The sequence below is a fragment of the Cupressus sempervirens genome, chromosome 8 (assembly GCF_028749045.1).
Source record: "Cupressus sempervirens isolate cs-2001-9-10 chromosome 8, ASM2874904v1, whole genome shotgun sequence".
NCBI lineage: Eukaryota > Viridiplantae > Streptophyta > Pinopsida > Cupressales > Cupressaceae > Cupressus > Cupressus sempervirens.
This window is the reverse complement of record NC_143125.1, coordinates 769,944,486-770,232,843: the sequence shown is the minus strand read 5'-3', so window position 1 is coordinate 770,232,843 and position 288,358 is coordinate 769,944,486.

Below are 288,358 nucleotides of genomic sequence, written 5' to 3'. Positions count from 1 at the left end.
ATCTTGTATGGTATAACTCTCCTTATTAATACTCATGCTTTTGATAGAATGTTCTTGAGAGTTATGATATCATCCTCCTTCTACAACCATTGAATATTCTATCCCAATTCTACCACTCTTTCTAGAATAAATACATATGCTCCACCTCTTATGAATACTTCTAAAAAAATTTACACTCATTTTATTTTTTATCTTCCTAACCTTTCACTTCCCTTGATTGTTCCTCCTACTTCAATTTCTTCTTCATTACCTTCATATAGAGTGGTTCCTTTTGCTTGTTTGAACCCTTTACCCAATCCTTCTAATCCTCTATTGACATCTCTACATATTCCTTTTGTTTCTTATAAATTTACTAATATATCTATCATACCTAAGCCTATTATCGCATCTCCTAGTCCTATCATGAGTATCTTGATTTAAGCTATCATGACATTGCAAAAACATTTATCTTATTTAAATCAATATAAGTACAACATTCCTACATGTGATGTTGCTAATCCCATTTCCTTAGATATCCTTCATGTTTTTATACCACAACATGTTGAGGTACCTCATCTTGAGATTTATAATGGTAAGAGAGATCTCATTATTCATGTTAAGACTTTCCAAACTATATGTAGTTATTTTTTCACAACTATAGGTTATGGATAAATTGTTTCCACATAATTTTAGGGATACGACCTTGAAATGGTATTTCTCTCTACCTCCTTATTCTATTGATTCCTTTCAAACTCTTATTAATTCTTTGATTCAATAATTTCAGTATAATATTGGTCCATGGATTTCTTTAATTGATTTAATGAATTGTAAGCAATATGTTAAAGAGAAAGTTACTAATTTTATTGGTAAATTAAAAAATTTGTATGGTCATATTTCTTATCCTATGTTTGATCATAATATTCAATGCATCTTTATTTCTAATTTATAGAAATATATTAGAGATAAGATTCTCCTTATTGATTATACCTCCTTTTCACATTTATATGAAGTGCTTCACCATTACCAATTAAGAGTGAGTCAACTTGAGAGCTCTACTATGATGGGTTATGTTTCTAGTGACAATAGTGGTGCCACCAAAAATTCAAGAGCATTCTCTAAACCTAATAATGTCATCAAAATCAAGTGAACAAATATAGTTGTTGATCAAGTGGCTACTACATTAAAGGTATGACTACTTTTTCCAATGTATATAATCATAATCATAAGTACACACAATTATCTCAACATTTATGAGGTTATGACTAAATTGATTCATGTTTGAATTCTTAACCTTCTTCCTATTCATCCTATTGACACTAGTAAACCACTTCCCAAGTCTTTTGATTTAAATGCATTTTGTTAATACCACCATGAACCTAGTTATGATACTCAAAGGTGTTATTTGAAGAATGATATTTAGGAACTTATTGACTCTATGGCTATATCTATTTATGCTCAAGTTAATAGTACAAATAAATATATTGTGCCACCTAATCAGAATTTTCATATTTACACCAATCCTTTTCCTTCACATTCAACGAACGTTATTAATCAACCTTATTCTTCTAACCACCATATCACTTATAATGAGAAGATAGAAGAAGTGAATCATGTGGTTAATCATGTTGAGTTGGAACCTCAACTTCTAATTCCTTCTCCACCTAAACCTAAAAATAAACCTCTTATTAGCTTTAGTCGATTGGATACATTTAAGGCACCTAATGGTTCTCTTTTCTCACTACTAGAATTTCTCATATACCTTCTCATGGCAATTTGGTTGATCATTTTTATATCATGAATGTTATCAACAAAGGACACCTTTTTAACAAAGGGATTCATAGAGATACCTATGATATAAATCTTATATGGATTCAGACTTGTAATGGTTTTCTTTATCATCCTCAAGGTTCTATCACTTTACATGTTTCTCTCTCAAGGAAAGTTGTTTATACTACTTTTGTTATTATTCCTACTTTCAATCAATTCCAAGTTAATCTTGGTATTCCATGTATTTATTTCATGCAAGATATATCTTCTCCTATCCATAAATGCCTTAAATTTCCCTATGATGGAGACATTATCACTATAAATAATTCCCTTTATAAGCACTAGTACAAAAACAACAATACATTACTAAATAAACTACTAAAAATTGTAGACATGTGACTAATTTTGATCACATGACCAATGGTAGTTTATTGCTAGACATTTATCTGGCAACAAAATTTATGACTAAACTATTTTAATCATTGATTAGGCCATTGATTTAGTCATTTATTGTTGTTACTTGGTACTTTATATGGTAGTTTATTTGGTAATTTTGGTAGATTATTTAGTATTTTATTTGGTAGTATATATGATAGTATATTTGGTAATTTATTTGGTAGTATATTTGGTAGTATATATGGTAGTATATTTGGTAATATATTTGGTAGTTTATTTGGTAGTTTATTTAATCATTAATTTGGTAATATTAGGGCACAATGCAATTGAACCACCATCCTCCTACTAATAAAGTAGGTGCTCTTCCATTGAGCTAGTACCCTTTAAAGAATAATGCAAAAAATTGACACAGTTGTCTTCCCAACATTAGATCTACCATGATCATGGTCATGGTAACATGATAGACTCTTCTTAATGGACACACAATAATCTAAATCTTTATCAATAAAATTCAACAATTCTAAATTCTTCTATTCAAGCATTTTAAAATTATATCTCATGTCGATTACACTTTTATAAATTATTGTAGTGATAGTTGATAGACTCTTATAAAATATAATTTGGAGCACTTTGGCCACACACAAGTATTGTTTCTTGTGCTAACTTCTCAGAAAAAGATACAAATGATTATGCAATTTATGTCAATAAAATAGACCGTTGCATTAAATAAAAATATCAAACACCATTAAAAATCACATCAAACCAACTTTTTTTTTCTTTTCATAGTCTCTACAATAATTGAGACTAGCTTGTGCACATTGCAAAAATAGAGTCACTTGTTGTAATGATGAAATGTAATCACCATAATAATACCAATGTCAAGAGCATCCAAAATTCATGTATGATGGATGTACAAAGGACATGTTGAATTGTGCCAATTCCTACCATGACCTAAGAGACTATTTTTTGGGAGAATTTTTTTGTGAGTAAAAAATAAAAGACTACCAAAAAAATCAATCCAACATGCTTCAACTCCAAGAATGACAATGTAGCCAAATTTCTTATCCTTATAATTCCATTATTAGACAAGTCTAAACCCATTACAATAGTTGAGATATAAATGTGTTGAATATAATCTATTGAACCTTTGGCTCAATTAAGTTTTTCAAAGACATTGGAACTATATGTGGAAGAATAGAAAATATAATCAAGAAAAGAAAAATATTAACATCATATTTACACTCTGTATGAACAAAATCTTGAATTCTATTCAACATGGTTAGGTGTAAATAGGGTTCAATAAATGTAAGTTTTTCCAAGACAAGATTCAAAACCTTAGTTAAATCATTATTAGCCTAATATGAATATTAGGGACCATTAAAAAAGTCTCAGCTTGAACATCTTGTATTACAAACAACTCCTTATCCCTCCATGCTACTGCGACTAAATAATCTAGAGAAAGAACAATAATAGGACTAATTTGTTAGAAAATCCATGAATCTTGAGACATGAAAATTGACAAGAAATACAAATTTTAGAATGAAAGATGATATCTTACCTTTGAAAGTGATGACTTTACCAACAATTTCTACAAAAGATCGAGGAAATCTACCATCTATACTCTAAAAATTCTTGCTAGAAGAATCAATTTCTATTACACTCTCTATCTCCATTCTCCAAACAACAAAAAGGAAGAAAGGTTTTTCCTTCTCTTATAATCACTTAACCTTAAAATATTTTCTTTACCAATATTCTAAGCCCATGGATGTAAAATCTCTAATCGATATGTTGGACAAAGATAAAGCATAGAAGAAAAAGAAGGATAATAATCCACTGATATTACTGTTCAAGAATCAAATATCTAGATTGAACCAATCAACATAAGAACACATTGAAAGAGAAGAAATCAACATTCATTTAATCTGTAATTAGGGTGGATTAAATTTGTTTGGTGCATTTTTAGGATTTTTGTTTGATTTGTCTCACTAGACTTCTAAATTTAGCATTAGAAGGCAATAATAATCTTTGAACCACTGTAAGTTATGTAGTATCAAAAAATTTAGGCCTAATGTGTTGTGAGGTACTACATTTTTCTGTTACAATATTTTTAAAGAGAACAAGAAAGGAAAATTTATGCTACTTCAACCAAATATAGTAGTTTATAATATTAAAAATCATTTCAAATTTGATCCACTTGACTTCCAAACAATTTTTATGTTTATAGTTTTTTGATCCAAATAGCCAAAGCCTACTATTGCCATGATATTGTAATTACATCAAACTTTATTTTCTAATAGCTATCAGCCAACAAATTAATAATAGTACCATTTCTTGAAGTTATTCTTGGATTTGAAAAATAATTATGATTTCTAGATATGGAAACCTTAAAGAGTTTATAGAAGGGTTGGATGAAAACTTGGTTCAGCTAAGGGGGTGGATTTGTGATGAATTCTACATCTATACCAAATTTGAAAAGTATTTAGTGCTGAAATTTTTTCAAGGATCATTATTTGATGTAGAAAATGAATGTGAGATATTATTATATATGTGGACCTATTCTGATAAATGGTAATTTGACAAATTAAATAAATCTAGAGTTGCAAGAAAGGGACTTTCAAAGTATACTCTAAGATAGGAATGATTTTTTTTAGTAGTATAATTAATTGTGAAAGGATATGTTAGGTAGTTTGAAATGAAACTTAACAAGCTCATGTAAGAAGATGAAAAGTATGGGTAAACATAGTAGATGTGATAGAAAGGTAAGTGGACTGGATTTTGAGGGGAGATTTCCACTGTTAAGGTGAGTTAGACTAGTAATGAGGTAGGTAGCCTCTTGGAAAATTCCCAAAGCATAACCCTTGTGATCATCACTTAAATGTAAGGATGTAATGTGTACCAATCAATCTCATGAGAGACAAGTTCTTTTTTTCCCAACAATAGAGCATCTCACTCTTACGTCCAACCATTTAAAAGCCAAAACTAAAGCAAGAGATAATTAGCCAAAAATGAATGATGTACTCTTTCACTAGATCAAATTCCATGCACAGATGCAATCCAAGAATCACTTCAAGCAATAAAGACTCTAAATTACAAAGGAATAGTGACAATCAAAATGTAGAAGCTCACAACTAGACTCCAAGGGAAACCTTAATTAGAGTATTTTGTAGAACTAACCAACTCTATGTGGTTTTAGAAAGTATTTAAGTCACCTCAAATTGGGGATTTGAATTGTCATTAATGTTTAGTGGTGCCATTATAAACAAAGACCACTTTAACTAGTGTATTCATATTGTTACAAATATACATTAATAGCCCAATAGTGGTTGAAGTATGCTTCCAACATTAGCAACAAAGATAGTGGTGTATCTCACACAAGAGATATGGCCCAATAAATAAGAAAAGAAACTATTTGAACTTATGATTAGTGACAATCAAAATGCAAAAGCTCACATCTAGACTCCAAGGAGAACCTTAATTAGAGTATTTTATAGAACCAAGCAACTCTATGTGGTTTTATAAAGTATTTAAGTCACCTCAAATTAGGGATTTGAATTGTCATTAATGTTTAGTGGTGCCATTATAAACAAAGACTACTTTAACCAATGTATTCTTATTGTTACAAATATACATTAATAGCCCAATCGTGGTTGAAGTATGCTTCCAACATTAGCAAAAAATATAGTGGCATATATCACACAAGAGATATGGCCCAATAAATAAGAAAAGAAACTATTTGAACTTATGATTTTCCTTTCTCAAAGATTTCTAAAAGATTTTTCCATTAGTTTTTTAATTATTTCTTAGTTGGCAGAATTAGTTTGCATTCATGACACTATATTTTTTAACTCCTTATGGAAAATATTATGAAGGCTTATTAGAACTTAATGGAACATGACATCCATATTTTCTTCAAACAATTATGTTTTCTTGTGTACTTTCCAAACAATATAATAAGGTAGCCTCTAAATAATATAACAAGGTAGTTAGGAAATTGTGAAATCCAATGCTATCAGATATGCCCAGGACTCCTTATAGAAATATTGTATTGTTTGGACTATTTGGACAACATATCTAAGGTGATGTGCTTCCCCAAATTTTTTTGTTTATATTTGTATTCCCATCAAGGGTGGTGCTAGCAGATTGAGATACACTATGAATGTGCTATATGAACTTGTGAAAGCTGTAAAACTAACATAACATTAGGAAGGGCATTGTACTAGTGAATACAAGACCATACCATTTTAGAGGACTACTGTACAAGGTGAAGGAGGGATGCTAGGCAAATTGTCATGCCATTTTCAATAGTATCCCATTATTCCTTATCAATTTCAAAGATGAAGAGTTACATACACAGTTGGAGCTAATTCAAATTAAGTATCAACATGAGCTGCAACAACTTAGCAAGAGCCATGAACTAGTTGTTGATGAAGCCAAGAGGTCATGGAATTAGAAGAAGAAAACAACTAATTATTCTATATCTTCATGTTCTTTAGATAAACAACAAAATAATAGTGATAATTTATCATTAGTAGTGGGTCTTAAACCCATAGCTATATATGAAGAAGTTATAAACTAATCCTAACCTGACATGCATGAGAATCTTGAAAACACCTACAATATCTACTCTAAATGATTCTCACACAAAACACAACCAAATCATAAAATAATAGAAACAATATAAACCTTATCTTGTCAAGTTGGCAATAAAACTAGTTATAATGACTGGAAAATAGTACATCAATTTGGTGACAAGAGATGTGATGATTAATTTATTTGATGCCCTATTTTTCTTTGTTGTATCATAGAAGGAAAGAAAATCAACTTGTAGTATAGTGAAAGCATGCAACCACCACAAATATGGATTGAATAAACTCAATGGATCAACATTGGAACTATTGGCATCTATAATGTCAAACTAATATCTTGCAAGGAGATGATAATTCCCATACAATATTGGATTTGTAATTTGATGACTGGGCATCATTCTAGTCAAAAGTATAATGAAAGAAGTTATAAAGTTTTAGGGAAATCATAGCAATCCAAACATTGGAAAGAGAATAAGCTTTTTTTTTAATAATATTGTTAAAATATGTGTCATATTTCTTTTTTTCAACTTCAGATTTAGAGCCATTTTTGAGCATTAAATAATGTTTTCTACATTTGAGATGGCCTCCAAACCATTTCTCACAATAGGACAAGTTTATGGCAATCTTATGCATTTTTTTGAAGCTGACAAGATGAAAAATGCCTAGATATTGGCAAAAATGGCCAGCAAATTTTGGTAATGTATGAATTATGGTTTCATAAAAGAAAAACAAGGATTATGACATATTTGGAGGTGAGCATTAGCAAGCTGAGGAAATTATTGGATAACCCTTATTTGCCTCATGATATGAGTAGATTATCTATAAGACTAAAACATGTTTTATGCTATGATATACATTTTGAGGTATCGACAAAAAACAAAAATGAATGAAATATATGGTGATCATATTCTTGGAAATCTCATCCTAGAATTTTAATTCAAAGAGAATTTAGAAATGCTTCTACTAATTATAAAGAACTTCTATGAATAACCTAATTAAAAGAAAGAACCTTTAAAGAGATATTTATGTAAACTTCAATATGTCAAGTATTTTATACAACAGTTGCATGGAGAACATCAAATAAATATTATTTTTCCATAAATCAGCAATACATTCTTAGATTATTTACCTACTATGTGTTCATTGGTTGATTAAATTTATTCTTGTTATCAATTCCTCAATGGTCAAGAATCTAAGAGGACATTTTTAAAAGCACACTAAAAGTGCCAATCTAAGATATTTGTATATCTTATAGAAAATTATATCAACCATTATGCATCATATCCTCATATATTAATATGAGTGTATAGAATATGCTCCATTTTTATCTTGAATATGCTTGAACTAAAGGTGTGTAGGATCTGTGATTATGTGAAATTGAATTTACACCATGAAAGTACAAAATTAATAAGGATTATGTGCATCTCTACTCCCTTCCTATAGTGGGGTAGGAGGAAGATGTATGTGAATGGGTTCAGTTGCAAGTAGTGGGAACCAACATTGAAATGGGAACAGAGATGGAAAGGCTTCAAGGAAAATGGAATTGGAAAATATCACATGAAATGGGAATGAGTTCATGGAAAGGCTTCGAAAAAAATGGGCCATAAAATGTTTAGGCCATACCATAGAATGTTTAAGGCACACACAGTTAATGGAGGAGATAGAATAAAATGCCTATCACAACAAGGTACCCTATCTCTATATTAGGTCTAGTTGAATAATTGTAGCTATGATGAACAACCATAGCTAGGGTGGGAGGGCATGCTATGTTTCCTACTGCCCTACTATTATAAGGTGTCCTACTATTTTAAGGGGTTGTGAAATGAGCATTTCCTCATGTTGGGCTATAGAAGTAAGGTTATGAAATACTATTATATTGGTAACATGTAGCTATAGGACTTAGTGTCATAATTGAGCAGTCCCAAATCAAAAAGAAGTCATTAGTAGTAAAAGAAACATTAATAGAATGAATATCATTGATATCCCAAGAAAGGAAAATGTGTAGTATAAAGCAACATGACAATGCAACATAGGACTTAATGTCATCATTGAGTAGTCCCAAATCAAGAAGTCATAAACAACAAAAGAAACATTAATAGAATGAATATCATTAATATCTCGAGGAAGGAAAATGTGTTGTATAAAGACATGATAGTACAATGGAGTTGTTATCACTCATCAATAATAGCATTAGAAATTGCAAGAAATTTATGTTTTCATGGACTATATAAGTGAACTACCTTGAATGATAGTCAACCATCTGTATAGCTAATAGTAACTATGATCAATAGAGACATATTATGATAATATTGCCAAAATGTCATTAAACAAATATGTCATACATCCCTAGGATTTACTCACTAAAGTATCATGCTAAAATGAGCATTCATAGTACATAAATAAACAAATAGAAACCTAAATTAAAATAATATTAATATGCTCTTAAAACATGAACCAATTTACATACAGGAGTCAAAAGAACCAATAGGAGATGCCATCACATCATCTAGAACTATATAGTAGATGTTTCAATGAAGTTTTATTTATATTGCAAAAAAAATTAGTGCAAAGGATAATCAGAATGAGGAGAAATAGGAGAGAAGAGTGTTACAATAGAAATCAATGATTATAATCAAGTAAGTTGTTGTTATTAAAAAGTGTAGGGGCATAAAATGTTGATCAAATATTATGAGATTAACAAGGTAAATGTGTCATTAGCTACATCAAGAGATCCATGGCATGGTCACTATTTTTAATTAGAAAGGGAAAGAAACATAGGTGTCCCAGTATTAGACAAATACTATGGAGTTTGATGAACATTAATTATCTATTTCATCCTAGAAAAATGAATGACAACAAAAAAGGGTATGACAATGAGAAAGAGCAATATACCAAAGATGAAAGGATCCTATATGTAGTCATATTAAATCATTTAGGACAACTACTCTAGTGCTAATGCAAACAACAATAGTCATGAAAAGTACTAGATTAATAAGTTTAGAAATAAAGCATTAGAAGCCAAAATACAAAAATTGTTGACCATTATCATAAATTTTAAGTGCCCATTGCTGCATGTAAAAGGAAAAATGAGAAGCTTTGTAATGTAGAGTTGCATATTTATGAATGTAAGAAATAGTAAAGAGGCTAAAAATCAAAATAGGGGACATGACTAGAATAACCAGTGACGTATATAAGACAACCAACGTGACCCAATCAGCAAGAACATTAATAATGTTATTGTAATATGCATAGAGATGTGTATTTGGAGCTATTTTAGAAGTATGAAGCCCACATGAAGTTATTGATAGAGGCTACAATTTGAGATTTGAAACCCACATTTCAAAGTGGAAAGTGTAGGCATGAAAATTGGGTTTTAAAACCCTCATTTCAATTAAGGATATGGAGCATTGGGTATGGAAAAATCTCAAGAACACAAAGCCATAGATAGAGCCATGACCAAAAAGATAATATAGAGAAAGTGAAAAAATCATATCCATCACATTTGGTTCAAATAACACTTTGAATGTGAAGATATACACAAAATGTATTAGTTGAGAAGAATGTTAATGACATTTATAAAGACTAAAAACATGAGCTTTGACAAAAATACATATCCTGTACTTAGAGATTTGCATAAAACCATAGATGATATTCAAACATTTAGAAAGACCTAATGGTTTTAAAAAAGATTCTAGAGTCTAAAAGTAAAAAATCATACACGATTCTACATAAAAGAGAAATCATATAGGAAACCTAATGGACATTCTCCAAAGGAAAGACAAAATAGAGAAAGGAGTCAAACAAAAAAGGAAAGTTGCCCATACCCAGGGATATAGGTGAACATGACTGAATGCCTTCCCTACCACATCTAGTAGTAGATTAGTGTTGGATATATATGTCATTCTAGGTTTCTTTTCTACAAGATAGAAGGAAAAGAAAGGTCCTACAATACTTTTAGCAAGTCACAATATAGTCTCCATAATTCTATAGACAAACACAAATTTGAAATTTTCAATGATAATTGGTCACATCCACTGTAACTATTCAAGTTACAATACTAAGGTTTCACCTTCATTTAAAAAACATTCTGAAAGTAGGATACACATTTTAATATTGTGTAAATCTTGATACTATAGTAAGACATCTATTTTGTAGATTGCAAGACTAATGCACACAAATTCTATTATATATGCTTCCACATTTTTCATAAATTTCAATAAAAGCATTTCTAATTAATAATATCTAAAAAAAGTTCCTCTTTCATTATGTTTTGATGGATGCTTATATCCTATTTCAAATCTCATTATTTTGCACAGGTAGAGAGGCTACTAGAAAATTTGTTGAATTTGGATTCACACCTACTAATTAGATTTTCTTGGAAGTTGATAAAGTATTTTCAAAAAATTTAATTTTTGTATATCTAGCAATGAGTACATTCAATGAGATGATAAATTTGGCTTCACACTGGCTAATGAAATGTTCTCAAAAGTTTCTAAATCCTTTTCAACAAAATTATTTTTTATATATCCAACAATGCTTACATTCTATGAGATGACATATTTTTTAGATATTATATCAATTAGTTCTTATACCTTTACTATGCTTCTACATTTTGCATACATATCTACTAGAACAAGTGCAACTACATCTTACAAAATGTGTATATTATTATTACTTTGATAGATGTCCATACCATATTACAAAGCCCCTATTTTAGGACAAGCAAGAAAGATGATGGTAAGGGTTGTGGAATTTTCCTTACAATTATCAATTACATTTGTATGAAATTTTCAAAATCCTTTTCAATAGCTCCATTTTGTTCATATCCAACAATAATTACAATCCAAGAGATGACATATTTTTTAGGCATTGCATAGTTTGCATACATGTGCACCAAAGCATTTACAGCTACAATATGAGATAAAAATCCTTCTTTTATTTTGTTTTGATGGATATTCATACCTTTATCTAGAGCTTCTAATTTGAAACATTCAAAGAGGAATCTACCAAAGGTTGTGGAGTCTAGATTTTTACCTATAAAGCCTTAGAAGTTCCTTAAGCCTTCTGAATAGAGTATATCATGCAATCTATTCAATTCATGATACCACATTTCTTTCAAGAATTTCTTAAATAGTTCAAGTGGCATGTCCATGATTCCACATTTTGCATATAATAGTAGCTAACAAGTATAATATCTTAACAATCCATCTATCTATTATGGCTTGATGAATGTTCGTTCTCTATTTCAAAGCTCCCATTTTGGCACAATCATTTAGGATGATGGAAAAGGTTGTGGAGTCTAGATTTACACCTTCCAATTCCACTTAATTGGAAATTTCTAAAGCTTTTTCTCTTTTAGGCATTTCATCAAAAAGTTCACATATATGTCTACAAGTTTTGTTTCCACTACAAAATCTGACATCAATGTTGCAACGTGGGGTTAGAAAATTTTCACTAGATGTTCAAAGCTATGGGCCAGCTAAATCTCATCCAAAATTTTCTCAAAGTTATGCTTCCTTTCTTTTCCATTTCAATCAAGATGTTTAGTATGGGATCCCTTCCAAACATTTTGTATGAAGTATCATTTTAGGAATTTCTCTTTTCATCACTTCCATATAATATACGAAGATAATTGTTGGTAGGTAATGTTGTATCTTGATTCCTAACTATCTCTTCCCATATAAATTCATTCAAAGTTATTAAGAAAAATGTTAAATCTCATAAGGAAAAACTGAAATATACAAAAGAGGAGAATTGGGAACTTGAAGAAAAGAGAGTTGAACTTGAGCCCATGACATTTAGCCATGGGATTTTAGATGTGATTCTCAGAAAAGTTCTTTGTTCTCCATGTGCATTAAAATACCTCACCTCAATTATTTGTGAATGGTAAGAGGTCTTCTATGCCTTCTTAACAATTTAAAAAATATTTTATTCACATGGAATTAATTACATCATGCCTTTGGTAAGATGTCTTTACTCTACTTCCTTAACAATTTCAAAGACTGAGGATTATATTTTATAGATCTCATAGCTCCTAATTGTTAGATTAAAGAATAAATTTGACAACTAAGTGTCAATACACTTAACCAAGATCAAAATTAAGTGCTGAGTAAGATAAGGTGCCAAGTGATAACAAGTGCCAAGTGTAACAGGTGTCGAGTGATAACAAGTGTCGAGTGCAATAGGTGTCGAGTGATAACAAGTGCCAAGTGTAACAGGTGCCAAGTGATAACAAGTGTCGAGTGCAATAGGTGTTGAGTGATAACAAGTGCCAAGTGCAATAGGTGCCGAGTTATAACAAGTGTCGAGTGATATAGTTTTGTTCAAGTGCCGAGCTATCTAGGAAATAACATGTGTCGAGTATCAGAAATACTTCAAGAGCCGAGTAACTCAGTAGATTAGCATAAAAGTTTGGAATTGCACAAACTATGATGGAAACAGTTTTTGCAGCCGACAAAAGGTAAACTTTGAGGGATTTAATGATAAAATCAAATCTTTATTTTTCCTATGCAATTCGCATGCAGCCAATATGAAAAATGCTAAAGGCATGCAACCAATCAGAAAAAGATAAGTATTGAGTAGGAAATTGAGATTCAATATGGATTGTAGATCCAAAAAAAACCCTAAATCTTTGAAGTCTTTATAAGGAAGACAAAATTTCACTATAAAAAAGAGAGATGAGATATATTGAAGGACATACAAGGGTGCATGAGCAAATCTATTTTCAGAAGCAAGAGTTATCATATCACAAAGGATCAAGATCAGGAGAAGGCAAAAAAGAAGCCTGTATTCAGCAATCAAGGATTGTAATCTATCAGGTTTATTGTATCTAATATTCTCTAGCAATTGTATTAGAATAAAAATCCTATGGTGATAGGTTAGCTTTACGGCTATTTTGTAAGAACCTTTTGATTAGGTGATTAAAATCCTTTAACCAGGTGACACTTCATGTTAAGTGTTTGAAAATCCTCTAACCAAGTCACTATTAATACAGTGTAAAACCTTTAAGAGGGCAGGCCTTTAACAGGGAAAACCATCAAAAGTGGTTGAACAATATTGCTGTAGTAAATTTTTGTAGGTATCATCCCCATCCCAGTTTTAACTTCTTATTCCTAGAGGGTTTCTGGGTTACCAAATTCTAGTGTTATGTGTTATTGATGCATGAGTTTTTTTATATATTTATTTGATGTATTTACATGCATGCAACTTACTTTCAGTTAAAAAATTTATTGGCTAAAGTTTGGTACTTATGATTCACCCCCCTCGCCCCCCTCTCATAAGTACTCTTTCCATATTTGAATATTCCAACAATTGGTATCAGAGCAGGTCAGGTTCTCACAAGGAAAAGCCTAACAACTTGGAGGAAAAGATCTAAAGATGGAAGCTTTCAAACTTGGAAAGATCATTGAAAATCAGGTGATAGATGTGCAACTTGCTCTGCATAGCTTGGAGGAATTTAGAAACAAATTGAGAAGCTCATTAAAAAAGAGGAAGGATCTAGCCATAGCTGAAAATGATATGCACTACAAGGAGATTGATACCACCAACATAATTTCTAGCGAAGACACTAAAGAGTTTGATGTAGCAATAGTAGAACTGATGGAGAAAAATAAAATTCAAGTAGATGAGATAAGATCTCTGAAGATGGAACATGAATCAAATGCTATAATGATATGTGAAATTACTGAAAAAAAAGAAAAGAGCAGTTGATGATAAGGTCATGATGGAAAATGACAAAAGGAATCTTGCAAATAGACTTGAAGAAAAATGTACTGAACTGACAAGGATCTCAAACATGCAAATGGATATACTTGCCCAAATGATTAATCTTCATCATGAACTCAATGTAAAGGATATTGAGATCTCTACCTTGAAGATGCAAAATGAACAAATGCAGAATGAATTGAACAGAGAAAAAGAGGTAGTAGAGAATCTCAATAAATCAAGTGAAGCAATCAAGTACTTTGAACAGTTGCTGAAATCACCAAAATCTGCCCATGATACATCTGGACTAGGATACAATAGCACTGAAGTTGGAGAATCTTTAAAGAGTACTAAACAAAGAAGTGATAAAGGTAAGAATTCAAAACCCACTTGTCATTTCTGTAATAAGAAGGGACATACAACTAATGTGTGCAAGAGTAGAAGATTCAATCAATCAAACATACCCAAAAGTTTCTATCACAAGTGTAACATGCAAGGACATATGACACAAAATTGCAAATCCAATGTCACAAGGACTCAAAGATTTGATGGACATTGTTATAATTGCAAAAGTATGGACATAGGGCATTTGAATGCAGATCAAAACCTATGTGGACAGTAAATCAACCAGCAAAGACATCAAACCATGAATTTTGGGATTACAACAACAGGAATAGCTGTCACTATTGTCAAGAATATGGACATATCCCACAGAATTGCATAAGAACACATTTTAAAGGGAACTACAAAAGATGGTTGAGTCAAACCACATGTTTCAGTTGCTTAAAAACTGGACATGTCAGCAGGAATTTCCCAACAAAGTCAAAGGCATCAAGTTTTGAGTTCAGCAATGGAAAGACAAAGATAGATGTTGGACATATCATAAGTGAAATGAATAAGACATTGAGGAAGAAATATGAGTCTAGCACATCAAATACAGAGATCACTTCACCTAATAGGTCAAGTGATCACACTTCATCAAATTAAGCAAAGAATGAGTGTGAGGGATTGATAAACCTAGTTACATCATAAATTAGTCCCAAGACATATAAGAACTGCAAAAATGAAATCAGCATAAACAAAGATGCTAGGTCAAAATTGAGAATTTTTGTGAAAATTTTTCAAATTTGCCTTCAGGAGCCGAGTTGCTAACAACAACCGAGTCGATAGTTGATGCTGAGCTATAAAATATTAATAGGAGCTGAGTAAAGAAAAATAGAATGGGAGCCAAGTCATGACGAAACATTTCAAGTGTCGAGTAGATAGTTGGTAGCATACTAAGCATTTATTACTCTATTTTGAAGGGTACATAAATCCTATTTTTGATCATTTTCCCACCATTCCAACAAGAAGCAAAGCCAAAAAAAGAGCGGAGAAGATCAAGATCAGCTCAAAAGCCATTCGTGAAGATTTCAACAGTGATTCAAGACAAATTTCATTGATTTAAGGTACTTTACTTAAGTGTCGAGCTACGTAGGACTCATAAACTTTTTTAAATCATAAACCCTAGTTTGGCAAACAATGGCATCTGGGTCAGGAACCACTAAGGGTATAGAGAGTCATGAAGTTTAGTTGGTCAGCAACAAAGTTAAACAACCTGAATTTAAGCCCATTCCAGAAGTAGCATACAAGAATGATCCTGCAGGTGCATTATTAGTTATTCCAGATAAAGTTGTTATGGTACAAGATGTTTGCAAATGCTACAATTGCAAAATTGGTGCCATAGGAGACTTAGAAATTCATAATGCATATGATAAACTTTGTGAAAATAAAGTACTGAAAAATGAGTTTTCAATAATAGAAAGAAAAGGATTGACCAAAACCCTAGCATTTCTGACTATTTTCAAAACAGAATGGGTATGGATAGTTTTGAGCCAAATACATGATGAAGCTTTTTGGTTAGATTTAGGGCCAGTAAAATTTACCAAGAAAACTGTTCATAGGGTTACTGGTATTCCAACCCTAGATCGGCCAAAGACCCTGCGAAGTGACAAAAGGGAAGTAATAGAGAAAAATACAAGTGCCAAATGGAACAATAGAGAAATGACTATCGACACAGTCACAGATTCCCTACTAGATTTTGCTGTGAGAATTATTTCACACAAATTCTATCAACCAAGCAGGTTGAATAGTGTACCTTGTATAGCAGTTGATGTTGCATACAAGATAATCAAAAGGGATCACACTTATGATCTGACAGAGCTCATGTTTCAACAGATTAATGAAAATCTGGGAGCTATAAGGAAGAGCAAGGGAGCTCAATGCGAATTTGGATCAGTTTTGATGTGTATGTTTTTCTATCTAATGAAAGAATTTCCTTCTAAGGGTAAAGTAAAGTGGAATCCAGATAAAACAATTGTTGAAAAAATTAATGGATACATTGGATAGATGGGTGAAAATTTTGATGCCCAAATGACTGGTTATTTTGAGGACTTCAAAAAATCCATGAAACAAAGAATGAGAATTCTAGTCTCATTGACTAAGAAATATGAAAAAGATATTTGTTTTCTTGTAGATATAGATTATACTTACATACAAGCAGTTATACCTAGAATAAGATGGCTTAGGCCACTAGGTTATGAACTTGATGTTGATCAAGCCTCTGTAGCAATAACAACCTTACTTGTAGAAGAAGCAAATAAAAATGCAAAAAAAATTGGAACTTATGATGTTGTCAAATCAAAGGTAATAACAGATTTGAAGACTGCTTCAGCAGTAAAGAAGAAAGAGAAAATGGTGAGACAAATCAAAAGAAAATTTGGCGTAGAAGAAGAAGGAACAGTAGAAGAAGAAGGAGAAGACATTGAAGAAGAAGGAGATAAACTTCAAGGTCAGACTCAAGGGTCAGAAGGAGACAAAGAGGAAAGTGCTGAGGTAGAAGAAGCCAAGGAAGCACCAGTTAAGAGAAAGACCACAACTCCTTCTGCTCCTAAATCCAAGGGGAGGAAAGTAGCTGCCCCTACACCAAAGAGATCGAACACAAGGGCTACAGCACAAAAAGCCCAAGAGGAGGCAAAAGAAAAGAAGAAATACTCAAAGAAGGTTGCTGCTGAGTCAAAGAAAAGGAAATTTATTCCCTAGCCTAAAATAGATGAGGAGAAAATAGAGTCAGAGGACAATAGTCAATTTCAAGTGGTAAGACACAAACCCCAGACTGATATTGATAAATTATGTTCAAAAATTAGAAATAATGATTTAAAAGGTCTAAAGAACTTGAATTTTTCTAAGCTCACCAAAGAAGAGAAAAATAAATTAGAGGAATCTGTGTATGCTATGATGGCTGAGTATAAGCACACACCTCTAGAATTAGATGAATCTATGCCAAGAGAACTGTATAAAATTATAGAGGATAAATGGCATTTTTGTTTACAAATGGAAAAAGAAATAAGGGAGTCAACATTGGCAAGATTGTTGCCTGATTTGACTAAAGATCAAATAATAAATGCCATAAGAAGGCATAATAACATATTCACTCCCAAGTATAGAGCATTCAGCATATTGCAGAATAAAATTGAAGAGGTAGTTACTAAATCCACAAGATTGTGGAAAATAGTTTACAAGAAAATTGAAGATGTATATAATGAAGAATATAAGGCAGAAGCAATTGCCAAGACAAAGGAAAAGAAAGCATTAGAAACCAAAGAAAAAGAAAAAGAACTAGTGGAGAAGAAGAGTAAAGAAGAAAAGGAAGAAGAGGCAAATAATGAGGAGAAAGAGGAAGAGAAAGATATAGCTGAGCCACAAGATCAAAGTATGCAAGACATATAGGTATCTGCTCCTAGTCCTCCTCATGCCATCATCACACCTATAGATTTCATAAAAATAAAGGATGTTACAGACATTTCAAATCTAAACATCAATCCATTAACTGCAGAGGATTTGGAAATCCTTGACCAATCATCACTAGTAGAAAAATTAAGTTCAAATCCTGTATTGGTCAGTGTTGATGAATTACAAAATCCAAAAGTCAATGTAAAAGCACAAGTTCCACCTTTGACCATAGAAACTACTGGCATTCTATTCCTTCCACCACCACCTTTACCAAGTATAGTCACTCATACACTCTGAGTGTCGAGTACAATAGCAGGGGAAATAAAAGAAACATCTGAACAACCAACAAGTTCAACCCCACCTAGCATTCATAAAAGGGATATTCAAGCTGAAGAAAAAGATGAAACAAAGAAAAAGGAGGAGACTGTAATACAAACACTAGTTGCATTACCAAAATTTGGTACTCCAACACAAACTCTTCAGCAATCGAGCACAGATGGATTACAGTTGCAAATCAGGACACCAAGCTCGAGCTCATCAAAGACAGTCAGGAGACTTCACTATGGAGTTCCTGAACTTGATGAAGAAATAGAGATCCCATATTACGAATCTAGCACTCTTACTGAAGAAAAGATTAATGAAATTCAGAGTGCATTAGACAAAAGAAGGAGACAAGAAGCACTAAGAAAGAAATACAAGCATAAGATTACATTGAATGAAATTAAAGACATATTCATGGAAGCTTTTTGCTTACAATCTCCAGATGAGTCAAGACCAATTATGGAACAACTATCTGATATAGTTGACCAGGTGACTAATGAAGACCAGGAAATAAATGCCAGATTGCTTGAATGGTTAGAAAAGAAGTTCCAAGGAAAAGTAAATAGTAAAATATCCGATGATATAGCACTGTCACAAGAAGAACTGGCAAAGAAAATTATAACAGTTAAAATTGTACTAGGAAACATCTTTTCCCTGTACAACAAGTTGTGTGATTTTTCTACATTCACACAAGACACTAGCTAGAAAATACTGAGCTTGGAAAACAATCTAAAAATTTCTAGCATGCAACTCCCCACAAATCTAGCTCAGAGTGAGAAGCATTTTGTCCAATTGCTTCACACACAAAGAGAGTTAGCTATTTTAGTAGTAGAGGAGGCAACCACAAAAGCCAAATTGATACAAATTCAATCATCCATAACTCCTCATTTGGAATTACTTCACAAGGAGTAGATAAATGCAGAGACAGTCCTTAGGAAAGACCCCAACCTTTCTTCATCTGATGGACTTGTACACCTAGCAACAGATATTTCCATCCAGCATAAGACATTAGATGTCGCATTAGCAAATTGGGATGTAGCTCTGAAGGTACTTCTTGAAGTAAATAGCACATTTTTGGCCAAATATGGCATTTCATTATAAAGGACCTTGACATAAGTGTCAAAAAGGGGGAGAATAAGCAATAAGAGATTAATAAGAGTAAGGGGGAGTTAAGTACAGAAATGAAATGACAAGTATGATAAAAGGGGGAGATAGCAGAGATAGTAAATTTTGAAATTTTGGGGGAGATAGAAAATTTTGGTAGCAAAGTTTGAATGAAGGATAAATTACTGAGTCACATGGATCTTAATTAAGTGTTTTTCCCACTCATGTCAAAGGGGGATATTGTTAGCTTAAAGAATAAATTTCACAACTGAGTGTCAATACACTTAACCAAGATCAAAAGTAAGTGCCAAGTAAGATAAGGTGTCGAGTGATAACAAGTGCTGAGTGCAACAGGTGTCGAGTGATAACAAGTGCTGAGTGCAACAGGTGTCGAGTGATAGCAAGTGTCGAGTGCAATGGGTGCCAAGTGATAACAAGTGCCGAGTGCAACAGGTGCCGAGTGATAACAAGTTCCGAGTGCAATAGGTTCCGAGTGATAACAAGTGCCGAGTACAATAGGTGTTGAGTGATAACAAGTGCCAAGTGATACAGTTTTGTTCAAGTTTTGAGCTATCCAGGAAACAACATGTGCCGAGTGATAACAAGTGCCGAGTACAATAGGTGTCGAGTGATAACAAGTGCCAAGTGATAAAGTTTTGTTCAAGTTTTGAGCTATCCAGGAAACAACATGTGCCGAGTATTAGAAATACTTCAGGAGCTGAGTAACTCAGTAGATCAACATAAAAGTTTGGAATTGTACAAAATATGATGCAAACAATTTTTGCAACTGACAGAAGGTAAAATTTGAGGAATTTAATGATAAAATCAAATCTTTATTTTTCCTATGCAATTCGCATGCAACCAATAAGAAAAATGCTAAAGGCATGCAACCAATCAGCAAAAGATAAGTATTGAGCAGGAAATTGAGATTCAATATGGATCATAGATCCAAAACAAATCCTAAGTCTTTGAAGTCTTTATAAGGAAGACAAAATTTCACTATAAAAAAGAGAGATGAGATATATTGAAGGACATACAAGGGTGAATAAGCAAATCTATTTTCAGAAGCAAGAGTTATCATATCAGAAAGGATCAAGATCAGGAGAAGGCGGAAAAGGAGCCTATATTTAGCAATCAAGGATTGTAATCTATCAGGTTTATTGTATCTAATACTCTCTAGCAATTGTATTAGAATAAAAATCCTATGGTGATAGGTTAGCTTTATAGCTATTTTGTAAGAACCTTTTGATTAGGTGATTAAAATCCTTTAACTAGGTGACACTTCATGTTAAGTGTTTGAAAATCCTCTAACCAGGTCACTATTAATACAGTGTTAAGCCTTTAACAGGGAAAACCATCAGAAGTGATTGTTTAATATTGCTGCAATAAATTTTTGTGGGTATCATCCCCACCCCAGTTTTACCTTCTTATTCCTGGAGGGTTTCTGGGTTACCAAATTCCAGTGTTATGTGTTATTGATGCATGAGTTTTGTTATATATTTATTTGATGTATTTACATGCATGCAACTTACTTTCAGTTAAAAATTTTATTGGCTAAAGTTTTGTACTTATGATTCACCCCCCCCCCCCCCCCCCCCCCTCTCATAAGTACTCTTTCCATATTTGAAGATTCCAACACTAATAAGTATAGCTAAATAAAACAAATATTTGACAAATAAGCATAAAATTCATGTATTATTCAATGCTTCTAACTACTTGAGTTTTACCAAGTTTAACAAGATTTTCAATAATGATTATGGTGTATCTAGATATTGTTAGAAGTGATTAACCATTGCATATCAATTATGATGGATTAACTAAATGTATAACCTAGAAGTGTCAATAAAAACTATGCATGGTTGTGGTTAACTAGGGATACATTGAATTAAGAATTTGAGATCAGTTCTCTATAATTTAGGTGGCATCCCCACCTTTCAGATGCTAAAGTCAATCTAATGGTTAAAATAATTAATAAATCATAGATTAAATATATTATTTTATGATAATTGGTTAAGAGTCTCTAGGTGACCATGAGATTGATTCTCTATAGCTTAAAAGCCAATTTTTCTTTTTTTAATACATGCATATACTAAACAAAACATATTATGCAAATAATAGAAAATTTAGAGAAAGCCAAAATCCTTCTACAAGAAATAAAAGAACTAAACCCAAATCCATAAATGATATTTTTTATTTATTATGTATCAATAGTTATAGAGTATAGAAGTACCAACCTTCATAAGGCATTCAACACTAGCTAGAAAATATCATATCTAAATCCCTTGACTGTAGCACTAGAGTCAGCTCAATTTGTCAAGTAGGAAAACAAGAAAATGGAGCTCAAATTGTCAAACAAGAAAACATGAAAATGGAGAAAAGGTAGAGAGAATAAGAACAAACAAAAATACACAAATATATAAACAACTCACATGATCAATGATAATTTCATATCCACCCCTATTTTAGCTTCAACTAGTATTAGAATGGTCGGTCGTAGCAACTGACATGGGAGACACAAAATGACTACTAAGGATTTTAAGGTAGTGGAGATTGAGAACACCTGTAAATCATGAAAAACTCAAGGTTAAGCCTTTAAAATTAACCAAGAAGCCCTTATTCTTTTCTCTAGTTGTGTAACTAAGGAATCCCTAAACCATTATCGATCCTAGGAGCCAAGGATTGAGACCGATTAAGACTATAAAGTTATCATCAGTGCCCTAAAATATATTTGAACCTCTTTTTTGCAAGCCACTCCAAACCAAATAGAATGGGCCCATTTTACATGGTATGCCTTGAGTTTTCAATATAGAGATATATGAGCCATTAAAAAAAATATCACTAGTATCAAATAACAAATCCCCTACATGGAGGAGAGACCATATTTAGGGGTTACCCTTAAACATCACACACTAAGGAGAAAATTAAGACTTTGACTATTTAATATTTTTAGTCTTAGAATGAAGCTTAGCATGTGTTGTTTAAGTTGTCCACAATTTATGATAAGCATGAACAATTTTTAGAAGAATAAACTTGAACTCTTTTATTTTATTTTATTGACAATGCAAAGTTTTGAAATAATGACCTCTCTGAACTTGCACTCTTACTAGTATTTGAGAAAAAATGCAAGTGAATCTTGGTGTGTTTGTGTGCAATACATAGATTTAATTCAAATATAAATATAAATTAGTAATTGTATCTAGGTTTCCAAAGAGTACATGCAAAAGAAGTATGGAAGGTTAGTAAGATGAATAATTAATTTATGTACTATATTAGTAAGATGAATAGATAATTGATCTATTTATTAGATTAGTATGATTAAGAATTGATCTATTTACTACATAAATTTGTATAATAGATGAGGTTAAATGGTAGTTCATTTAGAAAGTAATACTATTGTGAGTACAATAAAAATTTAAATGTGGAAGCTATAGCTTCATATCAATTTTGCATTTATTTATGGAGAGTTAAAGTACCATATAAATCAAACTTAGAACTAGGAATCTAATAGAACTCTATAATGAATAAGCTCATGTTATGTTTGTAATAGGGAGAGAGATCAACATGGATATTAGAGTGATATAAAGACCTTATATTTGAATATAATTTCATTTTATGTGTATGAGTTTCATATCATTTTGACTAATATAACTACAAGTATAATTTTCTTCATGTATTTGTTTATTATTAAAAATAGTTATTATTATTACTTTTTCAAACCTTGAAATAATTAAGTAAGTTTAAAACTATTTAATCAAAAGATGAATATAATTTAAATTTAAATTTAATCAATCATTATATTAAAATATTTATAAACATTTAATGATTATTTTAAAATTTGAAATAATTTTGTATACATATTAAATTTTTATAATTAAATAATTATACAACTTACACATAATCTATATAATTTTACTTTTTACATAAAAGAATATATTTTCATGAGTACAAATTAATGACAATAGCTAAAAGATTAATAATAAATTATAGTAATAAATTCAATCTTAAATACAATGGTAACATTATTATAATTACATATATTACTTATTAAGTTTAATTAAAGTATAATATTAAACTTAACCCTCATTCTAATTCTTAAATGTGAGGTTATATAATTTTACTATTTTTTACTTATGATTTGTAACTATATTATTGTAAATATGTATCACAAGCTTAATGTTGCATTCTTTATATAGATAATGTCACTATGTTGGTAGAAATGACTTTTTTTCTTTATAAATAAGACAATAAAAATAATATGAATAAATCTACCAAAATTAATAGTAAAAATATCCAAATTAATTTTTTTATTTTAAATTACTAGTGGATAGTGAAAAAAAATTTATGCTCTCTTTGCATTCAAAGATGAATGTAAGATCATGGTCTCAAAAGCTCTTTTTAACAATAAAAGTATGCTCAAAATTAGCCTGATGATTTTGGAATATCTTTTGCTCAATATGGAAGGAGTTAGACTCCCGCTACTACTCATCAAATATGGGTCAGTGGGTTTGAATTAAAAAAACTACATAGTTGAATCCTAATAGAAATGTCACACAATTTAGAGAGTTGCACAGAAGGCTTGTCCCTAATATCAGTTGAGAGTACATTCAAAGAAGTTAAGTGATAATGATGTCTTGATAGGACAAAAACTCCATTTATGAGTAATTAAACTTATAAAAAATAATTAAAGAATGTGTTAATATGATAAAAAGATCATTGATCATTCCTTTAGTCATTTGTTTGGGTGACTAATTATTAGTAACTAGTTGTATAGTCATTTATTTGATCATTTATTTAGTAATTTGTCTTTACCTAACCTTGTGATTTTATACAATGACCATATTAGTCATTTATTTTCTCACTTATACTCATAAGTTTCAAAATCTTACTATAGTTTGATCAATTTTAGTCATGTGCCTAAAAGTTTTAGTCATGTGACTAAAAGTTTTAGTCTTGTGACTAAAATTTTAGGTCACATGGTCATTTATTTGTGAAAATTCTACTAGTGAAGCCATCACATCCTAGATATTGTGATGACTTTAATTTTTATTTTCCATCTTGTCCTAAAAAACCACCTACTTGTCCCACTTGTTTCTATAGAAACTATCAAAAACATAAAATAGTAGAGATTATGGAACTTAGTCTTCCTAAGGGTTATTCCCTTGTGCCTAACTTGCCTACTCCATTTGTTCATTCTAATTTTAAACCTATTTTACCTTCTACATCCATTTCTTTAGCTACAATATTTGAACATGTTGGTGTTCCCTCTTTGGAACCTATGATAGTTGATCCTAATCCTTTTATTTTATCTTGTAAGACTACTCAAAACCAACATGCCTGTCATTTCCATAAGAACTCTCAAGCTAAAAATTATTCTAGAGCACATTCTCTTGCTTCTCAACTCACATATTCATCTCATCCTTTACCTTCATTTGATAAAAATATGTGTGAATCTTTGAAGGAATTTAAACAATGTAACACTATGCATATGGATAAACATGATAATTTTGTTCATATTTTATATTCTATTAATCTTGATATGAAACATACTTTAGATGATGAACATGTTAGTAGTGATTAAGAATTAATTGATATGGATAAAAATATTCCTAACATGTTTTCTATGAAACTTACAATCTTTCCTAGTAATGAGCATAGTGACTCTCAAAATCCTTGCTTAGAACTAGTTATAATTTCTACTATGATGGATGTCATTCCTCTTGTGAGACATCCTCCTTCCCCTATAATTTTTTAACCAAAAAAGAGAGGCATGTATAATTCTTTATGTGGACTTCATTTATCATGGTAGTCTTTGCATTCTTGTGTTTTTTTCTCTCATAATGTATTTTTGTTATATGTTTTAATTTGATTTTTTTAGAAGATACGTGGGTACCATCTTAAAATGGACATACTTTCATTTTAAGACCTTTTATCTCCCTCCTCTTCATGATTCCTTCATTAGATCATGGATATGCTTGAACCCATTCCTCTTTTCCTCTTCTCACTTCCATCTTTCCACCCTATCTTTCTAGCATCTTCTCTAGCTTTTTGTGGTACCTACGACCTATCCTTTTGGACTAGGTCAATTTGAGGACCAACTTGACCTAGGTTGACCTAGTCCTCATATGTTGACATAGTCCTTGTAGGTCAAAAAAGTCCTGGAATAGGTCAACTCAGGTTGATCTAGTCTTTGGCAATTCTACAACTCAGGGCCCAAAAGTCCTTAGGGGTTTAATTAGTTTATGACTATAATCAATTTGGCTTGTATTATTTTCCTGCCCAAAAACTCATATATAAGGAAACTTGGAAACTTAATTTTATAATAATAAGCATATTATTCAAGCTCTTTCTCTAGTGAAGATTTATGCCTTTTTTATTCAATAATTTCAAGCATCCAATATTTTATCAAGTATTTAAGCAAGAACATTTATATCTATCATTGAAGAGTCCTTTTTGATAATTTCATCTTCAAGATCTAGCATATGATTGGCTATCAAGGGAGGGGATTCGGATTGAAGCATTCATCTTCTTCTTCATTAATGCATATTCATATCCATGGCACCATTATGGAATTATGGTAGATCTATTGTAAAGAGTGGAGATACCCTAAATTCATAATTCAAAATCTACAATACAACTACATTACAATCTCATGGGAAAGGTGAATCCTAAAATTTATCTTTTTCTTCACAGTTATTTATGTTTACATTTCTCATTTATGATTAATTCCTTGACCTAGGGCTTGACTAAAGAAAGCTCTCATCAAACACCAACCCCAAAAACTTTTTTTTTGTGTTGATTTGAAGGTTGGGAGATATGGAACCTACTCTTCATGAGCTTTATGGAGTTGTCAGTTGCAAATTATCAAACTATATCAACCTAGTTGTAGGAGGTCTTCCCAAGTCAACCTAGTCTTGTAGTCTCAAATTTTGGGGAGATTTTTGGGTTTTTTCCTTTTTATCATTTTATTCCAAGATCCATGAATGAATATTTAGATAAAATTTAGATCTTTGAGTTTTGGAGTGAAAACACATCTTTTACACATTTCAAGGTGAGTCTTTTATATATTTTTTTCCTTTCATATCTTTATCCTAGATTTTCATCTAAATTTCTTTTATTTTATTCACATAGCAAATATATTTATATTTCCTAAGAAATTAGTTCAATTTCACATTCATTTTATCCTATCATAGGGCCAAAGAGAACATTTCCTTGTATTGTTTCCCCTATAATCCAAATTTAGTATTAGCACCCTTTCTCTTTTTGGGTCCTAGCTAATCTAATTTTTGTTAGAAGTGGGTCCTAGCTAATATAATGATGATAAAAAACTTTCTAACTTGTGTGATATTACTCACCTTAATAATAGTCATGCTAAGTCTTTGACAAAGTGTGCTCAAGAGTTAGGCTATCCTCCTACAACAAATGTTGAACCTTCTATTTTGATTTCTATCACTCTTTCAATAATACCTACTTATGATCTACCTCTTATGACTACTTATACACTAGTGCCCACTTCTTTAAGTGTTGATCTTTCTAGTCTTTTACTTCCCATGAGTGTTCCTCCTACTTCCATTCCTTCTTCATTAACTTCATATAATGCGGTTCCTTTTACCTATTCAAACCCTTTAGCCATTCCTTCTCATCCTCCATTGACATATTTATGTATTCCTTCTACTTCTTTTACCTTTCATAATCCATCTAGCATACCTATGGTTACTATCATCATTTTTTGATCCTTCTATTAGTACATTGGTTCAAACCGTCTCTTCCTTACAACAACAACTCATGCATTTAACTCAATCTAAGTATAACATTCCTACATGTGATGTTGTTAATCCCATTTTCTTAGATATCCTTTATGCTATTATTTTGCAACATATTGAGATACCTCATCTTGAGACTTATAATGCTAAGCAATATCTTGTGATTCATGTTGAAACTTTCCAGACTATATGTAGTGATTTTTCTCATGACTATAGGCTTATAGCTAACTTGTTTCCATGCAACTTTTGTCATAAAGCCATGCAATGCTATTTCTCTCTAACTCCTTATGCTATTAATTCTTTTCAAACTCTTTCTAATGCTTTCATTCAATAGTCTTAGAATAATATTGGTCTACAAGTTTCTTTAACTAATTTAATGCATTGTAAGAAGAATGTTGTAGAGAAAGATACTGAATTTATTGGCAGGTTTAAACACTTGTATGCTCAAATTTCTTACCCTTTTCTTGATCATGATATTGAATGTATCTTTATTTCAAATTTACAAAAAGACAATAGGAATAAGATCCTCCTTAATAAGTATACCTCCTTTTCACATATATGCATAGTTTTTCACCATTACAAATTACAAGTGAGTCAACTCAAGAGCTCTACTCTAATAGTTCTAGTTTCTAGAGATAAGAGTGATGGAAATGGAAATTCAAACAAGTTTCATAAACCTAAATATTTCATCAGAATCAAGTCTCCAAATATAGTTGATGATCAAGAGGTTACTATGTCTTGAGTTATAGCTACTTTTTCCTCTATATTTCATCCTAATCATTAGTATACTCAATTATATGAGTCTTTGTATGAGGCAATTACTAAGTTGATTCATCCTCGTGTCCTTAATCTCCCTCCTATTGATCCTAGTAAACTTGTGCCTAAGACTTTTTCTTCTAATGCTTTATGTCAATATCAACATCAACTAGATCATAATACTCAAAATTATTCTATTTTGAAGAATTCTATTTAGGACTTTATTGATTATAAGGCTATTTCTATTGATGCTCAAGTTAATAACATGAATAATTTTTTTATGTTGCCTAATAAGAATTTGCAGATTTATATTGATCCTTTACCTTTATAGTCAATAAATTTTATTAATCAACATTCTTCTTTTTACCATAATTATTATGATGAAAATATATAAGAAGAAAATTATATGTTTAATCATGTTGAGTTAGACTTGATGGGACTCAAAATTTTGTTCCTATTTTGAGTACCATTCCAAATTTTTGAGTCAAATTGAGCCCTTTAAGCACATTTTCATGTTTGTGTACCTTGTTTTCATTTTGAGGCCTAAGATGTGTTTTATGTTTCTAAAACCTTTCATTTAGTATATCCATGCATCCTATAATGGTAAAGTGTCATTTTGAGTCATTCTAAAAAGTTCCATATTAAGCAAAGTTTAGTTTTGCATTTTTGTGTGTCAAACAATGACATGAATCCTAGTTTGCATTTGAATATCTTGTAGCCAGCAATGTTTCATGAATCTCTACTTTGGTATTGTTTCGTATGCATATTAGAGAACCTATATTTCAGTTTTCAATTCATTTTGATATATTTTGAATATGTTTTGATTCCCTTGAAGTTGACTATTTATTGTTGTCATGCTAATGCAAATTTCTTTGAATTTTGGGAGGCCTTGTTTGACTAATTATAACTTTGACACATTTGACCTAGACACATAAAAATTTCACCTTTCATACATCACATGCATAATAAATTAAAATAACATATAAAGTAAATGCATCTAAAACATGTAAGTAATCAAACACACACATAACACTAGATATGGTTACCCATAAACCCTCCAAATGAGAAGGTAAAATTTGGGTGGGGATGATGCCCACAAATCTTCACTACTACAATTATAAAGTGTAGCCAATTAAGGTTACAATAGTTTTATCATGAATCATGATTTGCCCTGTAAAAGGCCTGCCTTGATAAAGGCTTACAAAGACTATTAAGTCCCACCTTGTTAGAGGATTTCAAAAACCTATTAGAAGTGTGTTTGGTTAAAGGACTTTTGGTCATTCACTTGGAATACCACCCTATTAAAGGATTTTGTAAAGCCTGTTAGGACTACTCTGCCTAGGAGATTTTACTAAAACCACCTACTAGAATGTCTTAGTATAGATCTTGTTGTTGGCACTTGCTTGATAATAGATCACCTCTATCCAATTTATGATTAATCCTTCACAATCTAATTTATCAATGTTGTATCCTCTATCCTCTGTTCTTCACTTAACTGATGGAGACAAGACCCAAGCATAGAATGGACACAACAGGAAAGAGAATATTTTATTAACTGTCTAAATATGCTATTACATTCAGTACAGAGAAAATAGACTTCAAAACGTGCCCTAAGGGCTTACAATAGTAATAATCTGGAGATAATTTCTCCTTTTAGTACCTCCTCTCAAACTCCACTCCGAACTGCCTTTTACAATGCCAAAAATGTCCTTAAATAGACCTCAGAGGGTTAAGGATTAGGAATACATTTTAGAAAGTGCTAGTTGGCATCCGTCGACCAAATAGAAGGCTCCAGAAGCTGCGTTAGAAGTCGACGCAAATCTAGAAGAATCCAAAAATGGTAACCAAGCTTTCAGGATGCATAACTTTTGAACCGTAGCTTCGATTGACGAACCATTTACATTTTCAGAAAGCCCTCAAAGCACTCTATAGTCCTATGGACAACTTCACTCATGCCCCATTTTTTTGCCCTTTTTGAGGTCATTTAATGCCCCTATCCTAACTTTGAAGCATTCTTAGGAGGTCTCCAAAACTCAAAAAATTGTGATAACTTTCAAATCGTGGGGCCTTTTGACCTAATTCTCTTTTTGGAATGCTCTAAATTACAATTACATTCATCTGGCCAATTTACACCTCCTAGGTCACCAAAATGATGGCTCAATTACATACTCCTATTTTTTGACATTTACATGTATCCCAAGGTGTTCAAATACTCTATCCTAGAACACTGATAGTGGAACTGTGAGAGTTGGAACCTTTATTTGACCCAAATGGGTATCCAAAAATGAAAACACATGAAATAGAAACTAAGTTTAAGTACCTTTTTTTGGGTGACACAGGATTGTCCTTATACCTCTGGATGCTCCTGCATCATTAACTAATTCTACAATTCACTCTTACTGCTAAGTTACCTTGAATGCTTTGCAAATTGTCTTGTTTGCTCCTCCAATTTGATCATTCACCTATTTGTAATGCTCTCAACTCTATTAAAAATTTAGGTCTTCATCCTCCTTAAGAAGACTAAGGTAGCTTAGGGTTAGGTATGAATCTATGGCTAAGATTCATCCATTTTTTTGCTTATACCTTCCCATTTTTTGATTGGCTACATGTAATTGTATAGGGATTTTGTATATAGATTCATCCTTATCTCTAAAGGATCAAAAACCATCCTTAGGTCAGCTGAAAAATGAGTTAGATAGTTGTTTGTTCCATAACAAACAAATATGTCCAATATGTATTACTCAACATTTGTAGTCTTTAATGCTTGGCATACACTATTTTGACTCAGCACCTAAACTGCTCAGCATCTACTATTTACTCAACACTTGAATTGCTTGGTGTGGTCTACCTATTTGACACTTGAGTGACTTGGCACATAGGTGACTCAGCACTCATTGAAACTTAGAATGGTCTAATATTTATATGTTGCACATGGCATGTGTTACTAGTTCAACATGAATTAAGTAAATGTGTTAAGTATGTTGACACTCAATTGTCAAAACCAATCTAAGATCAACAATCTCCCCCTTTGACATGAGTGTCAAAAAAACTTGAATATACATAATCAATCTAATCTTCTTGATTATAATGTATCCATGACTTGGCTTATATAAAAAACTTCATATTTTAAAAATTTTGCAATAACCTATGTACCTCAAAATGTATAACTCCCCCTAAGTTAATATATATTTTTTGTATCCAAATCTTTTTCTCCCTTCTGAGTAGATTTGTCTCTATTGATACTCTTTTACTTCAATGCACTTAATCTTTATGCTACTCTACCTTTATTTCTACAGTTTTTTACTCTCCCTTTTTTCTATCTCCCCCTTTCTCTATATTTTTTCCATTTTTATCTCTCCCCCTTGCTTACTTACTCTCCCTTTTTGACACTAATGTCAAATGAGTTATACACTTATAGTGTATTTGTCCAAAAAGGATTTTTGGACTTCCATTATTATTTTAAGATCCACATCCCAATTGTCACATGCAAAATCCAAGGACTTTATTTGGATAGCTAGCTCTATTGCAAGGTGTACTAGGCCATTTAGAGTAGAAATATTGGGATTTTTCCTCAATATATTTTCTACATAACCTAGTTCTTAATGGAGGATTTCCATGTGTGGGGTGAGGAAGGCCTTAATATTTGTCAATTTGGCTCTTATGTTAGCCTCTTCTACTATTTACAAAGCTAATTGACTTTGTGATTGAAGCAATGTATGGAAATACCTCTCACTCTGAGCTAGGTTCTTAGGTAGTTGTGTACATTATATGTTTAGATTCCTCTGCAAGATCATAATTCTATTTCTGGTGTCTTGGGTGAAGAGTGTGGAATCACACAATTTGGTGCATAGTGAGAATATATTCTCAAGTACCTTCTTCACATCCTCAACCATGGTTACCAATGCAACTTGAGTTAGTATTATGTCACTAGATATCTTGTCATTTACTTTTCCTTGAAGCTTTCTTGTAGACCATTTTAAAATTTTAGAAGTAGTATCTGGGTCTTCATTATTAACCTTTTTCACAATATCTAATAGTTTTTCTAGTACTGGATTGGTTTCCTCGGGAAGTGGCAAGCTAAATGCATCTAAAAGGATGTCTTTAATTTCTTGGAGAGATTTATTCTACCTATATTCCCTCTTAAGCATTTATTGATGCTTCTTTTTCTCTAAGGTTTGTTGCAAAATGCCAATTTTCTCTAATGTCATTATTGCTTAGTAAAATTTAGGAATCACTATCTCTTCATCTAGAGTTACATCTCCACAGTGAATTACCTTTTCAACCTTAAAAGAGCTTGAGCTTGACACTAAGATTTGCAAGGGTATAGCATCCATACTTGGCTTCTGAAGAGCTTTTTTAGGTGAAGAGCTATATGTTAGTAAAGTTACCAATGCTTGGATGGCCTCTTGTTCCTTTAATTTTAGTGTTTGTTCACCTTCTTTGGACTTATCTTTATCTATGAAAATGACTTGTATTGCACCTTATGTTTGTGCTTTTGGTATAGATGAATCTATCTATCCTATTTCCTTTTTTATTATCTCTTTTTCTTCTTTGGCAGTTAGTCTTTGCTCAATTGTATCCACTTTAACACTTGTGTCAACCTTGATAGATCTGTCTACTATTGTTTGAATCAAAGGTTGATCACTACTAACTAAAGGGATGGAACAAGGTGGTTCTTGTGGATTCACCTTATCTCTTGTAACCTCAATTATAGCCTTTTGAAGTTCTTCTACATTGACCAAAATTAGATTATTACATAATTGTGCTTGTAGTGTAGATTGGTCTAGAATCTTCTTCAAATCATCTGTAGTTAATGGATTAATGTTCTAAGTTGATGAATTAGGAACATCCTTAAGAATTATGGTTTCTATAGTTATACTTGTGTCATGAGGGGTACTGGCACTCAACATTTGTTTGTCTTGCACACTCTATTCCTCATGTTGATGTTCAGTTGTTGCTATGTCAGTATCCATCTTCTTAGTCTCCTCCTCAACTATATTTCTTTCTTCCTTGTTGTCTTCTTTGTCAACTTCTACTTTATCATCATTTTTACCCTCAAAGGGGTCCTTCTCTTCTTGTTTTATAGTAGTTAATCCATAGATTAATTTTCACATTTGTGTGAATTTCTTGACAACATCTTCAATGTTATTTTGGGGAATGTTGAAGGCTCTATACTTTGGTGTGAACCTTCCTCCACATTTCTTGTTTTCCTTATGAATGTTCCCTTTTGTTAGTTCTATCATTACTTGGGCCAAAGTATTTTCCCTTATTTTCTTTTCTAAATTTAAACAATAATGCCATTTTCACTCAACTAAATCATATAATTGTTTGTGTACTGAGTTAGCAAATTCTAGTGGTGTAGTCTTAAATTTAGACATCATTGCATATAGGGCTTCTTCTACTAATATTTTATCCACTTTTCCCAAATCAAAATTTACATTTTTAAGGCTTGATAGATTTACATTGTTTCTAACATTTTCAAAAAAAATTTCAAGATCAAAATGTGGTGTATGAGTTACCACTTTGAATTGGCTTAGATCATCTAATTTATTTCTCTCTTAATCTGAGTCAGGTTGTGCAATATATTACCTTATTTGCTTCTTTTTCATTTGGCCTCCTTATTCTATCTACTTGGTTTTCTCCTTGGCATTTTGTGTGGTAGCTCATGTGCTTTCTCTAGTGAGAGTTGTTGCTGGCTTTTCTGGGCTTAGTTTATCAATTTTCTTTGCTTTAGCCATAGGCTATGCCTTGGCCTTTCTCTTCTTTGGCTCAACATGTGTTGGTGCTTCCTTAGCTTCTTCTTCCTTAGCACCCTCTATTTCCTCTTCTTCTTTATCCTCACCCATGCCTTGGGTTAATACAAGAGGTTCTTGGATTTGTTCTTGTTCTTCCTCTTCATCCTCTTCATCTCCTTCCTCTTCTTCCTCTTCAACACCTTCACCAAATTTAGCTTTAAGTTTCTTCACTAGTTTGTCCTTCTTTATTGTAGAGGCTATCTTCAATTCCATTTCTACTTCTAACTTCATTAGGTCATAGTTGCCAAAGATTTTCCTTTTTTCTGTCAACTTCCTTTACTAAAAGTATAGTGATGGTTGTTGAGGCACTATCAACATTGATCTCATAACCTAAGGGTCTTAGCCATCTTACCCTAGGTGTGGTAGCCTGTACATGTGTAATCAATGTCTACAAGAAAACATATACCATTGTAATATTGTTCAAGCAAAGAAACAAGTATCCTCATCCTTTGCTTCATAGACTTCTTAAAGTCTTCAAAATAACTAGTAATCAATGTCCCAAAGTTTTTTCCCATTTGTTCAATGTACTCATTTATTTTAACAACAACTAACCTATTTTTCTTCCATCCTATAGTGCCAAAAGATGGGAATGTATTCTGTACATAGAAAAATATGCAAACTAGAATTGATCCTAATTTTCACTATGCACTCTTAGCCTTCCTTACTACTCCAAGGTTTTCCCTTGATTGTTGTAGTTGAAGCTCAGCTAGATCATAAGTATGATCTTTCTTCACAATTTTGTATCCAACATCTACTACAATACAAGGTACACTATTCAATCTACTAGATTGATAAAACTTGTGAGAGATAACCCTTCCTACAAAGTTTCTTAGTGGATCTATTATAGTGTCTATTATCATTCCTCATTTGTTCCACTTTGCTCCTATATTCTTTTCTATTACCTCTTTGGAATCACTTTGTAGAGTTGTTGGCTGATCTACAATTGGGAAACCAATAACCCTATGGATTATTCATTTAGTGATCTTTATTGGTCCACCTTGCAACCATAAGGATCCATCATGTATTCCACTCAATACTATTCTTATCCATTCTATTTTCAATACGCTAGGAAATTTTAGGGCACACATCAAACCCTTCCTTTCAACAATTTTGAATTCTTCTTTCTGTAGACACCTAAAAATCCTTTAAAAAATAAAGTATTTTTATTTTTTGAAAAAATCCCTGATGACATCATCATTAATTAATTAATTAATTAATTTTTATGCCATTAAATCCCTTTATCTTAATTAAAAATATTTAATTAAGGAATCCCTCCCAAAAATGTTTAAATCTTATTTAAACATTATTTCCTTATTTATTAATTATTTAATTAATAAATTGACCAAAAATTCTAAAATAAATAAAAAATTTATTTTTTGCCCAAAACTGGGCCAATTTCCTTATGACCAATAACCTCTTCCAAAATCTTCTAATCCTTCTTTAATTTTGATTAAAGGCTAATCCCATCATTTCCTAGCCCTAATCCCAACTCAAAATATTTAATTAAGATTAAATATTAATCCTCATGTTTATTAAAAAAGTTTTAATAAATATCTCCTCAAGCTAAACCCTTGAAATAAATAAAACTTTATTTATTTCCTAAAAATCTAATTTATCCTCATCCTAAGAAGTTCTAGACTCTTCTAGAAAGTCTTCATCCTCATCCTAAGAAATTATAGACTATTCTAGAAAGTCTTTATCCTCATCCAAAGTCTAGACTCTTCTAGAAGATGTCTTTAAACCTAATCCTAATCCCCTCCTAACCTTGTCACATTCCCTAAACATGGGTTAAGACTTACTAACCCAAGCCAAAGTTAACAAATATCTCCTCCTTCACCCACCCTCATTAAATGCCATCCACTTGCCTATCCCTAAGCTAATCCTAAACCATCCTAATCCATCCTCTAATCATTTGCACAAGCCTAAGCAAGCTTAAAACCTTCCTAATCAAGTCCAAGTCGAAATTTCTCTCATCACCCTCAAAATATCTCAACCATAAAACTTTATGAAGTCCACTAGGCCATAAATGACTCTTCCAAGCCCTTTTATTGCTCTTACAAGTCATTATGAGGGTCTTTATGAAGATTTTATCTCTTGAGCCTCCTTTGTTGACTCATCCTTCCCCTTTCCTCCATCCTCTCACCATGTAACATGTGTCACTCCTTGATTGGCTATAAGGAAGCACAATCCATGTGCTCTCCTCTCATGCAATCTGAGCCCCCCATAAGATTTTTCCCATCCTTGCATCTTAGCCCTCAATCTCTAAAGCCTCTTGCCTATAAATTGGATCCTTTCCCTTTGAAAAATAACACAATCCATGAAGTAAAGTTATAATGCTATTTTGAGAGCCAAATCCATACTAAAGCCATCTATCCACACCAAAAATCCACAATCATCCATTGAAGCCTTTGGAAGCATATTGAGCATACATCCTATCCATTTAGATAAAGCCACTCAACAAGAGAGTTTCTCAATGAGAGAGCCCATTAATGGCTCATATTTTCAATTGAGAGATCATCTTAGTCTATCTTGAAGTTTATGAATTTTGTTTAGTTTGTAGAAGCTTTATTTAAATTTGGTTTCTATTAGCATACTAACATTGCTCATATACACTTTCAAGACTCTATTTTCACATAATCTATCATAGTCTTACCTTATTTCCATGTCACCTATTCCTCATATCTTATAGTTGTAACATTTTCTGACATCTTGAACCATAATGATGTTTGGCGGAATCATGGACAACACGCTTGAAGGATCTTGTTTGTAAGATACATCTAGAATTGCTTTGAAATTTAGTTGTTTCACCTCATTACTAACTAATTTGACATTTAATACCTCTTTACCTTCCACATTTCTTGAGCTAGACACCATTGTGACAAACTAAGGTTTTTATAAATGCAAATTGCATAGCTCGGCTTATGATAAATACCTTTAAATATTTGAAGAATTGAAGTGAAATCATCACCAAAATCTTCATAGTCACTTCAAACAAATTTTTGAATCACCTTCTACTCTATTTTCTCTTGCTAAAATTTTAAATGACAAAAAATGAGTGAAAAATGACCATATACCCTTCAAAAACCCTTACAATTAATGCTTAGTGCTTGTATAGCTATAAACTTGGCATTAACTTGATTCCATAATCATTTGGTATCTATTGATATTACCATCACTTGGAAGCTACTATAAGCTTGGCATCAACTAGCTAATTTGGCAACTCATCATCAACTAGCATTCCATGTAGTATCCATTGAAAAATTTTCATGCTTGGTAACAACATGAAAACTAAAAAATTTAATCTTGAATTTTTAGCAAAATCTTACATCTTCATTAATGCTAATGTAGTCCTTTTAGTACTAAGTTCTTTTGGAATTGATGTATAATATAATACTTTAAATATCAATCCCACACACCTCTTGATTGTTAAATTTGATGAGGTGTGATCACTTGACCCATTCGGTGAAGTGATCCCTTCTCCATTTGATGTACTACAACCATATTTCTTTTTCCACGTCTTATTCATCTCATTCCTGATGTGTTCAAAATCTTCCTTGCCTTTTCCTTTATCAAATTCACAACTTGATGCCTTTGACCTAGTTGGAAAATGCTTACTAATATGACTAGTCTTCAAATAGCTAAAGCATGTGGTTTGACTCAACCATCTTTGTAGTTACCAGTGAAATGAATTCTAATACAATTCTTAGGAATATGTCCATATTCTTGACAATAGTGGTAGCTATATTTTGTATTGTAATCCCAATTATAAGTGTTTCCATAGCTTCTTACTTTTACTGGCTTGTTTGATGACCACATGGACTTGGATCTACATTCAAAGGCTCTATGTCCATACTTCTGACAGTTGTAGCAATATCCTTCAAATCTTTTTTTATGCATGGTCCTAGTTCTGCATTCATGTGCTTGATGACCTTGTTTATTGTACTTATGACAATAAACCATGTTTTTAAGCTTAGCATTCTTATTTGTATTCTTGCTTCTGCACACATTAGCAGTATGTCCTTTCTTACCACAAAAGTGACAAGTAGGTTTGAAGTTCTTAGCTTTGATGTTCCTTTCTTCAGCAACTTTTGATGATTCTTCTTCTTTAGTACTTGTGTTGCCCAATCCTTATGTATCTTTGTTAGATCTAGGGGATCTCAGTAATTGCTCAAAGTATTTGATGGCTTTATTTGGCTAGTTGAAACTTTTAGCAAATTCCTTTTCTCTTTTCAAGCCATTCTGTAGTTGTTCATTCTGCAACTTCAATGTAGTTATCTCAATGTCCTTGATATTTAAATCATGATGAGGATTCATCATTTGGCTTAAGGTACCTATAATACCCCAAAATTAGCTTATTTCCATGACCACCAATTCTGGTCTATTTCAATCAATCCTAAGTCCTATGTCACTAGGCAATTCTTATTTTGCTACTTGCTACTTGACTTAATTGTAAAATGTAGTAAACCCTAAATCTGCATTCATCATACTCTTTATTTAATTCCTAAAGTATTAACTCATATTAGTCACATTAAGCCTACTGATTAAGATTTAATTTAATTTGAAGTATTTATACTTTAACTAAATTAAATTATCATCTAAGGCTAATGTACTAAGGGATTAAATTTATTTAATTTAATAACTATGCTTACTTTAATTAATTGAATTTGATTATTCAATTAAATTGAAAAGGCATTTATGAGGTCATATCTCACTTATTAAATTAAATAATATCTTTAAAATCCTCTCTTTAGTTCTAAAGTGGAAACCCTAAGTGAACTACTTCTTGAAATTGGAATCAATCTAGTTAACTACTCATATTTGAAATAGTTCACTTCACTTGCACAAGGGAGTTTCCATCTTAACAGAATCTTCTATCTAATCCTAACCATTCATTAAGGTTGATCCTAACCTTTGATCCATTTCTAGATTCTATTTAAGGGGCTCCTAATTCCTCATTATAGAGGTTGAATGGAATTTGTATCAAATCTCTACTGAATTGTGCACTCACTCACTCATTATTAGCATAAGCTTTCATTTCTTAGATTAAATATCATATAGCTTTAATATGCATAGCTTTAATATGCATACATATAATCTAGTTTATTTTATATGTTCTTAGAATAATTGCATTCAATTATAGATTTAATTGCATCAAAACACTTTTTTCTAGAAAGGTCTGGTTGTCTGCATCTCAACTTTGAGAGCATAAATAGGCAAAATCCTTTTGGATAGAAGGAAATGGGTCACATTGTTGGACCTCTTAGATGAACTATCCCATGTTCATTCTAGGATGATTCTACAAGTAAGGATCATGTTGAAGTGTGTGTGAGGTTTTTGAGGCCCACAAATTCATGCATACATTTCTGGTACCCATCGTGGGGCCCAAAAAATAATTTTCTGGCCTCATTTGCATTAATTTATATCATTTTTTATGATTTTGTTCATACTATTCCATATAGTTTTCTAAATTCTCACATGAGAAATTTCATTCTCGCACAAAGATTTGAAGGGTCTCACCTGAATCTATACACTTTCTTGCATGAAAAAGTGCCCCATTGTGCAAGTCTTCATGCTGCACCTCATTTTATCATGCGGGTCAGTGAAAGATCTCGCGCAGTCCTACGCAAGATTTCACATGAAATTTTGAAATAGCAAGGTTCATTTTGTTTTTTTTTTAGCATGCTATTCATTGTCTTTTATTGACATGTTTTTCTCTGAAGCATTACTATTCTATTTTTCTAGTTTTTTGTAGCTTAATGGTTGTCTGTAGGACATTTGACAAAGATTCCTTATACAAACCATTCAAAACATGAACTGAATATCTATTTGCATGATGATTGTCAAAGATACGTTTGTCGAAGATCAAATCTTAAAACCCAAAAAATAATTTGTTTCCTTTCCTACTTTCAAAACATAGTCTAATTAGGGCTTGTGAACTTCCTAGGGTGCAAGATAGAAGAATAGGGGATTATGCTCTTCACGACTTGGAGGTCATGACCAAGGGTGAATTAGAAACCTAGACACTTCTAAAAGATGGAATTCTAAAGAAGGCAAGCAATTTAGTGGTTCTCTAGTGCTAATTCTTTTCTATGATGAGATGATGGCTTCCTTTCGAGGGAATCAAAATCTTTAGGAAGAATGAGTCTATATTGATTAAGCTAAGTTAGTAATTAACCTATTCTATGTGTTTAGGTGAGAAAGTAAGATAGAGGAGTATGCTCTTTCCCCTTGAGGGAAATCAAAAACTTTGACCCTTGCGTTTGAACCACCAGTTCGAGTCAATCCTTTAGAGGGCTTGCTAGAGTGATCCAACCTCTAGGAATGGTCCAAGTGAGTACACTGCTTTAGCCAAAGATTCTAACTCACTATAATCAAGATGCTTTGTAGAGTGAAAGAATCCAAAGATGGATTAATTTCTTTCCCTTGATTCTTGATATTTCTTATCAAGGGGAAGCTCTATCTATTGCACTGGCTAGTGCTAGGCCCAGCCTTGCTAAGCAAGTGTGTGCACTCTTAGATGCTGGTGTGGGCTGCTAGTCACAACTTTTCTTGTGGAGCCACCGAGAATTAATACAAATGGAACCTTTTAGTTAGAAGCTACCCATTTCAACTCCAAAAGGAGGCATAATCTTTGTGCAAGGAGGGGGAAGAATCTCTATTGTAGAACTCACCATAAGCATGGTACTAGATGTTAGAAGGTGGTATACATGCTTGTCCCCTACCACAAGGGCACTCATTTAGTGTATACTATTGATTTCTTTGAATACACCAAAAAAATGGGTTCCCTTTAGGGGGTGACATAACTATGTGAGGTGCACACATGTGCATAAGTTGTGGGACAAAGGTTTTGCCTTCTCTACCATTTTCTATTTCTAGGGATAAAGTTTGTTTGTTATTGATTCCCTCTAAATTTCTTTGCCCTCAGTTGGATTGCATTTGACTACTACTTGCTTCTTGCATCCTATTCAAAACACTTTGTCTTGTTTGGAACCCCACATCACTTTCACAAGTCTAAAAATAAACCCTGCAATTTGTCTATTATCTATCAAACAAACATGCAATATGTCTGAAACTATCCAAAACTATTGAAAATCTCTTGAAAATCCAACTTTTCTTTCAGTATGGTCCTAAATTTTGCATGTAATCTTGCAACATTTTGTGCGAGCAATCACATCTTCATGCTATCCTATCCAAGTCTTCACATGAGAACTTGTACATGCCTATGCAAGATCTTGCCAAGTGTCTTTGTTGAACCTGTCACTTCTTCATGTGACCTAGAGAAACTCTTTCCATGAGTTTAAATTTTTGTTCTAAGATTTTGTGTCACTCAATGTACTTTCTTGTGCACCTAACAAAGAATCTTCATGCAAGACCTTGTTCTAAAACTATCAAATAAGCTTATTTGAGCAATTTTTGATCTACATCTAGTCTATTTCTTGCTTCAAGTTGTCCCTTCTCTATCTATAAATAGTCCTAAACAACAACATTTAGCTTAGCTAAAGATTTTTGATCCATATGTTGACTAGTCTCATGTTTTAGCTACCTTGATTCTCATTGCTTAGTGCTTGTCATACATTGCATTACGATAGTCATAACCTTTGACTATTTTAGCCTTCAAATTAGAATATTTGTGATTTAGTATACATCACTCTTATCTTGCCCTATTGAGACTAAGTTCTAGTGTAGTCCTTGTCTAGGTTCTTGCTTCTTGTCCTTTTTTATGACTGTCACAACAAGGAGCAACAATGTGTTTTATCCTCTTAAACCTAGGTGAGGTCATAATAATGATAGAGGTCACCTTCCTTTTGGTACATAGTCTACATCCAAATCATCTAGTGAGACATCTTCATGATCTCCCTCACATATCAGGTCACATTGAGTCTAGTGAACATTCTCCATAAACTTGTGAAAAACCAGGAACCCTCTATATCAAGTGGATCTTGAGACTAGTAAAGATATTGTATCTTTGAAAAAAATGTCAAACTTCCTTTTCAAAGGACATTTCAAATCATAATATATTGAAACTAAACATGTTCCTTCAATGACTGATCATGAACCTAAACATGGTAGTCATAGTAGACATCAAGAACTGCCTAGGAATGACAAAGAGAAAAACCATGACACTGATGAGGAATAGGAAGAGGTGGAAATACTTATTGAACACATAGAAAAATGTCTAAGAGACAAAATCTTTCAAAAGGTCATGGAAATTCCACTAAACAAATATAAGGAAAAGTACTTTCTCAAACTTTCCCAAGAGGGAGCCAAGCTACCCTCTCATTTCAATGTGGAAAATATTGTCATTCCTGAAGAGGAAACTGAGACTTCCAAACTCCAAAAGCAACTAAAAATTATGCAAGATCAACTAGCTCAGATGATGCAAGAAAAGGATAAACCTACTAAAACATACACCTTAGAAAATATTTTCCATTTTCCATAACAAATAAATTATATTTTCAAAAAGTTATAGTTGGTATGGCTATTTTAAAAAGATGGGAAATAAGTAGCCTAACCTAACATACCAACTTACATAAATTATTGGCAACTAGCAAGTGATGGTTTAAAGATGTGGTTGTTTGACCATACATTATGGAAGCATAATCTTTTCCACTACCACTATAATTATGTTAAATATATTATTTGAGAACTCAGACTATCTGATGATCCAAGATCAATTGCTAAAGTTTAATTTCGGCCAACATTTCTTGAAGGAAGAAGAATTGTCAAGGTAGTCACCAGAGTCTTGATAGGTATCAAGGTAAGTTGTATGTAGAGTATAGTGCACTCAAAAATAATTAAATGCCATGTCAGTGATAGCAACATTCTCTCACTAGTATGCTACCAAATGTCTAGAATGAAACCTCAACCTTGTTCAAGTGTCTAGAATGGTGACACATTTCTATCCAGCATGTATCACTTAAGTTGCAGGAGATAGTATATTGATGTCTTGTCACTATTAATTACAATTTACAATTGGCCTTTTCCATCGGCTAAGTGGCTTCGTATGCATTATAGGACATGCCACAGTCCACTAGCAGTAGTACTATTAGTCTTAATTACAAATTTACAATTGGCCTTTTCCATCAGTTAAGTGGCTTCACATGCATTACAGGACAATGGACGGTATTAGTGTTTAATTACAATTGGCCTTTTGGGAATGTACTTGCAATTATGTTCAAGATTTGAGAATATTTGCTAATTTAATGTAATTGAATTGGCAGTCAGATAGAAACAAACAAATAATCCCTAGCACCCTACCCACCAAGCTTATTTATAGGCGATTGAGCTACTTCTTTCATCATTGCTCATCTCACTTTTGGTAGTCGATAGGTCTAGTTTTTTTGGTGTTAGTTTGCTAGAACTTAGAGTTTGAACTTTGCAGTAAAGATGGACAACCCTATTCACCTGAGATGCACTTTGGAAGAGGAGCATAAGGCCTTTCTAGTTCACGTTCCTAAGGAAAACCTCTTGTCAATTTGCAATGAGGTTGTTCCATGCTCTGGTGTGAAGTTTGTTATTGGTGCTGTCAAAATGGTTCTGGGGCATGAGTTTTTGAAGAATGAGAATCAGTATCGTGTCAACAGTGACATTATGTCACAATTTCTAGCCTCCCTACTTGACCTCGGAGAAGCAAGGGCTGAAATTCTACTGCTCTTGAGAAAGATTTTTAAAGTAGTATATTTGGGCAATGACATTGAAATTGTCGCTCATGCAATTTTAATGTCGCTCATGCAATTTTAATAGTGGGGATCCCTTGGGTGGGTGAAGTCCACAAGCTTCTAGAACGTGGTTAGAATGTGGTCCTGCAACCATTTTTACTGGGCTTGACTACTGGGCAATTGCCAAACCACAGGAAATGCGCAAGAATTGGGTTGAATTTTCTTCGAAAATGGTTTTTCCTAGATGAAGTGGAAGATGGCAACAAATGACTACAAGAATTTGCAACCATGGTCAATTCTGGTAGTTTCTACGATGAATAGTACAGTAGTTCTAGAGTCTAGGGTTTTCCCTTAATTTTGTAAATTTGTAAATTTCAAAAAATATCAATGAAATTTCTAGGGTTTCAGTTCCATATAAAATTATATTTCATTGTTTTAACTTCTTATGCTTACTTATGCAACATTGCAATATTTTGCATTTTTGAATTTTCTATTGAATTGTTTATAAAAGCCTATGTGAATATAAAATATTATTAGTTCCTGCCTTTGGCAGGAAACTAATGGAATCACCTAGTTCCATATTAGTTCTATAATCTAAAAATTTCATTGATATACCAATGTTTGCAAAAGGTTTATTAATTTGCATTTTTTTTAAATTGAAAAATATAATTTTTTAAAAACTTTATTGGTTCATGATGAAAAAGGCAATGAAAAAATTCAATTTTCTTCATAAAAAATACAAATATTTTTTTCAACACCTCTATTAATGCAAGCATTAATTGCAACCTTATATTTTCTTGTGACAAGTGGATAAACTTTTTTTTAAAATAATCATTTTTCTAACACCTCTATTAATGAATGCATTAATTTCAATTTTATCTTTTCCACATTTGTGACAAGTGGATAAACTTTTAAAAAAATAGACAATTAGTTTTAATTGATGTTTATCTTTGTAATTTTTTAAATGTTATTCAAATATAGATATTTTAATCAAATATAGATATTTTAACTCTTTTAAATTGTCAATTTTCAAAAATTATTTTTTACATAGTTTAATTTCATATTTATTTTAATTTTAATTTGTACATAAGTTTAAATTAGAATTTAATTATTTTTATTTTTACATATCTAAACCAATGCTTTTAATAAATTTTCTTTTATTTTTTATTTATATATATAATTTTATTAGATTATACATTTACTTAACATATATAATTTTTACTATGTTGATATTTTTAATTTATACTTTAAAATACATAATATTAATTTTGTATTAATTCTAATAAAGTTCAAATTATTTAGCTTGGTATATTATCAACTTTATTTATTATAAGTGTGTTTGGTTTTTTTAAAGCATAAATGTTATTTTAGAATTAATTTATGTTTTTTTTATGCATTATATTTAACCTTAAGAATATTGTCCAGCTTCTGCAATTGGATAGATTTATCACTTGAACAAGATATATCAAACAATTTCATAATTGAAATTAATCAATTTAACTCTTTTTTTTAAAAATTATACAATTTTATCTATATCTCATGGATAATTAGTTGATAAATATCTTTGGTATGATAAATGTTCTTTTGGATGTCATCTAATTTTAATTTAGCCTGATACTATAATGTTTATTTATATATTCTTTTGCTATTTTAATTAATATACATCATTGCAATTATATAATTTAATAATATACTAACTATACTCGTAATTTAATGGGAGTGGGACCCATGACCCACGGGGCCACCACACCATTCACCAGTGTCGTTGGATGTTTATAGATCAATGACCGAAGTTGAGTTTCGGGATGAAAGGAAAAAGAAACTCTGTAATTTCAAATGCATCTCAGAATCATGACACATGTCACTAAACTCCTCAGTTGACAAACAAATAACACTGTCGTTTCAATTTGGTGATGATGTGACACTGACATGTTTGACTCGTGATGTGAGTCATCCTGATACCTAACTAGCTTAGTTAATGGGAGTGGGACCCACGACCCACGGGGCCACCACACCATTCACCGATGTCATTGGATGTTTATAGATCAATGACCGAAGTTGAGTTTAGGGATGAAAGGAAAAAGAAACCTTGTCATTTCAAATGCATCCCAGAAACATGACACATGTCACTAAACTCCTCAGTCAACCAATAAATAACAATGTAGTTTCAATTTGTTGAAGACGTGACACTAATTTGTCTAACTCATGATGTGAGTCATCCTGATACTTGACTAGCTTAGTTAATGGGAATGGGACCCACAACCCACTTTGCCACCACAGCATTCACTGGTGTCATTGGATGTTTATAGATCAACGATCGAAGTTGAGTTTTGGGATGAAAGGAAAAAGAAACCTTGTCATTTCAAACACATCCTGAAATCATGACACGTGTCACTGCTCAGTTAACACATTGACATAATCACATTCCACTTGCAGTTAATAGTGACATTATGAATGACATTAATACATTATGATGGGTTAGGTAACACTAGTGGTCCATGATTCCACTCACATTTAAACTAAAAGTGTACAGTGTGAAAAGTGTGATGACTATAGACTATAGAATACAGATTGTACAATTTTATCACGTTAAGTTTCTTTAATTTTGCAATTATACGTTGTTTATAGTTTTAGAAATTACAAAGGGGTTACAAATTAAAATTTACAAAGTTACAACGCAACAAAGTTACAGATTCTTAATTTCTAGGTTGAGGATTGTGGTCCAAGGAAAGCAACAAACTACAGTCTCTCAGCTCTCTACAAAAATTGAAACTAAGGGCAACGTGAACATGAACAGGTAAGTATAACTACTAAAATCTTGAAAATTTACGTCCCACATTCTAAATTTTACAACTTTACTATTTATATTATATAAAAAAATTTAGTCTGTAAGGTTTTAATTTTGAATCACCCCTATAGGCTTGTAGTTGTATTTAAATATTTACCACAATGGGCAAAAAAAATACCAAGAATAACATGGGTAAAATAACAGAATTCCACAATATTCTTAAAACACTAGGTTTTAGTGATTTATTCTATGATATACATGATCCTATTATTCATGGAAATAAGGGTATAATGGAGATAAGATTTGCATTTGAAAACAAGTGGAATGATCCAAATAAGGCTTCAAAATTTTGTTCATTTAACCCTAGTGTAAATGCAACTACAAATAAAATTGCACCATGGCTAGCTGGGTTGGCACACATGGCATTACCTCAAGTATTCCCTTGCCCAAAAATTGTTATGCTCTGTGCCAAAAATTATGATGAAAATAGAAAAGCAATTGTGAATAAAATTACTCAAGAGGAAATTTTATCTACAACTGAGAGTGAATTTACTAGTCTGTTGAACCTAGGGTTTCAAGAACAACAGTTAAATGTACATATTGACCTGGGAAAGCTGGCAGATGATTATGAAAAATTAGATGCAGAGCAGAGAGATTCTTATATCAAAGGAATAACAAGAGGTTGTAGGCTGAGTCCAAATCACATGCCTCCTTATGATTTTGAATTTTTTGTGCCATGGGCACAGGACATTATTTCCTTGCTAGCATTTTGTTTAGAATTGGATAGTAACAAACAAGTGGATGCCATCATTCTTGAAATGCTTTATCATATTCATTTTTGAAAAGAACTAGTAAGATATCATTTTATTGAGCACATTGTTTGTTGCATGCAATATCAATTACTAATGATTCAAAGAGGTTCAGAGAAGACATTTAGATTCACAACCTACTTGTGCTATCTTCTCCTAGCAAAGCATTGTGCATTATTTGAGGCAAACAAGCTTTGCAGTCAAACTCAAGGCCAAAATCCAATATATGAGTGGACAGCTTAGATAAGGATGATTGATAACAGAAGGAACTACAACAATTTTGTAGACTTCTTTTTGGCACCAATGTACCATAAAATTATAGGCACTCCAATGCCTAGATTGCCTGTTACTTGTAGAAATTGTATTCAACTTGGAAGTGAACTACAATTGGCTGACTAATACTTAATGGAAGAGTACACTATGTTAAGGTTTTATGGTTCATAGGTAGAACCCTACAAACTTCCAATACATGTAACAAAGAGGGTATTTGCATTGGAATATGTATGAAAAATGTAGAGCACAGATGTACTCTTTCATGGTCAGCAAAAGAAAATGATAATTCCCTCCTTGCCATTCTCCTTCGGAGGGTTCGCATTTAAGAGAAGAGGATTCAAAGTAGCAGAAGCCTTTTTTTCAATTTTTTTGACAATCGCTGGCAGTATGATCTACTGAACATAATTAGAGCAAGGCTTAAGGGCATTGGGACTTCTGCAAGAAAATATCAACATGAAAGTATGCCTTTGATTAAAAAATTTAAAAACATGGACTCCTAGGAGGAGGTCAAAAAAAAGATGGAGAAATATGTTGTTGAAAATAATATGTCAATATAGGAATTGTCATCACAAATAATAGCATTGCACAAATAGAAAGGAAAAGTGCAGGGCATGACATCATCCAATTTCTACAAGAAAGCTGATAAACCATCTACAAAACCTATTCCAAAAGAGCCAATGAATGATTGTATAGATGCTGGATGGAGTCGAAGCAAAATTTCTCAATTTTGGGAAATGAGGAAGAATCTCAGTGAGCCAAAGACCTCTTTAAGATAGTGATGAGGTTGAAGAGGATACAATATTTGATGAATTGTGGAATAAGGAGCATCCACCTGAAGCATAGTGATACTGATGATGATTACGATGATCAGGATTCTTTAAATCCCTCATCTAGTACACAAATTCAGAGAGGAGTTGATGCATCCACCAAACTTCTATATAGCAAAGGGGTAGAAATTGTAGAAAAAATGGGCTACCAAGGTTCTGGTGGTCTGGGTCCCAATGGAGAAGGGGTTTGGTTACCACCTCAACCACCATCTATAGCACCAAAACATGGTCAAAAACTAGGCCTTGGGCATGGAGATTAGTCATCAACTCAGTCAATTCCATCCACATTGGATTCATCTCAGTTAATTAAATTTGTTCCTGCTTTATTTATAGTTCCACTTCCAAGCACTCAGATTCAATCTAAATCAAATGTCACTCCCATAGCTATAGATATCATGGGTACAACTACAAATAGTGTTCTAAAAAGGACATTATATATAGATGCAAAAAAAATTGGTCTCGAAGATCAAGAAAGTGTAAAGAAGCAGAAGATTATGACAAGTATTAGTAGTACTACTAGTACAACAATGCTAATGGTGACTGTGAGTTCAACAATTGCCCATCCTTTAGGAAAAAACCCTTAGAATAGTCCACAAACCCCACTAATGGGTCTAGGTGTTGGTTATCCTCATGGTATTGGTGGAAGCTAGTACATCAGAGAAAGTGCTATTGCTATTTCACCATTCAAACATTCAATTGTCTCACAAAATCTTGATTTTCATTACAATGAATTTGTAACTAACTATGAAAAATCAAAAAACAAGAATAGACAAAATAGTAAGACAATGAAGATGGAAGCAATTGCTGCAACTCGAGATGCAGAACCTGCAACCAATAGGTTATTTCCCACATATGACCTAGATAAAGATATGATGGAATTCATGGTTGTTATGCCCCCAACTAGAGATAACAATCCACCAAAGAGTCAATTAGATCCATCTGAATTTCAAGTTAGCACCCTCCGAATGGATTTATCCAAAATTAAAAATGTGGACAAGATAAATATGTCCAAAATGACCAACCAAGTGGTCTACAGTTCATTGATGAAGTTGGAGAGAGAGAAAGGAAAGCTTCAAGGCACAATAGATAAGTTAAAGGCAGACTTGGCAAATGTAAAGGCAAGTGAGAAAGTAGCAGTAAACAGGTGCAAAGAATTAGAGAAAAGGATAAAAAATTCATCCTCTGGCTCTAAAGAAGGAACTAAATAGCAAGAACAAATGGACACAAAACTGAAAACTCTGAGGGAAAATTTGGAAAAAATGGGAAAAAAACTCTAGGATGAAAAAGACTCTTCAACAAAGTTATACAAAAACTTGGAGAATGCTGCAAATGTAAACAATAAGTTAAATAAAGAATTGGAAAATGAGAGGGTAAAAACAAAAGAGTGGGAAGAGAAAGCAAAAGGGTGAGAAAATAAAGCAGAGCAAATAAGAAAACATAGTGAAAACTAGTACTCAAAAATGAAAGAAGACCTAAAGAAGGCAAATGATACTATTAAAAACTATGAAAATGGCTTGAATGACCATGTAAATAATATAGTAAAGAAAATAAAAAATTACTTTTGGGGGCAAATAAAGACTTCTACTGATAGGTTGTGTGATTGGTTCGAACTCTATGAAGCTCTTACAAATGTTTTTGGGAAGCTGAAAGAGAACTTGAGGAGAACAAACATTTTAGTTAGAGATAGAAAATTGCAAAGTGGATTATGGAAGAAATCAACAGCACTGCTGACAGGCATTTGGAAAGAAAGGAAATTCAGGACCGCATTGGTTCAATAATAAAGGCAACCTCTATATTTCATAAATGTCAAAAACTAACAGAAGTAGAAGAAGTTCTTGCTTTATTTGGGCCAAAGCTTGCTAAGATAAACAATAAAACAAAAAAACTGATATCTCTTGGTTTACCGAGTCCTGGACCTGATCTCTCAACAACGGGTTTCGTTGGAAGAGAAGTTTACAAACAAAAGTTGGAGGACCAAATAACCTTTGATTTAGGCAACCTTCCTCAAGACAGAACTCATGATGGCATTACAAAGTGCATCAAAACATTCACAAATTTGCATGCACTAGTGGAACAAACATTGCTTGAAACTCACTCTTCCAAGTATGGAATGCTGACGAGAATGTAGGTCATTTACCATAACATCAAAAATTTTGCACTTCCAACTGAAGAAGAATGGAGCATACTATAGAAACTTATAGTATGTATGTGAAAGTACTTTCAGTTTCAATCATCTCTATATCTTTACTATATATGAATATCTTTCATATTATCCTACATACTACAGTCTAGACTCTAGAATTGAGTTTAAAGTAACAAGTTTAAACCTTTTTTTTTTGAATAGGATCAATGTTGCAGTCTTGCAGATGCTATTGCCTATGCTAAAATTGCTAATTTACTAAATCATCCTGTCAAATGCAGAAATGTACAACTAAAGTTGTAGAGATGTTGTAGACTAGTAGATGTCTTATTGATTTAGATTTTGAGACTTCACATAAGGCAAATTGACCTGAATCTATTGTTGCTCCCTTGTTTCTATAAAAGGGAATTCAGGGTTATTGGCTTACAAGAATTGTACCATATTAGCTAAATATTGCAAATGAAAACCATTAATAATTATTAATTGTGGAATTGAATCTATGATTCTATCTAATTTTTATGATTTCCAATTCAATGTATGTTGAATAAATGAATAAAATAGAAAACAAAATTTCATTTAGGAATTTCAAATTCAAATATGAATGATCATTAATGACATGATATAAACTACACTCTATAGTAATAATACTCTTTGTTCTCAAATTTTAATGATGAAACATAATACATTCTAATTTCTTGCTTTTCTAAAATGAACATTGAATGATAGGATATCATATAGTAGTTAATAAGTTCAAAAAATACATATTGGTTGCTACTACTAATTTAGCAAAAATTTCCTAAATTTTTTAATTCATCTCCATGTCGTCATCATCATCTAATTCTGGTAGTCTAGTTGCTTCATTGTTCTCTTCATTTTCGTTTGTGTCTTCTTCAACTTCAAGTTCACTCTAACCTCTGCTTCTATGACTCCCAATCCCATGCCCAGTCCCACCCTTCTTCTTTTGCATCTTTTCTTCTAGATTTCCATTGCTTTTTGAAAAGGAAAAGTATTGACATTATACCTAGATGTGTATACCCTCAAGCATGATTCCAAATTCTTGTCTAGTTTTTTTCTTAGCTTTGATTTTAGGAAGCCCAAAGCACTGAAAACTCTCTCATCCTCCATTGAACACAATATCATGGTTTGACATAGATCAACAAGCTTGAAGTACTCTAAAAAAATTTTATGCAACAATGTGCTCTATTTTAGTTCTATCCAAAGCTTTGTTGTCGAGCCCTCTTCATGTGGGTTATGCATTAATTAATATTGATGCTTCATAGTCCTTGCAAAGGTGACTGATTGCTATCTAAGAAGACCCTCATCTAATATTCTATTGATAGTCACTCCATTGAATTCTATAGATTTGCAAAATTCCTTTATCAAAATCAATAGCCTACTACAATAATCTTCCTTATTGTTGAAGGACCAATATTGAGGAAACACAATTGCTATGGCCTCAAGTAGTTGATCATATAGGAATCATGATATTTTTTCAAAGGAAACTCTATAGGCTATGTCCTTTATAGTAGATTCTATAGACTCAATGATCTTGGTAAACTCTTCCCTTGTAACTCTTGTAGCTCACCTCTTTGGGGCACTGTAGTACATTGGTATCTGAAATCCCCTTACACAAACATATAAATCTCCATTTTCAATGATCTTTAAATAATTATCAAGATTTTTCAAATCTATTAGTTTCTGCCAGTGATTAAATCTATCATCGGATAAATTTAGGTTAGTACGATAGAGACTATCAAGGGCTTGGCATGACATTTTATGCAACTAAGAATATTCTGCAATATACATGTCTTTGCTAGGCTTTTTTCATAATTAACCTCATTTCTTCTAGCATGGGAAGAAGAGATGCCAAAGTCAAAAGTGTCTCTATATTGCTTAACCTCTAAAGCAGGTCACCACATCTCTAATTTTCTACATTGTCCCAATTTTTGTACATCAATCCAATCAAAGATTGATATTCGAAAAATACTCAATGCGCTGGTCCATCCAAAGAGATCCATCTAGTATCAACATCTTTTAGAAGCTTGTTTCCATCAGTAATTCCATCAACAAAGTGTTGAAATTCCCTAAAATGGTTGAGAATTTGACAAAAATATGCATACAACTCTCTTACTAAATACAGTGAATGGAAACAACATATGGTGAACAAGAAGCTTGCATCTTTGTGCAAAGACCATTCCTTTGACCTTGCATTACTGAAGCTCCATTTGCTCCAACACAAACCAACTTCTTTGCTATTATCAATTCATCCATAGCTCCATATTCAATTAAATTTCTCTGTACTAACTGAAATAAAGTTTCTACTATCACATTGTCTCTCAATTTAGCAACAGATAGTAGATGTGGTTGGCAGACATTATTCTGTATAGTATAAAAATGCATGCATACCCATGACGTATTATCTATTGTTTTAACTTCATCTAAGGAAAATGCAATAAAGGTTGACTCTTTTATTTTTCTTTGTACATCCTCTATTTCAACCTGTGCAATACAACTTGCCCATTCCCATCTACTGTTTATCGACCAATGACTGACAGGATAGTTAGGAACTTTTAGAAAGTGTAAAAAACCACTCATTTCTAGATAGTTTGTCATTGGATGCCCTCTGTTCAAAATATAGAAAACATTACTTAATTGAACAACTTTTCCACATTCTTCTACTTCACTTGCTTTTGCAAAAATAACATTAATAGAACCTTGAACTTCACCAGGCTTCGTCTGAAATTTTTGAAACATATAATATTCTTCAACATTCCTTTTATGTTGACATTGCTGCTTTGTTTTATATCTTACCACTTTTATTTTTTTACCATCTATAGTTGAGGTTTTGTAAATCTTACCAACATGTTTCTCTATGGTGTCTAGTTTAAGCTGCAACCACTTTTCCTTTTTATACTTCCAACTATAAATTGCACATTTGCATTCTACTGGTGGCTCACCTACAATTGAATTTTTCATGGGCTCAATGAATGGATACTTTGTTGCCCAATCAAATCTAAATCTCTTGGCTATCTCCCACTGACGATTAGTTTTTTCTTTTGATTTTCCTCTCCCTTTAGTGTCACTATTACTATTAATTGCACAATCATCATCACCAAAGTCGATTGATTCATCTTGGTACTAGTTATTTACTGGATATTCTTCTTCAAGGTCATCTTCATTAGAGATATCAGGTTTTGCAACTCCATCACAAGATTTATTAGGCTCCCCAATTTGTTGAATGGACTCCTATGTAGGTTGAGATTGTACAGGCTCCTCTGATGATGTACCTTCCTTACTTTGACCAACACTATTGCATCTACCCCTGCCAAAGTATGAAGATATATTTTTGCATTTCATTTTCCTCTCTTGGATATCTCTACCTTCATTAGTCCTACTCCTATTCCTATTTAAATTTGACTGTGACATTTCCATCAAATTAAGGCTGCAATAAAATACTATGGACTTGTAGTCGTAGTCATTTTGGTTCTCTACTAATCACAATACTATGAAGAAGGCTCCTTCTTTTGGCATGTTTCAATAATGAAACTCATGTATTAAATAAACAACTACAAATAAACTGTTTTCATTTTGGCGAATGGGCCAACTGTTACATATTCTAAGAACTAATATTTGGTGAAGCCTGCATAATTTCAAGTAATCGAGTGGGTGAAAAGGGTGGGAATTTGGGACCCCATTGTGTGTGATGCATGGAAAATTGGGTCCTAGGACAAATAAAAATTTCACATAGGAAAATGGGAATTTGGCAAATGATGATCTTCAAAAGAGACACTCAATTAATTTCGTGGCGAATAAGAGTAAAAATTAAATAGAAATATGGGCGAAGAACCTGACTACCAAACTAAAATTATGTAATAATAGTGGTGAACGTTCCAACCACTATATGAGTATTTTATAAAATTTGGGTGAACCGGTCAACTAGTATACGATGTTTTTTTTTGCCAATTTGTTTAGCCCGATCGAGACATATTCACCAACTGGTGACTAATCACCACTAAAAAAATCCCTAAGATGGACATAAAAACAACTTAGATCACAAGGCCTTCAAAGAGCCTTTCCTAGCTTATGAAAAGGAGAGAACTCAAAAAAAAAACCCAACAAGGTCAGCTATACTCTAATAATGACAATGTGATAAACATGGTTAAACTTGTGGATTCTGAATACTACAACATCATTACCATCAATGGAAAAAAATATAATGATAAACCCAAGACACCATTTTTTTTGAGAGGCCCTACTTCCAACATAATGGATAACACATCTTTGCAACACTATGCTATTGATGTTACCCACTCTCATGCCAAGTTGGTGCTCAAAGTGCCTATGCCTTCTACTCTTGATCCTAAACAACATAAGGACAAAACCCTTGCTAGTCCTTCTAACAAAGGTTTAAAACTCACAATGAATTCAACAGCAACCAACTATAATGTTCTTGATCAATTAAAATGAACTGATGCTCAAATCTCCATCTTTGAGCTACTTAAAATCTCACTTGCTTATAGGAAAATTCTAGAAAAAGCCCTCACTAAGGCAAACATTCCTCAAGATCTTGATCTTGAGTGATTTTGATCCATGGTGGATCACCTAACCTCACCTTATTTTATGTCCTTCTCTGAGGAAGATGATAACTCACTAAGTCACTCACACAATCAACCTCTACACATTGAGGTTATGATACATCAGACACATGCTCGTCAGGTACTCATCGATAATGGTGCTAGCCTAAACATTGTCTCTACTACTTTGCTTAGACAATTGAATTATTCTAAGGGCTCTATTTATCCTTGACATAAAATTGCTATCAAAGTGTATGATGAAGTTGAACAAAAGTCTCTAGGCCTTGTGGTCTTACCCATTTGCATCAGTCCTGTAGAAAGGGATGTCACCTGTCAAGTGCTCAACATTCCCTTGGCTTATAACATTCTACTATGATGGCATTGGATTCATGAGATGCATGTTGTGCAATCCACATACCACCAATGTGTCAAATTCCTATTTCATGGCTCTGAGGTCACTATTCCTACCACTACTAGCTATACCTATAATATGCTCAAAGCTATTGAAAATTTTGTCCCCACTAATAGGGAATCCATTGATTATCATGACAACAAGTTGAAACAAACTAAGAAGTCATTCAAACTAAAAGAAACTAGCATGGTGGAGTACCATATTGAACTAGTGTTGTCATTAACATCTCTTCTAGAGTCTCCTCATCATTATGGGAGATGCTCAGAGGCAAAGAAGTCATTTGTGCTGACACCTCAAACCAAGTATAATGGCACTTTTGTCAAGGCCATAGTTTCCCTAGAGGATGAAAGTGAAAATAGAGCCATTGTTTTTATGGCTTTACAAACAAGAGACTCTAATAGACTTGATAGAGCAAGCTCAAGAGATTACTCCTAAGAAATATGGGCCTGGTCTTAGACTCATGAAGCATTTTGGTTACAAGGGAACTAGCCCTATTGGGTGCAATAACAATGGCCTAATTGATCCTATCAAAGAAATAGCTCAAAGAAATAGTGATACAACATGCCTAGGCTTTAATAAGGTCCCCTTCCATTTGGGGGCTAAAAAATTCATACTAGAACCTGAGAATTTATCTAGAAATGAGTCACAAGATAAGTTAGATACTCAAGATGAACAATCTAATCATGAGGATCCCTGTCCTTATCCTATCCCTCATGATCTTGCTAAATTCTTTGTTGAGCCTAGTGACTTTGTGCCACATGTCAACACTGTGTATAATACTAGTGATTCTTCTAAAGGCAATACTGATAAACCCAAAGCTCATTTAGAAAAGGGAGATTCTAGTCAGTCATTACGTATTGAGTACTTGTGTAAGAACCTAGATGATGAAGGTGAGTATGTCCCTATCACTATTGGGGAGTTCTCTAGTCTCTCACCATGTAGCACTAATTCTTAGGAATATGAGTTTGACTATCTTTTAGAAATGACTACTGATAAAGACTTTGGCCAAGTTCACATTTATGAAAACCAAATTGAAGTGGGTGAAACATCTAGGGTTAGGCCAGATGGGTCTGATTCAACTAGTGCCCTAGAGTCATCAATTTTTGACATTAGTACTTAGAAGCATTTGAAAACACTTATGGACAAAGTTGTTGTATGTATCAAATTACTAGTCCAAGCACTTAATGACTATACCATGAACATAATCAAAACCATCACTACTCTTTTACTCACAAATCTTGAGCTTATAGATTGGAACCCTAATGCATCTAGTGAAGTCCCCATGTTCCAGAATGACTATGCTCTAGCCTTCCACCTAAATGCTATCAAACATGTAAAGAGCATTAAGATGACTGAAGTTGACATCAAATATCTTAGTCATAAAATTAAAAAGAAAAAATGAAAAAGGTCCAATGGTGAAAACCACATTGTAGCAATGTCAGAACCCAAAAAAGTAAAAATAAAAGACATATCCAATAGGGTGAAAACATCTTTGAGGTGCCCACAGATGAGATATTTGATGCACTTCCAAGTCACTTTCAAGAGATATCAGCAATTTTGGTAGAGCTGACAAAACCAATCAACCTGGGTATAGAAGAACATCCTCATATGGTACATCTTGCACAATCACTATCTCCTATAGAAAAGGAAGAGTTCATTGCCTTTTTTCAAGAGAAGAAGATAAATTTTTCTTGGACATATTCTGACATGCTAGGACCGGATCTTGATCTTATCATGCATCACTTGTCCATCACACCAAGCATCAAACTAGTTAAATAGAAACTTTAGAAAATGCATCCTCAAAGTAGAACTGGAGAAGCTCCTGAAAGTTGGTTTCATCCATGCAATTGATTATGCTGAATGGATATCTAATATTGTCCTAGTCTCCAAGCATAATAAATCTATCAAAGTTTGTACTGACTTCCATGATCTCAACTTAGCATGTCCAAAGGGTGATTTTCCACTTCCCAATATTGATATGATAGTGGACATGATGGCAGGATATGAGATGTACTCACTAATGGATGGGTTTTCTAGTTACAATTAGATAAAAATTACACTAGAAGATCAAGAGAATACTACTTTTACATGTGCATGGGGAACTGTTGTCACTTAGGTTTGCACCCTTATCCAAAGCCTATGCATGAGGACAACTTAGTAAAACATGGAAACAACCTCCAAGCTGTGGGACTTGAACTATGAGGTTGAGTCTCCGAAGAAGGTCGGCTTCCTCTTTCTATTAGGGCACACCTAACTACTCTTAGAGAGGAAAAGGGAGAAGGAGAGCATGAAAGAAAATCTACCTAATCTAATCTAAAGAGGTGATGCACCAAAATAGAGTGTTCAGACCAATCTCTGCCCATATATGCACTTTTGAACCAGAATGAAACTAAGGATATACACATTCAGACTTGCTTTAATCTAATAATCACATGTAGATTAGAAGACCAAGATGAATGACACAAGGAAAGAGAGATTCACTTATATTATCATTCATAGGCCAAGGAGATACAGTCATGCAGATCATAGATCTCTACAAAACACCAGTAAGAGGCAAAGAGTTCTTGCACTTTCATACCAATGGCTGAAGGAGATAAGATAGAAAATCATATAGTTCAAAGGAACAAGGGAATTTACACTGAGAATCTACAAAGTAGTAATAGAGAAAATAGAGAAAGGTCAACCCTACAGAATTCATAAAATTTTGTCTTTATAGTGCAGACATAACTGAGATGTCTTCTAACTGTAGTTACTTTGCAACTACCTGCCATTAAGTCCTGCAAGGAAACAATCATGGAGAAAATTTGATTTGGGTATAGATCAAGATGATATCTGATCTTGGTTGGAACAGGGCCACGATAAGATGGAAACAGTGTCATAACTATGCTCTGACTAGGTAGATAGATAGATTGGGGTGGTAGAGTGTTCTTCTTTGTTTCACATTTACTCCAGGGTGGTTGAAATCGATCATAAAGATTAGATTTGTGCAAAAACCTTGATTTCCCCTATTTCTATCTCATGAATCAACAAAGTTAGCAAATCAACCTATCTTGGCACCAGGATGAGCCACATGGACCAACAGTCTTTTATCTTTTCACCACCCTGCAAAGTCTCCCCGATTTGACCATGTCTTTTAACTAACCATGCCAACTCAACCTTGACTATGATGGTCTTGCTAAAACCCTAACTGTGGCAATTATTCTAACCACTGTCATTAACTGTCAATGTTTCTTGAGCCATCGGGACATGTTTCACCAAGGTGTTATGTCACTATGCATATCCTCCAAGCACTTTCCCATAGCGAGATAGTGCCCACTGTACATTTGAACTGATCTAACAATTGTGAAGACTCATCATAATACTGCGCTATCTCCTTAAAACCTCTGGGCCCATGAAACACCTCAGCACACTTGGCATCCAACTTGACTTGAACTGTTACCATCCCTATAGTTTCATAACATGTGGCCCCACCCTGCTACATGTCACTAAGGTGCTATGTCGCTATGGGTAATATTCTCGAAACTTTTCATAGCGAGATAGTGTCTGACATGGATTTCCTTTAGATCTACGATGATCAACAAAATTGTACAACTATGTATCAAGCTAGCTGAATGGACCAATGAAATATCTCCATCGTACTATGACCTACCTGACAACTGCCACCATAATATTTCTTTGGAGAAGGGTGAGCCCATTATGTCATTTGTACCATGTGTTGCCGAGGCACTATGTTGCTATGGATAACATCCTCGTACCTTCCCATAGTGAGATAGTGCCCACTATCAATTTTTTGAGATCTAGCAGTGAGCAAGATGGATTTGATCTATCAATGCACCAACCAATGAGAACTGGCCACGTGCCAACCTGTTTGACAAGTCCTTGCAGGGCACACATTCTACACAGTCACACCTCCACCAATGAAACAATTGACCAACTGCCAATGTGTCTAAAAAATCCTCATCACTGATATCTGACAAGGCATACTTGGGACCCACCTTCCTTTTGATGTTGCCATAGTATCACTTTCTATTTGGGCGCTATGTCACTAATGGCAAGGAACACCAATTTTTTGATAGCACTATAGCTTCCACCATGGATGGAACAAAACTTGGCACCAGAGAAATAAGGTAAAAGGGAGGACCCACCTGCCATGTGGCAAGAAGGTGCTATGTCGCTATGGCAAAACAACGTGTAACTTTCCATAGCGACATAGCACCAACTATCAATTTAGATTGATCCAATGATGGGGACTTGCAGGTCCGCAAAACATTAAAATGCATAGGGAAGAAATATCGTAGGGTTATCATAAAGTATTTCATGTCCCTTTTGAATATTTGGATATTTAAAACTTATGAACGTTACTTTGCTAAATTCAAATGTGGTGGTTTTGGTGTGAAGGCAAAAATGACTAACAAATCTTGTGACTCATAGGGGATGCTAGCCTGCTATGCATAAGACTAGTGGCTTGAAGCATCCATTGGGCTGCATAGTCAAAAAGATGTGGATCCTATGTATACTATGAAACCATAACCCTACCTCTAAGAGGGGAACCCTAAAACCCCTGTCTCTACAACTGGAACCAAAGACCAAAACCTCCTTCTACAACCTTCAAAATCTCAAAACTTTCTATCTCATGTAGGCAATCATGTGCTCGTGCACTTCTTGGAAAAGTTAGGAACAATTAGAAACGAAACTATGCTAACTATGTACATGGAATCTCAAACCCTCAGAAACATGGCTTGAGATAGATCCCATTGATTGGGATGGGAAAAATTTCACCACTAGGCCTACTTAACTGGAAAGCATTGGCCTACTTGCAACTGACAATCAGATAGGGTCCACTCCATAATGCATCAAACTTTGAGTGTCTTCCTAGTTTTTCTCTATCTACATCCCATTTCAAAACTAGATCTCCCTCCCTGAAGATTCTAACCCTAGCCTTCCTATCAAAACTCATTTTTACTTGCTACTGGTGTGTCTCTAGGGTCTACATGGCTTTACTTCTCTTCTCTTCCAACTCCATTAGCTCTGCCATTCTTACTGTCATGGCATCATCTTTAATCAATTCCAGCTGATGAGCTAGCTCTAGGGATGGGAACTCCAATGAAATTGGATGCCTTGCTTCTCTACCATAGACTAACACAAATGGTGAATTTCCTATTGACCTTTTGGGCGTTATTCTGTCAGCCCACAGTGTAGTCTTCAATTTTTTATGCCAACACCTTTGGTTATCTTCTATTGTCTTTTTCATGATTTTGATCAGGTTCTTGTTGGAGGACTCAACCAAACCATTACCCTGGGGGTAATAATTTGAGCATGTGCTTAAATAGATATTATGGTCCACTGCCCATGCACAAATTTGAGCTCCAACAAAAGATTTTGCATTATCTGAAATGGTGGTTGAAGGGGCACCAAACCTGGTCACAATTCCATCAAGGAACTCAACAACTAAAGATTCAGTGGCATCCTTCAATGCAACTACCTCTGTCCATCTAGTGAAGTAATCTGTAGCAGCTAGAATCCACTTGTGACTAGAACTGGAAGAAGGATTGATGGGGCCTATGAAATCCAATCCCCATTGAGCAAAAGGCTAGTCCACCTGAATAGGATGAAGGGGAAGAGCTGCAAGTCTTTTTTTTCCAAAGAAGAAAGCACATTTCTCACACTTCCTCACATACTTATGAAAATCATGAGACAGAGATGGCCAATAATAACCAGCTCTCATGATCTTCATTACAATTGTCCTTGCTAAGAAATGGCCACCATCAAGACCATCATGAAGCTCTTTGACTATTCTTTCAGCTTGGTTTATATCAAGGCATCTTACTAGGGCTCCATTAAAATCTTTTCTGAAAAGGATACCATCAATTATGACATAGGGGATTGACTGCAATCTATACTGTCTCCTTTTAGTTCTATCTAATCCTTGAGGGTATCCACTACCTAATAAGAAACTCTTCATGTCATCCATCCAACTCCTTGGGTCACTATTTCTTACCTCTTGTTGCTCTGTCAGTATCATAGTAGTTTCCTCATCAAGTTCTTGAGATGATAACATTTGTTTACACAACCCCCTCCCTCTTACTAGTTTGGTAATCTGAATATCAATATCATATTCCATCACTTTAGTAATCCAGCCAGCTCTTTTCTCACTAATATCTTTGCTAAAAAGGAAATCCTTCACACTGGCATGGAGTACTAACAAATGAATCTTATTATGAGACAAGAGGTGTCTAAATTTCTTTAAAGCTCTGATGACTACAAGGGCTTCCTTCTCTACATAGCTATACTTATCTTCATACTCCTTAAGCCCTTCACTAAAGAAAGCTATGGGCTGCTCATCACCTTTACCATTTCTTTGAGTCAGGACAGCAGAAATGCTTGACTCACCACCTAGGGTATAAAGGATGAAATCTTTCTCAAAATTAGGATTTATGAGAGTAGGGGTTGAGGCTATGGCTATCTTGATTTCTTCAAAAATTTCCTCCCCTTCCTTGGTCCATGCAAAGACCATACCTTTCTTGAGCATAGTTGTAAGAGGTTTCACCATGGTAGCAAGATTAGGGACAAATCTTCTCACAAAATTTATCCTACCTAGGAAACTTTGCAGCCCTTTCTTGTGTTTAGGAAGAGGGCGGGAAAGTATTGCTTTTTTCCTCTTTGGATCAATGGTTAAGCCATATTTAGATACAATGTGTCCTAATAATTTTCCCTGGTTAGTAGCAAAGACACACTTGCTTGGGTTAAGGGAAACCCCAAACTCTCTGCATCTTAGGAATACCTATCTTAGATGATCAAAATGATCTTCTACATCCTTTGAATACATAGTGATACCATCAAGGTAAACTAAGACAAACTTGTCAATCAATATTTTGAAGGCCATCTCCATTGCCTTCTGGAATGTAGCACCTACATTGGTTAGTCCAAATGGCATCTTATAATAAGCATAGGTACCCCATTTAGTGGTAAATGTGGTCTTGTATCTATTAGACTCTTTAACCAGCACTTGATTGTAGCCAAAAAATCCATCAAGAAATGAAAATCTCTTTGAACCACTAACCTTGGACAAAATCTGCTCCATAGAAGGGAGAGGATGGTGATCTTGAAGGGAAGCTTAGTTAAGGTCCCTAAAGTCCAAACACAATCTAATTTCTCTGTTCTTCTTCCTAACAGGGACAAGGTTTGCTACCCATGATGAGTGCTTGATGGGAAAAAATATATTGGCCTCAATCAACTTGGATAGCTCTTTTCTCATTAAGGGTTCAATCTTGGGATTCACTGGCCTCTATTTTTGTCTTACTGGTTTTACATCATTAATTAGATCTATGGTATGCTGAAACAACCTTGGGTCAAAGCCCTTTTAGTCATCATATGTCCAAGCAAATACATCATTAAATTCTTAACATAGATGAATAAAATTTTCTTGTTCAATTTCAGAACATACCTTCCCCATGTTTAAGGACTTTCCATTAGCAATCATGACTAGAGTGTAGTCATCTTCATCAATAGCTAGGTTCATGGCCATGCCTCTTTCTTGATCATTAGGATTAAAAACACTCTCTAGAGTAATGCGACCTTTAGGTAGCTTGTTGGAGCTGAGGTTAATGATTTGGTCACCATACTGATCCTATAGTCTTGACTAATTTCTCTCTGAAAATTCTACCTCATTCTATAAGAAGCTTACAATTTTCTCATCAAACTCAAACACTTTCCAATGGATGTTTTTATTAGGGATGACAAGCCTTACTACCACTCTAATTTGTTGCTTCTTCTCCTCCTCAAGATTCCCTGGCATATCATAAGATGCATCTATTGCTAAAAGTCTATCAGCATGTCTATTTTCTTTTCTAGGGATGCTTTGAATATTAAATGCATTGAAACCCTCAAGAAAATCTCATACCCTATTTTTATAAGACTTGAGAAAACCATTCTTGGTTGTATTCTGATTTCTCACTTGATTAACCACCAACTCACTATCTCCATACACCCTTAAGGTTTGAATTCCTCTTTTTTGAGCAAGTAGGAGACCTTGAATCAAGGATTCATACTTGGCTAGATTATTAGTGCAACTGAATTGGAGCCTAAAGGAGAAGTAGTACCTTAGTTGTGTAGGAGAAATCAACATCACACCAGCCCCTAACCCATTTTTATTCCTTGATTGATTAAAGTACATACTCCATATCCTGCTCATATCTTCTTTAGTCTCCACAAGATTGGGGACTAGAGCATATTTCTCCAATATAAAAAATGTACTGAGACCTGTCTTAAGGGTTTCTGACATAGGATCAAATTGATATTTGTTAGCCCACTCATCCAAGAAAAAATTAGGTATCTCTGCTAGGGAAGTGGTAGGCTCATTAACTATGTCATTCTCATTCATCTCTAGAATAGGGCAATTTATGTTGATGGGGTTGGGGGTGTAAGATTCAGTATGATGGAGGGATTGAGGCTCTACTCTAATTGAAGCATTGGCTCCATATCTCATTTTAAAATACATATATGACCAATCAGAAGATATGAAACCACCTATTTGGTCAGTAAAGTCTCTTGATAGACAGATGACAAAATATGGCTTGACCTCAGCAATAGAGATATCTTGGGTTACAGTACAACCAGGGCATGCATGTAAGGCCATCTCCACATTCCTAAGGATCCCTATAGTCTTGATAGTACTACCATCCAACTATAATACATCCCTAACAATGGGCTCATATTTCATTCCCAAAGCATCAGCAACACACCTAGGCATCACTTAATTTCTAGCCCCTGAATCAATCATGCAATTATGGACTAGTTTTCCCCCTATGATTAGAGAAACATAGAATGGAGGAGGTATATCCTTTTTACTTGTTTCTACCTCCCTTGATGGTTGTACTAGGCTTGTGGCACTTTCCATGCTTAGTGTCTGATCCTTTGGTTCAATTCTTTCCAATTCTTGCTGCAACAACCTCTTTTGCATGGGTATAGTAGCAATAGCATCCCACATGGAGATATTCACATTTGTCTTCTTCATTTTCTCTACCACACTGAATGGCATAGTAGGTGTTTTGGTAGAAGCCTTTGGAGCTACAATTATATGAGGTTGAGATGGAATAACCTGAGGATCACTTGCATCCTTTCTGCCATGATTTTGCATTTGTTGTTGAAAGGTACTTGATTGATTATTTGTTGCTTGCTCATGAGATATTGCATTTGAAGTTGAGGCTTGATTGGGAGGAGGGGGGAAAGCATCTTCCATAGCTCTTCTTTTTCTTCTAGTGTTATGAGCAATGGAATCATGGTTTACATTACAATGCTCCTCCATCTGATGATTCATAAAAGAAAAATCACCCTATCTTTGCATATTTGAGGCATCTTTAAATTGGTCCTCGTTGTATGATTGTTTTGCTACAGGTTCTGGACTATCAAAGCCAAATAAGATTCAGCCTTCTCACACATACAATAGGCATAGGAGTAGTTACAGGAGGGACAAAAATGTTTATCCTGAGCCATATTATTTTGAGGGACTATGGCCCTACTTTGATTTACATTTGAGGTTGAAGCATGGCCACCCTACCTGCTTTGATCAAAAGAATTGTTCCAATGATTAGGATTTGGAGGCCTGCCACTACTTGGAGTTGATATTGCAATTGATGAGGCTTACTACCTTAAGCTTGATGTCTTTCTAAAGTCATCACCTTGTTGCTTACTTTCTGCATCATAGAGAAATTATCCTCCAGCCTCTTTCCTTGATCTTCTAACTTCTTCCCTTGATCTTGCAATATTTTATCAAGGTTCTTCTCTCTTTTGTTGATGTTTTGCATCAAAAATTGCATCATCTCTTTGATTTCATCTATCCCATTTGAGGATGTGGAAGCTTGAGGGATTGGGACAAGGGATTGTGATGTAGAAGTTGTGGGAAGAGGAGCCATTATTGAATGATGATTTGGAACATCAGGGAAGAAAGGCATAGGAGGCCTTGGAGCTAGCTTACCTCCTTGTATTAGGATGTTCTCTAATTTTATTGCTATCTCATAAGCCAAAAGCAAGGTATCTCCTGCCATAGTTTGGATTGTAGTGGCAATATCACTGTTAAAAGCTCTAAGGTAATGCAAGAAGGCATTACTAGGGGTAGGCTTCACTGAAGTAGGTATTCTATCCCATGTCTTTTGAAATCTATAATTAAAATCAGTCATACATTCATGGGGGGCTCTTTTTATAGTAGTCAACTACTCTAAAAGTGACAAATAGTCACTTTTATCCTCAAAATGTTTGCACAATCCTACTCCTAATCCATCCCAATTTGTTATAGAACCATGAGCTAAACCTCTATACCATTGTAGTTCTTTTCCTTTCAAAGATGAGGCTAGGAGCCTAACTGCAACATCATCCTTCGTAATACCATGGATATTGTAGACATTTTCCACCTCTTGAATGTGTTCTAAGGGAGAGATAGAAGTTTCACTAGTAAACTCTATTATACTTTTGAGGGAAACTACTAGTATGTCATGTCTTTGGGCTAATAACAGAGGGCTCCCACCATTAAAGGTGGCAAAAGTATGAGCTCTAGGTAATGCCATATAGACTAGTGATCTATTGATATGTATTGATGGAAGTCTAGGCTGAGATATAACAGTAGGAGGAGTAGAGATAGATCTTGTAGGTGTATTTGTTACTATTGCACTCCTAACTGGTGATAAAGATATTCTAGTCTTCCTCCTTCTTAAGTTTGAAAATGAAAGCTCTTGATACTGAAACTTACCTCTAGAAGATGCCCTTGTTTTAGCTCTAGGCATGAATCACTACAACTTTGGTCTAGAACTAGATATGTATATGAAGCTTAGAGTCGCCAAGTACTTTGAAGAATGAGCCTCTTGAAGGTTTAAACACCGAAGCTAGTACTATTTCCTCGATATTGATCTTGAAATCTTCCCTTTTGAGACCAATAGGCTTGAAATTTGTTGAAATGTTAGGTGGGTCCCACTAGGTGTGCCAAAAATTGTTGTCACTTAGGTTTGCACCCTTGTCCAAAGCCTATGCATGAGGACAAGCTAGTCAAACATGGAAAAAACCTCCAAGCTATGGGACTTGAATTGTGAGGTTGAGTCTCTGGAGAAGGATGACTTCCTCTTTCTATCAGGCTACACTTAACTACTCTTAGAGAGGAAAAGGGAGAAGGAGTGCATGAAAGAAAATCTACCTAATCTAATTTAAAGAGGTGATGCACCAAAATAGAGTGTTCAAACCAATCTCTGCCCATATATGCACTTTTGACCCAAAATGAAACTAACGATATACACATTTAGACTTGCTTTAATCTAATAATCACATACAGATCAAAAGACCAAGATGAATGACACAAGGAAAGAGAGATTCACTTATATTATCATTCATAGGCTAAGGAGATATAGTCATGCAAATCATAGATCTCTACAAAAAACCAGTAAGAGGCAAAGAGTTCTTGCACTTTCATACCAATGGCTGAAGGAGATAAGATAGAAAATCATGTAGTTGAGAGGCACAGGGGAATTTACACTAAGAATCTACAGAGCAGTAATAGAGAAAATAGAGAAAGGTTGAACCTACAAAATTCATAAAATTTTTCCTTTATAGTGCAGACATAACTGAGATGTCTTCTAACTATAGTTACTTTGCAACTACCTACCATTACATCCTGCAAGGAAAAATCATGGAGAAAATATGATCTAGGTATAGATCCAGATGCAATGATATTTGATCTTGGTTGTAACAAGGCCCTGATAAGATGGAAATGGTGCCATAACTATGCTTTGACTAGGTAGATAGATAGATCGGGGTGGTAGAGTGTTCTTCTTTGTTTCGTATTTACTCCAAGGTGGTTGAAATCGATCATGAAGATAAGATTCATGAAAAACCTTTGATTTCCCCTATTTCTATCTCATGAATCAGCAAAGTCAGGAAATTAACCTATCTTGGCATCAAAATGAGCCACATGGACCAACAGTCTTTTCACCACATGGACTGTGCTACGTGATTTCTTGGTGAAAGCTTTACACTACCCAACCCATGAAACCTATAATTCTAGGATGATCTATTCTATTATAGGGCAAGACTCATCTTGCTACTATCACATCTATTCCTACCTCCGTAATCAAACCATTCTTGAAGGTCTAACCTGGAATGAGAAACATTACCTTATATATGATGCTTCATGGTATGTCATTATTGTTGATGATCTATTTAGGAGAGGTCTTGATAGAAAACTCCTTAGGTTTTTAGAACCTAAAGACTCCAAATGCACATTAATTGACATCCATGAGGGCATTTGTAGATCCCACTCAAATGGCTTGACACTAGCTCACAAACTCATTAGAGCTGGTTACTGTTGGACTAAAATGGAGTAAGAAGCTATTAAGTATGCTAAGTCTTGTAAGCAGTGTCAGATCCATGGGAATTTGATGCACGCTCTAGTCAAGGAACTGATTCCATCAACTACAATGTGCCCATTTCAACAATGGGCCTTTGACTTGGTGGGTTAGATTCACCCAACCTCTTCTAATGGACATAAGTTCATTATCATAGCTATATACCACTTCATGAAGTGGGTAGAAGTAGTAAATCTCATAGTTGCCAATGGAAAAATTGTAGCCCTCTTTAACAAAAACTACATCATCTGTAGGTATGGTGTACCATCCTCAATCATTACTGACAATGGAGGCTAGTTCAAAAATAAAGACCTCAAAGAACTATGCAACAATTCAAAATCACACCACATTGGTTTTCAATCTATTACCCCTAGGGTAATGGCTAAGTTGAGGCATCCAATAAGGAAATCCTCAAGATTCTCCATTGCATAGTCAACAAATTTAGGAGGGACCAGCACCTCTAGATTAATCCAACCTTTTGGGTATATAGGATGAGCATTAGGACTCCAATAGGTACACCACCCTTTTCTTTGGTTTATGGAGTGGATGCTATGCTTTTGATAGAGGTTGAGATTCCTACCTTGAGAATCTCTATGAAAGGCCTTATTATTGATGAATATTATAGTATAACTCAGCTTCAAGAGCTAGTGTTATTGGATGAATGTCAATAAGTGGCATGTGATCATCTGCAAGCTTATTAGCAATAAATGTCAAGAAGCTACAATTAGAAAGCTAGGCCACATGACTTCCAGCTAGGTGATCTCATCTTGAGAGAGAACCCTAAGAATCAACAACAAGAAGTCCAAAAAGGAAAGTTTGAACCAAATTAGCTTGGTCCTTACATCATTACTATAGTATATGGATTGAGTGCTAACTAGCTTTCCATAGTTAAGGGAGAAGTGCTCAAAGAACATATCAACACTCTCCACCTAAAGTGGTTTTACAGTTGATCTAATCTCAGCAGCTCTTTGTACATATCTAAATATCTTAAAAAATTCCTAAAAATTAAAAAAAGTCCTAAAAAAATTGTTACCTTAGTGAAAACCTAGCAATAGGTGCCTTGGTAACACCAAAAAAAATTAAAACATCTAAAAAAAATCAAAAAAGGAAAAATACAGAAAAATTGAAAAGCAAAAAAAGTGTCATTGGTGAAAACCTAGAAATAGACATCATGGTAGCCAAAAAAGAGAATTTCTACCAAGAAGATGAAAATTTGGTAAATAGGCACCTCTTGTTCCCAATGCTTCATCTTGCAGTGCATCTTTTGGCTATCTGTACAGTTGCTTTATTGCTTTTCCTACTTTCTACTCATGTATCCATGGATTTAGTCTTGTCACAACTCTAGGGAATTCCCCTTTAGTGTCATAAGAATCTTGTACAATTGTCACTAGTGGTCCTCACTATGTCTACCTATTGTTGCTAGTGTCACTCTTTTTGAGATTCTCCTCATAGAATCTCTTTTACGATGATCACTAGTCATTCTGGCTATGTCTGCCTACTGTCACTAGTGTCACTTTTTGTCAAGATTTGCCTCATCAAATCTCTTTCACAATAGTCACCAACTGTTTTAATTGTGTCTACCTACTATTGCTCGAGTCACATTTTGAGATTCCTATTTTGAAGATCTCTCTTGCATCAGTCACTAGTCATTCTAGCTATGTCTATCTACTATCACTCAGTCCTCTTAGGTTCCTCGCCTCGAATATTCCTCTTTAACCTCAATCACTAGTCATTCTAACTATGTCTACCTACTATTGCCACCCTACTAAAGAGATTTCTTTCATCCATGCTTTGGACACTAACACTTGACATCAATCCCATGATAGACATTGAACTCAAAATAACATACTTGTTTGGATATGCTAAGCATTTTCTTTGTTTGTTTTGTTTTTGTGTTATCATGTCTTCTTGAGCAACTTGATGGTGTCATTTCTGACTAGAGAAGTAATGACTAGGAGCATGATCTTTTCTTTACTTTCTATCTATAGTTTAGTTCCAATTATTTGACATATTACTATAAGAGGGTTGTCCACTATAAGAGCCTTCATCTCGTATTGGATGGCCATGTGTACCTTAACTCCCTTTATATGGATACATCAATAATGTTGGCTCTTCTCCTTGTCTATTGGAGTGAACTCTTCATGCTATAGTATATACTTATACTCGTCTTGCTAAGTGAATGTATGGGTCACTCTGAGTATACCTAGCACATTTCTATCTCAGATTACCAATACAAGGGTCATTGTGGATAGAAGACTTATTGAACACTTAGCATAAGATGGATCTCTTGAGTGTTTGGTGTGTCTACCATGTAAGTAACATTCTGGTCATCCTAATATTTATGTTTTGATGCTTATGTTAACTTGCTAGAATAAAAGGGACAAATGTTTTTGTCATTCTGGCTTCTTGTGCCTCGAATGCTTACATTTAATCCTAACAAACTTATAACATATGTCTTATTCATATCCCCATGATTGTAATGTTAGTGGGAAATGTATAACATATGGGATTTTTTCCTATGCTCAGTGATAATAAATTGTCAAGGCTTGGTAACCAGACCTAGGGTTGTATTTATCATAGTCTTGCATTGCATACTTTACTTGCATAAGCACGTGATTCAATTACAACTGTATTCCATCCTTTGTGACGGGGGATTGTGGATCTCTTCAAATGTATCAAGATTCTCCATGGCTGTACAAGAATTTGGTTCTTTGGTTCATATTCACATACTCATTAAGGGGATACTTGTCACTATCAAGCAAAAACATACAACACTTCATGAGGTGTTAGTTCATTTCCATATGCATTACATCCATACACTCATGTCATTGACATTACATAATCAACTCATGTCACATCAAACATGCATCCATTACATCGTATTTTGCATCTCATAATCATCATCTAAACATCTCATATGAATCAAAGTAAACACAAAGATAAACAATGACAATGACATGAACACAATGCAACTCAGCTCAAAATCTCATATATATCTCGAAGAATGTGTCAGTACAAAAAATGAGTGCTACTCGAGTGCTATTGATTAAAAATGATACAAATGGTGCTAGCACACTAATTAATACATAGCTAGAATCAAAATTGATACCAAGATTATCATGTGCCTAACTCTGTCCTACACCATCACCTTCTGCATGAGGAGGAGGAGGAGGCGACATGTCTGGTCTCACCAACAGGCATGTACCTTCAATGTCTCATGCATACTGTGAGTAGCAAGGCTCCTACTGAGCCTCATCATGCACCACTATCAAGTAAGTTGCAAAGTAATAGGATGCTTGGGTCATCTGCAACCTCACCTTGTCCTATAGCATATTTGCCCTCCACTCACCTACCTAAACCTACACTTGCAATCTTTGGATCTCCTGATCCTGCTCGGTGATCCATGCATCTCTAACTACCACCTATATTTGGAGCTCTTCAATTTGTTGAGAGTCCTAGTGGATCCACTCTCTCTATAGCCATAGTGCATCCTAATTTCCTATAGTAGGCTACTCTTACATCTCCTCATTGAGCATCTTAGGTGCTTGATCCTCCACCCTTGTCCTTTGGCACTGACCCTACTTTCTGCCACTGCCTCTTGCACCTAGATCTGACCCCATCTGACATGGGGGGATCTTGACCTATCGAATCCTCTATTTCACCTATGGTAGTGGACCCTATTATGGACCCTATGGTTGCTACTACTATTGTGCTAGCTACTATAATAGTCCTTGTACTAGTTCCTACTATAGAGCTAGTGTTGCTACCCCGAGGGTATCTGTGAAGCATGGCAAGGGGTGACTAATGAGATATGCCTCATATTTTGATGTCACCCCTACATCTAATACCTCTAGAAGGTAATCCCACTATGCCACAACTAGGTTACACACATCAATCATAGATCACCCAACATCTAATCTCACTAGCCATCCTCACATGAGGTCCCAGGCTACCCTTGCATAGCCATAATACTCATAGGAGACATGGCCTCCCATACTACCTCCACACTGCATGATAGAAAACTGCTTAATGATCTATGTGGTCATACCCACCAGTGGCCATGAGTAGAAAATCCAATCTAGCCCCCTTGGAGCATCATCCCAATCCTTTATCTCTTGCTAGGGCTACCATATGATAGAGATTAGGTCATTGAGATGAGTCCTCCAATGATTCATCTTACCTAGGATAGCCTAGGTAGTTTTCCCCCTATATCTGCATATGTATGGCTCTGTAGGCTCACATGCATCCTTAAAAATGGGTCGTGTAATAGGTAGGTGCTCCCATGCCTAGATATGAAGAACATAAACTCCGATGGTCATGCTCTTCCACTCATGATACACAATCTCATGCATCTTGTAGAATATGTGCACCAACATGTGTTGGCCCCATCCAAATCACTCAGGAGAATAAAGCATACACTGTAGCATGACCCCCATCTGCACTCTAACCCATTCTATCCTCTATCTAGCACCAGGAAGAAACTGATGAATATAGCCAAAACTAAAGCCAACATGTGTGTCTAACCATATGTATGAATGAGCTCATCACATGTGATGGCTTGCCCAATCACTATCTATCTCTTGAAAATAGCACACAATGCCTCTGTACTTGCCTAGGGCACCATGTAATAGACCACTCTTGACCCATGGAAGTGGATCCATAGAATCTTGTAGATGTCCCCAGGGGTGATGGTCATCTCTCCCTATAGTAGGTGGAAGATGTTTGTCTCAGAATGGAAATGCTCCACCAAAGCTATCAACAAGCCCTGATTCACCAACACTATTGGGATCTAGCATAAAGAAGTGAGACCCAATCTATCAATGTGGGCCATGTTTGTAGCATCCAGGCTCTGTAATAGAGCTCCATATGGTAGATAATGTGATCTAAACATGACATCACCAAATACCCCTTGAACACACAAACAACAACAAAGTGCAAACAATTAGTACTTGCTCAAAAAGTCAAAATGACGACAAAATAAACAAAAAATTGAAGCTAAAACATTCAAAATGCAAGTTTTAAATTACATGTTGTACAAAATCTTTGTGCAAAGATTCATTTCCTCACACAAGAATTCATTTCTTTGTGCAAGATTATGCATCTTCACACAAGAAATCAAGTCCTCATGTGAAAGGCAACAAAAACTTGAGAGAAGTTCTCCAAAATTCCCACACTTCTCATGCAAGAAGTTGGGTATCTCTTGTGTGAGAATTCCCACTGACATGCACGAAGAAACACTAGGTTGGTGAATCTTCATGTGAGAAGAGATTGGCTTCACACAAGAAAGGACAGTCTCGCTCGCATGAAAATTGATTGGTGACCTCCTACAACATGCAAAAAATGCAATAAATGACCTCAAAATCTATGAAAATGAAAGTAGAAAGAAAGGTTATCCACCACTCACCAATGGTCTATAGCCCCTGGTTGGTTGTGTTGTCAAGAGCACTCAAAATGGTGATATCTCACATTGACTACCATCTTCCTCTTCGAGCTCCTATTCACTAAAGAAAAAAGGTTCAAATGATTTGAACATGACCCCTTGGGACCTTAAAGGGCTTTGGTTTGCACGAAAATCACCCCCTAGTTAATTTGACCATTCTGAATCCATTTTTAGGATTGAGTTTGAAATCTGACACACCTAAGCAAGTAAAAAATGTGTTTTAAAATTTTGGGACCAAAACGATCAAATGTTTGTGTAGGCCACATTTTTCTAATACTTTGTGATTCTTGGAATCTTTTCAACTCAAAATTATTCATGTTTTCAAAATTTATTTTGAAAAAAGTTAACTATGGTCAATTCTGGTCAACTTTTAGTCAAACTTGGTCTTCTAGATTTTGAAATTATGTTGAATTGACTTTGAATCTTTTTTTGATTGTTTTCATCTCTTCTACATTTTGCGACATCTCATATTTCTTTTATATCTCTCAACATACTACTTTACATCATATTTCTGGTGTGTCATCTTTTGATTTCACTCCCGAGGGGGTAGGATGATTACATCATTGAACTTGAAATCCAAATCAATCTAAATCTTTATTTCTTAGGGCATCTTGTTCCCAACTTATGTCTTCATCATTCGGGGTATCTCATAACTAGGGGCATCTAGTTTCCCTCTATTTGACATAGTTGTCATCTATTTCATCTTGTCATTAGTTGATCACACTTTATAGTAGTTCTTATTAGAGTTTTATGGATAGGTATCAAGACAATCTAAACCTCAACTCCTGAGGATCAAGGCTCGTTCTAGGGATGATTCTATGACTCATAATTTGATCTTTCTATCTTTCGCCAATTTTAGGTATCTAGATGTTCTATCTAGATCCTTACAGATTAAGCTCCATTTAGAGATAGTCTTTTAAATGCTTATCAACTCTTAGTTATCTAGATGTTCTATCTAGATCCTTAAAGGTTAAGCTCCATTCTAGAGATATCCTTTTAAATGCTATCAATTTTGGGTATCTAGATGTTCTATTTGGATCCTTAAAGATTAAGCTCCATTCTGGAGATAGTCTTTTAAATGCTATCAATTTTGGGTATTTGGATGTTCTATCTAGATTCTTTAAGATTAAGCTCCATTCTAGAGATAATCTTTTAAATGTTATCAATTTTGGGTATCTAGATGTGTTATCTAGATCCTTAAAGGTTAAGCTCCATTCTGGAGATAATATTTAAAATGCTATCAATTTTAGGTATCTAGGTGTTCTACTTGGATTCCTTAGGATTAAGTTTCATTCTAGAGATGGTCCTTAAAAGCTTATCAATTGGTCTCTGTAACATCAACTTCGGAACCAATCTTATTTCTTGATCTATGCATCACACTTTCTAATTTTCTTTGAATTGAACATGCTACTCGCAAATTCATTCAAAGAGGGGCAAAATGTAATACCCCAAAATTGGCTCATTACCATGACCACCAATTCTAGTATATTTCAATCAATCCTAAGTCCTATGTCACTACTAGGCAATTCTTATTCTGCTACTCGCTACTTGACTTAATTATCAAATGCAAAAAACTCTAAATTTGCATTAATCGTACTCTTTATTTAATTCCTAAAGTGTTAAATCATATTAGTCACATTAAACCTACTAATTAAGATTTAATTTAATTTGAAGTATTTATGCTTTAATTAAATTAAATTATTATCTAAGGCTAATGTACTAAGGGATTATATTTGTTTAATTTAATAACTATGCTTACTTTAATTAATTGAATGTGATTATTCAATTAAATAAAAAAGGCATTTATGAGGTCATATCTTACTTATTAAATTAAATAATATCTTTAAAATCCTCTCTTTAGTTCTAAAGTGGAAACTTTGAGTGAACTACTTCTCAAAGTTGGAATCAATCTAGTTAACTACTCATCACAATCAGTTTTGAAATAGTTCACTTCACCTGCACAAGGGAGTTTCCATCTTGAAATAAATGATCTATCTAATCCTAACCATTCATCAAGGTTGATCCTAATCATTGATCCATTTCTAGATTCTATTTAAGGGGCTCCTAATTCGTCATTATAGAGGTTGAATGGAATTTTTATCAAATCTCTATTGAATTGTGCACTCACTCACTCATTATTAGCATAAGCTTTCATTTCTTAGATTAAATATCATATAGCTTTAATATGCATACATATAATCTAGTTTATTTTATATGTTCTTAGAATAATTGCATTCAATTATAGATTTAATTGCATCAAAAACCTTCATTCTAGAAATGTCTAGTTGCCTACATCTCAACTCTAAGAGCATAAATAGGAAAAACCCTTCTTGATAGAAGGCAATGGGTCACATCATTGGACCTCGTGGATGAACTATCCCATGTTCATTCCAGGATGATTCTATAGGTAAGGAAAGGATTGAAGTGTGCATGAGGTTTAGAGGCCCACAAATTGATGCATGCAATACCCAATTATATGTTTGAGATCCTAGTTATCTATTTTCACTTCTTTTCTAGTCTGTTTGTCATAATTCTTTTGTCTTCTTCAATTGAGGCTTTGTCTTACATGGCTTTCCTCTTTTTTTAAGTCACCTCAAATAGCATTTTAGCTTGTGATTCTTGTTCCAACTTGAGATTTTTGATTTCTTCAGCTTGGATTATGTTCTTCTCCATTAGATTTGCAATTTTTGCATCAAGTTCATTGGAGTTACCATCTTTAAACAACTTTGCAGTGTTGATCTCTTTGTATTGTGTGGCATTTTCTACTATAGCAATTTTTTTGCTTCTCTTCAAGGATCTCTTTAAAGAATCTATGGCTTCATTTAGTTGATGTAGTATAAGATATATTTCAATATCCTAGTTCTCAATAGTATTTCCCAATTTGTAGACTTCCATATCAAGATCTTTCGTCTAAGCTGCAAAGCTTCTTTTTCAAAGAACTCAGCTTTGATACCAATTGTTGGAATTACAAGTAGGAAAGGAGTAAACTTCTAAGAGGGAGGAGGTGAATCAGGAGTTTAAACCTAAACCATGAAACTTTCACCTTTCATACATCACATGTATAATAAACTAAAATAGCATATAAATTAAATGCATCTAAAACATGTAAGTAATCAAAGACACAAACACTAGATATGGTTACCTAGAAACCCTCCAAATGAGAAGGTAAAACTGGGGTGTGGATGACACCCAAAAATCTTCACTACTACATGTGTAAAGTGTAGCCAATTAAGGTTACACTAATTTTACCATGAATCATGATTTTCCTTGTGAAAGACCTACCCTATTAAAGGCTTACAAAGACTATTAAGTCCCATATTGTTAGAGTATTTCAACACCCTATTAGAAGTGTGTCTGGTTAAAGGATTTTTGTAAAGCCTGTTAGGACTACTTTGACTAGGAGATTCAACTAAAATCACTTGCTAGAATGTCTCAGCATAGATCTTGTGGTTGGAACTTTCTTACCTAATAACATATCACCTCTATCCAATTTTTGATTAATCCTTCATGATCTAATGTATCAATGTCATATCCTCTATCCTTTTTTATTCACTTAACTGATTCTGTAATTCACTCTTAGTACTAAATCACCTGGAATGCTCTACAAACTATCTTTTTTTCTCCTCCGATTACATCATTCACCTCTTTGTAATGCTCTCAACTCTATTAAAAATTTAGGGCTTTGTCCTCCTGAAGAAGACTAAGGTGGCTTAGGGTTAGGTATGAATCTATGGCTAAGATTCATCCATTTTTCTATTTAAAGCTTCCCATTTTTTGATTGGCTGCATGTAATTACATAAGGATTCTACATATAGATTCATCATTATCTCTAAAGGATAAAAAACTATCCTTAGGTTGGCTGAAAAATGGTTTACATAGTTGTTTGTGCCATAAAAAAAAAATGTGTCCAATCTATATTACTTGGCATTTGTAGTCTCTAAAGCTTGACATACACTATTCTAACTCAACACCTAAACTGCTTGACATCTACTATTTACTTGGCACTTAAATTATCTATCTACTCAACACTTGAGTGACTCAACACTCATTGGAACTTTCCATGGTCTAATATTTACATGTTTTACTCAACATGTATTACTAGTTTGGCATGAAATAAGTAAATGTCTTAAGTGTGTTGACACTCAATTGTCAAAACCAATCCGAGATGAGCACATACTACTAAAATTCCTTTCTCATTTTATTCTAGAGTTCATGCACTATATTCTATATTTGAGCCTATGATGAATCTTTTTTATTAGCTTTCAAACTTAATTTCAATTGCAACTTGTGAAATTTTACTTGTGTCTCAAATGTAGATTGATAAATACCCCTATTAAGAATGTAATAACTCTGAATTTGTGAATTTTGAGACAAAATTGATTGTACCATTGTTTTCTACACCAAAAATACTTCAAGTGTACCAATTTTTGAGTCTTGACCAATCTATTTGCACACTTTCCTAGGTCCATTCCATTTGTGAAAATCACTTTTCTGTTTATGTTTCTTGTTTTGCAAATTTGAGTATCCCACTTCGACTACTCACCAAATGCACCCTATTATTTTTCATGAGCCAAAATCATATATTTATATACTCCTCACAATAATGAACTAATTCCCCATTTTTCAAGCCCTCAAATATCTATTTGATTTCTTTTTTGAAGCCAAAACCAAACACATTTTGCTATTATCTAACATGTTTATTTGCAGATAGTTTTAAGAAGGCAACTTTGATGATCAATACCTTTTGACCCAAGATTCATCATGATAAAAGATCTAATAGGGTTAAATAATGTAGAAAAAAGAATCAACTTGTCTTATTTTAGGGTTCAGTTAGGCATTTTAGTTAGTTATTAAGGCCGACTTTTAGGCCTCAGTCAGAAAATCACAATTAAAAGATAAGAGATAAAATGAGTTTTAATGATGTTTTAGTGGTCAAATTCAATTTTAATTATTAATTTCTAGTAGCTTCAATTGGATTAACTTTGAGATTAAAACTCTCTCTATGTGTGTGTGTGTGTGTGTGTGTGTGTGTGTGTGTGTGTGTGTGTGTGTGTGTGTGTGTGTGTGTGTGTTTGTAGTTTAATTACACGTGTCCCATGAAGGGAAATGTATCCTTTTGATTTATTATCTATATAAATAAGATATTGTTGCAAATTTTACCAAGAAAAATGGTAGTGCTAATAAATTTGTAGCAAGTCCTCTATGAAAAACTAACATGGTATCAGAGGAGGATTGCAAATGAAATAAAATCTGCAAGAGAACACAACACTAGTTTGGAAGATAAATTATTGTGCATTATCACCAAGGCTTGGATAATATGGAGAGGTCATTAACCTTTATATTCATTGAAATGATTTTTCCATAATCTAAATCAATTCATTGTACTCATCAGCAATTCATAAGTATACATACAATGGCCATATAATCTTATATTCACATTGTCATATTAACATATATTGGGTGTGAACATACTTGTGGATGACCCTTCTCTCTAGAATGGGAAAGCTAATCTAAAGACATTTGAAATAGAGATTTTGTAGTGCATTTGTGAAGGTTGACAACTAGGGTTTATGCTCAATGTCCAATCTCTTAAATTGGCATAGTCTTTGTTCTTGGCATACACTCTACTTTCCAGATCAGATAAGTTTCCCAAGCAAATAGTTATTTTAAGTCACAAACATCACCATCAGTACTAATAATTGTATTTGCAACTAATGTTGTAGTCTTGCATTGAATAATTATCTAAAGACATTCAAAAATATCAAACAAGATTCCTCAACCACCTATTAAGAATATTGGGCATCCAGTTAGCACTATTCATAGATAAACTACAGCTCCTATCCATTAGGTAGAAGTAGTATATGAATAGTAACATACACAAAATGGAGAATTCTTAGATAGAAGAAAATTTTTCATTAAGTGTTGAATAATAAGAGACAAACATTAGCGACAAAGTCAACATGCATACTGGGATTAGATATTACAATTGCAATAGCACTATCACTGTCATATTATAACTTGGTCAAATAATACAAATGTGATACTAAGGATAGAATGAGGAAGCTTAATTCCCATAGACCACAATTTGTGAAATATATGATTGAGTAAGGTGAGCTTTCATGCACCATATACAAATTGGATCATGTTACATAGCCACACATTATGAAGAAAGAGAATATCAACTACCAATAATGCACATGTTTAAGGGATCAAAGCTAGTACATTATGCAAATTGGTAGGCCAACAATTACTAGCTTATATTGGAAGTGAGAAAAATAATAGATGTCAATGGGAGGAACTCAAGGAGATGCAACCCCTGCCTATGCAGTTTAGTATAATCAAATACTAAGATATTGAACCTCCCAAATAGAGAATAACTAGAAGAACATTATGACTTGCTATGAGAATTAGTATATGTGGTCTCACACAAGAATTTAGACATTGTTGTGGCCATCTTGCTAGAAGTTTGTGCAAATGACAAAGATAAAGATTGAGATTTAGAGGGAGCTTGATATTTCATTAGAGGAAACCTAGAATGAGAGTGAGAAAATAGAGGATATGACTTCGTCAAACTTTGGTGACCTCAATCATCAATTCAATGGGAGTAACATATATCAAGATGGATTATCCAATGATCAATAAATTTTTGTAGTCAAGAGGACAATGATTCATGAATATGTCTAGTGAATATGTGATTTTAATGGGCTTATCCTTATGTACATCATGAGGAAGTGATTACTTCCAAATGATCATCACTTGTATGTGGAGAAGTTATTGTAAGGTGATGATCTTAAAACAACTTGTATTATGAGATCTAATAGATTGAGTAAATGGTGAATCTCTTACATCTCAACATTTTGGAAGACCATTACTTTGAGTATTTGGTGAATATCATTGATATTCTAGGAGGCAAATACTCATGATATCATATTTGATATTGAACCTTGTTTTGAGTAATTGGTGAGTATCATATGATATTTTGGGACACCAATACCTGTGATGTCAAATGTGATATCACACCTTATTTGAGTACTTGGTGAATATCAAATGTCCATATTCTAAAAGGCCAATACTCTTGATATTAGATATGATATCAAAACCTTTTGAGTAATTGGTGAATATCATTGATATTCTGGGAGGTAAATACTTGTGATATCAAATGTGATATCTAAATGTTAGATATCTTTTGATCAAAGATATTCTTAATACGTGTCTTGTATTTATCCTCACTAGCTAAGAGGTAGTGTTAATGTTTGATAGCTTTAGTTAAATAAAATTTGACATTAAAACTCAAGTTATATATGTGTGTGTGTGTGTTTGTAGTTTAATTAATTATGTTGTTACCATTTTAATGTATGGACATGTCTCCTCTTGATTTATTATCAATATATATAAGATATTGTTGCAAAGTGGAAAACACATACCAAGAAAAATGGAAATGCTAATACATTTGCAATAGATCCTCTATGAAAAACTAACATTAATCATTGCTAGATGCTCAGTGGAACATTTTTAGAAATTAGTTGTTCAAAAATAAAATTTGTTTTAGCTAGACCTACTCTAGGGCCTTACTAATTCCATCAAGTTGATGAATATGTAGGTGCAATTAAAGGTGCAAGAATCATGTCAGAAGTGCTCCATTATTATTTAAGGAACCCAATGGATTTATGAGCTATCATTCCCATTTTTATAGGTTTATGCTCAAGATGAAACAACTTAATTTGAAGGGATTCTTTTGATCTAATGTACTAAATGATGTCATCAAAAGATAGGTTTTCTTGCTTATAAGTTAGTAGGTCTAGATGCTAAAACTTCAACTAGAGTATTTGTGAAGGAATGTGATAATTTCTCCCTTAATAAAGACCAAATGGTGACATGCATGTTTTGTATGAACATTTTATTGTTGTACATATTTTACTTTTTTGAATGGGGAGTTGTTGATAAGTGATATGTCATCTAGACTATTGAAGTACAAGACTCATAGTGTTATGTTCAAAATATTTCAAATACTATAGTGATATTCACTTTGTGGTGCTTAGTCAAAGTATGGGTAGCATAAATAAAGGAGTGGAGTGTTTGGAGCTCAATTGAGATATCTGCATTTGTGAAGGCATCATGTGGTGGGAAATGATTAATTGCTACTACTAGGGCCCTACTTCCCCACTGCCAAAGGATTGATTTTAGGGATTGATTATTTAGTAGAGAAATCAAGAGGTTTGAAAACAATGAAATGCCCCATTCTATTATGACAACCATTCTAACCATCACGAAGTTTGAATTGTTAAGTGTGATCAGTATTAGATCTAAATCCCAAGGGATTTGTGCATCTTTCACCTAGATTTGGCATTATTTTCTTGTTGTTAGTAGAGTTATGTGGCTTGAAGTAGAAAAAATGATAGTTTTTTGCACATGGGATGAGTTACCACCAATTTTAGCATTTCATGATATTCTAGATCATATAGTAATGCCAAAAATGGAAATTAGGAGTCCAATTTCATTGGTCTATTTCCTTTTATGTTACTACCAAGGTCTTTGTTTTCAATAGGTGAGTGGTATCTTGTCACATGTTTCAATGCAAATTTTAAGTGCCAAGATTTTCCTGTTCAACCACATTGCAAACCCCATCAATCTAAAACAATTTTGTTCCTATGGAAAGTGTGAAGTAACCAATGTTGAAGATGAAGATAAAATACATCTCTTATTAGCCAAAGTCACAGTAACATTTAAAATGGGTAGGGATGTATGTGTGACTCTCTCAGATCCTAATTGGGAATGGAAAGATGACTAAATTAATACATGAAGTTGAATTGAGAGAGAATGTGTCACTTGACTCCACTAGGATGAGGCCTATCCTTCATAATAGTGCATGAAGATTTATCATTTGTAGAAATCTTAAATGGAAGAGGTCTTCTTTACTGAATGGGTGTTTCTTCTACAAGAAATAATCCAACAAGAAATTATGTTGACCATGTGTATTTTGATCAAATTGATTGCTCATAAGGGGATTATAATGCTTCTAATGTTGTATTCATGGTGTCTCCTTAGTCCATAGGGTTTCCAAAAGCTCATTGCAAGACTAATCAAAATAGTCTATTAACTAAGAGAACACACCTCCTAATGTCCTTTACACAGGAATAAATTAAATTTGGTTTGTCCCACATTAACCACAAAGCAAGTTTATCTTGTATTTATATGCCCCACAACACAATATGATAGTGTCTTTAAGGAATTATTATAGACAATTACAAGCATATAAAGTGGGGCTATGACCAGCCTAGTAGATGTAAAGCAATATTTTCACCTTTCAAACACATGGAAAGAAGTGCCACATGGAAAATTTTGGGAGTCCTATCATGAGGTCGTAATTCCAAGCTTGAATTCTTATGATGCTAGAATCAAGTGAGATTAGGGAGGCCAAATAAAGGTGATACAATGTCATGAGAAGATGGGATCATTGAATTGTCATAAGATGAACTTTGAAAGCTTATGATGCTATGAAGTTTTTTGGTTTGTCATAAAATTGGATTACTAGAAGATCATAAGGGCCAAATATTGGAGCTATGACATTATGACCAAATATTGGGGTCATCATAAGATCATAGGAATAAAAATTGAAGGCTGAGATCCTAAGATTTGTCATAACATCATGACATTGTATGATTGAGAGAAGAAAATCCAAATGGATTTCAAATGTTGTGAAGGATATGTGGGTCTCACCTAGGAAATGTGACCAATGACATTTCAACAAGTGGTGCCCAATGATATGAGGAAAGGGTAAAATCAAATTCTAAAATATTAAAATTATAGTTGAAAGATTTAAATTAAATCTAAGATGTTATATAGTTAAAACTATATTTTTAAAAAAAAAAATCAATTTAAATTACTTTTTCATGACATGGGCATGATTTTTCAAATTGAATCTAGAGACATTATTTTTATGCAGCTGTTATTTTCTAGGTCAGATTGTGCAGAAAGTTTTTAACCATCAACATTTTAGATCATACTCCATGATCCATCATCATGATCAATTTTGGAATTCTTACACTCACATCCTAATGACGGATCATGGAGTATGATTTGAAACTTTGATGGTTAAAAACTTTCAACATAATCTGACCCAAAAAATAATAGCTACATAATTCATGGATTGTGGAAATCTCCTAACTATGACATTATTTTTATAAAAAATATACACTATAATATACCATCGAAACTAGGAGAATCCAAAATTTCCATTTCTATAGTTAGATTTTGCATGATTCTTAATTGGAAGGTGCCACAAACAAATTTATGATTTTGGAGCATCCTTAGTTTAAATGAAACTTTTCTTTTTCAAATGGAATATAATCAGGATTAGATCATATTTAGATAAGATTTGATGCACTAAGAAGCTATAAAGAGTGAATTGATTATTTTAAAGGTAGTTGCTGAGATAAGGTTTTTTTGACAAGAGAAATTGAAGAATTTCATGATTGAAGGAAAAAAAAAGACAAACCAAATAAGATTGAAGCTCTCCCATACTTTACGACATATATCTAATTTTCCTTTAGAGGATGTTTTTTCTAATTACTTTAAGGAATATATTTTCAAAAATTATGAAGACAATATTGATGGGATTTAATTTTTTGGTAGAGAAAAAGGGAGATGATTTCAACAACAATAGAAAGAAGAGTTTCAGCGGGACACGTCTCAATATCAGAATCTTCTCCAGGAATTTTCTTCTTCTCTTTAAACCTTTCTTCTCTTCTCATTGTAAGGGTTCAAGTTTTGGACATTTTTCATTGTTGTGTGACCACTCTGTTGGTTCTAGTTTGATTGAAATTTCTTCGATAACTATGATTCCACATTTCTTAGTACTTTCTCTATTATCAACATTAGTATTGTATTTTCTTCAATCATTTAACTTGTACAATCATTCATAGTGTATTCTCTGAGTTTTTTGTTTACACATGATGTATTGATTTCAAGAACATGAATACAAAACTTCATTGGAAATTTCATTATGAATTTTTCTCCTTTTTTATGCATCTATAGTTTTTCTGTTAACTATGTACAAAGTGCATACTATCTAGTTGCATCTTGTTTCAAAGTTGTATGCCACTATATGTGTTTCCATTGGGTCAAGAACCTAAGTAATTTTCTTGATATTACATTGCTATAATTATAGGGATCATAGAAAGATTTGATAAGTACAAATTTCTCTTTGAAGATTGATGTCTATTTGCAAGGTAGATAGATAGATCAAATATATGAATATTTTGGGTATCCATGTGTATGTTCTGATTTATTGAATGCCCAATGGATAAGGGACTAGTCAATTTGGAAATTGCATGTTCTTGTTGTTGCATACCTAGGTTATGTTGATTCACTTATTAATCTATTATCTTTTCCCTTTCAATTTAAGTGTTGAAAAGAGTTACCCTCACTTAGTTTATCAGATTTATATGCCATGTTATTAGCTATTTCATGTCCATGAATGTTTGCATAAACACTTAGTTTATCAAATTCATATGCTCTATTATTAGCTATTTCATGTCCATGAATGTTTGCATAAAAATTGAAGAGTAAGAGATTTTCTCTATTATATAGATTAAATTATATGCCTTTACACTGGTACCATATAAAGAATCTAAGGTCCACCCACCTAGATCTTATAGAGCCTGAAGAGAAAGAAGGAGAGTATAGCCTTATAGTTGGCCCTGGTGTCTGAATATGTGCATTAAACATGGTAATTAGGTGCCCCTAGGTGTATTTTTTTAGTTGTTAATTTAGAAGCCAACATGACTAATGTTGATGGTATTCTTTTGGGGGAGTATCATAAACATTGGAGAGATGGTTAGTATGATTGATATAATATTGTTTCTATGAAGACTAGTAGAGTAGACGATATAGAATGAGGTTTACAGATTGTGTATTGATGATCAGGTCAAGCACAATTGAGGATGTGTTCTACATTGCCTCTTGATGAAGTGGACAAGTGCATGTGAGGCAAGTCAAAGACATGCAAGATTTATTCAAGAATTACAAAAGACAATGTGCAAATAGAGTACTTGATATGTAGTTTTTGATGTTTGGATTGTATCTCTTAACAAAGATAGAATCATGATGATCATAGTTAGACACTAATATTATATATTTTGATGGTGATGTCAGCAAGTGCACAAGGTCATAGGTTGCACATGTGAGAATGTGTAAAGACTATGACTTGACAATATTTTGTAATTGTGAAAAGATGTAATGAGTTGTAATATCTTAATGAGGTCCTATTATAATTGATTGGGAAAGCCTCAAGGCCTACTCAAGAAATTATTCTGAGGATGTATCATAATGAAGGTTATGTTCCTTATGATGATGTGTAGATTCAAGTGTGATATGTGAAGTACTTGGTAAATGTGAGTAAGTGATCCAAAGGATTATTGAGTGTGAAGTTGGTCATCTAGTATTGAGATTAGAAGAGGTTTGGTCTAGTCAAGAAGACAAAAAAGTTTGAGTTATTTCATTTCTACTATTCTATAAAAAATAATACAAAGATTAGTTGGACAGTGGTTTGGTGGTCTTTCCCCTAAAATTGTTTTAATAGTGGGTCTTTATCCCTTCTATAACTCCTACTAGGGTTGTCACAACTCCTAACAGGATTAGAATCTCCTAACATGGATTCAAAGTCTCCTAATAGGGACTGATATGTACTAAATGTATTTCATTGGCTCCTAGTAGATTATATCCTTTTATTAGTAACTTTTTCTATTAGTACATCATTTTTGGGTACCATCCCCACTAAGATTTTCTCTCCAATCAAGGATTTCCCTAGTTAACATATCTTGTGTTATTTGTGTATGTGTATCTTCTTATGGTTGTTGATTATATTGTATACATGGTTAAGGATTAATAAAGTTTATAAATTTTATATTGGTGGACTTTACTTTCTAATGATTGGTATGAGAGCATCAAGTCCTTGAAGGAAAAGCTTAACAACTTAAGGAGATCAATGGTGGGTCACTTCAAAAAAGAAAATCCTAAATTTGATAGAGTTAACTATTACAACTAGAAAGAGAAGATGCAGACTCATTTTCTATGTATGAGTCAAGGGTATTGGCTAATGACAAAGAATGGAAGGAAGGTTGTGGAAAAAGTAAACTTAAGGATTGTAGTGAAGCCAAAAGAGATCTGTTAATGTGCAATATGCTTTCTAGAGAAGCATTATTTTCCACTCTTTTTGAGAACAAATAAAGTTAGGTAAAATCTTTAGAGACATCTCATGAAATCTAGAAAGCTTTAAAAAATAAATTTGAAGGTGATGTTTATGCTAAAATAATTAGATTATGGAATTGGATATGTTTGTTTCAAGATACTAAAATGATGGAAGATGAGTTTGTAAGAAGCTATATTGGCACAATATCAGAAATTGTTGCAGGAATTAAGTCTTGCAATCAATCCAAAATTAGAGATGATATTATTTGGAAGAATGGAAGTAATAGAAGTAAGCTTGAACCAATCTAGAGATTTTACCAAAGTGGAAACAACCTTCAGTGCATTAAGTGTTCACCCTTCTTTATCAAGAAGTGCCAACACTAGTGGAGACTATGCTAGCAATAGAAGATCCAGACATGAGGAGGATAAAATAATTGAAGAAGGAATTTTCCTACTTGTAAGGAGAGAACCAGATGGCAAGAGAATCTATAAATGTTGGATTTTGAATGAATTTTGTCAGTACACATCTAAGCATCCTAAGAGAGAGAAAAGGTATAAGAAGAATTTCATTTCTAGAAGGCCTAGAGATTTTTGTTTGAAAATGAAGATGATGAGTCTAAAAAAAGAGTTTAGAGTGAAAGTGATGATGACCTAGGATTTGTAGCTATTAAAGAAGAAAATCCTAAAAAATAAGTTAGAGAAGAGAAATCACTAGATTTGTAGGTTGAAAATGTTTGAGTCAAAGAAAGAATGTTAGATTATAATTTTAATGAAGAAGATAATTCTAAACCTATTATAGAAAATGTTGAAGTTTTCTTTGATACTAACAATAATTTTCAGAATGATGTTCAAGTTATTGAATAGAGAGAAGAACCAAGATTTGAGCCTAGAGAACAAGTGAGAGTCGAAATAGTTGTTGGAAGTCTTTATTAGACACCAAGATAGTAAGAGGGGGGTAAATTAGGATCTATAACACTTTAACCTTTTCAATAATTCTATAATGCATTCACCATATTTACCATCTCATATCTAATTTCTTATGCATGCATAACTTATATAATTAAACTATAATAACATATAGCTCTAATCTCTCAATTACATGCATGAAAAGTAATCACATGGGAAATATTTTGGTTACCCATAAACACTTCAATATGAAGGTAAAACTATGGTGGGAATAACACCCACAAATATTCAATACTACACTAATCAAGTTAACCTTTTAGGGTTACAATGTTTGACCATATCAATGATCTACCTTGTGAGGGTTTTGCTTCTTTTAAAAAATGAGATTGTTAGATCTCACCCTATTAGAGGATTCCCTGCTTACAAAAAAGTAAGAACTTTGTTAGGATATTTACAAAGATCTATTAAGATCATTTACACTTGAATTACATGAATAGATTGTTCACTCCTTCATATCACCATACACTTCACCACCATGTCATTATCATCATACCAAACTAATCCAAGTTCTTTTTTATTTAAATATTTCATAAATATTTTTCTAGATGTTTCCTTTTTTTTCCTCTCAATATGATTTGTTCATCACAAAACATAGGGATCTATGACCCACATCATAAAATTTGTAAAACTCTCTATAAAAACTCTACAAGTATTAAATATCATGCCCATGTTAGCTTGAAATGGTTTACCTCAAAGTTTTCACCATTGCTAACTTGAAGGTAAATTCTACATTGATTAACACTTACTATTTCTAATACTTGACACTCATTGTATATGATGTTGACATGTGGTCTTTACTATGCCTAGAATCTTCTATATAACTTAGCTTCAATATGTTCCAACTACTTGGTTTACATTAGACTCAACTTGCATTAAAAATACTTGACAACCATATACTTTCTTGGCTCCTATAAAGCTTGGTATATACAAGTCTATCTCATGACTCAACCTATATATAGTAGCTCAGTCACAGTGATGATCGTATGACTACCTAGTAAATGACTAAGTGTTTGACACTAATAGACAACATTAGTTAGAGAGACCAACTATCTCCCCTTTTGAAATTAGTGGAAAAAAAACTTTTTCATGATTACATCATCACAAATATGAGTACTTCCCCTAAGCTTATGACTTAGTTCAAAAATAGAACTAAAAAAATTTGGCATATGTTGAATAAAAAATGAACAAGATATACACATGACTCTAAGTAGTTTGATTGTTTCAATGTTATACCATGTTTGTCATTGCATTCTAATTTGCCTATTGAACTCTGAATGCTTTTGAACTCATTACATTCCTCTTGTTCTTTTCTTCTTTTCTCCATTCAAAATATGTAAACATCATTACAATTACATTCCCTTTTATTTTTTCATTTATGTTTATTGATGGGGTTGAATGAGTGGAATCATACCATATTTTTTAATAAAAAGTGTGTATTTGGGTGAACATACCAAGTGCATGATCCCAAGTGGTTCTTTTTTATTCCAAAGTGTGATTTTACAACTGTAACTTAGATACCAAATAAAGTAAATTGTCAACCACTGAAAGATTATAATCTTCATTGAAAAGATCTTGAGCTGATTTGATTTCTCTCTGCATAACCTCCAAGCAAGGTATCAACTTTGATTGAATGGCTATAAACTATGATCTCATGTTTCTATCAGCTACCTAAAGCTTGGGCAATTTTCCTTGAGCATTTAGTAACTTATTATAGTGTTGGGAGCTAGATTTAGTTGACTACAAAACAGTGTTTCTTGTTGTCTCCATTTCAGCCTAAATTTGTTGGATATTTTTCTAAAGATCAGTCATGAATCTTGGCACATCACATAAAATATTGTACAAATGTTGTACTTTTTGAATTCATTCTACTTTATTTTGTACACTTTCCTACAATTAAACTTTCTACTTGAAAATTACTGTAGAAACTTTTTATATAGCCTTATGTTCAAATTTCTTCAAAAACCAATCCATCAATTTTTTATTAGATTTAATATCTCCAACATTTATTTTTTCAATAATATTTACAAGTTGGGAAATTATTAAGGCTTGTCCATAAAAATTGCAAATTAAAAATGCCTCAACAAAAATTTCTATAACATCATGTAGTACCTTCTTTTTTTGATGTTCTCTTCTCAACTCTTCATATTTCTTCTTCTTTGCCAAAATTTCTTGTAGAAAAATTATTTTTTCAAGAGTGAGATTTTCCAAATCCAATCATGGCATCTCAATAAATTCATCCAAACTAACTTCAATATTTGGAGAGAGGCCCTTTATTTCTTTCCTTATTTGAGGTGTAGAAGTGTTTCTTCTTAGCTCTTCTTTGGGAGATGGTGAGGGGGTATCACCACTCAATCATTTATGTACATTGGTTCTAGAGACAATAATAGTAGCACTGGGCTTTATTTTATTTTCCTCCTTATTTACATCAATGTGAGGTCCTAACACTTTTGGTTCTTCTTGACCTTAGGTAGGAACATCTACAATTATGTCTTTATTTGTTTCTTCTTCCTCTTGGTCCTCCTTGTCTACATCTAAGAGCTTCATTGGAGTTTTAGGATGAGCATGAACTGTTGACATACTACCTTGCAAACTCAACACACCTAAACTCATTTCATCACTCTCATTATCTTGAATAGTTATTGTCTTAGTGTCTTTCTCTTGTGTTGCTTCTTTTGTTATGAGACCAAAAATACTCTTCTAGAGTAACTCAATTTGTTGAATTACAACATCAATCTTATTTTACAATAACATAAAAAATCTGAATTGAGGAATGAATCTATTCATGTATCTCTCCAAAATTTTATCCCTCCAAAAATGTATCCTTCTAATATTGTGATAGATCAAGCATAACCTTAGCTAATGTGCTAGTTCTTATGTATTTCTCTTCTTCTTCTTCTACCTTTTTCTACATTCTAATAAGTCTATTATAAAAATCTATAGATATTTTCTTCTCTACTTTATTTGGAGCTAAATTTTAATTTATCATCATATCTATCATGGCCTCCTCAACTTTTTTTCTATTAGTAGTATCTAGTGTGCCATATATCAAAAATTTAAAACTATATTAGCTTGAAGATTTTATTAGGTCGGCACATACCTCATCAATGGTTTTTGTTCTCCCTATGGGTGGTCCTATAACCAATCTTCTTCTCTTTGGTTTTTATCCACTAGACTCAATGGTCTCCACTACTCTTTATTTTTCAATCTACTCAGTACTAGATGTTGCCTCAGTCCTTGCTTTAGTAGGTGGTGGAGGAGAGAGGGGTGTCACCACTAGCTTCTTTGTAGTTCTTTTAGCCTTCTTTCTAGGTGGTGTGACAACAACTAGGGAAATACCCTTAACTCCTTCTTCCTCTTCCTCATCGCGACTACCATTTTCTTCATCTTCTCTAAGACCTTGTGTAATCTATAGATGTTCCTTGCCCTTGCTTTGGGTTCCTAGCTTTTCCTCTAGGTCTTCAATCATTTTCTTCATTTTCTTTTCCTTGGAAGCTATCTTGATATATGTAGTAATTCTTTCCTTAGCTTCTTCATACTTCCCAAAACATTCAACTTTAGTATCAATATATTCTTTCAATAATGCAACAATATTTGTACTCACAGTCTCCCTTTCAATTTCATTATCAAATGTTGTTACCCATGCCTTCCTTGGTTTCATTTCCTACACATATGTGTTATTTGTGTCTACCAAGAAACATAAATAATTATAATGTTTCATTACTAATTCTTCTGGTATCCTCATCCTCATTCTTAGTCTTTGTTTGAATTCTTCAAAATATTTTCCATCATATTCTTAAAATTCTCTTCTAAATTGAGTTATATACTTATTGATTTACCTTATTATAGGCTTCCCTTTTTCCCAAATGATATTTCTAGTACTAGGAAAATATTTTTGAATGTAAAAAAATATACATGATAAGTGAACCAAAGTTACACATTGAGTTCTTTGCCTTCCTAATGGCTATCTAGTAAGATCATACTCATGATAATTCATGACTATCTTCAATGCTTGATCCTCTTCCATACATGACACACTATTCAATTTACTATATTGATAGAATTTTTGACCAATAACTCTCACACTAAAATTTCAATCAATGGATTAGGAATATTTGTGATAGACAACCCTCATCCATTCCACTTTAGTAGTTGTATTTTCTTTAACTCCCTCTTGACTCAAACTTCTCATTGTCATCTTCTTATCTAATATAGGATAGCTAGTAACCTTTTGAATCATTTTCTTGGTTATTTAAACTAGTCTATTGTATAGCCAAAACTTCATGTCATAGATCCTTCTTAGCACAACCTTGATCCATTCAATCTTAAAATTCATTAGGAATTCCAAGGCACTAGTTAACCCTTTCTTATTAAAAATTTTGAATTCCTTTTTCAATACCCCTTCATCGCAAAATTTTTCATATGCTTCCCAAATTTCATAATCACATACTTCTCCAATCTTACACTTGTAGCAACTTTGCACATTGTGTTGAAAAAGAAAACTCAGGTCTGAAAACTAATGCCAAATCTCTCACGAATAGAATAGGCACATGAAGATCTAGTTCACTAATACCATGTTGAAGTTTATGAAAGATCAACTTCAAAGCTCCCAAGAATCACCTACATGCAAACATCTATCACAAAAGACACAAGAAAAAAGCTATGGAGGCTAAAATTTCTAGATCCATAGATGAGACATTCTTGATGAGACAAAAAAGAATGCCATAATAAAAATTGAGTTGGTGAATTACAAAGAGAGATCATCTTTATAATGGAGATAAAAACTCTAAAAAGGTCTAACCTAGGTTGCATAATAATAATAATTAATTAAAGAATTAATTATTATATGCATAAAGTTTAGCTTAAGTAGGCTAGAGTTAATTAAAAAATATATAATTACTCTAACATCCCACCCCCAAGATAAACTTAGTGAGTAGCTAAAAACCTAGAACTACTACAAAAATTAGATTGGAGCCCTGGCAACAAAGCCTAATGAGGTACCCAAGCACAACCAAATCTCTAAAAAGATGATCATGAAGAACACCACTGAAGCATGTAGAGGCTGCAAAGCTCTATCAAAAGTAACTGTTGATCTGAAAAACCTCCACTAAAATAGAACCTAACTAGGTATAAAAGACTATAATTTGCATCAAATTAGGAGGCACACAAAGGAAAATAATTGAACTCAAAGATACAGATGGCATGAAACACCAAAGCCTGAAGAGTTGAATAATCAAACCAAGGAAGCATGAGAAACAATAGAAGAACCCTCCCTAAAGAAGATAAGGGTGAGGTGATAGGCTATTAGAAAAGTGGGCCAAAAGAATTGCATTTCAAGTAACCATAATAAAGATGCACAAAAGAGTATATATGTGTGTACTGAGGTGATCAATCTTAGACACATCATGTGGCTAATGTCCCAAAAAGGGATACTCACTAGACAAAGGAAGATGACAAACAAAGGCTAAACATCAACCCCCCATGGAATTTTTAATTAGAGTAGTGCATGTACAATAAGGCACAAGATATGGTGAATCCAAATAATAGAATAATCTATACAAGTGTCCTAAGATGTCACTACTCAAATCAGAAGGTAAAACATGGAAAAACTACTAAAATAATAATATCGATGCAATATGGAACTTTATCTCAGTGTGTTTGCAAGAATACATACAAATGATGTCTAAATAGACCAAAAGAGACATAAGACTAATATAATAGATAGAACAAGTCATGAAGAATCATCTAAAGCAACAAAATTGATCCTCAGACCAAAAACCCAAGATATCCATTAGAATGCAAACATGGAAAATACATAATAGAATGTGCCCAAAGAAAAATTTAAAAAACTATCTAGCATCACTAGAAAGAGTTTAGAAAGACCTTGCCAATGATATAAAAAATTTCCAAATTAGAGATTAAATGCTCAAGATATGTCTCCCAGAGTGCAAAATTGAACCCATAACTTTGACAATTGATAAATCATCAAAAAAGCTTCAAAATTGAAAATCACCTATGCCACTATGACAAACTCAAAACCAACTTTTAGTCAATATCTTGTTAGCAAAAAATAGAGTTTATATACCTAAGATATGAGAAATAATGAGAAGGTAGGTCCAAATAGAACCTAGAGAGGTGACAGGATATGCTAATGTAGTGTTGACATGGCACTAAAATTAGCAAGTGACAAGAACAAATTTGATGGTCAAAAGACCATCAAGGAAAAAAAAAGCCTAAAAAATGACCCCTACCAGAAAAATCTAGCTACTAGAAATAAGACATTGTATGCAAAATAGTATCACCTACAAAAGAGTCAATGCTAGATGAAAAATTTGGTGGCAAAAAAAAGAAGTGGTTTTAAAAAAAAAAGAAAAAAACAAGGAAACTCAAAACAAAAAACTTTGTGATCTCATGATTACCTTGGGTGGTATCAAAGATAACACACCCATTGAGTCACCTTTCATTGAAATATCAGGAATAACACAAAATTTGGGTGGAGGACAAGCATCACTCCTCACCAATTGAATCTTACTAACCTCTACTCCTTGACTATTTCTTGTGGAAGATGAAGCTGCCATTTTCTCTTTATCAAGGTTTAAAGATTTTCTTCCTCTAGATCACCTAACACAACTTAGATCTTCACTTGATCAATCTTCTTGTCATGGTCTTGCTCTTGAATCACCTTAGGATCTTTTTTTTCTCAAATCACTATGTTCTCTCAAATTCTATATGCAAGGAGTAAAATAATGCCTTCATATTTTTATATATACTTCCTTTTTCTTGATTTAGGGTCTCTGTTAATGTTTTGTACTCAAGTAGGTGGAATTCAGGTATCTCAATCAACATTTATTCCTTTGAACTAGGTCTTCACTATACAACTCAGTCTCTTCCATCTAACTCGACCTATACATCAATTGCTTCAGAAACACATGGTCCATATTGCAATGCTCAATCAATATAGATAATTTTACTAATGTTTGACATTGTTTGTACAAATGATTATTTTGCACTGGTCCTTTTATAGATCTATTATTATGCATCTTTTCTTATGCAAGTATAGACTTTAGCACACTTTATGTTAGGAACTGATGTACGATGTATCATATTATATATAGTTCCATACATGTATTTCTCACTTAGTTTGAGATGATATGAACACCTTCTCCATTGATTTGGGTGATCTTAACTCTAGTTATTCCACTACTTCCATCTTTTGTCTTTTTCTTCCATGCCTGATTCATCTCCTTGTTTGATCAATGTATACTTTTCCTTTACCCATGGTGTCATTTTGACTTGATGTTGGTACTTGAGTTCTACAATATTTTCTTAAATTTCCAAACCTCTAACATTTTAAACATATGTTGTTAGGTGCATGGTTCTGCCTTTGATTAGTCAAGTAGGGTTTCTTCTTGGATCTATATTCATATGCTCTATGCCCATATTTTTGACAATTGTAACAATAGACTTCAAATTTAGGTGTAGTAGATAGGGTTTTCCTTCTTGACCTAAACTCATGTATTGGATCTCCTTTCTTTTAGAAATAAAAACAATAACCAATAAACTTAGGTTTAGGATTTTACATAAAAAAAATTCTTAGGAAGATGTTTGTAGTATGACCAAGTTTTCCATAGTGATAGCATGTAGGTTTTCCCTTTGACTTTGCATATCTCATTTATCCATTCTTGGATGATTCTCCTTGCTCAGTCAATGAATGTCTTATTCTAGTAGTATTTCTAGATGACCTCATACATTCTTCAAAGTATTTGATTGCTTCATTTGGCTTGTTAAATATTTCCATAAGCTCTTTTTCAGTTTTTAGTTCATTCTTTAGTAAGTCCTTTGTGATATTAGATTTTCTATTTCCACATCCTTCCAATTCAATTCTTTATTTCCAAGCATCATTTGATCCATCATGTCAAATTGAGTGTTTGTGAGCTTTTGTACATTAGATATCCTTTCTTCAAGTCTAATTGTCATTATCCTTTTATCTTCCTCAATGAAAACATTGTCTTCCTTATCTTTGTTCTTTGTCTCAATTACTTCACATATTTTTACTGATTGAATCCCATGTTCCCTTTTTAGTCCTCTAACTTTTTCATTCAAGAGTTTTTTAATTTTCCTATAGATTTGTAGATGTTGTGCCATTTGAATGTATTGTTTCAAATAGTCCTTCAGTTTCAACTTCTTCATAAAGAAATTGTTTTTCCTAAATAACCAATTCATTTCTCCTTTTTAGGGATTTCTTTAAACCTTTCCTTGCTATCTCAAGTTTCTACAGTATGATTTAGACATCAATCACCTACTTATCAATAGTTGTGTCTTATCTAAAAGCCTCCATTTCCAAGATCTTGAATACAAGTTGCTAAACTTCTCCACGAAAACTTATCTTTGATACCAATTGTTGGAATTCTTAATTGGACACCAAGATACTGAGAGGGAGGGTGAATCTTGGTCTATAACACTTTAACCATTTCAACAATTCTATAATTAATTCACCATATTTACCATCTCATATCCAATTTCTTATTCATGCATAACTTATATACTCAAACTATAATAGCATATAGCTCTAATCTCTCAATCAGATGCATGAAAAGTAATTGCATGACATAAAGATTTTGGTTACCTAGAAACACACCAGTATGAAGTTAAACTTGGGGTGGGGATGACACTAACAAATCCTCACTATTACACTAATAAAGTTAAAGTTTTAGGGTTACAATGTTTGACCATATCAATGATCTACCCTATGAGGGGTCTACCCTATTAAAAGATTTGGAAATTGTTAGATCTCACCCTGTTAGAGAATTCCACACTTACAACAAAGTAAAGACTTTGTTAGGAGATCTACAAAGATCTATTAAGACCACTTTGTTAAGATATTTACCTTGACTCAATTTGTTAAAAGTGATTTAGTACCTGATCCTTAGTTTTCTTTGATAACTTGATATTGGATCTCCTCTTTCTAGTTTGATCTAAACTCTAATCTGATAAACGTTTTCTATCCTTCACTTCTTGACTAGGCTTCTTTCTCTATTATGGAATGACTTAACTCTTTGTCTCTTCTACATTGTTCACATATTCACACTTGAATTGCATGAATAGCTTTCTCTCTTCTTCATATCACCATACACTTCCCCACCATGTCATTATCATCATACCAAATTAGGTCAAGTTCTACCCTATTTAAATATTCCATAAATATTTTTTTGAATGCTTCCTTGCTTTTCCTCTCCATCTAATTCATTCATCACAAAATATAAGTAGCTATGATCCACATTATAAAACACACAAAAATATTTTTAACAAACTCCACAAGTATTAAATATCATTTTCATATCAGCCTAAAATGGTTTACCTCAAAGTTTGCATCATTCCTGACTTGAATATAAATTTTGTGTTTCTCGACACTTACTATTTCTAATACTCAAGACTCATTATATATTTTGTTGATGCTCAATCTTTACTATTTTTCAAAATCTTTTATATAACTTAGCTTACATTAGACTCAACTTACATTGAAAATACTTGGTGACCATATACTTTCTCAATGACTCATCCTATATAGAGTAGCTTGGTCAAAATGATGACCATCTAACTCTACTTAGTAAATGAATCCTATATAGAGTAGCTTGGTCAAAATGATGACCATCTAACTCTACTTAGTAAATGACTAAGTGTTTGACACCAATAAACAACATCAATTAGAGAATACCAACAATAGTAATGCCTACACCTAATAGGAATTTGAAAAGGAATAGGTTGCTAATCAGGTTATTGGAAGAAAAGAAAAATGAGTTATGACAAGAAAAAAGAGTACATAAAGAACTGTGTGTTGAAATTAACAATAGAAAAATTTAAACATAAAACATTCACCATGCCTCCATCCCAAAATTTAAAATGTAAACTAAAAATAGCTAACTAAACATGTTTTTGATTAAGAAAAATATGTTTTATAGGGATCCTAAAACCCAAAATTTCTTTCATAACAAAGGGTTGCAAATTAACAAAACAAGTCCAGCAATAGAACAATGGCCAATAGAAAGGATAGAACAAAAAATAGGCAAAAATCCAAAAAGAAAGAAACCTATAGAGACAATAGAGACTAAAGATAGAACTTGAAAATTCTTCACTTACTCTCCCCCCTTCATTTTGAGGTTTTGGATGGTCTCTACCACTTCATAGGCTCTTTGAATCTCCTCTACCATTAGCTCCTAGTTCTTCTCATGGCTCCAATCCAAGTGGCTTTGGGTTATGTCCGTTATGATGTCCTCTTCCATCCTTTCTTCATCATTTTCTTTCCCATCCTTCTCCATGAAAAACTCCCTAGCTTTCAACTTACCACCAAGACTAATAATGTTTTCATTGAGAGAATTTAGAATAGTGAGCATCTAGTTAGCCATGTTGTGGTTAAAAGTCTCTAGATTTTGCATCATTTTTTCAACCATCTTGATTCAATCCCCCTAGTCTATTAGGTTCCCTTGCTCATTCTTCTTCCCCTAGATCTCCAACTATTCCATTTGATCTTTTACCTCCTCCAACTCATGAAAAACCCATTTTATAGATCTAAAGTTATCAATCATGTTATTTTTTTGCATTTTTGGGAAAGTTTGTACCTGCCTCCCTTGCATTGTTTTTTATGACCACCAGTGTTGGTTCTGTTAGTTCCTCCAAGAAGATCTTACCATCTTTTTCTTCAAGAATTTAGGAACTACACATGTTCATAAATAGCATGAAACAAATAACACATAACACAATAAGTTTGTTACCCATAAAACCTCCTGTGAGAAGGTAAAACTAGAGTGGGGTTGACACCCACAAATCTTCAATGCTACAGTTGTAAAGTGTAACCAATTAAGGTTATAGTCATTTGATCATAAACTATGATCTACCTTGTGAAAGGTCCACCCAATTAAAGGCTTATAGAGTATGTTAAATCTTACCCTGTTGAAGTATTTTAACACCTTTCTAAAAGTGTGCCTTGTTAGAGGACTTAAACTTGCAATAAAATAAGCACCATGGTAAAGTATTTACACAAGCCTATTAAGACTACTTGATTAAGAGATTTTCACTAATTTTCTTGTTCGAATGTTTCAACCTTGATCCTTTGGTTAGCACCTCTCTACTAGATATCAGATCTCCTCTTTCCTAATGTGTACTTGATCCTCTATATCAGATGTATCTCTTCTATCCTATAATTTCTCTTATATGTTCTCTCTAACTAACTTTGAAATTCATATCTCTATCAAAAACTCCATATTCATGATCAATGCTCTCTGCATTTAGCATTTGACCTTCTCTTCTCATCTGAACACTACAAACTCATTAGGTTTTTTCCTCAAGAAGACTTAGGAGAGCTAGGGTTAGGTAGGAATCGATGATTGTGATTCATCCATTTTTCCACTTAGAACATCCCTTATTCTGATTAGTTGTAGGCATTGCATAGGGATTCTCAATATACCCTCATATATAACTTCTAGAATCATAAAATAATCCTTAAGTCATCCCAAAAACAATTTGCATAGTAGTTTCTTCCATTACAAACAACTATGCCATAAATTGTTTACTTGGCACTTGAAAGCTCTAATGCTCAGCATTCACTATATCTTTCATGTTGTAACTGAACTCCTAAATGACTCAACATCCATTATTTTACCCAACATCTGAATCACTCAACATATATGACTTTCTCAAGACTTGAGTGACTCACTACATACCATCTACTCAGTACATATTGGTGCTTGGAACTAATTTTGTATATTGCATGGCATACACTACTTACTCGACACGTGCAAAGTTCTATTAAGTAATGACTTAAGTGTTTTGTCACTACCTTGTCAAAACCAAAATGAGATCAACAATCTCCCCTTTCACATGAGTGGCCAAAACACTTTTTCATGCATATACAACTTGACTTATGTGCATAACTCAAGTAATCTATATACATTACTTAGCTCTCATACAAAATTACAAAATTTGCAAAACTGATGACATAACTGCCATACCTTATTTCACCAAAATTTCATAACTCCCCTTGAGTTGATATTTCCTTTTAGTAACTAAATTTTGTACTCTTGTTAAATAAATGTGTTCTATTGTTGTTTTTTCCTATTTATGTCTCAAAAATGTGTTATGCATGTGTATCTCCTTTACTATCCCTTTTTATTCACTATCCCCCTAATACTTACTATCCCCTTTTTTTTGACACTTATGTTAGTTAGGTTGCACATTGATAGTGTGTTTTTCCAAAAAAAATTGTGGACTTCCATAATTATTTTCAATGCTACATCCCAATTATTGCATGCTACCTCTAGAGATTAATATTAAACATCTAGTTGGGCAGCAAAGTCAACTAGGCCATCATGTGTTAAAAGTTGACTATCTTTCTTCATCAATGTTTTAGCAAAGGCTTGTTAGTTATGCAATATTTTTATATGTGGGGTCAAAATGGATTGGGTACCAATCAAGGCACCCCTTATGTTTACATCTTATAAATGTAATGTTGTTAGGTTACCTTGAGTAGAGAGTAGTCTTTGAAAATCAGTTTGGCTTTAACCAAGAGATAGTTTCAATGTTGTGTGTGTGCACTTTAGATCTCCTTGTAGCTGATAAACAGCTCTTTGTACTTCTTGTATGAATAAATTCATATAAGAAAGCTTTGTGTATAGAGAAAAGATATTCTCCAAAACCTTTTTCACATCCTCCATATTGGTTGCTAACTCAACCTATCTTAGTGTCAATAACTTTAGATTGAAACTTTCTTTTGCACATTCCAATAGTTTGGTATTAGCATCCAAGTCTTCATTGTTAGTGTAAATAATTAATTATTATTACACTATACTTTAGTTTACTTACGTTAAATGCATTATTTTCTTATTTATCATATAGACACCTAGAAGTATGCATAGTTAGATGAGTTGTCTTGTTGACTACATAAGAGTTTGCATATTTATCTAAGTTGTCATGTAGATTATGAGATACACCTCAGTATTCTTATCCTCTAATCGTTGCACTAACTTCTATCCTCAATGGAGGATAATCCACTTCTGGTGAACATGTGCTTAGTTATGAATCTTATCACTTTGCTAACTCCTAGTCAATGTAGATGCCTTTATATATAGGCACTTCTAGTATGTATACACACTATGATATTCTCATTATTTTTATTTTGATCATACTTTATTATTCAATACTATGCTAGTGCTTGAGCCTCTTGATCTTTGTGTGATTTTCTCTAAGGAAAATTATTACATGTATCAGAGCCATAGGAGCATCATTTCATAGCCATTGGAGGTCATTTTTGCTTCACCTCTTGGAGAACCACAATTTAGATCTAGAGTATCGCAACTATTAGAAGAATCTAGAGCCAAAGTGGACCTCACCATTACATTCAGAGTGTCAATTTGGTAAAATTTGACTATAAATTTTCCTACCCTAGGCTATTGTCAAATTTGAGGCAAATTGTTTTTGCAAATTGACACCTAAAGGCTCAATTTGCAGAATTTGGTATGATCTTTTAGATTTGCGAATTTAATATTTAGATCTGCATTTTTGCATCTCTGCAATTATTTTATTTTTTGAATCTACATTTTATTCAAATTTTTTTGGCCTATAAGTCCTATGGAGGAGTTTTTTTATTGTAGGAACTAGGTGATCAAATCTCAATGCCCATGCTAGATCATTCCTTCTAACTAGCAGATCACAACACATGGCCAACATATTCCTCATAGACTGCAATAGGTTACAACATTCTGGTGGCATTTTATTTAACAAACTATTGGCTCACTAAGCCACTTCATCTACCATGGTCTCATCATTTTAAACAAACCATTTTGACATACACTACGGATGTGGGACTAAACTTGCTCCCACCCATCAGTGATCTTCTTCCTGTCAGCCATAGCGCACCAATTGCCCCCTTTTTCTAGCATTCAAACTTCATCAACATCAAACTCCCAACCATCACTATCCACTAATGATTGATTTGGCTTTGGTGACTAATTCACATCAAACTACTAATCTCTCACCACATTTGCAGAGATTCAAACACGTCATAAAGATACATTAACACCATGTCATCTAACAAACAGGCCCCCAATTAGTAGACATGTCAACCTAGTCAGCCTATGGAGACACATCATTTGACAACTTAGCTAACACATCAAATACACATCAGCCCCCATACAATTCTAGTCAATGTGCCATGTCATTCGTACAACCTACCGATGTCATCATTCATATTGCCATGTCACCCATGGGCTCTTTTTTTGTTGATGTCATCTATACACTATTTTAAATTTGACAGTCATCTGACCATGACCAACAAGCAAAATTGCACTACAACAATGGTCATTTGGACATAAAATTTAACCTCACATTTTGCTGATCAGACCCCTTTCCATATGTAGTTTTGATTTTATAGTCCAACTTTGGGAGGCCATATCTCAGTCATCCGGACTCCAAATCAAGTGCAATTTTTTTTTTTTTTTGGCTAGAATTTCTTGAACTTCTTTGTGGTACTACTATTTTTTAGTTTTGGTGCATGGATTTGTTAGAAATTTCAGTTTTGGCAATTGTGGCTTTCCAATCCTACATGTTACAACTTCAAATGCTCCATATGAGCTCATTTGTACACATTTTTAGGTTTCATTTTTTTTTAAATGCCTAATTTTTTTGGTCTACTTTCTAGATCTATAATCAGATTATAGGCTTGTGTAGATAGAAATACCACTTTTAGAAATAGGTCCTTTTTTACATTATATTGCTTTGATTAAACTTCAAAATTGTTGAACATATGAGCTACATTACTAAGTACCAGATTTGAACTCTAAAAAGTGGTTGTAAATAGAAAAATTAGAAGCCCACTTTTGTCCATTTTGATAAGTGCCCTATTTTAAACACACTATATATAAAGTGCCAAAAGCATCACTTTTCAAGGGGGGGTGGGTGGGGTTCTTTAATTGAGTGAAGGGAGGGTTTGTATTGTGTTCTTGTGTCTCTCTTTCTCTTTGCTGCTCTTTTAATTCTTTGCATCATGGGTTCACCTATAATTCCACTTTTAACTTCACACAATGATACTATGTGGAAAGATATTATGGAGTAGACTAATGCAAAAAGTTTTAAATTTATATGTTGATGGTACAATTGTAAAACACACTAATGTTGATGCACAAGTTAATTGGAAATTGAAAGAGAACTAGGCTTTAGGAATTCTTAGGAGTTGTGTTCATAGAGATCTCTTCTTCCATTTTTCTAGCTTTAAGGATGCCAAGGGTGCTTGAGAGAAACTTGAAGGGTTGTATGGTAAGGTGGATAAGGAAAAAGGATTCCAAATTGATGATGATCTACTTCTCTCGGATCCTAAGAATTTTGACACAATTCAAGACTATGTCAACAAAGCCAATGAATTGAGAGCACCACTTAAGGATTGTGGCAATCCTATGAAGGATGATAAGTTGATTCATCACATCTTGGAGAGGCTAGCTTTAGAGTATGCATCTTTTGTTTTGAGTTACAACACTCACAAGTTGACCATGGGAAGTGCCTTCACTAAGCCTTCATTTGATGAATTTATAGAAATGTTTATGTTGAAACAATACAAGTTGATAGATATCAAAATTCTCAAGTCATCGAAGTCTCTGACATTGATGTCTAGTAATGAGAACCAAACAAATCAAGGTGGAAAAAGATTTACCAACAGCAAAACAAAGTAGTGGAAGCCAAAATCACAATAAGAGATACAATAATCTTCCTCCTCACAATAAGGCAATTCTTCTTCCAACAAGAAGGAAAACAACAACAACAAGGATAAACTATTTTGTCCATATTACAAGAAACCAAATCATGATGAGCATCATTGCAAGACTAAGAGAATAGATGAGTTGGAAAACTAACTTAGGAAGAACAAAATCAATGTGCTAAATGCTTCCAAGGATTCAAATCCATACACTTCAAAGGGAAAATGGAAAGAACTTATGGAAATTTCAAGTTCTTCAAGGGAATGGATTCTTGACTTGGGTGCCTCATATCATATGGGTCCTTCAAAAGGACACTTTTCTTTATTGAAGCAGTCTAAGGTACCTCATATCTTTGTAGGGAATGATACACAAGTGGAAGTTGAAGGGAAAAGACAAGTTGAGATGGAAAATGGAGAGTTCAAAGATGTTCTCTACATTCCTAACTTTAGCAATAATTTCCTTTCAATTTACCAAATCACTCACTATTGAAATGGTAATAAAGTTGAGTTCCTTCCTAATTCAATAATGGTGTGAAATCCTAAGGATGATTCATTGGTTGTAGTGGGTAAAGTTAATCATGACACAAGGCTTTATTATTTCTCCCACTTTGTGCTCAGGTCTCCTTTACATGCCTTATTAACACATTCACAATCATAAAGAAAATTATGGCATGAGCAATATGGACATCTTCCCTTCTGCAATCTTCACTAGCTTAGCTCAAAAAATATGGTCAAAGGTCTAGCTACAATAAACTTTTCTAAGGGTGAATGCTCAACTTGTTCAATGGATATGCATCTAGAAGAGAAGTTTGACAAAGGGAAGTCTTGGAGAGCATCAGTTGTTCTTAATTTGGTTCATATAGTTCTAGCAGGACCTTTTTTAGTGACATCAGTTACAAGGGTTGCTATTGTTGGATACAATTGTTCAATTGTGTGTCATCTTTATTGTTACACAAATGTCATAACAATTGGCAGATAGGGTCTATCGAGCTTAGTTGGTTAGTAAAGAAAATTCTAGAGTCTACCAAGCATTCCTACAAATTACTCTATGAAAATAGTTTCTACTGAGCTCACTCAGGTGTTGAAGGATTTTGTGGTAGAAGTCAGTGGTAACTGAGCTCACAAGGTTAGCAAAGGAAAGTCAGTCTTTACTGAGTTCACTCGATCTCCAAAAGATTTTGTAGAGTTCATAGAATTCATTGAATTTAAATTTCTTAACACTGGAAATTAGTTCAGAAAAAGTTTTTACTAAGCAGGGTTGGCTAATGAAGGATTTCATTATTTTTGGAAATAAAGTTTAGTTATTCATGTAATGATTATAGCCAACTGAGGTAATGATTATTGATAATTTTAACTTTTAAATGAACCAACTTAACAATTTTTAAGGTATAAATAAAAGGTCAAGTTGTGAATTCTAAAGTGTAATGAGTGAGCATGCAAGTGTGTTGATTGTGTGAAGAGGAAAGTGTGATAAAATTTTGAAGAAGGATCAGATATCCTTGAGGAGCAACAAAGTTGCATTGGATCAGAGAGGATCTAGTGAATTAGAATAGAGATCTGTATCAACAATTTAGTTGCATCTCATTTAGGTCACTTCATTGTTACTTTCTCACCATTGTAGTAGTGATTCTTAAATCTCTTAATAGAGTTGGTTTAATAGCCATTTTGTAAATCCTCTAACAAGGTGACAGTTCTATTGAATTTTTCTAAAGTCCTCTAGCAAGGAAACTCCTAGTAGGGTGATTAAATCCTCTAAATAAGGTCACACCTAACAGTGTGTTTTGTAAACTTTAACATGATTGGCTCTTAGCAGGGCTCACTTTAGAAGAGTGAAAATTAGTAGCTAGTTACTTGGTGGTTTTTCCCATATTGGATTTCCACATTAAATCTGGTGTCTCATATGTTCATTTTATTTCTTTTATGCATGCATGTTAATCATTGTGAATATTTAAGTTCTATTAAAATAACATACACCGCATCTACTAAGTTACAACATTTTTCTGTGTGGTTACCAAGTGACAACAATAACTAGTTTTATAAGACATCTAAGGGATCTATGGATTTATTTTTGTGGTAACTAATTCACCCCCCCTCTTAGTTACTCCATCTATATTTCCAAAAATTGGTATCAGAGTTTTTGGTGCTTATAGGAAGGATTTTGAGGATCTAAGTTAAAAATAAGGATGTCTTACAAGAGGGAAATTCCAAGGCTTAATAGGGATAACTTTTCAGCATGGCAGGGATTGATGAAACTCCATCTAGCTTCCATTGGAGATACATGATTGAAATATCTTAATGAAGAATATGTAACTCCTTATGGTACATTATCTATTAATGGCATTGCTGACAAGAAGACTCATAACACCATGATGATAGACATTGCATCTACCCTAAGCTATGAAGAATTTAATGATGTCAAGGACTACAAAACTACCTTTGCTATGTGGAACAAGCTAAAAGATATCTATGGAGGTGATGATAATGTGATAAGAGCCAAAGTAGAAAGTCTAAGAGGACAATTTGATTAGATGAGGATGAGAGAGGATGAAAACATTACTAAATATGTTGAGAGAGTCAAAGCAAGTGTTAGTGCAATCAAAGCTTTTGGAGGAGATATCAAGGAGGAAATAGTTGTAAGTAAAGTTCTTAGAACATTATTTCCCATTTATGCAATCAGAGTTTATGCTATTTAGAAAATAACCTGTGAAGCAAATCACAAGATAAATTTAGAGGCCATAGTAGGAAGATTAACTATATTTGAGCTAGATAACTATGACAACTATATTCCAGCTTCCAAGAACATTGAATCAACATTTGAAGCCAAGCTTTCACTCAAAGAAAAGGGCAAGAAGATAAAAGATTCTCTATCTAAAAGTGAAGAAGATTTAGAGAAGAGTTCTGATAGTGATTTTGAGGTGGTTGAAGCTCTACTTGCAAGGAAATATTCTAGAGGCAAAGGAAAATACAAAGGTAGAGTTCCTCTAATCTATTTTTCATATGAGAAAATTGGTCATATTGCTACTAGGTGCCCAAACAAGCAAAACAAGGATAAAAAGAAAGGTCATGGCAAGAACAACTTTAAATCATTCAAGGAAAAAGGTAAGAAAACATGTTTCATGGCTAAGGATTCTAAGGATTTTGATAATAGTGAAGATGAAATTATTTACATTGCTGTGAAAGATGAATTTGATAATGATGAAGGAGATAAGATGGAACTTATCTCTCATGTAAGCAAAAATGATACATGGGTCATAGACAGTGGTTGTTCTCATCATATGATTGGTGACAAAATAAAGTTTGAACATTTTGAAGACTATGATGATGGTAGTGTGAGGTTTGGTAATAATGAACCTTGTTGCATAAAAGGAAGAGGAAGAATCTCACTAACCAAAGAGCTTGTATGTGATAATTCATATTGGGTTGAAGGACTAAAACACAATTTGTTGAGTGTGGCATAGCTAATCAATATTGGATTCAAGGTAGAATTCATGCATGGAAAGGCAAGACTGTTGGATGACAAAAGAAAGCTGATTGGAACAGGCATACAAATAAAAGGTAACTTGTTCTATCTTGAACTTGGTGAAAATAAGAAAATAAGAAAATTCAGGAAAGTAAGTGGCATTCCTAGTATAAAGAAACATGAGGTTGGTCTATGCAAAAATTGTTAGATTGGTAAGATGGGAAAGACTAGCTTTAAAAGTAAAAACTACCAGTCTGAAGAAGTTTTGGAAATTGTGCATACTAATTTATGTGAACCTACTAGAATTGAGAGCTATAGTGGAGAAAAGTTCTTCATTCTTCTGGTTGGTGACTACTCTAGAATAATGATTTTCATGTATCTGAGAGAGAAGTTAGAAGAATTTGAGAAGTTCAAGTGGTATTTGGATAGAGTGCAAAAGGAAATAGGGAAAAGACTGAAATGCTTGTGATCAAACAGAAGTGATGAATTTATCTCCCATGAATTCAATAACTTTTGCATTGAAAGATGAATCAAAAGATAGGTATCAGCCCCTAGAATTCCTGAGTAGAATGGAATAGTTGAAAGGAGGAACAAATCTATCATGGATTGTGTAAGGACTCTAATTATTGAAAAGAACATTGCTATCAAATACTAGAAGGAAGCTATTAGCACTGCAGTTCATACCTTGAATAGAGTATAGTTGAAGAAGGACTCATTCAAAACCCCCTATAAGTTATGGTATGGCTATAAACCCAATGCAAGTTACCTAAAAATATTTAGAAGTAAATTTTATATCTTGAAAGAATCTAGAAATGGAAAATTTGATGTGAAGGATGATGAATCAAAAGAGGTAAAACAAACCTTATATAGATCAATGATTGGAAAGTTGCAATATGTATTTCATACAAGGCCTGATATTGCTCTTGCAATTGGTATAGTAGCAAGATTTTCAGAAAAACCCAAAGAAAATCACATGATGGTATTCAAAATGGTCCTGAGATACTTGAAAGGCACTGAAGATTATGGATTATGGTACAAATTTGGAGGTAATCTAGATTTGAAAGTGTTTACTGATGCTGATTGCGCAAGAAACATTGCTGACAGAAAGAGTACAAGTGGTGGACCATTCTTTCTTGGAAAGAGGTTAATTTCTTGGACTAGTAAAAAGAAAAATTGCACATCCCAATCTATAGCTAAAGCAGAGTATGTTGTAGCAACAATAAACTATTCTAATATTGTTTGGTTTAAACAATTGTTGGAAGGCATGAAAGTTGAAATCAAAGAACTAGTTTTTATGTTCTATGATAATACAAGTGCAATAAACATATCAAAGAATATAGTAATGCATTCTAAAACCAAGCATATTTCAATAAAATACCACTTTGTCAGAGAATTGGTGTTGAATAAGGAGATCAAATTGGAATATGTCCATAAAAAAGAGAAAATTCTTAACATATTCACCAAGCCATTACCTAAGGATGCATTATTGTATCTAAGAGGTAAGTTAGGGGTCATTTTCCTATCTAAAGCTCACTAAAATAAAATTTTAGTGATGCATTAGTAGGAACTAAGTTGAAGATCTATCACTTGATGTAGCATAGCTATGGAAACATTGCATATGAATTAGTACTCAAGGTACATTGCTACTCATTTGATATGTGTTGTCTTTGGGATGTGTTTTTAAAGAGGGAGAGTGTACTATTATATCTTTCAAAAAATTTAATTTGTTTGTGGAGAGATCACTGTTTGGAAAAGGAGACATGTAATTCCTTCATAGAGGGAGATTACTATATTAGAGAAGTTTGTGGCATAAAATCTAAGAGGGAGACATGTTTTTTCAGAAAAAGACTTGCTTTCAAATTTCATTGTGCTATGACATATTGTGTTGCCATCAATGCTAAAGAATGATATTTTTGGATACAATTGTTCAATTGTATGTTTTCTTTGATGTTACACAAATGTCATAATAGTTGGCAAACAGAGTCTACTGAGCGTAGTTGGTCAGCAAAGAAGATTCCAAAGTCTACCTAGAATTCCTAGAAATTACTTTGTGGAAATAATTTCTACCAAGCTCACTCAGGTGTTGAAGGATTTTGTGGTAGAAGTCAATGGTAATTGAGCTCACAAGGTTAGCAAAGGAAAGTTAGTGTTTATTGAGTTCACTCGATCTCCAAAGGATTTTTTAGAGTTCACAATGTTCACTAAGTTTTAGTTGGTTAACACTGGTAATCAATTTAGAAATAGTGTTTACCAAGTAGGGTCTACCAATGAAGGATTTCATTTTTTTGGGAAATAAAGTTTAATTATTTCATGTAATGATTGTAGCCGATTGAGGTAATGATGTAAATTGTAAATGAGCCAACTTGATAATTTGTAAGGTATAAATAAAAGGTCAATTTGTGAATTCTAAAATGTAATGAGCAAGCATGCAAATGTGTTGATTGTGTGAAGAGGAAAGTGTGAGAAAATTTTGAAGAAGGATCAGATATCCTTGAGGAGTAGAAAAGTTGTATTCAATTAGAGAGGATCTAGTGAAGCAAAATAGAGATTTGTATCAGTAATTGAGTTGCATCTCATTCAGGCCACTTCATTTTTACTTTCTCACCATTGTAGTAGTGATTCTTAAATCTCTTAATAGAGTTGGATTAATAGCCATATTACAAATCCTCTAACAAGGTGATAGTTCTATTGAATTGTTCTAAATTACTCTAGTAAGGCCACTCCTAGTAGGGTGATTAAATCCTCTAACAAGGTCACACCTAATAGTGTATTTTGTAACATTTAACAAGGTTGGCTCCTAAGATGGCTCACTTCAAAAGAGTGAAAATCAGTAGCTAGTTACTTGATGGTTTTTCCTATATTGGGTTTTCATGTTAAATTTGGTGTCTTATGTGTTCATGTTATTTCTTTTATGCATGCATGTTAATCACTATGAATATTTAAGTTCTATTAAAATAACATACACCACATCTACCGAGTTATAGCATTTTTCTATGTGGTTACTGAGTGACAGTAGTAGCTAGTTTTATAAGACATCTAAGGGATCTGTGGATTTTTTTTTGTAGTAACTGATTCACCCCCCCCAAGTTACTCCATCTATATTTCCAACAACTATATCCTCACTTTCATTGATGACTTTTCACACTACACATGGGTCTACTTTCTTAATCACAAGAATGACATTTTTGATAAGTTTCTAGCCCTCAAGAGTCATGTAAGAAGCAATCAAGGTTCTTCATATGGATAATGAAAGTAGATATGTGAACTCAAGACTTAGAGACTTTTGTGAACTTGAGGGAATTTATCTTTAGAATCTTGTAGCATTTAGTGCATAAAAGACAAGTGTTTTAGCAATGAGGATTATAACTCTTAAGTCAATGGCAAGTTGTATGATTCAAGCTAAGTCTCTTGATCCATCACTTGAGGTAGAAGCAAGGGAATACAAGGCACCACCACCATAGCCTTGTACTTTCATTGGATATGAAGAAATTGTTAAGGAATATAGAAATTTGGATCCTGAGACTCATGAGATGCTAATAGAGAGGAATATTCACTTTGAGGAAAGTTCACCTAGCTTATCCTATAATTCTCTCCATACTTCATACATTGTACAAACTAATAGTGAAAATAGTGATAGTGATTCAATAGGTTCATTGGTTTTGAATCATTTTGATAAATGAAGGACAAGGTCACAACATTAGCAAATTCCACATGCATACATTGCTTCAATGATAGGTCCATGTAATTTAGTATATTTGGCTACACCTTGCCTTCTAGTTCTAGCATAAGGGGATGGCTACTTGATAGATATTCCTACATAGGAAATCTAGGAGACATTATTAATGATATACATCTTCTCTCTAATGAAGAAGATCTATCTTTAGTTATTGTGAGGGAACACTTTGAACCTCTTGTCCATTCTCTACATGATTAGTCTTACACGGTTGATATGATTTTGGATCCTTATGTATAGTAGTTGCAAGAGGTCTCTTTATCATTCAAGGAGAGAAAAGGTTCTTTGGGATATGTTCTACATCCACCTTGCTAGATCTGAACTTGTTATTTTTAGTAGTGTTGGAAGGTACAACCATCAGTATTGACATAGGGACTGTTCAATAGGTTTAAGAAAAACCATTCATCTTTAGGATTATTTTTAAAAATTGAGGAAGCATATCATATGTACCTATGACATTGTTTCTTCATAAAGGGACAAACATTATTCAGCAGTCATGGCTCAGCTTCTGCATTCATCTTTGGGTAGTTATCACCGATGGGCATTCTACACTTGGGGGGGGACTACCTTGTCTCCTTTCTTCTTCTTCTACTTCTTCTCTCTTATGGGGGGGACCTTTTCCTCTTTGAGGGTTTTTTACTTCTCATACTTCTATATTGTATATACATGGTGTATGTTGTAATGGGGCGGGGTTCATGGTCTTAATTACTCCATCCATCCATGCATCTTGTTTTTTCATCTCTCTTTTTGGGGGAGGGGTTTTCTCATGAGGTTTTCCCTCTTTCTCCATTTTTCAGAGAATTTTTATTGCATTTCATTGCATCATATTATGTGTAGAGAATTTCATTTGTACATGGGTACCTAACATGGCCTAGTGGCCAAGACAAGTCATGCATTTTCATCATAGCTTTTGTGACCTTAAGTGCATTCCCCTAAGTTGCACTTAATGGGTGGGGGGTTTTTAGCATAAATAATTAATTATTATTACACTTTACTTAAGTTTACTTAGGTTAAATTCATTATTTTATTATTTATCATATAGACACCTAGAAGTATCCATAGTTAGACAAGTTGTCTTGTTGACAACATAGGAGTTTTCATATTTATCTGAGTTGTCAAGTAGATAACATAGTTGTTTGTACTCTAATTAAGCACATGGTGTCTACAACATCTCTCTATGAGATGCATCTCAATATTCATATCCTCTCATCATCACACTAACTTTTGTGCTCAATGGAGGATAATTCTCCTTTGGTGGATGTTTTCTTAGTTGTGAGTCTTATCACTTTGTTGACTATTAGTCATTGTAGATGCCTTTATAAATAGACACTTCTAGTATGTATACACACAATGATATTCTCATTATTTTTATTTTGGTCATACTTTATTGGTCCATACTATGCTAGTGCTTGAGCTTCTTGATCTTGGTGTGATTTTGGCCTAAGGAAAATTCTTACAATCATCACTAATATTCTAAACAATGTTTACTAGTTTCTCAAGAGTAGGTTCCAATTAATTAGGGGTTGGAAGGCTAAAAGCATCAAGAAATATGTCTTTTATTTCATTAAGAACTTGCTTATATTTGTTCTCCCTTCTTAGAAACTCATGTCGTTTCTTCTTGTGTAGGGCTTCCTGTAGAATTCTCATTTTCTCAATGGTGATTTTTGTAAGATAAAACTTTGGAAGTTCAATCACCTCATCAAGGTTTACATCTCCATAAGATATTTCTTTTCATTTTCTAGATGTATCTGCACTCGGCCTTGATATTTGCAATGTGGTGGCATGACTATTTGGCCACTGAAGAACTTGAATACTGGTAGGAGTAATAGAAATTGGAAGAGTAACTAGAGTCTATATGGAAACTTGTTCCTCAATAGCAATAGTCACCTTCAATTCTTTAGAGTTATCCATCTAACTTGCCTCATCCTACTTTTCACCTTGATTTTGTGATGTAGGTGTAGGACTTTCTTCTTGAACTAATTTAACTTCAGATCCATCCTTCTCAACTATAATTAAGGCTTGCTTATGTGAATGAATGGCACTAGAGGTAATGCAACTTGTTTTGTAATAATACCTTGTTGTTTAGTGCTTGCACTTTGGTCTTTTCTAACTTTTACCTTTGGGGGTACACTCGATGTGTAAATTTTCTTGTGCCTTTCTAATGCCATTACTGCCTTATCAATTTCTTCTATTCTCACCAATAAAATATGTGAAAAAGATTTAGCTACCATGGTGGAACCCTTCAAAAGTTTCTTCAAACAATCATATGTCAAGGGATTGATGTTCTAAGTAGAATTATTAGAAACATCCTTGATTCTTACTAAGTCCTACTGACTTACTTGGTCTACATGTGGAGGACTGGCACTTGACACTTGTACCTTAGGTAGAATTTTATCATCTTCAATTGTGGCCTCTTCTCCTACATTTTCCTCAATACCTTCCACATGACCATCTTTGACTGGTACATCTTTTGTAGTCTCTACTACCTTTTTTTCATCCTTCTTAGGATTTTGCATATCTTCCTCACCTTTCTCTATTATAGTGGGAATGGGTAACTTGTAAATAGATCTCCATATAGATTTACTCTTAGTTACCACATCATCTATATTCTTCTTCAAGATACTAAATGCTTTATATTTTGGAGTAAATTTGTCTTTGGGAAACTCCATAGCCTCATCTATCATTTGCTTTGGAAATTTAGGCATGACTTGGACTAAAGTGGTTTGCCTTATCTATCTTTTAGTTTGTAAACTAAATTTCCATTTTTGCTCAACTATTTCATATAAAATTTTGGGTAATGACTTGGAAATCTCAATAGGTGTGGTCTTGAATGTGGCCATCATCTCATATATAGCTTCATCCACCTTGTTCATATCTAACTTTCCTAACTTATCAAATTTAACATGTTTGAATACTAATAAATGAACATTATGTCTTGTTGTTTAAGTCATGGGAGGGATTATGGCTTACCACCTAAAATTGACTCGTTTCATTTGAATATGTCTTCTCCTTATCTAACTTGGCTATAGTGACAAATTTTCTTCTCTTTTTCCTTTTTGACTAACTCTGCTCTATAGTAGCAATAGTCCTTTTAGCCTTAGGTTTTCTAGTTTCTTTTTCTTGTTTTGTATCTACCATTGTGTTAGCCCTAGTAGCAAGTAGTGTTGGCTTCTGTTGTGTAGGTTTCACAAATTTCTTTATTTTTTCTACTATAGGCTCATTTTCCTTCCTCTTCTTCTTCCCAGGTTTGGGTCCTTCCTCGACACCTTCTACATTTGTTGCTTGATCTTCACCATGACCTTGTGTGAGTTCTAGTGGGGCTTTTCCCTATTCTTCCTCTTGTTCATCTTCATCTTCATCTTCTTCTCTTTCTCCCTCTTCGTCAGATCTCTCTTTAAGCTTCTTTTCAAGCTTTTTTTTTTTTATAATCACACTAGTTTTCTTTAAATCAATAGTGATTCTTGATTTGGCTTCCTAATAATTGCCAAATGAAGTGATGCTCTTGTCTAAGTCCTATGTAAATAGTCTTATGATGGCTATAGATGCCTCATCAACATTGATTTCATAAGGCAATGACTTGTGCCCTCTGACCCTAGGTATGGTTTCCTATACATATGCATAATTAGCATCAACTAAGAAGCAGACATCATTATAATGTTTCTCCACTAGTGACACTAGAATACTTAGTCTTTTCTTCATAGATTTTTTGAAATCTTCAAATTAGCTTGTCATCACTATTTCAAAATTCTCTTCAAGTTTCTCTATCAACTTTAAAATCTACACTGTTGCCAGCTTATTTTTCTTCCATAATATCTTTCCAAATGTAGGAAATGTAGTTTGTACATAAAATAATATAAAAACCAATAGAGAACCAAATTTGCATGAAGCACTTTTTTTCCTTCCTAATGGCCTCCAAGCTTTTAGATATTTGTTGAAGTTGTAACTTTGCAAGGTCATAGGAGTGGTCTCTTTTAACAATCTTGTATCCTAAATCTATTGCCATATACGATGCACTATTCAAACTACTAGATTGAAAGAACTTATGAGCTATCATTCTCATTGTAAAGTCAATTAGGGGATATAAAATTGAATCTATTGACATCCCTCTTTTATTCCATATTGCACTTGTGTCCTTCTCTATCACTTCCTTTGCATCACTTCTCATGCTCTAAAGTCTATCAAGGGTAGGATACCCTATCACTTAGTGGATGATCCTATTTTTGATCTTATTAGGTCCATTTTGCATCCATATGAAGCCATTATGTATTCTGCTAAGTATGACTTTAATCTATCCTATTTTGAATACATTAGAGAAATCTAGGGAATGAGTTAACCCTTTTCTTTCTACCATTTTGTTCTCTTCCCTCAACACTCCATCTACATACAATTTTATATACAAATCTATAATATTCATGTCTCCAATACCTCCAACCTTACAAGTGTAACAACATATAACATCTTGTATTATTAAAACTTGTGGTGGTATCATCAATAGCTCACCAAATGGGTCTCCCTTATATTCTATCTCAGGAATAGCTTAGAAGGGTGGTCGTCTAATTTTATTACTAATGAATTTTACATTAAAATATTATTTTCCTTCCTTCCTAAATTTTTTAGAAGAGATAGACATTATTTTATGTAACTAGGGTTTGTAAGAATTCAAATAGCATTACTTGACACTTGATAAATACCTTTTGAATCTGATGAATGATGAAGAGTAGAAGTTGAATCCAGTTCACAAACACTTTAATATTTCCCCTTAGTTTTCTTTATGATCTTCATGCACTCTTTGATCTCTAATGAATACAAATGAGTCAAAAAATTAACTATATAACCCTTGATATTTGACAATAAATGCTTAATGCTTATATAGTTGTAAGCTCAACTATCATAGGATCTCCACTCACTCAGCTTACACATGATTTCTACTATGCTTGGAAACCACAACAAGCTTGGCCACTACTATCATAATTCCATCATTCTACAAAAACATGAAAACTAACGAAACTATAAATTTTTTCTAGTTTCTAACCAATACATTGCATCTTAATTCATGCATATATTATCTTTTTAGAACTCAAATTCTTAGAAATGATGTATGAAATAACTTTGAAATATCAGTCACATACATACCTTTTGATTGCCTAGATGGGGGTGGTGTGATCGCTTGATTCATCGGATGAAGTGAGCTTATCTGAACTTGATGTGTGACAATCTTCCTTCTTATTCCATGATTTATTCATCAGCACTTTGACCTTCTCAACGTTGTTCTTTCCTTTTCCTTTATGTTACCATTACTTTCTATTGGTGATTTGGTTGGACAATTTCTATTGATTTGATTAGCCTTCAAATAGCTAAAGCATGTATTCTCACTCAACCATTTCATTTAGTTGTCCTTAAAATGTGTTCTAATGAAATTCTCAAGAACATGTCCATACTGTTCGCAATAGTGATAATTTTACCTTGTGTTGTAATCCAATGGTAGGATTTTCCATTATGTTGTACCTTTTTCTACTTATTTGATGTCTAATTAGCATTAAATCTACATTCATACTCTTTATGTCCATACTTCTGACAATTATGGCAACATCCTTCAAATATTTGTGTGCTTAAGGTCTTGAACCTACATTCATGTGCCTAATGCCCTTTCTTGTTGCACTTATGATAGTAACCCTTCAATTTCTTCTTAGGGTTCTTATTTTTATTTTTTCTCTTGCAAACATTGGTTGTACAACCTAAATTTCTATAATTATGACAAGTGGTTTTATAGTTCTTACCTTTTTTTTTAATTTGTTCACCACTTTTAGATGATTCTTCTTCCTTAGTGTTGGTGTATCCTAGTCCAATAGTATTATTGTTAGATCTAGGAGATCTAATCAGTCTCTCAAAGTATTAAATGGTTTCACTAGGTTTCTTCAAGCTTTCAACAAATTTATTTTCTTTTCTTATCTCATTCCTCAATTGTTCATTATGTAGCTTCAGGACTGATATCTCAATGTCTTTTCCATTCAATTCATGATTGGAAATCATTAATTGATTCATTGTTTCTAGTTGCATGCTAGTAATCCTTTGTACCTCTGATGTCTTCTCTTCTAGTCTATTAGTTAGTGTCCTTTTGTCAGCTTCAATCATTACTTTTTCTTCCTTAGCTTTATTTTTCTATCTAGTTACCTCACATAGCAATACTAATTGGACTTCTTGTACTATCATTAAGATTTATGACATCCTTAGTTAGGGCACCATTCTTTTCCATCAGATCTTCAATTATTGTATCAAACTCACTTGAGTTTCCATTTGTAAACAATTTTGTAGAGTCTTCATCTTGATAATTAGTGTCATTTTTATCACAACATATCTCTCTCCTTACCTTTAATGAACATTGTAGTTAATCTCTTGCTTCCATGAGTTAGTGTAGGGAAAGTTGAATTTCAATCTTCTAGTTCTTACTAGTCTTTCCCAACTTGTAGATTTTCATCTTCAAGATCTTTCTTCAAAGTTGTAAAGGTTTCCTTTTCTAGAGAATAGGGCTCTAATGATAATTTTTGGAATTAACAATGGAAAAGTAAACTCTAAGAGGGGTGGGGGTTGGGTGAATTAGTACTTCATAACTTTATGCATAAAACATTCACCACACATCCATCTCACAATTTAACATGTAATCTGAAATAGCTAACTACACAAGTTCATCTATAACATGAAATAAATAACACATAATAGAATAATTTTGTTACCTAGAAATCCTTTAATGAGAAGGTAAAACTAGAGTGGTGATGATACCCACAAATCTTCAATACTACAATTATAAAGTGAAACCAATTAAGGTTACAATTATTTGATCATAAACTATGATCTACCCTATGAAAGGTCTATCTTGTTAAAGGCTTACAAATACTATTAAATCCTACCCTATTAAAGGATTTCAACACCTTTCTATAAGTATGCCTTGTTAGAGGACTTAAACTTGCAATAAAACAAGCACCATGTTAAAGGATTTATACAAGCCCATTAAGACTACTTGATTAAGAGATTTTCATTGATTCGCCTATTAGAATTTTTTAGCCTTGATCCTTTGGTTAGAACCTCTCTACTAGATATAAGATCTCCTCTTTCCTAATGTGTAATTGATCCTCCTAATCAAATGTATCTCTTCTATCCTTTAATTTCTCTTCTCTATTCTCTCTAACTGATTCTATAATTCATATCTCTATCATAAACTCCATAGTCACCATGAATTCTCTCTCTATATTTAGCATTCAACTTTCTCTTCTCATTTGCACACTACAAACTCTTTAGGGTTTTCCCTCCTTAATAAGACTTAGGTGAGCTAGGGTTGGATAAGAATCAATGATTTTGATTCATCCATTTTTTTGCTTAGAACAACCCTTATTCTGATTGGTTGCATGCACTACATAGGGATTATCAATATACCTTCATATATATCTTCTAAAATCATAAACTAATCTTTAGGTCAGCCCAAAAATGGTTTATATATGAGTTTGTGCCATTACAAACAACTATACCAAAAATTGTTTACTTGGCACTTGAAAGCTATGATGCTTGGCATTTATTATATCCTTAATTCTATAAAATGGCTCCTAAATGACTCAACATCCACCATTTTACTTAGCATCTGAATCACTTAGCATATATGAATTTCTCAACACTTAAGTGATTTGACATATACCATTTTCTTGACACATGCTAGTGCTCAACACTATGTATATTGCTCAACATATACTACTTACTCAACACATACAAAGTTTTGTTAAGTAATGACTTAAGTGTTCTGTCACTACATTTTCAAAACCAAAATGAGATCAACACTGTGTTTGATTACTCAAGTTGAAAAAAAGAATGCAGATGAGGTATGAAAGGATGATCATTAGAGTCAAGTAATGAAGGAAGAACTAGACCAAATTATGAAGAATAAGACCTAGGAAATGTTTCCTAAACCTAAAGACACGAATTTTATAGGAACTAAGTGAGTTTTCATAAACAAAATTAATTAATAAGGTGAGGTTGTAAGAAATAAAGAAAAATTGGTATGCAAGGGATATTCACAGTAAGAAGGTCTAGATTATGAAGAAACATTTTCCCATGTTTCTAGAATTGAAGCAATAAGAATGTTCTTGGCTCATGTAGCAAGTAAGAAGTTCAAAGTATATCAAATGGATGTAAAGTTAGCATCTTTGAATGGAGAACTTGAAGAACAAGTCTATGTAGAGTAGCTTGAAAAATTTCCTTTGATAGAATGAAGGGATATGGTATGTAGATTGAAGAAAGCATTGTATGGCCTAAAGAAAGCACCCAAAACCTAGTATGCAAGATTGGACAAGTATTTGGAAATTTTGAAATTTGTTAAAGGTGTAATAGATAGTAAATTATATTTGAAAGAAATTGAGAATGAATTGTTAATTATTGTGACATTTGTGGATGGCATAGTCTTTGGAGGTAATGATGAAGCAAGTGACAAATTTGATAATGGAATGAAAAATGGATTTGAGATGAATATGATTGGTCAGATAAAATATTTCTTAGGTTTAATAATTGTGTAGAATAGTGATGGTATTTTCTTATCATAGACTAAGTATTTGAAAGACTTGTTAAAAATATTTTTCTTGTAGATTTGCAAGCATGTTGGCACACCTATGATAATTGGTCATAATCTATCTAGAAAATATGAGACACCTATAGTTAAGAAGTACAAATCCATGATTGGAGGTTTGCAATATATGACTCACACCAGACCAAACATAACAAATACAGTTGGTATAGTAGAAATATTACAAGAAGATCCTAGAGAAACATATTATGAAATAGTAAAGAGAATATTCAGATATTTGAAGGGTACAACTGATTTTGGTTTTTGGTATGATAGATCAAGTGACTTTACTTTGTGTGCATATATTGATGTGGAACTAGGAGGCAATATGGATGATAAAAAGAGCACCAATAGTGCAGAATTTTTCCTTGGATGAAGATTTATTTCTTGGCTAAGTAAGAAATAGGATTATATTTCACAAAATACAATAGAAGTAGAGTATGTAGTAGTAACAGACAATTGTAATCAGTTCATCTAGATGAGGTATATGTTGAAGGATATTAGAAAAGAGTTTTCAAAGCTTGATATCATATATTGTGATAACACAAGAAAAGGAAGTATATCTGAGAGTCATGTGTTGAATTCGAAGACTAAGAATATATCCATTAAGTATCCTGTTTTGAGAGAGAAAGTTGTAGAGAAAGAAACTAGATTGGAATATACTAGTACAAAATAGAAGATTGCAGAAATCTTTATGAAGCCTTTACCTAAGGATGCATTTGACTATTTGCAAAGTATGCTTGGGGCTATGCCCCTACCTACTTATAAGTGGATGATGTAGAGAGAGAATTAGTCTAGTGGTGCATATCACTATTTTTATTTGGATTGAATATTGATTCTTCGTATATGGGGGAGTGTCTATGGTGATAGAGACATTAAGGACACTTGGTAGTTAGTATAGAATAGTGTCTTTGAACACTTGAGTTGGTTGAAGACTTGGATTTGATGATCAACATAATGAAGGCTTTATCATTGATGTAAATGGGGGATAGATTGCATGAAAAAAATCTCCTATATATGGGGGAGAAGTGTTGTATATGGAGAGTTAGTTAAAACAACCTCTAGCACAATAGGGGAAAGAAAATACATTGATGTCAATGGGAATAAATATTGAGTTATATAAATGGGAGTGAAGTTTGAATAATTTATTTCCATGCATGCAAGCATAGATGGAGATTTGTTCCTATGAGTTAGAGTGTGAACAATTGATGTAGATCATAAAAATAAGAAAGTGTAGAAAGAGAAGTATTCCTATGAGTTTCAAATTTCATTGATGAAGAGGATTTGAAAAGAAGAAAGCAACAACACTAGAGGTTGATTTGGTATTCTTGGAACTTAGATATTTTTCATTTACATTGCCATCAATTCCAAAGGGGGACATTGGTAGCATGAATGTTGATAGTATTACTTTGGGAGAGTATCCTAAGCATTGGAGAGAGGGTTATCATGATTGACATGTTCCATTTATGACTATGTTTTTCATTGATGTCAACATAGTATTATTTTTGTGAAGACTGGTAGAGTAATAGATAGAAAATAGGGTTGCATAGATTATGTATTGATAATTAGGTCAAGAATAGTTAAGTATATATTCTACATTGTATCCTAATGAAGTGGACAACTATGCATGTAGTGAGTCAAAGATATACAAGAATAGTTATTCAAGAATTACAAAAGACAATGTGTAGATAGAGTATCTGATAAGTGGTTTCTATTATTTGTATTGCATCTCTTAAAATGGATGGAATCATGATGAGAGAAGTTAGATAGTAAAAGTAGAAAAATTTATGATGACATCAGCAAGTGTGCAAGGTCATAGGTCACACATGTGAGAAGTAATAAAGACTATGAGTTGACAGTGTTTTGTTAATTGTGAAAATATGTAATGAATTGTAATATTTTAATGAGGTCCTATTATAATTAATTAGGAAAGCCTCAAGTCTTACTCATGGAATTATTTTGAGGATATGGTATAAAGAAAGGTTATTTCCTTGTAATGAAGTGTGGATTCAAGTGTGATATGTGAAGTACTTGGTAAATGTGAGTAAGAAATCTAAGTGACTATTGGATGTGAAGTTGGTGATCTTGTATTGAGATCAGAAGAGGTTTGAGTTGGTCATGAGGATAGAGACATTAAAATTATTTCATTTATATTATTCTAAAAATAATAATATAGATATCAATTGGATAGTGAGTTCAATGGTCTTACCCCTGAAACTATTTGGATAGTGGGTCCTTCTACCTTCTACAACTCCTAATAGGGTTGAAACAACTCCTAATAGGGATTCAAAGCCTCCTAATAAGGACTGGTATGTATTGAATGTATTTCATTGGCTCCTAACCAAGTCCATTCTCTTAAAAGAAACTTTTATATTAGTACATCATTTTGTGGGTACCATCCCCACTAGGGTTTTCCCTTTGATCCCTAGTTAACATATCTAGTGTTATTGTGTGTGTGTATCTAATTATGGTTGTTGGTTATATTTTTTACATGGTTAAGGATTAATAAGGTTGATAAATGTTTTAATAGTTGGATAATTGATTCACTCCCCCACTCTCCCCCCGTCCTAGTTAGCTTGGTGAACTTTACTCTCTAACAATCCTCTCAACCTCTAATTTATTCTCCACATGATCCTAAACAAACACCTCCTATCATTAGATTTAGTCATTTTGATATGTTTAAGGCACCTAATGGTGCTATTTACATCACTACTAGAGTTTCTCATACTCCTTCTCATGGTACTTTAGTTTATCCTTCTTCTACTATGAGTGTTATTACTAAAGAACATCTTTTAACAAAACATTTCATTGAGATACTTATGATTCAACTCTTGTGTGGATTCAAACTTGTAATGGTTCTCTTTATCAACCTCAAGGTTCTATCACTTTATATGATATTTTTTTAGTGAAATTTGTTTATACTACCTTTGTTGTTATTCCTACATATGATCCCTTTCAAGTTAAGTTGGGTATTCTATGGCTTTCTTTCATGCAACATATAGCTTATCCTACTATAAATTCCTTAAATATATTCATATTGGAGTGATTATTACTATTAATAATTCTCTTTATAAACCATCAAATCCTAGAGATTGTGCTAATAGTAATTTTTATATGCCATCTCACCCTGAAAAAGAACCTACTTGTCCTGATCATCTCTATATAAACTATCAAAAATACAAAATAGACCAGATTATGGAACTTAGTTCTCCTAAGAGTTATTCAACTCTTCCTATCTTTCCTACTCCATCCATTCCTTCAACCTCTTCCTTTATTTCTTCAGCTACTACATCTCAACTTGATGATGTTCCTTCTTTAAAACCTATGGTTGTTGACCCTATTCCTCCTAATATCCGTTATAAGACAATTCATAACAAACATGCTCATTAGTATCACAAGACTTATTAAGCTAAAGATAAGGCTAAAGCTTGTTCTCTTACTTCTTAGCCTACATCTTTATCTCAACCTTTATCTTTCTTTGATTAGACTATGTTTGTTTCTTTGGCAGAAGTTGCACAAGGTAATGTTTTACATGATAATTTTGTTTGTATTTTAGATTAGGTCAATCTATATACAGAAGATACTTTGGATGATAGTAGTGATGAGTAGTTAATTAATGTGGATATCAACTTTCCTAACATGTTTTTCTATGCATCTTACAATCACTCCTAATAATGAGCATAATGACTTGTTAGAAATACTTTAGAATAAGTGGGGGAGGGGGGGGGGGGGGTCAGGGTGAATCAGTTATTCAAGGTCTAAATGTCCAATTCAAATTTTTTCACTAAGTGTAGTGAGCCCATTCAACCATTCATTCATCCAATCTTTAACTTTCCTATTTAGCAAGTTATTGTAAATCAACATGCAAGCATAACACATAAAGAATTAACACATAACACAATGATTTATATGGAAACCCAATTTGGGAAAAACCACCATTAACATGCTACTCAATTCTCACTCTTCTGAAGTGATGCCCTATTAAAAGCCTGCCCTATTAAAGTACAACACACTGTTAAATGAGACCTTGTTAGAGGATTTAACCACCCTATTAGAAGTGGGCCTAGTTAGAGGACTTTAGAACATTCACTTGGAATGCCACCTTGTTAAAGGATTTACAAATGGCTATTAAACCAACATTAGTCCATAGGATTTCTATATCTAATACAATTGCTAGAGAGTATTAGAAAGTCTTTGACCTGATTAAAACATACAACTTAACTTGTAGATTTCAGATCACTATTCAACTCCTTCACATTGCCTGGCTTTCAATCTCTACAACTCTAACAAATTTCCCTCCTTCCAAGCTTTGTCACCTTGAGTCTCCATGCTCAATGTACTAGTACAATCATATCTCTCTAACCACTTGTCAAAGTAGACCCTTTGTGCTTTGTTCTTCCTTCTCCTAGATGCCTTCTCCTTGACACCCTTCTAACCACTTCACAATTTGGCACACCAGAAGCTCTTTCTTCTTGGTCTATGACTCCATAAATAGAAGTTCTAGACTTTCTTTTCCTACCCAATTCTTCCCTCCTTGATTTTGGTTCAAATGGGTTAGGTAGGATTCATTGAATCTAACCCACATTCGGTTTCATCTAGAAACTTCTTCAATAAACCTTTTGAATTTGCCCAAAAATGGTTTACATAGAATTCTATTCCACTAGATCATCATCCTTATCCTTCATCTAGTTCACAAAATTTTAGGTAACAACTATGTTGGCTAAGATTTGGTGAATCGTCAACTTTTCTAATAATTTAGTAGCTCAACACTATTGAAATATTGTTGCTTAGCACATACTATGTTACTCGACATCAACTTTGTTTTACTGATGCTCAAAACTTGAAGTTCACTTGGTACCTACTAATATTTTCTAATGCTTGGCACCTGTTACTTTACTTAGAACTTGAACTTCACTTGGCACACACTAGATTTTTCCTTTTTCTCAGCTTTAACTAAGAATTTGCTTGGCTTAAACAAGCTTGCTCAGCACCCACGAATGAACCTATTTTAAGCTTTGCAGTCAACCTTGTTACAACTTATTCCTCCAATGTTTCTAAGTGTAACCAACCTCTATATCTTCAAGTATGTTACCAATACATCATTTAACCATTGTCTTAACCAATCCTTGCACTTCATTACAATATCATAACTCAATCTTTCCATTAGGTGTTTTTGTTACATCTTGTTGATCAAATCCTCTTCATCAATCAACTAATTGATAGTACTAGGATCTTATAAGAAAATTTCTTTCCTACACATAATAGGTTTGACATCAATAACAAAATAATGATTGAAAACATTCTTTTAACAACAATCTCCCTCTTTTAATCAATCTTCTTCACCAATAATCTTTTCAATCAAATTTTTAACAATCTCCCTCTTTGGCATTGATGGCAAACCAAACTGATCAACCATCAGACCAAACTATTTAACCAAGTTATCAATATGCTAACTAGGTTAGAACAATAAGTCAAATGCCAAAAAGTAATTTTGCTACCATTAGTTTTCACATCTCCCTCTTAGTTGTTGTATTCTTTTTCTTTCCTTTCTTCCTTCTTATAGTTTCTCCCTCTATAAGCATTGTTCATCTTCTACTATTCTTTGTTATGATCAATTTCTACACTTTCTCCCTCATACTGTTGATCATTTGTTGTTGATTATTGTTGATCAGTTTCTACTTTACTTCCCCCTCTTTAACAATAATGCTAAAGACATACTATTTTAGCATCTTAATATGCAAGTGTAGCTTTTGTAGGTTCTTTCACTTTCTCCCTCTATCACCTTGCTTGTGACTGATTTGGAACTTCATCACTTCAATTACTTTAGGAATAATCCTAAAGTAGGTATCCTATACTTCAATGTCTAATATTTCAACTATTTAATTCATTTAATGTAGGGGAGTCTTGCTTTTTCTTTAAGTAGCCTTGGTTAGGGGTATCACCCCTACCTTACCTCTAAGATACTCAAAAGCATCTTTAGGTAGTTTGTAAAGATGTCAGAAATCTATTCCTTTGAGCTAACGTATTCCATCTTCACTTTCTTATCTTCCACCATTTCTCTTACATAGTGATACTTGAATGCAATATGCTTGGTTTTAGCATGCAGTATAGGGTTCTTTGATATGTTGATAGCACTTGTATTATCACAATAAAGTATCACAAGCTCATTTACCTCTTCCTTCATATCTTGCAAAAAATGTTTGATCCATACAATATTAGTGCAATTTATAGCAGCTACAACATATTCAACTTCTACTATAGACTATGAGGTACAACTTTTCTTTTTACTAATCCAAGTAACCAATATTTTCCCTAAGAAAAGTGCTCCTCCACCGGTACTTTTTCTATCATCAATATTACCTCCCTAACCTACATTAGTGTAGGCTCTTAGCTCAAAATTTTCACTCTTCTTGTGGTACAAACCAAATTCATCAGTACCTTTTAGATACCTCAGTATTCTCTTTACTACCATCAGGTGATTTTCTCTTAGATTTGTAGAAAATCTTGCCACTATTCCAATAGCTAATGCAATGTCTAGTCTATTATGTACAACATATTACAAATTTTTGATCATTGATCTATACATTGTCTGATTTACTTCAGCAAATTCATAGTTCTTGGATAACTTATGTCATGTTGCCATTGGTGTGCTAACTGGTTTTGAGTCTTCTAATCCAAATGTCTTGAGTTTTTCCTTGATGTAATTTTATTGGGTCACAAATATAGCATACTTCTATTAATGTACTTGCAATCCAACAAGGAATTTGATTTCTCTAAACATCGTCATCTCAAACTCATGTTTCATTTGATTAGCAAAATCTTTGCATAGAAAATATTTTCCTCCAAATATTATATCATCAACAAAGATTTTAGATATCAAAATCTCCTTACCTTTTTCTACTTTGATGTATAGGTTGCTATTGTTATCTATTTTCTCAAATCCTATCTTGACAAGATATTTGTGTAGTCTCTTATAACATGCTCTAGGTGCTTACTTCAAATCATTAAGTGCCTTATGTAATTTGCACACCATATTATTTTTGTTATCATCAAAAATCCCCTCTGGTTGTTCAATGTAGACTTCCTCTTCTAGTATACCATTTAGAAAAGCAAACTTCACATCTATTTGGTAGACTTGAAACCTTTGTAAGTAGCATATGCAAGCAATTTTCTTACTCCTTCCATTCTTACAATAGGGGCAAATGTTTCCCCATAATCTAATCCTTCTTCATGTGCATAGCTCTTGCAAACTAGTTTGGCTTTTTTTCTAGTTATCTCACCATTCCCATCAAGTTTGTTCCTAAACACCCATTTGGTACCAATTACATTCTTGTTAGCTGGTCTAGGAACTAGGGTCTAGGTTTTATTCTTCTCAATCTAATCTATCTGCTCTTTCATAGCTTTATACCAATCATCATCTTGTAGTGCATCTTTCACTATTTTGGGCTCAACCTTGCTCAACAAGAATGATTCATTCCTTAGTCTATTCCTTGTCATAGGTCTAGCATCCTTATCACCAATGATTTTATTTGTAGGGTGATATCTTCTTACATACTTGGCTAATCTTGGTTATGTCCTTCTTTCCATGTTTGATCCTTCAGCTTTAGAGTCATTCTACTCTTCTCCATCTGGTACTTCATCATCTCTTTCATGTGTACTATTTTTAGAATCAAAATGTGCATTTCCTTCATTTTGCAACTCAGCTTCTAAATGTAGCTCAACATTCACTGGCTGTGACTCAGCTAATACTAAGATTTTTTATTGATTCCTAATTTGATTTGTAGCATTATCTTCAATAGTCATTCCTTCATGAAAGTATACAAAAGATCTATAATCTTTTGACTATTTAGTTCCATCAACTTGAACTTCTACATGCTCATCAAAATTTACACTTTCAATCTCCACAATCTCATTAGTGTTAGCATTCAAAAACTTATATGCCTTACTTCTAGTGAATTATCCAAGGAATATTCCTTCATTACTCTTTGCATCAAACTTTTCATTTCTAGTATCACTAAGAATGTAGCATTTACAACCAAATACTTTGAAATGTTTAACATAAGGTGAGTGACCATACCACAATTCAAAAGGTGTTGCATTTGTACCTTTCTTGACTTGGACTCTATTTAGGGTGTAAATAGATAGCTTCTATCCAGTACTTTAGAGCAACAGTTTTCTCCATCATCAAGGTTCTTGCACAATCTACCACTGATCTATTCCTTCTTTGAGCAATACCATTCTAAGGTGGAGTTCTTGGTGTTGATGTTTTCCTTTTGATGCCTTTATCATTGCATAATATTTCAAACTCCTTTGACATAAACTCACCTCTTCTATCTAATGTTAGGCACTTCAAACTCTTTCCTATTTCTTTCTCAACTCTAGCCAAATACCACTTGAACATTTGAAATGCATTAGATTTTTTCTTTAAAAACATAGTAGTCATCATCCTTGAATAGTCATCTACAAATAGCATTATGTATCTATCTCCTAGGTAGTTTTGCACTTGTATTGGTCCACATAAGTCTATATGTACTAGCTCTAGTACTTCTTTGGAAGTGTATTTTTTACTCTTGAAACTAGACTTAGTCATCTTCTCTAGTTGACATTGTTGGCATATTCTATTTTCAGTTTTCTTTACTTTAGGAAATCCTCTAACCTTCTTCTTTTTGCTAATGCTAATCAGATTGTCAAAGTTAACATGACACAATCTTCTATGCCATAACCACACATCATCTAGTCTAACAACAGGATAAGTTGCATCTTCCATATCTAGGTAAAACAAGTTACTCCTAATTTATTCACCTTTTCCTATTAGATTTCCATTATTGTCATAGATCTTGGCAATTTTGTTTCCAAATTCTACTTTGCAACCTATATTGCCTAACTATGATACACTCAACAAATTGTAGTTCAATCCTTCAATATAGTATGCATTATTAGATGAAATTTTCTCAATAAGTTTAATTGAACCTTTTTCTTTGATTTGACATGGAGCATCATTTCCAAATCTAACACTATTTCCATCATACTGAGTAAAGGCAATAAACTTACTTTTATCTCCTATCATGTGATGTGAGCATCCACTGTCTATGATCCACTTATCATTCTTGTTCATACAGGTTACCAATGTTTTTTCTTCATCTTCATCTTAATCTAATTCTTCCTTCATGACCACATAGACTACTTCATCATCATTCTCATCAAAATTTTCTTCAACAATGTAGCATCTTTTTGCTTTGTCCTTGTAATCTCTACTATCGTCTTCTCTTTTGTTCTTGTACTTATTTCCTTCTTTGTAGTTTTTATTTTATGTACATCTTGTAGCAATATGACCTACTTCATTGCAATTAAAACAAATAATTAGCAACTTAACTTTGAATTTACCTTTGCCTCTATGGAATCTCCTAGCCAACAATGCTTCCAATTATTCCACATCTTCCTCATCTATGCTACTATTACAAGATGCATATTTTCCTTTTCTACTCTTCATCTTTGATTGCACCTCCCCAGTGTCTTTCATTGTAAGCTTGGCCTTAAAAGCTAATTCAAGGTTTTTAGGTTTGTAGTTGTCAAAATTTGATAGTTCAAATGCATTAAGTCTTCCCACTATTCCTTCAAAAGTTAGTGCATTTTTCGATATACATCTTAACTCTTGGATGGCTGAAACTCTTATAGCATAAATAGGGAGTAGGGTTCTTAAGTATTTACTTTTGACAATATCATCTTCCAATTGACCACCTAGACTTCTTATTGCACTTACCACTTCTATTATTGTAGATCCATATTGAGTAGCATTTTCTCCTTCCTCCATTTTTATGTCATCAAAATTTCCTTTGAGGCTCTCCCTCTTTGCTCTCTAAACATTCTGATCTCCTCCATAGATATCTGATAGGGCTTTCCACATCTTGAATGCAAAATCACATCCCTTTATCTCATCAAATTTAGCATAGTTGATTGCTAAGGTAATCTCTAGCATTGCCTGATTGTGCTCCTTCCTTTTGCTCAGATCATCTGCAGTAAGTGGCCCAGCTAGTTCTAGATGTTCTATTCCAATTGAGGTTTTTTCATAGTCACCTATTGATCCAAGGTGAAATTTCATTAGACTCTACCATGCAACAAATTTGTCTTTTTTGAGCTTGGGAACTTCTCTCTTGGACATCTTGATCTTCCTACTTCTAGTACCTTGAAAGTAAATTAGCAAATAGCTCTGATACCAATTGTTAGAAATGCTTTAGAATAATTGAGAGGGGGGGTGAATTAGTTATTCAATGTCTAAATGGTCAATTCAAACTTTTTCACTAAGATTAGTGAGCCCATTCAACCATTCATTCATCCAAGCTTTAACTTTCCTATTTAGCAAGTTACTATAAATCAACATGCAAGCATAACACATAAAGAATCAACACATAACATAATGATATATGTGGAAACCCAATTTAGGAAAAAATGCTAATAACATGCTACTCAATTCTCACTCTTTTGAAGTGATGCCTTTTGAAAAGTCTTCCTTGTTAAAGGCTACAACACACTGCTAAATGGGACCTTGTTAGAGGATTTAACCACCCTATTAGAAGTGGGCTTGGTAAGAGGACTTTAGAACATTCACTTGGAATTCCACCCTATTAAAGGATTTACAAATGGCTGTTAAACCAACTTAAGTCCATAGGATTTTTGTATCTAATACAATTGCTAGAGAGTATTAGAAAATCTTTGATCTTATTACAACATATAGCTTAACTTGCAAATTTTATATCACTATTCAACTCCTTCACATTGCCTAGCTTTCAATCTCTACAACTCTGATAGCTTGCCCTATTTTCAAGCTTTGACACCTTGAGTCTCCATGCTCAATGCACCAGTGCAATCATATCTTTCTAACCACTTGTCAAAGTAGACCCTTTGTGCTCTGTTCTTCCTTCTCCTAGATGCCTTCTCCTCGACACCCTTCTAACAACTTCACAAGTTGGAAAACTAGTAGCTCTTTCTTCTTGGTCTATGACTCCTTAAATAAAATTTATAGACTTTCTTTTCCCACTCAATTATTCCCTCCATTATTTTGGTTTGAATGGGTTAGGTAGGATTCATTAAATCTAACCCACATTTTGTTTCATCTAAAAACTTCTTGAACAAACCTTTTGAATTCACCCAAAAATGGTTTACATAGCATTATGTGCCACCAACTCATCATTCTTATCCTTCAAGTAGTTCGCAAAATTCTAGGTAACAACTATGTCAGCTCAGATTTGATGAATCTTTGACTTTTCTAATAATGTAGTAGCCCAACACTATTGAAATACTAGTGTTCAACACATACTATGTTACTCAGCATCAACTATGTTTTACTGATGCTTGACACCTGAAGTTCACTCAACAGCTACTAAGGATTTTTGATGCTCAACACTTGGTACTTTTCTTTGCACTTGAACTTCACTCGACACACTAGATTTTTCCTTTTGCTCAGCTCCAACTGAGAATTTGCTTGGCTTAAACTAGCTTTCTCAGCACCCACTAATGAACTTAGTTTAAGCTTTGCGATCAACCTTGTTACAACTTATTCCACCAATGTTTCTAAGTGTGACCGACCTTTGTATCTTCAAGTATGTTACCAATACATCATTTAACCATTGTCTTAATCACTCCTTGTACTTCATTACAATATCATAAGTCAACCTTTCCCTTAGGTGCTTTTGTTACATCTTGTTGATCAAATCCTCTTCATCAATCAACTATGTAATAGTACTTGGATCTTATAAGAAAATGTCATTCCTACACATAGCAGTTTTGACATCAATGACAAAATAGTCATTGAAAACATTCTTTTAAAAACAATCTCCCTCTTTTAATCAATCTTCTTCACCAATGATCTTTTCAATAGATTTCCAACATGTATGACTTTCAAAGTCCTTCATCTTCTTCACCAATAATCTCACTATTATTGATGTGTTTCATCTCATGAGTTGTCATCCTTCCCATAGAATTTCAGAATGAGATGGGGGGGGCATGCAAAACACTTGATGTGAACACAAACCATCATCATAGTTTTTAGTATTTTTGTGTATGTTTCTCCCATATTGTGTTTTTGTGTTATTTTTATCTTTTGATAGCTTTAGATGATCCTTGTTTCTTTTTTGAGTGCAAGATGATAACATGTTAGAATATAAAGTCCACCAATATAACTGAGAGGGGGCAGGGGGAGTGGGGGGGGGAGGTGAATCGCTTATCCAACTAATATCACAATTATCAACCTTAAATGACTTTAACCATATGATCAATATAATCAGAAACTGCCACAAGATACTCATGCACAATAAAATATGTTAACTAGAGAAATCCTTGATCATAGGGAAAACCCTAGTAGGGATGGTACTCACAAGATGATGTACGAATATAAATATTCCTTTTTAGAGGATGGACCCTATTAGGAATCTATAATAATATTCAATACATATTAGTCCCTATTAGGAGACTTTGAGTCCCTGTTAGGAGATTCCAACTCTATCATCTTAAAATGGAAGCACTTCTTTGTTAAGAGTGTGTATCTCTTTGAGTAAATGGTTTAAGGTCATTTCAAGCACTTTGAATGGGTCTTTGCATGGATTTGGCTATTTTCCCCCTATTTTGCTTCTCTCTCTCTCTCTCTCTCTCTCTCTCTCTCTCTCTCTATTTCCATCCTATTTCTAACAAATTACTCTATAAAACTAAAGACTTTGACTTTTGATTCAAGGATGGCTTGGTGGGTCATGTTTGACATCAACCCTAACCTAGGTCGAGGATGACCTCAAGCCTGGCCTAGGGTAGGGTTAACCTCATCCCTGACCCCAAGTTCCTTTTTCAATTTCTAGAAACTTTGAGATCTCAGGCTTCAAAAAGTTTCTTTTCCTTGTTCAAGGTTGGTTGTTTTGAGTTTTAGAATGGTAGACTCTTAAATTACATTTAATCTAGGTCTATTCCTAGGGGTTAATGTTAAATGGGATTTAATTCTCCTATGTCAGCCTTCTGTAGGAGTTAGTTTCCTAGATCTCTATATAAGGAAGCCTTCTTCCCTCATTTTAACATCCATAAGCTATCTATAATTTCATGAGCACATTCAACTACATTAAGTGAAGATATAATATCTATCAAGCATTCAAGTGTTCAAGCATCTGATTCACCAAGGAGATCCATTGTTAGCCATTGAAGGATTCCATCTTTGTGGATCCCTCTTGTTGAAGATCTCCATCAACATTCATTCAAGCCTTTTTCCATGCAAAGATATATTCAAGATTGGTGTTGAATATCTAATTCCATTGATTTGATACATCCTACATACATTTATACATACATTTAGAGCATCCATACTTATGGATTCAAGGATTTGAATCCTCCACAAGGATTTCAATATAATCAAGGTGAATAGTTCCATTTGTTTTGTTTATTTATGTTACAATTTCAATTCAATTTCAAGGCTAATTCCAAACTATGGTTTGACCAAGGAAAAACCCCCATCCAAAGAAATAAAAACCTTTTTCTTCTAGATATAGGTGTGGAACAAAAAATTGAAGAGCAAATTTAGATACCCTTTTCGTCAAACTTGTGAGATCTGTAAATAGAAATTTCATCGAAGAAATGAAGATTGAGGTCAAATTTTTAGGGTACAATTGCACCCCAAGGTAAGATTATGCCTCGCTATCAGGCTCAAGGTTGACCTCCCTTCAAAAGGACAAAATATTTATGGGTTTTCTCAATCTCAATTTTTCTAGTTTGGAACAGATTACATAATTTCTAGAAACTACGTACAAACATCAAAAAATAGCACTTTCCTGATTCAAGTTTAGTATTTGTCTTTTACCTATTTCAAGATTTAAGTACATAATCCTCATAATAGAAACACCATAAAACCTCCTTTCTCCCTATTCTCCATCACATGATCCATTTCTACATTGATCACTTTCTTATGCTTAATCAATTTGGATCATCACATCAGAAATAGGGTTAATAAAGGAAATCTTATTTTCTTTCTATTCAACAATCCTATTGGCAGTTATGCCAACCCTGTTAGGATTTTTGGAAGATAGCTAGACCCTCTACCTAAACAACTTTAGGTGCAAGACCAATGAACCCACTATCCAAATGATCTTTGTATTATTCCTTGTAGAATAATAGAAATGAATAGAACTTCCTTCCTCTTCACGTGTCCTATCAACTAGACTTCTACTCCTTTAGATCTTGTACCCAAATCAAACAACTTGTATCCAATTTTCCCTTGGATTTCTTACACGCATTTAGTAAACCCTATGCTCCTTTTCACACTTGGTACTTGTTCAACACAATCAATTTTCATCTTACAAATAAGGAAAACATCTTTCCTTAATTAAATTATAAATACAATAGCACTATTGGCTCATAGTCTATACAATTTTTTACACATGTGACACTAGGGCTTGCACATTCACTAACATCATGATTAGATTGTCATAAGTCACTGGCTAACCATGCATCAATAAATTATATCTTTGCAAAAAGATATAGTGCAAATATTAGTAACCACTTCTCAAATACTCTATCTTTGGGCTTCTCTCTACAAATTAGGTACAACTTATATATGTCTTTGACTTACATGTTACACATTTAACCACATCGTCAGTGCATATTGAGGAATATGTCCATGAACGCGCATTACCAAACAATCAAAACATTGTCTATATAACTAAGATCTCTCTTTGTTATTTTACTACTCTTCATAAACTTACTGCTATGTTGACATCAATGACAAACATAGTCATGAATGCAACATATCAATATGCTCCAATTCTTACAATACTCCCCCAAAGGAATAACATCAAGATTCATGCTAACAATCTCCTCAATTGGCATTGATGGCAACATATATGACAAACATCTAAGTTCCAAGAAGACCAAATAGTACTCTATTGATGTTATTGTTCTCATCTTTTCAAATCCTCTTCATCAATCAAATCTAAAAACATCTAGAAAATGGCTATGTTCTTCTTCTTAGGATTGGAAATAGTTGTTCACAATAAACAACTAACCATACATATCTCCACCATAGAGATATTCCTCTTTTGTTCTTACATGAATCTTTCTAAATCTCTCTAATAAAGTAGATACTTCTTTCATTTTCTTATGCATTATCTCCCCCATTCAACTAGACAGTGTTTTTCATGTACATATCTCCCCCATCGGCATCAATGACAAAGGCCTCATTATGTCAATCTACTACTCCAAATTACAACTAGCTCAAGTGTCCACAGAAATTATTCAATACCAAATAGAAAATACCATGAATCCTTAATGACCTAGCTCATTGTAGATACTCCCCCATATGGGAAGCATCAACATTTAATCTAGTCTAACAATAGTGCTCTATGCCACTAGACTGATGCACTCTCTACATCATCTACTTAGAAGTAGGTAGGGGTATAATACCAAACATGCCTCTCAAGTACTCAAATGTATCTTTAGGTAAGGGCTTCTTAAAGATATATACAATCTAATCTTTAGTACTCACATACTCCAATCTAATCACTTTATTTGATGCCTTCTCTCCTAAGACATGATATTTAATAGATATACACTTAGTCTTAGAATGTAATATAGGATTTTTAGACATAATTATAGTACTTGTGCTATCATAGTATATGATAATAGATTCTTTAAATTTAATTCCAATTTAACATCTACTTCATCCACATAACTTGATTATAGTTATTTGTTGCTTCTACTTACTCTACCTTAATTGTACTATATGAAATGCAATCTTGTTTCTTAGCCAAGAAACCAATATTCCTCCAAGAAAAAATTCTCCACCACTGGTACTCTTTATGTAATCCATACCGATTGCCCAATCTACATTAGTATATGTGCATAGAGAAAAGTCACTTGATCTATCATACCAAATTCCATAGTCAGATGTTCCTTTCAAATATCTATGTATCCTCTTTACTTCTACATAATGATACTCTTTAGGATCAACTTGAAATATAGCAACAATCCTAACTAAATTTTCTATATCTAGTCTAGTGTGAGTTAGATATTTCAAGCCTCCAATCATGGATCTGTATTTCTTCTACTAAACTATAGGTGGCTCATCCTTTTTGGATAACTTGTGACCAATTATCATAGATGTACTAATAGGCTTACAACTTTCCAATCCAAATCTCTTCAACAAATATTTCAAGTACTTAGCTTGTCCAATGAAAATTTCATCACTATTCTACACAATTTTCCATCCTAGGAAAAACTTCATTTCTCCTATCATACTCATTTCAAACTCATTCTTCATCTCTTCACAAAACTTATCACTTGCTTCGTCATTACCTCCAAATATTATGTCATAAAAAATTATTAATATTATCAACAAACCATTTTCAAGTTCTCTCAAATACAAGTTACTATCTGTCATACCTTTAACAAATCCAATATTTGTCAAATATTTATCCAAGCTTGCATACCAAGTTCTAGGTGTTTGCTTTAGACCATATAGAGATTTCTTCAATTTTCATACATCTATTTGTCTTCTACTAGAGGGAAACCTTTAGGCTACTCAATGTATACCTCTCCAAGTTCTCCATTCAGGAAACCTTATTTAACATCCATGTGATATACTTTGAACTTATTTTTAGTTTCATAAGCCAAGAACATACTTATCGCTTCCATTTTGGCTATAGAAGTATATGTCTCCTTATAATCTATGCCTTCTTTCTATGAATATTCTTTGCATACAAGTCTAGCCTTGTGTCTCACTACCTCACCTTGTTCATTCATTTATTTCTAAATACCCCTTTTTTCCCTATCACATTCTTGTCTTTGGGTCTAGGAACTAACTCCCATGTTTCATTCTTCACAATATGTTCCAATTCTTCTTTGATTTATTGAATCCAATGATCATCTTTACATGCTCCACCTATACTTTTAAGTTCAACTTGAGAAAACAAACATAATTCACATACTTCTTCATTTACGTGATTATTATTTCTTCTCCCAATTTTCTATTCAACAAGATGATTCTTTGATATATTTTTACAAGGATTTTTCAACTCAACTCTTTCTTCTACTATAGGATTAGATCTCTACTCTTCAATCTAATTCTCATATGCAAATCATTGTTAGTCACAATGATAACATCCAAATTTTGGTTGCTCAAGCTTTGGATCATCAATAGTTACTATTGTGAAAAAAATTTGCACCCTTGTCCAAAGTTTTTACCTAAGGAAAACCTTGTAAAATATGGAAACAACCTCCAAACTATGGGACTTGAACTGTGAGGTTGAGTTTCTAGAGCAGGACAACTTTCTTTACTCTTAGGGTGCACCTAACTACTCTTGGAGAGGAAAAGGGAGAAGGAATGCATAGAAGAAAATCTACCTACTCTATCCTAAAGGGGTGATGCACCAAAATAGAGTGTTTGAATCAATCTCTACCCATATATGCACTATTGAACCATCATGACACCAAAGGATATACACATTCAAACTTTCTTTAATCTAGCAATCGCATGTAGATCAGAAAACCCAAATAAATGACACAAGGAAAGGGGAGATTCACTTGTATACCATTCATAGGAAAAAAGAGATACAATCATTAAAAATTGTAGATATCCACAATACATCAATGGTTGGAAGAGATAAGGCAGAATGTCATACAGTTTAGAGACTAAGGGAATTTACACTGAAGTTATAGAGCAATATTAGAGAAAAATAAAGAGATTCTTGCTAACAAAATCTACAAAAATTGCCTTTATAGCTTAGGAATAACTAAGATTTTCTCTAACTGAAGTTACTCCATAACCACTTCCATTAAGTCTTATAGAGACTAATCATGCAAATCTAGGGAAAATCTAACCTTGGCACAGAGTCAAATACAATGAAATCAAATTTTTTTCCAAAACAAGGCCTCAATAAGATAGAAACAATGCCATTAAACCATTCTAACCAAGTAGATGGATAGGATCAGAGGTGTTGGACTATTTCCCTTTCATTCATTGGGTGCAACATTCATTCAAGAGTGGTTGGAATCGATCATGAAGATCAGATTGTGCAAGAAAACTTGATTCCCTTCATTTCTAGCTTATGAGTCAGCAAATTTAGCAAGTCAAACAAGTTTTGTAACAAAAATGAGCCACATGGGCCAATGATATTATTTCATTTTTCCACCCACAAAGTCTCCATGCAGTTGACCACCTTGCAACTAACTGAGCCACCTTTTAAGACCCTCACTATGGCAGCCTCACAACTGCTAGCCTTAACTATCAGTGCCTTCCTATACTATTTCCTTACCTGTCCCCATAGGGACACATGTCTTTTAGGTGCTTCCCCACAATGTTTAAATACCTAACATCTTCATAAAGTGGGTAATCACTAATCATTGATCTCCATAAGATCAATGATCGTGAAAGATCTTTTATTATACTATGCTTGCCCTCAAAAATTCTAGGCCCATTGACCACTCGATAGCCACCTTAGCAACCTGGCCCTCATCTAGCATTACTTTGTGAGTTATAAAATAAAAATTGACCCCACAAAGACATGTAGCAGAAAGGTGCTTTGCCACATTCCTTAACATCCTTGCATCTTCATAGAGTAGGGAAGCACCGATCATTGATCTTGGGAGATCTAACAATCGATGAGAATTAGTAGCTTACTGACAATGGGTGCCAGTACCTAACCTATGAAGTCTCTCCTATATGCCAACTTGACTGACAACTCCTTTCCCTCTCTATAGCCCATAAGAGAACAAATTTGACCCCACCTACCACGCGGCAATGAGGTGCTTGCCCGCATTGTCAAGAAGTCTAACAAAACACAAAATGTAGGAAAGTGCCCGCCAATCAAATTTCCAACTCACTTGGTAGCTTCCCCCTCTATGGTCAACAAGAGGAAATAGAAACACCTACCACATGGTAGTGAGGTGCTTGTCCAAATTATGTAAAGGTACTGCATTTCGATGAAGCGAGAAAGCACTCACCATAGATCCATGTAAGATCTGACGGTGAGGAAAATTGTGGACCCATGGAAACAAGCCTAGAAAAAAGGGAAATACCATAGTCTTTTTATTTGTTTATTTCTTTGATTTCCATTTTTATTTAAACACTTAAAAGTGTGAAGTGATCATTGGGTGGGTTCAGGCATTTGAATTCAAATTTTTGGCAGGAGGCAACAAAAATGGCTAACATTTCTAGTGACTTAGAGGGGATGCAAGTCAACTATGCATATGACTAGTTACCTTATGCATCCATTAGGCCATAGAGTTGTAAAAACTATGGATCAGTGCATTATAAAACCCTAATGCTGCCTCTATGAGAGAAAAAATCCTTGGAAAACCTGTCCTCTACAACTAGGACTAGAGACCAAAACTTCTGCAACCTTCAAAAACTTAAAAAGTTGGCTATCTCACAGAGAGAAACCTATGCTCATGCACTTCTTGGAAAGCAAGGAACTAGTAGAAAGAAAAATACTCTACTTATATACATGAAACCTTAACCCTCATCAAAAGCATGGTTTGAGATAGATCCCATTGACTAGGATAGGAAAAGTTTCACCGTCAGGCCTACTTAATTGAAAAGCATTGGCCTACTTGCATCTGACAATTAAATAGGGGCCACTCTATAGTGTATCAAATGTTGAGCACCTTCCTATTTTTTCCTTTTGTGCATCCCATTCAATACTAGATCACCCTCCCTAAAGATTCTAACCCTAGCCTTCCTATCAAAACTCCTTTTCACTTGTTGTTGATGCATTTCTAGGGTTTGCATGGGCTATTTTCTTTTCTCTTCTAGCTCCATTAGCTTTGTCATTCTCACTGTCATGGCATCATCTTCAATCAGCTTTAGCTGATGAGCTAGTTATAGGGATGGGAACTCTAATGAAATTGGAAGCCTTGCTTCTTTACCATATACCAACATAAATGGCAAATTTCCTATTGACCTCTTTGGTGTTATCCTGTCAACCCACAGGGTTGTCTTTAACTTCTGATGTGAACACTTCCAATTATCTTCTATTGCCCTTTTCATAATCCAAATTAAGTTTTTATTGGATGGCTTAGCCAAACCATTGCCTTGAGGATAGTAGTTTGAGGATGTGCTCAAGTAGATATTATGGTGAACTACCCATGCAAAAATTTGAGCTCCTACAAAATATTTTGCATTGTCTAAAATGATGGTTGAAGGGGCACCAAACTTGGTCACAATTCCATCAAGGAATTCAACAACTGAAGATTCATTGGCCTCCTTTATTGCAATTTCCTCCATCCATCTAGTGAAGTAATTAGTAGCAGCAAGAATCCATTTACGACTAGAACTGGAAGAAGGATTGATAGGGCCTATGAAATCTAATCCCCATTGAGCAAAAGGTTGGTCCACCTAAATGGGGCAAAGGAGAAGAGCTATGTGATTTTTCTTACTAGAGAAGAAGTAGATTTTTCACACTTCCTCACATACTTGTGACAATCATGAAATAGGGATGGCCAATAGTAACAAGTCCTTATGATCTTCATTGTAGTTTTCCTTTCTGAGAAGTGGCCACCATCAGGACCATCATGAAGCTCTTTGGCCATTCTTTCATCTTGGTCCATGTCAATGCATCCTAATAGGGCTCCATTAAAATCTTTCCTAAAAAGGATGCCATCAACTATGACATAAGGAATTGACTACAATCTATATTGTCTCCTTTTAGTTCTATCCAATCCCTGAGGATATCCATTACCTAACAAGAAATTCTTCATATCATCTATCCAATTCCTTGGGTCATCATTTATTATCTCTTGTTGTTCTATTAGTATCATAGTGACTTCCTCACATGATTCCTAAGATGATATCATCTATTTACACAACCCCCTCCCTCTTACTAGCTTGGTGATTTGAATGTTAACATCATATTCCATTACTTTAGTAATCCAACTAGCTCTCTTCTCACTAATATCTTTGATCAAAAGGAAATCCTTCACACTAGAAAGGGGTACTAACAAATGAATCTTATAATGAGATAGAAGGTCTCTAAATTTCTTTAAATCTTTGATGACTACTAGGGCTTTCTTCTCTACATAGCTATATTTTTCTTCATACTCTTTAAGCCCTTCACTAAAGAAGGTTATAGGCTACTCTTCATCTTTATCATTTATTTGAGTCAAGATAGCAGAAATGCTTGACTCACCACCTAGGGCATAAAGGATGAAATCCTTTTCAAAATTTGGATTAATGAGAGTAGGAGCCAAGGCTACGACTTCCTTGGTCTCTTCAAAAATCTCCTTCCCTTCCTTGTTCCATGCAAAGACCATATTTTTGTTGAGTATAGCTATAAGGGGTTTTACCATGCTAGCAAGATTATGGATAAATCTTCTCACAAAATTTATCCTACCAAGGAAACTTTGTAGCCCCTTCTTATTTTTAGGAAGAGAGAGAGCAAGTATTTATTTTTTTCTCTCGAGATCAATGGTTAAACCATCTTTAGATACAATGTGTCCTAATAATTTTCCTTGATTGGTAGCAAAGACACACTTGCTTGGGTTAAGGGATACCCCAAACTCTCTATACTTTATGAACACCTATCTAAGATGATCAAAATGATCTTCTACATTCTTTGAATACACTATGATATCATCAAGGTAAACTAATAAAAATAATTCAATCATGTTCTTGAAGGACATCTCTGTTGCCTTCTAAAATGTAGCACCTACATTGTTTAGTCCAAATGGCATCTTACAATAAGCATAGGTACCCCATTTGGTAGTGAATACAGTCTTGTATCTATCAAACTCCTTGACTAGCACCTGATTGTAACCAGAGAATCCAAAAAGAAATGAAAACTTCTCTAAACCACTGACCTTGGACAAAATCTACTTCATGGAAGGGAGAGGATGGTGATCTTTAAGTGAAGCTTGATTAAGATCCCTAAAGTCCACACACAATCTAATTTCTCCATTCTTCTTCCTAACAGGGACAAGGTTTGCTACCCATTATGAGTGCTTAATGGGGAAAATTATATTGGCCTCAATCAATTTAGATTGCTCTTTTCTCATTAGAGGTTCAATTCTAGGATTCATTAGCCTCTATTTTTGTCTTACTAGTTTGACATCATCAACTAAATCTCTTGCATGTTGAAAAAACCTTGGGTCAAAACCCTTTAAATCATCATGCATCCAAGAAAATACATCATTAAATTCTTGACATAGATGAATAAAAATGTCTTGCTCAATTTTAGAACATACCTTCCCCATGTTTAAGGATTTTCCATTAGCAAATTGACTAGGATGTGATCATCTTTGTCAGTAGCTAGGTTCATGACTCTACCTCTTGCTTAGTATTAGGATTGAAAACACTCTCTAAGGTAATGAGACATTTATGAAATTTTTTGGAACTAAGATTAATGATCTGATCACCATACTGATCCTACAATATCAATAGGTTTCTATTTGAAAACTCTGCTTCATTCTGCAAGAAGCTTACAATTTGTTTGTTAGATTCAAACACTTCCCAATGGATTTTGTTATTAGGGATGGTAGGCCTTACTACCATTTTGGTCTGTTGCTTCTTCTTCTCTTCAAGATTCCCTAGCACATCATAAGATGCACATATTGTTGCAAGTCTATCAACAAATCTATTTTCTTTTCTAGGGATTCTATGAATATTAAATGCATTGAAACCTTCAAGAAAATACCATACCCTATGCTTAGAAGACATGAGCAAATTGTTCTTGGTGATATTCTCATTTTTTACTTGATTAACCACGAACTCACTATCTTTGTATACACTCGAGGCTTAAATTCCTCTTTTTTGAGCAAGTAGGAGACCCTGAATCAAGGATTCATACTTAGCCACATTATTTGTGCAACTAAATTGGAGCCTAAAAGAGAAGTAATACCTTACTTGTTCAGGAGAAATCAACATCACACCAGCCCCTGATCCATTCTTAATTCTTGATCCATCAAAGTACATCCTCCATACCCCACTCACATCTTCTTTAGTCTTCACAAGATTGGAAACTAGAGCATCCCTCTCTGATATACAATATGTACTGAGGCCCATCTCAAGGGTTTCTAACATAAGATCAAATTGGTATGCATTATCCCATTCATCTAAGAGAAAATTAGGTATCTCTATTAGAGAAGTGGCAAGCTCATTCACTATGTCATTCTCATCCATTTCTAGGGTAGTGTAATTCATGTTGATGAGATTTGGGGAATAGGGTTCAATGTGATGGAGGGCTAAAGGCTCTACTCTAATAAAAGCTTTGGTCCCATATCTTGTTCTAAAAAACATATATGACTAATCAGAAGATGTGTAACCATCTATTTGGGTAGTGAAGTCTCTTGATAGATAGATGGAAAAATGTGGCTTGACTTTAGCAATAGATATATGTTGAGTTATAGTACAACTAGGGTATGCATGTAGGGTCATTTCCACATTCCTAAGGATCCCTAGAGTCTTAACAATACTACCATACAACTATAATAGATCCCTAACAATGGGATCATATTTAATTTCTAAACCATCAACAACACACCTAGGCATCACTAAACTACTAGCCCCTAAATCAATCGTGCAATTGTGGACTAGTTTTCCCCCTATAATTAGAGAAACATAAAATGAAGGAGGTCTAACCCTTTCACTCATTTCTACCTCATTTGATAGTTTTACTAGGCTTGTGGCACCTTCCATGTTGTGTGGTCGATCCTTTGGTTCAATACTTTCTAATTCTTGCTGCAACAACCTCCTTTGCATGGGTATAGTAGCAACAACATCCCACATGGAAATATTCACATTTATCTTCTTAATTTGTTCTAACAAACTAAATGGCATATTAGGTATTTTGGTAGAAGCCTTGGGAGCTACATTTGTAAGAAGTTGAGATGGAACAACCTAAGGATCACTTACATCCTTTCTAATATTATTTTGCCTTTGTTGTTGAAAGTTATTTAATTGATCATTTACTACTTCTACATGAGGTATTGCATTTGAAGTTGAGACTTGATTGGGAGGAAGAGGGGTAGCATCATCAATAGCTCTTCTTTTTCTCCTAGTGCTATGAGCAATGGAATCCTAGTTTACATTACAATGTTCTTTCACCTAATGACTCATAAAAGAAGAATCTCCTAACTGCTACAAATGGGCAACATTAGTAGATTGAGGGTCATCACATTGTTGTCTAGCATATGGATCTTGTGTAATTACTACTACGAATTCTTCTACCTTCTGGCACATACAAGTACCATATGAATAATTATAAGAAGGAAAAAAAGTCTTCGTCTTGAGCCAAGTTGTTTTGAGGGACTATGGTCCTACTTTTGACTACATTTGAGGTTGAAGCATGACTATTCTATCTACTCTAATCAAAAGAGTTATTTACACAATTATGATTTGGAGGTGTACCAATGTTTGGAGTTTTATATTGCAATTGATGGGCCTTATTACCTTGAGGTTGTTGTCTTTCCAAAGTCGCCACCTTGTTTCCCACCTTTTGAATCACAGAGAGACTATCCTCCAATTTCTTATCTTGAACTTGCAACTTTTTCCCAATATCTTACATTAATACTTTCAACTCTCCTAGCTCACTAGATGATGTGGAAGCTTGAGGGACTAGAGCAATTGATTGTGATATGGAAGTTGTGGGAACAGGGGCCATTGCTAGTTGGTGATTTGTTACATCAGGGAAGAAGGGCATAGGAGGCCTTCGGGCTAACTTTTCTCCTTTTATCAATATGTTTTATTCTTTTATTGCTATGTCATAAGCATTAGGTAAGTTGTCTTCTCCCATAATTTGGATTATGGTGGAAATGTCACTGTTAAAAGCTCTAAGGTAATGCAAGAAGGAATTACCAAGGGTAGGCTTTATTGAAGTTAATATTTTATCCTATGTCTTCTAAAATCTATAATTAAAATCAATCATACATTCATTGGGGCCTCTTTTTATAATAGTCAACAATTCCAAAAGTGACAAATGATCACTTTTGTCCTCAAAGTGTTTACATAGTCCTACTCATAATCCATCCCAATCTATTATAGAACCATGAGCCAAAGCTCTATAGTATGGTACTACTTTTCCTTTCAAGGATGAGGCTAGAAACCTAACTGCAACATCATCTTCTATAACACCATGGATATTACAGATATTTGCAACTTCTTGAATGTGTTCTAAGGGAGAGATAGAAGTTTCACTAGTAAATTCTGGTATACTTTTGAGTGCAGCTATTGGTATGTCATGTCTTTGGGCCAATAAAAGAGGACTTCCACCATTAAAGGTAGCAAAAGTGTGAGCTCTAGGCTATTCCATATAGACAAGTGATCTATTGATATGTATTGATGGTAATCTAGGCTGAGATCTAACAATAGGAGGAGTAGAGATGGATCTTATAGGTGTATTTGTCACTATTGTATTCCTAACTGGTGATAAAGATACTCTAGTCTTTCTTTTTGTAGGATTTGAAAATGAAAGCTCTTGATACTAAAATTTACCTCTAGAAGATGCCCTTGTCATAGCTTTGGGCATGAACCACTAAAACTTTGGTCTAGAACCAGACATATTTGAAACTTAGAGTCACCAAGTACTTGAAGAATGAGCCTCTTGAAGGCTTAAATACCAAAGCCAATACTATCTCTTCAGTATTAATCTTGAAATCCTCCTTTTAACACTACTAGATTTGAAATTATCTGGATATTAGTCCCACCCTTGTCTAAAGTTTTTACTTAAGGACAACCTTATGAAACATGGAAACAACCTCCAAGATATGGGACTTGAACTGCGATGTTGAGTCTCCAAAGAAGGTTGGCTTCCTTTACTATTAGGGTGCACCTAACCATTCTTGGAGAGGAAAAGGGAGAAGGAATGCATATAAGAAAATCTACCTACTCTAACCTAAAGGGGTGATGCACCAAAATAAAGTGTTTAAACCAATCTGTGTTCATACATGCATTATTGAACCATCATGACACTAAAGGATATACACATTCAGACTTGCTTTAATCTAGCTATCACATGTAGATCAAAAAATCCAAATAAATGACACAAGGAAAGGGGGGATTCACTTATATACCATTCATAGGCTAAAAGAGATATAGTCATCCAAGATTGTAGATATCCATAATACATCAATGGGAGGCAAGTAATTCTTGCACTTTACATCAATGGCTAGATGAGATGAGGTAGAATGTCATATAATTTAGAGGCAACGGGAATTTACACTAAAGCTACAGAGAAATATCAAAAAAAAATAGAGAAGAGTCTTGCTGACAAAATCTACAAAAACTACCATTAGAGCTTAGGCATAATTGACATGTTCTCTAATTGAAGTTACTCCACAACCACAACCATTAAGTCGTATAGAGAATAATCATGTAGATCTAGGGAAAATCTAACCCTTGCATAGACTCAAGTACAATGAAATCCAAAATTCTTCTGAAACAGGGCCTCAAGAAGATAGAAATGGTGCCATTATACCATTCTAACCAAGTAGATGGATATGATCAAAGGTGGTGGACTATTTCCCCTTTGTTCACTAGGTGCAACATTCATTCGAGAGTGGTTGAAATAAATCATGAAGATCAAATTGTGCAAGAAAACTTGATTCCTTTCATTTCTAGCTTATGAGTCAACAAAGTTAGCAAGTCAAACAAGTTCTGTAACCAAAATGGGCCCTGTGGGCCAATGATATTATTTCATTTTGCCACCTACAAAGTCTCCACACGGTTGACCACCTTGCAAATAACTAAGTAACATTTTAAGACCCTGACCATGGCAACCTCACAACTACCAACCTTAACTATTAATGCCTTCCTGTACTATTTCCTTAGCCGAGCCCATAGGGACACATGTCCTTCAAGCACTTCCTTGCAATGTTTAAATACCTTGCATCTTCATAAAGTGGGAAAGCATTGAGATCTTTGTAAGATCAATGACCATGAAAGATCTTTTATTAAACTGTACTTGCCCTCCAAAATTTCTAGGCCCAGGGACCACTTAGTAGCCACATTCAATAAACCCTCTAGTTCTTTTCATACTTTTTACTTGTTTAACACATTGAATTTTTATCTTACAAACTAGGAAAGCATCTTACTTGTATACCATATCTTCAAAATAATCCTTCAGTTAGCCTTGAGGATTTCCTAATTAATTATAACAAGATAATTAATTAAACTAAAATTACAATAGCACTTTCAACTGACAATCTATATAACTTTTCACACATGTGACACTACAGCTTGTACATTCACTAACATCATCATCAGACTATCATAAGTCACTAGCTAACTATGCATCAATAGATTTTATCTTTGCTAAAAGATATAATGAAAACTTTAGTAACCACTTCTTAGGTACTATGTCTCTAAAATACCCTTTGTAAATCAAAACATCATTCGTATAGCTAAGATCTATCTTTGTTATTCTACTAGCCTTCATAGACTTATTGCTATGTTGACATCAATTACAAACATAGTCATGAATGCAACATGTCAATACTCTTAAATTCTTAGGATACTCCCTCAAAGGAATATTATCAGAATTCATGCTAACATAACATGATTGCTCTATCATATGCATTCTTCTATTTGTATCTCATTTCTTCTATATGTTATTTTATGTTGTATTATACTTGTGATATTGTTTATTTCAATAGTATTTTGTAGTCTTCTTGGGCTCTTATGCTATGATAGCACTGATTCATTTTGGTCTCCATGTTATCGGCCCAAAAATACTTTTCTTCATATTTATTTTGTGTTTTTTCCTCCATTTTTTCTTTTTTCTACTTCCTTTGGGGAATTATGATATCTTTCTACTTGACATAACATTAAATGTTATCATATGATCTTACTAACCCCTAGTAGATCCCTTTTGTGCTCTATCTTTATGTTGTTCTCATTTCCCTTGTGATGCAGAGCATCTTTCAAATCAACCAAATAATAGGATCCATTCTGATCCCTTCAAATTCCATTAAATAAACTCCATAATTAGAGGCATCTTACAAGGTAGAACAAAACATTTTCCAACACAAAAATATCAACCTTACTCCATTCACATATCCTGATTTCTATATCAGATTTCATTGTTCATAACTTTCAATATATAATATTTATTTCCAAACCCTTTGGATTAATTGTTCCAAACTAGGTATAGTAAAACATATTCAAATATGGTAGCCATAAAATAAACCAATTACAAGTTATGGTCTTTTTATCAAGACTCATTTTCTCTGTCATAAACCAGAACCAAAACTGGTAACCCTGCCTAGGGCATCAAATATCTTTCACAAATTTTTTTAAAATAATCTCAAACCAATTCCAAATTATCCTTCTATGATTCTAGTTTCCAAATATTTAATCCATTTATTTTTCCCATTCATATATAATTTTTTTCAAGCACAAATCCCTGCCTTCATCTTGAATGGATATCTTTAAAAACCAGTTTCCACTCAAATCTTCATAACTTTCCCAAATTTAAATGAAAATGATCCAAACCAGTTATAAATGAAATTTAGTTCACATATATTTCCAATTAATATTATTAGAGATCCTGAGTCTTCAAAATATGTCTGCACCACACTCTGCAACATGACTATATTCAGCGAATCTCAAATCTGCAAACATCCACTTTCACCAAAATACCCATAACTTATTCATTTCTTCATAAAATTGAACCAAACAAAAAGCATGAGAAGAAGGATTCATAATAATATATATCCATTACTATATTACATGGTTTCCAGGCTGTACATGGATGTACAAGGCCTGGAAACTACTCTAAAACTTAAAAAAACCAATCAAAACCACAACAATAAAATGCACCAAAAATGTATCAAAGTATTTCCTCTTCTCCAAATTGATTTGGTTCGACCATACAATGGTTTTTATATCCATTTGATAGTTATGAAACTTCCTAACTACCCCCAAGACCAACCATATACCTTTTTACATCATTTTTCTATTATTAGCAACTTTCTCAATGTCGCATTTTACAACTTTTTACGCAAGTTTTACATTTTTGACAAAATGGCTTCATAGCCTTTACAACTTGACCCAAATATAATATAAATGACTCAAATGTATTTAATATCACAAATAATGAATCTTAACTTTCTCATGTTCTTGTATTTAATGTGCTCTTGCACCACCTTGATATATTTCTCCTCTTGGAGGCATCTCATAGTGGAATAATTCTTTCATAGATACATGTATGCTATTGTTAAATCTATTTCTCTTGTTAGGGAATTTGCAATCATTTTAATGTGGGACATACACTACGCTCATCCATTTTTTTTAGAATTCAAATAGGGATTTTATGTATGGTTTAGAGTAATTCAACCTTTAGTGCTTGGTATGATTTATAAGGTATACCCAAATCAATGAATTTTAATTTTATTCTTTGCCTCTCTCTTTTTGTTTTTCCCTTTAGTTTCTAGAAACTATGGATAATTCCTTGGGGCTTGGTCTCTTTTTTATCTCTCTCTAAACTATTGATAGTTTGGGAGGCTTGATCTATGTTTTTGACCCTTATTTTGACTACTAACAATCTGGGATGCCCATTCCTGTTTTGATCCCATAAGGACACACAAATCCTTATGCCCATATTTCTTTTGTATTCTTCTTTTTTGTGACATGAAGTTCCCTTTAAGTTTAATCCCTTAATGGATATACTAGCATGCCACACACACTTACTAGACCATTTATTTCATCTTTTGTGGGTTGAACACCATGTCACACACACTTGCTAGACTATTCAATATCATCCCCTTTTTTTAGAGACCTTTCCCTATGTTCTTTTCTTTTCCTTGTGTGATTCACAGTAAGGCACACAAACCTTATTGGGCAAGAAACTACACACTTTTTTGTAGTGGTTATCTCTCTTATTATGACTCTAGATAGGACAAAGATTGAAATCTTTTGGGGGCTTGATTTTTTATTTTTCTCCTTAGTCATGATAATATTTTCTCTTTTTCTATTGATCTACTTTATCTTTAGTTTGAGGAAACTCATACTCCCATTAAAGTGGGGGCTAAATGTACCATCTTAAAATGGAATTACTTTCCTTCTAAAACCTTTTAGCTACCTCCTCTTTATGATTCCTTCTTTAGGCCATGGATATGACTATTCTCATTCCTCTTTTCCTCTTATCTTCCATCTTTCCACCTTATCTTTTTGGAATTTGTCCTAGCTTTTTGTAGCACCCAATACCTTTCCTCCTAGACTAGGTCAACCTAGTTTGGACTGGGTGGACCTAGGTTGACCTAGCCCCAGATAGCTCTAGATTTTGGGGCACAAAGGTACTAGAGGGTTTAAGTAGTTGTTTTCAAAAAATCTTGCACCCTTGTCCAAATCTTTTACATAAGGAAAACCTTGTGAAACATGGAAACAACCTCCAAGTTGTGGGACTTGAATTATTAGTTTGATTCTCCAGAGAAGGTTGGCTTCCTCTACTATTAGGATTAACTTAAACTATTCTTGAAGAGAAAATTGAGAAGGAATGCATAAAAATAACTACCTAATCTATTCTAAAGAGGTGATGCACCAAAATAGGGTGTTCAAACCAATCTCTACCCATACATCCATAGTACTATTATAATGATAGTCCAAAGATATATAGATTCAGACTTATTTTGATCTATTAACCACATATAGATCAAAGAACCACATGAGTGACACAAAGAAAAATTTCTTCACTTCTTATCATTCACGAGCCAAAAGAGATTAAAAAATGCAAATTATAGATATTCATAGTACATCAAAGAGAGGTAGACAAGGCTTATATAGTTCATCAATAGCTAAAAGAGATAAGATAGAATGTCATATAACTTAGAGGCAAAGGGGAATTTATAGTAACATGCCAAGGCAATACCAAAGAAATAGAGAAGATCCAACCCTAAGAAAGAGTACAACATTTGCTTTTATAGTGCAAGCATAACTTAGATAACTTCTATTGTAAGACAAATATTAACAACTACAATCAAATCCATAGAGAATAATCACTGTCAAAACTAGAAAGATCTGATCATGACATGAATCCATACATGAGAAGATCACTTCATTACCAAACAAGGCTTTGAGAAGTTAGGAATGATGGTCATTAACTTCTAACTAAATAAATGGATCAATAGGCAGTGGTGGAGCATCTCTTTAAATTTATTAGACAAAGGGAATGATGAAAGTTGTTGTAAGAGATCAAAAAGATTGGGTTCATCATCAAGGAGCTACTTCCACTATCATCATTCTTGCCAAATTTAGCTGTGTTATTTGGTCAACTAGATTTAACCATCAAGTCTTACCACATGGACCAAATAATTCTTACCATTTCGCCACTCTATTAGCAATTAAACCTTATGCCTTTTGTTTGATCGTCTACAATCACAACCTCACCACCACCTTCCTTAAATAATAGTTATTTTTTGTAAAACCATGATCATTAGGTTATCACTACCTTGCAACTCACTCTTAACATTCTTCATTAATCATTGAGACCTTGTGAAGGATGAAATTTGACCATATCAACATAGTCACCACATTACCCTAAGTTTCCTTTTTGACCTTTATGACCAAGTGAAATAAGGGGAATCACTTGATCAAACCTCAAACCTTAACCATTTCTTGACTTATTACAATTATGTATTGGCCATAGATATAAAAGATCTATCTTTGAAGTATTGAAGATTTTCTCTTGTTGCACTATTGCAATTTAAACTATAGTGTGTTAACATAATCATACAATTAGAAAAAAAAAAGAAGTGATTGCACCCTTTCCATTTTGACCTTAGTTAGCACTCAAAAAAATATGACTATACGAATTGCATGGTCATGACTTAAAACATTCTAAGGCATAATATGAAATAGAGCCAATGTTAAATTAAAACCTTAGGTGATCGTTAAGAAAATTATATTTGAATTTGATTTTTTGGTAGGAGGAAATTTTAGCTAACATTTCTGATGACTTAGAGGGGATGCAAGCCTTCTTAGCATATGACCAGTGGCCATCAAAAAATCCATTAGGATATGGAGTCCCTGAAACCACAAAACTCATAAAATTTATCATTTCTACCACATTTTGAACCAAAAAAATACTTTTTGGAACCAAAACTCTCTGCTACAAAATAAAACATGTGCCTATGAACTTCTTGGAAAATAGGAAATAAAAGAAATGAAAACTACTCTAATTATGTACAAGAAAATTTATTTTATTTAGAAATAGGGCTTCAGATATATTCCATTGACTAGAATAGGCAAGACTTCACCATTGGGCCTGCTCAACTAGAAAGCATTGGCTTGCTTGCAAATAATGACAACATAGGGACCACTCTATAAGGCATTAAACCTTAACCATCTCCCTACTTTTTTCTTATCTACATCCCATTTCAGTACAAGATCACCTTCCCTAAAAATTTTGACCTTAGCCTTCTTACCAAAGCTCCTCTTCATTTTTTGTTTATGAATTTCTAAGGTTTGTATTTCTTGACCTCTTTTCTCCTCTAGCTCCATCAAATCTATCATTCTTATAGACATGGCATCATTTTCAATTAATCCCAACAAATGACCTAGCTCAAGAGAAAGAAACTCCAATGAGATAGGAAGCCTAGATTCCCTACCATATACTAACATGAAAGGAGAATTTCCTATGGATCTCTTGGGTATTATTCTATCAACCCACAAGGTAGTCTTCAATTTCTAGTGCCAACACCTTTGGTTATCTTCAATAGTTCTCTTGATGATTCTAATCAAAATTTTATTGGATGACTTAGCTAAACCATTACCTTGATGGTAGTAATTAGATGATGTGTTCAAGTAAATACTATGATCAATTTCTCATGTACAAATCTAAGCTCCTACAAATGATTTGGCATTATCTAATATTATGGTGGAATGAGCACCGAATCTTGTGACAATTCCATTGAGGAATTCCACAACTAAAGCTTATGTAGAATCTTTCAAGACTACTACCTCTATCCATCTTGTAAAATAATTTGTGGTAGCTAGAATCTATTTGTGACTAGAGCTAGAAGGCAAATTAATAGGACCAATAAAATCTAATCCACACTGGGTAAAAGGATGATCAACCTAGATGGGGTGAAGTGGAAGGGCTGCAAGTATTTACTTACCGAAGAAGAAGGCATAATTTTCACACTTCCTCACATGTTTTTGGTAGTCACAGAACAAAGATTTCTAGTGGTAACCAGCTCTCATGATCTTCATTGCAATGGTTCTTGCCAAAAAGTGGTCACCATCATGATCATCATGAAGTTATTTAACTATCCTCTCTGCTTTCTTTGCATCAATACATCTTAGCAAAGCTCCATTGAAGTCTCTCCTAAAAAGAACACCATCAATTATAGCATAAGGAATGGATTGCAGTTTGAACTATCTTCTTTTAGATTTATCAAACCCTTGAGGATATCCATTCCCAACTAAGAAGGTCTTCATATCATCTATCCAACTCATTGGATTGTCATTTCTTGCCTCTTGTTATTCTACCAACACCAAGACAACTTCTTCATTAGTCTCATGATATGAGGTCACATGCTTGTACAATCCCTTCCCCCTAACCAATTTTGTAATCAAAATGTCCACATCATACTCCATTACCTTGGTGATCCAACCAGATCTTTTCTCATTAATGTCTTTGCTCAACAAAAAATATTTAACACTTGCATGAGGAACCAACAAATGGATTTTGTTATGAGACAATAGGTGTCTAAATTTCTTCAAGTCTCTTATAACCACAAGGTCCTTCTTTTCCACATAGCTATACTTATTTTCATACTCTTCTAGTCCTTCACTAAAGAAAGCAATAGGTTGCTCTTCATTTTTATCATTTAATTGAGTCAAAATGGAAGAAATACTTGACTCTCCTTCTAAGGTGTAAATAATGAAATCTTTATCAAAATATGGATTAATGAGAGTAGGAGCTGAAGCTATGGCTACATTGATCTCTTCAAAAATTTCTTTCTATTCCTTGGTCCATGAGAAAGCCATACTCTTTTTGACCATAGTTGTAAGAGGTTTCACAATGGTAGCTAGGTTAGGACTAAATTTTCTCACAAAATTTATTCTACCAAGAAAATTTTGTAGACCTTTCTTATGACTAGGAAGAGAAAGGGCAAGTATGTCCTTTTTTCTCTCTAGATCAATAGCTAGACCATCCTTGGATACAATATGTCCTAAAAATTTCCCTTGATTAGTGGCAAAGACACACTTTCTTGGATTCAAAGATACTCTATATTCTCTACATCTTATAAACAATTTTCTAAGATGACCAAAATGCTCTACTACATCCTTTGAATATACTGTGATATCATCAAGGTAGACTAACATAAACCTTTCAATCATATTTTTGAAGACCATATCCATTTCTTTTTGAAAATTTTCACTTGCATTTGTTAGTCCAAAAGGCATTTTACTATAGGCATAGCTGCCCCCATTTGGTAGTGAAAGCAGTTTTGTTTCTATTAGCTTCTTTGACTAACACCTGATTATAACCCAAGAATCCATCCAAGAAGAAGAATCTCTAGAAAGCACTAACTTTGGGTAGTATATTTTCCATGGAAGGGAGAGTGTGATGATCTTTAATGGAGGCTTGGTTAAGATCCCTAAAATCCACATAGTCTAATTTCTCCATTCTTTTTCCTAAGAGGGACAAGGTTTGCCACACAAGAGGAGTGCTTGATAGGGAAAATAATATTGGCCTTAATTAATTTGAACAACTCATTTCTCATTAGAGGCTCAATCTTGGGGTTTACTGGTCTCTAGTTTTGCCTAATAGGCTTGACATTATCCACTAAATATATCATTAAATTCTTGACATAGATGAACAAAAATTTCTTGCTCAATTTTAGAACATACCTTTCCCATTTTTAATGTCCGTCCATCAGCAATTATGATTGGCATATGGTCTCCTTTGTTTGCAGAAATATTCATGCCTCTATCCCTTGCTTGGTCATCAAGATTGAAAATACTCTCTAAGGTAATGAGACCCTTAGGAAATTTAGTAGAGCTAATGTTGATGATTTTATCACCATACTAGTCATGCAATCTTGACCAATTTCAATCTTGACCAATTTCTATCTAGAAACTCTACTTCATTCTACAAGAAACTCACAATTTGTGCATCAAATTCAAAAACTAGCTAATTGATATCATTATTAGGGACAGCAGGTCTAACTACCACTTTAATCTTCTACTTCTTCTCATCTTCAAGGCTCCTTGGGAAATCATAAGATGCACCCACTATTTCAAGCCTATCAACATGTCTATTTCCTCTTCTAAGGATGCTCTAAATATTAAATGCATTGAAATCCTCACTATTTTTATAAGACTTGTGAAAAATATTCTTAGTAATATTTTGACTCCTCACCTGATTGATCACCAACTCATTATCTTCATACACACTTAATTCTTGAATTAATCTTTTTTGAGTGAGAAAGAGACCTTAAATCAATGCTTCATACTTGGCCACATTATTAGTACAACTAAATTGAAGCCTAAATGAGAAGTAGTACCTTTCTAATGTAGAAGAAATCAACATTACACTAGCCCCTGCTTCATTTTTATTTCTTGACACATCAAAATACATATTCCATATCCCACTTGTGTCTTCTTTGGTTTTCATTAAGTTGGGGATAAGGTATCCTTTTTTGATATATAATAAGTTCCCAAGTCTATCTCTAAGATTTATGATATAGGATAAAACTGATATGCATTAGCCCACTCATCTAAGAGAAAATCAGGTGTATCAGCTAAATAAATGGTAGGCCTATTTTCTATATCATTTTCATCTATTTCTAGGGTGGTACAATTCATATTGATGATATTAGGAGTGTAGGGCTCAATATGGTGGAGGGCTAATGGTTGATAGAAGCCTTGGTTCCATATCTAGTTCTAAAAAACATATATGACCAATCACTAGATATATAACCACTTATTTGAGCAATAAAGTCTCTTGAAAGATAAATGGAAAAGTGTGGCTTAACCTCAACAATTGATATATCTTAAACTACACTACAACCTAGGCATGCATGTAAGGCCATTTCAACATTTCTAAGGATTCCCATAGTCTTGGCAGTACTACCATCCAACTATAATACATTCTTAACAATAGGTTCATGTTTAACTCCTAAAATATTAGTAACACATTTGTGCATTACTAAACTACTAGCCTCTAAATCAATCATATAGTTGTGGACTAGCTTATCTCCTATAATCAAAGAAAGATGAAATTGAGGAGGTCTAATCTTTTTACTTATTTCTACCTCCTTTGATGGTTGTACCAAACTCACAACATCCTCCACACTAGATGGCTGATTTCTAAGTTCAATGCTTTCCAACTCCTACCACAATAAACTCCTTTGTGATCATACACTAGTCACAACATCCCACATAGAAATATTATCTTTGGTCTTCCTCATTTGATCTATGATACTAAAAGAAGCATTAGATATTCTAGTAGAAGCTTTAGAAGTAGAAGCTTGAGGTGGGATAGTGTACAGGTTATTCACAATATCTCTGCTTTCACTCCACCTTTGCTACCGAGGGACATTAGCAAGTTGATTAGCACTTTGTTGTTGGGAAACTACTTACACATGTGGCACTAGAATTGATGTTGAAGTTTTATTAGAAGGTTGAAGAGAAACATCTTCCATATCTCTTCTTTTTCTTCTAGTGTTATAAGCATGGGAATCCTAGTTTATATTACCATGCTCTTCTACTAGGAAATTCATGAAAGAACAATCAACTTGTTGTAAAGTATCAATAGGTTGAATAGAATTGTGTTGTTGGGTAACTACTCGCTCTAGTATAGTTAAAACCAAGTAAGATTTTTCCTTCTAACACATGCAATATCCATAGGAGTAGTTACAAGAAGGGCATAAACCTTGATCCTAGGAAAGGTTGTTCTGAGGGACTAAAGCCCTATTTAGATTGATGTTTGAAGACTTGGGGTGGTCAATAGGTCTATTCTAATTGTGAGGGTGGTTGATAGGTCTATTTTGATTGTAGGGGATATGACTCTAGTTTAGAGGTATACCATGAATGGGACCTTGACTCTAGAGTTGGAGAGGCTTATTATTCTAATTTTGCTGCCTCTTCATGGTTACTAACTCATTTCCCATCTTTTTTAATATGGCACTATTGTCCTCCATCTTCTTTTCTTGATCCAACATCCTCCTATCTACATTCCACATTAGTGTCTTCATCATGTCTTCAATCCTATCAATTATGTTAGAGGATGTAGAAGCTATTGGGACTGCAACAAGAAGATGACTTACAGAGGAAACATGAATAGGGGCTACAGGAGGCTGAGGATTGGGAAAGCTAGGGAAGAAAGGCATTGGGGGCCTTGGAGCTAACTTCCCTCCCTATATCAAAATGTTTTCAGCTCTTATGATAACTTCATAAGCATTTGGTAGAGTGTCCCCACCTGTAGATTGTAGAGTGGTAGCAATATCATTGTTAAAGGCTCTGAGATAATATAAGAATGCATTGTGAGGAGAGAGCTTCACTACAATAGATATTCTATCCCATGTCTTCTAAAATCTATAATTGAAATCAATCATAATTTCATGGGGGGTCCTATTGATAGTTTTTAGTTGTTCTAAAAAGGATAGTTGGTCACTTTTGTCCTCAAAATGCTTGCATAGGGCTACCCCCAACCCATACCAATTAGTAATAGAGTTATGAGGCAAACCTCTATACCATTTTATTGCCTTTCCTTTCAAGTATGAGGCAAGAATTCTAACTGCTACATCATCCTCAATGATACTATGGATATTGTAGATGTTAGACACTTCTTGAATATGCTTAATGGTGGAGATGGAGGTTTCACTACTAAACTCAAGTATACCTTTGAGAGCTGAAATTGGTATGTCATTCCTTTAGGCTAATAGAAGGGGGCTCCAACAATTAAAGGTAGTAAAGTCATGATCTCTAGCAATGTAAGAAAGTGTTATGTTGATATGAGCATATGGTATTCTAGGTTGAGACCTAACAACAAGAGGAGTGGAGATAGATATTTTAGGGTTATGTGTTATTATCACACTCCTAACTGGTGATAGAGATACTCTAGCTTTTCTTTGTGGATTAGAAAGAGAAAGATCTTGGCATTGGAAATTACCTCTAGAAGATTCTCTTGTGTGTTTCTTGGGCATGAATCACAACAACTTTGGTGTGGAAACCAGATTGTGCTCGAATCTTAGAGTCACCAAGTACTTCTAAACAATGAGCCTCCTGAAGGCTTTTTTCTGAATGTAGTACTATATCCTCAGCATGAAAGTGGAATTTTTTCTTGATGCTAGTGAATTTTAAATATTTAAATATATTTTCCCACTAAGTGTGCAAAAAACTATTGTAAAAAATGATTGCACCCTTGTCCAAATTTTTTACCTAAGGAAAACCTTGTGAAACATGGAAATAGCCTCCAAGCTATGAGACTTGAACTATAAGGTTGAGTCTTTGGAGAAGGCTAGATTCCTCTACTATTAGGATGCACTTAAACTATTCTTGAAGAGAAAATGGAGAAGACATGCATAAAAAAATAACTACCTAATCTATTCTAAAGAGGTGATGCACAAAAATAGGGTGTTTAGACTAATCACTACCCATACATGCACAATGTTATTATAATGAGAGTCCAAAGATATACAGATTCATACTTGTTTTGATCTATTAGCCACATATATATTAGACAACCACATGAGTGACATAAGGAAAAATTACTTCACTTCTTATCATTCATGGGCCAAAAGAGATACAAAAATAAAGATAATAGATATTCACAGTACATTAAAGAGAGATAGGAAAGGCTTGCACAATATATTGATGGTTGAAAGAGATAAGACAAAACATCATAAAGCTCAGAGGAAAAAGGGAATTTATGGTAGAAAAACATTCATCTTCTTCTTCATCGATTCATATTCATATCCATGGAACCATGATGGAATTATGGTAAATCCATTCTAAAGAGTGGAAATACCCTACATTCCTAATTCAAAATCTACAATACAACTACATCACATACACACAGGCAAGGTGAATCCTAATATTTATATTTTTTTTACTAGTCATTTATGTTTACATTTATCATTTATGGTTCATTCCTTAACCTAGCCCTCATTAAACCCCAACCCCCAGACCTTTCTTTTTTGTATTGATTTATAGATTAGGAGTGAAAAGGATTACAAATTTGAAATCTACTCTTTGCAAGCTTTCTAGAGTTGTCAATTGCAAAATGTTGGACTACATTAATCTATTTGTAGGATGTCTTCCCAAGTCAACCTAGCCCTAAAGTGTAATGGCCCACCTAGGAATCCTTAAAATAAGGACAAAGAAAAGCCATTACATTTTTTTAATGTATCAAGCATGGATTCAAACAACATCAACATGCAACCGATCAAAAGATCACAATGGAAAACTTAACCAAATAATCCATGAAACCAATGATCTCCAAGTGTTACTATTTACCAATGCATCAAATAACCATATAAGAAATATAAACAAATAAGAAACATTTAATCTCCAAACTATCGAGTCCTAGGAAGGGGCATAACCACATAGGGTACCCAAAACAACCTTCAAAACTCATCTAACAAGTCCAAAAATGCTTCTTGTTTCCTAAGGTAGGTTTTTGCATTGAAACCATGTGATAATTTTCCTATATCATATGATACTATTCACTACTATTAGGCAATACTTTTCCAATATCACACAATATTTCTATCAACTATCATGTGATACTTTCCAGTATCACATAACACACTTGACTATTATTGTGTGATACTAGAAAGTATAGTAAAATATTTCTCCCTATAGCTATACAATACTTTTTCAGTATTACCCAATGCTAAACCAAGTATCACCCAATGTTTAACCAATGTCACCTAGGTTTACAAGGAAAAATCCTAATAAAAAATTTAGAAGATAGAGTTAGAACCCCCACACCAGGGACTACCGGAACCACCAATGACAAGGTGCAAATACTCAAAAGAATAAAGGAGATAAAATATCTATAACATCTAATCCACAACATGTAATCCATAGAATCTAATGTAATCATGTAGAAAGAAACATTTCAATGAACATACATGTGCATAAATCAAATGTCACAAGAAGGAAAGCAACAACAATGAATCCACCAAACTAAAAAAAAATTGTTCTTGTTTTCTCCCAACCATAATGGCATCATGAGACATCAAAGGACCTAACCATCCCCCAAGAATGAATCTCAAATTTCCAACAAGATAGTTGGAGTTGTGTCATGAGATAATTCTTACCAATAACCATCAAATAACATTATAGGAATAAGTACATCCAATATGATAATCTACCAATAGCATTACTAATTCAAAGAAATGGCAAGAAACATCATCTATTAGTATGATACAACATCGTAATAAAGGAATGCTTCAAGTAATAAACTAACATTATCTAAACATTATATCCATGCATCAAAAGTAAAAAAATAAGTTACTAGAGAACATACTTTAGATACACCAAAGTAACAAGTAAATATCCAACATTGGCCTCAAACTAGGAATAGACCATCCCTATACACTAGTCTCCAATAGTTGTATAGGTAGCTATACATCCCAACCACATGGAACTCATAGGTCCACTCCCATCATGCTGATGGAGATATTTATCCAACCACAAATATACAACACAATCATTCAGCCATGGCTAATACTTACACCATGAAGTATAGAAGACTAAAACCAAGATCATGACAAAATGTAATACAATAGATCTTAGTTCAATGCCCTATGGGTATACTATGTAGGGACTCAGGTGGAGAGTAGATTGATTGGCATCATGGAGCCTAAGCTAAAAATCATGTATAAGCTCTCCCATAGGAGGCCATCACATTTTGTCCTTGGAAGGTAATCATATAGACACCTTCCCTTTTTTATACTTCCAAGCTCATACCCTTAAATCAATCACCAGGTACTCACATTTTAACTATCTTATTTTTATTACCCATTTATTTATTAAGTTATCAATTATTTAGAAAACTTCTTCATGCTACCTTGTCAGAATACAACTAGGGTAAGGAGAGAAACCCCTCCACAATTTTACCCTACATATCCATGCTCATTACATGATGAGTGCCTTTAGACAATGAATTTTCCCAACCAAACCCTAATGAGCATAGCTCTACTGATATCAACTAGGAGTTCAGGCCTTGCAAGAACTTGACAAATGTATGCACACATACTCATATGTGGGTATGAAACTACATAAAGATTATAAAAAACTAAGGGTTAGATGAGGAACAATCACAATACCAAGTATAACAAGATCACTCAAATGGCCTATATTTGGGAGTATAGATTCTATACGAATCCTTATGAACAATAAAACACCAACCATCATGAACTCATTCAACTAGCCTAAATATGGGAGTATGGATTCTACATGAATCCCAAAGTCCATGAAGGTGAGATATAACATGGAATACAATCCATTTCCACCTTCCATGTAAACAATGCCAAAATCCAAATAAAATATGGGTGGCATGAAAAATGAGGCAAGAATAAAAGCTCAAAACTCAAAGTTGTCAAATAATAATGAAACTAAAACCTCAATTCAAGAATAGGGTCACAAGACCAAAGGTCTAATCAAACAAGCTCAAATTCCTAGTCCAAAAAATCTGACAAAAGAGAAAAGTCAACAAAATCCATCATGGAAACATCAGTTTAGATCAAGAACTAAAATACCCTAGTATATCTTATAACCATTCTACTTCCACAATCCTCATCATTAAGGCAGAGACTACAAGATAAAAAATCTAAATAAGCCAAAGAAAGAAATGGGAAAAAAACCCAATGGCATGCAAAATGAGACAATGCCAAAATACCCAAAACTAAAATATCTTGAGATTTGATAGAATAAAAAACCCATTGATCAAATCTACCCAAAATCACACTTTTCAAATAAAATCATGGAACTAGACACTTTGTGGAAATCCAATAGCATAATAGCACCTAAACTTGCATATCTAATTTCCTATGAAATAGAAATGCTCACCACCATCCAACGAGGTGACATGAGTGCATAAAAACAAAGGGGAACACTAGTTCTCCACTCTTAAACATTTAGCAATAGAAAACAAGAGCTGAAACAAAGTAAAACCATTAAAATCCAAAAGCCCCACCTCATAGCCAAGACGGCAAAATAAGAAATACCACCATAAAATAATGGAGATGCTGAATTGGATGAAACCATTGGCGTAGGTGAGAAATCCTTATATGAATCCAATGAGACTAACCTCACAACAATTTACCAAGCCAAAATCTGACAATGAGCAAAACATTGATTTCTCGCAAGAGGGTTTGGTTGAATTTTCTCCAAAACCATCAAATAGAAAATGAGAAGTTAAAATAAACTCACTTTTAGCCAATATATGCACTTTTACAAAGTGACATATTAATTAGACTATTTCAATTAAATAATCTAATTGGCTCCCTTAACCCAAATTAAGTTTGGTGATTTCAATTGAATTGGAATCCAGGTATGAAAAATTAGCTGGCAATAAAATAAAGATTAAATCAAATAATTAAAATTCCTCTAACTCTTTAAACATCATTTAATTTAATATTTTCTACAACCATTGCAGAATCCTAAATGCACTGACACACTCATAGGTCAAACCAAATAATATATTATGAATGTGGATTCACTATTTACTAGAGGATTATGAGGACAATAAAGATACATCGCTCATGCAGGGATGATATTGGCTCAACATGAAAGGTCTAATCAATAACTCCATGTGGCACTACCAAAGATATAAATTTTCCACAATAAATGAACACAATCAAGTGCAGATGCACAATAATAATAGCCGAAGTGACAATTACACAAAATCAAGAAATTAAAACATCTAATTAATTTTAGTTAAATAATAATTTAAATAGCCCATTTTGCATAAATTACTAAAATGAACAAAGTAAATATCCATAGCACCTAACCAATAAATCCAACATGGATAATTCATTTCTAGTTATTCAAGAATTTAATAATGAAAATAACAACAGTTGTTAAACAACATAAAAAGGAACTTAAAACACATAAGTGAACATGGTCGAATAGATGACTAACCACTGCTATAGGAAGCTAGTCAGCTGTAGCAAGATAATAATACATAGTACAATCTTTGCACACATCTCAAAGTAATCATGGAACAACATCATGGTACCACATCAATCTTAGTAACCAATGGCACAAACCTCAGTGAAACCATCTAACACATCATAATCTCATAAATCATCCACAAGAATAATCAATCCAATTGATACAATAACATACATCTAATCACCCCCAAGGGTGTAGACCACTCATGGTCCTAATCATAATCACTCACAAATAAACATCATGAAGGTTGCATCCATTAGGATGACTTATAGAAATCAAATGGGAGAGGCACTACATCATCCCCCCCAAATATTAGGCTTACTCCTAGAAGCCTACAATCCAAGAATAGAGACCAAATACAAGTAGTAGGAAATCAAAATTGGATAATAGGAATAACTCACTAACTTCTCCAAAAGTCAAATACAAGTCACTCCAACATTCACAAACCTTCTTGCCAATGCCCAAATACATTAACCACAAGAGAATAGATGTCACTCTAACACAAGGTCCTTCAATAAGGAACTTCCTTTGCACTAGGAAAACCCATCTAGCCAAAAATTCAACACTACAAGGGAGGGAAAAATCCACTCTACCTTGTCAATAGGTGCCCAACTACAACATGCACCTACCAAGTGACCAAAAAAAAAGGTCAAAACACTACGCACTTCCAAAAAGAGTTGAAATCATGGAGAATAAGTATCTCAAAATTCCCAAGAACACTATCATGCAACACAAGGGATGATGATTTGCTTATCAAAATTGCACACTCCAAAAGGACACTCTCCACAACTTACCACCAAGTGTAGGAGCACTTTTCTTTATGGTACAAAAATCTCAACTACCATTGGGAACTAGGGTTACATACCCAACTAGACAAGTTATCACCATTTCACTGATATAACTGAGGGGTGGGATTAATCAATTGTCCAAATATTATTAGAAATATTATCTTTAAACAATCTTGACCATATGAGTAATATTAACTAAAACCACAAGAAGATACTCATACACAATCAACACCAGATATGTTAACTAGGGAAACCCTTGATTAGAGGGAAAACCTTGGTGGGGATAGTAACCACGAGATGATCTACTAATATAAATATTCCTTGTTAGAGGATAGATCTTGTTAGGAGGCTATTACAACATTTAGTACATGAGTCCCTACTAAGAGGCTTTGAATCCCTATTAGGAGATTCCAACCCTATTAGGAGTTGTCGAAGACAATTGGACCCACTACCTAAACAACTTCAAGGTTAAGATCAAAGAACCCACTATCCAAATGATCTTTATATTATTCCTTGTAGGCTAATCAAACTAAAATGTACTTCTTCCTCTATCTTTGTCTTGTCATATGGACTTCTACTTCTTTTTACTTGCACGTATTTAGTAAGAATTTTTCTCCTTCTCACATTGCACACTAATACTTTGCATTCCACGTGATCCTCTAAATCAAGACTACCTTACAATCAAGGGAAAAAAAACTTTCCTTTATACTGTATCTTCATAATAATTCCTTGAGTTGGACTTAAGGTTTTCCTAATTAATTAAAATAAGATAGTTAATTAATTCATAATTATAACAGTATTGTTGGCTCACAGTCTATACAAAACTTTACATGTGTGAAATCATGTCTTACATAGATGCTGACATCATCATCTGATTATCTTATATCTTTGTCTGACTGGGAATATCCTCATTATATCTTGGCTAAAAGATACAATGAAAACATCAAAATTGCCAAATAAAGTATTTTTATTTTTTGAAAAATTCCTGATGACATCATCATTTATTAATTAATTATTTATTTTATTTATTTATTTATTTTTATGCCATTAAATCCCTTTATCTTAATTAAAAATATTTAATTAAGGAATCCCTCCCAAAAATGTTTAAATCTTATTTAAACATTATTTCCTTATTTATTAATTATTTAATTAATAAATTGACCAAAAAATCCAAAATAAATAAAAAAATTATTTTTTGCCCAAAACTTGGCCAATTTCCTTAAGACCACTAACCTCTTCCAAAATCTTCTAATCCTTCTTTAATTTTGATTAAAGGCTAATCCCATCATTTCCTACCCCTAATCTCAACTCAAAATATTTAATTAAGATTAAATATTAATCCTCATGTTTATTGAAAAAGTTTTAATAAATATCTCCTCAACCCAAACCCTTGAAATAAATAAAACTTTATTTATTTCCTAAAAATCTAATTTATCCTCATCCTAAGAAGTTCTAGACTCTTCTACAAAGTCTTCATCCTCATCCTAGGAAGTTCTAGACTATTCTAGAAAGTATTTATCCTCATCCAAAGTCTAGATTCTTCTAGAAGATGTCTTTAAACCTAATCCTAATCCCCTCCTAACCTTGTCACATTCCCTAAACATGGGTTAAGACTTACTAACCCAAGCCAAAGTTAACAAATATCTCCTCCTTCACCCACCCTCATTAAATGCCATCCACTTGCCTATCCCTAAGCTAATCCTAAACCATCCGAATCCATCCTCTAATCATTTGCACAATCCTAAGCAAGCTTAAAACCTTCCTAATCAAGCCCAAGTCAAAATTCCTCTCATCTCCTTCAAAATATCCCAACCATAAAACTTTATGAGGCCCACTAGGCCATAAATGACTCTTTCAAAGCCCTTTCATTGCTCTTACAAGCCATTATGAGGGTTTTTATGAAGATTTTATCCCTTGAGCCTCCTTTGTTGACTCATCCTTCCCTTTTCCTCCATCCTCTCACCCTATGACATGTGTCACTCCTTGATTGGCTGTAAGGAAGCACAATCCATGTGCTCTCCTCTCATGCAATCTGAACCCTCCATGAGCTTGTCCCCATCCTTGCATCTTAACCCTCAAACCCTCAAGCCTCTTGCCTATAAATTGGATCCTTCCCCTTTGCAAAACAACACAATCCATGAAGTAAAGTCATAATTCCATTTTAAGAAGCCATTTTACATCAAAACCATACACTCACACCCAAATTTCAACTCCATTTGAAGCCCTTTTTGAAGCATAAGCTTGAGCATACATCCTATCTATTTAGACAAAGCCACTCAACAAGAGAGTTTCTTATTGAGAGAGCCCATTAATGGCTCATATTCTTAATTGAGAGCTCATCTTAGTCTATCTTGAAGTTTATGAATTTTGTTTAGTTTGTAGAAGCTTTATTTAAATTTGGTTTCTATTAGCATACTAACATTGCTCATATACATTTTGGCATGCCCGGTGGGACCTTGCATGGGTCATCTTCATTAGCTTTTTTAGTAAAGTTTTGTAAGTCATTTGCTAATTTTGGCTAATTTTACTTGTTTTTGTGATTGGTAGGATTGTATAAATTGGTTTTGTAGGTCCACATGAGCATGAAGAAGACAAAGGAACTCATAGTCTATCTCATAGTGTTTGCAGATTTTTCAAGCTTATAGGTGGACAAAGCAATTGGAATTCTTCTTCCTCTTCTTGTCTATATTCTTCTTATTCCATCTACTTCTTCTTCTTCTTCTTGTGGAAGATCTTGGTCATTTTTTTTAAGGAAGCAAAATCATACACACTTCTTTTTAGTGCTTAAAATGAACTCCCAAATCATACTTAAATCCATTAAAAACTAAAAATTTGCAAAAAAAAAAAAATCTTTTAACAAGTGAAACTAAACCAATCCAATCATTTGCATCCTTGCAACATCAAGGTTTTAGATGCATTCATGCAAAGTTAGGAACACTTCATTTTTGAAAATTTAAAAAGAACTTCAAGTTTCCATTTTGAAAGGTTCAAAATCAACACTAAGTGCACACTAAAATCTAAATCAAACTCAAAGCATCAATCAAGGATAAAATGAACCTCATTTGCAAATATTTTAAAGTTCTTTTAAAAATCTCATGAAAACTAAGAGTCCTAAATGGTTGCCAAAATTTTCTTAAAAGCTTTGTTATTTGTTCCAAACAAATGTCTTGTTGCAAAATCTTGAATGTTTCTTAGGTTTTCATGCATCAAAACAATCTAGGAATATCTTTTTTGGGCTTAAAATATGCAAACTAGAACACAAAATCTTGAATGAAAACCAAAGTCCAAAGAGTCATTTTCACTTTTGAGTCCAAAACAATCTTGAATGATCTAAGGTTAAAACAAAGCATTTCAAAGTTCTTAAAACAACACACAAAATCTCAATCTTGAATGCTCAAAGGAAAAAACTTGAATATTTAAACACTTGTCTTTGAATGCATGTTGCTAAAATGAACTTGAATTTTTAAACATTTTTCCTTTGAATGAATGCTTCTCAAACATAATCTTGAATGCCATGGATTAAAATCAATCTTTCTTGGAATGCATGCTTAAAACAAACAAACTCAATCTTGAATGCAAAAGATCAACTAACCATTGCAATATCTCACACTTCAATTTTTGGGGCATAAAAAGAATCTACATTCTATGAACTTCCTAAATTATAAAAATCAAATAAAGACACTTTAAGTGAGTTTGTAGTTGGACTCACCCTCTTTAATCACCCATCAATTTAACCATTGGTTGCAATCTCAGCACCATCTATGGGGATGGGTCCACCTAAGAGAGTGTTAAGTGCTCCACAAAGATCAAACGTCACTTACTTGTGTTTTTATTAGTTTTTCTAACTTAGAAAATTTTTTAAATGCACATTAGGCTCACTAACACTTCATTTGGACATTAAAATTGAATTTGGACATTAAAATTGAACAACTCTTGACGTGGATGGCCTTTGAGCACGCGCTTGAAATCAAGTTTTACACTTTTTTTTTTTGGGCTTAAAGTAAACTCACACTCAATCTTGAATGCCTTAAAGGAAATTAATCGATCTTGATGTGGAGGGCCTTTGGGTGCATGGGTTTACTTTCTTGTTGACCCTAACTCTTCTTCTTGTTTGCATTCTTCGATCGATTTTACTTTTTTTAATGCTTCAAGTTGGAATTGAACATTTGCATCTTAAACATGAGTGCTTGCAAAGTCGAGATCAGCACACATAAGAGTCAGTTGGAAAAGAAACAAGCATTTTTTTTAGCCCAAGGTCGTTGAAGTCTTCTCTCCCCTTGTCATCTTTCGAGGCCATCTTGGGTGCATAAGATTAGGATCCAAAACCTTGTTTCTCTTTTTAGGAGGCCTGCTTGGGGATTTCATCACCCCTTGGGACGACCTCAACTCCAGTGTTTCGGTGGAGTATAAAAATTGGCAGGTGAATCTAAAGACACCTCTCTTAGAATCAAGATTTTGTCACTCGGGCTAAGCCTTAAGGAAATTTATACCCTTGAGAAGTGAAAGAGGAGAAGTGGGTTATTGCTCCTCTCGACTGTGTGACATCTTTTTGGTTTCATCTACAGATTTGGGCATCACGTACCTTGGGTATATCAAGGAATCCCTAGCTAAACCAACTGTTAGCCTTGTAGAAAACCATCTAAGATGTTAATTTGTTTGAAGTGACTCATCGAAACATTTGTAGAACATACACACTCCTTGGCACAAGTATCACATTCTGAGAATCAAAAAACTTCTATCTAATTTTTCCTATCTATTGCTTGATTTGTTATTTGTTGAATGAATGTTTACCAAACTTGGTTAATCTTAGCTTAGGGCATACTTAGCATAGTCACTACCTGTTCCAAAAGTTGAACAAGTTGAAGCAAAACAACTGAGATCTCTCAAAGCCAAGCAGATTCAAGAATTCATGTCAAAACAACCCAAACCCAAACAAAAGTTTCACAAATCCAAACTCAAGCCATCTCAAGCATACCAAGAACTTTTAGCCAAGAGAGAGGAACTAACACCAAGCCCTCAAATTTCCAAACTCCACAAAGTAGAGGACAAAGCTATCAATGAAGCTCTTCCAGATGCCTGGTTAGATCACACCATCCAACTTAACCAACATCCAGGAGTTAACCCTGCTAATGCCTTACCAACTAGGCATGATTTCTATGATTAGACCCCCTTATTTCTCCACATCTTCTTGCATAAGCTTCACTTTATAATCATCCTTATAGGTAAGGCAGCCATCCTTAGTCATCCCCTTAAGCATTTTAGCTCATCCATCTCATTTAGAACCAAACCATTCAGCTAGCAATCCAAAAACTTTACATCCAAGCCTCCAAAATTGTTGTCACCTTGCCAAAAGTTTGCCATTCCTAACATCTTCCAAATCCACCAATCTTACCTAGGTTATCCCTTTGACAGAGCTTTGTCTAGGGTAATTTAGCTTTGTCACTTTTTATCCCTCATCACCTTGAGCTAAAGGTTGGGATCCACAAGTGCTCAATCTCGTGTTCTTCCTAAAGGATCATCAGTCTATCCTTAAGTTGACACAATCACCACCAAGCTTGCACATAGGTAAGCAGACCTTTCATAATTTGGCAACATATCTTTAAAGTTAGAATCCTCAACCCAATCCTCCTTAGGTTTTTTCATATAGCTTTGCCTCAACCTAGGAAATCATTTGCATAGAAAAGCCTTCCTCTTTTGCCTCCATCAGCATTGTTGCATCTCATCCCTAGGAAACATTCTGCATTTTCATGTCACCCGTCACTCGCTTAGGCAAGAAGAAGAAGGAAACAATGGAGCCCTACCATTTGGATCCAACAGCATCACTCCCCTTTAGCACTCAACCATCCTTCAGCCTAGAGAATGCTATACCATCACCTACTGAAATTGAAGCTTTCATGAACCAACCAGGAAATGCAGTATTGGTGAACGTCATTATAGACAAAAATAAGGAAACAATCATGGCTAACTTTCGAAGGGACAACATTGGAGCCTTCGACTTTGGAAGACCTTCTCCCCTTATCAGATCCATCTCACCCTTGTTTGAGAAACTACCACCACCCATAGGCTCTTATTAATCAAAATAATTCTCAATATGTGCCAAAAGAAGAGCCTCAACCCACCCCATATGATCCAGCAGACCCAAACATACCAACCTCCACTCAAGTTGAAATCTCCCTTCCACAAGCCAATCCAGCCACCACCACTCCACCATTGGTCCATACCACTTCATCCCAAACCCCCTTTGCCCAAAACACCTCATCATGCACTCCCTTCACTATTGTTGTTGTTGGCCCCCAACCCAGCCTTCCAAATCCACCCATCTCCCAAATCAGTGCTAGCATCTTTGGCCAACTGCAACAATATACAACTAGGATACCACCCATGGGGCCAAGTAATCAACCTTTTATCACCCCCAACCTATTTACCTATGCTCAAAACATAATTCCATCATTTCCACTAGGTCCTTGGAGCTCAATGCCATCAACCACAAATCCATAAGCTACTACCTTCACTCCACAAAGCTATCACACCCCACAACATACTACCAATGTTCTGCCAAGCTCTCAAGTGACCCAAGTTCCTGCCACCACTTTACCAAGCTTTCAAATCTAGCCACCAAGCTATCAAACCCCATCAATTCCATTCCCAAGCTTTCAATTCCCACCACCTCCACCACCAACCAATCCATTACCTCCTATTACCAACTATTTTTCTATGCCACTTCTAGGAGGAAATCCACCACCACCAACCACCAATTACTTGGCCTCTTTTGCCATGCAGACACCTTCCCAAATAGGGGCATAGCCCACATATATTGGTCAAACTCCTCAAATCTAAAGTCAAGTTCCACAAGCTCCCCGATCCTTTCCCCAAGCCTCACACCCATCTTATACCTTACCTCCACAAAGCAATCCATTTATCCCATAGCCAGCTTATGTTCCTCAATCCCAACCTCAAATCCAATATTAGCAGCAAGCCTCACAACATATGTAGCAATATGTGCCACCTCCACCTCAGCAACCCATCATCCACCATTTAGTTGCCCAAGCCATGTACAATCCCTACCAGACCATACCTCAAAGCCATCCATATTCCATTGCCCCATCTAGCACATACCTACCTCAAGGTACTCCTACATTGGGGGCACCCCAGATGTCACCCATTAATACAGAATGGGAAGCCATGAAAATATCTTTGAAGAACATCCAAGAGGGAAATGATCCAAAAACCTTCAAGTTTGAGAATGTGTGTCCTCACCCATTTGACAGAGCCATTACCATGACACCATTTCCCAAGCATTTTGAGACACCCAAGTTTGACAAATTCAGAGGAAAAGGAGACCCCGTCACACATATCAAAGAATTTTACATGCACTACCAAGAAGTGGTATACAATGACATCTTCCTTTTGCGTCTCTTTCCCAAAAGCTTGGCCAGACCAGCTCTTGAATGGTTTTATAGAATCTCTTATGGCACAATTAAAAAATTTGTTGAATTGTCTGAGGCATTTGTAGCCCAATATGCCCATCTTGTTGAAATAGAGCTATCAGTAGTTGATCTTGTCCACACTAAGCAAAGAGGTGGAGAAAGCCTTCCTGAATATCTGCAAAGATGGAAAACCCTTACCACTCGCATATCTTGCACCTTGCTAGAGCACCATTTGGTAAAAATGTTTATTGGTAATGTCCATCCTAGCTTGGCTCACCACATGACCATGAACTGTTTACAGACCTACAAAGACATCAAAGAGAAAGGAATGATCCTTGAGCAAGGACTCATTAAAGATGGTGTGGACAAGATTTACAAGGAAGCCAACCAAAATCAATCACATTCCAATGACAAGTCTAGGTATTGGAACAAAAACAAGCACGTTGCAACAGATGGCATCACTGACACCAAACATGTGAATATTGTTGGTCCTTCCCAAAATTAGTCTAACCCACCATATCAATCAAACAATCAACAAGCTATCAACTACCAATAGTAGAATAATGAAAGCTATCAAAACCACAATCCAAGACCCAACTTTCAAGGGTCTAGCAATCAAGCTAATGCCATCAATGTAGTTGTAGGGAAAAAGCCCAGATTCCAACCTGCACCTAGAAATTATACACCCCTTGGTGAACCTTTGGATGTCATTTTTGAGAAATTAGTCAAGGAAAACCTCATCAAATTTCCTCCTACCCAGCAAATTGACCCAAGCCAATCCAAAGCTACATAGTACAAAGATAATGAGTGCTACAAATTTCATAGGGTAAAAGGTCACACTACCCTTAGATGCATGAAGCTACAAGATTATGTGTAGGACCTCATTGATCACAAAGAAATCACCATTGGTGCCCAAACCTCTCCCAATGCAGGCTTACAGATATATCAAAATGCTTTTCCTCCTCACAACAACCAAAATCCTAGAAGAGAACCTATCCAAGCCAACAACAAAAACACCAACAACCGCCAGCCAAACCAACAGCACAGGAAGAACAATGACCACACTTCATCCTATATAGACTATGGTAGCCTCATAGGTTGTATATCTAAGAAAGAGCCTTCTATCAATGTTATCAATATTCAAGGACCAAACAATGAGTGTGCAGTCACCACTCGAAGAGCGTGATTTAACATCGCAGGCCCACCAATTTCACCAACACCATCAGCTCCATCAAAAAGCTAGTACAATATCTTGGAACACCTTGGGAACATGCTAGCCCAAATCTCCATTTTAGACCTTCTTTGCACCAGTCTCGTGTAGAAGAACATCCTTGACAGTGCTCTTATAGAATCTCATGTCCCTTTAGGTATCAATGCTACTAATTTTTGTAATCTTGTTGGACACCTATCCTCCTCATGTGCCCTATCTTTCAAACCCACTGACATACCCGTGGTCGAGCCTAATCACACCCTTCCACTTTGCATAGCCATCATGGTATCCAATTTTGCTGTGAAAAGAGTAATTATAGATAATGGATCAGCCTTGAATATTTGCACCCTAAAATTCATAAAACAAGTTGGGTATACTGAGGCAGATATCATCAGTGAGGTTATCACCATCAAAGCTTATGACAACTTGGAAAGAACGACAGAAGGAACTATTTTTCTGCCAATCAAGGTTGGGCAAGTCATCCAAGAGACACTCTACCATGTTATTGATCTAAACCTACCATTTAACATCCTCCTCGGTTGCTCATGGATTCATGCCATGAAAGCCATTCCATCCACTTACCATCAGTGTGTCAAATTTTAGCATCAAAGCACTGAGGTAACCATCCATGTCGATCCAGAACCCTTTGCTTACTACAATGTAGTTGAAGCTTCATTTACAAACCATTGCCCTAGAATTGATATTGGCACATCCATCGCCAGCTCATCCCACACTTGTAATGACCCAGAAACCATCCTCACCTCTACCCTGTCTACCATGAAGATCAATAACAAAGGCTGTGGAGAGTATAGTCTATCAAATGCATTTGCTATTGGGGCACTCCCACTTGATCCACATTCCCATGGATGATCGACATATCACAAAGCTAAGGAGATTCCACCTCCTCAATACAAACAATTTGGCCCAACAACCTTTGTATCCTCAAAAATCCCTCTTCATGAGGAGCTCACTCTAGATATCAACAATTGGTTACATAAGGATGCACCTCAAATAAATCAAGCATGCCTTGATCACTTTAGCCAAAAGTATCCCCAAGAACATAAGCTCATCACTAATAAATGGAAATATCAAGGTGGTGGTCTAGGACCAAAAGAAAGAGGCATGCAGTGCCCCATCAATGCACACAAGTGGGAATCAAATTCAAGTCTTGGCTTTGGCATACCCACAACTAGGGGCACCAATACGGATGGTCACACTTTTTTGAACATTCACCACAACCTTGTTGAAATTGAAGACATTCTTGAGGAAGTTGAAAAGAGAGTCTATGATGATATCCCAGACCAAATCTCTCTTAGAGACTCTATTCTCCAAGAACTATCCATCCACCTCATTGACCTACCATTGGCCCATCCACAACTCATAGATTGGGACCAACCAAGCGTCATACACATTGATGAGTTCACAATAGAGGAAGCACTTCTAAGATTCATGGGAGCCAAAACTCCTCATAAGAAAACAAAGCCAGATTTTGCCTATATCTACAAGCTAGATCCCAAGTGGTATTTTGGAGAAAATCCCCAACCTAGTTTCGATACACCCAAAACTAGAACTAAGGTGAATCTGAGACTAGCTATGGAAGTGAAGAGAACCCCTCAGCAAGAAAATCCACAGCCACAAGTAGAACATGAAGATTTAGCATTGCCTCCTCAAGATAATCGACTAGAGGTGTCTTCTATTCTAATTGAGGATACTCAAGAAGTCAACATTGGTTCTTCAGAGATCCCCAGAGTTGTTCACATTGTTGCATCCCTATAACAAGACCAAGCTGATCTCCTCTTTGAGGTATTAAGAGAGAACATTGGCCAATTTGCATGGTCATATCAAGACATGCTAGGACTTGATCCAAAGCTTGTAGTTCATCATCTTGCAGTCAATCCAAAGATCAAGCCCGTCAGACAAAAGCTTAGAAAAATGCACCCCAAGGTGGCATTACTGGTCAAAGCTGAATTAGAAAGAATTTTAGCTGCTAAGGTTATTCAACCTATCGACTACTCAGAGTGGATCTCCAACATGGTCCCAGTCACTAAACCTTTCGGTGACATCAAAATCTACACTGATTTTAGAGATCTTAACAAAGCTTTTCCAAAAGATGATTTCCCCTTGCCCAACATAGATATGATTGTAGATCTTACAGCTGGACATGAAATTTTATCCCTAATGGATGGATTTTTTGGGTATAATCAAATCAAGATTGCAAAAGAGGATCAGCATAAGACATCATTTACTACCCCCTAGGGAACTTTTGTTGCAACATGATGTCTTTTGGCCTAAAGAATGCTGGGGCTACCTATCAAAGAGCTATGATAGCCATTTTTCATGATCTCATCCATAGCATTTTGGAGGATTATGTGGATGATATCTTGGTCAAATCTCATACCTTCATGGATCATCTTGCTGACCTGGAGAAAGTCTTTGATAGCTTATCCAAATATCATCTCATGCTGAATCCCAAGAAGTGTGTCTTTGGGATCACATTTGGCAAGCTTCAAGGCTTTACAGTGTCTAAACAAGGTATAGAGATTGACCCCAAGAAGGTCAAGGCTATCTTAGACATGCCTCCTCCCCAGAAACTATGATAGCTTTGCTCTCTTCAAGGAAAGGTTCAATCCATCCGGTGCTTCATCTCCCAGCTTGCAGATAAGTGTAGACCATTTTCACATTTACTAAAGAAGGATGAGAACTTCAAGTGGGATCCTTTATGTCAGTGCAGCTTTGATCAACTCAAGCAGTATCTCACCAATCCCCCTATCTTGGTTCCACCAGTTCTTGGTCATACCCTGATTTTGTACATATCAGCAATGCCTACTTCTCTAGGGGCACTTCTAGCATAGCTCGATGACTATGATAGAGAAAGAGCCATCTACTAAATTAGTAGAGCCCTAGTTGGTTATGAACTCAATTATACTCCTATGGAAAAAGCTTGTTTGGTAGTTGTTTTCTCAACTCAAAAGCTTCGCCACTACATGCTAAGTCATACCATCCAACTAGTCTCCAAGATTGACCCTCTCAAGTATATGCTCTCTAGAATAGCACTTACAGGCCGTTTGGCCAAAAAGGCAATCAAAGGGAAAGCTATAGTAGATCAACTAGCTGATGCACCTCTAATAGATGCTTATCTGTTGATCATAGAATTTCCAGATGAGCATATCTATCTAATTGAAGAACAAACCCCATGGAAACTTTATTTTGGTGGCTCATACACATCTCATGGATCAAGCGTAGGAATATTGTTGGTCAAACCTCAAGGAGATTACATTCCAAAAACCTTCAAGCTACAATTCCCTAGCACCAACAATATAGCTGAATATGAGGCCCTCATAGCAGGATTAAAGATAGCTGCAGAATGGAACATTGTTGAGTTACAAATCTTTGGCAATTCTCAGCTCATCATCAAGAAAGCCCTAAATGAATATCAAACCAAAGATGAAAATCTATTACCCTACAAAGAGCTAGTTGATCAACTAACCCAGCATTTTACAAGGCTTCAGTTTACACAAGTTCCTCGAATATAGAACAAAGAAGCAGATGCTATGGCTACTATAGGCTCACTCTTGGAAATTCCCCAAGTAGCTACACAGTATGAGTTTTTACTCGAGTAGCTCCTCACACCTGCCTATGCGAATGAGGATTCAAACCGTTTTTGTATCTTGGTTGGTCCCCAATCCCCTTGGTACCATGAGATTCATGCTTACCTTAACGATGGTATCATATCCCCTCACCTCACACATACCCAATGCCCAAACCTCATCCGAAAGTCATCCCGCTATGTTATCATAGCCAATACCCTATATCATTGGGGTTATCACGATACTCTCTCTTGGTGTTTAGACCAAAATGATGTCGTGATGGTGTTAAAAGAAGTACACTTTGGACTTTGCGGTGCCCACACGAGTGGTATTTTCCTAGCGTGACAAATCCTTAGAGAAGGCTACTATTGGCCTACAATTGAAGAAGGCCCTTGTGACTTTGTTAGAAAGTGTCTCCCATGTCAGCAGCATGCAAATCTTGTGCACGCTCTAGCATAGGATCTACAGCCTATTGCACCACCTTGGCCTTTCGCTTGTTGGGGCCTTGATCTAGTTGGAACTATCACACCCCTCTCATATCATGGACATAAATGGATAGTAATAGCTACAGACTATTTCACTAAGTGGGTGGAAGTAGTCTCCCTCATCTCAGCTACAGGAGTTTAGGTCTCCAAGTTCATTTTATACCACATTGTTTGCCACTTCGGCACCCCATCCACCATCTTCACCGACCACGGAGGTAACTTTGAAAATTTCAACATGGAAGAATTATACACTTCCCTCCACATCCATCATCACTTTTCTAGCCCATATTTCCCTCAAGGTAATGGCCAGGCAGAGGCAACTAACAAAACCCTCCTCAAAATCCTAAAGAAAGTTGTTAATGATTCCAATCGCAATTGGCATCTACAAATAAATCCAGCCCTATGGGCCTATCGAACTTTCTTCCATACATCCATAGGCACAACTCCATACTCCCTAGTCTATGGTGCCGAAGTGGTACTACCTATAGAGTTTGAACTTCCCTCCTTGTGCATATCTTTGCAAGGGCAAATATCAGATGAAGAATACAGAGTAGCTTGGCTCACCCAGCTAGATCTCTTAGACAGGAAGCGACAACAAGCCTATGATCATCTCACCATCTATCAAACTTGTCTCAAAAGGAATTTCAACAAGAAGGTGCTTCCATGAAACTTTTGGCCAGGTGACATGGTCTTCAAAGAAAACATGAAAGTCCAAGCAGATCGAGAAAAGAAAGGCAAGTTTGAACCTACATGGCTTGGTCCTTATGTTGTCACTGCATCCTTTGGCTCCGAATCCTATCATCTATCTATACCAAAAGGAGAACTCTTGAATGATCCTACTAACATCATTCATCTCAAGAAGTTCTATGCTTAAAGATCCTTGGTATACCCAACTTTTGAAAAATAAAAAATAAAAATAGTAAAGAGAAATAAGCGTCCAATGGTGAAAACTTGGCAATTCAAGCACCTTGGATAGGTACCTTGGTGAAAACTTGGTAATTCAGGTGCCTTGTGTACTAAGACTAATCCATTATCTTTCACCCACCATCCCATTAAACACCTTCTTGTTCCCTTGGTGTTCCAACCAAATATCCAAAATCTAATGGAGCTTGTAAATACTTTCTTTACAGCTTGTAAATCTTGTACTTCAGCTTGTAAATCTTATACCCCAACTTGTAAATCTTGTATCATCCCTTGTATCATAGCTTTTATATCCAAATCTTTTCCAAATCTTGTACCATATTCTAGCTTGTATTATATGCCAAATCTTGTATCCTATCACATGCACACAAAGAATCCCATTTTCACTTAGACTTTTCGCAAACCATCTACCTATCCACCTATCAACTATTGTAGACATCCCACCCTTCACAAATATTTACATCTCACAAAACCCAAACATGAACAACCTTGTACATTTGTAACATATCTTGGTCTATTAGCTTGTACATCCTCTTTAGCTTAGTACCATTGTATCTGTCCAATTTTCGTGTCAGATCGTCCTTGCTCAACATCTTGCACACATCGCACAACCCTTGGTTAGCTATCCCAATGCATCCTTTAGCTAGATCTCCTATCACCAAAGTGTTATCCTTCTTAGTTCAGCTTGCTAGACACATCACTCATCCAGATCCACCAGCTTAGGTGCTCTCCGATAGATCCTTGTAGGATATAGCTTTCCTCATGTCTGATCTTGGTCTGTTAGTACCTCATCCTACCCATCTCGTTGGCAAATGTTTCTCTTTTGGATTTTCACTTTCTTTTGATTTGGAATCTTCCCTTTTGGGTCTTGAAGTATCTTTTCCAAACAATCTTTTTGTTCCCTCCTCAAAGTTGCCACAATCTTCCATATCATGGTATACTGCGAATGGGGCAATCTAGGCGTAAGGTCTTGATCAAGTCTTTTGTTTTTTTTTTCTTTTCTGCTTGTGGGTTACCCAGTGTCGGTTCCACTCTGATTCTTTCAAGATTCATGTGTGATGCTAGGGAAATCCTTGCATGTTTGTTTTGACTCAGTCCGTCAGTCCTCTAGATAGTTGGTGAAAAGGTCTTGATATTCTTGGTAACCTTGGCAATTAACCAACAGTCCTATAGCAAATCTAGTGCTCAACTACATGGCGGTACTTCTCTTTGAAGTATCCCCCAGCTCAAAAAGCTTCAATGATTTTCCTTCATCTCCATTATTCCCCATCCATATCTAGCATCTGTCTCTCCTACCCCACCTTATGCATCAGTATCTCTTTGAATCACTCCTCACCTTTAGCTTTAGGGATCCACAATCCTAGTCTTAGGGATTCACCAATCCAAATCAATCCACCAAGCCTCATCTTTTGAGATCCACAATACTAGTCCTAGGGATCTCCAAAACCCATCTTCTGCCAATCTAACTCTTTGAAATCCTATTGCATTACCTTTTTAATCCCCTCATCCATCTCAACATCATGAATTCCTTTTATAGCACTTCACTCCTTCATCCTCTGCAATCTTTGAGATCTTAAGCTTGCTTCCTCTTGTGCCTCTGATTCTCCCTTTATCATTCTCCCGTAGTGAGAGTTTGAGCTAACTAAACCTCTTCTCTTAAGCTAATCTAAGTCTTCTTGCGCATCTCGGATTCTTGTACTTTTCAAGAAGTCATTGAGCCTCGCTTTCTCTCTCCCGCCGCCTTCTTGAGGGGGCATCTTGAAGTCCATTCTCTCCTCTTCTGCTCTAGCCTTGGGTATCTTATTTTCTTATCTTTGATGCCATGCCACTTGTGGCATCACATCAAAGAGGGAAAAAATGTACACCTAAAAATCTTTAGAAAATAAAGTATTTTTATTTTCTAAAAAATTCTTGATGGCATCATCATTTATTAATTAATTATTTATTTAATTAATTTATTTATTTTTATGCCATTAAATCCCTTTATCTTAATTAAAAATATTTAATTAAGGAATCCCTCCCAAAAATGTTTAAATCTTATTTAAACATTATTTCCTTATTTATTAATTATTTAATTAATAAATTGACCAAAAAACCCAAAATAAATTTAAAAAATTATTTTTTGCCCAAAACTTGGCCAATTTCCTTAAGACCACTAACCTCTTCCAAAATCTTCTAATCCTTCTTTAATTTTGATTAAAGGCTAATCCCATCATTTCCTACCCCTAATCACAACTCAAAATATTTAGTTAAGATTAAATATTAATCCTCATGTTTATTAAAAAAGTTTTAATAAATATCTCCTCAACCCAAACCCTTGAAATAAATAAAACTTTATTTATTTCCTAAAAATCTAATTTATCCTCATCCTAAGAAGTTCTAGACTCTTCTAGAAAGTCTTCATCCTCATCCTAGGAAGTTCTAGACTATTCTAGAAAGTCTTTATCCTCATCCAAAGTCTAGACTCTTCTAGAAGATGTATTTAAACCTAATCCTAATCCCCTCCTAACCTTGTCACATTCCCTAAACATGGGTTAAGACTTACTAACCCAAGCCAAAGTTAACAAATATCTCCTCCTTCACCCACCCTCATTAAATGCCATCCACATGCCTATCCCTAAGCTAATCCTAAACCATCCTAATCCATCCTCTAACCATTTGCACAATCTTAAGCAAGCTTAAAACCTTCCTAATCAAGCCCAAGTCGAAATTCCTTTCATCTCCGTCGAAATTCCTATCATCCCTCTCAAAATATCCCAACCATAAAACTTTATGAAGGCCACTAGGCCATAAATGACTCTTCCAAAGCTCTTTCATTGCTCTTACAAGCCATTATGAGGGTCTTTATGAAGATTTTATCCCTTGAGCCTCCTTTGTTGACTCATCCTTCCCCTTTTCTCCATCCTCTCACCCTGTGACATGTGTCACTCCTTGATTGACTGTAAGGAAGCACAATCCATGTGCTCTCCTCTCATGCAATCTTAGCCCTCCATGAGCTTTTCCCCATCCTTGCATCTTAGCCCTCAAACACTCAAGCCTCTTGCCTATAAATTGGATCCTTCCCCTTTGCAAAACAACACAATCCATGAAGTAAAGTCATAATGCCATTTTAAGAAGCCATTTTACATCAAAACCATACACTCACACCCAAATTCTAACTCCATTTCAAGCCCTTTTTGAAGCATAAGCTTGAGCATACATCCCATCTATTTAGACAAAGCCACTCAACAATAGAGCTTCTTATTGAGAGAGCCCATTAATGGCTCATATTCTTAATTGAGAGCTCATCTTAGTCTATCTTGAAGTTTATGAATTTTGTTTAGTTTGTAGAAGCTTTATTTAAATTTGGTTTCTATTAGCATACTAACATTGCTCATATACACCTATTTCTTATGCATGTTCTCTCAATATTTTTTTCATGTACCTTTTCTCCCCTATTGACATCAATGTCAAAGGTTTTAATAATAATAATTTTTATATAAAAATTGCTAATTAGGTACTCAAATCATCAACAAGATCGAGTGTCCAAAGACATTTTTCAATACCTATTACCAATTACCAAGAGTCCTTCATATATTAGATACTCCCCCATATAGGAAGCACCAGCATTCAATCCAGTCTAACCATAGTGCTTTGTACTACTAGACTAGTGCACTCCTTGCATTGCCCCTAACATACCTCTTAGTACTCAAAAAGTATCCTTAGGAAAAGGCTTCATAAAGATATCTGTAATATGATCTTAAGTACTTACATACTCCAATCGTATCTCTTTCTTTGTTTCCTTCTCTCCCAAGACATGATACTTAATGGATATGTACTTTTTCTTAGAATATAATACTAGATTCTTAGACATACTTATTGTACTTGTGTTATCATAGTAAATGATAACAGGTTTTGTAAACTCAATTCCATATCCTTCAACATTTGTTTCATCCACATAACTTGATTATAGTTATTTGTTGTTGGAACATACTTTTCCTTAGTTGTTCTCTGAGATATAAAGTATTTTTTCTTGCTCAACCAAGAAACAAATCTTTCTCCAAGAGACAATGCCCCACCACTGGTGCTCTTTCTATCATCTATACTACCTGCCCAATCCGCATTAGTATATGTGCACAAGGTGAAATCACTTGATCTATCATACCAAATTCTATAATTAGATGTACCCTTTAAATATCTGAATATCCTTTTTACTACTACATAATAATATTCTTTTGGATCAGCTTGGCATCTTGCTATAATCCCAACCACATTTTCTATATCTAGTTAGGTGTGAGTTAGATATTGCAATCCTCCAATCATAGATCTATACTTCTATTGCTCAACTGTAGGTATTTCATCTTTACTAGATAAAGTGTGAATAGTTATCATGGGTGTACCAATAGGTTTGCAACTTTCCAAACCAAATATTTTCAACAATCTTTCAGATACTTATTTTTTGAAATAAATATCCCATCTTTGTTCTACATAATCTACAATCCTAGGAAAAACTCCATTTCTCCTATCATACTCATTTCAAATTCATTTTTCATCTCTTCAGAAAACTTATCACTTTCTTCATCATTTCCTCCAAATATTATATCATCCACAAATATTACAATGATAAATAATGTTGGAAATATTCAATACTATGCTAAGTTACTAAGAGGGGAGGGTTGGATCAGTAACTTCTAAAACTTTACCAATTTCAATTCTGAATACAATTAGCACTTAATTCATCACATATAATCTAGTTGCATGCATGAGAAACTAAAAACATGAAAGCATCCATAACACTTGAACACAAAGATTTGATGACCTAGAAACCTTCCAAATAGAAAGTAAAATTGGGGTGATGATGATACCCACAAACTTTAGTACTGTAGCATAAAGTTGGCCTATTAAGGCTTATGTTGATCACTTCTGATGATCCACCTTGTTAGGAGTCATTAGGACTACTAGATCGACCTTATGAGATGATGTAAAAACACACAATAAAGTATGCACTCAGTAAAGAGATTTATAAAAGACTATTAGGTCTACCTTGTTAAAGGATTTTGACTGGTTCACTTGTTAGGATGAAGTAGTAGATCTCTAATTTTCAATTGAGTTTGTTGATAGAGATTCTATAGTGTATAGATCACCTTTTTGTGATAGATATGTCTTTGTTGCTCCTTATACTATTATGGCCTTCACAATTTGCTCTTTATCTATTGCATTCATAAATTGAACTTTTTGCATCCATATTCACATTATAATACATATGTTTAAACTGATATGGTACAATACATTACATATATATACCAATCAAATATCAAAGTTAGTTATGATACAAGTTAACACAAATATTACAAAGTTAGCCCACATGAAGATACTCAGGTTCTAAAGATTGACTCAATGAGCTTTTGATACTAGGCATCCATTGTCAATGCTTAGAATCATCATGCATTTGATAGACATAGACGCTTGGTCCATATTAATCACTTTCAAGTAGTCTTGAACTTGGTCTGCACTGATGACTAGATAGATATTGTGCAACTCAATAAACATTGAATCACTTAGTTAGCATAAAGTAGTTTGGTTAATAATGGTATCGCATCACATGAACTATGAACTTGGTAGACACCGCAATGCTTGGTAACCATACTGACTATATGGTTTGAAGTAAGCACCTAGAAAGTTCAAGGAAATAACTATATGGTTTGAAGTAAGCACCTAGAACCTAGTATGCAAGGTTGGACAAGTATTTTTCAAAGCTTCAATTTATTAAATGTACACCAAATGGTAATTTGTATTTGAGGAAAACTGATGATGGCTTATTTTTTTGACATATCAGTCAAGTTTGTTATTAGTGACCCACACTTATTCAAATTCTGTATAGCTACTAAGCTCATTGTACAATTTATAGTGCTTGTCATGTAATTTAGTAGCCACTGAGCTCTATAGTTGCTACTGATTCTTTTGGACTAATCCTAGTGGTTACCAAGTAGATTTAGTCAGTACGTAGTCCAACAGTTCAAACTACATACTATTGGACTATTGGACTACATACTGACTGAATCTACTTGGTAACCACTAGGATTAGTCCAAAAGAATCAGTAGCAACTATAGAGCTCAGTGGCTACTAAATTACATGACAAACACTATAAATTGTACAATGAGCTTAGTAGCTATCCAGAATTTGAATAAGTGTGTGTCACTAATAACAAACTTGACCGATATGTCAAAAAAATAAGCCATCATCAGTTTTCCTCAAATACAAATTACCATTTTTTGTACATTTAATAAATCCAAGCTTGGAAAAATACTTGTCCAACCTTACATACTAGGTTCTAGGTGCTTACTTCAAACCATATAGTTCTTTCTTTAGTCTATATATAGAATATTTATCCTCCATTAGAGGGAATCCATTAGGTTTCTCAATGTAGACTTCTTCAAGTTCTCCATTCAAAAAAGATGACTTGACATCCATTTGGTAAACATTACAATTCTTTTTCATACCTTTCTTCATCTCTACTCTATTTAGAGTATATACTATAGTGTTTACTGGTTCTTTCCAAAATTTCTTTGAGACATCATTCTCAAATAGCATTGCCCTTACTACCTCTGCTACTGACTTGTTCCTTCTTTCAACAATCTCATTGTGTTTAGGTGTTCTATGTAAAGATAATTCTCTTCTGATTCCATTCTCTTCATAAAACATGTTGAACTCTCCTCCTCTATCTAATCTCAAATATTTAATCTTGAGACTAGATTCATTTTCAAGTCTATTCTTAAATATCTTAAATTTCTCAAAAGCTTCAATCTTCTCTTTAAGAAATGCTACCCACATTATCCTAGTGAAATCATCAAAAAAAATCATAAAGTACCTTTCACCATAGAACATGTCTTCTAATTCCATTCTCTTCATAGAACATGTTGAACTCTCCTCCTCTATCTAATCTCAAACATTTAATCTTGACACCAGATTCATTTTCAACTCTATTCTTAAATATCTTGAATTTATCAAAAGCTTCAATCTTCTCTTTAAGAAATGCTACCCACATCATCCTAGTGAAATCATCAACAAAAATAATAAAATACCTTTCACCATAGAACCCTTTGGTTCTTGCAAGATAACTTAAATCTATGGGAATAATCTCTAGTTTCTCTATAGTAGAGAACTTTATGCTAGGAAAAGATGCTTTTCTCTACTTAGCCAAAATACATTCCTTGTAGATAACATTAGTGGGCTTAATAATCTTAGGTAGATATCTCACTGCAAATTTACTGCTAACCTTCACAATATTATCAAAATTTATATGACAAAATCTTCTATGACATAACCAACTTTTGTCAACCTTTGTAACCAAACATGTTATTTCAATAGGATTCAACTGAAATAAACTACCTCTAGATCTAGTTCCAGTACCAATCAGCTTACCATATTTGTATTTGATAATGCAAGTATTCTTTGTGAATTGCAATAGATATCCCTTGTCTACCAACTGTCCAACAATTAACAAATTAGTTTTGAAACCATCAACAAAGTAAACATCATCAGTGCTAGTTTTACCATCAAGTGTAATAGATCCAATCCCTATAATATGATAGGTTGCATTGTTACCAACTCTAACAATGCCCCCATAATCATTTTTTAATTTGACAAAAAATTTCATATCACCAGTCATGTGATGTAAACATCTACTATTAATTATCCAATCTTATTTATTCTCAACTTGGGTAACTAGAGCTCTTTCTTCTCTAATTTCTCTATCAAGGTTATCTTCCTTAATAGCCACAAATCCTATTCATCATCAATTTCACATTGATCTTTTCATTAAATTCTTTATCCTCATTAGCATATAAACAATTTCTATCATTATATCTTCTTGGATTAAATTTTCCTCTAAACAGTTTCTCTCTTTTAGGACATTTAGATGCATAATGACCATATTCATCACAAGTGCAACACTTATAAATTTTCTTACCATCTTTCTCTCTTCTTACCAGAAAGGTTGTTCCTTATTCAATCTTCTTATCTTCTTTAGATCTACTACTACTGGAAAAATCTCCTCTTGCACTTGTACTTCTTGATAGCTTAGGTCAAATTTTCATAGCACTAAAGGTTGTCTCATTTCTGCTTCTATGGATTCTAATCTTTTAAGTAATTCTTCCTTTGTGAAATCTTTGGTGCATGGCATTACTAGTTGAATCACCTAAATTTTTTTCTTGAATTTTGGTAATAAACTTCTTAAGATCTTCCATATAACCTCACCATCTTCTTTAATTCCACCAAGAAATTGAATACCTACAATAATTTATGATATTCTACCAACATAATTTCTTATGGATTCATCTTCCATCATCTTAGCATCTTGAAATTCACAAATCTAGTTTTGCATGATTATTACATACAAAAGTAATTTCTAATGCTTTCCAAATTTCATGAGAATTTTGAAATGTCTTTACCAAATTGTATTCATTCTCTAGAAGAGCTAAAAATAGGGCTTCTCTAACGCTCATGTTACACATGAATAGATCTCTTTCTCCCTCCCTGCATTCCTCTAGCTCTAATTATGCAACAATTGCCTTATTAGCTTTCATTAAAAGCCAATATCCTAGAACCATGCATAACAGATGAGTCTTCATCTTTTCCTTTCAACTATCATAGTTGGCCCCATCGAATCTTAGACTATCCTTCCTAAATATATTCCCCATTGATCTTCCAAAGTTCTTAAGACTTATCTTCTATTGGAATTCTTTAGAATAACTAAGAGGGGGGTGAATTAGCTATATAAGGTCTAGATGTATAGATAAAACTTTTCATAGCTTAGTGAACCCATAAAACATTTAGCATCATGAATGCATCCATAAGATTATGCAATCACTCAAAACTTGTAGTTTACTGTTAAATCAATTTGCAAAAATGTAAACATGAAACATAACAAATTTAGAAACACACTTAACACAATGATTTACATGGAAACCCAATTTAGAGAAAAACACTAGTAACATGCTACTCTTTTTCACTCTACTAAAGTTATGCCCTATGAGAGGCTAACCCCATTAAAGGTTACAATACACACTATTAAATGTGACCTTATTAAAGGATTTCAATCACATTGTTAGGAGTGAGCCTTGTTAGAGGAATTCAGACCATTCACTTGAAATGTCACTAGATTAAAGGATTTACAAATAGCTGTTAGGTTAACCTTAATCCAAAGGATTTACCCTAGACTGATATAATTATTAGAGAGTAACAGTAAGGCTTGATCTAAAACAAAACTTACAACTCCATTTGTAGATTACAGATCTCTATTTCAGTCCTCCATTCTACTTGGTTTTCACACATTTTAGCTTTGGTAACTTTTTTACTCTTCAAGAATCCATACACTTAAGCCTTCTTGCTTAGCATGCCAATGTAGACTCTCAATCAAGTCACTAAATGAAGAAATACCCTTGACTCCTTCTCTTCCTTAGGTTCTCACACATGACAAACCTTGCTTCTGACTAGCCATCCCTATAAATAGAGAATTAAGATCTTTTGTTGTTCATTCTTCATCATCCAGTTTAGGGTTTGCATAGATTAGGTAGGATTCAATGAATCCACCCCTCATCCATATCATCTCTAGAAACTTCTCCTTTAATTCTCTTTGAATTCACCTCAAAATGGTTTACCATGGATTTTTTTAGCTTATCAAACTTATCTTCCACCTAGTTTACACAATCCAAGAAAACAAAATTTTCATCTCATATCCATCAAATTCATGATCATTCTAATAAAGTTGGCACTTGGCATTAACTTTCTTTTGATGCTTGCCACACACTATGTTGCTCGACATTTTCAGTAAAATCACTCAAAAAAACTAAAGCATGCTAGTGCTCAACATCAACTAAACTTTACTCAGCATCCACTAATTTTTCTTGGCATACACTAAAATAGAACTTTACTCTGATCCAACTAATTTTCTTCTTGGCTTGCACTAACTTTTCTTGGCACCTACTATCTATTCGATCAAGTTGGCAGACAAACTTTTTTTGGCATGTTCTTATGAACTTTCTTAGTGTAACCAACCTTTGCAACCTTAAGTAGATTATCAATGCACTATGATATCACTATCTAAGCTAATTCTTGTACTTCATTTTATATCATAACTCAACCTTCCTCTATGTGTTATTGTTAAATCTTTTGATCAAACCCTCTTCATCAATCATATAAGTAGTTATCTTACTAGCAAAATGGTAGGTTTGACATTAGTGACAAAAAAATGATAGAAACACATTTATCATACTTATATCAATATGTTTTCAACAATCTCCTTTAAAATATTCAAGGACCTAATGCTCTAATACCAATTGTTAGAATATATAGTCCACTCATATAACTTTTAGAGGGGGGGGGGGGGGGGGGGAGTGAATCAGTTATCCAAGTATTATAAAAATCATTATCTTTAAGAAAACTTAACCATATGAGTAATATTAACTAAAATCACAACAAGATACTCATACATAATTAACACTAGGTATGTTAACTAGGGAAACCTTTGATAGGAGGGAAAACCTAATGGGGATGGTACCCACAAGATGATGTACTAATATAAATATTCCTTGTTAGAGGATAGACCTTGTTAGATCTATTACAACATTCAATATATATAAGTATCTATTAGGAGACTTTGAATCCCTGTTAGGAGATTCCAACCCTATTAGGAGTTATAGAGGATAGTTGGGTCCACTACCCAAAAAACTTCAAGGTTAAGATCAAAGAACCCACTATCCAAATGATTGTATTATTCCTTATAGAATAATAGAATTGAAATGTATTTCTTCCTCTATCTTTGTCCTGTCAACCAAACTTCTACTCCTTTAGATCTTGTAACTAGATCTCATACTATGCATCCAATGATCCTTTGGATCACTTGTACACATTCAGTATGCATTTTTATCCTTCGCGTAGTGTGAACTAATTACTACGCCCTTAATATTTATGTATATAGGGTTATGAATAGTCAACTTGTGGCTATCTTAATCCTTAATTAAGTCATGTTATAATTATTTAGGTAGGTATGTCAGCATAGGTGTTATATAGGATTGTGTCTATTCAACCTAAGCATAATTATGTATATATAGGAGGTTGTGAGTCTTATTTCAAGATCATATCATGAAGTTTTTTCTCATTGGAGATATTTGGAGGTTGCCCCCTCAAAGTAGCCTATTACTATCAGCTATTATCAAGTATTTATATAATATTTTCAATTATTTTTTCTATTGTGCAATTTATTTCATTACAAGTGGTAATAGAGCATGATCTTGGGACCATAGAGGCAAGATTTTTTCTCAACATTAGTTTGATTTTGGGAAGAGCATAACTTTCAGATTTTAGCAAAATTTTCAAAGATTTTTAAAGAGTTTTTGAAGACCATATTAAAGATGATATCGTCCAAAATTTAGAAGAATTGGGGTAAATTTGAAAAAATGACTACAGAATTACTATTTCTACACAATTTATTGAGATTTTCATATCTCTCACATCCTATTGAATTGGAGTGTAACTTGTATTGGGTTTTTGAATACATAGTCTAGGAGCCTAAATTTCAAAGCTTAGAGAAATTGAAAAAAAATTAAGCAAGATATTACAAAATTAAGAAAATTCTCTCTCAAGGCAGAAAAATTGCTAATTTCTTTAGGATTTTTTTTAGTAAGGTTATCTTGGTCCTTGTAAGTTATAGTGAAAAATAAATAAATAAATTAGAGAATTTATATTTCATTTGTATGATTTATTTCAAAAAAATTGGTTTCCATCATGAAGGGGCCTTCAACAATAGGAAAAAAGAATGCTACCACATCGAGGAAATCCTCTGATCAAGATTGGGAAGCAATAGAGGATAGTAATCCCAATGAGGAACTTAGTAAGTTCAAGGAAGATGTTAAGAGGGATATGTGTGACCTATGAGGATATGTATCAGATATATGAAGCATGTTAAGAACCTATATGAATGAAACAAGGAAGGATCTCTCAAGTTATCAAGGTTAAACCTTCAAGTCGACTAATAGTGACATAAATTTTAATAATCCTATGGGATCTAGGAATTTTTTCCAAATGTGGATATGCAAAAATTTGATGGAAAGGATCTTCTAACATGGATAATGCAAATGGAGAATTTTTTTGAAATACATCAAATTCCATATGGACAAAAGATCACGATGGGTTTCTTATATCTAGAACCAAATCAATTTATTTGGTATAATTGGATTTGTACTCATAGGAGGGAAAACGGTTTCATTGTATCATGGCCGATTTCTATAAAAGAAATCCTAGAACAATATAGAAATAGTGTAATAGAAAACTTCTTTAGCCAACTTGCTAAGCTTCAACAAATAGGATCAATTAAAGATTATGTTCAAAAATTCAAAAATCTATCCTAAAGAGTGGATACAATTATAGAGGAGAACTTGAATGATTTATTCTTGGGTGGTCTCAAGGATCACATTCAACATGAGATATGCATGTTTTTTCCCATCTCAGTAAATGAGTCTTTTATATTGGCACACAAGGTAGAGGAGAAGTTCTTGATTCCTATAAATCAAGAAGCTAATGTGACAAGAAATAAAGGATATTGATGGGGATACAACCCAAGAATAGAATGGAACCAATAGAAAGGGAAAATTATATTAACTGAGAAAATAAGCTAGTACAAATAGTACAGAGAAAATAAACTTCAAAGCATGCCCTAAGGGCTTACAATAGCATAAATCTGGAGAATATTTCTCCTTTTAGCACCTCCTCTCAAACTCCACTCCGAACTGCCTTTTACAATGCCAGAAATCTCCTTAAATAGACCCCAGAGAGTTAAGGACTAGGAGTAAATTCTAGAAAGTGCTAGTAGGCATCCACCGACGAAATAGAAGGTTCCGAAAGCTGCGTTAGAAGTCGGTGCAAATCTAGAAGAATCCAGAAACAGTAACCAAACTTCTGGGAGGCATAACTTTTGAACCGTAGCTTTGATTGACGAACCGTTTACATTTTCGGAAAGCTCTCGAAGTGCTCTATAGCCTTATGGACCAGCTTTGCTCATCCCCCATTTTTTGACCCTTTTTGAGGTCATTTAATGCCCCAAACCTAACTTTGAAGCACTCTTAGGAGGTCTCCAAAACTTGAAAAATTGCAATAACTTTCAAACCGTGGGGCCTATTGACCTGATTCTTTTTCTGGAATTCTCTAAATCATGATTACATTCATTTGGCCAATTCACACCTTCTAGTTTGCCAAAATGATGGCCCAAATACATGCTCCTATTTTTTTAGGATTTTCAAACGCACTAATAGTTGAACTATGAGAGTTGGAACCTTTATTTGAGCCAAATGGGTATCCAAAAATGTAAAGACATGAAACAGAAACTAAGTCTAAGTACATTTTTTTGGGTGACATAGGATTGCCCTTATACCTCTGGATGCTCCTACATCAGACACCCAGGGTAGATTGAAAAGTGACCCTGTCACTTTATGGATGGTAGAGGAAATCCCAAATGGGAAACCTCAGCTACTGAAATCCAAGTTGAGTCCTCGATCAGCCATCCTTTCCATTTGACCAAATACTCTTCATACTGCCTATTTCTAGTACTCCTACCCACACGATGATCTAGAATGTCTTCTATCTCCTCCTTCTTAGAAGTAGGAATTGGACATGACTCTAAAACCAGCTCCTCATCTGCACCATCATCATGATACTCTGTTAAATTTGTAATGTTGAAAATGGGAGAAATGTGAATACCATCTGGCAGCTCCACCTCATATGCATTTCCTGAGTTATGTTTCTTCAAAACTTTGTAGGGGCCAAATTTCTTCATTTTCAGCTTGTTGTAAGTACCGACTGGAAATCTTTCTTTTCATAAGTGCACCATAACTAGATCCCCTACTTGGAATTCCTTATGTCTTCTCCTTTGATCAACCCTAGCTTTATACTCTTGATTCATCTTGATAATGTGTGCTTGAACCTCCTCATGTAGATGCTTGATGTGTTCAGCAAATTCCTCAGCTTCAGCACTTGTCCTCTCCACTTGTTCTATCTTCCTCAATTCTAGTGCAGTCCTTGGGCTATTCCCATATACAATTTGAAATGGTGATTTTCCAGTACTCCTATTTTCAGAGTTATTATAAGAAAACTCTACCTGTGGCCAAAAATAATGTTCTCTAAGAATGGCAATGGTCTTATCCCGACCAAAATGTCCTGCCATCCCTCCACTGTGTTTCTCCTTAATCAAATTTTCCCTCATGGAACTCCTTGGAATGCACAATTGACTACCTTTGAACAACATGCCATCCTGAATCAAATAGTCTAACCACTTGGTTCTATCTATAGCAACAGGTTCTTTACAAGCTTTCCATGCTTCAGCAAAATCAAGATCCTCGGGGTACAAATTCTTGAGTTCATCAAACCCAACTACTTCAACTTGCATTGTTGTAAGCAACAACTATCTCCTACTTAGTGCATCTGCAACCCTATTAGATTTTCCACTTCTATGCTTCAACACAAATGTATAACTCTGCAAGAATTCTACCCACTTCATATGCCTCTGATTCAATTTACCTTGGCTATTTAGGTACTGTAATGCTTGATGATCAGTATACAAAACAAATTCCTTCAGCAATAAATAATGCCTCCATTTCTTTAAGGCCTAAACTATTGCATAGAACTCTTGATCATAAACAAAATACTTCTTCTTTGCATCATTCAAATTTTCACTAAAATATGCAATAGGCTTACCTTCTTGGCTTAATACAGCCCCAATAGCACTACCACTAGCATCACAATCCACCTGGAATACTTTTCTAAAATCTGGAAGTGCCAACACAGGCTGTTTAGTCACCTTCTTCTTCAGCAATTCAAAACTTCTCGTAGCTTCTATAGTCCATTTGAACTCTTTTCTATCCCCTCTTATTGTATCAGTTAGGGGTGCACATATGTCACTGAAATTCTTAATAAACTTCCTATAAAAACTAACCAGACCATGAAATGATCTTACCTCAGTAGCAGACCTTGGGGTAGGCCATTCCAAGATGTCTTTTACCTTCTCTGGATCCATTTTGAGACCTTCAGGTGATATAACAAATCCCAAATAGACTAACTCCCTTTTTGCAAAGACACACTTCTTTAGATTAATTAACAGTTTCTCTTCCCTTAGCCTTTGAAGGACACTACGAATATGCAGTAAATGTTCTTCCAAAGTCTTGCTGAAAATTAAAATATCATCCAAATAGACAATAACAAATTTTCCCAAGAACTTCTTAAGTACCTCATTCATGAGCCGCATGAAGGTGCTTGGGGCGTTCGTCAATCCAAAGGGCATGACTAACCACTCATAAAGACCCTCCTTGGTCTTGAAGGCTGTTTTCCACTCATAAGATTTTAATCAAAAGGAAAGGTACTGGAGCTAAGGGGGTAAAAGGAAAAATCACCACAGATGGTAAGTTCTCATCAAATGAAAATTTTCTTATGAAAGGAGCAAAATGATTTTTGGCCCAGCTATGTTCATTAGAAATCTCTCAATCTAATGCTCTTACTCATCTAGATTTACAAGCAATAATTCATTAACACTTGGTGATTATTGGATACATGCCTAAGGGCCTATTTGGTTCATGGATATCAAAAAGAATTAGAATTGCAAATTCTAAAATTGTAATCCACTGTTTGGGTTGACAAAATGAGAATTGGAATACGAGAAAATTAGAATTATGTATCCTCATTTATCCCCCAATTCAAGGATTTTTTCTTCCTTACAAATAGTTGGTATTGCTCAAATATCCATTTTAATTCCAATTTTGGAAAAAACAAGCATTCTACTTAATGAAAAAGAAACTTTTTTCCATGTCTGCCAAACCTTTTTTTTTTGGCGCTCACTTTTGTTCTACTAAAATATATTGTTATTGTTGTTTTGGCTTTCCATTTTCTTTGCTTCACTTTTACAGCTACACACTCACTTTAATTTCTAAATAAAGTGAACTTTATTTTCCTTTAACATAAGAATTCTCATTTTTACAGCTACATAGAGAGAGTTTTGAAGATCAAATCACTAGAGAAATAGTGCATCCAATCGATGTAGAACTAGATTGAATTAAATTGCATAGAGAAATAGTGGGGGTTTTGGAGTGCCAGTCACCTATGGCCATGGGAGGGGCAAACATAATTTTTTTGACATGAGAGGATGAATGGGATCAGGCCCAAATTGGGTGTTTTAGATGGTCACCCATGGATTATGTAACTACCTCTCCCCTTCTTTATTTAATCACAAGTTAGCATAATTCCAAATTCTAAATTTTGATGATGACTACATTCACAATCTGATTGTGCTATTGATTCAATCTGAGTTTGGGCTTAGGGTATACTAGAGCTTGGATTTCTTACGGTGCCTCTGTCTAAGATTTTAGCATAACAAATTGTGCCATCATTCATTTAGTTTTTTTATATTATTGGAAATTTATCAAAGTTTTGGAATCAAATTTTTATTTTTTTATGTGCTATAGTCCACCATTTTTGTTGTGTTTCAAGCTTCGACATCACAAATTTATCACTTTCTATTCTAATCACTGTAACTTATATGTTTATCTTTTCAATCACATATTCATATTTTGAACCAAAAAGGTGTGGAATTAAAAATTTTGAATATCAAATGTTTTTTGGTTTGAACCAAATGGTCTCAAAATAAAATCCAGAAACCATAATCTAGACTTCAAGTTCCAAAATCCCAAATCAAATATTTGGAATGTTAATTCTCAAATCATATTCCTCCAACCAAATGGGCCCTAAAGGACTTCCTCCTAAGAGGGATCATGACCATGCCATACAACTAGTTCCAAGGCACCAGCCACTAAACATCAAGCTGTATAGGAACCCACACATACAAAAAAGTGAGATAGCAAAATTGTTGAGAAAATGCTACAAGAAGCAATTATTAGGCATAACCAAAGTGCTTACTCCTCACTTGTGGTGATGGTGCATAAGAAGGATGAAACTTGGTGCATGTGTCTAGATTATAGAGTTCTCAACAAGTACACCATTAAAGATAACTTTCCTATTCTAGTCATCAATGATTTGCTAGATGAATTAAATAGAGCTATGTATTTTACCAAGTTAGATCTTAGATTAGGTTATCACCAAAATGAGATTAAGGAGGAAGATATTTGTAAGACAACATTTCCAACTGATGAGGGTCATCATGAATTTTTGGTGATGTCATTCGATCATACCAATCCACCATCTACATTCCAAAGTTTGATGAATTCCATTTTTAAGAAGCTTCCAAGAAAGTTTGTGTTAGTTCTTTTTGATGATATATTAATTTATAATAAGACTTGGGAAGAAAATTTGTATCATGTAGATCAAGCATTACAATTACTCAAATGTCATCAACTCTATGCTAAGCCATCCAAGTGTTCTTTTTGTCTTAAGGAGGTGGAGTATTTTGGATGCATAGTTTCACATGAAGTAGTAAAGGTGGACCCTAACAAAATTAAGGCTATCATGGAATGGCCTATTACAAAAACCATTAAGAGGTTGAGTGGCCAATTGGGATTGATAGGGTACAATATAAGATTTTTGAAGAAATATGGTCATATAGTAGCACCCCTCACCACTCAATTGAAGAAGGGTTCTTTTCATTGGAATGAATCTACTAATGTAGAATTTGAGCAATTAAAGAAAGCTATGTGTACAGCTCCAACGCTTTCCACTCTAAACTTCACCAAGGAATTCATTGTGGAATGTGATGCTTCTAGAAATGGGATAGGAGTAGTTATCATGCAAGAAGTTCAACCAATTGCTTTTAAGAGTTATCAATTAAAAGGTAAAAATTAGCTCAAACCTATTTATGAGAAGGAAATGCTAGCAATTCTTCACATAGTTAAAAAATGGAGGCCTTATTTAATGGGTTGACACTTCAAGGTTAAGATAGATCATGATAGCCTAAAATATTTTTTGTAACAAAGACTAAATTTAGAAGAGCAAAAAAAATGGGTCATTAAGATGTTGGGATATGACTTTGAAATTGTATAAAAGAAAGGAAAGAAAAATATTGTGGCTGATGCACTTTCCAATAAGGGTGAAAAAGATGAAGCCTTATTGTGTGCCCTTTCAATATTACAAGAAAATTGGGTGGAAGAAGTCAAAGAAGAGTGGGAAGATGATGTTGCAATAAGTAATCTCATCCAACAAGTAAAAAGTGACCCTAGTAGTTTAGATAAGGTTTCTTTAAAGGGAAATATTCTTTGGTATAAAGAGTGGTTGTATCTCTACAAGAATTCAACTCTTAAACAAAAGTTTCTCATAGAACTAAATGAGTCCCCAATTGGTGGTCATTTGGGATTTTTGAAGATATATCATTGGGTCAAGCAAGATTTTTTTTGGGAAGTGCCAAAATGTGATGTTCAAAAAAATTTGACTGAATGTTTGGTTTTTCAAAGAAATAAGGGGGAGATAGTTAAGATGCTAGGTCTCTTATAGCCATTTTCTAACCCTAGCCAATGTTGGAAAGTGATATCCATAGACTTCATCATAGGGATTCCCAAATCTAAAGTTCATAATTTCATCATGGTAGTAATTGACTGCCTCACCAAATATGCACATTTCATCACATTATTACATCCTTTTACAACAAGTATATTGGAAACAAATTTCTTGAAAAGCTACATGGTACACCTAAGATTATTCTTAGTGAACATGATCCTATCTTTACTAGTCACTTTTGGGAAGATTTATTCTCATGTTTGGGTACTCAATTGGCTCATAACTCTTCATACCATCCTCAATCAGATGGGAAAATTAATGTTGTTAATAAATGTTTGGAAGGATATCTATGTTGTTCCACTTTAGAGAAATAATATCAATGGGTAGTTTGGCTACCTCTTTCAGAATGGTGGTACAATACTTCTTTTCATATCTCATAAAAAATGTCTTCATTTTTGGCACTTTATGGATGTCATCCTCCTTTTATCACATCATTTTTAAAGCTGTCACAAAGAGTTTAGGTAGTAGAAGACCACTTACTTCATCAATAAGAGGTACTTTTAAGACTCAAGGAGAATTTAGCTATGGCACATAATCAAATGAAACAACAAGTGGACCAACATCATAGTGAGAGAAATTTTGAAGTTGGGGATTGGGTCTTCTTGAGATTGCAGCCTTATAAACAAACCTTAATGAAACAACAAAAAGAATAGAACAATAAGGTGTCTCCAAGATATTATGGACCATACCAAACCATGCAAAATATTGGAAGTGTTTCCAATAAGCTTGAATTTCCACCAACAATAATGATACATCCAATTTTTCATGTTTCTTGTTTGAAGAAGGTAATTGGGTAGAATATTCCTACTCAAATAGTACTACTAGAGCTTGATGAAGAATGAAGAATAATTTTGGAACTAGAGTGCATTCTTCAAACATGCACAAAGAAGTTGAGAAATAGAACCCTCGCCCAGTATCTCATCCAATGCAAGAAATTACTAGTTGAAGAGGTTGCATGGGAGGATGAGGAGTTCATTCAAAAGAATCAATACTTGGTTAGCATTGAGGACAATTCTTCTTTCAAGAGAGGGGGCATGCTACACCTTAAATATTGATGTATATAGGGTTATGAATAGTCAACTTGTGGCTATCTTAGTCCTTAATTAATTCATGTTATCATTATTTAGGTAGGTAGGTTGACCTGGGTGTTATGTAAGGTTGTGTCCATTTAGCCTAAGAATAATTAGGTATATATAGGAGGTTGTGAGTCTTATTTCAAGATTATCTTGTGAAGTGTTTTCTCATTTGAGATATTTGGAGGTTTCCCCCTCAAAGTGGCCTATTACTCTTAGTTATTATCAAGTATTAACATAATATGTTATATTATTTATTCTATTATATAAGATATTTCATTACACTAATACTTTGTATTCCACTTTATCCTCTAAATTAAGACTACCTTACAATCAAGGAAAAAACCTTTCCTTTATACTATATCTTCATAATAATTCCTTGAGTTGGCCTTGTGGATTTCCCAATTAATTAAAATAAGATAGATAATTAATTCACAATTACACTAGTACTGTCAACTCATAGTTATTAAAAATAATACTCCACCAAGATAACTGGGGGGTGTGGGGAGTGAATCAGTTATCCAATAATTAAAACATTCATCCACCTTAAATAATCTTAGCCATTCAACCAAAGTAAGCAACAACCATAACAAGATGTAAATACATAATTACACCATATATGTTAACTAGGTAAACCCTTGATCAAAGTGAAAACCTATTAGGATTAACCTCAGACAAAAATAATAGTTACATGCAAATATAACCAATACTAGAAAATAGTAGATTGCATAAAAGAGAACATAAGACACCAAGATTTAATGTGGTTCACCCAATCCTTGGGTTACATCCACCAACAACAAGTCCAATATTATTATTAACTACTAATTACAACCTAATTACAATCTATAATCCCTTAGAACTCAATACCATTGTCAGAAGCTACAATATCACCATTCATCATGAAATCCCTAACCCTAAGCCTTTTTATACAAGCTTTTGTTGCTTAAAAAAAATTAGGGCTAGAATAATAGAAAAATAGTAGTCGACCCCATGGGGACACTACTCCTTGATCTCATCTTGGGGGCACTACCCCCAAACTCCCATAGAAATAATATGGGGAGAAAGCCACTCAAAATAAACCTCCAAGTTTGATTAGGCTCCATATTACAAAAATCTACTGCTTGGAGACTAATCAGACTCCACAATAATAACCTCCCACTTGGAGATTGATCATAGTACATCTAAACTTTTAGCTCCCACTATAATATCAAACCACTCTAGACTCTATAGTTCTTTTATTTTGTCTAATAAAAAAGACCAACTAAAGCTAAAGAGGAATTCAACTTCTCCCTTATCACTACCTTTGTAAACATATCCACTAGATTTTCATTTGTATATATCTTCTCAAGCTTTAACTGTCCATCATCTAAAACTGACCAAATGAAATGGTACTATAATTGTATGTGTTTTGTCTTTGAAGGTAGAGCTGAATTCTTTGTAGGATGAATGGAATTTTGACTACCTATTAACAAATAATTATCCTTTTGAGGGTGTCCCATTTCTTCCAAGAAGAACTAAAGCCATATCATCCCCTTAGTTGCCTCTGTAGTAGCAACATACTCTACCTCTATAGTGGATAAAGTATTAACCTTCTATGACCTAGAAACCCAACTCATGATTACCCCACCAATAGTAAATACATAACCTATATTACTCTACCTAGTATCAATATCCCTTGCTAAAGCAGAGTCAACATAGCCTTGTAAATTAGTAATAGAGCCCTCAAAGTGTAAACACTTACTAGATGTTCATCTCAAATATCTAAGAATCCATTTGACTGCATTCCAATGCTCAATTCCTCGATGACTCATATACCTACTAATAACTCCCACTATATGTGCAATATCTAGCCTAGCACATACCATAGCATAAATCAAGCTTTGTACAACTGAAGCACAATGTACCTTAGAAATCTTGTCCTCCTCTTCTTGTTTCTTGGGACACATTTCCATAGTCAACTTCAAATGACTAGGTAAAGTTGTACTGATAGCTTTAGCATTCTCCATAGAGAAATTTTGCAACACCTTCTCAATATAATCAGCTTGAGATAATGTCAATTTCTTCTTCTTCCTATCTCTACAAATCTACATACCAAGGATTTGTTTTTCTACCCCCAAATCCTTTATGGCAAATGCATGTGCTAACTAGAATTTCAACCCCTTAATATGATCCATGTTAGACCTAGCTAAAAGAATATCATCAACATATAAACATAAAATAATGTAGTTGCCATCAACCAACCTCTTAAAATAAACACAATGATCTAAATGACACCTACTATATCCATGCTCATGCATAAAACTATCAAATTTCAAATACCATTGTTGAGGTGCTTGCTTTAGGCCATATAAACTTTTCTTCAATCTTCACACTAAGTTCTCCTTACCTTTGACCTCAAATCCCTGTGGCTAATCCATATATATATATATATATATATATCACCATGAAGGAAGGTTGTTTTAGCATTAAGCTACTACAAATGCAAATATTTTTGATGAATATACCATTCATTAAGTTAAAACTCTAAAGATACATATTCACAAAAAATGGGGTCAGGGGATACAGGATCACTCCATGAGCTCAAATGGCCCAAGGCCAGAGATCAACTATTCATCAAAAAAACATATATAAATAGAAATAAAAAAACTTCATGCTACAAAAGAAGTGCTAGCTAAAGGAGGGTCTTTTTCATTAGAACCCTAGAAGTCCTTGGGGTCATTGGTTGGCTGAGGAGGAGCCCAATCGTAATGGCTATAGCATCTTAGTCTTTATCTTTATCCACCTTGACCCTGGGAGGAGAAATGGCTAAATCCAATTGAGGGAATGCCCACTTAGGGTCACGGTGAGAAGTTGGCCAACCCACTTTAGTGGCAACATGGGGAACCACTAGGGACCAACCTAAGCCTACCTCTAAGGAGGCAAGGTCGAGCAGTGATGGCTATCAAAGACACCACTAGGAGAGCAATAATGAGGTTGCAACCTAAGGGTCTGTAAGTGGTGAGAAAAATTACTTTGGTCTCTACAACAACCATGAGTAGGAGTGTGTTCATCGAATAAAACATTTGGAAGTACTCGAGCAACTATACAAGGGGCATTTCTCTAATGAGCAAGTAGGCCACTTCTAGCATGACTTTGTCAATTTGCGCTTGGATTTGCATCATGAAATTATTACATATATGTTCTTTAGAGTACATTGTAACATAAATATCAAGAAAGCTATGAGAGAATAAAATATCATTACAATCTTTCCAAATTGTGAATAATATATCCATTTTGAAAGCATGCAAAATCTATGCATATCTAAAAGGGAGTCTAGGAGCATCATCCAGAACCAACATATGCCAAGTGAAGGCCTCTAGATAAAAATGCCTAAAGAAATAAAAATCTAGAGCTAATAATTTTGAGCTCTTCTACAAAACCAAAAAATATGCAGAAAGCTTTTAGTTTGGCCACAAAAAGGGTATCTAGGATTAGGAACCCCTAGATGCCAGAGCTGAGGACCCAAAGACAAACCCTAGAAAAGGAGACACCAAGAAAAGTGAGTAATCCTTGGCTCAATAATAGCATGTTAGATAGTGGCAAATCTAAGACTACAAGTCTTATGTGAGGAATGCAAATGGCATCGCTAATTGAGGGTATCAATCATCGAAAGGGGGGGCACCAATCACTAATACCCCAGCCAAGGTTTGTAAGTGGTACCACTTCCAATATTTTCACCAGGGGTGGGATGAGTGAATTCCAAGCTTGTGCAACAAATTGGGAGGAATCGCATAAACTAGAAGATCAATTATTTATCGATATGGATGGATAAGCCAATACTACACCTATAATTCCTCCCATGAGTGAAGGCTCATTGTAACCTTAAAGAATAAATCTTTGGGTGTCTTGATACCCCTAAAAAATAAATGCAAATCACTACCTCCTTGAATCTTGGCTAAAGACTCCCCTTGAGTGGCAAACAAGGGCGATCGCCAAAGGTTTTGTTGATTCATTGAGAGACCATCTCTAAATCCATTTTCAGCCTAGTGAAATCAAGGCTTAATGGATTCCCAAGATTTCTAAATGCTCTTAGCAACAAAGGTGCCCTAAATCTAAATAGATTTAGAAGTCACAAGAAGGGTTTGAAAACTATCCCTTTCCAAATTAGGCAGTTAACCGAAAAGCTTGAAGAAATACAATGATGTAAAAAAAAATTCTAGGCCTCATCTCTAGATGAGAACTCATATGACCCATTTAGCATAGAGGGTTATCCCTTATTTGTGAGTGAAAAGCAAGCCAAGACCACCAAAATCCTTGGGTAAAAAATAGAAATTTGAGGCCACTCTGTGAAAGCCATGATGCACAATATTAGAGGCCCAAAGAAATACCCTGAGAAGATGTTCAAGCTTAAGGTACAAGGCTTTGGAGGGAGCCCAACAAGAGGAATAATAAACATGACTAGCAGTAAGAACTTTGGAGCATATTAAGAATTTCCCTGCAAAAGAAAGGGGCTTAGTGATCCAATACTCCAACTTCTTCTCAATTCTAGCAAGCATAGAATTTCACAACTCTAGTAGAGATGCTTGAAAGGAAAAGGGAATGCCCAAGAATTTAAAGATTTCACCATGTTGGACCCATTTCCATCGATACTACTACAACTAGCGAGGGCTTGGTAAAAAATATTGTCAGTAGCAAATGGTTTTGTGTCATTGGATAGTCAACCCTGAAGCAAGAAAAAAATTATCTAAACACTACAAGGCATTGGTAATATTCTCCTCATCCTCAATCAATGTGAGGAAAGAGTCATCTGCAAAATGTCCATTAACTAGCTGAGTGGTTGACTTTGGTAAAGAAATGCGACACACCAGCCCTCAAGAGATGGCATTGGCTAGTAGATAACCAAAGCCCTCAACTACCAAAACATAGAGAGAAGGTACAAGATTATAATTTTAACAGATAGATCTGAAGAGCCCAAAATCTTTAGACTAATGAACATTAATGGTGATGTAAGTAGAAGCATCCCCAAATAGCATATGCATTGATTGACAAAATACTGGGCCAAAACCCAAAGCTTGAAGCATAGCAAGGATAAAGGGCCATTCAATACGGTTATATGCTTTAGCAAAGCCAATCTTCATGAAAAGGGCCTACTATTTATATATCCTGGCCCATTCCATTCCTTCCTAGACAATAATGATGTTGTTCAAGATATAGTGAGACTCGATGAAGCCAATTCATCTTTGGGAGAAAATACCAAATTTTAAGAGAGAGGGCTTTGGAAATGATCTTGTAGGAGACATTCAACAAGGTGATGGGCCTCCAATTGAAAATCTCTTTAGGATCTCCAAATTTAGATATGAATTTAATATTCCCTTTGTTGATAATTCTGCCTAATGTTTTAAAATTATAAGCTTCAAGATAAACCTAAAGCAAGTCAACACCAATGTCATCCCAAAGCATCTTTTAGAACTCATAAGGGAAGACATCACATCTAGGGGCTTTTTCATTAGCCATGGATAAGATATCTTCCTTTAACTCTACAATAGTAATCTTTTGTTCACAAAAGGCATATTGCTCAGGAGCAAGCCTATTGGGAGTAACATCAAGGCAGGCTTGTAGTGCTTGATTACACACAATAGATGATCTTTGAGCTGTAAAAACCTACTCATAATGATGCATAAAGGCCTAGAGAATATGAGGTAGGTTAGTGAGGACTTGTTGATCTTCTCAAATGTGCTTAATACCCATAGCAGAATGACAAGCCCTCAAAGTACTAAAAATTTTTGTGGAAGCTTGATCATTGATCTCCAGCCAATGGAGATGGGCTTTGGTCTAAGCTCCCCTAGCAGCATAACCATATGTAGCCTTCTTCTACTACTAAATTTTGGTGAGAAAAACCTAGAGATCTATATCAAATAGATTCATGGCAAGAGCCTTAAAAGTTGTACCTAGATTGAGAGTAGTGGCTTCTTAAGATCACCTATAGTACATAGATAGTTATCTTCTATAAATGTGAAGAAATCTCAAAGTATAAAGGATGGTGTCATTCCACCATTTAATCCATCCAAGGTGAGTGTAGGTCAAGGCTCAAGGTTCTAGACACATAGGATGTGAGAAATAGTTGGTGGATGGGATAGCAAAGAAGTGTTGAGGTAAATTTGGGTTTTATTCAAGTGAGGTTGAGCTGTCTGCCAGGTGATGGAAAAGAAAATAGGGGAGTGATCTAACAATTTCACATCAAGCAAAGGAATGATAAGCAAGGCATGATTTTGAGAAAATGATAAAAAGGACTATACAAAAATCATAGCCCTATTTAGTCTTTTAAAAACTTTGTCATAACCAGTTCAAAAATTAGACCAAGTGTGCCAAATCCCATCAGAATGATGGCAAGAAGCATTAGGATTAAAAAGACCTAATTTGTTTAGCAATGTAAAACTAGGCCTCCTATTCACTAGCTACCTATCTAAATGGGTAGCCACAATACTTAAAACGATGTGAATAGAAGCAATTTTAACAATAAAATAGAATATCTCATCAAAATTGATCCCTTTTTTCTATGCAAATCCTTTTACAACTAACCTAGGTTTAAATCTTGTCTTACCTCCATCCTCTTCTTTTAACTTGTAAACCCAATTATTTTGTAAAGTCTATTTACCTACAGGAAACTTACATAAATCTCATGTCTTATGTTTTAGCAAAGAGTCTATTTCTTCTTGCATTGTAGACTCCCACTGAATCTTTATATCCACCTGCACAACTTCATTACAACATTTAGGTTCACTAGCATTAGTAAGTAAAATAGAATACAAGGAAGGAAAAAAATAATTTGGAGGTCTACTTATCCTTGTTGACCATCTAATATTCATTGGGGTGTGTGGAATTTTTTGTTTTGATTGTTTCACATCATGAAGAATTGTTCGAACATCATCTTTTGGAGTATCATCCAACACTATATAATCATTTTCTTTCCTCTCATGTTGCTACAACAAATCTTTGCACAACACTTTCTAATTGAATATGACATCACTACTTCTTACAATTTTATGATTTTCAAAATCTCAAAGCCTATAACAAAATTCATTTACGTGATATCCAACAATACACATTTCTTTGACTTAGCTTCCATCTTGGTTCTATTTTCAAAATATATATGAGAAAATGCTTCATAGCTAAAGGTTTTGAGAAAAGAATAACTCACCTTCTTACCAGTCCATGCTTTCTCTGGAATACCATAACCCAAAGGAATAGATGGACCTCTATTAATAAAATATACAATAGTATTGATAGCCTCCACCCACATGTTTGAGGGAAACCCTCCATGCAATCTCATGCTTCATGCACACTCCATTATAGTCTTGTTCATGTGTTTAACAACTCCATTTTCCTATGGAGTCCTAGGAACAATTTTCTATCTATGAATACCATTAGTAGAGCAATAATCTTCAAATTCATGACTGCAATACTCTCCACCATTATCAAAATTGAGATATTGTAATTTCTTTCCACTCTCATTTTCAACCAAGCATTTCCATTTCTTAAAAGTTTGAAATACATCATAATTTTGTCTAAGGAAATAAACCCATACTTTTCTAGTTGCATCATCAATAAATGTAACATAATAATGAGAGACACTAAGGGAAGATACTTGATTTGGTCCCCATACATCTGGATGCATAAGCTCTAATCTCTTACTTTTATTTTCCTTCCCAGTGTTCATAAAACTCACTCTCTTTTGTTTTCCATATGCACAACTTTCACATAAATCCATATTAACACATTTCAGACCTAGTAAAATATTCTATAAGAATTTTCCTTAGAGAAAAATAACACCAAGATCGAGAAGCTCAAACACTAGCACAATATGGACCAATAATGGATTATTAGAATAAGAATAATGAGAATATCATATGTGTATATACACACTAGAAGTTTATGTATATAAAGGCATCTAGAATGATTAGGAGTTAGCAAAGTGATAAGCCTCACAACTAAGGACATGTCCACCAAGAGTGGATTATCCTCCATTGAGCATAGAAGTTAGTGTGATGATGAGAGGATAAGAATACCGAGGTGTATATCATAAAGAGATGTTGTAGACACCATTTTCTCAATGAGAGTGTGAACAACTATGTTGTCTACATGACAACTAAGATGATTATGCAAACTCCCATGTTGTCAACAAGAAAACTCATCTAACTATGCATACTTCTAGGTGTCTATATGATGAATAATAAAATAATGTATTTAACCAAAGTAAAATTAGGTAAAGTGTAATAATAATTAATTATTTACACTAACACCCCCCCAAGTGCAACTTCGGGGAATGCACTTAAGCTCACAAAAGGTATGATGAAAATGCATGATGGGTCCCAGCTACTAGGCCATGTTAGGTACCCATATACAAATGCAATTCTCTACATATAATGCAATGCAATGTAATGAAATCTCTCTAAAAATGGAGAAAGAGGGAAAACCTCATGTGAAAAACCCTCCCCCAAAAAGAGAGATAAGTATGATAAAGAAGATGAGAGAGAAAAAGACCTTATTAAGGAAAAGATCCCTCCTAGAACAAAGATGAGAGAAGTCAAGGGACTCCCCATTCTAAAATATCCTGCACCCTTAAGAGATCTCAAAAATGAAGATACTTGACCTCAGTGAAGGGTTTGGTGAAGATGTCTATAACCTTCTCTACTGTAGGACAATACTACAATGCAATGAATTGCTCATGTACCAGCTCTCTGATGTAGTGCATATGAACCTCAATGTGTTTGGTCTATTCATGCTAAACTAGATGTTTTGAGATCTCAATAGCACTCTAATTATCAAAATAAATGGCTATGGGTTTAGGTATGTAAAATCCAAACCCCTTCAAAATATGTTGTAACCAAATAGTTTATGTAGCCATAGGGACAACTCCTCGATACTTAGTCTTAGTTGAAGAAAGAGCAATAGTATTTTACTTCTTACTCTACCAAAAAATGGGGTTAGAACAAAGGTGAAACATATAACCTAAAGTAGACTTGTGAGAATCAAGATCCCTACATAGTCTAAGTTTGTATAACCAACTAACTAAAGCCTAGTACCTATTGCATAGTATATCCTATGTGTATGTGTACCTTATATGTAGTGCAAGATGCCTTTGGTGGCCTTCCAATGAAGCTCATGTGGCTCTTGCATGAAGTGAGAAACCATGCCAACTACAAAAGGTATGTTAGGGCATGTATGTGTCAAGTAAATGAGACTCCCAACCAACTGTATGTACAATGTAGCATCAACAAGTGGAGAGGAACACTTGACCTCTAACTTGACACCTAAAAGCAAGGGAGTAGGAGAAGGCTTAAAATCACTCATGTGAAATTGAGCAAGTAAATCAAGAGCATACTTGAGTTGAGAAAATGTGATCCCAGTAGAAGACTGTGTGGTCTCAATACCAAGGAAATAATGAAGTAAACCCAAATCTATCATAGCAAATCTATCCTACAAAGAAGTATTTAACACTAGCAATGATGGATGAAGTGCTTCATGTAATGATCAAGTCATCTACATAAAGCATGAGTATCAAGTGTGAGTCATCCCTGTGAAGAATGTAAACATTTGAATTTGAATGACACCTAGTGAATCTTGCTAAGAGAAGAAAGGAATCCATCTTGGCATACCAAGCTCAAGGGGCCTACGTAAGGCCTTAAATATACTTTTTCAACCTACAAACCAAAGCAGTATCCTAAATGAAACCCTATGGCTGCTCTATATAAATCTCTTCAAGAAGATCACCATTTAAGAATGCATTCTTCACATCCATCTAATGAACAACCCAACCATGAGCTACAACAATAGCTAGTGTCAAAGAAATGGAGTTCATCTTAGCTACTAGTGTAAAGGTCTTAGTATAGTCAATACCAGGAACCTGTGAGAAACCTTTGGCAACAAGTCTAGCCTTGTACTTATCCACACTTCTATTAACTACAAACTTGGTCTAATAGATCCACTTACACCAAACAAACTTTCTTCCCTTAGGAAGAAGAACTAAGTTCCAAGTGTTGTTTTTCATTAAAGAGTTGTATTCTTCCTCTATGGCCTTGTCCCATTCAAGAATCCCTAATGCTTCCTTAAATGACTATGGATCAGAAGTAATGGCAATATATGCATGTGGAAATGATTTATGTTGTGACCTTTTTCTCCTAGTATCTGAAGGATTCCCCACCAATGAACCTGTTGAATCAAGTGTTTGTTGTTCCCAACAAGGTCTAGTGGAAGAAGAAGGAATATCCTCAACTGTATGTGGACCTTGTGAAGGTGGTATCCTATGAGTCAAAGTTGAAGGAATATCATCTTCCAAGTCACTATCATTAATATCATCACTTTCCAAGGAGGAAGGAGGAGTTTAAGGAGACAAACTTGGACAAGTCTCTTCAAAGTGAACACTCCTCTCAAAGAAGATTTCATGTGTCTCTAGATCCATGAGTTTGTATGCCTTATGGTGGGTAGGATATCCAACAAATATATACTGTTTACTTTGAGGTTCCAATGCCTTCCATTTTTGTGGAGGTATCCTTACCCATGTTGGACAACCAAAAACTTGAAAGTGTTTTACACTTGGTTTTCTACCATACCAAGCCTCAAAAGGTGTAATTCCATCTAAGGCCTTATGGGGAATTCTATTTTGGATGGAATTTGCACAATTCATGGCTTCTACCCAAAAAACAAGATCTAGAGACTTATGTTGAAGCATACAAGTGGTCATCTTGTTAAGGGTTCTATTCCTCCATTTAGCAACACCATTTTTTTGTGGAGTGTATGCAACTAAATGTTAAATATCAATACCCTCACGAGTACAAAAGTTTATAAGCCTTGAGTTCACATATTTCCTTCCATTATCTATTCATAGAATCTTGATGGCTTTCCATGATTTCTTCTCAACTTGAGCTTTAAAGGTGATAAAATTATCAAAAACTTGACTCTTCTGAGAAAGAAAGTAGACCTAAGTGTAGCATGAAAAGTCATCAATGCAGGTGAGAACATAGCGAGCCTTTCCAAATGATGGTACTAGAAATGGGTCGGCTACATCACTATGAACCAATTCAAGAACAACAATAGCTCTCCAAGACTTCCCCTTGTCAAAATTTTCTTTGGGATACTTGCCTACTTCACAACCTAAACATACACCCTCTAAATACTTGACTTGAGGTAGACCTATGGTCATATCCTTGTTGCTAAGTTGTTGAAGATAGTAGTAATTGAGATTGCCAAACCTCTCATGCCATAGTTTACTTTGTGAATTTGAGTGGGTCAACAAGGCAAGGCAAGTGGACTTAGGCACAAAATGAGAAAAATAATAAAGTCTTGTCTCATGATTAGCCTTTCCAATTGCCACTATAGAATCATCCTTTAGATTTTTCACCCCAACTGAAACAAAAAGGAAATCCACTTTGTTGCCACATCCATAGTGAGTTATTAGATAGATTAAAAGAAGGTTGGTGATAATGTAAGGAACATGAAGAACATCCTTGAAAACTCCATTTTCCAACTCAACCTTCCCTTTTCCTTCAACTTCCACTTGTGTGTCATTTGCCACATAGATGTAAAGTATTTGTGATGGTTTCAAAGAGGAAAAATGCTCCCTTGAAGCACCTATATGATGTGTAGCTCCTAAATCAAGAACCCATTCCTTAGAATTGTTTGTGCTTGCTACAAAAGCGTGTCCCTTACCTTTTGAAATGGTTGAAGATCGCTTATCCTTATAGACATTTGGCACATCAATTTTATGTATCCTCATTATGTTTTGCGACTCATTAATTTTCTTATCCTTACATTCATATTCATCATGACATTCTCCTTACAATAGGCATAAGATTTCTTCTACCTTTTGTTGAAGTTGGTTTCCTTCTTATTTTTTTTGGAGAAAGACTTGCCTTGTTGTGAAGAAGATTTTTGTGTAGAGGAAGATTGATGCATAGAGGAAGATTTTTGTGTTTCATCTTGTGGCTTAGCCTTCCACTACTTTTACTTCTTGTTGGAATTTTTATCACCTTGATTCCCTTGATTACCTACCAAGGCTTTGGTCTTGGAATACTAGAGAATTCCCATACTCACTAACTTTTTATGTTCTAAGACTAGCATTCCTAAAATGACTTGAATGAAGGCTTAGTGTAGGCACTACCCATTGTTAACTTGTGAGTATTATAATTGGAAACAAAAGCTACATATTCAGGAAGAAGATGAGTCATCACATGTTTGATCTACTTTTCATCCTTAATGGGTTCACCCTAATCCTTAAGTTGTGCCCTATACATGTCTACTTGGGTAGGATAATCTTTGATGGTGTCAAAATTCCTAGGATCCAATTTGAGAAGATTGTCCTCAATGGTGTAGGCCATATCTTCATCTACTATTCTATACAATGCTTCAAGTTTATCCAAAATTTCTATTGGACTGTTAAGGTTCCTAATGTGATATTTGACAAGATCTGAGATATTATTTAATAAGGTTCCTAGGGCCATTTCTTGTTTTGATGCCTAGTCTTCTTTACGAGACTCATCAGCATCATCATCAAGTGTCTTTGCTACACCAATTACATAACATAGTAAGCCTTTTTAAACCAATGGTTCCTTTATTTTTTCTTTCTAAGTAGCATAATTATGTGGTGTTAACTTAGAGAAAGAACCCATAATGCAAAAGAAAGAGCACAATATCAAGGAGGCACAAGAACACAAGATATGCCCTCCTTTTTCACTCAAACAAAGAATCCCCCAAAATGAATGCTTTAGGTGCTTTATATGTAGTGCATTTACAATAGGCCACTTATCAAAATGGACAAAAGTGAACTTCTAATTTTGTTTCTTACAACCTCCTCTTGTAGTTCAAATCTGGTACTTACCACTTTAGCTCAAATATACAACAAATTTGAAGTTTAATCAAAGCAATACAATGCAAGAAAAAGGACCTATTTCTGAAAGTGGTATTTTTGTCCACACAAGCCTATGATTTGATTGCAAATATGGAAAGTAAATGAAAAATTATACACTTTCAAAAAAATCAAAACCTAAATATGTGTCTATATGAGCTTGAACTAAGCCTTTGAAGTTGCAAAAATTGAGATTTGCAATTTGTAGAAAAATTCAGGAATAGAGATCTCAAACATCTTGCATCAATGTGTAGATCACAAAATCTGACCCTAAAACAAAAAATATTACTCAAAAAAAGAAGTCTGTATGTGGGAGATATCATTGTTTGAAAATCACCTCTGCAATTATTTTTTTTGAATCGTAGTCGTTGCACCTCCAAAAATCAATCAACTCTAGATTTCACCTTAGATGTCTAATTTTGATGAAACAATTGGGTGTTTCTTGACCTTCTAAACATGATGCCAATATGTGATTTACACCAATAAGTTCCAATCTTGTCTTGCAAAAAAAATATATCCTACTAGCCTAAAAGGCCAATTTTTTCTTAGAATTTCATAAATAAAATGCAAATCTGAAAAGAAAAAATGCAGAGTCACAAAAATATTCAAATCTGAAAAATTAATTGCATAGATCTAAAGAGGTTATAAGAATTTCACAAATCGGGCCTTTGGATTTTGGTTTGCAAAAAAAATTTCCTCAAATTTAACTATTTCCTAGGATAGGCAAATTTATAGTCAAAATTCACTGAATCAATCCTCTAGATGCTCCCAATAACTGTAGATACTCTAGATCTAAATCATGGTTTTCCAAGAGGTGAAGCAAAAATGGTCTCCAAAGGCTATGTGAAGAGAAGTTCCCTTAGCTCTGATACCATGTAAGAATTTTCCTTAGGGCAATATAACACCAAGATCAAGAAACTCAAACACTAGCACAATATGAACCAATAATGGATAATTAGAATAAAAATAATGAGAATATCATATGTGTACAGGGCATATGCACCAAGTTGTGGTGCCAAAAAGGTGACAAGGAAATTTTTTTTTCCTATTTTAAAAAGCGCGTGCGCACTATAGTGTGCATGCACTTTTAAAAAATAAAAAGTATATATGATGGGCTGCAAACCCGCAGCCCATCATTTTCATCAGCATTTTCTTCTACTCCTACAGCAAGCAGCGTGTACGTGAGTTGAAGACTCAACATTTGCACCACAATTTACCAAAATGCCTCCTTGTCGACGAAATCCAAGACCAAAAGCGCACCCAGGATGACGCCGTAAGTGATATAAACCTAACTTTTCATTTTTTGATATATTTTTCATATTGTTTTGTAAGTTTTTTATATTCTTTTGTAGGGATTTTACAAATTTCATTTAGATTTGTTTATTTATTTGAATTTCAATTCATTTTTTATCAAGAAATGTTCATAATCAACCAGAAAATCCACAAGAACATCAAAACCCTCAAGAACTCCAAAACCAAAACCCTCCTCAAGAAGAAGAACAAATTCCACAACCTGAACCAATTGCAAGACCTCCACCAGGCACACAAGAAAATATAAGAAATGAAATAGAGAGAGGAAAAACTGAATTAGAAAGAATCATTGCTTGGTTGAAAGAATCCGAACAAACCAATCCAATGAGGGCTCAATTGGCATCATCCCTCAAATCCATTAACACTTAGATAGCCTTAGTTAGTGGTCAGTTAGATATTTGGCGGGCTAATAGGGATGAACAAAAAAGATTTTATGCAAATAAATTGTCATATGAAGATGTTAGAAAAAAGGAAATACCAAAAGGGAGTATATGTGCATTATTTAGAAAATTCGGTGAGCAAAATACTGTTAGAGAGGGTACTAAATGATTCCCCATACATTGGTGCATACATGATGCTATTAGAAATAATTTTTGGGATAGATGGTGGATGGTTTTTGATGCCCCTCCTTGCAACAATCACGAGGTCCCCATGTATTTTTTGAAGAAATTATATTGCGAGTTTGTCCTTGGGGAGATCCCCCAATTATTTTGATATGTTAGAATCCTAGGGTAGAGGTGGGGGGTCATCATTTGAGAGCCCAGGAGCACGTCGTGAACCTAATGTAGTTAGGGCAGTCGTGGTCCATCCACAGCATGAGCATGTGATTATTCCTTCAGTTGTGAAGGAACATGTAGAGGCCAACACTCTAGGTACCATTAATGCTTTGATGCAGACCCTCATCCATTCCACGATCCCATTAGTTGAGGAGGAGCCTTCTATACATCGTGGTCACAGGTGCACTTCATGTGGATCCCTATGCACATTTGGCACTCATGTCGAAGATGGTGCAGATGATGGGCTTGTCATCGATCAGTTCCTGAACGAGACATTTGGCATTGACACATAGGTAAATTACTAATTTAATCACATTTCATACATATAGTGAATGATTAAATAATTAGGATTTATTGACATTGTTTCAAATTTAGGGTCAAAGTGTTCCTGGGCCTAGCAGCGATCCTCCAGGCTCATTTTTTGTCCCTTCGACGAGTCCTGAGGTATGTATCAATTTAATCATTTTAATTAACACATATATTTATTATGTAATCATATTAAGGATTGACCAAAAAAAATATGCATGTGCATCAGTTCTCCACAGGACCCTCAACCTTTACGACAGACGCAGAGCAGTGACATCATACGAGCTTCACATAGGTATAGTTGTTTCATGTTAATTTAATTCATTTGATTATATTTATTCTTTGTTTCATGTTAGATATAATGTGTATTGTATGACATGCAGCTCATGATGTCAGACACACCTCCTCATCTGCGACAGTCTATTGATAGTGGAGTGGCCACAGCTATGGCTAGCTCATAGCCACTGATGAAGGTATGAAAGAATTTTCTTCATTTTAGTTGTTGTTTATAATAGTTAATCTCAAAATTTCTAATTTTATTTATAAGTTATTATATTTATTGAATTGTTGTAGGGTCTTGTCATGCCTGATCATCCACGAACATTTGAGGTGGACTTACAGAGTGACTATTTTTTGGCGGTAAGAAAATAATTGATTTTGTGAGTACATATATTTGATTTCAATGTATAATAAATATTGATTCATATCTACTTTCTTTGTATCAGTTGGACCTAGAGAAGAGCCTCAACAAGAGGTTAAGTGAGCGTGTCAGGAGGGCCCTGTCATCTCCACTGTCTCCCTCCACACGACGGCAAAGGACGTCAAGAGACTTGTTTCCTTCCCCTCATGGGAAGGAAAAGATGTAGTTGAGATATTTGACACATATATATAGAGACTCGTTTCCTTCCCCATGTATATATATAGGCATCTAAGAGACATATTCGATACACATTTGATGTACGTATGACATTCTATATTTGATGTATGAAATATTTGATGTATGACATTATTGGTTAATATATGATATGTTTGTTCATATACAACATTATTGGTTATCATAATATATTATGTGTTTGTTAATGTATATGACATTATTGGTTATCATTTTATATTATATGTTTGTTCATGTATGACATTAAATTAGATATGTTCGTGTATGACATTAAATTAGATATGTGCATGTATGAAATTAAATTCAACTACTAGAGAGTTGCCATTATGTCTACCAACTAGTAGATGTTCTTTTTTGCTTTATTAGTATTTCTCAAAAACTGCAAAGAAGTTTTTTCTGGTGAATAGTTGTAAACAATTGTGATCATCGACTTCATGTACTCATGGCTTTGGCTGCGAACACTTGTAAATTTGGCTATAAGCATCCATGGCTTTGGCTATGTGCACTAGTGGCTTTGGCTGTGAGCATTTATGGCTTTGGTTGTAGGCACAATATAGCCTTGGCTATAGGTTTTCTTTCTTACTGCATGTCGAAGTTACCTTCAAGAATATCATTAGTCTAAGATCATTACAATTAAAATACTATGACATAATACCTTGGAAATAATAGTCTTTAACCCATTACTTTATTTGTTAAAACATCATGTAGTATCTATTGTAGTCCTTCTACTCAAATATGTTTTCAAAAATACTTAGTATGGCAAAGAAATGTCTATGGAAAGCTTGTCAAATAGGATATTGAAGAACTAAGTGTGGATAGTCATCAGTACCCATCAATAAGAACATAGACATCTTTCTCAAGCAAGCCATATGACATTAGCAAGTAATTTATAAATTTCCTTTGCAAATAACTAGAAGATGCTATGAATCTTCATACAGAGTTAATCATGAACTCATTATTGCATCCAAGAAGCATATATCACCCTAAGCCAATTAATCGACAGGATAAAAATTAATTCAATTTCAACAAAATTTTGAGTATAACAAGCATCTTAGGGATTCTTACAAGAATTAACACGATGTTCACAAGAGCATTACAAGTTGTTGTAATGCTATTTCACATATTGTAATCATATTCAGTTTTGAATGGCCATTTGTGTTACAAGCATAAATGTTCTTTAAGGTCTTTTAATTCTAGACATGAATTTTATTATGAAGCTTTTTTATGACAACCCACTCAATGCATATATTGTTGTTCCACATTATGCTAATTTGACTTTCATTGGTTGATTTGGGTCTAGACATGACGTTATTCACTACCTTTTTTATATATTATTTTTTTGTAGTGAGGTTCTGGCCTGAATGAATGTATTAATCATCAAAGTTGTGAACCTTGGTCGAGATCCTTACAAATATATTTTCAAATTGGACCTCAAATAGTTTTCTCAGTCACCCCCTGTACACAGATACTAAAATTGTAGTTAATTACAAAATTAATACTGAATTAACACAAGTTTAATTGAGAAGTATTATGTACCTCAATAGGCTAGATTATTATTGACCGGGAAGCTTTATCTTAGAGCAGTTGGTTTCCTAAATCTTTAGTGCAATGACAGTCTTATGGAATGTGGAATTAGGTCTACTAGCTAAGGAATGTTCTTTAAAAGGTAGAGGAAACTCAAGACTCATGTGTTTCCAATCAATATAAATGTTTAAATCGCTTCTCTAATTTTTTCTATTTATGATCTTCTTAAAACTTAACTTTCTAAATGCATTGATGGGGAAATAAAGATCTTCTAGGAACTAAAGGCTAATCATGTTTAATACTTACAATTCTCTGTTTTTATCTAATAATTTAAAAAAGATTGTACAAGTGTTTTCAAAGAGCAACACTTGTCACTAACATCATAAGAAGGAATATCCAAGGAGCTTACCACTGATCCCCCACCACCAAATTCAAGAGAAAACAAAATTCCACTACTAAAGAGATAGTAACAATGATCATCCCTAGTCTCTCCCTTATCACAAAATTATTACCATCAAAATTTGCATTTCAAATTGTGTCATGTGCGTTGAAGTGATAGTAACATTTTGACTCTCTTACCTAATGTCTCCCATTTCTGAAACTCTTGGGGAAGGGCAAGGCCATCTTCTTAGTACTTCAAAATACAATGAGTTCCATTTTTTCACGTATTGATAATCGTTGACTTAAAGTATAGTTGAAGTATTGACAGCCCATAGATATGCCCCCTCAAATATCGCAGCCCTGTGGCATTTAGTGAGCCTTAGGGACATTCTGGTTCAGCATGCCTGAGAATGTTTGAGCATTGAAGGGGATAAGAAGAGGTTGGGGATAGGGTTTACCCAGCCACCCAGAGCTAATGGAGTAGACAGTTTGATCCCACGATGAAAGATGAGAGAGATTTGGCAGTTGGCAACTTTGTACTGGCCAACACTACAAGTTTTAGCATCACCCAAGACTGCATTGTAGAATGAAAATGGAATGTGATCTCCAAAAAGTGAGAGAGGTTATTTTAGGTCTCTGCAACACAGTCCTGTAGGAATTGGAATCTCATCCATATCTTGCATGAGCTCCGAGATATGCCCCGTCAAAGATCGCAGCCCTGTGGCATTTAGTGACCCTTAGGGACATTTTGGTTCGGCGTGCCTGAGAACGTTTGAGCACTGAAGGAGAAAAGACAAGGTTGGAGATAGGGTTTACCCAGCCACCCAAAGCTAATGGAGCAGATAGTTTTATCCCACGACGAAAGATGAGAGAGATTTGGCAGTTGGCAACTTTGTATTGGCCAACACTACAAGTTTCAGCATCACTCGAGATGGCGTTGTAAAATTAAAATGGAATGTGATCTCAAAAAAGTGAGAGAGTTTATTGTAGGTCTCTACAACATGATCCTATAGGAACTAGAATCACATCCATACCTCGCACGAGATCCAAGATATACCCCATCAAAGATCGCAGCCCTATGGCATTTAGTGACCCTTAGGGACATTCTAGTTCAGTGTGCCTGAGAACGTTCAAGCATTGAAGGGGATAGGAAGAGGTTGGGGATAGGGTTTACCCAACCACTCGGAGCTAATGGAGTAGACAGTTTGATCCCATGATGAAAGATAATAGAGATTTGACAGTTGGCAACTTTGTACTAGCCAACACTACAAGTTTCAGCATCACCCGAGATGGCATTGTACAATGAAAATGGAATGTGATATCCAAAAAGTGAGAGAGGTTATTGTAGGTCTCTACAACACAGTCCTCTAGGAATTTGAATCTCATCCATATTTATCACGAGCTCTGAGATATACCCCGTCAAAGATCGCAGCCCTGTGGCATTTAGTGACCCTTAGGGACATTCGGATTCAGCGTGCCTGAGAATGTTCAAGCATTGAAGGGGACAAGAAAAGGTTGGGGATAGGTTTTACCCAGCCACTCGAAGCTAATGGAGTAGACAGTTTGATCCCATGACGAAAGATGAGAGAGATTTGGCAGTTGGCAACTTTGTACTGGCCAACACTAAAAGTTTCAGCATCACCCGAGATGTTGTTGTAAAATGAAAATAGAATGTGATCTCAAAAAAGTGAGAGAGGTTATTGTAGGCCTCCACAACATGGTCCTATAGGAATTGGAATTGCATTCATACCTCACACGAGCTCCAAGATATGCCCTGTCAAAGATCGCAGCCCTATGGCATTTAGTGACCCTTTGGGACATTCTGGATTGGCGTGCCTAAGAACATTCAAGCACTAAAGGGGATAGGACAAGGTTGGGGATAGGGTCTACCCAACCACCTAGAGCTAACAGAGTAGATAGTTTGATCCCACAATGAAAGGTGAGAGAGATTTGGCAGTTGGCAACTTTGTACTGGCCCACGCTGCAAGTTTCAGCATCACCCGAGATGGCGTTGTAAAAAAAAAATGGAGTGTGATCTCCAAAAACTGAGAGATTTTATATAGGTCTCTATAACAAATTTTTTTAGGAACTATAATCGCATCCATACCTCACACGAGCTCTAAGATATGCCCCGTCAAAGATCGCAACCCGATGGCATTTAGTGACCCTTGGGGACATTCTGGATTGGCATGCCTGAGAATGTTTGAGAACTAAAGGGGATAGGATGAGGTTGGGGATAGGGTTTAACCGGCCATGCAGAGCTATAAAAGTAGATAGTTCGATCCTACGAGGAAAGATGAGAGAGATTTGGCAGTTGGCAACTTTGTACTAGCCAACATTGCAAGTTTCAGCATCACCCGAGATGGCGTCGTAAAATGAAAACAGAGTGTGATCTCCAAAAAGTGAGAGAGGTTATTGTAGGTCTCCAAAAAGAGTGTTTAAAAATGCAAAATAGTAGGGGGTCCTTTGTATGGTTTGGGAGTTTAACCGTTAAAACTAGAAATTGTCCTAGTAGTAAGTGCTGGTAACAATTTTGAAATTTGATTGTTGGGTTTTTAGAAACCTCAAGTTTGTGATTTTTCTTGTTGGTTTGAGTCTATAATAACCATTTCCATTTGAAAAGTCAAGTGTTGAAACCATTTAAGAAGTATTTGCATAGTTTTCCTTAAAATTTGAGTGCATAAAAAGGGGTATGTGATTGCTCCCAAGGTGGATTTAGTGTTTTCTCCAAACAAGAGTTGCATTTTATGTTTGAAGTCATCTAATATAACCAAAGTGAAGGTGTTTGAACCATTTTTGGGTTCTAGAGACGTTGCAAAGTAAGAGTTCTAGAAATTCGTAGGGTAAAGGGGTTAGAAAGGAGGGTTTTGTAAAAACCATTGTGAAGTTGATCATGAGACCAAAAAAATAGAAGAATCCTTGAATTTGAGTCATGTCTTAAGACTTTTTTGGGTCATGGGAGTTCCAAAAGTCAAGGGATATTGAGTTGCTTTGTGAGTTGGTTTTGGAGTATATTTTAGAGTGAGGAAAAGGGTATTTTAATCACCCAATAGTTTAGGAAGTTGAAAATTTTGGAGAAAACAACAAATTAGTGACTGGCAAGGGCTAGTTGGAACAAGCCTAGAAGAGGCAAGTGTGCAAGGAGTTGGAACATGTTAGATGAGATGTTTTGAGATGATCCAAGGTGTTGAGGCCATGATATGATGCCAAGGATGAGTTTTGGTACTTGCATAGGGTGTTCCAACCAAGCTACAAATGCATAGGATAGGACCTTGTAAGGTACTTGTAAATTATGGTTCTAATGTCGACAAAATAGAACTCCCACCAAACTTGGAAATTTACCTTATCTTTAATGTCAAGGACTAAGTTCAATATAAAGGGCCTACATTCATAGAAGGAAAAACAAAATCAAAGGTTGAAGAAGTCACTATCCCATTATAATCTTAGCCAAAAGCTAAAAATGTTATGGATTCAAGAATCAAGAAGAAGACTTGTCATGGAACCTATATGGAGCATCTTATCAAATGGAAGGATCAACCAGAATCTAAAGTAACATGGATAGATGAGAGTGATTTTGGAAAGAAAGGTATTCCTACAAAATTCCTTCAGATTTATCCACCATGAGTTCTTTGTCACATAGCCAATTGGTGTGCATAGATCCTAGGGAAGGGGATAGTTGGGAGATATCCTCTTGGGAATAGGGTCAGGAAGAAACCCTATAGGATCAGAAGAAATCATTGGTTAGTTTGGGCATAGTGGCCTAAACTAGCAAGGTGGGTCTCCTTACATTACTGTTGGTTAGAGAATTCCAATTTTTATTTGTTCAAGGCTAAGAGACATATAAAAAACTGCATTTTCAATTATGATCTCTAGGCCTCCATGGCAGTCCAAGTACATGGATGGATGATGAAATAATTATTCTTGAATTGGCTAGACCACTTTGTAAGAACAATTCCATGTGGGGTGTTTCTCTCAAAAAGGTGTCTTCTAGTATTTGATGATCATGGAATCCATATGACATGGAAAATAATTGATAAAGCAAAGAAGTTGGGCATAGATTGTGTGTCACTTGTAGCATATACCATCTATAGATGTCAATCATTGGATGTTAGTTTTTTATCACCATTAAAATCTTACTTAAAACATATTTGGAATGTGTGGTTGGCTAGGAACCCTCAAATCAATATTGGTCGTGAGGAGTTAGGAATGTTATCAAGTAAAGCCTCAGATTTGGCACTTACACCCGATAATATAATGAGTGGTTTCCATAGGATAGGGATATGGTCTTTGAATAGGGAGGTTTTAGTGAATGATATAGGCCCAAGAAAGTGCTTCATTATTGATGAGGATGGAAAATAGGGATCTAAACCACAACCCACAAGTAGTGGATCAGAAGAAACAACTACTGTAGATGATGCAAATATTGATGACTTGTAAAGCAAGGGGGAGGAAATCACTATTGAATCCTTCCTAAAAATCAATGGCTTATTAGATGAACCAATTAACACTTTGTTGAAGAGTTATGGACAAAATATGAAGGGACTAGGTACAATTGCACCTAAAAATACCCAACCAGAAAACCTGAACCAGCCAGTGGACTATTATAGGAGATAAAACCTTGAGCATACAACAAACATTGATATTAGATTAAGCTTGCTAATGCAAGATTCACAACCAGATTGGTTGTAGGAGATTGTCACAAACCTTGGGTAACCAAATACTTGTGGGGATGAAAATGTTTCCCTTTTAATTCCATCCCCACCACATGTTGACCCCAAGGACGTCATCTAATGCTTTGCAAATGGTGGCAGCCATGATGAAATAAATAGTTATCAATTTTTTGATACCCAGGCCCAAAATGACTATGATGGAGATGTTGATTTTATACGTTACATGCCACTAGACAAAAAACAACATAGTGGTTTACCCAGTAGATTCCTATAGCTACCAAAGAAAAGGATACAAAATTCTAAGGAACAAGAGAGACTAAGAAGTTATTTGAGGCTAATGCACTTTACATGAAGGAGAAGATCAGGGATAGGAAAGATGGGAGAGAGGAAAACATTGCAAGAAATGAGATCTTAGATGCTATAGAGAGGGGAAAATGAGTTACGGAGAAGGTTGCACTAAAGGAATAGAAGAGGAAAAAAAGAGAGGATAATATAAATGTTTGAAAGAGATACAGACCAAATATTGGAGGTGCACCTTCAACAACTATAGAAATTATATTTACAACACTAGTGGAAGGAGATGTAATTGCACTAGCCCTAGAATCAATTAGTATGCCCAACATACCTCTTCTCCCATAGCATAAATCACATTCTGATATGTTCAATGCTCTAATCCCTAGACTAGGAAATATGCTTACTTAATAAGTGTAACCCCAAGCATTGTCACCATAGTTGGAAACAAATGGTGAGAGTCCTAATCAACTAGTGAAAAAAATGACTAAGTTGATGGAGTTTAATCCTACATTACACACATCTCCTAGTAGTGGACAGGAGGACATTGGGATTGGGAGCATAGCACCTATTCCCTTTCCCAGTTTTATGGACAATTGATGGGAACTCAAGTAGATGGGAGAAATTCCAATTTTTTTGAAGTGATAAAGTTTTGTGATGTATTTAGAATATCTAAGATAGACATATTTTTTATGTGAACTAAACCATTCTTACATTACTATTTAAATGTATTTGTATTGTTATAATAGTTTTATTTTTGGTCATGGTGTACTACAAGCATACCTAAAATTTTAATTAATTTTTTTGGTAAATTAAGTTGAGAGATTTCTAATTTAAAATATGTAAAGTTTAGAAATATAAATAGTTCATCATAGAGATATTATAGAATTAATTTATTTTAAATAATAGAAATAATCATAACAAATAGATAGAAATAAAAAATAATAATTTTATACAAAAAGTTTTAATTTATTTTAAATAATTAAATAATAGAAACATCATAGAATTAATAATTCAGTATAATCATAACAAATTGACACTAAACAATCCCAAATTCAAACATACAAAGGTCCAACTAGAATAATGACTTTAAATAACCAAATACCAAAGCCGAACAAAGGAAATGGGACTTTTACCTTAAATGAATAAATTACATGAAGAAGGGTGGCTGGCTGTTTGGAAATCTACTTATTTTTCTTCTCTCCCTCCTGTCATCCAAGAGAACATGCAATGAAAGAAAAATATCATCACAATAAGAAAAGATGAAAAATATTGTTCTAGCTTTAAAAAAATTGGAGACATCAAAACATAAAATCTAGATTCTAAACAAATCAAAACATAAAATCTATGATTTAAACTAAATCTCATCACTTACGCATCATAACAATACGGTCCACCTTAGTCATGTGGACAGTCTTGGGGAAGAGGTTGCAACAATGTATTTGGATCCAGTTGATCACTCTTTCTCTCTCTCCCTCTCTTTGTATTCAATCTAATGAGGCAACTGGATCTGCTCGACATTTTAATGTCTCAAGTATTGCCTCGTGGTCTGACTCACAAACTCTCCAAAGATTCTTATTATGTGGTTTTCCACCATATTTTATCAACTGGACATTTGATGCGACAACAAGATTTGAATAATGAAGAATCTTCCTCTTTGTTTGCCAATCTTCAAATAACCACAAGTTAGGGTTCTTCATAGAATATCGTCTAAGTCATGTGCCAGTTACAACCACCACACCGACATGGTACTCAAAACCTTCACCATCTATAACCGAGTGATCCAATTTTTGTTTGGCTTGAACACAATGACACAAATAATAATATGTCCCTTCTTCATTTTCTTCAGGTGCAATAACAGCAAAAACATGGCCTGCAGTGACAAATTTACAAAATGCAATCATTAATTCAAAAAATACTTGCTAAAAGTTATAAAGTTACATATTGAAATTACAAAGATATATAAATCAAAACATAAAATCTATGATTTAAACTAAATCTCATCACTTACGCATCATAACAATACGGTCTACCTTAGTCATGTGGACAGTCTTGGGGAAGAGGTTGCAATAATGTATTTGGATCCAGTTGATCACTCTTTCTCTCTCTCCCTCTCTCTGTATTCAATCTAATGAGCCAACTAGATCTGCTCAACATTTTAATGTCTCAAGTATTGCCTCATGGTCTGACTCGCAAACTTTCCAAAGATTCTTATTATGTGGTTTTCCACCATATTTTATCAAGTGGACATTTGATGCAACAACAAGATTTGAATAATGAAGAATCTTACTCTCTGTTTGCCAATCCTCGAATAACCACAAGTTAGGTTTTTTCATAGAATATCATCTAAGCCATATGCTACTTACAACCACTGCCCTGACATTGTACTCTAAACCTTCACCATCTATACCTGAGTGATCCAATTTTTGTTTGGCTTGAACACAACGACACAAATAATAATATGTCCCTTCTTCATTGTCTGCAGGTGCAATAATAGCAAAAACATGGCCTGCAGTGACAAATGTACAAAATGCGGTCATTAATTCCGAAAATACTTGCGTAAAAGTTATAAAGTTACATATTGAAATTACAAAGATGTATAAATATATATATTACCAGGTTGCACTAGATCAGACAAGCGGTCAAAGTCAATAGATGATACCATTTGTACCATTTCCAGTGCTTGTGGGGGACAATAGGTGTCAATTGGGTCCAAAACCTGTATATCTCATTTGTCCACCCATTCAGTCGACTCACAGTCATCCCAATTTTCCTCTGCACATGATCGATAATAGCATGCCATTTTTCGTGTGTGGATACTCCATGAACCTGCATCAGAGCTTCTAAAAGAGTGCAACTCATTGGATCCTATTAGTGTGCAACAATCCTGATATGGTGCAATGTTAGTATTATCTATCAACCAAAAAAATCTATGATCTGTAGACTCACCTTCCTTACCTAGAACCATTGTAGCGTTACACCACTGGACGATGGATTTTGCAACTGTCAATATTGCTCCATCTTTTTACTTTAGTTCTTCACCAGCTAAGGCTCTTTTGATGCATGCACCTACACCATCGTGCTCTCCCTTTCCATGACCAGCCTCTATGAAATTCCACATGTATTGAATTCTACACAACTTGTGCATCTTGCTCAACCAATAGAACATCTGTGCATTCTTGAATTGATATGTACAATTGTCTAACCAAATAATGTGGTGATGATATGTGATGCCCCTGTTAGCCAAATCTCCATAAAATAGTTGAAACCAACCATGTACGAACTCTATAGAATGTGATCAATCATTGGTGATGTAAAAATGGTACTCCCTCAAAATCTTCCTGTCATCCTCTGTACTTGTAGGTAAATGCATGAATGTTATGTGAACAAATATGGAAACCTATTGAGAAGTATAATACTTTTCTTGCACCTCATTTTGTGGTTGTAGTGTGTAGTTCTTTGCAAAATCTACAACCGAAACAATGGTATCCAGTGGAAACGTATCCTTGCACAACTTGAATTGCAAATCCAGCCATCGAGCTCTATGGGTATGCCTTGCATACTCGTAAATAATGTTTTCACTAAAAATCTTCATGAACTCATACATTGGAATCTTTTCAATAACTAAATCACATCTTTTACCATGTTTCCCATCTTTTAGAGAATATGTCACTATCTTAAATTTTTCGTAATCTACTATTTCATTTCCAATTGCATGTGTACTAACCATATGTTGACAAGTTGATAAAAGTTGCAAAGAACCACAAAATAAGCATGTACCATCCAAGCATGATGTCTTGTAAAATTGTTGGCCATCCCTTATTTCACGTAAAATGTTGGATATGAATTCCCTTGAAGATCTTGGTGGCTCATTTATGTCACAATCCTGCAAAACAAACTGAGAATGCAAAATTACGCATATATGCCTAAAAACATCAAAATGGTTAGAAAATTCAATATGTATCCTATAACAACAAGTTCTGCGTGTGTGATTTATCTTCACATAAAAAGGTTTACCCATCTCAAAAAATCTTTGACTTATTCAAATTTGAGGATACATACCAATAAATTTTGCAAAAAATTGTGTTTGAATTGTGTCCAAAAAATGTTTCGCATGTGGCTCGTGATTTTGGCTACCAATCCTTCTTCTTACAACATCTCTTTGATTAGGGGAAACACGTGTGTTATTTTTCCAAAAATCTTCGATCAATTATTTCAAGGCTTCACTAATTTCTTTATCCTTTCGTGGTAGTCTACCGCTAAATTTCCATAACTCATTTTTTGTTGGATCTTCCAATCTCTCACGCCTTAGCATGGCTCTCCTTAGAGTACCTCTACCAATTTTTAATGTTTTGCTTGTCTTTATCATGAGTCAAGCTTTCTTCATTTGGCTACTTACTATTGTTTATGTAAGTACTCATCTTGAGATATTACTATCTTTGGTGTGTGATTTAGAACCCACTTTGTCATAGGCATTCATTAGATTCTTTACAATATTTTTTTCATTTGAATCATCCATCGTTCTTAGCCCAAGAATCTTCATGATAGGCCTAAATTTTAAATTCCTTATCATTTCAAAAAATAATTTGCATTGACGTGTAATATTTAATTCATCAAAAAATATTCTCCACATACAATTAACTTTTCTTTGACAAGTACGCTTGCTAATCTTGTCAGGCATTGATTTCAAAATGTTACTATCAATATCAATCAAATATTTTGGTCTTCTAAAATGAATTCTAGAAGGTGTTATAATCTCTTCAATTCTCTCAACATTTTGAACATCAACATAAGGTTGAGTGTATTGTGTACCTTGAATCGAAGATGATGTGCCTTGGCAATAAGATGCAAAAGATGGAATATCACCTACTTGATGTGTTGATGTTGTGCCTTCAACATGACATAATGGAGTGTGTATATCATCGGATCTATAAATCGGTGTCTCTTCAATATGAGAGGATGATATGACTTCAAGATTTGAAGATGGTGTAGCAGACGATATGACTCCAACATTAGAAGATGGTGTAGCTTCAGAATTCAATTGTCTTCTTGAGTGTAACAGTCTCATTCGTTCTCTTTGTCTTTCCAATTCTTCCTCTCTTTTTCTTGGTACCGGTGGTTCTTGATCCTCTTTGAAAGTCAATTCTTCATTATTGCTTTGCAATTTTCCTTGCTCACATAGTAATTTCATTTTATCTGTTTTAATTGCCAAATCTCTCTCCCTATCTTCATTTGTTTGATTTTTTGGTTTCTTCCTTGGCATGATGATGATTTCTACATGTCAAATTATTCAAACATTTGAATTAATTAAAATGTGTAAATTACAAATTATTCAAATACATATAAAAATTATAATTATTTGAATGAATACACAATATATATATAAAATGACTTGTCAAATTTCTAACCATTTCGAAATAACATTTCATTGAAACATACAAATTTCAATGAATTCACTATATATTAAACAACATGTCAAATTATAATCAAATTTGTATCTATATATCAGCAAACAATATTTAAAATAGATTGCACTAACCTTTTCTATACAAGGAATATTCAAAAAGTCTTCAAATTGTGTGTCTAATGATTGAATTTGGTGTTTTCTAGCTTCCAAAAGTGTTTGCCACCTTGAAATAGTGTTTGTTAGCTTGAAATAGTGTTTGCCACCTTGAAAGAGTGTTTCTTGTGTTGAAACTTGTGATTTCTATCGGGATAACAGAGTGCAGAACAGAACAAAAGCAGAGAATGAATGAAACGAGCCCCAAAGTTGCTTTTTGACCATTTTTAGGTGATTTCACATAGTGCGTACGTGCTATAGCATGTACGCAATATAGCGCGTACGCACTATGTGAGAGCACATCACTCTCCACCCTCCCTACTCTCTCTCTCTCTCTCCCTACTATCTCTCTCTCTTCCTACTCTCTCTCCCCTCTCCCATCCCCTACACACACTCTCTCTCCCATCTCCCATCCTATACTCTCTCTCGCTCTCCCTCTCCCACCGCCTACTCTCTCTATCTCTCTTGCCCTCTCTCCTCTCCCATCCCCTACTCTTTAGATCTCTCACACACACTCCCATCCTCCCTCTCCCACTTCTTACTCTCTCTCTCTCCCCCATCTCCCTACTCTCTCTCACACTCTCACATCTGCTACTCTCTCTCTCCCATCCCCTAAACTCTCTCTTTTACAGATACACACTCCTATCCCCCTCTCTCTCTCCTCTCCCATCCTCTACTCTCTACTCTCTCTTTCCCATCCCCTACTCTCTCTCACACACTCTCTCCCATCCCCTACTCTCACTCTCTCTCTCTCTCCCATCCCCTAATCTCTCTCACACACTCTCTCCCATCCCCTACTCTCACTCTCTCTCTCTCCCATCCCATTCTCTCTCTCTACCACCTCCTACTCTCTCTCACACTCTCTCTCATCCCCTACTCTCTCTTACACACACTCCCATCCTCCCCTCTCTCCCATCCACTACTCTCTCTCTCTCTTTAGCTGCTCTCTCTCTCTCTCCCCTCTCCCACCACCTACTATCTCTCTTGCTCTCCCTCTCTACTCTCTCCCATCCCCTACTCTCTCTCACACTCTTTCCCATCCTTTCACTGTCTCTCCCATCTCGTACTCTCTCTTTGCCACCCCCTACTCTCTCTCACACTCTCACACTCTCTCCCATCCCCTACTCTCTCTCTTTCATAGACACACATACACACACTCCCATCCCCCCTCTCTCTTCTCTCCCATCCCCTACTCTCACTCTCTCTCTCTCCCCCATCCCATTCTCTCTCTCACACTCTCTCCCATCCCCTACTCTCTCTTACACACACTCCCATCCACCCCTCTCTCCCATCCGCTACTCTCTCTCTCTCTCTCTCTCTCTCTCTCTCTCTCTCTCTCTGTGTGTGTGTGTCTTGGGCTACTCTCTCTCTCCCCTCTCCCATCCCCTAAACTCTCTCTTTTGTAGATACACACTCCCATCCCCCTCTCTCTCTCCCCTCTCCCATCCCTTACTCTCTAGATCACTCACACGCACTCCCATCCCTCTCTCTCCTCCTCTCTCACTCCCTCTCCCACCACCTACTATCTCTCTCTCTCTCAAGTTCTCTCTCTCCCTCTCAACTCTCTCTCTCTCTCTCCCATCCCCTACTCTTACTGTATCTCTCTCTCCAATTCCCAACTCTCTCTCACACTCTCTCCCATCCCCTACTCTCTCTGACACTCTCTCTCATCTTTTCACTCTGTCTCTCTCATCTTGTACTCTCTCTCTCTTCCACCTCCTACTCTCTCTCACACTCTTTCCCATCCTTTCACTCTGTCTCTCCCATCTCGTACTCTCTCTTTGCCACCCCCTACTCTCTCTCACACTCTCACACTCTCTCCTATCCCCTACTCTCTCTCTTTCACACACACACACACACACACACTCACACTCCCATCCCCCCTCTCTCTTCTTTCCTATCCCCTACTCTCTAGATTTGTCACATGCACTCCCATCCCTCTCTCCTCCTCTCCCACTCCCTCTCCTAGGTCACCTACTATCTCTCTCTCTCAAATTCCCTCTCTCCCTCTCTACTCTCTCTCTCCCATCCCCTACTCTTACTCTCTCTCTCTCCCATTCCCAACTCTCTCTCACACTCTCTCCCATCCCCTACTCTCTCTCACACTCTCTCCCATCCTTTCACTCTGTCTCTCCCATCTTGTACTCTCTCTCTCTCTCTCTGTCACCCCCTACTCTCTCTCTCACTCTCTCCCATCCTTTCACTCTATCTCTCCCATCCTTTCACTCTATCTCTCCCATCTTGTACTCTCTCTTTTCCACCCCCTACTCTCTCTCACACTCTCACACTCTCTCCCATCCCCTACTCTCTCTCTTTCATAGACACACATACACACACTCCCATCCCCCCTCTCTCTTCTCTCCCATCCCCTACTCTTTAGATTTGTCACATGCACTCCTATCCCCCTCTCTCTATCTCCCTCTCCCTATCTCTCACACTCTCTCCCATCCCCTACTCTCACTCTCTCTCTCTCCCCCATCCCATTCTCTCTCTCACACTCTCTCCCATCCCCTACTCTCTCTTACACACACTCCCATCCACCCCTCTCTCCCATCCGCTACTCTCTCTCTCTCTCTCTCTCTCTCTCTCTCTCTCTGTGTGTGTGTGTGTGTGTGTCTTGGGCTACTCTCTCTCTCCCCTCTCCCATCCCCTAAACTCTCTCTTTTGTAGATACACACTCCCATCCCCCTCTCTCTCTCCCCTCTCCCATCCCTTACTCTCTAGATCGCTCACACGCACTCCCATCCCTCTCTCTCCTCCTCTCTCACTCCCTCTCCCACCACCTACTATCTCTCTCTCTCTCAAGTTCTCTCTCTCCCTCTCAACTCTCTCTCTCTCTCTCCCATCCCCTACTCTTACTGGCTCTCTCTCTCCAATTCCCAACTCTCTCTCACACTCTCTCCCATCCCCTACTCTCTCTGACACTCTCTCTCATCTTTTCACTCTATCTCTCTCATCTTGTACTCTCTCTCTCTTCCACCTCCTACTCTCTCTCACACTCTTTCCCATCCTTTCACTCTGTCTCTCCCATCTCGTACTCTCTCTTTGCCACCCCCTACTCTCTCTCACACTCTCACACTCTCTCCTATCCCCTACTCTCTCTCTTTCACACACACACACACACACACACACAAACACACACACTCACACTCCCATCCCCCCTCTCTCTTCTTTCCTATCCCCTACTCTCTAGATTTGTCACATGCACTCCCATCCCTCTCTCCTCCTCTCCCACTCCCTCTCCTAGGTCACCTACTATCTCTCTCTCTCAAATTCCCTCTCTCCCTCTCTACTCTCTCTCTCCCATCCCCTACTCTTACTCTCTCTCTCTCTCCCATTCCCAACTCTCTCTCACACTCTCTCCCATCCCCTACTCTCTCTCACACTCTCTCCCATCCTTTCACTCTGTCTCTCCCATCTTGTACTCTCTCTCTCTCTCTCTGTCGCCCCCTACTCTCTCTCTCACTCTCTCCCATCCTTTCACTCTATCTCTCCCATCCTTTCACTCTGTCTCTCCCATCTTGTACTCTCTCTTTGCCACCCCCTACTCTCTCTCACACTCTCACACTCTCTCCCATCCCCTACTCTCTCTCTTTCATAGACACACACACTCTTATCCCCCCACTCTCTTCTCTCCCATCCCCTACTCTCTACATCTGTCACGTACACTCCCATCTCCCCTATCTCTCTCCCTCTCCTTCTCCTACCGCCTACTAGATCTCTCTCTCTCAAGTTCTCTCTCTCCCTATATACTCTCTCTCTCTCTCTCCCATCCCATCCCTTACTCTCACTCTCTCTCTCTCCCATCCCCTACTCTCTCACACACTCTCATCCCCTAATCTCACTCTCTCTCTCCCATCCCGTACGAGCTCTCTCTGCCACCACCTACTCTCTCTCACACTCTCACACTCTCTCCCATCCCCTAATCTGTCTCTCTTACACAAATTCCCATTCCCCCTCTCTCTCTCTCCCTCTCCCACTCCCTCTCCCACTGCCTACTTTCTCTCCCCCATCCCCTACTCTCTCTCTTTCATAGACACACACTCCCATCCCCCCTCTCTCTCTCCTCTCCCATCCCCTACTCTCTAGATTTGTCACACACACTCCCATCCCCCCTCTCCCTCCCTCTCCCACTCCCTCTTGCACCACCTACTATCTCTCTCTCTGTCAAGTACTCTCTTTCCCTCTTTACTTTCTCTCTCCCATCCCCTACTCTCACTCTCTCTCTTCCATCCCCTACTCTCTCTCACACTCTCTCCCATCCCCTACTCTCTCTCTCTCTCTCTCTCTCTCTCTCTCTCTCACCCCCATCCTGTACAAGCTCTCTCTACCACCCCCTACTCTTTCTCAAACTCTCACACTCTCTCCCATCCCCTACTCTATCTCTCTTATACACATTCCCATTCCCCCCCCCTCTCTCTCTCTCACTCCCTCTCCCATTGCCTACTCTCTCCCATCCCCAACTCTATCTCTCTTACACACTTCCATTCCCCCTCTCTCTCTCCCTCCCACTCCCTCTCCCATCACCTACTATCTCCCTCTCTCTCCCATCCCCTACTCTCACTCTCTCTCTTTTCCACCCCTACTCTCTCTCACACACTCACACTCACTCCCATCCCCTAATTTCTCTCTTACACACACTTCCATCCCCCCTCTCTCTCCCTCTCCCACTCCCTCTTCCATTGCCTAATCTTTTTCTCTTCCATCCACCCTCTCTCTCCCTCTCCCACTCCCTGTGCCATTTCCTACTCTCTTTCTATCCCATCCCCTACTCTCTCTATCTCTCTCTCCCCTCTCTCATTCCCTACTCTCTCTCTTTCACACACACCCATCCCCCCTCTCTCCTCTCCCATCCTCTACTTTTTCTCTCACTCGCTCTTCCTCTCCCACTGCCTGCTCTCACTCTCTCTCACTCTCTCTCTCTCTCACTCTCACTCTCTCCCTCTCTACTCTCTCTCTGCTACCCCCTACCCTCTCTCACATTTTTACACTCTCTCTCTTTCTCTCTTACGCACATTTCCATCCCCCCTCTCTCTCTCCCTCTCCCACTCCCTCTCCCATCACCTACTCTCTCTTCCATCCCCTACTAATGCTTTCATCCCCTACTCTCTCTCAAGCTACTCTATCTTCCCCCTCTCCCATTCCCTACTCTCTCTCTTTCACACACATGCACTCCCATCCTCCTCTCTCTCGCTCTTCCTCTCACACTCTATCTCCCACCACCTACTCTCTCTCTCCCCCATCCCCTACTCTCAATCTCTCTCTCCCAACTTGTACTCTCTCTCACACTTCCTCTCTCTACCATCCCCTACTTTCAATCTCTCTCCCCCATCCCGTACTCTCTCTTTGCCACCTCTACTCTCTCTCTCTCACTTCCTCTCTCTTGCATCTTGTACTCTCTTTGCCAACCCTACTCTCTCACATTTCCTCTATCTCCCATCCTATACTCTCTCTACCACCCCTACTCTTTCTCACTTCCTCTCTCCCCTCTCCCATCCCCTACTTTCTCTCTATCTCTCTCACATACACAAATAGCCATTCCCTTTCCCCACCCCCCCTAGCTCTCTTTTGGTTTTGGTTTGCAATTTAGGTCTCAATAGTGTGTGCGCACTACCTCAAATTCAATAGCATTTTAATAGTGTGTGCGCACTATAGGGCGCACGCGCTATTCAAAGCTTTGCATTAAAACCAAGCCTAAGGCTTGGTTTTTCCTTGGAGATCCAACCCAAAGGTTTGGAGTTTATAAACAGGTCTGAGACATGTTTTCTAGCAAACATACAAAAAATGATTGATTTTTCTTGTGTGCTCCCCTTCGAGATTCCTCGTGGTTGGGTATCGATAAGATCAGGTTACATATCATTATAGGTCTCTGTGTTAGCTATCTAACCATATAATTTATTTTTAATTTGAACTATTTTAAGTCTTTCATCTATAATTTCTTTTGAATTTATGTTCATTTTTTGTCAAAAACCACCATGTACTAATTGGGCTGTAGATTTTAGCTCATTCATCGAATTTTGTAACAACTTAGTTTTTTAGAAACTAGACTCCATTCTACGCACTTTGAAAAAAAGAAGTTTTGATTTTATGTTAGTTTTCAATCATTTCTAGGAGAAGCACATAGATATTTCATGTTTTTGGGATGGGTCTAATTAAAAAATTCATTAAAAAAAAATACACATTATAAAATTACCTGAAATTTCTGGGATAAACTACATAGTGTTAGGTAACTTTTGACTAGAGTGATTAAAGAATTTCAAAAAAAAAGTTAAAATTTTAGGGGGGCCACACTTTGTACTATGTTATGTTTTTTTGGAATAAACAGTACCACTTTCTGTGGCCCCCTTTTTTGAGGACCTAAAACTAAACCATTTTGAAAAAAAATTAGTAGTTTAGAAACTAGATTCAAAGGACTAAAACTTTTTTTTTTGTCATATCTTAAAATTTTGAGCGTAACTATCTTCAAATTCTTGTTGAAGTCTAGAATTTGCTGATTTTAAGAAAAAGGTCTCCACTTATACCCCCCTTTTGGCACCACAACTGTGTGCACTTACCCTACATACACACTAGAAGTTCTTGTATATAAAGGCATCTAGAATGAATAGGAGTTAGCAAAGTGATAAGCCTCATAACTAAGCACATGTCCACCAAGAGTGGATTATCCTCCTTTGACCATAGAAGTTAGTTCAATAATGAGAGGATAAGAATACCGAGGTGTATCCCATAAAGAGATGTTGTAGACACCATGTGCTCAATTAGACTACAAACAACTATGTTGTCTACATGATAACTCAGGTGATTATGCGAACTCTTGTGTTGTCAACAAGATAACTCATCTAACTATGCATACTTCTAGGTGTCTATATGATAAATAATAAAATAATGCATTTAACATAAGTAAACTTAAGTAAAGTGTAATAATAATTAATTATTTACAATAACACATTCTTTGAATAAAGTACTTTCATACCTTTCTCACTCATGTGCCCAAGTCTGTTGTGACACAATGTTGTATTAGAATATACAATAGCTATTTGTTCTTCCTGCTCAACTATAATAACTGTTACTAAACATTCATTTTTCTCTAAAATAATCAAAGTAGAAGGAACAATATGACCTGTACAAAGATATAAGGTGTGTACTTTCACACCTTTTTCTACTACAAGGGAACCTTTTGAAACCTTCCAATTTTTATCATTAAAAGTAACTACACAACCCTCATCACTAAGTTGCCCTATTGAAATTAAATTCTTATTCAGCCTTGGAACATGTCTTACCTCATGTAGTAGCCAATGATTCCCATTCTGTAACTTAATCTTAACTTTTCCTTTCCAAGAATCTGACAAGGTTCATTATTCCCCAAATAAAAAATCCAAAAATCTCCTCAGATATAATCAATGAAATAACCTCTATGAGGTGTAGCATAAAATAAAGCACCAGAATCTAAAACCCATGAATCATCAACACTTTTGAAAGATAGAAGCAAAGCATCCTCTTTGGATTTATTACTTACCACATTTGTCTCCTTGTTCCATTCTAGTTTATCTCCTTCATTATTCTTTTGAGTCTAGAAATCTTTTTTCTTATACCTTGATTTATCACAATATCAGCAATATCTCAATCCTCTGACATTAGACCTCTTCCCCTTTGACTTTCCTCTTGAATTCCCATGATTTCCTGATTTATTTTCTCTCTTAGTCATTCTGCCTCTACTTTGTGTGTTCAAAGCACTTCTTGATGTAGATCCAACTGAGGTTTTCCTATGAGTTCCCTCACTCAAAATAACACCAATAATATCATCATATTTAAGGGTACTAGATCCAAAAATAGAATTGCTCACAGCCATTACCAAGCCATTCTAGCTTTTAGGCAAAGAACACAAAATTAAGAGAGTCCTAATTTCTCAATAAAAATTGATACCCATAGAAGATAACTGAATTGTAATAGTATTAAACTCATTTAAATGATCTACAAAAGATCCACCTTCTATCATTTTCATATTAAATAAATGCTTCATGAGAAATACCTTGTTTGAAGCAAATGGCTTTTCATATAGTTTCACTAGGGTTTGCATCAACTCTTCTGTCATCTTCACTTTTGTAATATTAAATTCCACTGATGGTGCTAGGCATAATTGAATGCTTCCAAGTTCCTTTCTATACAAAAGATCTTAGTTATCATCTATCATAGATCCCTCATTATTGGTTTTTCCTTCCAATAACTTCCATAAATCCTTCTGATAAAGATAGTCCTACATTTGCATTTTCTATAACTAAAAATTTTACCCATTAAACTTGTCAACCCTTAGTTTACTCTCATCTACCATCAGTCCTACTCAACTATGAGACCTTCCTATAGAGGATCGCTAAAAGATGACGACGATCTGACTAAATATATATATATATATATATATATATATATATATATATATATATATATATATATATATAAATAATGATGATTGTCTAGCTCTAATACCACTTGTTAGGATTAACCTCAGACATAAATAATAGTTACATGAAAATATAACCAATACCAAAAAATATTAGATCATTTAAAAGATAACACAAGATACCAAGATTTAAAATGGTTCACCTAATCCCTGGGCTACGTCCACCAATAGAAAGTCCAATATTATTATTATCTAGTGATTACAACCTAATTACAATTTGTAATCCCTTACAACTCAATACCACTACAAGACGCTACAATATCACCATTCATCATGAAATCCCTAACCCTAATCCTTTTTATATAATATTTTTCCACTTAAAAATTAGCACTAGAATAATAGAAAAATAGTAGCCGGTACCTTTTTCCCAAGGACCCCACAGGGGCATTGCCCCTTGACCCCATCTAGGGCAGACCCTTGTAGAAATAATATGGGGAGAAAACCATGTCAAATAAACCTTTGAGTCTAATTAGGTTCCATATCACAACAAAACCCTAGTGGGAATGATGCCCACAAGATGGTGTACTAATATAAATATTTATTGTTAGAGGATGAACCCTGTTAGGGGTCAGTTACAACATTTAGTACATATGAATCCATGTTAGTAGACTTTGAATCCTTGTTAGAAGATTCCAACCCTATTAGGAATTGTGCCAACCCTATTAGGAGTTGTAGAAGACATAAGGACCCACTGTCCAAACAGGTTATGGGGCAAGACCACTAAACTCATTGTCCAACTAATCTCTCAACTATTCCTTGCAAAATAGTTGTCTATATTATTCTTTAACTTCCTTCTCTATCCTATCAACTGGACCAATCACTATTAGATATTGTAGATTAGGTCACAAACCTTATATCCAAGTATCAAATTTTAGAAAAAAAAATAAAATGTCAACAATAATTTTTTCTTCACCTTCACTCTCCTATGCTTATCTTCACATTCCACTCTTTGTACTTCTCAAAATTTCATACATCTCATACATGATAAAGGAAAATTTCCTTCCTTTATACCAAATCCATATAAAAATTTTCCACGTTGACTATTACACCTTCTCAATTAATTATTATAGGACCTCATTAAGAACATGTTAAACTTGGTGATAGCAGTAATCTTTCCCCTTGTAATTTGAATAACTTTTTGTCCATGTAACATTATGACAAGAAAGCTTAGCTTTCCATCTCTAGAATATATTTTTCACATCTTTAACTTTTACTTCTTAGAATAACAACCCTACTAGAGAGATATAACAAGTTTACCAAAACATGCCTCTGTAAACTCTATCTTAGAAGAGTCTTCCCCAAAACTCACATAACTTCTTATAGACTTAATATCTTATGCTTCCAAGTTTAGCTGCATATGCTAGATAATTAGTAATATCTCCCTTTAACATTGCCTAGTGAAAGTACCCAATGAGTTATTTGTACCAACTTGATCTTTCTATTGTTCTTCTATCAAATACCAGAGAAAATGGCTATGAGGCCTCACCCCGACCCATCCTAGCATCGATGATACATTATTATTTTGATACTCATGACTCGATATGTCAGAACATTATTTGATGCACTGAACATTATTATGCTATTTTATGTTGTGTGATGTTTTACTTCAGTTATTTGATTTTGTCATTTAATGCTTTAGGAACATGTATAATGATGAAGTAAATGAATGCAAAACTAACACCTTGATTATGCAATTCTAACGGTTGGAAATATGAGTAGAATTAGATAAACAATTGATTATTAGAAAAATGGATGCTTTAATTTGTATGATTTTTCTGATACGTAATTTACATAATGCATGTGATTTCTTGATCTACTGATGTGTGCAATGAGTGTGCAGGAAATTTAGTCGAGAAAACCTAATGGAAAGATGAAACTAAACCACTTGTTAAGTTTGTGCTATCTTGCATTGTCTTCTTTGGAAGGTTGTTAATTGGTCTTAAAATTCTCCTAGCTTTGGTTGGGTTCTATTAAGTCTTTAAGGCCTACAAACATTAAATTTAAGTACCCTAGGGGTAAAGGTATGGGTGGGGAGTACTTTCCACCCCTTTAGCCTCCTTGATTGACTTTTAGGGTCACTCAAAAACCCTACTTTTGGTTGATTGCGAAAATTGATTGTCTTCTTACTTGAGTTGGTGACCCAAAACTCCATCTTGAGGTGACTTGAAGTCCAGTTGAGTTAAGGATCATACTTCAAGGCATCTTGGAGTAGTTTTGGTTTTGTTACCCAATATCTAGTTTTGGAGAAAGTTTGAAGATTGAAGGAACAAAAGGAAAAGCTCTTCTCAACCCACCATTTTTTCCATAACTCTTTTGTAAAGGTAGGAGTTCTTCACTCCTTTGAATTGTTTCTTCATGTGTTCATGCTTGAATCTTGCTTGAATCATGCATAAGGCATTGTGTTATTTTCTTTGTATTGCTTGCTTGTGTGTTGGGGTTGATTTGGAGAGATCTTAACTTGTTTTTCTTTTGATGTTATTCTCCTGCTTGCCTTGATGTTTTGTGTTTTAAGGGGATTTCATGGGGATTGTTTTGGCATCACTCACCCTTGGATAGGGAAGAAGTGGCCATGTATGGGGGAAGGGCCTAGTTGGACCTCAATAGTATAGAGTCTCCTCTCATAGTGAGAGGAGGGAAAGAGGGTAGGGTGTATAGCCCCCTACTTGTCATCCCATACCTTGTATGAAAATTTGAATTCTTGAAGAAGGGAAGGAATGAATACCCCTTGTTATATTGGCCCCGAAAGGGCATTGTAGAAGAATGAAAGTTCTTGAATTTTAGCCCTGAAAAGGATATGTTATGGTATGGTGATTGACATCTCCTATTGAGAAAATCTACCTCCCCCCTATTTTGGCTCAATATTGAACCGATTGTGCAAAACCAGATTGGGAATGCATGCTTGAATTTTTCATCTTATTATGTTGTTTTACCTCCATGTTGGTTTTTGTCTTCCCCATGGTTTCCTCGATGCATTGAAGACATTGGTAAAGATCTCTTGTGAAAGCCCTAGAAAAGAATTCAATCAAATTTTAACATTATGTAAAATTCTATTTTAAATTTTGATGTATTTGGTAAAGACATAAGGTTTTCTTACTGGCTCTTTCCTGATGGAGCCTTGAACCAAGTTAATTAATAGAGAGAAAGGATTGAGAAAACATCATTGCATTGTATCTTATGTTAATTCAATTCGTGTGTAGGTGTATGGAAAAATAGATTAATAATGAGTTTGTTGAAATTAAGAAATCTCCAAGTTTCCATTATGTAAGGAAAAAGGAATTCGGTTATGTTGAAAAATTCAATCCAATTTCATATGTCTTAGGAGATACACCAGATCTCTCAATGTTGATAAAACAATTGTTCAATCCTCTTGGTTAAAATATGCTAATGATAGATCCAAATCTAATAGGAAGGCAATCACTCTTGTTACAAGATTAATTGAGAAACATAAAATTGATAAAAGAAAAAAATACATATACTACCCTTGTTACAAATTCAGTTGCAAATCAACACTATAAAAAAAAGGGGTTGGCAAAAATGTGCATTCCCAGGAGCCAAATTGCTCTCTAGAATTTGTATGGAAAAGAAATTTAGCCCTTGGAACAACAGAGTATATTCCACATTGATTCTTCTCTTTTTTTGAAAATCTACCTAAAAAATCTTTTAAATATAAATATAATTAGCTTTGGTGTTAGCATGTTCTTTAATACTAAAACATAAATATAATCACTCCTTAGCATCCAGTCCATAAACTCCACCAATAAAACTTTTAAAATGAAATTTAAATTGTCTTAAACCTAACTCTTGGATCACATGTGGCAAACTGTCATGGTCGTTGGGGGGCCTGAGCCTTCACTCAACCAAGAAAACAACTTGTAAATTTCCCCTTCAGGCTAGTGCAGTGCAAGTGTGAGGTGATGTTGGGTTGTGAGGTCAGCTTTTATGTGGGTGCCAGTGAGGAAGCATGTATACATGTTAAAAGAATTTCCTTTTAATAAAACTGCACTTATTCCCCAAACTTCCCCATGCCTAGCACACTCAACATGGAGGTTTACTACACATCAGGGAAGAGGGGACAGGTCTATGCGCACCTAACATGTCTTGGGATAGTGTGCAATGTCTTGGGGTAGCAAACAATGCCTTGTGGTTTTCTTAGAGTGCCTTGGGGTGTGGGTCAGGGAGGAGGCCAAGTGGCCAAGGGAATAGGGAAATAGGTAGATCTTAGGCTAGTTGTTATTTAGCATACCATTTTACTTAGTTAGTATGTTATTTTGTGTGTGTTAGTATATTATATTGTTAAGTTAGCATGTTGAAGGTTTATGATTATTGTGTTATGTTAGTATAGTTGTTAGTAATTAGTTTAGAATGGGACTTAGCTTGTTAATCCTATGTTAGTTAGTTAGTTTTCTAGGTTGTCTTATTTAAGATAGTCCCAAGTTATTAATTCTAATTTAGTTACCTTTTTTTCATAGTTGTATTTCATTTTGTGTTATTAATTAGTGTTTTATATTGTGAGATTTGTTAGATTTATTCTTAGGTTGGAATTATTTATGTGGAATTACATTTATAATAAGTTTAAATAAAGCTTAGATTTACTTATAGAATTAATTGAAATAATTCTACTCTTCATTTTTAATTGTAAATGATAGATTATTAAATTGGATTGTTATAAATATGTTGGAGAAGATATTAAATTAGAATATAGATAGTAAAATTGATAATAAAGTTTATCTCTAATGTACGTGTTTATCTAAGGTTAGTTTAGATTTTGGATTAGAGTTTTAAAAAGCATAGTCAGCTTAGTTTAAAAGATAGTGTAGTTGAAATTAGAAACGCTAAATCTATCTAGAAATTAGTTTTTAATTAAGTAACAAATTTAAATTAGTATATTCAAAAGGGCTTCAAGTATATTTGTGTTAGTTACTATCTTACCTTATTAAATTAGTACTAATCATGTAGTTGTTTGAAAATTGATTAATTTGGATCTAAATTAAGTAGAGTTTTTAAGCAATAAGTTGTTATGTTTAAAACAAGTTTATGTTAGACTAATGAAATATTGGAACAACTGTCAACATCAAACTTATAGCGAGAGTTCAATTTAATGATTTATTTCTCCTCAAGACTTTAAATTTAAGATGTTATCTAGAGAACCTATACTTTAACTATGAACACAAACATATCAGACTTGGAGTATTTTTAATTATTAACTAAAAAAAAAAAAATTAAAAAAAATTGGTGTGTTTTTGCCCTATATTTTGGGCATGACAATGGCTATGTTGACATCAATGAAAAATAGTCATAAATGTAACATATCATCATTACAATGATCTAATCATGTGTCTAGAATACTCCCCCATAGAAGTATTATTAGCATTCATGGTTCCAACAATCTCCCCCTTTGGCATTGATAGAAAATTAGATGAAAAATATATAGTTCCATAAATAGAAAACTATAAAAGATTGTTAACCTTTTTTTTCACTCCTCTTCATCAATAATTCTTCCCCCTTAATATACCTCAATGTGCTCTATATCAAACTATTTTTCCATGCTCAAACTTTTGTTGCTCAAACTATTTTCACGTTGTACTTCTCCAAAACTATTTTTCATGTTGTACTTATCCCCCATTGAAATCAATGTCAAAGGTTTCAGCAACCATCAATCTTTGTAACAATTATCTCTAACCTTCTCAAGTGTCCAAAGACATTGTTAAAAACAACATCCAACAAGAATCCTAGACAACTTTGTTCATTATAGATACTACTCCATACAAGAAGCATCAAAATTCAGTCCAAACAAACAATAGTTCTCTATTACACTAGACCGATGCACTCTTGCATCATCTACTCTGATGTAGGAAGGGGAATAACCCCTAGCATACCTCAAAAATACTCAAAAAGTTTATTTGGGAAGAGGTTTAGTGAAAATAAATGCAATCTTCTCTTTGGTACTTACATACTCCAATATAATTTCATTTTCTACAACTTTCTCTATCAACATGTGATACTTGATATAAATGTGCTTAGTCTTAGAATGCAACTTTAGATTTTTAAACATATTCATTGTACTTTTTTTGTCACAATGTATGACAATAGGTTCAATGAATTCTATCCTTATATCCTTCAACATCTACTTCATCCAAACAACTTGATTACAATTGTTTGTTGCTGCAACATATTCTACTTTCGCTATACTTTATGAAGTAAAATCTTACTTATTGCTTAGCCAAGAAACCAATCTTCCTCCAAGAAAGAAGGCTCCACCACTAATGCTCTTTCTATAATCCATATTGCCTACCTAATCAACATTGGCATAAGCATATAAAATGAAATCATTAGATCTATCATACCACAATATGAACTCTAATATTCATTTTAGGTATCTAAATATCCTTTTCATTGTTGCATAATGTGCTTCTTTGGGATCATCTTGAAATCTTGCAACAGTTCCAACTACATTTTATATATTTGGCCTTGTGTGAGTCAGATATTACAATCCTCCACTCATAGATATGTACTTCTTCTGCTCAATAGTAAATGTTTTATCCTTTGTAGATAACTTGTGTCTAGTTGCTATAGGTGTTCCAATAGGTCTACATGTTTCCAAACCAAACCTTTTTAGTAGATCTTTCATATACTTAGTTTGAGAAATAAAGATTCATTCTTTGTCCTACACAATTTGTAATCCTAGAAAAAATTTCATTTCTCCTATCATGCTCATTTCAAATTCTTTCTTCACTTCTACTGCAAACTTTTCACTTTCATCATCATTTCCTCCAAATATAATATCATCAAAAAATATTACCAAAATCTTCAATCCATCATCAATTTCTTTCCAATATATTGCTATATCCAAGCTTTGTCAAATTCTTGTCCAACAATGCATACCAAGTTCTGGGTGCTTGCTTCAAGCCATACAATTATTTCTTCAATCTACATATTATGTCCTTGTCATCTGTTAAAGGACAACCTTTAGACTATTTTATGTATACCTCTTCTTCAAGTTCTCCATTCAGAAATGCTAACTTGACATCCGTTTGATACACTTTGAATTTTTTATATGTTGCATATGCTAAGAATAACCTTATTGATTCTATTCTTTCCAAAAGAGCATAGGTTTCATCATAGTCTATTCCTTCTTGTTGTGAGTAACCTTTACATACCAATCTTGCTTTGTTCCTTACAAATTCACCTTGTTCATTCATCTTGTTCCTTAATACCTATTTTGCTCCTATCACATTCTTGTCTATTGATCTAGCGACCAAATCCGATCTCTCATTCTTCTTTCATAGCTTGCTTCCAATAGTCATCTTTGCATGCTTTATTTGTATTATTTTGTTCAACTTGAGATATCAAACATAGTGCTTCATTGATTTTACTTCTTTTCATCACACCTTAATCTTTGCTTTTGATGATCTGCTTAGGTGGATGATTCTTTGTAATATTCTTACCCAAAGTAGGAGTTGGTATCACAACTCTTAGCTCTATTGAAGGTTTTGAGCTTTATTCCTGCCTTAGCTCTCCTTCATTATGAAAATCATTGTTACTCTCAAAGAATAATTCATCATTCCTTAGTTTAGTAAAAAAAAATCATCATTTGAATTATAGTCAGCTATTCTTTCTTGTATCCTAAATTTCTCATCAATTCTTACAATTGCACTTTCAACAATAATATTAGTTCTCAAATTATAACATCTATAGGCCTTGATTTTTAATGATTAACCAAGAAATGTACCTTCATCACTTCTAGCATCAAACTTACCAATATCATCATATCTTTTGATATAATAATTACTATGAAAAATTCAAAAATACTTAACTGTAGGTGAGTGACCAAACCATAGTTCATAAGGGGTCTTTTTTGGTGTCTTTCTTGACTTTCACTATGTTCATAGTGTAGACTATTGTATTCACAGCTTCTCTCCAAAACATCTTGGTTACATCATTCTCAATAAACACAACTCTTGCTACTTCTATTAGTAACCTATTTCTTCTCTTTGTAATGCCATTTTGTTCAAGGGTTCTCAGAGCTGATAACTATCTTTTTGATTTCGTTAGCTTCACAAAATATGTTAAACTCATTTGAAGGAAATTCTCCTCCTCTATCTGATCTTAAACATTTAATCTTCATACTTGATTCATTCTCAACTCTATCTTGAATATCTTGAACTTATCAAATGCCACAATTTTTTCTTTAAAAAAAGCAACCCACATCATTCTCTCAACTAAAATCATGAAATACCTTTCACCATAGAATCCCTTAGTCTTCACAAGACCACTAAGATCTATATGTATAATCTCCAATTTTGTTGTAGTAGTAAACTTCTTGCTAGAAAAAGAAGTTTTTTTATGTTTTTCCAGTACACAGTACTTTCAAATTGTGTTAGGAGGCTTTACTATATTAGGAAAATCTCTAACTACAAACATACTACTAGTCTTCACAATGTTGCCAAATTTTATATGAAAAAATCTCTTGTGCTATAACCAACTATCATCTTCCTTTGTAACCCAACATGTCATTTCAATAGGACTCAACTGAAATACATTACCTCTAGATCTAGTTCATGTTCCAATTACTTTTCCATCTTTGTCTCTAATCATGCATGTCTTCTCTATGAACTATAACTGATAACCTTTATCCACTAATTGTCCAACATTTAGATGTTTGTGTTTCAAACCATCAACAAAATATACATCCTTAGTGTTAGTTTTACCATCAAGAGTTTGTTGGAAGCATGAATTATAGTGAGATTCCTATGAGGGACTATTGTAGATATGAACTACTATGATGATATGTTACATTCATGACTGAGGTTTTCATTGATGTCAACATAGTACTTTTATGTGGTATCTAATAGAAGAACAATAGAATGATCAAGTTGGTATAGATAGGTAATTGAGTATTCTAACTATTTGAGGTTATGAGAGATATATTTGAGTATTTGGTATATGAAGTTGATGTCAAATGAAGAAATGATAAGTCTAGAAGAAGTTATGTAAATTTTTTTTATGTTTGTTCTAAGATAGAGTTTATAAAGGCATGTTCTGGTAAAGTTGTTATATCTCTTAGCAATTTTTTTATTCTAAGAATCGAGGTTAAAGTTATGAAGAAGACATATTGGTGATGACATGGCTAAGTTCACTTGTTATAATATTACATGTACAAAAAGATATTCAAGTTGTAAGGTGGAAGATTAATATTATTGCTAAGTGTAACATGTTCTTAATATGGTCCTATAATGATTAATTGAGACGGTCTAATAGTTGATTCAGGAAATTGTTTTATGGACTCATTATAAAGTAACGACATTTTCCTTTATCATGAGAGATGGTATTGAGACATGAAGAAGTGATTGTAAGTAGTAGAGAGAGCAGAATGCAAAGTTGCACAAAGCAAAGCAAAAGTGAAGGTAACTTCATTTCCAAGGTTTTACTAAGTGATCTAAGGTTTGATATTTGGATCCAAGATTTGTGACTTAGTCTACAAGGTATGATAGTGATTGGTTTAGTTGATAAAATATAGAAAAGAAGAACATAACAGTATACTACATGTTTGAGCAATGAGCTCTTCTTATAGTTGAAATTACATATTTGGGTAGTGGGCTCTTCTTACATACATTGTTCTACAACTCCCAACAAGGTTATCACAACTCCTAATAGGGTTGGAATCTCCTAATAGGGATTCAAACTCTCCTAACAAGGACTCATATGTACTAAATGTTGTAATAGACTCCTAACAAGGTCCATCCTCTAACATGGAATATTTATATTATTACATCATCTTGTGGGTATCATTCCCATTAAGGTTTTCCCTTTGATCAAGGGTTTTAGTAGTTAACATATCTAGTGTAATTTTCTATGTGCATCTTATTATGGTTGTTTTTTTCTTTGTTTGAATGGTTAAGTTTTTTTAAAGAAGATAAATATTTTAATTGTTGGATAACTTATTCACCCCCCCCCCCCCCCGCCCTACTTTTAACATGACATGTTGAATTGTTTCCAACTCTGGAAATGCCTCCATCATGACTTTTGAAGTCAAAAAACTTGTTCATATCACTAGACATATAATGTGAACAAGTGTTGTCAATTATCCAATCAGATTTATTTTCAGCCTTTGATACCAAAGCCATTTTCTCTAGACATTCTTATTTAATAGCTACAAATCCTATTTCATCATCACTAGCACTTACTACTTGTTCATCAAAGTAATCTTCTTTATTTGCATACAAACACTCTCTCTCTTCTAGGTTTGAAATTTCCTCTATAATTTTTCTCTCTTTTAGGACACTTAGATGCATGATGACCAAATTCATTACAAGTCCAACATTTAAAGATTTTCTTACCATCCTTTTCTCTTCTTACTAGAAGGGCTACTCCTTCTATCTTTCTATCCTCATCAGATCTACTACTACTAGAAAAGTCTCGTCTAGAACTTGTACTCATTGATAAACTAGGTCAAATATTTAGGGCACTAAAAATTGTTTTAGTTCTGGTCAATTCTTTGATCTATCTAAGCTCATTCTCAACTGCTTCAAGTCTCCCAAGTAATGTTTCCTTTGTGAAATATTTGGTACAAGAGATCAACAATTATATCATTTAGACTACTTGCTTAAATGGTGGTGTTAAGCTCTTCAATATCTTCCATATCACCTCATCATCTTTCTTGGTTCCTCCTTGAGATCTAATACCTACAGTAATTTCAGATATCCTACCTACATATGTTCTTATAGATTCATCTTCCATCACTTTGGCATATTGAAATGCACAAATCCAACTTTGTAACATCAATTTCTTAGAATGTTCATATCCTTCAAAACTATTTTCCAAATCTTTCCAAATCACTTGAGAAGTAGTAAGTGGCTTTACCTAGTTGTACTCAATTTTAGGAAGTGCAGACAATAGTGCTTCTCTAGCTCACATGTTGCACATAAACATTTCCCTTTCTTCCTCAGTAAAAGTTTCCAAATATTTTTCAGCAATGATTGTCATTTCTAATTTTTTCAAGATCCAATATCCTGAACCTATACATAGTAGATGTGCCTTCATCTTTTCTTCCTAGATATCATAATTTTTTCCATTGAACTTTAGACTATCCTTTCTAAATATGTTTTCCATGGATCTCCCAAAGTTGTTAAACTTTATCTTCAACCACTCAATTCTCTAATAGTAATTGTTTCAAAAAATAGTACACCAAGATAACTAAGAGAGGGGTGAATTAGTTATCCAATAATTAAAATATTTATCCACCTTAAAAAATATTAACCATTCAACCAAAGTAAATAGTAACCATAACAAGATGCACATACACAATTGCACCATATATGCTAACTAGGGAAACCCTTGATCAAAGGGAAAACCCTAGTGGGAATGATGCCCATAAATTAAGAACTAATATAAATATTCCTTGTTATAGGATGGAACATGTTAGGAGTCAATTACAACTTTTAGTACATATGAGTCCCTATTAGGAGACTTTGAATCCTTGTTAGAAGATTCCAACCCTGTTAGGAGTTATAGAAGGTAGAAGGACCCACTATCAAAATAGTTTCTTGGGAAAGACCACTAAACTCACTGTCCAATTGATCTCTCAACTATTCCTTGTAGAATAATTGTCTATACTATTCTTTAACTTCCTTCCATGTCCTTTCAAGTAGACCAATCACTGTCAGACCTTGTAGACCAAGTCACAAACCTTGAATCCAAGTATCAAACTTCAAATCTCACAAAAAATCCTTGGTAATGAAGTTTCCTTCACCTTCACTCTTCTTTTCTTATCTTTGCATTTCACTCTTTTTGCTTCTTGAAATTTCATACATCTCATACATGATAAAGGAAAATGTCCTTCCTTTATACCTAATCCATACAATAATTCCCTGATTGAGCTATTACACCTTATCAATTAATTATTATAGGACCTCATTAAGAATATGTTACACTTAGCGATAATATTAATGTTTCACCTTGTAACTTGAATAAATTTCTATACATGTAACATTATGACAAGTGATCTTAGCTACATCATATCCAAAATGTATTCTTTACATCTTTAACTTCAACTTCTTAGAATAGAAAGTCTACTAAGAGATATAACAAATTTACCAAAACATACCCCTATAAACTCTATCTCAGAACATTCTTCACCAAAATTCTCATAACTTCTTCTAGACTTAATATCTTATGCTTCCAAGGTTAGTTTCATATACTAGACACTTAGTAGTATCTCCCTTTAACCTCGCTTAGTGAAAGTACTCAACAATCTATCTATACCAACTTGGTCTTCCTATTGTTGTTCTTTCAAATACCACAAAAAATTGCTATCCTAATTTTAATGACAAACATATTCATGAATGTAGCATATCATCATGATAATGATCTAATCATGTTTCTACAATTCTTCCCAAGTATCATTAGCATTCATGCTTCTAGTAATAGTCTATACAAACCTTTACACGTGTGAAACCACGTCTTGCACACATGTTAACACCATCACCTAACTATCTTCTTTGTTTATCTAACTATGCATCTCCTCATTATATCTTGGCTAAAAGATACAATGCAAACATCAAAAACTACCAAATAGATGTTTTTTTTCTGCACCACTTCTAGTAAATCAAGTGTAACTTCTGCACAACATCAAATCAGACTTGGTTGTTTTAACCACATCATCAAGACAACCTTGGGAACATATCCTCCACTCCACATCATCTAAACTTCCTTAGCTTTTATACATACTAATATTACTGATTTCTGTTCTTCTAGTCTTAATAGAATTACTACTATATTGACATCAATGACAAATATAGTCATGAATGCAACATAGCAATACTCTACAATGTTAGGATACTCCCCTAATGTAGTATCATAAACATTCATGCTAGTAATACCAACTCACAAGATGGTAACATGTGTCCAATGATATCATGTCCCTCTACCAATATGTTGGGAATACTACACCTAACCTACTACTAAACTCCATCTCTAGCCTCAAGTCAACTATAAATGAGATACTTGATTGAGACACTTCTTGAAGATACAAGATTAGGAAGAAAGAAATTATAGAAAATTATGACTCTAAGGGATATTCTCTCAACCACTACACTAAATTAGTCCAAGATGCATTGGGGAGAATTCACAATTCCTCCAACCATCTATACATCCATTCCACACTAATAGAAATAGTAGTATAACCATACCAACCTGCACACTTGAAAGAGGAAAAAATAAGGGAATACACCTACACTAAAGCTCACCACTAGGGTCAACCTAAAATTTGAACTAATCCACAACCAATTATAGTAGGAATAGCACCCACTAATAGAGGATGACTCTAAGGAAGCACAAAAACTACCTTCCCTCTAGAGGCCATAACTTTCACATTTGAACTTTGATTGAATCCATTCCAAATGTGTTGGAAATATCTCAACAAGACCTACAACATGATGGAGTTAAGAGAGTTCTAAAACCTAATATTTTGAGTCACCTCTCAAGATAAAACACATAGAAAAAATAAAACAATCTTGGTTACCAAGATAAGCAACAAGAAAAATGTCAAAAACAACCAAAGAGAAGACATGATCAAATTGAAATAAGACATGAAATGAAAGATAATTCACACATTCAAACCATCATTACTTCTCTTTCATAATTTTATTAGTTACCATAACACAAGAATTAATTCACAATGAAACTAAAAGGTTTTCAAAGCAAGGGTTCAAGAGTCACTTACCATAAAACAACTACCTATCTTTTCAAATTTATTTCAAGAATAACATTACCTTTAATCATAATTTAAACCATTCAATTATATTAATACCTTTACATCTATCACAAATATACTAGTATGTTCTCTACGATATTATCCCTTTGTATGTACTACCAGAGGTTCGAGATGAGTGTGATAGAGTCACAACACAAGATCAGCCATGAATAGAAAATAGGTAAAATAGTCACCATGAAAAAAAATCCAAAATCCAAAATGGGGGAACTATCAACTACAATAGTAAATCACCAAAGATCTCATTTCAACAATAAGTCAAGTGTGACAATAGCTACAACGAGAGTGATAGAGAAATTTGATGACTAGTCCAAGAAAGGAAAATGTTGAAAACCAATGCTAGCCCAAAAACATGAGGAAAGTGATGAGAGTCAATTATGACCCATTTTATACCATATTTTAATCCATATTGTATACTTTCATACTCATTCTTGTACTTTATTCCATTCTATTTTATCATATTTTAGCACCTTTTGTTGCATATGGTTAAATATATATAAGTAGTATTTAATAGAGTTTTGGGATTAAATTATGGGAATTATTTATTGATTATTTTTAATAATAAAAATGATTAATGTCATTATATATATAATTTCCAACATTATAATTTGCTAGTGCAGATCTTCCTATTGCAGTTTAGAATTTTGCAGATCTTCTTGTCGCAGTCTAGAATTCTATAGAACCTCTTGTTGCCTATTTTTCAATAACTTCCTATCACAACTTGGACAAGAGTTGGTTCATGTGAAATCACCTATTTATGAGGTTGCATAACCCATTCTTATATTTCCACCTTTGGGTCCTACATTTCTAGCAAAGTAGAAGGAAAATCATATCTCATTTAATAGTTATTTGAAATATTCCTCTTTCATTTGCTATTATGATGGGTTATCCCAAAATTTATGGAGAATCATCACATAAGGAGGAGGATTAGTAGCTAGAAATTACCTATTTTGGTTGCTATTATAACATACACATTTTTAATCTATAGTATGCCATATAAAACAAACAAAAATACTTTCTTATTTGAAGGCATAACAAAGTTTGTTTTTAATATGTGATTTGTGGCTGCACATATTTGTTGGTTCTATATCTCAAAAAATATCTATTATTGACAATACTTGTTAGTACTTTAGATAGTATATATGCAAGACTTTTTATGTAAGGGAGAGATATGAAAAATTAAAAATGTAAGTTTTTGTACGTAGATTTTCCTATAGTAGAATTCTCTATAAACTTTATATTATTTATGCATGAATAAAGCACCATTATTCTAATTGTATCAAAGTAGAAAGTAATTTGTGCTCCATCACCAAGCATATTAATGAGGCAGGATCCACTTCTCGGGATGGCTGGTGATTTGTTTTAGATTAGAGCGTGTTTTATTTTATGTATGTTTTGATTTGATTTCTTATATAAAATTCTTATATTAGCTTACTTGTTCTAATTCATGTTATTGTAATTAATCATTGATTCATGTATTGTTTAAGATATAAGTGTGAATTCATATTTTTATGGTTTCTTATGCAATGCTAGATTCTAGATTAAATTTTATATTTTGTAATATTATCTAGTTTTCAAAATAGTTTTCCTTTAGATTTAAACATTTAATTCATGTTGCAGGAAATGATAGTTCCTATCGCTAGTTATGTTTTGATTTATTGTAGGTTTCAGCTTAGCTCTTGTCACCAAGAAGTGACAGTTGCTATTGCTAGTTTTGGTTTGGTTTGTTGTAGGTTTCCTTCCACATGTTCTTAGTTGAATCCATCCCCCCTTGGCATGCTATCTTCATCCCTTGAGCATATAGCCACTATACCTTTCACGAGTTTATGACCTCATATTGATAGTTAAATGTGAGATGAATTGGCTCTTAATCATATCATTTGTCCTTAATATTTGTACCATAGTTTCACCCAAAAAATTTAGCACCATTGTTGAGGAAAGGTATTAAAGGTGTGAAATCATAATAAACCAAGTTAAGAATAGTGCACCTTTGGGAGTGCCTAATCAAGTGTCAACCTTGGCTAGTCTGGTACCATAGGTTTGCATTGTAGTAAATCATTTAGGTGCATTATTTTTTACTTTGTAAATAGGTATTAGAAGTTAGATCTATTATTTATGTTATAATTTTTTTTTGTGAATAATTGATAAAGAAAGGAAAATTTGAAGAATTTTTTTTAAAATGTTGCATTTTCAAGGTAGTCCAACATCAAATTTGAAAACAAGAATTTGTGGAGGAATTGTTTCAACCAAAGGTGATTTTTTTACACACTCACTACCTAATGAATGTAACTTAAGTGATCTTGATCTTCCATTATCACAGGGATGTCCAATTGTTATTTCTTAGTCTGAATAAGAGGATATAATTGATGAATTTTTAGAACAATGTGATTTTGAGAGTGATACATTAACTTCTTGTTGTTTTATTTTTCACAAACAAGGTAATAAGTGTATATGCACAAACAATAAAGAACACATGGTGAATTAAGTATTAGATCTTTGTGAGCCTCACCATGCTAAAGATGTAAGTGAAAAATTCTTCCTTGCAAGTGGTAAGCAATTTCAAACACCAAATCAAGGAGATCAAGGTATGGATTACTTGCATTGGAAAGACAACATGTTTCTTCAAAACATAATTTTCCACCTAGTATGCACAATGAATATAATCATGCATTCTCACAACAACCTATATATCCATCTTATATTCTACCATCTCCATTATTCCCATCCTACTCATACCCACCTACTCTATATCCAATAAAACCTTTTCCATTATCCTTATTCCATTCATTTCACCCACCATCCACCCCAACATATCCACCAATGGAAATTATAATTCCTCATGAAAAATTACATAATAAGGTGGATCAAATAACATATGCTAATGACATTTCAATTATCCTTTTAAATTATCTTCATGTGCATGAAAATGATGATGTGACTAAAAAGATGTGATTTTGTATAGAAGAATTAAAAGAACATATCGATCAATTCAAAAACCATCAATTTAGTTCTTCTTATCTACTTCTTGAATCAAAAAATTTTGAGATATTTTACTCACATAAAGAAATTGTGCATTTTGATTCCATCATTGAAAAGATATGTATGTGTGTTGGAATTAATCATGCACTACAAGCTGATTTAATAATCATTCCAGAGTTGTGTGTGATGGAAAATGATAAATTACAAGATCTATTCTCTAAAAATGTTTTAATATACAAATATATAGATCTTGGGAGGCCTATGATAAAAATATGTATTCCTCACACACTTATTGATTTGGGTCCAGTTGATTAAACAAAACTTGAAGAATTTTAATGCATTAATGACCAAATAACATGTGTTGCAAATGGATGTTCATTATTCTCATTATTGATTCTTTACATTATCCTGAGATGACTAAATACACTGTGGATGATTCATTCATTTAACAAGAACCAAGGTATTAATATCTATATATTTCTCATTCTTGGTTATTGTATCTTAAGATGATCATTCATGAATAATAGGTGTTGAATCACTTTCTTGATTCTTTGGATGGTTTGAATACTCATGAGACATTAAGAAGAAATCCATAGAAATACTAAAACTCAAAGATATTCTTAAATTTTCTTGCTTAAAATTTTCTTGATGTTCTTATGACCTTATAGAATGAAGTTAAGTTGGGGGGTAATCCCTCCAATTCTATGGTTATTGGATAATCTCAAATAAAGCTTCATTAATCATTCCATTGGTCCTTTTGGTAAATCTCCACATGTGGGATCTCAACCAATTCAAGGAATGTGTTCTTGTGTTGATTTTCCTTCATATTATATATACACAAGTAGAAATTACCTCTAGCCCAATGAAATAAGGCATCCTTAAAATCATATTACATGTGATGACTGAGAAGAGTCACACAAGAGGGATAAATAACCACACAATGCTAAGAAATAGATCATCTTAGTAGTCCTAGAGAACACACTCACACACATCAAGTAGTATACCATTAATAACCTCATGCATATGTGTACTACAATAATTTCCTTAATTATTTTCCATGCAATGAAATATTTAGATATACAACAATTTTACTAAAATTTCCATAACCTTAAGAAGAAACTGAATTGGGGACATAAGTCATTAACCCAAAGGATCTAATATAAAACCTACTTCTTTGCAATGATTCACAAAATACACTCATTTCTCAATGAAAAGAACATTTCATTACTATATTGACATAACATAGAATCCCAAATAAGATTCATTTATTTACTTACAATAGGAGAACAAAATAAAAACAATGCACCTTTCTCCATAGGGAAACAAAAGAGGAGTTCAAATCCAACACATGGACATCAATCAGTGGCTCCATCTAATAGGGTCACACAAGAAATTAGACATACTAAGGCACATTGATTCCATCTACATAACAAGAAAATACTCACTTCCTTCTCCTTACACTACTCCATTTGCATCTATTGGACAAGAAAATCCCTCACAAGTAGATATCCAAGCAAAGAAACTCATGAGCTCTCAAAGAGGAATAGACACACACAATCATAGCATCAACCATATGGGAAACATATAAGTAGTGATCCCAATGTTTAAATATGGGCTCTAATACTAGTTATAATTGTTAGAAATGCTTTAGAATAACTGAGAGTGGGGGTGAATTAGTTATTCAAGGTCCAAATGTCCTAATAAAACTTTTTCATTGAGTCTAGTAAGACCATTTAAACTAACCATGCATCCAAGCTAAACATTATTCTTAGCAAGTTATTAGAAAATCAACATACAGGAATAAGACATGAAAGATCAACACATAACATAGTGATTTATGTGAAAACCCAATTTGGAAAAAACCACTAGTAACATGCTACTCCTTTCTCACTCTTCTAAAGTGGTGCCCTCTGAAAGGCCTGCCCTATTAAAGGCTACAAAACACATTGTTAAAAGTGACCCTGTTAAGGGATTTCAAAAACCCTATTAGAAGTGGGCCTAGTTAAAGGACTTTAGAAGATTCACTTGGAGTGTCACCCTATTAAAGGATTTACAAAATGGCTATTAAACCAACCTAAGTCCATATAATTTTCTCTAACTGATACAATTGCTAGAGAGTAACAATAAGGGCTTTTGATCTAATACAACTCACAACATAACTTGCAACTTTTAGATCTCTATTTAGTTCACAAATTTACTAGGCTTTTAGTCTCTACAGCTCTCGCAACTTTTCCTCCTTTCAAGCTTTGTCTCCTTGAGTCTCCATGCTCGTTGTGCTAATGCAATTACTTCTATGGTCCAATGCCTTCTCCTTGACAACACACACTCTCTCCAACCACTCTTTCTTCTTAACCTATAACTCATTGAATAGAAGTTTTGAATACTTTTCTTGCTCTAATCTTTCTACTTTTATTTTGGATTCGAATGGATTAGGTAAGATACAATGTATCTTCACCTTATTTCATTTCTTCTTGAAACATCATGTAGAATGCACTTGTATTTTCCTAAAAATGATTAACCTAAAATTTTGTGCCACTAGCTCATCCTCCTTATCTTCTATCTAGTTCAAAAAATTCAAGATAACAAACTTGTTAGCTTAGAATTGGTAAATTTTTGACTTTTCAAATAATGCAGTAGCTCAACACTATTGACTTTATGATGCTCAGCACATACCTGTTACTTGGCACCTACTATGGATTCACTCAGCATCAACTAAGTTTTATTGATGCCTAGAACTTATTGCATTTTATCTAGCTTGGCACCTAAACTTGCTTGGTACCTTCTATTTCACTCGGCACACACTAGATTTTGAATTTTCTCAGCACTTACTAATAATCTGCTTGGCATGAACTAACTTTCTTGGCACCAACTAATGAATTTAGTCAAGCTTTGCCGATAGTTTTGTTACAACTTACTCTTCTTATTGTTTCTAAGTGTGGCCAACCTCTATATCTTCAAGTGCATTATCAATACATCATTTTACCATTATCTTAACTAATCCTTGTACTTGATTACAAAACTGTAACTCAACCTTTCCCTTAGATGCTTTTGTTACATCTTATTAATTAAATCCTCTTCATCAATCAACTAAGTGATAGTACTTGGATCTTATAAGAAATTATCATTCTAGAAAATAGTAGGTTTGACATCAGTAACAAAACAATGATTGAAAACATTCTTTACCAACAATCTCCTTTCTTTAATAATGATCTTTTCAATCGGATTTCAATAATCTCCCTCTTTGGCATTAATGACAAACCAAACTGATCAACCAAGTTATCAAAATGCTAACTAGGTTAAAACAATAAGTCAAATGCCAAAAAGAAAACTTTTTATCCAAAATTATTCATTCTATCAACAACTTTGAATTTCTTATGACTCCCTCTAAGTTCAGTAACTCCCTCTTTCAAAGTATTAGGGATATCTCTTTTGCTAATGTATTGTTTCCTCCTTTTTGTTCTAATCCCTCTCTGATCTTGTCATCCTAATTGATTCTTTTGTTTTTGCTTCTCCATGCTAGTTGTTGTTTCCTTTCTCCTTCCTTTCTACTATTTCTCCCTCTACACATCTGATCTTGTAGATTTGATTAGTTTCTACTATTTCTCCCTCTTTGACAACAATGCCAAAGACGTATTATTTCAGCATCTTATCATGCAAGTGTAGCCTTTGTAGGAACTCCAATTTCTCCCTCTATCACCTTGCTTGTGAGTTTTTTGGAATTTCATTATTTTAATTACTTTATGCAAAGCCTCAAGTAAGTATCCTCTACATCAATTTATATCATTTCAGAAATCAACTCATTTGATGTAGGGCAATCTTGTTGTTACTTAAATAGCCCTTGATAGGGGTACCACCCCTAACTTACCTCTAAGATACTCAAATACATCTTTAGGTAATGGTTTTGTGAAGATGTTAGAAATTTTTTCCTTTGAGTTGACATATTCCATCTTCACTTGTTTGTCTTCCACTTGTTCTCTTACATAGTGATACTTTTTTGGCATGCATCACATGATTCTTTGATATGTTGATGGCACTTGTGTTATCACAATAGTGTATCATAGGTTTAGTTATCTCTTCCTCCATACCTTTCAACAAGTGCTTGATCCATACAATATTGGTGCAGTTTATTTCAATAGTGACATACTCAGCTTCAGTTGTGGACTGTGAGGTACAGCTTTTGTTTTTGCTAGTCCAAGTGACTAATCTTTTACCTAAGAAGAGTGCTCCTCCACTGGTACTTTTTCTATCATCCATATTACCTCCCCAATCTGCATCAGTGTAGGCATTCAACTCAAACTTTTTAGTCCTCTTGTAGTATAAACCAAAATCTTCTATTCCTTTTAGGTACCTCATTATCCTTTTTATTGCCATAAGATGATTTTCTCTTGGGTTTGCAGAAAATCTTGCCACTATTTTAATAGATTATGCAATGTTTGGTCTACTATGTATAACATACTATAACTTTTCAATCATTGATCTATACATTATCTGATTTACTTCAGCTGATTCATCATTCTTGGATAACTTATGTCCTGTTACCATTGATGTACTGATTGGTTTTGAATTCTCTAAGCCAAATGTTTTGAGTATCTCCTTGATATATTTTGATTGAGTAACAAATATTCCATGTTCAGTTGATGTACTTGAAATCCAACAAAGAATTTGATTTCCCCAAAGATTAACATCTCAAACTCATGTTTCATCTTATCAGCAAAATCTTTGCATAGTGCATCTTCTCCTTCAAATATTGTATCACTAACAAAGATTTTTGATATCAAAATGTCTTTACCTTTTTCTATCTTGATATACAAGTTGATGTTGCCATCTGTTCTCTCAAATCCTATCATCACAAGATATTTGTGAAGTCACTCATACCAAGTTCTAGGTGCTTGTTTCAAACCATAAAGTGCTTTATGCAGTTTGCAAACGATATCCTTGTTGTTGTCATCAACAAATCCCTCTGGTTGTTCTATGTAGACTTCCTCTTCTAGTATACCATTTAGAAAAATAGACTTTACATCCATTTAGTAGACTGTAAAACCTTTGTAAGTAGCATATGCAGGTAGAGTTCTAACTCCTTCCATCCTTGCAATAGGGGAAAATGTTTCCCCATAGTCTAGTCCTTCTTCTTGTACATAACCTTTACAAACTATCTTGCCTTATTTCTTGTGATCTCACCATTCTCATCTAGCCTATTCCTAAATACCCACTTGGTGCCTACCACATTCTTGTCAATAGGTCTTGGAACTAAAGTCTAGGTTTTGTTCTTCTATATCTACTCAATTTATTCTTCCATAGCTTTATACCAATCATCATCTTATAGTGCATCTTTCACTATTTTGGGCTCAATCTTTCTCAGTAGACATGATTCATTTCTTAGTCTATTCCTAGTCATTGGTTTGGCTTCCTTGTCACCAATGATTTTTCAGTAGGATGATGTCTTCTCACATACTTGGATAGCCTTGGTTTTCTCCTTGTTTCCATGTTTGGTCTTTCAGCTTCAAAGTCAATGTGCACATTAGTTTTAGGTAGTTCATCATCTCTTCCATGTGTATTAATTTTAGAATAAGAATGTGTATTTTCTTCATTCTGCTACTTGGCTTCTGAATGTAACTTGGCATTAACTAGTTATGACTCAACTGATACTAAAACTTGTTGTCAATTCCCAACTTGATTAGTAGCTTCTTCTTCAGCAGGCATTCCTTCATAGAAATATACAAAAGATTTATACTCTTTTGGTTTCTTGATGGGTTCATCAACTTGAACTTTTGTATGCTCATCAAAGTTTACATTTTCACTCTCCACAATTTTGTTAGCTTTAGTATTTAAACACTTATATGTTTTACTTCTAGTGGAGTGTCATTGGAAAATACCTTCATCACTCTTTGCATCAAACTTGTCATTTCTAGAATCTTTAAGAATATAGAATTTTCAACCAAACACTTTAAAATGTTTTACATTGGGTAAGTGACCATACCGTAATTTAAAAGGTGTTGCATTTGTACCTTTCTCGATTTGTACTCTATTTAGAGTGTAGACCATTGTACTTACAACTTCTCTCTAGTACTTTAGCGCAACATTCTTCTCCATCATTATTTTTTTGGCACAGTCCATCACTGATCTATTCCTCCTCTCTGCAATTCCATTCTATGAGGGAGTTCTAGGTGTTGATGTTTGTCTCTTAATTCCTTTATCATTGCAAAATATCTCAAATTCTTTTGATGTGAACTCTCCTCCTCTGTTAGATGTTAGGCACTTTAGACTCTTCTTTGTTTCTTTCTCAACCCTAGCCAAGTACCACTTAAATATTTGAAATGCATCATATTTATATTTTAAGAACATGGTAGTCATCATCCTAGAGTAGTCATCAACAAATAGCATTATATAGATGTCTCCTTTGTAGCTTTGCACTTCTATTGGAGCACATAAATCAGTATGGACTAACTCTAATACTTCTTTGGAAGTGTAGGTTTTTCTTTTGAAACTTGACTTGGTCATCTTTCCTAACTAACACTATTTGCACATTGTATTGTTAGGTTTCTTTAGTTTCGGAAAACCTCTGACTTTTTTCATTTTGCTAATGCAAATCAAATTATCAAAGTTGACATGACATAGCCTTTTATGCCAAAGACATACATCATTGAATCTTACAATAAGACAGGTTGAATCCTCCATTTCTAGGTAAAACAAATTACTCCTAGTTTGGTCTCCTCTTCCTATCATATTTCCATCAATGTCATAGATTTTAGTAGTTTTGTCTCCAAATTCTACTTTGCATCCTACATTGCTTAGCTGTGATACCCTTAACGGATTTTAGTTCAATCTTTCAACATAATATGCATTATCACATGAAATTTTCTCTATAAGCTTAATGGAAACTTTTCCTTTGATTAGACATGGAGCATCATTTCAAATCTAACACTATTTCCATCATATTGAGTTAAGGTAACAAACTTACTTTTGTCTCCTATCATGTGATGTGAGCATCCACTGTCTATGATCCACCTATCATTCTTGTTTACATAGGTTACCAATGTTGTTGTCTCATCTTCATCTAACTCGTCCTTCATGGCTACATAGACTACCTCATCATCATTTTCATCAGAATTCTCTTCTTCAACAATGTAGCACTTTTTGCCTTTGTCTTTGTAATCTCTGCTATCATCTTCTCTTCTATTTTTGTACTTGTTTCCTTATCTATAGTTCTTTTTTTGTGTACACCTTGTAGGAATATGTATTACCTCATTGCAATTAAAACAAATAATAGGTAGCTTACCTTTGAATTTACCTTTGCCTCTATGAAATCTTCTGGCCAACAATGCTTCCAATTGTTCCACATCTTCTTCATCTATGCTGCTATCACTGGATGCATATTTTATCTTACTTTTATTCTTCTTTGGTTTCACCTCTCCAGTGTCTTTCAACAACATTTTGGCCTTGAAAGTAGATTCAAGATTCTTAGGTTTGTAGTTATCAAAGTTGGATAACTCAAATGCAATAAGTCTTCCCACTATACCTTCAAGAGTTAGTTTGTTTCCTAGTATGCATCTTAGCTCTTGTATGGCTAATACTCTAATAGCATAGATGGGGAAAAAGGTTCTTAAGACTTTTCTCATAATAGTTTCATCATCTAAATGACCAGCCAAACTTCTTATTGCACTTACTACTTTGTTTATTCTAGAGGTATATTGGGCAATTTTCTCACCTTCCTCCATTTTCATGTCATCAAACTTTCATCTGAGGCTTCTCTTTTTCCCCTTTGGACATTCTAATCTCCTCTATAAATGTTTTTTAGGGCTTCCCACACCTTGAATGTAGAGGTACATCCCTTGATGTCATCAAATTTACCATAGCTAAGAGTAGAGGCAATCTCTAGCATTGCCTGATTGTGCTCCTTTTTCTTCATATCTTTTGCAATAGGTACACCAGTTGGATCAACATGTTCCACTATGATTGATTTTTGTGCATGATCACCTATTGATCCAAGATATAGCTTCATTAAACTTTTTCATGCAGTGAAGTTATCTTTGTTGACCTTGGGAACTTCTCTCTTAGACATCTTGATATTTTCTACTTCTAGTACTTTTAAACCAAATCAGAAAATGGCTCTAATACCAATTGTTAGAAATGCTTTAGAGTAACTGAGGGGGGGTTAATCAATTATTCAAGGTCCAAATGTCCAAATAAAACTTTTTCATTAAGTATAGTAAGCCCATTTAAACTAACCATGCATCCAAGCTAAACATTCTTCTTAGCAAGTTACTGGAAAATCAACATACAGGAATAAGACATGAAAGATCAACACATAACACAGTGCTTTATGTGGAAACCCAATTTGGGAAAAACCACCAGTAACATGCTACTCCTTTCTCACTCTTTTGAAGTGATTCCCTATGAAAGGCCTGCCCTAATAAAGGCTACAAAAAACATTGTTAAATGTGACCCTATTAAGGGATTTCAACCACCTTGTTAGAAGTGGTCCTAGTTAAAGGACTTTAGAACATTCACTTGGAATGTCACCCTATTAAAAGATTTACAAAATGGTTGTTAAACCAACCTAAGTCCATAAGATTTTACCTAACTGATACAATTGCTAGAGAGTAACAATAAGGGCTTTTGATCTTATACAAATCACAACATAACTTGTAGATTTTAGATCTCTATTCAGTTCACAAATTTGCATGGCTTTTAGTCTTTGCAGCTTTGATAGCTTGTCCTCCTTTCAAGCTTTGTCTCCTTGAGTCTCCATGCTCATTGTGCCAATGCAATTACTTATGTGGTCACCTATCAAAGTAGAGTCTATATACTTTGTTCTTCCCTCTCAATGCTTTCTCCTTGACACAACACACTCTCTCCAACCACTCTTGCCTCTTGACCTATAACTCCTTAAATAGAAGTTTGGAATACTTTTTCCACTCTAATTTTCCCACTTTTATTTTGGATTCAAATGGATTAGATAAGATACAATGCATCTTCCCCTTATTTCATTTCTTCTAGAAACATCATGTAGAATCCACTTGTATTTGCCTAAAAATGGTTAACCTAAAATTTTGTGCCACCAACTCATCCTCCTTATCTTCTATCTAGTTCACAAAATTCAAGGTAACAAACTTGTTGGTTCAGATATGGTGAATCTTTGAGTTTTCAAATAATGTAGTAGCTTGGCACTATTGACTTTCTAATGCTTGGCACATACTGTGTTACTCGACACCTACTATGTTACTTGGCACCTACTATGGATTCACTTGGCATCAACTAAGTTTTACTGATGCTTAGCATCTATTGCATTTTTTCTAGCTTAGCACCTAAACTTGCTTGGCATACACTAGATTTGTCATTTTCTTAGCACTTACTAATAATCTGCTTAGCATGAACTAACTTGCTCAGCACCCACTGATGAATTTAGTCAAGCTTTGTAGATAGTTTTGTTACAAATTATTCTTCTTAGAGTTTCCTAAGTGTGGCCAACCTCTGTATCTTCAAGTTTATTATGAATACATCATTTTACCATTGTCTTAACTAGTCCTTGTACTTCATTACAAAACCATAACTCAACCTTTCCCTTAGGTGCTTTTGTTACATCTTATTAGTTAAATCCTCCTCATCAATCAACTAAGTGATAGTACTTGGATCTTATAAGCAATTTTCATTCTAGAAAATAGTAGGTTTGACATCAATGACAAAAAAATAATTGAAAACATTCTTTACCAACAATCTCCTTTCTTCAATAATGATATTTTCAATTAGATTTAATTAGTAATGCCCCACCCAGAGATCCTTGGAAAAGGGACAAATAAAATCCGATACATTTTTTTTAAGGTATCAAGCATAGATTCAAACAATATCAACATGTAACCAATCAAAAGATTGCAATGAAAGACTTAACCAAATAATCCAAGCAACTAATGATCTCCAAGAATCACTACTTACCAATGCATCCAACAACCAAATATTAAAGTTAAACAAACAAGAAACACTTAATCTTCGAACTAACAAATCCTAGGAAGCGACGCAACCCAATAGGGTTCCAAAACACCCTTTGAAACTTTCTAACAAGTTTGAAAATTCTTGTTGTTTGCTTGAGCAATTTTTTTGCATAGAAACCATGTGATACTTTTTAGTATCACACAATATACATTACTATTACCATATGATACTTTACCAATGTCGCACAATAGAACTTTCTTCTACCCTGTGATACTTTCCAATATCGCATGATATTTCTCCCTATAGCTATATGATAATTTTCTACTACCACCCAATGTTGAACCAATATCATCCAGATTTACAAGGAAAAATCTTGAGTACAATTCTTGAAGGAAGATAGAGTTAGAACCTCAACACTAGGGAGTACCAGAACCACCAATGTCAAGGTGAAAACACTTGAAAGCATAAAGGAGATCAGATATCTATAACATATAATCCATAGCATCTAATGTAATAATGCAGAAAGCCACATCGCAATGAACATACATGTGCATAAATCGAATATCACAAGAAGGAAAGCACTAGGAATGAAACCACCATACTAAAAATAACTATGCCTATTCCCTCCCAACCATAATGGCATCATGAGACCTCAAAGCCCCTAGTCATCCCTTGAGAATGAATCTCAAAATGCTAACAAGATAGTTGGAGTCATGTCATGAGGTCATTTTTACCAATAACCATCAAATAAGATCATAAGGACAAGTACATCCAACATGCTAATCTACCAATAACATCACTAATCCAAAATAGTGGTAAAGAACATCATCTAGGAATATGATACAACATTATAATAAATTAATTCATCAAGTAATAAACTAACATCATCTAAACATGGTATCCATGAATCCAAAGTAAAACATAAATCACTAGAGAACATGCTCTAGATACAACAAAGTACTAAGTGAATATCCAACATCAACCTCAAACTAGAAATAGACCATCCCTATATACTAGTCCCCAACAGTGGTCTAGTCAGTTATGCCTCCCAATCATGGGAAACCTGTAGACCCACTCTTGATGTGCTGATAATGATCTAACTACAAAAACACAACACAATCATCCATCCATGGCTAACACTCATGCCAAACAATAAAAAGTATTGAAACCAAGATCACAAGACAACACAATATAACTAGCCCTAGTCACATACTCTATGGATCTACTATGTAGGGACTTAGGTGGAGAGTAGATCACTTAGCATTATAGAGCCCAAGCTAAACATCATGCAAAAACTATCCCTTGGGAGGCCATCACAGTGTGACCTCAAAAGGTAACTGTACAGACATCTACTCTTAGATATGCTACTAGGCTCGTAATCTTGGATCAATCACTAGGTACTCACATTTTAATTATCTTAGTTTTATTACCCATTAATTTATATAGTTATCACTTATTCAGAAAACTTCTTCATGCTACCTTGTCAAAATGCAACCGAGGTAACAAAAGAAGCCCCTTGACATGTATACCCTACATGCCCATGCTCATCACATGATGAGTGCCCATAGGCAATGAAGTTTCCCAACCCAACCCTAATGAACATAACTCTACTAATATCAACTAGGAGTTCAGGCCTCGCAAGAACCTAACAAATGCATGCACACATGCTCATGTGTGGATACACCAACTACACAAAGATCATAAAAAATAAGGGTTGGATGAGAAATAGTCAAAACACCAAGTATAACAAGATCACTCAACCAGCCTATATCTAGGCTTACAGATTCTACACAAATCCCAATGAACAATAAACCACCAAGCACCATAAACTTACTCAACTAGCCTAAATTTGAGAGTATGGATTCTACATGAATCCCAATGTCCATGAAGGGGAAATATAAAATGAAAGGAAACATGGAATATAATTCATTTCCACCTTCCAAGGAAGCAATGAAAAAATCACAATAAAATATGGGTAGCATGCAAAATGAAGCAAGAATAAAAGCCCAAAACTCAAAGTTGTCGAATAAAAATGAAACTAAAATCTCAATTAAAGAATTGGGTCACAAGATGAATGTTCCAATAAAATTTACCAAATAGGCTTAGATTCCCAATCCTGAAAATCCAACAAAAGACACAATTCCACAAAATCTACTATGGAAACATGAGTTTAGATCAAGAAATAAAATAACCTAGAATGTCCTATAACCATTCTAATTCCATGATCCTCATCATTAAGGAAAAGGCTACAAGATCAAAACTCTAAATAATCCAAACAAAGAAATGGGTGAAAACCTCGATGGCATGCAAAACAAGATAATGCCAAAACACCCAAAACTAAAACATCTTGTAATTTGACATAATAAAAAAACCCACTAATAAAATCTACCTAACATCACACTTTTCAAATGAAGTCATGGACTTGGACACTTGACAAAAATCTAGTAGCATAACAACACCTGAACTTGCATTTTTAATTTCCTACAAAATAGAAATGCTCATCCCTATCCAATTGGGTGATATGAATGCATAAAAAAAGAGGGGAACACTAGTTATCCACTCAACATATAGAAACACAAAATGAGAGTTGAAACATAGTAAAACCATTAAAACACAAAAGCCCTTCCTTATAGCCAAGAAGGAAAAACAAGAAATGCCACCATAAATAATGGGGATACTAACTTGGATGAAACCATCGACATAGCAGTGCAATCCCAATAAAACTCCAACGAGGCTGATCTTACAATGATCCATTGAGCCCAACTCCCACAACAAGAAAAATGCTAATTTCTGACAAGAGGGTTTAGAGGAATTTTCTCCAAAACCATCAAATAGAAAAGTGAAAGTCAAAATAAACTCACTTCTAGCCAATATATGCACTTTTGCAAAGTGACATGTTAATTAGATTATTTCAATTAAATGATCTAACTAGCTCCCATAACCTAATTAAATCAGGTGATTCTAATTGAAGTAGAATCAAACTACAACAAATTGGCCAACAATAAAATAAAGATTAAATCTAATAATTAAAATCCCTTTAACACTTTAAATGTCATTTAATTTAATCTTTTCCATGACCATTGTGGAATCCTAAATGCATAGACACACTCACATGTCAAATCACATAATGCATTATGAATCTGAATTTACTATTTACCAAAGGATTAAAATAACAATAAAGATGCACTTCTCATATAGGGATGATATTGGCTCAACATGAAAGGCCTGATCAATAACTCAATGTGCCACTTCCAAGGATATAAGTCATGCACAATAAACAAACACAATCAAGTGTAGATGCACAATAATAATAGCTAAAGTGAAAATTATGTAAAATCACATAATTAAAAAATCTAATTAATTTTATTTAAATAATCGTTTAGATAGCCCATTTTTCATAAATTACTAAAATGAACAAGGTAGATATTTGTAGCACATAACCAATGAATCCAACATGGACAATTCATTTCTAATTATTCAAGCATTTAATAGTGGAATTAATAATAGTTGTTAAACAACATAAAAAGACACTTAAAACACATAAGTGAATATGTTCAAATACATGACTAACCATTGCTATAGAAACCTAGTCAAGTGTAGCAGGATAATAATAAAAAATGTAATCTTTGCACATATCTCAAAGTAATCATGGAACAACATCATGTTACTACATTAATCCTAGTAACCACTGGCACAAAACTTAGTGAAACCATCTGACACATCATAATCTCATAAATAAGCCATCAGCATAATCAATCCAACTGATACAATAACATAAATCTAATCACCCCCAAGGGTGTTGATCACTCATGGTACCAATCATAATCACTCACAAAGAAAGATCATCAAGGTTCCATCCATCAAGATGACTTACATAAATCAAATGGGACAGACACTACATTTAGTCTCAAATTATAAGGAGATTTCTAGGTTTTGTTCTTTTCATAGTTTCATTGCGAGATGCATGGACAAATATTCAAATAAAATTTTTAGATCTATTTGTTTTGGAGAAAAAATAATATTATTTTACTCATATCAAGTTGAGTCATTTATATTTTTTTCTCTTTCATATCTTTACCCTAGATTTGCATCTTAATGTTGGGATTAACCTCAAATAGAAATAATAATTACATGCAAATATAAACAATATTAGAAAATAATAGATCACACAGAAGAGAACCCAAGACACCAAGATTTAATGTGGTTCACCTAAACCCTAGGCTATGTCCACCAAATAGAAAGTCCAAAATTATTATGATCCAATGATTACAACCTAATTACAATCTTTAATCCCATACAACTCAATATCACTGCAAGAAGAAAAGTTTGCATCACCCACAATGAAAAAATCCCTAACCCTATGCCCTTTCATACAAGTGTTTTTTCCACTTTAAGGTAAAAATTAGTTACAACATGTTGGCCATAAAATGTTGATCAAATAGCCCCAAAAAAAATTCTTGGGGGCTCTACCCCCGAAACCTGCCAAGGAATTATGGAGTATGTGCATTAGTTTCCTAATTAGTCACCACAATCTAACGATCGCTCACTTGGAGATTGATCAGGATCCACACTTAAAAACAATCACCCAATTTGAGACTAGTCCTATAGTTATGCCCATACTCCATAAGGCTCCCACTAGATCAAACCACTCTAGACTTTGAAGTTCTTTTATTCTATTTAGTGTAGAAGACCAAACAAAGTTGAAGAGGAGTTAATCTTCTCCCTTGTCACTATCTTTGTAAATACATCTGTTCGGTTATCATCTATATGTATCTTGTCCATCTTTAATTGTACATCATTCAAAACTAACTTAAGAAAATTAGTACCACAACTATATGTTTTTTTGTCTTTGAATGCATAGCTAAATTCTTGGCATGATGAGTGGCACTCTAACTATCTGTAAAAAAATAATTATCCTTCTAAGAGTGTCTCAATTCTTCCAAGAAGAACTAAATCCATATCATCTCCTTAGCTTCCTCTATAGTTGTAACATACTCTACCTCTTTAGTGGATAAAACATTAACCTTCTACAAATGAGAAACCTAGCTCACTACTACCCCGCCAATAGTAAATACATAACATGTAGTGCTTCGCCTAGTACCAATATCTCCTATAAAATCTGAGTCAACATATCCTTGTAAGTCAATAGTAGACCCCCCAAAGTGTAAACACTTATTGTATGTTCCTTTTAAATATTTAAGAATCCATTTAACAACATTCCAATGCTCAAGCCCTACATGAGTCATATACCTACTAACGACTCCCACTACATGTGCAATGTATGGCCTAGTACATACCATAGCATACATTAGGGCATATGCACTGAGTTGTGGTGCCAAAAAAGTGACAAGGAAATTTTTTTTTCCTATTTTAAAAAGCGCGTATGCGCTATAGCATGCACGCACTATGGCTTGGGCAACCCAAGCCATAGTGTGTGCGTGCTATAAAAAGTATATATGATGGGCTGCAAACCCACAGCCCATCATTTTCATCAGCATTTTCTTCTACTCCTACAGTGAGCAGCGCATACGCGAGTTGAAGACTCAACATTTGCACCACCATTTGCCAAAATTCCTCCTCATTGACGAAATCCAAGACCACAAGCGCACCCACGACGACGCCGTAAGTGATATAAACCTAACTTTGCATTGTTTGATATATTTTTCATATTGTTTTGTAAGTTTTTTATATTCTTTTGTAGGGTTTTTACAAATTTCATTTAGATTTGTTTATTTATTTGAATTTCAATTGATTTTTTATTAGGAAATGTTCATAATCAACCAAAAAATCCACAAGAACATCAAAACCCTCAAGAACCCCAAAACCAAAACCCTCCTCAAGAAGAAGATCAAATTCGACAACCCAAACCAATTGCAAGACCTCCACCAGGCACACAAGAAAATAAAAGAAATGAAATAGAGAGAGGAAAAACTCAATTAGAAGGAATCATTGCTCGGTTGAAAGAATTCAGACAAACCAATCCAATGAGGGCTCAATTGGCATCATCCCTTGAATCCATTAACACTTAGATAGCCTCAGTTAGTGGTCAGTTAGATATTTGGCGGGCTAAGAGGGATGAACAAAAAAGATTTTATGCAAATAAATTGTCATATGAAGATGTTAGAAAAAAGGAACCTGGTGAGAAAAATACTGTTAGAGAGGGTACTAAATGATTCCCCATCTATTGGTGCATACATGATGCTATTAGAAATAATTTTTGGGATAGATGGTGGATGGTTTTTGATGCCCCTCCTTCCAACAATCACGAGGTCCCCATGTATTTTTTGAAGAAATTATATTGTGAGTTTGTCCTTGGGGAGATCCCCAATTATTTTGATATGTTAAACTCCCAGGGTAGAGGTGGGGGGTCATCATTTGAGAGGCCTAGAGCACGTCATGACCCTAATGTAGTTAGGGCACCCATGGTCCATCCACAGCATGAGCATGTGATTATTACTTCAGTTGGGAAGGAACATGTAGAGGCTGGCACTGTAGGGACCATTAATGCTTTCACGCAGACCCTCATCCATTCAACAAGCCTATTAGTTGAGGGGGAGCCTTCTATACATCGTGGTCACATGTGCACTTCATGCGGATCCCTATGCACATTTGGCACTCATGTCGGAGATGGTGCAGATGATGGGCTTGTCACCGATCAGTTCCTGAATGAGACATTTGGCATTGACACACAGGTAAATTACTAATTTGATCACATTTCATACCTATAGTGAATGATTAATTAATTATGATTTATTGACATTGTTCAAAATTTAGGGTCAAAGTGTTCCTGGGCCTAGCAGCGATCCTCGAGGACCATTTTTTGTCCCTTCGACGAGTCCTGAGGTATGTATCAATTTAATCATTTTAATTAATACATATATTTATTACATAATCATATTAAGGATTGACCAAAAAAAATATGCATGTGCATAAGTTCTCCACAGGACCCTCAACCTTTACCACAGACACAGAGCAGAGACATCATATGAGCTTCACACAGGTACAGTTGTTTCATGTTAATTTAATTCATTTGATTATATTTATTCCATGTTTCATGTTAGATATAACGTGTATTGTATGACATGCAGCTCATGATGTCGGACACACCTCCTCATCTGCGATAGTCTATTGATAGTGGAGTGGCCACAGCTGTGGCTAGCTCACAGCCACTGACGGAGGTATGAAAGAATTTTCTTCATTTTAGTTGTTGTTTATAATAGTTAATCTCAAAATTTCTAATGTTATTTATAAGTGATTATATTTATTGAATTTTTGTAGGGTCTTGTCACGCCTGATCGTCCACGAGCATTTGAGGTGGACTTACAAAGTGACTATTTGTTGGCGATAAGAAAATAATTGATTTTGTGAGTACATATATTTGATTTCAACGTATAATAAATATTGATTCATATCTACTTTCTTTGTATCAGTTGGACCTAGTGAAGAGCCTCAACAAGAGGTAAAGTGAGCATGTCAAGAGGGCCATGTCATCTCCATTGTCTCCCTCCATTATCCTGTAGGAACTAGAATTGCATCCATACCTCGCACGAGCTCCGAGATATGCCCTGTCAAAGATCGCAGCCCTATAGCATTTAGTGAACCTTGGGGACATTCTGGATTGGCATGCCTGAGAATGTTTGAGCATAGAAGGGGATAGGATGAGGTTGGGGATAGGGTTTACATGACCATGCGGAGCTAACTGAGTAGACATTTTGGTCCCATGAGGAAAGGTGAGAGAGATTTGGTAGTTGGCAACTTTGTACTAGCTGACATTGCAAGTTTCAGCATCACTCGAGATGGCGTCGTAAAATGAAAATGGAGTTTGATCTCCAAAAAGTGAGAGAGCTTATTGTAGGTCTCCAAAAAGAGTGTTTAAAAATGCAAAAACAGTGGGGGGTCCTTTGTATAGTTTGGGAGTTTGACCATTAAAACTAGAAATTGTCCTAGTAGTAAGTGCTGGTAACAGTTTTGAAATTTTATTGTTGAGTGTTGAGAAACCTCAAGTTTGGGATTTTTATTGTTGTTTTGAGTCTATAATAACCATTTCCATCTGAAAAGTCAAGTGTTGAAACCATTTAAGAAGTATTTGCATAGTTTTCCCTAAAATTTGAGTGCATAAAAAGGGGTATGTGATTGCTCCCAAGGTGGATTTAGTGTTTTCTCCAAAAAAGAGTTGCATTTTATGTTTGAAGTCATATAATATAACCAAAGTGAAGGTGTTTGAACCATTTTGGGGTTCTAGAGACGTTGCAAAGTAAGAGTTCTAGAAAGCCCTAGGGTAAAGGGGCTAGAAAGGAGGGTTTTGTAAAAACCATTGTAAAGTTGATCATGAGACCAAAAAAATAGAAGAATCCTTGCATTTGAGTTGTTTCTTAAGACTTTTTTGGGCCATGGGAGTTCCAAAAGTCAAGGGATTGTGAGTTGCTTTGTAAATGGCCTCAAACTAGGCCTAGTTGGCAGACTGAAATAGCCAGTTTTGAGTGATATTTTACAAAACAAGTGTAGTTGGTTTTGGAGTATATTTTAGAGTGAGGAAAATTTTATTTTAATCACCCAATAGTTTAAGAAGTTCTGACAAAAATTTTGGAGAAAACAACAAATTAGTGACTGGCAAGGGCTAGTTGGAACAAGCCTAGAAGAGGCAAAATTGAGAAAGTGTAAGAGATGAGTTGGTGAGAGTGTGCAAGGAGTTGGAACATGTTAGATGATATGTTTTGAGATGATCCAAGGTGTTGAGGCCATGATATGATTCCAAGGACGAGTTTTGGTACTTGCATAGGGTGTTCCAACCAAGCTACAAATGCATAGGATAGGACCTTGTAATGTACTTGCAAATTATGGTTCTAATGCCGACAAAATAGAACTCCCACCAAACTTGGAAATTTACCTTATCTTTAATGTCAAGGACTAAGTTCAATATAAAGGGCCTACATTCATAGAAGGACAAACAAAATCAAAGGTTGAAGAAGTCACTATCCCATTATAATCTCAGCCAAAAGCTAAAAAGGTTATGGATTCAAGAATCAAGAAGAAGACTTGTCATGGAACCTATATGGAGCATCTTATCAAATGGAAGGATCAACCAGAATCTAAAGTAACATGGATAGATGAGAGTGATTTTGGAAAGAAAGGTATTCCTACAAAATTCCTTCAGATTTATCCACCATGAGTTCTTTGTCACATAGCCAATTGATGTGCATAGATCCTAGGGAAGGGGATAGTTGGGAGATATCCTCTTTGGAATAGGGTCAAGAAGAAACCCTATAGGATCAAAAGAAGTCATTGGTTAGTTTGGGCATAGTGGCCTAAACTAGTAGGGTGGGTCTCCTTACAATACTGTTGGTTAGAGAATTCCAATTTTTATTTGTTCAAGGCTAAGAGACATATAAAAAACTATATTTTCAATTATGATCTCAAGGCCTGCATGGTAGTCCAAGTACATGGATGGATGATGAAATAATTATTCTTGAATTGGCTAGACCACTTTATAAGAACAATTCCATGTGGGGTGTTTCTCTCAAAAAGGTGTCTTCTAGTATTTGATGATCATGGAATCCATATGACATGGAAAATAATTGATAAAGCAAAGAAGTTGGGCATAGATTGTGTGTCACTTGTAGTGTATACCATCTATAGGTGTCAATCATTGGATGTTAGTTTTTTCTCACCATTAAAATCTTACTTAAAACATATTTGGAATGTGTGGTTGGCTAGGAACGGTCAAATCAATATTGGAACCCAACATACCTCTTCTCCCATAGCATAAATCACATTCTGATATGTTCAATGCTCTAATCCCTAGATTAGGAAATATTCTTACTTAATAAGTGTAACCCCAAGCATTGTCACCATAGTTGGCAACAAATGGTGAGAGTCCCAATCAACTAGTGAAAAAAATGACTAAGTTGATGGAGCTGAATCCTACATTACACACATCTCCTAGTAGTGGACAGGAGGATGTTGGGATTGGGAGCATAGCACCTATTCCCTTTCCCAGTTTTATGGAACAATTGATGGGAACTCAAGTAGATGGGAGAAATTCCAATTTTTTTGAAGTGATAAAGTTTTGTGATGTATTTAGAATATCTAAAATAGACTTATTTTTTATGTGAACTAAACCATTCTTACATTACTATTTAAATGTATTTATATTGTTGTAATAGTTTGATTGTTGGTCATGGTGTAAAATATGTAAAGTTTAGAAATATAAATAGTTCATCATAGAGATATTATATAATTAATTTATTTTAAATAATAGAAATAATCATAACAAATAGATAGAAATAAAAAATAATAACTTTATACAAAAAGTTTTAATTTATTTTAAATAATTAAATAATAGAAACATCGTAGAACTAATAATTCAGTATAATCATAACAAATAGACACTAAAAAATTCCAAATTCAAACATACGAAGGTCCAACTAGAATAATGACTTTAAATAACCAAATACCAAAGCCAAACAAAGGAAATGGGACTTTTACCTTAAATGAATAAATTAAATGAAGAAGGGTTGCTGGCTGTTTGGAAATCTACTTATTTTTCTTCTCTCCCTCCTATCATCCAAGAGAAAATGCAATGAAAGAAAAATATTGTCACAATAAGAAAATATGGAAAATATTGTTCTAGCTTTAAAAAAATTGGAGACATCAAAACATAAAATCTAGATTCTAAACAAATCAAAACATAAAATCTATGATTTAAACTAAATCTCATCACTTACGCATCATAACAATACGGTCCACCTTAGTCATGTGGAAAGTCTTGGGGAAGAGGTTGCAACAATGTATTTGGATCCAGTTGATCACTCTTTCTCTCTCTCCCTCTCTCTGTATTCAATCTAATGAGGCAACTGGATCTGCTCAACATTTTAATGTCTCAAGTATTGCCTCGTGGTCTGACTCACAAACTCTCCAAAGATTCTTATTATGTGGTTTTCCACCATATTTTATCAACTGGACATTTGATGCGACAACAAGATTTGAATAATGAAGAATCTTCCTCTCTATTTGCCAATCCTCAAATAACCACAAGTTAGGGTTCCTCATAGAATATCGTCTAAGCCATGTGCCGGTTACAACCACCACACCGACATGGTACTCAAAACCTTCACCATCTATAACCGAGTGATCCAATTTTTGTTTGGCTTGAACACAACGACACAAATAATAATATGTCCCTTCTTCATTTTCTTCAGGTGCAATAACAGCAAAAACATGGCCTGCAGTGACAAATTTACAAAATGCGGTCATTAATTCAAAAAATACTTGCGTAAAAGTTATAAAGTTACATATTGAAATTACAAAGATATATAAATATATATATTTCTAGGTTGCACTAGATCAGACAAGCAGTCAAATTCAATAGACAATTCCATCTGTACCATTTCCAGTGCTTGTGGGGAATGATAGGTGTCAATTGGGTCCAAAACCCGTATATCCCATTTGTCCACCCATTCAGTCGACTCACAGTCATCCCAATTTTCCTCTGCACATGATGAACAATAGCATGCCATTTTTCGTGTGTGGATACTCCATGAACCTGCATTAGAGCTTCTAAAAGAGTGCAACTCACTGGATCCTATTAGTGTGCAACAATCTTGATATGGTGCAATGTTAGTATTATCTATCAACCAAAAAAATCTACGAGCCGTAGGCTCACCTTCCTTACCTGGACCCATTGTAGCGTTACACCACTGGATGATGGATTTTGCATCTGTCAATATTGCTCCATCTTTGTACTATAGTTCTTCACGAGCTAAAGCTCTTTTGATGCATGCCCCTGCACCATCGTGCTCTCCCTTTCCATGACCAGCCTCTGTGAAATTCCATATGTATTGAATTCTACACAACTTGTGCATCCTGCTCAACCAATAGAACATCCGTGCATTATTGAATTGAGATGCACAATTGTCTAACCAAATAATGTGCTGACGATATGTGATGCCCCTGTTAGCCAAATCTCCATCAAATAATTGAAAACAACCATGTACGAACTCCGTAGAATATGATCGATCATCACTGATGTAAAAATGGTACTCCCTCAAAATCTTCCTATCATCCTCTGTACTTGTAGGTGAATGCCTGAATGTTATGTGAAAAAATATGGAAACCTGTTGAGAAGTATAATACTTTTCTTGCACCTCATTTTGTGGTTGTAGTGTGTAGTTCTCTATGAAATCTACAACCGAAACAATCATATCCAGTGGAAACGTATCCTTGCACAACTTGAATTGCAAATCCAGCCATAGAGCTCTATAGGTATACCTTGCATACTCGTAAATAATGTTTTCACGAAAAATCTTCATGAACTCATACACTGGAATCTTTTCAATGACTAAATCACATCTTTTACCATGTTTCCCATCTTTTAGAGCATAAGTCACTGTCTTAAATTTTCCATCATCTACTATTTCATTTCCAATTGCATGTGTACTATCCATATGTTGACAAGTTGATAAAAGTTGCAAAGAACCACAAAATAAGCACGTACCATCCAAGCATGATGTCTTGTAAAATTGTTGGCCATCCCTTATTTCACATAAAATGTTGGATATGAATTCCCCTGAAGATCTTGGTGGCTCATTTATGTCACAATCCTGCAAAACAAACTGAGTATGCAAAATTACGCATATATGCCTAAAAACATCAAAATGGTTAGAAAATTCAATATGTATCTTACAACAAGTTGTGCGTGTGTGATTTATCTTCACATAAAAGGGTTTACCCATCTCAAAAAATCTTTGACTTATTTGAATTTGAGGATACATACCAATAAATTTTGCAAAAAATTGTGTCTGAGTTGTGTCCAAAAAATGTTTCGCATGTGGCTCGCGATTTTGGCTACCAATCCTCCTTCTTACAACATCTCTTTGATTAGGGAAAACACGTGTGTTATTTTTCCAAAAATCTTCGATCAATGATTTCAAGGCTTCACTAATTTCTTTATCCTTTTACGGTAGTCTACCGCTAAATGTCCATAACTCATTTTTTGTTGGATCTTCCAATCTCTCACGGCTTAGCATGGCTCTCCTTAGAGTACCTCTACCAATTTTTAATGTTTTTCTTGTCTTTCTCATGAGTCAAGCTTTCTTCATTTGGCTACTTACTATTGTCGATGTAAGTACTTGTCTTGCAATATTACTATCTTTGGTGCGTGATTTAGAACCCACTTTGTCATAAGCATTCATTAGATTCATTACAATGTTTTTTTCATTTGAATCATCCATCATTCTTAGCCCAAGAATCTTCATGATAGGCCTAAATTTTAAATTCCTCATCATTTCAACAAATAATTGGCATTGACCTGTAATATTTAATTCATCAAAAAATAATCTCCACATACGATTAACTTTTCTTTGAAAAGTACGCTTGCTAATCTTGTCAGGCATTGATTTCAAAATGTTACTATCAATATCAATCAAATATTTTGGTCTTCTAAAATGAATTCTAGAAGGTGTTATAATCTCTTCAATTCTCTCAACATTTTCAACATCAACATAAGGTTGAGTGTATTGCGTACCTTGAACCAAAGATGATGTGCCTTGGCAATAAGATGCAAAAGATGGAATATCACCTACTTGATGTGTTGATGTTGTGCCTTCAACATGACATGATGGAGTGTGCATATCATCAGATCTAAAAATTGGTGTCTCTTCAACATGAGAGGATGATATGACTTCAACATTGGAAGATGGTGTAGTGGATGATATGACTCCAACATTAGAAGATGGTGTAGCTTCACAATTCAATTGTCTTCTTGAGCGTAACAGTCTCATTCATTCTCTTTGTCTTTCCAGTTCTTCCTCTTTGTTTCTTGGTACTGATGGTTCTTGATCCTCTTCAAAAGTCAATTCTTCATTATTGCTTTGCAATTTTCTTTGCTAATGTAGTAATTTCATTTTATCTGTTTTAATTGCCAAATCTCTCTCCCTATCTTCATTTGTTTGATTTTTTGGTTTCTTCCTTGGCATGATGATGATTTCTACATGTCAAATTATTCAAACATTTGAATTACTTAAAATGTGTGAATTAAAAATTATTCAAATACATATAAAAATTATAATTATTTGAATGAATACACAATATATATATAAAATGACTTGTCATATTTCTAACCATTTTGAAATAACATTTCAGTGAAACATACAAATTTCAATGAATTCACTATATATTAAACAACATGTCAAATTATAATCAAATTTGTATCTATATATCAACAAACAATATTTAAAATAGATTGCACTAACCTTTTCTATACAAGGAATATTCAAAAAGTCTTCAAATCGTGTGTCCAATGATTGAATTTGGTGTTTGCTAGCTTCCAAAAGTGTTTGCCACCTTGAAATAGTGTTTGTTAGCTTGAAATAGTGTTTGCCACCTTTAAAGAGTGTTTGTTGTGTTGAAAATTGCAATTTTTTTTGGGATAACAGAGTGTAGAACAGAACAAAAGTAGAGAATGAATGAAACGGGCCCCAAAGTTGCTTTTTGACCATTTTTAGGTGATTTCAGATAGTGCGTACACGCTATAGCACATATGCACTATATGAGAACACATCACTCTCCACCCTCCCTACTTTCTCTCTCTCCCTACTCTCTCTCTCTTCCTACTCTCTCTCCCCTCTCCCATCCCCTACACTCTCTCTCTCTCCCCTCTCCCATCCTTTACTCTCTCTCGCTCTCCCTCTCCCACTTCCTACTCTCTCTATCTCTCTCACCCTCTCTCCTCTCCCATGCCCTACTCTTTAGATCTCTCACACACACTCCCATCCTCCCTCTCCCACTTCTTACTCTCTCTCTCTCTGCCACCTCCTACTCTCTCTCTCACTCTCTCCCATCCCCTACTCTCTCTTACACACACTCCCATCCACCCCTCTCTCCCATCCACTACTCTCTCTCTCTTGGGCTACTCTCTCTCTCCCCTCTCCCATCCCCTAAACTCTCTCTTTTGTAGATACACACTCCCATCCCCCTCTCTCTCTCCCCTCTCCCATCCGTTAGTCTCTAGATTGCTCACACGCACTCCCATCCCTCTCTCTCCTCCTCTCCCACTCCCTCTCCCACCACCTACTATCTCTCTCTCTCTCAAGTTCTCTCTCTCCCTCTCTACTCTCTCTCTCTCTCTCCCATCCCCTACTCTTTCTCTCTCTCTCCAATCCCCAACTCTCTCTCACACTCTCTCCCATCCCCTACTCTCTCTAACACTCTCTCTCATCCTTTCACTCTATCTCTCTCATCTCGTACTCTCTCTCTCTGCCTCCTCCTACTCTCTCTCACACTCTTTCCCATCCTTTCACTCTATCTCTCCCATCTCGTACTCTCTCTTTCCCACCCCCTACTCTCTCTCACACTCTCACACTCTCTCCTATCCCCTACTCTCTCTCTTTCACAGACACATACACACACACACACACACTCACACTCCCATCCCCCCTCTCTCTTCTCTCCCATACCCTACTCTCTAGATTTGTCACACGCACTTCCATCCCTCTCTCTCCTCCACTCCCACTCCCTCTCCCAGGTCACCTACTATTTCTCTCTCTCTCTCTACTCTCTCTCTCCCATCCCCTGCTCTTACTCTCTCTCTCTCTCCCATTCCCAACTCTCTCTCACACTCTCTCCCATCCCTTACTCTCTCACACTCTCTCCCATCCTTTCACTCTGTCTCTCCCATCCCATACTCTCTCTCTCTTCCGCCCCCTACTCTCTCTCTCACTCTCTCCCATCCTTTCACTCTATCTCTCCCATCCTTTCACTCTATCTCTCCCATCTCGTACTCTCTCTTTGCCACCCCCTACTCTCTCTCACACTCTCACACTCTCTCCCATCCCCTACTCTCTCTCTTTCACAGACACACACACTCTTATCCCCCCACTCTATTCTCTCCCATCCCCTACTCTCTACATCTGTCACGCACGCTCCCATCCCCCTATCTCTCTCCCTCTCCCTCTCCTACCGCCTACTAGATCTCTCTCTCTCAAGTTCTCTCTCTCTCTCTCTCTCCCATCCCATCCCTTACTCTCACTCTCTCTCTCTCCCATCCCCTACTCTCTCTCACACTCCCATCCCCTAATCTCACTCTCTCTCTCCCATCTTGTACGAGCTCTCTTCGCCACCACCTACTCTCTCTTACACTCTCTCCCATCCCCTACTCTATCTCTCTTACACACATTCCCATTCCCCCTCTCTCTCTCTCTCCCACTCCCTCTCCCACTGCCTACTTTCTCTCCCCCATCCCCTACTCTCTCTCTCCCCTCTCCCATCCCCTACTCTCTCTCTTTCATAGACACACACTCCCATCCCCCCTCTCTCTCTCCTCTCCCATCCCCTACTCTCTAGATTTGTCACACACACTCCCATCCCCCCTCTCTCTCCCTCTCCCACTCCCTCTTGCACCACCTACTATCTCTCTCTCTCTCAAGTACTCTCTTTCCCTCTTTACTTTCTCTCTCCCATCCCCTACTCTCACTCTCTCTCTTCCATCCCCTACTCTCTCTCTCACTCTCTCCCATCCCCTACTCTCTCTCTCTCTCTCTCTCTCTCTCTCACCCCCATCTTGTACAAGCTCTCTCTACCACCCCCTACTCTTTCTCAAACTCTCACACTCTCTCCCATCCCCTACTCTATCTCTCTTATACACATTCCCATTCCCCCCCTCTCTCTCTCACACACACTCCCTCTCCCATTGCCTACTCTCTCCCATCCCCAACTCTATCTCTCTTACACACTTCCATTCCCCCTCTCTCTCTCCCATCACCTACTATCTCCCTCTCTCTCCCATCTCCTACTCTCACTCTCTCTCTTTGCCACCCCTACTCTCTCTCACACTCTCTCCCATCCCCTACTTTCTCTCTTACACACACTTCCATCCCCCCTCTCTCTACCTCTCCCACTCCCTCTGCCATTGCCTAATCTCTTTCTCTTCCATCCACCCTCTCTCTCCCTCTCCCACTCCCTCTGCCATTTCTTACTCTCTTTCTATCCCATCCCCTACTCTCTCTATCTCTCTCTCCCCTCTCTCATTCCCTACTCTCTCTCTTTCACACACACCCATCCCCCCTCTCTCCTCTCCCATTCTCTACTTTTTCTCTCACTCACTCTCCCTCTTCCACTGCCTACTCTCACTCTCTCTCACTCTCTCTCTCTCTCCCTCTCTACTCTCTCTCTGCTACCCCCTACCCACTCTCACATTTTCACACTTTCTCTCTTTCTCTGTTACACACATTTCCATCCCCCCTCTCTCTCTCCCTCTCCCACTCCCTCTCCCATCGCCTACTCTCTCTTCCATCCCCTACTCTCTCTTCCATCCCCAACTCTCTCTCAAGCTACTCTATCTGCTCCCTCTCCCATTCCCTACTCTCTTTCTTTCACACACATGCACTCCCATCCTCCTCTCTCTCACTCTTCCTCTCCCACTCCGTCTCCCACCACCTACTCTCTCTCTCCCCCATCCCCTACTCTCAATCTCTCTCTCCCAACTTGTACTCTCTCTCACACTTCCTCTCTCTCCCATCCCCTACTTTCAATCTCTCTCCCCCATCCTGTACTCTCTCTTTTCCACCTCTACTCTCTCTCTCACACTTCCTCTCTCTTGCATGTTGTACTCTCTTTGCCACCCCTACTCTCTCACATTTCCTCTATCTCCCATCCTATACTCTCTCTGCCACCCCTACTCTTTCTCACTTCCTCTCTCCCCTCTCCCATCCCCTACTTTCTCTCTATCTCTCTCACACACACAAATAGCCATTCCCTCGCCCCACCCCCCCAGCTCTCTCTTGGTTTTGGTTTGCAATTTAGGTCTCAATAGTGCGTGCGCACTATAGCATGTGTGCACTACCTCATATTCACTAGCATTTTAATAGCGCGTGCGCATTATAGGGTGCACGTTCTATAGGGTGCATGCACTATTCAAAGCTTTGCATTAAAACCAAGCCTAAGGCTTGGTTTTGCCTTGGAGATCCAACCCAATGTTTTGGAGTTTATAAACAGGTCTGAGACATGTGTTCCAACAAACATACAAAAAATGATTGATTTTTCTTGTGTGCTCCCCTTCAAGATTCCTTGTGGTTGGGTATCGATAAGATCAGGTTACATAACATTATAGGTCTCTGTGTTAGCTATCTAACCATATAATTTATTTTTAATTTGAACTATTTTAAGTCTTTCATCTATAATTTCTTTTGAATGTATGTTCATTTTTTGTTAGAAACCACCATTTACTAATTGGGTTGTAGATTTTAGCTCATTCATCAAATTTTGTAACAACTTAGTTTTTTAGAAACTAGACTCCATCCTACACACTTTGAAAAAAAGAAGTTTTGATTTTAGATTAGTTTTCAATCATTTCTAGGGGGAGCACACAGATATTTCACGTTATTGGGATGGGCCTAATTTAAAAATTCATTAAAAAAAAAATACACATTATAAAATTACTCAAAAAATCTGGGATAAACTACATAGTGTTAGGTAACTTTTGATTGGATCGATTAAAGAATCTCAAAAAAAAAGCTAAAATTTTAGGGGGGCCACACTTTGTACTATGTTATGTTTTTTTGGAATAAACAGTACCACTTTCTATGGCCCACTTTTTTGAGGACCTAAAAGTAAACCATTTTGAAAAAAAATAGTAGTTTAGAAACTAGATTCAAAGGACTATGACTTTTGTTTTTGTCATATCTTAAAATTTTGAGCGTAACTATCTTCAAATTCTTGTTGAAGTCCAAAATTTGCTGATTTCAGGAAAAAGGTGTCCACTTATACCCCCCTTTTGGCACCACAACTTAGTGCACTTACCCATCAAGCTTCCTAGATGTACCTTGGACATCTTATCCTCCTCTACTTGTTTCTTTGGACACATCTCCTTAGTCAACTTCAAATAACCAAGTAAAGGTGTGCTAACAGCTTTAGCATTCTCCAAAGAGAAATGTTACAAGACCATTGAAATATAATCAACCTTAGATAAAGTTAATTTTTTTCTCTTCCTATCCGTGAAAAATTCATACCAAGGATTCTTTTTTCTTCCCCCAAATCCTTCATAGAAAATTCATGCATTAACCAGCATTCAGGCCCTTATTGTGATCCATGTTAGACCTAGCGACAAGCATATCATCAACATATAAACATAAAATAATGTAGTTGTCATCGTCCAACCTCTTAAAATAAACACAATGATCTAAATTACACCTACTATATCTATGCTCATGAATAAAAAGCTATCAAAATTTAGATACCATTGGCGAGGTGCTTGCTTCAAGCGATATAAAATTTTCTTCAATCTACGCACTAAGTTCCCCTTACATTTGACCTCAAATCTCTGTGGCTATGCCATATATATCTCTTCATCCAAATCACCATGAAGGAAGGCTATTTTAACATCAAGTTATTCCAAATTCAAATTTTTAGTAGCCACAATACTTAAAATAATGCGAATAGAAGTCATTTTTAAAATAGAAGAGAATATCTCATCAAAATTAATGCTCTTTTTTCTATGCAAATCCTTTTACAACTAACCTAGCTTTAAATATTTTCTTACCTCCATCCTCTTCTTTCAACCTATAAACCCACTTATTGTGTAAATCCCATTTACCTAGAGGTAACTTGCATAAATACTAAGTCTTATTTTTTAGGAAGAAGTCCATTTCATCTTCCATTGTAGACTTCCACTGAATCTTAGTATACACCTGCATAGCTTAATCATAACATTCTAGTTTACCAACATCGGTAAGTAAAATAGAATACAAAGAAGGAGAAAATATTTCTACAGGTCTACTTAGCCTTGTTGACTACCTAACCTTTTTTGGGGTGTGTGGTATGTGTTTTTGTGGTTGTTTCACATCATGAGGAACTGCTAGAACATCAACTTTTGGAGTATCATCTAGCACTACATAATCATCTTCTTTCTTCTCATGTTGTTGCAACAAATCTTTGTACAACACTTTCTCATTGAATGTGACATCCCTACTTCTTACAATTTTATGATTTTCAAAATCCCAAAGCCTATAACTAAATTCATCAATGTCATATCTAAAAAATACACATTTCTTTGACTTAGCTTCTAGCTTGGTTCTATTTTCAAAATATATACAAGAAAATGCTTCACAACCGAAGGTTTTGAAAAAAGAATAACTCAACTTCTTACCAGTCCATTCTTCCATGGGAATACCACATCCCAAAAGAGTAGAGGGACCTCTATTAATTAAATATATAGTAGTATTAATAGCCTCTACTAACATGTTTAAGGGCAACCCAACATGTAACCTCATGCTCCATTATAGTCTTGTTCATACATTCAGCCACTCCATTTTCTTGTGGAATTGTTGGAATAGTTTTCTATCTATGAATACCATTAGTGGAGAAATAATCTTCAAATTCATGACTACAATACTCACCACAATTATTGGATCTAATAAATTATAATTTCTTACCAGTCTCATTTTCAAACAACCATTTCCATTTCTTAAAAGTTTAAAATACATTAGATTTATATCTAAGGAAATAAACCCATACTTTTCTAGTTGCATGATCAATAAATGTAACATAATAATGAGAGCCACCAGGGGAAGATACCTGAGCTGGTCCCCATACATCTATATGCACAATCTCTAATCTCTCACTTTTATTTTCCTTCTCACTCTTCACAAAACTCACTCTCTTTTGTTTTACATACACACAACTTTCACATAAATCCATATTAACACATTTTATACCTAGTAAAATTTTCTTTGAATAAAGTAATTTCATACCTTTCTCACTCATGTGCCCAATTCTATTGTGCCACAATGTTGTATCAAAATCTATAACAGCTAATTGTTCTCCCTAATCAACTGCAGCAACTATTCCTGAACATCTATTTTTCTCTAAAACAATCAAAGTAGAAGGAACATTATGACCTCTACAAAGATATGAGGTGCCTACTTTCACACATTTTTCTACTACAGGGGAAATTTTTGAAACCTTCCAATGTTTATCATTAGTAGTAACTACACAACCATCATCATCAAGTTATCTTGCTGATATTAAATTCCTACTCAGCCTTGGAACATGTCTTACCTCATGTAGTAGCCAATGGTTCTCATTCTACAATTTAATCTTAACTTTTCCTTTTCCAACAATCTAACAAGGTTCATTATCCCCAAATAAACAAGCCTAAAATCCACTTGGACATAATCAATGAAATAACCTCTTTGAGGTGTAGTATGAAATGTAGCATCAAAATCTAAAACCCATAAATTATCAATACTTTCTAAAGAAAGAAGAAAAGCATCTTCTTCATATTTTTTAATTAGCACATTTTCCTCCTTGTCTCCATCTTACTTTTCTCCTTCATTTTTCTTTTGAGTCTAGCAATCTTTCTTTCTATGACCTAGTTTCTCACAGTACTAGTAGTCATTTTTTCCTCTCGATTGAGACCTCTTCCACTTTGATTTTCCTCTTGAATTCCCATGATTTTGAGAAGTATTTCCTCTCTCAGTTGTTCTACCTCTGCTTTATGCATTCAAAGCACTTCCTGATGTAGATCCACCTTGGGTTTTCCTACAAGTTTCTTCACTCAAAATAACACTAATCACATCATCATATTGTAGGGTATCAGATCCAAAGATAGAATTACTTATAGTCATTACTAATCCATTCCAAATGTCAGGCAAAGAACAAAAAATCAAGAGAGCCCTAATTTCTTCATCAAAATTAATACCCATAGAAGATAACTAACTAGTAATAGTATTAAACTTATTTAAATGATCCACAGCATATGTACCTTCTGTCATTTTCATATTAAATGAATGCTTCATGAGAAATACCTTATTTGTAGCAGAGAGTTTTTCATACAGTATTGCTAGGGTTTCATAAACTCTTCTATCATCTTCTCTTTTGTAATGTTAAATGTCACCAATGGTGCCAAGCATAATCAAATTCTTTCAAGTGCCTTTCTACCTAAAAGATTCAAGTCCTCATTTGTCATAGTTCCATGGTTCTTAGTTTTTCCTTCTAGTAGCTTCCATAAATGCTTCTAATAAAAATAGTCTTCCATTTGCATCTTCCATAACTAATTTTTTTTCCAATTAAACTTGTCGACCTTTAGCTTACCCTCATCTACCAAGGTAGTAATGAATACAATGAGTCTGTAGAGCAAGATAATCTATCTTTCGAATGTGAAGAGGTGGATTCAAATGTTAATGAGTTAGGTAATAGCAATCAACATGAAAAAGATGGATATAAAAGAGAAGATAAATTTTGTTCCAGTACATATGAAGTTGAAGAAAGTTGTAACAATAGTAGATCTAGTGATTGCTATGATAAGAAAGAATGTTGTAATAATGTTGATTTTCTATATTGTTACACTAAGGATCCTGCTGTTGTAAGTCCTTCATGTTGTCCAAATGATAACCACAGCCAGGAGAAGATTTGTGAGGCAATCTTCTTGAGTTCTGATGAAATCTCTGTTTTGTTGGCACGTGAGTTTTAAAAGCACATAAGTATCTATAAGGATCTTCATGTTTTCTCTCATAATACTTTCTCATTCAGTCAAATCAATTCCCCAAAATTTGATGTAGAAAGAGATGTGGAATCCAAACAATCCTTATTAGATTTTGGAGGTGTAGATGATAGAACCTCAAATGTCTCTGCACATGACAATTTGTTGGATGTAGAGAATGTTAATGAAGGGAAGTTTAATGTTGCTTCAGATTCTTTTTATGTTGATCTTGCTAAACATTGTTTTGATGTTTCATATGGTGAAGTGGAAAATAGTGAGTGTTGTCAATCCGATTATAGATTTTCTTTGTATGCTGATAGGTCTTCTAAAGATCAGTTCAAGGTTTATTCTAACATTCACTCTGATGAAGAAAATGATAATGATCAAAATAGTTTGGATTAGCACTTTCAGAATGAATTTTCATGTATGGTGACTAATCAATGTTTTGAGTGTGAAGAGGTTTCAGTGAAGGATGAATCTGATTTAGTGAATGATACGACTACAAGTTGGCAACAATCAGATTCCAAACACTCTTTATAGCCAGAGACACAAGGTGAGTTGCAAGTTTTTGGTGTTTGCAACTTGGTGAATGATGTAGATTATGAATTTTTTGTGTTTCTAACCGGCATGCATGAATCATCGTTGGATTTTGATTCTCATTTCAGTTTTTGTAGTCATGAGCATGCTGATGCTTTTTCTCATAGTGAGCATGAAGATGAAATGGTCTGAATTTTATATGCACTATGAGAATGAAGGAAGTTGTTTTGTTTTGCCAAGTTATTTGTTTCAGTATGCTGATCTGATTGGTGAAACAAATCATAATGAGAATTTACGTTTACCTCAGGGAGATGTAAATAAAAATCAAGTGTATGATAGAGGTAAAAGGTTCTAAAACTTTTTGGTGGCCTGGGGCCATCCCTTGTATATAGTTAGAGTAGTTTCCCTACTTTCAATAAAGCTGTTCAGGAGAGTTTTTCCATTTTAGGTGTGTGGTCTGCTTCCTCCTGAGATCTAAATCCTTGCCATGCCCGTAAGGGACACGCATCCCCAGACCGAGCCACTGTTGGGACTAAAAATTGCATGGTCTATTTTCAATCACATTTTGAAAATTTTGAGAAAATCAGGCCTATAAATGCTTTGTGAAGCCTATGTACCCCGCTGTTGAGTCAACGCATAAATGGTGTTTAATGTTTCTAGCACCTTGCATTCAGCGTGTCTAAGTGTTCCATGATGTTAAATTGATATCTTGGGTCATTTTGTAAAGTTCCATTTTGAGCTAATTTCAAATCTACATTTTACCCCGTGTCAAACAACGATAGGAGGCCTTGTTTGCATCTCAATATCTCACACCCAAAAATTTTTAGTGATTCACCACTTTGGGATTATTTAGTGTCCATACCTAAGAACCTATGTTTCAGATTTTGAGTCATTTTGAGTCCATTTGACTAGGTTTTGAATCCCACAAAGTTGGTAATTTACTGTTTTCATGCTAATGCACTTTGCACACATTTCTGGGAAGCCCCGTTTGATGTGCTATTAATTTTGATCAGTTGACTCAAATGCTAAAGTTATTTTTGTGTTGCATTGTAGACATTAGAGACTTGTTATATTTCAAGTTTTAGCTCTTGACAAATCCATTTGATCAGTTTTCAAATGTGATTCCAAACGCAATTTCTATCTTTTTACTAGTGTTAGCATTTGCAGATTTGTCAGGACCCCCGTTCATGATGTCATAATTCCTAATCCATGATAGGTGAGATCAATTGGATCATACCAATATGTTTTCCTATAAAAATACTTTAAATGTGATAGTTTGCAAGTCATGAAAAATCCATATGCACACTTTTCCAGGTCAATTTCATTTGCCAAAATCACTTTTTGTCATTGTTTCCAATTTAAAAAATCCAAGTAGCCTACTTTGACTATTCGCCAAATGCTTCTCGTTATTCCTCATGAGCCCAAATCATAGATCCATAATGTCCTCATGACAAAGAACTAGCGGCCCAGTTTTCATTTCTCCATGCACTCATTTGCCTAGTTTGCAAGGCCAGATCTAAACCCAGTTTATTGCTTTCTAACATGTTTTCTTGCAGGTGAATCTGAGAAGGCAACTTTGATATTCGATATATTTTGACCCTAGATTCATCATGAGATGAGACCCAATAGGGTGAAAGTATGTGGAGCAAAGAATCAGTGGGTCAAGTTTCAGAGCCTGGTCAGTTGTCCAGGTTAACTTTTAAAGCCAGTTGACAGGCCCTGTTAGCCAAAAATCACAATTTGCAGATCAGTGATAAAGTGAGTTTTAATTGATGGTTCAATGTTCGATTTTGATTCTAATCAGCCAAGGGTGATCAATAGAATAGTGTGAAGATTCAATTGCATGAAAATGAAAAGAAAATTTAGCCGGACCCACTTTGGGGTCCGACTAGCTCCATCAGATGCAATTAATGTCAAATCATTGAAGTTGCTAATACAATCATAGAGAATGTTTTGATGCCTAAGAAAAATGATATTCAGAGGGAATTTATTGTTGATCTATTTATGATTTTTATATGGATTTTTTGGTCAATTTCATATCAATGTCATACCTTGGAAGTGAAAAACTAAATTGATGATTTTGCTAAAAATGATTCATGGCCATTTAATCAACCTGCCGCTAGGGTCCTAGGATCACATTCTTTTTATTTGTATGTCATTGGTTAAAAGTTTGATGGAGGTGCCCTAAGATGTTGTGAATATATTGCTAAAAAAGATAAATACTATGCACCACTAGATTCTATTTAGACCTTTGAGGACATGAATAGAGATATCATGGGAGAGGCTAATCATCTCATAGCTTACATAGTATCCAGACACAATAACATTGTGCATCCCTCGGTAGATATAGTGCTAAAACTACAATTGGGTCACATTGTATGCTTGGAGAGGGGTCTCAAATGGTGACAAATATATTATCAAGCAGTCTATTTTATGGCGCCATTGCAGAATTGTTTCAAATGTAAAGATTGTTAGTTCAATTGAAATGAACCATGTAAGAATTGATGATGGGCGCCTCATTTAAGGATCTGTAGCTTGCAGTAATGTACACCTTCAAGAATGAGGAGTAGAAGGACTTACTCAATAGGAGAGGTAGTAACATAAACCAAGCATGGAATCTACGTATTAAGAGAGTTAGAAGTCCAATCGCATTTTTTGAATGTTTGACAAGCCGTGAGCAATAGAAAGGAACAGTCAACGGCTTCTAAAAAGAAGGGCAGACCCAACACAAAGTCGAGATAGCATATGGAGAAGTGAAGGAGAAGCTTTGCATTTTAAAGACCTACTAAGCCGCTGATGGAGCAAACTACCCATATTTCAAAAAGAGAAGCCAATAGCACGAAAAAATCATAGGTCAATGTAAATTCAGGCAAGGGCTGGGAAGCCACAAACTGAGAAAATTGTAAGCCACCAATGAAGGCAACAAGGGGAGTAGTATTCACGCATTGGCTAAAAAGGACCAAGGGAGACACCTTGGAAAGCTTTCACGTGCAGAAAACATTGGAAGGGTCCAGTCAAATGAAGGAAACCCCCAAGCCATTGCAAGCAAAGAAGGTGGCAGCATGGCGTTAGTTAAAATGACTAATAATGAGCCAAATCACAGATCACGTAAGTAACAAAAAAAGCCATATAAAGAGGGAGGCATCTCCACATCAATGAAAAAACACACCCACAGGCATATCACAAAAAAAATTCCACATGCAATAGAGGCAGTAGGAATATGCAATGAAGAACCCATGCAGCATTTTAAAAGGACTCCACACCTGAACATAAGCTAGAGGCAGAGGACAGCTTGGAGTGAAAGGCACAAGAGCATGCTTGGCAAGGGAGGCTTTGCGTTAAAGAAAATCCAAGTAAAAAAGGAGTCGCCCATGCATTTAAAGGAAGTCGCAGCTTTGTGAAAAGGTCAAACAAGTAGAATCCACGTAAATCAAAAACTCAGAGATCTCGTGTGCATATGACTAGATAGGCCACAGTTGTAGAAGAGAATCCCCTAGGTAGAGATGAAGTTATCCATGCATAAAGGGGCTCATGCCAAAGCACAATAAGAGGAAGCTAGCCTGCAAGAAGCAGCAGCAGCATGCAAACACGCATGAACATAACACAGACAAAGGGAAATGATTAAAACATTTATCCCACACTAGCAAAACAAACAGCACTTTAGGTTTTTAAATAGTAAAGCACACTTTATGAAATGTGAATTGAAGTTGTAAGCTTTTGAAAAGTTGCTCGTGCGCTGGGCCCATGGTTGGCTAGATGGACATGTTTAAGGGTGACATCAACTAGTTAAAACACAATATTTTCATTGAAGTTTCCCCTGTGATGACATGGCACCAAAAGATTGAGATTGCACGAGATGAAGACACATGGCCAATTGGACGATGCTTGCATTCCCACATTATCAAGTTATGAGGTAGATAAATATTGCAAGAAAGCAGGCTATTGCCAAGTGGTGACGAGTCCCAGTAGGTGATGAGTTGGTGAAGATCAGGAGCAACTTGAGAGGATGCACCAGATTGTGACATGTGTCATAATCTAACAGATGGTGCAATCCCGCATTATGGTGATGCAAGGGATTTTAAAAATGTGGGAAAGTAGGATTGTGACATGATGCGTGAGTCCTAGTGGCGTTGATGTGGCAGATATGCAAAGAGGTAGCCAATTGAACAATGACACATGGCAGTTGGTCAATCGACGGTTGACCCCAAATTCGAAGGACAAGGGAATTTAACATTGTTTAAAATATCAAAATTTTTAATTTTGAATGTCTTGTGCAAATTTTAAATTTCAAAAGGGGATTTATTATAAAGTTTAACTTTAGATAAATTTAAAATTTGTAGACAGACCTAAACTTTTATAACAAAGGAGCTTTTTTCAGATTGACTTTTTGGGTGTTTCTAGGAGGCTAGATATGCACTCCAATATACCACTGGAACTAGGAAGATCTAAATTTTCCAAATACGAGGTTGGTTTTTGCATAGGTATTATTCTATTTGAGCTATAGGAGGATTTGTCTCAGGTACCTAAATTGCAACAATATTCAGGTATGGAAGTTCAGATTTGATTTCTAGCATGGAAATGACCTAAATACGGTTAAAAGCTAGTGAAAATGAGGTTTGAGGTGATTTTAACCATTTTCAAATTAGTTGAATCTCAATTTCATCAGTATTTCATTGAGGAAAAATAGATATTTTAGTGAATCAAAAGGCTTTCATCATTTGAACAGAGATATTTTCCAATCAGTTAGACTGTAATGAAGAAACAAGATCAGATCAGATGGGTAGAGAGATGAAACAGGTGATTCAGTTGAGAGAGATTGAATTCCTAGTGGACAGATGTCAGTTTCATATTCAATCTAGGAATCCTTCCTTGTCTATATCTTTCCCTTTATTTCTCATCTAAGGAGTTCCAATTTTTTGTGACTGAGAGACCATTCATGGTTCCAATCTTAAGTTCTCTCAGATTTGTGATACCATTCTTTCAGTAAATTTCTCATGTAATGAACAGCAAGAAATAAGAATACAGATAGTTCTGATCTATTATGTATCTTTGCATTTAAATTTCATGCATCTTATTGTAATTTGTTTCAAGGAAATGAATGATAAGGCAGCAGCAAGTCAATCTTCATTTTGATATCTTGTCTCCCATTCATGCTATTTGTGATCTTTTGTGTTTTGTAAACAAAGAATATGAAACTCAGTTGCAATCTATTGGTTGTATATGTTGATTTATTTTGTTGGTAACTCAAAGGGTTATGTAAATGCTTAATTCATCATCATAGGATTGCAGATTTCATGAAGGGATAAGTCGAGTATGAGGTTCAGAAGGATGCAAATTTCTAATTCACAAAGTGGATAGACAGATTGTCAGTGACTTTCAGGGATGTGTGTTAGGGTTTTGTTTGAATTTCCCAATAGATAAGGCACTGATCATTTTGAAGGATCATAAGGTTGTGTTGTTCATCTCATGTTTTGCTAAGATCAACATCATTAATCAAATGCTTTTCCCTTTCATGTTGAAGAGCTATAATAGAATGCCCTCACTTAGCTTGTGAATACCATAGAGTTGTAATTTGCTACTACAAATCTATGTTATTGCATAGGTATTTAGGA